General features: G+C 43.6%; 4 protein-coding genes across 12 annotated transcripts; 2 read left to right on the forward strand and 2 right to left on the reverse strand.

The window, feature by feature from the left end:
* Positions 1 to 4,592: 4,592 nt before the first annotated feature.
* Positions 4,593 to 35,989, reverse strand: XPNPEP1 (X-prolyl aminopeptidase 1). The gene is made up of 20 exons (XM_086752168.1): positions 35,942 to 35,989; positions 31,873 to 32,003; positions 26,129 to 26,192; positions 24,296 to 24,400; positions 23,910 to 24,002; positions 23,045 to 23,188; positions 22,580 to 22,675; positions 20,267 to 20,348; positions 19,095 to 19,305; positions 15,561 to 15,650; positions 14,174 to 14,224; positions 12,983 to 13,041; positions 12,215 to 12,292; positions 11,604 to 11,675; positions 10,228 to 10,288; positions 9,314 to 9,383; positions 7,942 to 8,115; positions 6,995 to 7,071; positions 6,211 to 6,309; positions 4,593 to 5,154 (listed from the first exon to the last, which is right to left on the reverse strand). Exons 2-20 carry the CDS (start codon positions 31,987 to 31,989, stop codon positions 5,026 to 5,028), a joined length of 1,872 nt encoding a protein of 623 aa, XP_086608294.1. The 5' UTR covers positions 31,990 to 32,003; positions 35,942 to 35,989; the 3' UTR covers positions 4,593 to 5,025.
* Positions 35,990 to 44,466: 8,477 nt separating this feature from the next.
* ADD3 (adducin 3) lies at positions 44,467 to 154,956 on the forward strand. 6 transcript variants are annotated; one of them, XM_086752511.1, is made up of 17 exons: positions 44,467 to 44,612; positions 45,016 to 45,092; positions 90,420 to 90,464; positions 127,946 to 128,167; positions 140,699 to 140,837; positions 142,312 to 142,463; positions 142,587 to 142,667; positions 143,719 to 143,868; positions 144,776 to 144,919; positions 145,008 to 145,106; positions 145,858 to 146,040; positions 146,853 to 147,110; positions 148,233 to 148,352; positions 149,670 to 149,759; positions 150,667 to 150,790; positions 151,769 to 151,864; positions 152,581 to 154,956. In XM_086752511.1, the coding sequence occupies exons 4-17, from the start codon at positions 127,973 to 127,975 to the stop codon at positions 152,877 to 152,879; spliced, it is 2,130 nt and encodes a 709-aa protein (XP_086608637.1). In that variant the 5' UTR covers positions 44,467 to 44,612; positions 45,016 to 45,092; positions 90,420 to 90,464; positions 127,946 to 127,972; the 3' UTR covers positions 152,880 to 154,956. The 6 variants fall into 6 exon arrangements, with proteins under 6 accessions (XP_086608637.1, XP_086608636.1, XP_086608639.1 ...); XM_086752510.1 differs by lacking the exons at positions 44,467 to 44,612; positions 45,016 to 45,092 and adding an exon at positions 55,606 to 55,759; XM_086752512.1 differs by lacking the exons at positions 44,467 to 44,612; positions 45,016 to 45,092 and adding an exon at positions 83,846 to 83,864.
* Positions 154,957 to 175,362: 20,406 nt separating this feature from the next.
* On the forward strand, positions 175,363 to 233,641 carry MXI1 (MAX interactor 1, dimerization protein). 3 transcript variants are annotated; one of them, XM_086752519.1, is made up of 6 exons: positions 175,363 to 175,546; positions 186,156 to 186,288; positions 203,185 to 203,214; positions 227,210 to 227,324; positions 228,525 to 228,696; positions 230,137 to 233,641. In XM_086752519.1, exons 1-6 carry the CDS (start codon positions 175,363 to 175,365, stop codon positions 230,298 to 230,300), a joined length of 798 nt encoding a protein of 265 aa, XP_086608645.1. In that variant the 3' UTR covers positions 230,301 to 233,641. The 3 variants fall into 3 exon arrangements, with proteins under 3 accessions (XP_086608645.1, XP_086608646.1, XP_086608647.1); XM_086752521.1 differs by lacking the exon at positions 175,363 to 175,546 and adding an exon at positions 185,037 to 185,434; XM_086752520.1 differs by lacking the exon at positions 203,185 to 203,214.
* Positions 233,642 to 239,176: 5,535 nt separating this feature from the next.
* SMNDC1 (survival motor neuron domain containing 1) lies at positions 239,177 to 249,720 on the reverse strand. Of its 2 annotated transcripts, XM_086752021.1 has the most exons (7): positions 249,591 to 249,672; positions 249,065 to 249,102; positions 248,777 to 248,896; positions 244,788 to 244,930; positions 243,004 to 243,165; positions 241,699 to 241,852; positions 239,177 to 240,971 (listed from the first exon to the last, which is right to left on the reverse strand). In XM_086752021.1, exons 3-7 carry the CDS (start codon positions 248,894 to 248,896, stop codon positions 240,834 to 240,836), a joined length of 717 nt encoding a protein of 238 aa, XP_086608147.1. In that variant the 5' UTR covers positions 249,065 to 249,102; positions 249,591 to 249,672; the 3' UTR covers positions 239,177 to 240,833. The 2 variants fall into 2 exon arrangements, with proteins under 2 accessions (XP_086608147.1, XP_086608146.1); XM_086752020.1 differs by lacking the exon at positions 249,065 to 249,102 and having other exon boundaries at positions 249,591 to 249,720.
* Between the last annotated feature and the right edge of the window lie 37,429 nt (positions 249,721 to 287,149).

Here is a 287,149-nt window from a genome sequence, read left to right on the forward strand (position 1 = left end):
GCTGTAAATCAGAAGGTTGCTAGTCATCAGAGCAGCCATGCTCTCTGACCACCTCACACAAGGTGGATTTGGAGGGGTCCCCCATCCCTGCAGCTTATGATGGAGCCAGGCAAGCCTCTGAAGGGCGGTGTGACACGGTGGTGGGACAGCCAGAAAACAGGCAGGATAACTCAGGATGTCCCTTCCAAATGCACTCTGCGAGCCCACCCAGTCTATTCAGGCTGTATGCGCCAAACCAACGCACCCCACCATCAGAGTGGAGCCGCTCTGCAGCTGCCAAACCCCCTCTTTCACACGACGCAGAGAAACTGTAAGGAACGGGATGGGTTTTATGGGGTCAGATGACATCATGATCTCATTTCTTTCCCATGTTAATCTTCATCAGACAGATGTCACTCCACTGCCTCACAGAAGCAAACACATCCATGGGCATCCGCCACATCCCAAATTTAGAACAATTTTAACAAGCTGGCAGAAGCAAAATAAACAGCACTTGATCTGCAAGCTCCCTGTTGTTGACAGCGTCCCCAGAGGTGGTGGAAAGCCGAGGAGATAGCTCCTTGCTTTAATTGGTACATTAAAATTCTTCCAGGCCACTACACAACTGTTAATAGGCAACTTAATTAAGCACTAACCCAGTTCATATTTCTACCCTCCAGAGGTTCTTGTTTAATTTTTTTTTCTTATTACATTCAAAGCCATGGGGAGTTTTGTCCTAATCATGTAAAACAAGCTGAGGGCAGTGACACCAGGCAATTTATTTAACTCCTGATCTCCAGACACCTCCGCCAGATGCCGAGGCCTGCAGTTTCTTCCCAAAAAGAGGACTCTGGGAATGAGATGTGAACTGCTACAAGTCAGCAAAAATAAATGTCAGTAATCCTTAGCACCAGCGGCTGAGTGACCCCCACTGAGTGCAAAAAGGAGATGGTGTTGGGCAAAGACAGGGTCTCCCTGGGTACCAGATGCCAGCATGCAGGCGTGTTTTAGGCAGTCTCCTGAATGCTGAGGAGCCTCTTTCAGCCTTTCATCAGCATCCTCCAAAACACGGGTGTGCTCCATGCTGTCCCCAGCCACGCACTGCCCAGAGGAGATCCCCACAGTGCCCCATGTGACGGAGAAGAGAGATGGCAAAGGAAAGCTGTCATCTCCTGATCCGCAGGAGAGCTTTAATAATTGGCTGCTCCAACCACTTGGCTCTCACTGTCATTATCTGCTGAAGGAACCACGGGAATAAGTGACCATGCTCCACAATGCACCTAGCCTTATCTTTACCAGGTAAGTATTTCACTGTGCGCAGCCTGAATGGCAGACTGGTTCGATGGGTTTGCCGAGGAGGTCATCAGCAACGGCGTTCACAGGTTTCTTTTTCTCTCTAAGGCTGGGCTGGGGTAAATCAAAACTTGCTCCAATAGCTATCGTGGAAAGGAATGGGTTTCATAGTCGTTTAAGTTAAAAAACAAATGGATTTACTGCTGTCAGACACACTTAAGGTAATACCCTCAGACTGAGGAAGGAGAGGTGACAGTGGAGAAGTCAAGCAGTCACCTGGATTACAGAGGGAAGGAGCATTTGTAGCTGTTGCTGAATGAATATGAATCCTTCTGCTCAAACAGAAATGGTCTGTTTGCCTCAAAAGCCTTGTATACCAACAGGCGCATTGGCAACATACACTTCACCCTTCCTGGCTGAACTGTAAGCCCGATGTGGATTTTCCACACTGAGAAGTAGGGTCTGTCTCCTGCTGTAACATTTTTATTCCAAGGGAAACAAAGAATTTCAGAGCCCCTAAACACAGTAACAGCATAGCTGGAGATTTCCAGCACAAACCTGACCAAAGAGCTGGGCAGGGGACAGTCAAAGAAGTGCTCTGGTGACATTAATCAGTGGCCACACGGACCTTGGGTATGGTTTGCATAAGTCCCATCCCATGGGTAGAAATAGGAAATAGGATCAGGTGGTGGTGGTGAAGCACAGCCACCCGCTGAGGTCCTGAGTTGAATGCAGTGACAGGACTGGAGGGGCTTATCCCAGCAGAAAGGGGCTTTGCAGCACTGGGTTAAAAATACTGCAAAACTGAATGGCTTGAAATAGCCCATTAGGCATGTTGTTATTGAAAATATCCCTTCCTTCTTACAACAACAACGAAAAAAGTCTTTATGGAAAGAAAATATTTAAAAAAAAATCAAATAAAACCATGATTTTCACTTGAGCTGTATAATTTTATGGTCATTTCTGTGGATGGCAGTCATACAAAAATAAAACCCAAACCTGACAGAAACTTGGTTTCCATTTATTCTTTTCGTTGCTCCTCTCTTCTTTAATTTTTTCCTTCTGCCAGGAGAGGGGAAGAGAGAGACCAGTCAGGGATAGCAGGCACTGACAGAATAAATCAAAACCTGAAAAAAGAAGAAAATAAAAATAAGCCAAGTTTGACTTCCATGAGAAAACTGAAGCTCAGACAGGAAATGGTATAAAATGTAGTTGTGTTTTCAAGAAGTGAATAGGGAGAGAAAAAAATGCCTTAGAGTTAGGAATGCGTGTCAGCCAGCCCCTGCCCCACCAAATACCCCATCTCCCTCTGCTGAGGTGCCAAATCCGAGAAAGGGGTGAAGATCTCCAAGCTGTGACCAAAACACAGTGGCAGCATCCCTGCAACAAAAGCCCACAGGGTTGAGGCAGCATGGAGGGATGAGCTTGGCAGTGAAGGGCAGGAGGTATCTGATGAGGCTCCCTGGGCTGGTGCCTACAGGAGAAGGCAAGTCTGGATTGCCCCACCTCTGTCCCTGTGCGCTGGAGGAGACAGTGGGACAGGAACAGGCCAAGAGCTCTGGGTGGGATGATTGGTTCCTGACTGTAAAGAGGGAATCAAGATGGTGAAAAGGTGTAGTAAGGCCACTCAAATTTAGCAAATTTCTTTCAGTGCCATGTCCCCTCTCCCCACTGAAGTGCCTGAGACAACCACAGCAGCTTTGGTTCAAGAGGACAAAAGGTTCCTCGGCTGTTGTGTTTCACTGTTTGGCAGAAATCTTCCTTTTCTCCCTTCCCATGGGAAACACTTGGAGACACCTACCCAGGCTGGGTCTTTGCCAGGACATCCAGGACACCATTCTTGGGAACATCTGTGGCCAGCAGTGCAGCCCCCCAGTGGGTCTCCACCGACTGGCACAGTTTTCTGCTTGAACTTCCGCCATCACCCAGGAGAGCAGCTGCTTTCCTGCCTCACAGGTCTCCCTCCCAGACAGCTGAGGCTGTGGCGTTCGGCTGACAACTTCCCGATCGTTCAGCCTCACTGCCCGCACATCGATTTTGCTGAGAAAATCACAATTTGTCACAGTACAACCTGTTCAGAGATCCCTTGCTTGTCCTTTGATCCTGCGGCACAGTCAGTACCTACATCGTCACCTTTGGTAGGAACGTTTTCCCTGATCTGTTTCAGTCGATAGCACACACTCCTGAGACAGCACGGACTGGTTGATGTGTGAGCCGGGTTTCCCAGCTGAGATGAAAGCTAGTATTTCCAGGTGGTGGTGGGAAACCACTTGGATATTTAAATATATATACACCTAACTGCAGAGGCCAGCGTGTGAAAATGGTCTTTTAAAGCACTTGTTCCACTTTTGCTTCTTGGATAACATGGCTAGGAGGCCAGGCAACTTCATTTCTCTTCCCAGTCCTTTTCTGCTTGGCTACATGATACTGAACATGATACAGAACTCTTGAGGGAAATACTCATTTCATGCAATTTAAGGAAGATTAATATTTCCCTCAGAATTTCTTAGGGGGTGGGGGGAAGAAAACTATGTATACCAACATTTCCCTTTGCATAGATATTTTCTTTAAAATATGAGGAATCCAAGCTGTTGTTATCCCATTGCTGTTTTTAGATCCAATACTGAACATGACTTTGACTAAAACACTTCCAGTGTAAATGTTAAGAATGATTCCTTCTTTTATTAAATATATTCTTACCCCATCATTTAACATTATGGACAATGCTTTGGTGCACCTACACACAGTGATTTTCAGAAGACCACAGAGCAGAGAAGGTCTCGCACTTGCGTCTTACCTTGCAGCAGCTCACTTTACCACTAGATGTCTTTGTGCACTGCCTGGCGATCCAGAGCACGGTTCCTGGTGGCCAAGGCCAGGCTGATAGTGAACCGAAGTTGCAGAGGCCTTTTGTCCATTGTATGCATTTTTTTAACTTAATAATTGCTTTGTGTCCAGGAAGAGCTGTAATTCCATGATACTGCCCACACATCCTGCACTGCCAGGGGTTATACAAGTACTTGTAAGTCATAACAACAGACAGAAGTAGTACTGGCCTGGGTGCTCTGCACACATAAGCCTCTGCTGAGTGTCACCACATCCCTTCCACGATGTGTCACAAAGCACAGGCCGAACTGGCTGCTTCTGTTAGGCCTCTTCAGACATCTGCCCTGTGCCTAGCACAGGGCAGCCCTATACATATTTCTTCACTGTCTGAGCTGGATGCACACATAAAGGTGGGATTATCTGGTTCTTGCCCTTCTTCAGGCTGCCAAACCCAACAAATCACTGACTGCAAGAGAAGGCAGACAGAGTAAACGGCGGGTTGGAAATTTTTATTCAGTAATCAGTCCTGCTGTATGAATAGCATCTTAGCAACCAGAAGCCAAGTATGCAAAAATACTGAGTTTTCACAGTGAAAAACCAGACAGTATAAAATATTCCAGTATTGCCTCTTAGAACCATTTCAAGAAGACCCCTGTTTCAAAGGCAACACACTTATTTATTTTGTTTGCTTTCTATTCTCAACCCCTTCCCCTCCCACCCCCCAAAAAAACCTGTTCAGACCGTAACCCTCCTTACACCCACATTACCCGCACATGCTGGGGGGAGAGAAACACTACATGAAATCCCCCTCCTGATTTCCAAAGGTTTATTGAAGTGTTCTCCCAGCGGTGTCAAGGGCCGAGAAGATGCAGATCATAGTGACACCAAGCGGTCCTGATGTTCTACACACCAAAGACAACTGTGGTGCTACTGCACTCTGACAAGAGGCTCCGTCTCCCGGATGAGCCACTGAAGAGCTTCGTGCCGGCCTTGCCTCTCCAGTTCTGCTCCAATTACTTCCCTGCACTTCTGATGGTAGTCGTCCACCCAGTTACACTAGGGAAAGGGAAGGGTATGACATTCAGCATAAACACAGAAGAGTTGGTCCCTTACAAGTTATGTACAGCCAAAGACATTTGTAGGTCCTCGTGCTCTTTGGGACTGAGCTGTTAGGCTGGGATGGGATCCTACCCTAAAGAGACAGATCTCTAATACATGGAAGTGACTTGTAAATTTGATGAGGGTAAGAACTGAAGCAATTCATTCTGGGTTTTCAGAGAAGTCAAGGTTTAGTTCAAGTTCAGTTGACAAGCATTTAAAGTCTCTGCAAATCACTGCCTTAAGCAAGTCAGAACAGCTAACTTGGCACAGCCTAGTAAATAGCTTTGCAAATTTGTAACTGAACAATGCAGTCCTGAGACACAAGTTGTCCTATTGATCCGATCAGGTAACCTTACAGCGGTTTTGGTACTCTTCACAGTCCTCTTCAGAAAAAGGAAATGCAAATAGGATTATCATTCAGAAAACAAGGATGGGTTGAGGCAAAATAAAGAGTACGGTAGAAAAACAGGATGAAACACAGCATGGTGAAGGCAGTGGGAGACCTAAACAGAAAGTTTAGAGTATGAAGCTATTCACAAAATAAATGCTGCTGTGTAGGTATCATTGATGTCTGCTCAGAGTCCATATGTACTGCAGAATGTGGTGTGGCTGAATGGGATTGGTCACAAGTAGATACAGACAACAACACAGGACAGTCATTAGCATAACTCTCTGGGGATACAGCATGATAGTCTGACAGAAGCAAATTAAGGTAGGAGTAGGAAAGAGAAGAGATGACAGCAGCAAATACCACATCAAGGGGACTACCAAAATATCATCACCGGAAGGGTCTTCACTGCCTTCATCATAGAATAGATAGAAGGACCTCCGGAGAGTTCACCTAGTCGACCCTCCCACTCAAAGCTCGATCCAGTTTAAAATTAAGTCAGATTGCTCAGGATTGCTCTCTGGATCAATGAAATGGAACAGAGGCCAGTGGTTCTTGTCAACAGAACAGAACAAGCTGGTTTTACTGCAAACAAGGCAATGCAAATCTACTGTTTCACTTACCTCTTTTTGTGTCAGCAAATTAACATCAATCATTTTCGTCTGGATTGGAACCAGGGTTAAGGGTTCAAAAGTCAGGCTCCCTCTGTTCTTGAAATTGTACTGCAGCAGAAAGACAAATGAAGTTGTAAATTCTCAGAAACAGCTCTAGACAGATCACATTTACTCCTTGGTTCATGTACCCACTACAGAACAACCCATGTAACATTCAGATGACAGAGTATCAACTTACAATAACATTTTTCTTCTACCTCAGGCAAAGAATCTCAACATAAACCTTAGTTATTTCTTTCAATGGTCACTTTTTAAAGGCCATGTCTCAGGTCACAACTGTACAGAACTCATCTTGATGACTATATGGTCATTTTCAGTTTGGCATTTCTAAAAGTATAACCCAGACAGACTGGCAATTACAAAGTCAAAATCTGTCTGTAGTTTTGTTTCTACTGCGACTGAGGACCCTTTATCAGAGAAGAAAATCCCAAATTGAGAAGATCAACCAGCTCCACAGCAATGACTCCAAGGGGCTGAATAAAGATGCTTCTGGTCTTTGACATCCAGACAGAACACATTTTAAAACAACTCTCACACACACACACATTTCAACCTATGGCAACTCTGCAGAACCAGCAATATCTTCTGTGCCCCCTCAGCAAGGGAGACTTGGAATCAGTCTTCACCAAAGCAGGGTTTTGGAGATCAGCATAGTCCCACCTCAAGTTCCAGTACTTCAAGTTTTACAACTAGTGAGTCATGGAGAAAGGTGCATTTTGAGCAGGTCATTCACCTTGGTTTCAGTGGGGATCACAAGGACGACGTTTTCTATTCTGATCCCAAAGGAACCATCTTCATAATAGCCAGGCTCTGCAAAAACAGACAGTAATTAACTAAGAAGCCACATAGCTGCACTGTGTGAATACTTATTCCCTATGGCCAAACTTCCCCTCCACAGCTTTAGTCCACTGAAGTCACTAAGCAATCTTGACATCAGGAATCCATGGAGGCAAACAAATTTCTGACTCTACTTAATCTGCATAGAAGCCCTGAGCAAGGTGACAGCAAAAGTTCTCAAAGAGAGGGGAAACAAGACAGACAGCCCTCGAGCTCAGAAAGTCTCCTTCCAAGTTGAGAGACAGCACAGAGTACATGCACTACAAATACCAGAAACTCTGAAAATATTAATCCCTTTATGAAAGGTAGGTGGGAAACCCCTTTTCCAAAACACTTTGAGAGTGCTCCCCTGACTCCCTGAGAGGACGCTGCAGCCCTGAAGGAATATAAGTCTTTCAAACCCCAGCAAGCTGTTGATTTATTACTAGACGAATAAGGCATGTAAAGATTTAACAGCTGTCTCAGATAGCCCATAGCAAAAACATGATTAGCTCCTGAAAGCCTGGTGTCCACCTTGTTGTAGCCAGCTCTTCCACTGCAGAATGGGAAAAAGCATGCCAGAGCTGGGCTGGTCAGCAGCACACCTCTGCTGAGGTTTGCACTGTAGGTAGCAGGAAGCAGGCCTGCAGTACCCAATGGCAAAGATGCTTTATGGGAGGTGAAAGAACTAAAATCAGAGGGTCTTTACCTAGACAGCTTGAATTAGAATTAAAGTAACAAACTGAGAAGGGAAGACCAGAGCTTGGTTTCACCTTTCCTTTACATGTCAAATTTATTCCCTCTGCCTCTTAAGGAGCTTGGTCCCTCCCCCAGTAACGAGAGAGAATCACCAATGCTAAATACCATCAGAGACGATCATGCCAGCCTCCAAGGGCTCATCTGCAAAGGTTTTGTAGCTAATGCCGCAAGGACCCTCATGCACATTTAAGAAAGAGCCAACTCCGTGTCCTGTTCCGTGCAGGTAATCCAAACCACAGTCCCACAAGGCAGAGCGGGCAAAGGAATCTAGAAGGTGACCTGTAGGGCAAGGGGAAGAGACAGACATGGAGAGAGAATTTTATCAAGTCCCGCTTCCTCAGAGATGCTGATAAACACACTGAAGACTCAAACCTGGAAAACAGGCAAAAAAAAACCTCAATCAACTAAACAAAAAATCCCATAACCATCCCCTCAAAAAACCTCCACGACCAACCAAAGAAAGCAAGTCATTGGTTTATTAAAAGTTACAGGGCAGATTTGGCAAGTCTGACACAAAGCCCTTTCTTAACTAAAGAGCCCCCCTCTCTCTCATGCTACACAGCTCTTCAGAAGATGGTCTGCAACAGAAATATTGTACTGCTGCTTGCCCCACTGGGGCTTTCAGGAAAGAATCTAATGGTTAAATGTTCCACAGAGAATTCAGTACATTTCTTAAAAGGTACACTAAGTCAACTCAAAGCAGAAGACTCGCCAATTGTATTTGGTGAACTAATTCTTGCCTAGATGGCAAATCATTTCAGGTTGTTTCAACCAGAATGCAGAGGATTTCTGTTGCCTGCATGTGAACATCAAGCCTGCATGTCCAACTTCAGACACCCTCCAGTTTCAGTTGGGGTTTCTCATACCACTACGCAGCTGCTTCTTCCTCACCTACCCAAGAATGAGAACTGGAGAAAACTCCAAGAAGAGAGATTTTTGTTAAGGTGTCTGATCAGGGAGAAAATAGCTCTGCCACAAATTCACCAGGGGTGAATGTATGCCACAGCTTCTCCTGCACAAAATCAAAACAGCTCCTTTGTGTGTCATTTTCCCATGCTGCTCTCTGATAAAAGAGATTCCACATTAACTGGAAGAGAACTAGCCAGTCCTTTTGAAGCTGGAAAGTGACCTCTCCCTTTGATAGGGCCCTGAGTAAAACATAAAGACAACCTCCAAACACAGCAAGGCCACAGATGTGTTAGAGTGCCATTGACTGATGAGAGACACTATCACCCTAGAACCAGAGCACTTTGAACACCCTTCAGACTTCTCCCCTCAGAATTTTCTGCACTGATTGATGTCGAGAGAGAACACATCAGTAATCCAGAATCCAAAATGTTGTTATGGAAACAGACACAGTTACATCAACATCTACCTAACACATCTGGACCTGTCAACAATAACGTTGCTCTCAGACCACTAAATGGTTCTTCAGAGGTCACTGCTGTAGCCAAATCACTCCAACTCACCAACCTACCTTTGGTTCCATTTGGGAAGATGGCTGCACTCACAGCTATATGTCCCTTCAGGACATAGGTGAAGCATTCCTGTCAAAGAAATGTGTGCCATAAGTAAATAGGGAGAGACAAGACTTTGTCTTCCCCAGGAATGGAAAGAAACGCTGCATCTTGTAGCAAGTTGCAGAGGATTTGGAAAAACTTGCTCATGCTTTTCTATGGCTGGTAATGCCAAAGCAAACCATGAGCAGAAAGAGTTTAAATTACTCTGAAGATCTTTCTCCACTAATTATGGAGTGTGTGTCACAAACTCAGACTGCAGGTTTAGCAGCAGGATTCACCTGACCTACATGACTGATTTTCTTTGTGGCTGTAGTTTTAATTCCTGAGCATACCCTACAGCATATTTTCATCACTGAGTGAACTATAATGATGAAATTAGTTTTAATTAAAGAAGCAATTTAAATCAAACAAAATTACATTGCTGAATTTCCAACACAGACCTTCTTAGATAAGTCTGAGACTGGTTTTTTTATATGGTACACTAGACACATGCCACTACTGCAGCCTTGCATTAGACACTGAGCTTTGCACTAAATTAAATCCTCTTAACTCCTATGTTGGACAAGTCAGTAATGTTTACCTTCAGCCCACTGATGTTATTACTTCTTAGAGCAGACATGTCACTTTGCAGATGAGAGGTGTGCATTTTAAGATAGAAAGGTGTCATTCTCTAAATCGCTTAGTTTATATTTTGGAAGTCTAAAGTCTGACAGCCTCCTTTTCAATCTTTATCAGAATGCTGTCACATATTTAAATAAATGAAACTTGATAGAGCACTTTGACTATATAGTGATAGGGCACATCACTCATTTGTTTAAGTACCTCTGATAATAAGGGTCAGATTGCAAACCACACTGTGATGCCAACTTACCTTTTCATAGGCTGATGGCGTGCCAAAATGCATTGTCCTGGTCACATCTGTTGTACCATCTCTTCCAGGGGCAAACAAAGATGGAGGAAGCAAAGGGACGGGGGAAAAAGAAAGATCAAAGTGAGAATGCGCACAAAACCCAGTTTTAACTGCAGCAAACCAACTAAACTCATAAATTGGTAAAGTCATCTGCTCTGTGCTAGACAAGACTGATGATACAAAGTTCCTAATCTCAAAAATTCTGCACACACGTCCCAGATTTAGCAATAATGATGTACAATTCAAAATGCTACCTTTCATCCATAAGCATACCAAAGCTCTTCGCAAATTAGAATCTAAACTGCTCATAAAAAAAAAAGATTCTAATTTGAGGTTTAGCATTGAGAACAGAACAGAGAAGGTCAAATTTAGTCTATTACTATGGAAGATGATTCATTTGCAGCTTAAAAATATATACTTAGGGACAAATGACAGCTACCAGCTCAGGAAAGGGAAGTGTAAGGGGTAATAGTGTCCCTTCCATAGTGTTAAGATTTCTAGAAGGTATCCAGTATTTGGATAGGGTTAGTCTGAGACATCAGAAATTGGCTCTAAGTTCCTTCTACAAATATCATTTTGAGCCTGCTGTGAAAAACACCGAGGCTCTTGAAATAATGAGTTCCCTTTGAAACACTCCTGTGCCTACACTTTTCCCCAGCATAGACAGGCCATGGTCACAAAGAACTCACAGTTTAACTTCTCATCAGGGACAATGCTGTGCTAAGTGCGACTAATGTCCAGCTTACATTGCATTCAAAGGGCTGCTTTTCATAGTGGCACTAAGGAAATCATTGATTAGGCCATCAGAGGGCAGGAAAAAAAAAGATCTCCTTGTAAAAATCTTATCAAAAGATGTCTGTATCGTTCTTTTTTAAAGTTCTTCCTGACTGACATAACAAAAAGGCATAGGTCTAAAGACAAAGCTCATCTCAAAGGAGTAGCCAGGTCTGTCCTGCATCTTTTGAACAAGCCACTTCTCATCTATTTACACTGGTTAAAAACATCACTTCTTTCATTTTCCACGGAGTCAGAGCTCCACAGTAAACAGCTGCAGAGATTGAAGCCGCTCAATGCCACTCTCAAAACAGCACTGAATGAGTCAACACACAAGATGCCTTCTCAGAAACACACCTGAGACCCAAGCAGCCACTGGGATGGGTATACTCAGAATCCCACAAACTCCCTCCAGAGAGGATACAACAAGAAGGCTCTTCGTGAAATGGCACTGTGCTCAAAACCACACATTGCCGTGCTTGCCACAGCAACTGTGAGCTGACCCTGCAGGTGGTCACTGGGAGCAGAAAATGTAGCAGTTCAGCACCATTCATTCCACTCACTTGTACTGTGCTCCTGAGTCCAGGAGGTAGATCTCATTCACAGATAGTGTTCTGTTGGTCTCAGGAACTGGCCTGTTCAGTTAAACACAAAGGTTTTGGTTCCACAGTTTTAAGGTCTTCAGCCTACATCTACAGTCCAGAAATCATATTAAGTGCAAGCTTGGATGTGTCAGCTCTGATTTCTTGTGTCAGTGATGGAAATCTTACACATAATAATAAGCCAGGGATCATACTGAGGAGTGTATTTGTCTACAGTAAATAGCACTACAGTACAGAGAATAGCATTATTGTTTCCAGCAAAACCTTCAACATCTGTTCCCGGACATATTTCCGAACAGCCTGCACTTCATACTCATCCTTCCCAGACTTCTACCCCCAAAATAGCCCTTTTCTGTGGCCGCTGAGCAGATCAGCATCATAATACATGCATGCTGCCAGCAGGGAGAGATCTTTATTTAGTAAGTGTGGAAGCTCTGGTGGAATAAAGCAAGATGGCAATCAACAGCAAGTACATCTCCCTGGAGTATTCTGTTGTGATCCACAAAGAAGCCAGATAGCTCGTTCCAATCATGTTTGCTGAAGGATGAAAGGAGAAGCTGTATCTCTCTTACTTGTAGTGAATGATGGCTCCATTTGGACCCGTGCTTGATATGGTAGCAAAACTCAATTCAACAAAGTCTTTCTGTTGGCTGAAAGAGAAAGACTGTGATCACTACAGCACAAGAAGAAAAGCACACCAGGCACCTGGGCTACCTGGTGTGCCCCATTCTCGTTTCACATCATCTCAGCTTTCTCCTTAGTCCTGAAAGCTACCTAGGCAAGCACATGAGGGTAGGAGAATTGTACAGATCCAAGCCCTATCCTCCCAGCCATGTGGAAACCTGTTTTCCATCTCTACCCTTTCCTTAAAAGCAGAAAATTCAGCACCCAGACCACCCAGGACAGAGGTGTCCTGAACAATGTCTCTTTTGTTACTTATTTACTCAAAGGCATTTTTAGAGGTCCTGTTGATGTACACATGAGAGTATCTCTCAACACAAATGGTGCTCACTCTCCATCAGAAGAGAAGGAAATCTAACTCTTACATCAACTCCTCTGTGGTAAGAAAGCAACTGTCTTGTATTTAAGTGTCCTAACCTGTGGCACTCCTCATTGCTATCTCAAAAGGAAAGCAGGTAAGATCCAGTGGGTTGGGACTTGTATCTCCCAAGAGGCCCAATTCTTCCCCAACTCTTTCAAGTGTTCAAAGAAATCCTGTAGTAATAGCTTATCCTCAGTAAAATATATCTGTGAGTGAGTTGGATTTCTAAAGAATAAAATAAAAACAAAAGATAAAAATGCCACCCAGAAAACATCCTCACAGGGGATTTACTTTTTACCTGCGAAACTCCTCTGCTTTGTCTGCAGCAATTATTTCTGTTACTGTTCCCTTTGGAACCTAGTGGACAAAGATGTAGGTTGAATTAGTACACCAACCAGCAAAGAAAACGCTACATGCTTATGCACTGGGCCTCATCTGTGCATTATGAAACCCAATCTTGATGTGGCCTCTTACCAGGTTTTCTGTCCTCGTTCCTCAGTAAAGACAAAGACAAACTTAGTAATACTGTGCAGGGCATATGAGAAGCAGAAAGCAGAGATGTTCACAGCAGGATTGCTGAACCCTGACTAGGAAGCAGTTAGTGCAGTATTAACTTAACTGAGATATGTACACAGGTAAGATCTCACATCTCTTCACAGACAGGTTACACTATGTTTAAACAGTTCTCTCCAACAGCCCATGGCATTAGCAGCATTTTCATGCTTTTAAATCAGAAATAGAAGCAGTTGCAAGAAAAACAAAGGACATCCAATTTTACTTCAGGCATTTGATAAATCAAATGTTGTGACACAACTTCCCCAAGACTGGACAACTGGCAAAGGGGAACAAGAGCTGGTCTCATAACCCCTGAGGCAGATTTCTTGAGGTACTCAGACATGTAAAAAGGCACCTTCTGGAAGTCACCGAGCCATCTCCATAGGTAAAGTAAATAGACTCGGACATGCAGTAGCACAGAAAGAGCACAGCTTAGTAAGCTGCTGTGCAACATCTGGCACTCTGCACCTTCACTCTGTGAAGCAAACACAAGTAATTTGTCTTTATCCCATTTTCACTGCACGTGGGCACAACTGCACCTTTCCATTCATGAACGTCAAATCTGTCCATACTGCCAGACAACAGTAATGATCATGAGAACAATTCCAAAGTATTGCATGCACCAAACTGGATATTATTTCATGATTTACAGTACCAAACCAGCACAAGACAGTATTAACACTATATTAAGCCTTTGCAGGTAATTTCTCACCTGCTCCAGCTTTGGTCTGTGTAAAATGAATGGGGATACGTTTTAAAAAAAAATTAATTCAGCCTTGGATGGAAGCATGATTGAAATCCCCCCTAAAAACAGATAAAATTGTTTTCCTACTTTTAGCAAAGATGCTATAAAAACTATCAAAAAGTTTATGCTAATGAAGAATTTTACATACCAATAAAATCTCCAAGTTAAAAAAAAAAATTAATATACTACCTCTTTCTCCAGCCAGTTAAAGAGCTCACACAGGGCAACAGCATCTTTAATCTATGTTAAAATAGACACAAGAAAAGGGAATTGAGAAGAAAAAGTATTTATGAAGCCTCAGTATAAACAGGTTTTGATTCAAAAGAATTCCACCTGCAAGTTTCAGGAACACAAACTACAAGATGATTTAAGAGGTCTTTCCAAGTTCTGTATCCTGTAATTAATACAAGCACTGGAAATGTATCTGGACAATTAAATAAACCTTAATAAAGGTTTATTGCAGGGAAGTATCTTACTGTGAGGAATTACCAAGAACTCAGCAAACACTGGCTTTACCCCACACATGACTTTCAAGTCTCTTTCACGTCAGCACACAAGATCTTGCATTTCAGATTGCAGAAAGTAACCACACAACACATCTGGCAATGCGACAGGGGAACATGCCCTTCGGGCACACAGGAACCACATAGACTCTGCCACACAGCTTCTGGCTTCTCTCTTGCCTGATGACTCCCATTTTTCTTTCTTGCTTTTTTCTACATGCTTGCAGCATGCAGGGGCAAGAAGCAGGAGACAAGTATACAAAAGCAAGGCACAGTTTTGTCCTCAGGTGGCAGGTGACAAAGTGTGTCTGCTCAGTACAACTATTTTTACTTCCCTTTAACCAATAGGGAAAGAAAAGCATTGAAATGGAAAGTAGCAGTTCCCAAGAAACTGACAGAAAATATGGGACAAGTCCAGAACTGCCAGTCCTGCTTTAACTGGCACATTTTTCCTGTTGTGAAAACTGCTGCTGGAAAATTAACAGGAAATAAACAAGAGAAAACTTCAGCCCCATGATTAAACTGTTTCACAGACAGCTTCTTTGCTTGAAAATATGAAGCTTCCTGGGAAATAAGCCTCATTTGCAGAGTGTCATGATGATGACACAAAAACAGAGTGCTTAGAGGACACCAGCTGCTTCTAAACATCTTGGCCGGTGTTTTGCACCATGTGTCAAAGAATTTCTCTGTGTTCTTTAGGCTGTGTTTATTCAAGTGATAACAATTTGAAGACTCCACTGAGAAACACAACAGAACTAGCAAAGAGGAGAGAACATCCCTTTGAGGGCCCATACCCTAAACAACACTTCTCAAGTCTGCATCATTCTCCAACAGAGCAAGATTGGTTCCTCACACTATTACAAAGGTTCTTCACTCCAAGAGAATGCTAAACACAAAAAACCTGCTTCAACAACAGACAATATCTGAGAGAAAAACATTTTTATCCTGCCATCCAAATTCTTATTTGCTTTTTAACCCAAAAGACTAAAACTGAAAGGAAAATGTAATTTCTTTCCCTAAACATAAAGCAAACCTCCTGCCATGTGCAAGAAGGCTCTCAAGGCTTCACTTACATGTGCTCTTCTCATGCCTTCTGTTTCCGATGTGTTCTTCACAGCTTTGGCAATGCAGATGGGGGTATATGGGGTTAGGTATCGGTAAGCCTGCAGCAGAAGGACAGGGATTACTTGTGGATTAGTCAGACTACATAATCCTGCAGGTCTAATAACTCAGGCTGGCCACAATTTGTACTTTGACAGTCTCTCTCACCTTCAGAGCTGTGAGATATTGGTTGCCAGTAGTCAGCTAAGTGTGCTGGGGGGAAAAAAAAAAAAAAAAAAAAAAAAAAAAAAAAAAAAAAAAAGAGGAGAAACAGTCCCTGACTGAAGGAAGAACAACCACAGGGAAATCCAAGGAACTAAAGTGTCAACAGCTTGTCATAAAGCAGGGTGAAGACCTGGATATCCTAAATACCATCTATATCAATGTCTGAGCTATGGGTTTCCTGTTACTGCTGTACCCTAAAGGCCCAGAGACAGCCAACGACAAACACCAATCCCAGGGACTCAGCTGAAACTTGGGCTGTGCAAACAGACCTAAAAAGTCACTCTTACCCTCAGGCAGCAGGGAGCAAAGCGTACCCTGCCCAGGTACCAAGCACTGGAGTTGAACCTGGAGGGGCCCCCAAGGGTCTGGCTCCTCCAGCACTGAGCATCACCTGTTCTAATGATCAGAACCTCTAACAAACACATCAAGAGCCCAAGAAACAGGAAAGGCCTTTGCAAACCTGAGCTTTACCTGCTGTCCACTTCTGAGAGAAGGTTACATCTGCGGTTTGAGACAAAGCTTTCCTGTGCCTGGTCAAGGTGGCTCGGTATGGAGAACTAGATCCCTTACCACTGTGCACTTCCTCAAATATCAGCTGTCCTTAGATTAGCAGGAATACTTGGCTGGTTCTCAGTACGTCTTCAGAAATTCATCAGCTGAGGTAACTTGCCCAAGCCTCATCACACTTGGCATCAGAAGAAGAAACAAAGTCTTTTGCCCCATAGCTCTCTGTTCTACCCATTATATATCAGGAGACGGGATGAGCACCTACACAAGCACAGCCCAAGCAACATGCTGTTTTCCTATTCTCAATGCACCAGCATACAAATAAACACCACTCAAATTAATGGTAAAGTCCTGGTAGACCCTCAGCAAAGACCAATTTCACACAAATCCTACATGCTTACAGTTTCCAAATTCTGAAAAATGGCAAGACAATTACACTACATAATACAGAAACTAAAGTACTGAAGAAGCCACCAGAAAGTCAGGAAAGTCCTTTTAGTAGAGTCAGAACAAAACTTCAGTGGCTCTCTAAGTGGTTTTTAATCAAGACATTTTAGTCCTCATAGAATCATAGCATCATAGAACAGTTTGGGTTGGAAGAGACCTTTAAAGGTCATCTAGTCCAACCCCCTTTGCAAGAAGCAGGGACATCTCCAACCAGATCTGGTTGCTCAGAGCCCCATCCAACCTGGCCTTGAATGTTTCCAGGGATGGGGCATCCACCACCTCTCTGGGCAACCTGTTCCAGTGTTCCACCACCCTCATTGTAAAAAATTTCTTCCTTCTATCAAGTCCTTCCTCTCCTGCTTTCTATTGCACAGAGCTCCTTGAGGCAGGGACTCTCTCATGTAGCATGTAGCACTGTAATGACTCATTACCAGACAAAACTTCCCGTGCTAAAGGGGTAAATAATGTAACTACGACACATTACATTCCTTAATCTAGGTCAGACCTGCTGTACTTCTCCATATGGGTGCTCTGCGTAAATCATCTACAGCAACTTACCCAAAGTGAGGTTAGTCCATTATATCCAACTACAATACAACAAGCAGGATTGTACTTTGAAGTCAAACGAGCAACAATTTATCCTGAATGCTCCATAGACTCTACGCTTTCTGCTACCCTGAACGAAAGAGAGTGGGCAAAATGTCAGTATTGTATATTAAGAGTCCATTTGCACCCAGAAATGGATTGATGGTGTCAGAAGATTTAACCCTGGGCAGGAGCAAAAAAAACCCAGTCTATCTTGCTCATAAACATGTCTTGTTGGTTTTTAAAATTAAAAAAACCCACACAAGGCAAAGTGCACCTTTCTCTCAAGTCAGTACAGAGGCACAGAGTGCCGCATCCTGTATTGAAGGGATATGTTTAAAGCAACAAAACTTTCCAGTTCTGTTTGGTTTTACCATCTGTTCTGATGCACCAAGTGCAACGAAGCTATTAAGGTATACAAGTGAATGTCAGCACTGGAGAAAAATAATGCATGGTTCCTGCTATTTTGGCCATGAGAGCTGGAGATCGGCACAGATTTGTGCCAATATCAAACTGTGGCAGCCTGGTGATACACAAACAGGCCCTGCTCTTGGGATTTTGTCTTTTAGAAGACACAAAGCTGAGACCACTAGTAAAATTCCTGTATACACCTGCAGCACAACTATGCAGTACATGAAACAGGCAGGAGATATCTGCCTGCCTGGTGGAGGCAGAAACCTGGTGGTGGGTGAATGCAGACTTGCAGCCAAACACTTTTACAATTTAGTTCTTCCTTCAGCAACTCCTTCACCTGAGCCCTGCAATTCTCAGGTGGGAAGCCTGGACTGTTTAGTAATCCAGCACAAGTACAGATTCTGTTCAGCAGGTCAGGTCTTCCAAGGCAAAACCTGGAAAATACCTCCAGGTCTCTGACTCCCAGCCATATTTACTCGCGGTATCTGTCAGATACTAGATATCTCTGTGAACTGCATGGCATTCTAGAGAATGTAATCTCTAGCAAACAAGAGATGTACACAAGATGCATGGAAATCAGCTAATTTGCTCGTAGTTGCTACTGTGTCCTTCCCCAAGTATCTCCTTTCATGACTACTGGAATATTAGGTGGACTGCAGGACTCCCAAACAGCCAAGTTCAAGTACAAGGGTAAGATAAAGTAAGTACAGCTGTACAGGAATTATTCTGATGCTACAACTGTCCCTCAACAGATGCACTCACTGCATGGACAATCAGTGCCTGCAGGTTATCCATGTTCTCACAAGGTTCCCTGCTGCAACAACTCTGTTCCTCCATGCCTTCTGTCTTTGGTACCAGACATCACATATTGCCTGATATCCTCAAGCCATTGAAATAAATATGGGGAACCATCTTCAGAGACTCAGAACAAGCCCAATGCACCCTCCTAAAATTCATGCTCAACTTCCTTGCTTCAGTTTCTGCAAGTTTCCAGCTCTTACTGCTGGTCCACATAAGGCTGATGCTCCAGCCATGGGCAGAATGACCCGAGTTCACCCTGCTCCCTCTCTCACTGTACTTGTCTTATCTTAAGCTGACAATTCTTTGGGTAAATCGGCTTAGCAAGTTGGAAGGGCAGCTCCAGAGAGAACAACCCCAGGATTAGCAACCCCTCGATACCTCAGCATGGCTGGATCCCTTCTGCACAAGCTCCAGCCTGCATCACACTTTGCAGAGGGGAAGCTGAGGCCAGCTGCCCTCATTAACACCGTTCCTGACCATGCTGAGCAGAGGTGATAAAAGTATTTTCCCTTGCAAGGGCCACTAACCTTGGGAATGGCCTCAGTCAGAGCATAGCTGGCTTTGTCACTGAGCCACACCTTCTCCTTAGGTGAGAGGCCTGCACCAACAGCCTGTAGCTCTGACAGGATAGATCCGTAGGGCATCACCTGGATTTTGAACTCAGGCTCAAGGGTGGAGTCAAGCTGTAAGTGCTCCCTCACAGCTGGATCCATCATCCGGTCACCATCAATGAAGAGCCTGAGAAACAAATCAGACAGAGCAGATAGGTGGGACCACATCTGACAGTGGTTGGAGTAAAGGAGGGAAGAAGAAACCATTCTGGTGACATTTCAGGGAGAAAGGAGATCGTTAATTACACACTACACTTTGTCCTATATTGTTTTAACCACTGGCCTTCACACAGTTTAAATCCTCCTTTGAAATTAAGAGGTATACCCTGCTGAGAGGAAAGGAGCTGACAGCATTTTTGTTTGTAGGACACATCCAAAATGGCTGCATCCCATCACCGCGCTTCAAGCAGGAGAGAGTAACGGAGGCAAATAAAAGCCACTCTCTTAATTTTTAAGGGCAATATCTGGAAATGGAAAAGCTACTGTAGTTCTAAGTACCACATTGTTCTCACTTTCACTGAATGGGAAAGTTCAGCTCAACTTTCACATGCAACCTGTACTCACCCGGCTAAGTTTTACATCAGATGCACCTAGCTAGCAGCTTGGAGATGCCTCTAAGAGACTTGTGCTTGCTGAGGCTCCTTATATGGGGCAGTCACAGGAAAGATGTCTGCTGTCATAAGGCAGCCCTGAAACTTTTCTACACAGTCCCTGCAGTTTTGAAGTGACTCATCAACGACATTAGAGAAAAGTCTTCCAATGTCCAGGCCAGCATTGGCTGTTACCCACATTTCACCCATGGCTTCGAGGGCCCTCTGTGTTATCTCAGGGTGACAGACAGAGGGGTCAGCCATCATGCCCAAGGTCACCCAGCAAGTCAGCCAAGGTGCTGAGGAGCACAGCACAGCTGTTGGCTGCTTCTCTAGCTCTGATCAGGGAAGAAGAGTAATTAACATTGAAGATAAAAGTGCTTAGAAAGGACACTAAAGTGCCTGAGCGTAGGCGTTTTGAAAAGACAAATGCTTTGCTAGAACAGTTCTCCCACAGAAAAATGCATCTTGGGGGACAGAAGAGGGGAATACAAGCACCTGATTGTGTTCATTCCTATGACGGCGTATGCAAAAAACACAGGATTGTACTCAACATCAGAGCCTCGGAGGTTGAAAAGCCCTGGAAAATAAGAACGCCAAGAATCACAGTCCTGGTTCATCTTTTGCAACATTAGAAAAAGCCAAAAATAATCTCAGCAAAACACAGTCAAGCAATAAGTCGTCACCAGTGGAGGCCGTGGGTCCAGCTCCCACCCAGCTGCCCCACATCTTGCTGCTTTTCCGGCAATCCTAAGTTTTTGCCAGGAGATGGCACCAGAACTGCAGTTTAAACACTTCCATCGGGCAAGGAAATTGGGGTTTAAGTTCTAAAGGAGGGCTGGCTCGGAAGAAAGCAAGTACAGGCACAAAAGACAAGGACACATGGAAAAAAACCTAGCGTCTGCCCCTTCTGGTCTGTGCAATGCAATAAAAGCTCACTTCCCAACAGCCAGCAGACTTCAAAGTTACAAGTTACCATTTCATTCCAATCCTTCTTTTGATACTCGAGGGAAGAGGGAGACACAACAGGCAAGACTAAAATACTCCGAAAAGGCCTCTCATTTGGGTGCCTCCAACAGCTCAGATTCAGACTGCATAATCTTAGGGCTTTTTCACAAAGGTTTTATCCTGCACAACTCCAGGCAAAGCCAAGTGGGGAAGTAGATGTTCAGCTTCTCCAAACTCCTGATTGTAGGGTCAAATAAAAACCCCAGGGTATCCAATCAGCTGAAATGAGTTACTCAAGGCAATAAGGCCAGCCAGCAGGACAGCTGGGAAAAGAACCAAGACGTCCTAAATCAAAACCCAGCACTGTACTCATTGAACTGTGCAAATTCTGCCACCAGAGTAAAAATAGAGTTTGATTCTCCCCAGGGAAGGAGTAGGTCACTTGAAAGCAGGAAAGAGCCACAAAGAACTCTTTACTGCAAGGGTACAAACTTCCTCACTCAGCTGACTCCCAATGCAGTAAGGCGGCAACAGCCTCCTATGTGGCTCTCTCTCTGTCCCCAGAAATTTGTTTGGAGTTTAATACAATGAATTGAATTAGATAAATTAAAGACAACTTCTCCCTCTTCCACCTTTAGGATAGGAAATCAACCAGGCACCCAGCAATAAGCTTCTCTCATGACCTCCTCTGGTCCTTCTTAAAACCCTCGATTCATAACCAAGCTTGGCTTTGCTGGAGACATTTAATCTGAAACCACCTCAGGGCACTAATTTATCATTAATTTAATTGGAGATGCGCCTGAAAAGGCAATCTCTGCTCATGCAGGCCTCCCCAGGGAGGAGTCATATTTAGCACTCTCAGAAGTACTTCTTTCATGAAGCAAGCTCTTTGCTCAGTGTCCCAGATCCAGGAGAGCCCACAGACCTTAGCAAGCTGGCTTCACCCAGCACCAGAGACACTGTGCTGGCAGTGCTGGAGCTAGGAACACAGCGCCTTCATTTCTACCTTTTCAGATCAGACACGGGGCACAGGCATTAGCAGCACTCACATCCTGCCAGGGCTGTGTTTCCACTGCATTAGTCTGTGCACTGGTGATTTCTGCACAAAGGATACACAGCACTAGAAACAACAGTCCTGGGGAAACAACTGCTGTTTCTGGCCATTCTCCCATCCTACACACCGGGCTGCAAGCCAGGGTGTGGAGATCGAGTCATCCTGGGGCCCCAAACATGGAGAGGACTCTCTAGTGGGACCCTGGGTTGAAATGATCTGGAAATACAAGTTGAACCCTGACTTACTTGTTTTAACCAAAGCACTTGCAAAACACTGGAGAGGTAGAGACCGACTTAAACAGTCATGACAATTAGGAAGATTACTGTGAATGCCATGTACCCTGCCCTTGCCTTATGTATACAGAGCCACATGTTGCATTGCTTTGTTTATAGCCTAGCCTCCACAGCAGAAAACAGTCTCCATCTTCTCATAGGGTGAAGCAGCATCAGGATATTTTACATCCAGAAAATCTCACAGGTCTTTTTTTTTCTGCCTTCAATCTGTTCAGGCTTTATATACAACCTTCCTTTCCCTTTGCCTCGGCTGTTTTTCAAAGGTGGTGATTTGCTGCATTTCCTAGGCCAGAAACGTACTCAGGAACTGCACTAGTGTAATAAGGCACTGTGTAGAAACACAGGCTCACTGTTTGTGATCTGTTATCGCCACTGCACTTGATACAAGATAACTGACCTCTAACAAACACGTTGGCTGTCCTAAGTGCCTCTCATCCTGGCACAGTTCTTCCTTTCCAAGACAGGAAGGACACTTATTTTGTAGAAAGAACTGAGAAAGGAGATGCAAAGACTTACATGCTACTTCATCCAAGGCTGTTACCACAAACCACAGGACTCTCCTCTCAGCCATTTTTGAACGGAGTGCTACAATTTTGTCTCTCCAGCTGACCCCTGCAAAATACAATATGAAAAGCTACAGTCACCAACTTTACTGGGGATGATGACACAAACACAGACCAACACACTGGATTTTGGAGGTACCCAAAACACACTGTGCTTGTGCTCCTCACTCCTATCTCAAACACATTGCCCTCCAGACATCCATGGATTAATTTTGTAGTTATCTAGCTTTCAGCAAACGGTTATTCCAAGTTTTGAGGGCGAAGGGGCCATTAGCTGAGGTCCAATCACCTTCTTGACCTATTAATAGTGTATCACATTGCCCCGCAGTAGTGTTTTTCTCACTACTTTTTAAGAGGAAAGCAAAGGGGGATCGGGCAGTAGGAACAGTCCTTGTCTATTGGGAATTAAGGTTCTCACCTGTGTAACTCAGGTCGAGCGTGATGAGAGGCTTGCAGGGGCGCTGAGGACAGTCTGTCCAGATTGTATCGATTAGGTTTTCTTTGACAGGCACTAGGTCATGGCCAGCACTTCTCAAGGCTTTGGACATCCTCTTCCACTGGTCTGCAAAAGGGAAAAGAGTCAAGAGGGATGGCTTTAAAGAACACACACTGGTTGAACGATGGCCCCTTCAAAGGAAGGGGCCACCACAGAGGCTCTATCCCAGTGCAGAATCATGCTAGATCCAAGCTAGATGAGACGGGATTCCAAACAGCCACAAGACTGATCCTTAGCCCATCTGATTCAAGTAAAAGCCTGCCCTTGCCTCCAGTGACCTTTGGATTGGGCCTCATGTTCTGAAGCATGAGTAGATGGATACTCATTCACCCAATACAAATGGTATCTCTCTAGGAATGTGCTTCCTACAGGGACCGCTGCAGAGATGCCAAGACCACCAAGCAGTAGCAGCAGCATGAGTTTTGCCTGGGTGTTCTGGCTCACATGCTGGCCAAGGCATTCAGCAAGTTTGTACTGAAGTACCCATGACAAGCCACAGTACAGACAAAAGGAGGTGGATCAGGACTCTGCTTTTCAGGTAAGGTCACTGTAAGCCCAGGGAGTAGTTCTCATCCCTTCTGGTTTGGAGTCAATGCACTGCTGTGGAGCTCTTGTGATACATGCCTAAAACCAAAATCCAACTTGTTTTGCATGACAGTTCAATCCACCACCCCATCTGAGCTGAAACATGGCTAGCTACATACCATCACACAATAGCTTAGGCAGAGAAGCGAGGAAGCAAAATCTAGTTGCCCAACCCAGAGTTATAAAATAAAGTAAAACCAACCAGCCGGAATAATGAAAGGGTCCACTCCCACCTTCGAGCCTTCTGGAAGGACACTCACTAGCCAATCTTCCTGAGTTGGTGTATCTTTCAGACCTACATGGATTTTAAAAATAAATAAATAAAAGAGGTTCAAAGAAGATGTCATATTGAAGCACTTCCACACTACCCAAAAAGTCCAAGCTAATGCATCAGATACATCTACTCATGAAAGTCTAGACCCATGGGCACAGGATACTGAAGTAGGAGCAGCAGTGTATCCAAGATGTCCCTAAAATCCTGCATGATGGAGTATCCCTACAGCCCAGCTGCAACATATGCAAAGTGACCAAATAGCTTGTGATTGTTCTCTGTTTATCCGTGGAGCAGTAACCCAGCCTCTTACATACCCATTTTCATGAGAGTCCAGTTGTTATCCATTTGATGTGCAGCCTGCAGGAAGTAGCGTCCATCTGTCCACATGGCTGCATGCTGTTCAGTTACTATGGCAGTACCTAGGCAGGAAGGCAGAAAGATGCAGTGATTTAGAGGTGGGCAGCCACCATGCAGAGACACAGACAGCAAGGGGAGTGTTTGAAATGCACCTCGATTCCCCAAAAGGCAGCTCTGCTCACTGTTCAAAAGTTAGGTCAGTTTCAGTGGAGATACTCACTGTTTCCCCTGCATTATGACCTTCCAAATGCTACGATAGACAGTATGTACAAGGATGCAGCTTAATGGATTGCCTCAGAAGAATTCAACTTAAGCATATCTCAGCCAGTCAGCAGAACTGGGTAAATGGGGCTTTCCAAACCTTCTGTAACAGAGACTGTGGTTTCCACTTGGCTGTTGTCACAGTAACATATACTGTACATCCCCAGACTCCATCTCATCTTCTTACAGAGAGGACGCCTGGGCTCTGGCCATCCACAAGAAACAACTGCTACTAGGCTAGCAGACGTGGGTATCACTCCCAGCTGTCAGCTGCACCCCTTTTCCAAATGTTACAGCTCTAGCAGAGATGGCTGAACAGGAAATACGAACATAAACTTCTGTTGGTTTCAGTATCTGTCCCATTCCACTGACTCCGGATGGCGGGATGCAAGCAGACAGCTGAGGGGCAGTGACATCTCACCAAGCCACTCTAACTGCCTCGCCCTAGGTGATTAAAAATAAAAAACCAAGGCAGAAACAGAAACTGAATCCAAGTCCTTTGAGTCTCTGCATCTTGATCATACTCTCTGTCACCAGAAATTCAAGCCCAGATTAGCAGAGCAGAGTTTCCAAATATGAATTCATTGTCTTCTACCGAACTCCCCTAACACAAACCCCATTTTAAGCTGCTTTAGCCTGAAAACATGAAGGAAGAAGCACAAGGTGAGCCCCTGCATGTAACCTCACTGATTTGCCGAGCACTGGGCAGGGAACACGGACCTTCCAAGTACATAACAAGAGCCCAAAATAGAGGAAGGTTATGAAGAGGCTATGCAGAAGGCGTGAAATTAACACAGGATTCATGTTATCCATTAACAGCAGCCCAGAGCCCTGGATTTATCACCTTCCACATGATGTCCCAGAGTAGTTCATAGGAACTGATGAATGGACCCTCCAAAAAAATAGAAAGCAGCATTTATTAAATCATTTTCAATTGGGTGGGGGGGAAATACCTCAACAGACTGAAGTGACTTTCCAACAATCACACACCAGAGTAAGTTGCAGAACTTAGGGTACAGCTAGGGTAAAAACTAGGTCTCTTGAAACACAGACCTATCCTACAGCCAAGAAAACATCCTGTCTCGGCAAGATAAGCAAACTTTTCCACAGCATTCTGTTTCCAAATGCAGCATTTCTGGCCCTGGCTCTGTTTAAATAGAAGGGCTAGCTTAAGTCCATCTATTATTCACCTAACCCAAACGGGCAATGTAAAAATCTGTTCGTACTGGCTGCACATCAAAGGAAATGACCATAGGTTACAAGCACCACGTTAAAGAGTTAACAGGATTTTACTTTACAAGAGGTTCATTCAGGGGTCAAACATTTTCTGAAAACTTGTTATTGCACTGATATTACATAATTCCAGTGGTCAGCCAAGACATAACTCTGCAGACGCTGAAATGGGAAGAAAACAGTCCAAACAAGCTGGATAGGTTTCCTTTTCCATCCTGCCTCTATGCCATGAATGAGACTATTTCTTTACAGGGGAATTATGTACATTAGCAAGAACCTAAGTTCTGGAAAGGTACCTGCAGAGCCATCAAATCCAGAGATGAACGCCCGTCTGCAATCACAGGGTGCAATGTACTCACTCTAGAAAACAAAAGAGGCAGCAATTATTTATAGCAGCGGGGGGGGGGGGGGGGGGGAATCAGCTGATAACAAATACTTCGATAAGCTTTTTCTCCTAAAGGACGCCATAGAGAGAAAGAAACGAGTTAAAAAATCCTGGGCTCCACTCCACTGGAACATTTAATCATCTGTGATTATATTGTATTTATGTCCAACTGTTTTGGTTTTTTTTTTAAGCTGCAGCACTTTTCTCCCACAAACGTCTGTAAACACTGAAGTGTTTCAGAGTCTGCAGATGTTTATTTCACACTCAGCCTCCCCTTTGGGCAACAAACAAATGCTGCCTTTGAAGCTGCAATGTGAAAGGAAGAGAAACCAGAAGCACCCCTTGATCTTGGAGACAAGACTAATCAGCGCATAAAGTCTGTAAAATTCACTATCTCCAGTGAAGTCCCCTCACTGGCATTTAGAAGAATTCCTTTAAGACTTTCTTTTCCACAACAACGACATTGAAAGAAAATCATCCAGGTGGTAAAACTGTAAAAACTTTAACTCTTAGGACCTTTCATAATCAGATGCTGATCCTCTCACGTCTTCCTTGCCTACTCAAAACCCAACTGCAGCAGAAACCACCAGACTACAGTTTGGTGGTTGAGAGGGAATCAAAGACTACTAGTCCATCCTCATCCCAAAACCATCACATCTGTAGACACATCTGTCAACAGCATTACAAAAGAGCTCAAGTATGTACAGATATCTGACATCCACAGGAGCTGCCAAAATGAAAAGAACAACTATACCTTGAAATGGCCCACACACCATTTTTATGGGATCCCATTCTGGCAAGTTCGGAGGTCAGAACTGCTGAGTAGGCCTGTTAATTAACGAGTGCAACTCAGCAAATCAGCTTAATCCAGGCTGACAGTGCCAATGTTTGAGCTGCAAAACCCCTGGATTTGTACCTTGCAAACGGTCTGAAACCAAAGTATTTATCTGCCCATAAAGTTTCTCTGTCCCAAGCTGTGCTGTGGCAAAAGAAACACTTTGTCGACTGAGCTGAGAAATCACAGCCCGATTCCCAGGTGGTTTTAGTTCCTACTGTGATAGATACTGCATTTCCCTGTCTCTGGCCAGGGCTATTTTTAAATCACCTGATTGTTAGAAAATACTCCCTTCAAATCTGTTACTCTTCACTGTTCTAAAGAAGGCAGAGAATTCAAAGCACAGGAGTTAAAGAGAAGCACAAATCGCAGCACCTGGGACCAACACTTTACTTCTGCTCCCAGTCACCCCACAGTCCAAACCCCTCCAGAACAGCTATGTCTCTCCCCTCCCCGGAGACACCCTAGGTAGCAGCTACCAATCATTCACCACAAATGTTCTGAAAGTGAGCCTTGGGACAGCAAAATCAATGGCCCAAAAGAGGATCTGGTTGAGCAGCTTTCACTCATGATTCCCAAGGAAGATCCCCGGGATACACTCCCAAGAAATCCTCTATTTTATCCAACCACTAACGAAAGTTGGCAGAAATGGGGCAGGTACTGAGACCACAGGTGTCCTCATCTCTGAGCCAGTCCAGTTCCCTGTGCCTCTTCCCGTCCAGCCCCAGAGACCCCACAGGCTGTGACATAGGCTCAGTAGCTGTAAGGAGGAGAGGGGTCAAGAAATCCACCTCAGGAAGGGATGTACACCTTTGTACGCCTCTAGCTGATGGCGTGGATCTGCCTCAGCCCACCACAGCATCACCACAACCACTAAACCCCTTTAAAATAATGACAGAGGCATCAGCAGGTAAGAGAGGACAAAGTTGTTCTGGGAACAGAATCAAGCACCCACTTCCCATAAGATGAAGGCAGAGCGATCCTGGACCTGAGGAGGATTCCCTATTTCAACATTTTCTAATGACTACTCAGCCTGTTGACTGCTACAGCTCCCACTCTTCTCCACTTCTCAGCTCAAAGCTGGGACACCATCACTCAGGGTCCAACATCTAAAGGGGATGCTGGAAATTTCCCAATGTGGATGATATCACTAAGTACACCTCTAATCAGACCAGTGATTTCTCTTCCCTTTCTCTTGACCAATGCAGCAGAGACGATAGGCTGGTTTGCTTGTGCAGACAAGCAATCTCACATTCACAGAAAGGGTTAACACTGAGATAGCTGCATTAACAGCACAGAACAGTGAAACGGATTGAAATAATTGAAAAAAAAAAATCATTTACAAGGGAAAAAGAAGTACATCAGCTCTAGATCTGATAAGAGCTGACATAAACTAACCAAGACCTCGACTGAGTGAGAAATAGCTCACGCTGTCCCATTCACAGACAAACCCAGGGAATGTTTTAAGAGTTTACAATGAGGCAGATGGGCTTTAAAAGGGACTATGAGGGATCTGGAGGGGAAGATGGTTCATTCATCTGTCAATCTGAATTCTTGCACACCCACCTGTTCTGTTCCATGCGGCAACCCCCACTGTGCAAAGATGAGCCCATGTTTCACACCAGCTAAAATTACAAGGGGAACACCTGTGTACGCCACACAAAGTACAGGTCACAGCACAGTCAGAACAAGGTATTTCCCCAGGGCTTGTCTTGCAGCTCCAATGGCCTTCAACCTGGCCCTCCTCAGGCCTTTCACGTCTGCGTTCCACCATACCTGTCAGTCCTTGACACACAGACAAAAGTGGGGGCTGCATCATAGAAACCTTCAGCTAAGCCAGGAAGAACCCAAAAAATCAGTGGTGCTTATCACCAGAGCCTGCATGGTTGGGCCATTAACATGTTAAAGCTTATTCTACCCTAATGTCAACCAAAGATCAGCAACAAAAAGTGCAGCTCGCTGCTCTCAGAGCTACGACACTGATGCCATTAAAGAACAAACATTGCTGTGTACTTGCAGGGAGGTGGGTATTCACTGCCAAAAACCTAACTGCATTGGTAAGATCTGGAACAGGTCAGTGCAACCTGTGCAGAAACCGCCTCTTGCTTTACGACTCCACTGAGTCCTCGGCTCTGAACAAGCCTCCTCAGAGGAGGCTGCCCTAAGCAGAAGATAGCATATCTGCCAACCCAAACCCTGAGCTGGGCAGGTGCATCCTTGATGTGGAAGACCAGCGAGATCTGACCAAATTTGTTTTCACTGAGTCAAGGCCCAGAGGTGGAAGCCAGCCCCAGCTAAGCTGTCACTGGCTCTAAACCCAAGCTCTAATTCAAACATCACTCCCTCTCATTAAGAAGAAAGCTCCGCCAATCTCTGAATATTCCCATACGGGCAATCTCCAGATCCAATGTAAATTGGGTGACTCAACATAGAAATGGATCTTGCATTTACCACTGCAACACCCTAAAAGCTCAGACAGGCAATTTTAACCTAACCACAAAGGACTTAAGTGCCTCATTTCCAAAAGCATGGCATTTCATCCCTTCATGATCCTTTGACACCTCCAGCCACAAGATCCACCCAGGATTCATGAAAAGAAGTGAGGATCTTTGTACATACTTCAGCCCGCTTTTGGCTGGGACTGCCCTCCTTTCTCACTACCCTTTGGATCACCCTAGTCCCCAAGGAAACAGTCCCATTCTTCTGACTTCTTATCACTAGCATCAAAAGTTTCAAAAATCAAAGCAGCCAACGTTCATGTCTGGCTGCAAAAGCCACAAATCCAAGGTATTAGCAGCCTTGGGTAAGCCAGAGTCAGAGCCAGCTGTGTTTGAGAAGCTCTGCAAGTCTCCCAGCTCCTTACACAACTAAGCACGGACAGCAAAGGATACAACTGATGGCAAGCCTCCTGGCAGTATTATAACCTAAGTCTTCTGGTCCTGGCAGGAAAACCAATATTAAAAGCATCACAGAGCTCAGAGCTTAAACATTCCCAGAGTTACAAAAAGAAATCAGTCAGCAAGTTGCAGCATCGAGGTGTCAGCATCAGTTCAATCCAGGGGTTCCTTTGCAACTTAGAAGGGAGTAAAGCTTTCCCCAATCTAAACTCTGGGTCAACACCACAGAAGGGAAAGCCCTCTTTGTTGATGAGTTCTCTGATGTGGATCCCACGACAGCCTCAGAAACAGCTGAGAGAGGCAAGGACAGCAATCAGTAGCTTGTGCTGTGGGGAGGAAATGGGTCAAGCCACCAAAAGCTTGGGTATCATTAAAATGCAGTCTTCTGAGTCATGAAGGGAGCTGCCTAAGAGCAAAATCTGACTGCAGGGCTGTGAAGTTCTTACTTGCATAGAGGAAACAAACCCCTGCTCAGAATGGGAGGAAGCTGCAAATCTCAGCTCATCACAACTTACCTGGAATCAATAAGCCTGTTCTGGGATTAACAGGTTTCCGCCAATGCCTAAAATTGCACCAATTCCCAAACCTCACAGACAAAATCCTGCACTAGCTAGGAGTCAGGAGGCGCCAGAATCAGCAGCTTTTAGTAATCGTTTCCATTCAGATAGATTCGCTCTGCAGAGAAACCTGACCAACTCGCCCGGCAGGAAACAGCAACATGGGGTTCTCTGCTTAACTGCACTCTGTCAAGGAAAAGAGAGCAACAGAAAAACCCAGAAGTCCTGAGGGTCACATTCTTCAACTCACATGACAGCATTTAACATCTAGTGAAATGAAACCGGAGTTATATATGGACAGAGGCAGCTTGAGGCAGGAATGCAGCAGACAATAGCAGCTGCAGAAAACGCCTTCTCTCTACCTGCCCAAGTTTGGATCTCCCTAAGAGGAAACACAACACTGCACTTACGGTCCCAGGGCACAGGCAAGTCTGGACCCAGCTCACTCCAGTGCCAAGTCAAGGGCAAAGGTTGCATTGAGTTGCATTTTGCTCTCGTGCACCCTGGGGTAAAAGACAGTTTTGGGTGTGAGCCAGGAAAGCTTCAGGTCTTTTGTTTCCTGAAAATGGTGGAGGAGGGAAAACCCTTGGTAGTTCTTGGGGCTTCTAACAGAGCGGACAGAAGAGTGAAACTAGCATATGAGGAGGCAGGGGAGATAAAAGGCAATTCAACAATTTAAAATCGATGTCACAGACTACAAAAATCTTAACAGTGGAAGAAGCACACAACATGGTTACTGCCATGGGTTACCACCCTGGGCCCAGGCTCCCCTCCTGTCTTTAGCACACAGAACAAGCTGATGCAGAGCAGCATCAAAAGGGAAGTAGCACTGTGGCCTGTTCCCTCCCTGCCTCTCCAAAGACCCCTCTACGTGGGATCTGAAGGGCTTTAGCACAAGGCAGCAAATTCCAGCAAGAACTGGATCTAGCAAAGGGAAGGCTCTGCAACTAATTCTTCGCCACCTCTCTTAGGAGCATGTGTTAATCAGGAGGTGCTAATGGAGAAACTAAAGCCCAGATAATGCCTTTTCCTCCCCCAGTAAACCCATTCTTCCCAACAGCCAGGATGGAGACAGCAAGTGCTCTGGCAAGCTCCCTTTTTTTGCAGCGTGAACTCCCTAGAGACAATCTGATGAGAAACTGCCAGTGGAACATCCACGCTGATTTGTTACAAGAACATAAAAACCTCACTCTCCTGAACAGACTCCAGAAATTTTTTCCAACATGATGTTTCTCAGGTTACCCAGGCTTTTATGCTAGAACCATTAAAGTGAGTGAACAAAGGATGATTTTAGTTATCCTGGGCTTGTATTTTTTTTTTGCAGGGAAGGAAAGTACAATCATTCCCATGATCCACCCATGCATACCTGGTGGGCATCTCCAGAGGGCACTATGTAGGCTTGCACAGGCTCTTGGACATACTTGGGACTCTTCATCACCTGACGCAGTTGCTTCAGCAGCTCTGTTGTAATTTTTGGACTCATCTTCCTACCTGCAACTGAAACAAAGCACAAAACTTCAGAGCTTCCCCCGGGCCACCCACACACATAGACCGGAAGCTGTCACCACTGGAAACTCCCTTTGAGGATAACTGTGCCAATGTTACCCCTCAGCCCAGAATTTCTCCCATCTTCACTCATGTTCCTTGAGAATGAGGGACCAGGTTGAGGCCAGAGAGTCAAAGCTGGTCTATCCTGTACAGGCCCTTTCCCATGTGAAGGACTGGCATGCCCAGTGGTGATACACACGAGCTCAACACTCTTGCCAACCCATCTTGCATGTGGACAGCACCAGGAACCAGAGCACCTCAGATATGCCCTATGACAGCCAGAAAAGGTCTTGGCATGTGACGTTGAATGTGCCAGGTACGCACAGATTAGAAGTAACCCCACCTATCACGTGCACAGAGGGAAACCTTCTGTCTTTTCACTCAGAGGGCAGAGATCTTGTGGCTTATAAACCACACGACCATAGGCTGCTGGGAGAGCAAGCCATGCACATCAAGAACTCCAAAACAGATCAGTTAAGAATCCAATTTTTAGAAGCTTCACTATAGCCCAGGGTTTCAGAGTGGATTGGTGACCAGATCAAGTCAGACAAAAGAAATCTACTCCCAAGGACATACACGGGGATGCATTCACCAGCCATATCTACCTTTGGGCTGCACGTTAGCTCAGTTAGCAAGAACACAACTATAACAGGAAGAACAGCCCACTGATCTCTCACAATTGACGGCCATGGAACAACTAGGGAGGCTTAAAGGAACCTTCTCTAAAGACCTTTTACAAATGCTCTGCAGATCTCAGCTGGTGTCAGGCAGGCAGGGGTGGGGCAAAGGCTGGATGGAAGACATGGATGGAGGCCAATCACCCTCCCTTGCTGTGGTTTTGCACTGGATGTGTCTTTGGCATTGCAGTGAACACCAGCCTCTCAATTTGCTACTCAGAACCATCAATAGCTGGGGCCCGCTGTGAGCACCACGCACAGTGACGCATAAGGCCACATTGCTATGCTGGCACGAGTGAAGGCTGCAATGGAAGGCACCAGCTAACTGCAGAGGACGGTCGAGCTGTGGGGGAGGCCTGGCCTGAAAGTCTATGAAAATCAGGTAACCTGAACCTCTTCAGAGGTTCTCTCCATCTTTTCTTCACTCACATCTCCAAATGGTGCCCAAAGTGGGATAATCCCCTTCCTGATTCGCTACCTTTCACAATTTTAAGAACCTGCTGGGATCTTACAACTTTAATGCTGTCACTTTGCAGGGCAAGGTGGGTAGGCTTTGTGCTGCTTGAATGCCGTGCTATGCAGTATTTTATTCTGACCAGTTCATTTCACAGCTCATTTCACAGCCATGTCCACAAACAGATCATACATGGGAGAAGCAAATAGAATGCAAGTCTCAAACATTTTTTTTTGCTTAACCAGGCACTTATTCTATTTACACCTCAGTAACTACTAGGAGCCCCAAGTGACATTACAGTTTTATGCCAAAACACAATAAGGCACAGTCCCTGCCCTGTGATGTTTGCCATCTAAACCGGACGGCAGAAAAGCTGTTTCCATTTCACAAGCCATAGGAATCCATGATTTGACCAAGGTCACACAGCAGCACCATGACCAAGTCAGGAACTGAATTAAGAACCGATACATTCAGGTGTAAAAATCTCAACCCAAGACCACCATTCACACATCTCATCACAGGAAGTTTAGAGCACACCAGACTTGTGTGTGACCGACCGTGTGCCCATGGGGACACTGTGTTTTAAAATCCAGACTACAAGAAGCAAATCAAGCTCAAAAGGCACCATACACTAAATCCTCCAATTGGTATATCGACTCCAGTGCTTTCGTTGGGATTAGATTACACCTCAGATTTATTTCCAGGACCAATTTCATAGTTCTACACGGTGTTTGCAAGCTATGCTGAACTTTATTACACTGCGATTGTTTCTGTCTGTCCTCTGTAACAAGCTGCTGTAACATTGTATAACATTGCTACTGATTTATGTTCAGACAGAGGAAACACAAAGGAGAGAGAGCAACAACACAGTGACTAGCCAGCAGAAAAGAATCTCTTTCTACAAACTCATAAGGACACAGCTTCCTTTCCCGACCTGTGCTTTATCTCCAGGAGCCTGAAAGTCTCATTTAAACAGGCAAGGAATGACAAGCCTTTGCCTTTTAATAAAGCTCCTTGCTGACAAGCCATGGTTTCCTTAGCAAGCAAGGAAACTATGTCTCAAGGACAAAAAAAAAAAAAAAAAAAAAAAAAAAAAAATTTAAAAAGTACTCTCACTGTTGAAAGATTTGCTTGCAACAAAACCTGTCTCAAGGAGGACATCTATTTTAGATAGCCCCCACAGTATATGAAATCACTTTTAAAAAATCCTCCACAAATCTTCCAATAAAATTGTCTTCATTTTCCAGAGAAAGAGAAGCTATTTTCTCCCACATCTTTGGTAGTCATTTACTCTGGTCCCCCTATAATTTTTAACAGGTGACCTTTCCTTTCTTGGCCACAAGTATAAGCCTGTACAAAGTCAGAACAGCCTTTCTATCATTATTTAATCACTCCAGTGATTAAAACCAAACACAGGTGAAATGAAGGTAGACAACTTAGCAGTGCAAGAAACAGCACCATTCCCTGCCCTAACTGTTTCAAATATATCAGGCTGCAGCATTACCTGCCTCTCTAGTTCCCCACGTCTGGACGTCTCTTGCCTCTGCTCACACAAAATACCATTCAGCTCTTTGCTTGGCCTTCATAAGCTCCACTGTGCCTGAGAAAGCAAAGGGCAAAATGGAAGCAGCTAACAAACTTTGCCCCCCATAAAACATTTTCATCCCCCAGCAAAGAGCTGAAAATGCTTTAACACCATGTTCCACTGGCAAGATTAGAGATGTACTGAGGGTGGACCATGGTGGAGCAGGAAACATCAAGGGCCAGGCATTTGCTTGTCAAGACTTACGATTAAATCTCGCAGCATGTGCTGTTTTACATCAATTTGTTTCTCTAATCATTCTGTGAGAAGCCACTCCCCATTCCGCAGATGGGGAAACTAAGGCAGAGCAAAAGTAACATGCAAAGTATCACTGCAGCATGATGGCAAACTTGGATACCAAAACCTGTCACTGTCTAGACATTCATTATCTACACCACACTGACTGCAGGAGTCAGTTCTCCAAGGGCCCAAGCCAGATCCTGCCTGGACAGCACCTCCACCAGACACACAGGGCAAAGAGCAACATGAAAATGCTGCGGGAAGAACCACACACCTCCGCCTGCCTCCCACACGCACAGAGCAATGGGCTGCTGCAACCCCAGGCACCAGCGATGTCGAGGGCTGGGGACACCGGGCTCGCTGGGTCAGGGTCTGCATCCCTGCCGCGACAGAGAAGGGAGGGGAGGTCAGGCTGCCTCTGGGTCTGCCTGCAGCTGCTGTGTTAGACCACTCTGTTTATGTCCTGCCTGCTTCAGATAGGCACGTCCTTCTGATAATTTCCTCTCCCTTTTCACTTCTATGAATAAAGTTGTTCAAAATACACCCGTAAGCCTGCATTGTCAGGAACGAGCAACACCACTTCGAAACCAGGCCTCTCTGGCCTGAGGCTGGCCACATGCGGCCGTGCACTGAGGCACAAACCCCACCGCTTGCCCCCCAGGACCCGCCTGCACCCCTAACTCACCGAAACCTCCAGCCCCGCCTGCCCCCTTCAGCCAGAAGCCTCCCCCAGCCCCACACAGCACTGACAGGGCCACTTGGGCCTGGACACGCCGACCTGGCAGGGTCCGGATACCCGGCGGACAGGGCCGGGGGGAGGCCGTGCCGCAGCCCCCCGCAACGGCGCCCCCGCATACGTTTAACGATCTCCGCCGTTAAACCCTGAAGCAACCCCCCCGGGGCCTGCCCCTGCCCCCGCCCCGCCGCTCCTCACCGGCCGCCGTCCCGCCCGCCGCGCCGCCGCGACGTCAGCGCCCACGTGAGCCGCCGCCGGCCACCCGCCGCTGACGTCGCGGCGGACGTCACGGGGGAGCCGGCAGCGCGAGGCGGAGGCGGGAGGGTGTGCGGGGAGCGGGGAGCGGGAGCGGCGCTCCGTGATGGAGCCTTCCACCGCTCTCCTCCGCCTTACAGGTGGGCTGTGAGTCGGCCGGGTTGGCAAAAACAGGGGGGTGTCGCAGGAACGGGAAGGTCAGCACCGAGACCGGCTGCGGGAAAAGCAAAAACGCCGCGTTGCGACCGCGTCCAGGCTGGCGGGGCTCACCCGCAACCCGCAGAGCTGCACCCGCAAACCCGGCGGACATTTGCCGCTGCATCTAGCGAGTCAAGACGAGCCGGGCTGTTACTGATGCACCTGGGTCTCCCTGGCTGTCCGTGTATTTTCAGGGGAAGCGTAAAGCAAAAGCAGGGTGAGAGAAATACAGAATAATTCGGGGGTAAGAGGCTTTGGGACATCTCTAGTCCCAGCCTCTGCTAAAAGCGAGGCCAGCTTCACAGCTGGAGCAGGTTCTTGAGGGTCTGTCCGGCTGGGTTTTGAGTTCTCTCCAAAAACAGGGACGCACGGCCTCCTCGGGCAGCCCATGCGAGCGCTGGGTGCCCTGGAGTGAAAGAGTTCATTCCTGATGTCCAAGCAGAATTTCCTCATGGCAGCTCCCCCTTCCCTTTTGCTGTGCGCACCTGGAAAGCGCCTGCCTCCCTCTTCTCTCTGACCATTCTCCAGGCTGAGGAAATCCAGCTCCCCCGCAGCCCCGAATCCCGCAGCCAGCCCCAGCCAGCAACTGCTGCCCTCTCTCCACATTGCAGAGCTCTGTCTCGTGCATGTCTGGAGTAAAATCCAGGGCGTAAAGCAGCACAGCAAAACTTGTAATCCGACAGAAGAGAATAAAAGATCTGGCCTACAGCCAGCATCCCGGCATTGGGAAGGGTCGTTGGATGGGGTGGGGGCTGCAGGTTGTCCCTGAGGAGGGAGGGGAGGGTGACGCTGGTGACCACTACTGTTACAGAAGGAAGAGTTTTCTTTCCTCGTTAATCTCCTTGGGTGAAGCTAATTGCTGTTTCCCGATGATTGTCACCCCATCTTCCAGCCTTGCCCACAAGGGACTCACACAATCAGTCAGTCTGGACCAGAAAGGCCCGTTTAGATCATCACATCAGTGTCCCCCTCCGGGTAAACTACAGCCGTGTTTTGCATTTGTGTTACAGACCACGTTATGCTCACCCTGCAGAATATTTGCTGAGAAGATTCATTTCTTGGAAACTGGCCAGAATCTAGCGATGCTCATACTAAAGCACGTGTCAGGACGATTTAAAAGCACTGCAACATTGGCATGACGATCACAGAGATCATTTGCCGATGGTGAACTCTGCAGCTGAATCCAATCAGGATTGTGAAATGGTCCTTTCAGCCTCCTCTGACTCATAATAATAATTCAGGGTTAGATTTTGCATTTGGCTGCGGCTCTTAATAGAGCGTTGTGGAGAGCTGCACCTGCCGGAGCTCTGCGCCGGCCCAGTTCAATGGACGAGTTTGAAACATTCAAATGTTTGTCACGTGCCTTTCCAGCTCACCAAGTAGTGCTGCACCGTGCGGATGCCTTTTCCTCCCCTGTGCTTCCCTCCTTGTGCCCGTTGTACCTGAGGGAACAGGAGACCTTGACCCCTCTTTGGCCTGGTCCATGTGCTCCACGCTGGCTTCCCAGGGCAGAGCTAAGGGTGTCCGGCCTCTTCCCTTCCTGCTGTGCAGAGCTCACTGAATTTAGGGCAATGGTTTAAACACAAGGTAATCTTAACGCCTGTGCCCATGAAATTGCTTGTTTGATTATTTTTTGCCAGTGAATTGTTATTAAATCTGTTTGGGCTAGCTAACGGACTGTGGGAGCAGCAGCAATCAAATACGTGGAGGAAAGAAAATATATCTCCTATGTGGGAGTATGACTTGGGGAGTGTCCACAGCATGAAATAACCAGGCTTGTCACAGAGCCCAGCATACCAGGGGAAGGACAGGGCAGGGGAAAGCTCAGCGTCTCCATCGAACTTGTCTCATTAATTCCTCCAGGTCTGGAGATGCCATTCTGCTTCTCGGGAGCCAGTCCAAGGAGAGCAGCTACAGCATGAGAGCAGATCTGTCCCGCCTCCTCTAGCTACCCTACAGCCCTGCAGCGAGAGGGGAGCAAACTAGGAGGACTGAATTGCATTAACTTTGGTACCAGCTCAGGGCAAAAATAGCAATGTGCCACTGCAGACAGGCTGTCAATGTGATATTGATGTCTCTCTGTAATTGAAAATGAAATATATTAAGCAACCACTGAAAACACCTTACTATGTTATTTGGTGACCAAAATGTGGCCCCATTCTGTCTTCCTGATCAAGATCTTGATTTAATAAAGATTTTTAAAAAGTCTGTATTTCCATCTCCCAAAAATATGCTAGAGGAAGCAGAAAATGGAAGGGAAAATATTGATGTCTGCAAGAGCTTCTTAGTTGCTATTAAGTGCCTGGTATTGCAGAGTCATGTTGTGAAGGCTTCTGCACCCAGAGGTGACTTCTAACTGGTTTTGCCTCATTGAGCACTAAAATTTGGACTAATTTTCTTCCCTTCCTGATAGAATTAATAATGACAAACTGATGGATATTCTGCATAGGAACCTCATTCCAGAAGGGGAATGGCCGTGTAAGATGTATTCAGGACAGAAAGCATTTTGCAGATATCTCCTGGTTATTCTCGTGACAAGTCCTCTGCAGTCAACAGCCGTTTTACAGGTGGGGGCATGACTGCGCCGTGTGGGCAGGTGTCCAGCCTGTCTGCAGAGACCTAGGTCCAAACACCATGAACATCCCAGGAACACCAGTGGCCTGACCCAGCAGGACCAGTGTTAAGCCCATGATGAGCTCTGGGGGGGTCACTGGTGCTCAGATGTGGCCCATGTGGCAGCTGATGGATGCCCAGGCTGAAGGAGCCAGCAGAGGATCGCTGCTAAAGGCTTTGCCTGGATGAGCACGGGAGGCAGCACTATTTATTTCGTTTGAATAATACATGACTAATAAGTTAAATAAGAGAAAGAGGAATGAGCTTTCCGGTTAAGCCAAAAGGTTTGATGCTTGTTTCCTGGGCATTTGGGGTCTCTGGGAAGCTTTGAAGTGGCCGTAATGAGCTTGCCAATGTAGATAATGTAAAATACTTTAATAATTAATTTATCAGGCAGTGCAGTCTATGATGTATAGTCTGAAATGCTTAAAGAGATGAAACTGGCCTTTCTAAGCAGCTGTTTGATCTCGACTAAAATGGTGCAAGTTCTGTTGCAAAGGTGTTCTATGAAAGCACTTCAATATACATGGTTTTTAATTAAATTGTCCTAATTGGGCTATCTTTTATGTTCTTATAGCACTGTATTTGCTACAGATCACAAAGAGAGGGGCAAGGGAGGGAGACCTGACAAGTAGCAAGCAAAATTGCCTGAGAACAACCTCGCCAAGTGACAGAGCCATTAACTCGGTTGTAATCTTGATCTGTATCAAGCGATCAAGGCCGGGAAATAAGCCATAAAAGAACTCCCCTTATCTTATCAACCCTCCTATACCCATGATACCTTTATTACAGTTGTAACTTTCATTTCATTCACCTTCTCCTGTTGGGCACCTGTGAAATTTAGACTCCTGTTTTGCAATCTAACCTCCCGAGATGACCCCTGCCCACCCTGAGCAAGCCCACAGCCTTTTCATGGCGGGAGCTGTTTGCCCGCCTCAGTGAGATGACAGCATTGGAGGCTGACCTGACGACCAGTCTGCAACCAGGACACATCTCTTTTCCCTCTAAAGCACCGGTCATGGTGCAGGGTGCTGTGGGAGACAGCAATGGGAAACAGGGATTTGTAGCAGAAGGCTGAGCACCTCCACAGTTCTCACAGGGGATGCTACAGCTCAGCTCATGTTTTTGGGTCACGGCATCCCAACAGTGGCTTGGGACATCTGGGCACTGGACAGGCAAAAGGATGCTCTCAGCTCCGCTTTCCCACCATGGGAACCAGGGCTGCTGGCACTGCTGAGCTCTCCCATTGCCATGGTCTCACAGCAGCCCCAGCACCGCTTGCAAGTCAGGGAACATCTTAGGAGACCCATGCGGCGTTAGAGGCAGGGAGGGGCCCGCGTCACTTTCCCTGGAGCAGGAGAAAAACACACTTTTCTGAGGTTGTACACATGGCCAAATGGCCTTTTCCATCCACATGACAGTGCTGGGATTGCCTGGACAATAATCGACCCAGTTGTGTTTGTGTTTCGCAGGCTGTCCTGCAAACTGTCACGTGCAAGTTGTTTTACTTAAAAAAGCCCCGGAGTGAGTTTGGTCGCGGTCACGCCTCTGCGCTGGCTCGGCAAGGTCACATCCTCCCAGCCCGGAGGCACGCCTGTCTCCACGTGGGAGAGAGCAAGTATTTTAACTAGGGTTTTCTCCCTATTTCCACCCTAGAAAATTACCTAACAACAATGAATGCCAGTGTTTTGGTACTATATAACAGCAGCGCTGTAACGTGCCAAGGCAAGGAAGGGCCTGAGGACGGTTCAGGAGAAAATTACTTGTATTTTAAGCTCTCCACTCTGAGTTAAGTGGAGGTTTCAAACATGTGGCACGAGTCCTTTTGGATCACACTTAAAATAAATTTTGTATGTTTGGAAACAGTGAAACTAGAAACTGCAACAACAAATGGTGTGTTTGGGGGAAAAGATAGCAGGGAGCGAAGGAACAAGCCTATCTAGAGATCTTATCTTCGTTTTTCTTGGGAGGACAATTTCTCCAGCCAGGATTGGAAGTTGATCATGGTTGGGTGGCTCCCAGCAGCTGCACTTGGAAAGGAAAGGGAGGCAGCAGCAGGCCAGGTAGATATCCGAGTGCTTCCATATCTGCTCATTTCAGTTAAATACCAGATGTTAGTACTTTGCTTGTAAGCCTTTAATGACAAGGATGAAAATGAAATGTTTGCTGAGTTTTCTGCCTGGCTCTGCTTCTACACCAAACAATGCAAACACATCCCTGCTCACCTGCACTCGCCTGCTTGCAAGTGAAACATGAGCCTCGCAGCAATTTCCAAGACTTCTTAGTTTTCCCTTGTCTGTTCTAGCAGGAAGACATATGGGAAAAGCTAGCTCTCATGCGTGCAAAAGAGACCACGGTGGTCACTGGTGCCCTGTTAAGTGCTTTAGGGGATCATTTGTTCAGCTTGCATAAAACTCCATGCTGCTAAGGAAGTATATCCTGATTAATTGGATATATTTATGGATATATTCCATATTTACATATGAAAATCATGCTTATTGCACAACAAAGGGTTTCATTCGGTTCATATCATTCCATTCTTCCTCAAAGTCTTCACTAGCACAAACATTAACAGGGTGCAGTGACCTGCCTGTGTTTTGGCCTGACACCTGGGAAGCATTTTTATTACACAAGGTTTCTTTATCTGCTCCAGCAATAAAACTAAGGGAGCCAGGTGTCTTCACATGTGTGGCCTGGATCCAGTGCCTCCACTTTCCATAACGCTGCTGGATCCCACTCCTCTCCCTGTCCGCTGCAGGGGCAAGCAGAAGCCCTCCTGTGAGCTCCTGCCAGGGCTTGGGTCAGTAGCATGTCTCGTCCGGGCCACACTAACCCATCTCTCCACTCTCAGTTCTGCTGCCAGGCTTGTCTGGGGCTGTTTGAGGGGTTCAGGAGTCTCTGTGGAAGTGGTGATGGACGAACGGATACAGGTAACATGCACAACCTCATTTCCTTAGGAAGCCAGTTACCAACCAGGCACATATTCCTTTTTGCATCACCACACCTTTGAGACGCATCTGGGATTACCAGTGAGGGACCAGACATGGATTTTGTTTCTAATTAACATTTGCAGTACAGTAGAGATTTATTTGTAAATATATATATAAAAGCCACATTTTACAAGCCCCAACTCCCACCCAAATTCACCGCCTTGGTGAGCAAGGCCCACTCACCTGCCAAAAAATCCCTTGGGCCTCAACATGTTGAAACAATTTGGTGTCCCGTGCTGTGCAATATATTAAACGAATCACAGTACAAGAAGCAGATGTTTATTCCAGTGGGTGCAAGAATCCAGGCACAAAGTATTGGGTTACTGTCTGTCTCAGATAACGGGACAAAGTGGAAAAGTTGGGATTAAAAATTCTACACGGGTCCCACATAGAAACTGAACCTTAAAAATGTAGCTCAGGTCCCGTAATTGCGAACCTCACAGTTGCTGTGCGGCAGTCCGAGGCTGCGCGGCACTCAGGCACAAACGTGGGCACTGATATGTTCCTTCACATTACACCAAACCCTGAGGCTGTCTGAGTGCTTTAGTTAAGTGCTTGGCCACAATTTTTTAACTCACATGCTCAAGGGAGGGTGATCCATAGCCCATGTCCATGAGAGGTTTGGGACCATCTGAGACCCCATCTATGGATATTTCAGGTCTTTGGGCACTGCCACCCCAAGATCTAACTGCAGAACTGACTCCTGGGCTTTTCAAATGAGGTGGTTTCTTTAAAACAAAGGCTCATTATGTTTGATTAGTTGTTTTTATCCATGAAACCAAAACTCTAGGAGTCAGAAAAACTGGGCCGATTTTTTTTCCAAATGAAACATGAAATGTGAGGAGCTTCAGAGAAGTTCAGGGGCTGGGGTGTCCCTATCAGGTCAGCTGCTGGCCTCTTAGCAAGTCAGTACAGGCAATGTTTACTCGAAACTCTGTGCAGGAGAAAGTACAAACTGGAAAAAGCAAATGAAGCAATGAAAAGGGTTCCTGTAGAAAGACGGTGCATATCCAGGGATGCTCTTTGCCTGTAACTTTTCTGCCATGCACTAGTTCTGTTACCATCAGCAGGAAATCATTGCCCACGTGGGTCCTGTTTGGAGTCACCTCTAAAAGACGTGAGGGCCTGGGCAGTGCTCTCTGCTCGGGGCCCCCAAGGGATCGCAGCCTCTGGCCCCACAGCATGGCAGTCACTGGAAAGCAGTGTGAGATCAGACCTCCAGCCAAATACCTCTGGTTTAAACCCACTGTTCCTGCCACCTGCAACCACTGTCCTTCGGCTGGCAGCAGTTGTGGAAAACGAAAAGCACCAATTTTACATCTTAAAATCTGTCCAAACAGACTTTTGCGTAGGCAGAGCTCTGGCTCCTCTCGCATCTCACCAAGTGCGGTATCACCGCGAGTGCTTCCTGACTGGAGGAGCTGAACTCCACTCATAAAGGAGGAAAGATCTGCTGCTTCTTTCCTGTTCCTGTTTGCATCCCTCACCATGCTTAAAATGTGCTGTATCCTGAGTTATTCTTAAACAGGCCTTCCCATTGTTCGAGTCACTGGTTATGAATTACGTCCCTTTGAAGAAATATGACCCGTGCTATGGAAAAGTGAGAATGATGTTCAGTCTGCAGTTCAGGCTGTGACATACAGGAAAAGGATGAGTGCTTTGCGCTGTCCTCATGAATGAAGACACAGGAAGGAGGTATGACAGGGCAGCTGGTGAGCTGCTGGGAAACTTCCAGGGTTCCTGATGCTGCGCTGGCTCAATTTACATCCTCACCTTGCATTTCCATTGACTGAAAATGTTCCTCATTAATTAAAGGGCTCCTCTCCCACTGAAAGCTTTGTCTCTGCTAAGAGATTTTTTTTTTAACACTGAACAGCAGTAATTCAGACCTAATCTATGACATTTGTGTCGTGACAACCTGTGCTGAGCAGGGCTGGATGACATGGAGACAATCATCCGTCCCTTGCACGTCTCTCCATGATAGCACTGCTCTATTCTCATCAACAATGCCACCTGAGTATCTGCAAGAGTGGGAGAAAACACTTGTGCCATAGAGGCCCAAAGTGCCTCTCCCAACGGCTGCAGTCTCCTCCCCAAGACACCGTTACCAGCCATGCAGGGTTTATTTTGCTGGAGCAGGGGAAAATCAAAATGCCGCAGCCAACGGCCTGGTGCAGGCAGGCGCTGAGCATCACCGGACGCAGCCTGCAGTCCAGAGCATTTGGGGTTTTCTGCTGGGGCTCTGTGCCCCGCATTGTCTCTGCGGTCACTCGGCCTTTTGTTCGCCCAGCCCCGCTCTCGGCATAAAGCCACGCTCGCTGCCGCGGCCTGCGCTACCCATGGCCCAGCTCCTCGCCGGCCCTCGGCGCCTCGCTCCTGGAGCCTGCTATCGTGCAAAAAGGAAGAAGGCAGCAAAACAAGCACAGCCAAGAATCGCATAATATTGCTGCAGTTTTGCCAGGAAACAGATTGTAAAAGTTCCTGTATTTAAAGCCAGGAGATGAGTTTTATTGTTAGTAGTTGTTATAGCAACCCGAGGTGCTGGAGAGTAATACATGCTCGGCGCGTTGCAACAGACTCTGACAAGTTCAAGGCTGTTGCCTTGCTGCTAAATCTAGTTGCCAAGGCAATGCAACATAAGGCAAAAGCCTAGAGAAAGGAATACTGCTGACAGCTCGTGCCAGCAGGCTCGGTCTGACGAAAAGGGAACTTTTGAAAGTAATGTTAACTTAGCGCAGCAGCAGCAGAAGGGGAAGAGGAGCACGGAGATGGAGGATCCAGAGGAGGAGCAGTGGGTTGATGTCAAGCAACAGGTAAAGGAAAGCATTCGATTAAAAAGCAGTTTGGCTGAATGGGATGTCTTAGCCTGTAATGCAAGAAATGTGCCACGTTTCTGGAGGAAGTAAAAAAAAAAATCATAGAATTCTCATTTGTTACATTTATTTAACTTGGTCAGTACTGCTGTAACTTGAATGGGAACTTTAGCTTTTTCCCAATGGTGTTGACAGCAAAAATAATTTTCTCAGTAAATTTGTTCAGTGATGCAGGTATGTTGCTGCTGTAGTAAAAGCCATGAAGTAGCTCAGTTAACTTTCAATTTTATGTTCAGTTCCAGCCTTTTTAAACATGCTTCATGGCAAAATGTTAGCTGGAAAAGAGATGAGGCTGCAAGTTGATTATTCTCTCCTGACTATGATTCACTGTTAATGTTGACAGTATGCTCTGAGTGGAAGGAAGAGTACTACCCGAAGGACCACAGAGTCAAAATAGATGATCAGTGCTGAAGACGCCAGGTAATTAAGTTAATTTCAAGTACCGATATAATATTTTGACATGTGCTGTGGGATACTAGGGTACTAAAATGCAAGTACTTCTGAAGTGCCTCAAGTAGATACGCAGTGATCTCAGATGAACTTGTTGACTTGTCTATTGCTTTGTGAGTAAAAGCACAATATTTCTTAAACAATTACCACAGCAGTATTCTGATTCACTCCTACTTACGTCCCATGCATTTTACATTTTCGTGGACTACTGATAGTTAAAAATGACCTCACGTTTTCCTATTCAAGGACTATTTCATCGTATGCATCTCGCAGTACAGCAGCAGTGTACAGTAGCACACAGGGGATTTTGTTCTCCTGGCACCTGCTGTGGCTTGTGGAAAAGTCAGGTCTGCAAGTACTTTGTACTATTTAAAAATGGGAAACTAAGACACGGGAAGTGATTTGCCAATTGTACTGGAAATTTTTTGTATTCAATCATGGGCAAAGCCATCTCTATTGACCTTCATAAAAGTAAGGCTTTTAATTAACTGTGAAATAATTTTGGACTATTTTGAAGTTCTTAAGCCAGGAAGCAGGCAGGTGACTGTCATATGCTTGTAACCAGCATTTGTTTTTCAGCAGCTAAATTATATTCAAAGCTAGGAATGTGTTAACTTGCAACCTTGCTACTGTTACTGGCATGTTTCCACAGTCACCATAGCTAGCTGTGAGACGTTATATGATCAGAAAGAAGAGAAAACGTGGTTCAGGCAATTGTGAAGGGAACATGACATTGCCCCAGAGGATGCTTTTATTTGAAGACTGTCCATTAGATAAAGAAATGTGAGAATCCTAGAACTGGGCATTAGCATTTTTTTGAATAAGAAAGCAAAAGGAAACTCTATTTTTAGTCTCAGCTGAGTTTCTCTGCTAGTGATTCCACACATGGTGTTATTTCTTAATATATCCAGAAGAAGGTTTCAAACCCCTCCAGAATATCCTTCCTTTTTCTTAAGAGATGCATTCACAGAAGTCTGGCCAGTAAAAAGGCAAAACCATATGGGCAGGTCACGCAGCAACATTGACACTAACATGATCTGCAGGATCCCAGAGCATTTCCAAGACCTGGCTCTCCTATCTGCAGGTCCCATCTGCCCTTGACGCCTGTGACAGTAGGACCCTTCTTGGAAGGTTTCTAGATCATCTTTACCACCCCGAGTGTGTTGTGTGATGTCTCCTCCAGGACAGATGGGCTGCACAGACCCCCCCAGGGGAAACCACAGCTGAACCGCACTGCAGCTAAGTGCACCTTGGCACACACCCCAAAACATGGAGGCACAACCCAAGAGCATCCCCCTCTGCTTTCTTCTGCCTCCTAACCCCTCTGTCCTGTTGTGCACCTATTTAGTTGCTCCAGAGCCACCCCCAGAAAGCAGGGAAGCAACTTGAAGCCGGGACAGTGTGTCATCAAGATAGCTACTGATAGCAGAGTAGACGGAGCTATTTCCAGAATGATTAATACTATTAGCACATGCTGAAGCTTAAGGCTGAGCATAAGCTTTAGAGGAACGGATTTTGATGGAAAAAGTGAATAAATGAGACAACTATCAGAACAATGAGTGATGAATCAAGTAAAGATCCTTAGCGTAGGAGATGCAAAGCACTGCCTGCTGGCCTGTTTTCACTGGAGCTGCTGGTAAAATTCCTGTTGCCCTTCAGGCTGGAGAAGTAGCCCAGCAATGGCATGTGGCACAGAGGTAAACCATCTAGCAGGCACCAAGGCTACTCCCACAACTAATTAGCTGCACAGCATTTTAGCAGAGGCACAGTGATGGTGGCACCCCGGGATCCAAGGCAGTGCTCCCCCCCAGCGCAAACCATGCACCGCCACTCCCGGAGCCTGTTTGGGGGACCTTTGTACTGCCTTTTGCTGTACATACCCCGAGTGCTTGCAAGAGTACCAGTCTGAGGGCTCGTCCTGCTGCCGAATAAAAAGTATGTCTTAAAAGGACTGTCTGTCTTATACCATCATCTCATAATCCCCACTCCAGAGGTCTCAAATACCATAATTGAAAACCCGCTGTTGATCTTCTGAAAGTCAGGTTTAACCTCCCGTAGGCAGCTCCCAGAAGGACAGTATTTTGCATAATCAGTTACATTGCAGGCAATATGTTTAACATTTTTCTGTTTTTCTTCTCCTGACACTTTTCTCATAGGAGAGCAGGCAAACAAAATCTAGTCATAGCTGTGCAATATCCTCTTCCCCAAATCCTTTTTTTTAAACCCCAGCATCAAGGCTACTTGTTTTCCTAAGAAAATGACATTGTATGGGCAGTTTTTAGTTTCCTTTTTGAAAATCTATTACTCTCTTTCTTACATGAGACATCTTGACGATAGATGTTTTGAATGGATTCACCAATATCTGCTGCGTTTGTTACCTTAGATCTGTGTCTGCCAAAGTCACATGCTCGGGGTGTTTCTCTGGAGTAGCTAATTCAGCTTGGACTGAGCCACATGACCCCCTTTTCCAGTCTTGCCTTATGGCCTCTGAGGAATGTTGCATTGGCTGCAAGGGAATTACTAGGTCTTGGCAAGACATGTTAATATCCTCGCAAAGACTTGTTAGGGACCAAGACTTCAGCCTCCAACTATTTCCTCTGATAAAGCAGAGTATTCACGGCAGTTCATTAGTCTTGAATCATCAGTTTGACTTTGTCTGAGAGAAATGAAAGTTCCCCACAAACCAGAGGGACTCTGCAAGTAAAGCTGGCTGGTGTTGCCTGTCTGCTAGCAGGCTTCAAAAGAGAAGCACAGTGTCGGATCTAATTAGAGAAATCAGTGGCTCAGGATGCTTCAGTCAAGGACTGGGAAAAAGAACACCCAGGTGCAAGAGAGGTTATGAATTATGGCAACACCTTCTGCACTGTCAGAACACCGGAAAACTTGGACTCTCATATGTGGGGCTGCAAATTTGATTTTTGCTCCCGAAGACCTCCCACGTTCATAAACAAAGTTCATAGCAGCAATGGAACTACAGCCTCACTTTATTACATCTGTTGTTTTGGAGTTTTTTTTTTAAAACTCAGTGTTATCTTTCCATTAGTGTCCAAAATTACACTGATAATCCTTGAAAGCACCAGAGTGTGCGTATCATATCTGCAGCTGTATCTCTCTGCTAGGAAACTAGTTACACAGCATGGAAAGTATTTTTGCGATCTCATTTTGAATCACTGATAACAACATCACAAGTGAAGGGACTGTATTGTTTGTCCATGAGCTGGGGAGGAACCACTCTCCCAGCCCCAGCACATCGCCGTCCTGAGCACCAGCTTGCAGGGCAGAGATGCAAGGTCGGAGTTACACGTTTTATAAACCAGGAGCAGCTTTCTCAAAGTGTGAGGGGCGCAGCACCAGTGCAAGTGACAGAGTGTGGATAACAAAACAGGTCCCTTCGTGCCAGCTTCCCAAAGCACTGAGCTGAGCTTCAGAGCATAACATAGAGGGCACTGTAAAGGAACCTGAGAGCTGGTCCCCAGCAGCAGCAGCCGGCCCTGGCCCCAGTGGCTGAAGCGCTCGATCTGAGTAAGGGTCAGAAACTCCCAGCTGACTCACAGCCCCATTTCTTGGCTGCGTGCTGCCCTCTTTACACCTCTGATGTGGGAAAAGGAAGTGAAACAGCCAGTTCTCGTGTATGCGCTCAACAGCTTTGAAAATCCCCCCAATTGTAGAAAAATGGAGCAGAGCTGCAAGGTCTGGAGCTGGTTTCCTACCCAAACGCAACAGGATGCCGGATCCATAGCTGCAGTTTGGTTTGACAGAGGGCCAACTCCAACACTGCCGTTCTCATCTGCTTTAATGTCAGCTGAACATTTGTGTGCCATTTTCCCATCCAGCACCATCCAAGCCTATACCAAAGTCCCCCCAACTTTCTGTGGAGTGGTGGCACAAATTGCAGTCTTGTTCAGTGCCCTTTACTGTCACCCAACTCATATTTTTGACACTGAGAACCAAATCAGGACCCTGCTAGTCAAGGGTTCAGCTGCTACTCAAGGATGTGTCCCATTTCAGCCTCCCTTGGGCTGTGCATATCCCTAGTTAGGCACATGTTTAAGTAACTGACTGCAGCCATGCTTAAGCCTTGAGAAAAAGTATCCCAGCAGAAAGACAGAGAACCGGCTCACTCAACCATACACAATGAGATGTGTTCAAGCCAGCTAATGGGTAATCCTGTGTGTACGCACCACAAATCCACAACATAACTCACTGTCCTGCTTGGCAGAAGAGTGTTCTTGCCTCTTGGGAAACAAGCATTCCTGATCAAAGACTATCCTTGCAGAATAAATAATCAAACCAAACTAATGCGTGTGTATGTGTGTATATATATAGTTCACATGGATTTATATGACATGTTGCATATGCTAATGTCAGTCCATCTGAGGGGGCAGAAAGTGATGGGGAAGTTGTAGCTATATGGAAAGAACGGGAATTCTCCAGTGAGCTTCAGCATGACAGAGAGACTGTTCTCAGAGGTCGTAAAAAACCTCTGCAGCCTGCTAATTATACACTAGTCAAATCTTATTACAAACAAGTAATAAGTATAGGCACGTTTGTTGGTTTTGCTAATGACATTAATGTCTTTTTTGATGATTTGCAGAGCTACAGGGGGCCAGAGACTCAATTTGTACTGATGTATCTCCCACTCTAGTGAAGCCTAGGGAACTCTGTTATGTTTGATATCTTTTCAGCATCTATCTTTAGACAATTCAAGGTCTGTTCTCTGCACAGGAGTCTGAGCTGCTTCTTCTGCTATGTAACACACATTCAGAACTGTACTTAGGTAGTGGATCTGTGTATTATTTTCTAGTACATAAGTGATGGTACATAGAATTATACATTACTGTCCTTAAAGGGAATTTGTGCTTTTACTCCTCCACAGTTTCCTTATCTCCCTTAGTAAAACGGCTGTGACACTGAAGTCTGCTGTGTAGATTCATTTGTCTTCCCCTGCGGAGTCCTGGAGAGTTCAGATACCCCAGTTAAAACCACTGACTTTGCAATTTAGGGTAAGTCATCAGCAGGGAAAGAGACGGACTTGGAGCTGGTTAAAACACATTCTGAAGAATTACCAGGATTTACCAGGCAAAGACAAGCAAAGGTTTTTCTCTTGCACACTATCCACATACCTCTGCAACTGATTTGTTTTGAGTTTCCAGCATCTGTTTGCACAGGCTTGATCATCGGTCCTGCTGCCCTTCTCTGCTTCCTGTCTGAGAACAAACGGAGACAGTCAGCAGAAGCAATCTCACATCCCTTCATATGAAAACCACTGAAGACAGTTTGCCCCGCCAGGGAAATCAGTACTTTAAGTATGTGAGCAATCCACTGACTTCATAGGAATATCTCCGGATGGATTTTTTAAGCGTGCTCTCGATGGCTGCAGCGACAGAAGGACATTGTGCTGCGCACACCCTTGCGCGCTGCGGGCCAGTGCCAGTGAGCTCCGCGTAGGCGCTGCTGGCCCATGCAGCTCTTTGGGGAGCCCTGCCGCGCTGGGGCAGCCAGCTCCTGCCCCCAGCTTTTGATCCAGCCGTTCCTAGCATTACGCATTCCTGGGAATACACTCAGAAACTACAGATGAGGTCATTCCCAAGAGTCTGCTTAGGTATTTGGGGCCCTTGACCCTCAGAGGAGCCAAAATCTTATACTCTATGAATGGTTTTTAAAGGGAAAGTGGAACTCTTTTTATAGTACATGAGCCGTTTGTTAATCTTGAATTTGTAAATAATTAACTCCTCTACAATTTGTTTATCCTTATCGTTAGAGATTGTGCTAACATATGTTCTTCGATGTTATTTGCTTCAGAAGAGGCTTTGGAGTAACAGTTACCTATGCAGAATCCAAAATCAAACATTATTTGTGAATTAATATTGTTTATGCATATTGAGAAATTTGCGGTTGATTTTGTCTCTGTGCTGTCCTTTCAAGTGATTCATCAAATATGAAAAGCAACAGTTTGCCAAAAAGGCCCTGAATTTGACTCAGTGCTCTAAACTTCAGAACTTATGTCCAGGAAATTACACCACATGCTCCTCTGTGGGTCCACAGTTAGAACGACAAGCACAGCATGCAAAGATACATCACCACTGAGGGTGGGGATGACTCTAGCTTTGTCCTAGGTCCAGCTTGTTCTAGGATAACGCAGAAGTGGACGCTTACCCTGGAGTCCAGAGTAGGTACAGAAAGCCTTTTTCAGAGCTATTGAATCAACACTCACATCCCCCAGCCCATGACCTCACACTCCCGTACTTCCATGCTCATGTCCCCCTGGCACTGGTACTGGGCTTCCCACCAGTGTGGGTCTGGTGACAGCACACCCCTGCCAGAGATGGTGATTTAACTTTTTTAACTCACAGTTAACGTGCTGACGAAGAATCCCTACCTTGCTGTTCAACCCACATAAATTTTTTGCCTGAGTGTAGATGGTGCTGAGCAAACAAACGTGGGTTTCTTGATGCAAAAGGATGTGCTATGCTCCAAATGCACCACCAGAATCACAGATTAGAGATGTCTTTTAAAAAACGTGCTCTGAACATGAGTTTTTGCTTCCAAAAATAACTTGCATTTTGCTCATATTAGAAGAGCAGGACGTTCTTTCCTGTCCTAAAGGGATAAGGAGGAAATGAGAACTATGGGGTTTTTATATGATATGAGCTACTATTCTTCTGGACTAGTGCTGTGAATCTTGATTTTTTTTTCCCCAGCCTTAGCATTTTATTCCCCACAGATCTAATTTTGCTTCCATTCATGCTGATATTACTCCAGTGAAGCTCTCTGATTTCAAAGGAATTCCTCCATATTTACAACCTCTCCCATCCTGAGGCAGTAAGGCATTAGAAGGAAGGCAACCTACTGAAGACAGCGAATGCTGCATGTCTCAAATCCCTTTTCAAATGAGATAAAGTCAGTTGAGAGACATGAGTGGGGGCAGAAAGCATCCTTTCCTGTCCTCTGTGTTCGAAGGAAAGAGACGGCTGTTTGGAGGAAATGTGAATGTAGTGGGCTGTACATTTGTGTCCCATTGTACTGAGGTCTGACAGGAAACACTTGGGGCTTGATTCAGGAAAAAGTAAATAGTATTCCTTTATAATACGCTCATAACCCCGGTTATCCTGCAGTATTTGACTTCATCCCTGTCTTTAATGTATATGTTCTCACAGCTCTCTCCAGAAGACCAGAAGGAAATCTGGCCACTGGGGAGCGGGGGAGGCATGGGAAGAGACTGTGCAGCAGTTTCCATCCGACGGCCATCCCCAGTGACAGCAAAAGTCCAGCGGCTCTCTCCCTTTTAAACCAAAGGGACTCTGGAGCAGCTGCCGTCATTGACTGCCACCATGGTGGTTCCTTATGGGAAAGAACTGCAAATACTGAACTTTGGGTAATTTCTGAGCAGCCTCTGCCAAGCCTGTAAGAGCATTCTCCCGCTGTCAGCTCTCGCCATAACATATAGATGGTTGCGTCGAGGTCTCCCACGGCGTACGCAGGGCCACAGGCTCCTCAGCAGGCAGCAGGGAGTCCCTTAACTGGAGTTTTACCCTGCAGCAGCATGAAAAAGGCTCCAGCCCCCAGCATTTAGAAACTTTGTTCCTCATACAGCCCGCTGAAGCTCAAGTGGTCTGTAGGATGAGTGCTGGTCCCTGGAAATGCCTTTCATCGCTCCCAAGGGAGCCTGCCTCCCGCAGTGACCAGGGTCAGGGAGCTGTTACGGTCTTTTGTCTGTGGAGAACATGCAGTACCACCAGTGTTTGGCGTTTTGCTGTATGGCTCATGAAGCTGCAAAGATTGCAAAAGAAACCAAAAACCCCCACACACAACCCAGAAGAGACGGATTGAGGACATAATGCCCTTGATTGAAAAAGGAGGCACCCAGGAAACCTTGTGGTATACATATTTTTTTTTTTAGTTAGAGCTAAAGTAATTTGGCATGCATGTCCCCTGAGCTGCTTCCTAAACCACAGCTGCATGAGGAATTATCTAGCCCTTAGCTGAAGTAACTCCTTAAAAAAAAACCCCAACATGTAGGTCATTAAAGTGCTAATAAAAAATGTTGATGAATCTCTGAGCAATGCTCTGATTATCTCTCTGTGGGGAATGAAGAACTCATTAACATGAGCTCCATGCCACTCCCTCCTCCTTTCTCAGAGCTTGGCATAAAGCAAGGAAACAAATGTTTGTGGTTTGGCCAAGTTTCTAATGAGTAGCTCAGCTAGGTCCACTGATTAGACACATGGCTTTATGGAGGGTGAAAAAGTTGCAGTACTGTGTTAAATGGGCAAAGTGTTTCTGTCAGATCTGGTCCTCAAAAAGGAAACACTTTACCTGTTCTGTGGATTTGCTGTAATGTATTTAGCAGGAAATGTACAGAGAGAGGGTTTCATTGACACAGCAGATAGGGATCAATGCCGTGAGGTCCAGAGAGCATAACAGAGCCAGGTGTATGTCTGAGGACCTGCTCTCCAAAAATGCAATGCTATGTTAGCTTACTATGGATTTGGTTTCACTCATTAAATGTTGTGGGGTTTTTGTTTGTTTGGTTTTTTTCTTTTTTTTTTTTTTAATACTAGACTACAGTCTGACCCAAAAAGAACAGTTCTGGCTGTTATCTGTCCTCCCTGCTCTAGATGTTACTTCTCCTACTCCACAGAAGGGTGTCTACGCAGCAGCCCCCGGGCATTGCAGCAGCCCCCAGGCAGGCAGCACAGGCAGAGATCTCCATTTGCTGCATCATCCACAGGAGCTGCAGCACAGAGACCTGCCTATCTAGAACTGGCAGAGGCTAGTGACGCTCCAGCAGCATCCGTCAGTAGTTTCAAAGGAGGAAAATCTTGAGAAAAGTCTGTCTCATGCAGGAAAGTTTCTTCTTGATCCTGCTTGCAATCCATTTATGGCCTGAATTGTGAGGACTTGTCATCTCCATAATCTTTCCAGGACTAAAGTAAAACTCATCCATGTGCCCAGGAGAAGAAAGCTCACCCTACAATAAAGACGAAAGGCATCTGCTGGGATAAGCAACTCCTGCCTCTGAAATTCAAATCTCAAGATGTGTGACCCATGTCACGCAGCACCTTAGCGCTTAAATCCAGCTCCTGAGACATCAAGTTTTAATTTCCTACAGTCACCATATAGTTAGAGGTCTTGTGTTAAATAACAGATGCTGTACCACCTCATCCCATTATTACTGGCTGGTGCCCACAGGTTCCCATAGCACTGGTCCAGTCAGGTGGAGCCATCTCAGCACTGGGTATAAATTTGCAAAGTTAAAACATGTTCTCTGTCTTCTCCCTATCCAGATCAAATGCACTGTGGCTGGGTAGTTTGGTGCCTCAAGCTCTTTTTTCTCCAAAGACCTCTGTGGCTCAGAAGGGGCCTTGCTCACTTTTCTGTGAGGGACATGCAGCTCCTACACGGATGTGACTCTTTGGTGACTCCATCAGAAGATGGCCTCAGGCATGCGATGTCTTCACCTTGCCCTTGCTCCAGCCCTGCTCATTTCCCAGTGATCACAGCCCCCAAGGGGCTCTTTAAAAAGTGAGCAGTACGCGCATTTAGAAAGTTTTGTCCCCAAACCTGCAGGAAGCTAGTCATGGGGTAATTTTACACCTGTAAGCAATATTCCTGTTTTCAAAGGGAACTTTTAAGCCTTTCAAGGATATTTTGGACAACTTCTGAGTTTTGGAAATAATTAAAAATATAATTAAAATACAGACTTTTTTTGCATAGAAAGGATAACTACCACCCAGTGCTTCTGTAAGTTCAACCGGCTGGTGAGAACCGCTCGGATGTAAGCAAACCAGCCCCGAAACCGAGAAACCAGTAACTTTGGGTGGGGAACCAAGACAGAGATACGATTTCAGCTGCAAAGATGAACAATTACAGAAAGCCAAAAAAAAAAAAAAAAAAAAAAAAGGATTGCATTTGCCAAAAGGGGATTTGCATTTTCGTGCAGCTTCTTTTTTAGCCAGGGCCGCTTCCTCCCCGCGGATGGTGTGCGATCCCGCTCCTTGGCAGCACAGCCATCTGGAGAAGCCTTCTGTTGCCTTTCAGCCCCAAAGACTGTTTAAATCCCTCAAAATTTCATCCCAAATCAGGTCTTTTGGGGGGATTGGAGTTATTTTTTTTTTTTTTAGTTCATCATTCCCGTATGTACCTCATTTTATCGCCCCAGGCTTTGCAGACCCCCAGGTCAGGCCCCGCTCGCTATGGGCCTTCCGAGGCCTCGCCCGGGACGAGCGGCGTTTCCCGCCCCGCACTGCAGGTAGAGCCGGGGCCGAGGCGGGGGGAGTTGGGTTGGGGACAACAATAATGGAGGGCGGGCGGGGCGGAGGGCATTGGCCACCGCCCCTCGGCCAAGTTTGAAGCCGGGGGGCGGAGGTGAGGCCCCCCCTCACCCCCGCCCCCCGGCTTCAAACTTGGCCGAGGGGCGAGCGGGCAAGGGTAGCAAGCGAGTCCCCTGCCACATAGTGAGCCACCGCAGGCGGCCGGGCGCGGGAGGAGGAGCCCAGGTGTCCCTTCCTGCCACATAGTGCTCCGCCCCTTTCCCCGCCCGCCCGCCCGCCGCGGTAGTGGTGGTGCTGGTGCTGGGGCTCCCGCCGCCGGCGAGGAGGGATGGACTGAAAGCACAAAGGCGCGGGCCCGCTGAGGTAACGCTCCCGCGCTGTGAGGAGAGGGAAGGGGAAGGGAGTTGCGGAGAGGAGGCGGGAAAGGTTGCAGTTGCCGGGGGGTCCTCTGCTTTCCCGCCGAACGCGGGCGGTAACGGCCGTTGCGGGGGAAGGGGGGCGGCTGGAGGCCTGGCGCTCCCCCGCTCCCGCGGCCGCTTCACGGCTGCTCCGGGGTAGGCGGGGGGGGGGGACGACTGCGGTCACCGTGGGAGCTGAAAGGGGGGAACTTCTCCGTGGGTATGCGCCAGCTCTCCGGCCGGGGGAGATGCTGCAGTGCTGTCTTTTCCGCCTCGGCGCTGAGCTGAAAAAGGACAGGGCTTTAAATAATGCGCTGGGGAACTCTGCTAATCAAATAAAACCTTTGAAAGTCATTACGATCGTTATGGACTGTCCTTGGTTCATCGCAAGGCTCCAGGCTCCCCGTGAGTCTCAGAAAACTTCCTAAAATCCATCTTCTCTGTCCTTTTTCTGCATTTCATCGCCCACGGCTCCACCTTTCCCGTCGATAATGTTGCAGGGGAGCACAGAAATGCGATTTCCAAGTGGATTCTGGTCACGGCGTATTCTGGTCGCGGCGCTGTGTACCTACCGGCGTGCCCCGCATCTGCCCCGCGCTGCTCGCTGCTGGGGCCATCGCTGTGGTCACGCAGCGCCCTGTTTCGTTACCCGTTCCGAATTATTTTTTGTTGTGCGTTTGTATTGGCGAGGACAAAATTCAAGATCGGTGTCTTGAACTTTAGGCTGCAGAAATGAGGGTTACGATGGGTCTTTTGGGAGTTTGTGCCTCAGTTTTGGTCTCGTGCCAAGATAATTTTCACCTCACGTTAAAAAGCTTGTTTAGGACTTATCAATCGGTGTTCGTCCTGGAATACAGGGCATGCGTGGCCAAACGATGCGATTTTAGCAGCGAAGCCTTGGGCTGGCTCTGTAAGGAGAGCAGAGCATGCCTCAAAAGCAACAACCGCAGCAGCTGGTCATGGAGGTGGGCTGCTTCTGCTTCTGTCTTCTTAACATCGTTGTATCACTGGCAGATTTGAGGCTGAATCTGCTGGTTTTTGTCCACGGGTCCCGGACTCGTGTCCGGAGGGTAGTGATGTGATGCCAAACAGAGAAAAAATGTGAGGGATTATGCCTTATCTGTGTGGTGCCACTATGTGGAGGAGTTAAGTTTTGAAACAAATAGATGCAATCAATGGCAATGAGTATCTGGATAAAAAATAATTAGCCAAGGGTTATAAAAGCACAAATGTATGAAATTGCTGAATTACTAATTGTGTGGGATAAGTTGTTGCTTAAATCAGCTTTGGTACTGGAGGAATGAAGCTGATAAATGTGACCTCAGCCTTTAAAAAAGGGCTCTACTGTGCCTGGGGCAGCTTCAGCCTGTCTCACCTGCATCCTGGTCCAGTTGCTGGCATCTGGAATCAAGCAGAGGTGTGGCAGACATACGGCTGTGTGTTATCTGTTGGGCAAAGACAGTGGTGGCTTTAGGGCTGAGTGGTGTGAGCCGGGGCAGTTCTGTGTGTGGCTGCTTTGGCAGCAGATCTGTGAAAGGCTCCCTTTTGCCTCCCTCCCTGGGCTTACTGGCCCGTCTCTTGTAGCACGGAGTTCTCTGGTCCCCATCACGTAAGTGTCCTGGCTGAGAATGGTGTGTGAACACCTTGGTGGCATCCAGTACTTACAGGGAAAGAAGGTATGAACTCTGGGAACACCATGGGCTATTTAGCCATTATCGGATGAGCTGGTCAATGCTACTTTGAGTAAGGACTGCATGTGCTCCACAGTGAAACAAAATGATAGTTGTGTGATTAATAGTGTATACCAGTTTTAGCTTTAAAAATTTTCATGTGATACATTATTACTTGCATTTAGTTTTCACTGGGAAAATGTGAAGTCCTGAGCAGGGAGGAAAGGGTGGGCTATTTAGGGGCTGAGTGTTTAATGATCAAGGTTAGTGCATGATGGTGACGATTAAGCCCGTCCTTAATTCTTGACCAATAGATGGAGCGCTGCGACGCTTTAGGATATCTGGGGATTTAGTGGTCTCTTGGTTAAATCAGTCATTATCCTTGACTCTTGCCTGAGGATTGAGGCAGCTGACATTTTTATTTAAGGAAAAGATGATTTTAGGGTGATGCAGTTCGGCAGTTGTGTACATCATGATCATCTAACCCAAAGAGGAGGTCCAGGCGGTGGCCCTCGCGCCGGAGACTTTGCATTGCTTGTAGAGTGGATGGACTTGAGCGATCTGGGTGAATGGAGGTGTTTCACTGTTGGTCAGCGAGGTGTACTGCAGCTCTTCTATCGACCCGTTGCCGGTTATGAAATGAGCATCGGTTGTTAAACGGGGCTGGATGAACCGAGCTGAGTTTGGTGTAACAGCGCTGGAACTGTCCCTGTTGCATGTGATGTTAGAGGTGACATTGCACGCAGGGCTGCCTGCTTTTGTTCAGCTCAACTCGTTACAGGCCAAATGACCTGGCATAAGACACGATTTGCTGTGAAAATCATCAGAAATTTAACACCTAAGAGAGAAAACCTGAAAAATATTTTAAGGCGGGCAAATGTTAGTTTGTTTCCTTCTGTAAATTGAATGTTTTACAGATCAAAAACTGAAATGAAAGGAGACAGAAAGCTGTTAGTTTTTCCTTCGTTAAAATCATTGTTGCTGGTTAAAACTATAACAAACGTCCTTGCCGCACTGGATGGTATTGGAATGATAATGCTTTGAAAGAAACAGTTTAAATTTAGGAGAATAACTTGTGTGACTTTGAGCTGGTGCATAGAAGTGATTTGCTAGCTTTTTATTAAACTGAATAAAAATTTTTGTTTCTTTAAAAAATGTCCTGTAACTTTAGCAGCCATAGCAACCTCTGGCTACTATTTCCCTTGCAAATCAATTTTGCATTTTCTAGTGCTGCTATTTAAAAAATGGAGTCGATCATTGTTTTGGTATTGGCTTAGAAGAATGCAATCTATATTATTTAATAACATTGCTTCCCATTACATCACAGACTTTTCTTCCAGCTGTGTTTTGAAATGCTGATTGCTGTATGAGAGACAGTGATGTGGCTTCTGGGAGGGTTCTTATGGGGTAGTTGTATTTTGTGTAGCATTTTTTGGCAGATGAAGATGAATAAAAGCTACTTGACCCTTAGGGAACATGCAGTAACTTACTCATTGTGTGTTAATGTTAGATCTGATTGCCACAGAGTCTGCTCTGCTTCCTATATTAACTTTGAGTCACTTGGCATATGGGGAAACACTTTTGTTTCTTTTCTGTATTCAAGGTAACACAAGTCATTGTGCATCATCGCAAATGGGATTTTGAGGTATTTCTTTTAAAGACACCCCAGCAAGTACATGGCTGTTTTGTGGATAATTTGTGGCCTGGATTATTAGTTAAGACAAACCAATTTTAGTAAACTTGATTAGATAAGAAAGTATCTTTAGTTATGGCATGCTCTTATTCTAGACTATGGGAGGGAGGTCACTTCAAAGTCATGAATAAACTGGAAAATGTTTACTACCAAAAAGTTGAGATTTTCTTCGGATTCATTGAGAAGTTAGTGAAAGAAGTTTGAGAGCTTCAAACCACAGTTTGATGGCTCCTGGTTGTTTTTTCTGCCCCTGGATCTTAACAGTTTGGCAAATGTGATGTGGGTATCTATTTAGTCAGGCCTCTGGAAGCGTATTAAACATAGCATGTGTCTTACGGTAGGAGCATCAATTCTGGTTGACAAGGATGCAATCAGCTGGTACAAACTGCTAATTAGGGAAATATTATAATAGCCTCATTCATTGTTCTAGTCTCTTGAACTGTTCTGGTCTTGGCTAGGAAGAAACTCTTTTCTTGCCTTGTATTGCTTAATGTGTTAAAATCCTAGTGACAGCAAAGCAGCAGGTAGTTTTTGTGTGAGTTAGCAGATTGAGGTGAAGATCAGTAAATTGAAAAATGGTGTGAGCGCTCCAGCTTGCTTTGTAGCTTTTCATACTGTGTTTTCTTGACCCACAGCAGCTAACAGCTGGTAAATCCCCTTTTCCTTGTACAGCCAGTACCTCCTGAAGTTACTTCTCCAGCTGAAGTAGGTGGTGATCTTGAATACCGTAGAGTTTATGGGAGCTTACTGCTGCTCTGATTGTTGCTGCGCTGCCCTGAATGAGTACCTAGCACAGTGTCGGTGTTAATGGTAGCTGGCACTCCTGCCAAGAGCTGAGCTAGTTGCTGTGTTGGCCAGAGAGGGTCCTGTTGAATTGCTTTGAAAATCTGTGCTTTTATCTTTATCTATACTTGTAGAAATTGGTCTCAAGATTTTAAGTTTTTTTTTTTTATTGTTGCATGTATTTAATTATTACATTAAGTGGGTTTTTGTGTTTGTTTTTTTTTTTTTTGTAAGAGAACAAACATTCCTCCGCGTATCGTCTACAGCTATTACATTAAATAAGACATAGTTTAGAGGCCAGCTGGAGGGGCATCTTGTGTTTGCAGATACACACTAAGTGTCAGTTCTGGAAGCAGGGTGCTTACCACTCAGCCGAGTGTTCCTGAGCCTGTCCTTCTGGATGGGAAATAGAGTGCAATATAGCAAAACTTGCTTATTGGATAAACGTTTCTTTACTTGTTCGAATACAGTAGAAGCAAGAAAGGAAAAATATAATTTGAAATATGTATTTTTGTTTTCCCCTCCAAATGTGGACTGTTTTTTTAGTGGAGAAATGCTTTTTTTTTTTGACAGCTCTGGAAGTCTTGACAGTACTGTAGAAGTGATTTGGTACTGAAGTTGTCTGTGTGATTCAAATAAATCATTTCTAGATCAATGAACATCAGAAGTTGGCTGGGTTCAGAGAGATTGCTGATATTAATGTAAGTTGTTTCATATAATCCAGTATCCCAGTACTTCCTTAGCAACCTGTGTGACATTTTAGTCTTTATGGATTTATATGTAACAAAACCTCAGTATTTATGAAGAGCATCAGTAAGGCTACAAAGTCAAGTATTTGAAAGCTAGCTAGTGCTTTCCAAAGCAAATATCCTGGATTTAAAAGCTAAAATTAAACTATAGCATTGGAAAGTGTACTTCTGAGCCCTTGTGTCAGGAAGAGAAGTGTTTTGGCTCAGATGCTTCAGATCTAGCAGACACTTAGCAGAGGCAGCCTTCAGCCTAACGTATGAAAAATTAGGTGAAACTGAAAATAGGATTTTGGGACGGAAACAACGGACAATACTAGGCAGTGCATCCAGCTCTGTCTAGAACTGAATACAATGACACAAAAGTAGTGACCTTGCAAGTACCTTTGTGTTTTCCTGACTCAGATACACAACCATTTTTAGGAGTGCTAATGAATTGCACAACTACTTCTCCAAGCTCCTGGTCAATGCTAACAGGAGTAAAACACAATTTAAGCCAGTACTTTTAAAATATACCAATTATTGCTACAGAGCAGACCACCTACCATATTTGCTGTGCATCTTAAACCACTAAAAGCAAAAAAACCTAATTCTTAGAACATACAAACTTCATCTGGAGATGTAGTAGCCTGTGGAGGGTAAGACAAAATATTCTCTTATGATTGCTTTCAGCTGTATTATCTACAATTTCTGTGGTGGTGCTGAAATTTAGGGTGCACGAAGCTGTGTGTAGAATTAATACCTGGCACTCCCTTGTTAACTGAATACAACATTAGCCCTTCTGACATAGCATTGCTGCCATAGTAAATGAATAACTAGTCAAATAGATATTTCTGTTATCATTATCAAATTGTGATAGTGCCCACAACAAGCCCATCATCCTGTTTCAGATCCTGATCACATATGAAGCATTGTACTAAGTACTCAGTTAAGGTAATTTAATGTGCACCGTTAATCTGTACAATTTCAATGGCAGTTGTCTTTAAATGCATCTTTGTCTAAAAGTATATGCAGAGGCAAAACTCTTCTGGTGACTCCAATTTTTCTTGATGCAGCTGTCAGGGTAGAAGGCAGAAAACAAAGATATTTATGGGCTTTAATTCATTTACTAAGTGGAAGCTGTTGTCCTGTTGTCTCTTAGGGCAAACTGTGTATTTGCATGCCAAAGACTGTGTAATTTTCTTATTCCTAAAATTGATGAGGTTGTGAAAATGTGTGCGTGTGTTCATTTTTTTTCTTTTTTTCCATTCCCATTGATGGACATAATACTGAATGCAAAGTGGATTCACTGACATGCTGATTGTTATGGATTGACTATCCAGAGCTATTTGTCTTTGACACGTAGCTGACTTGGCATTCAAAGGACACGTGCATGTTCTGTGTTAAATGGCTTAAGGACTGGAGTGACACAGTTGGAGAGCTTGGCGGATACCTCCGCGTGTGCGTGATTTGGAAGAAAAATCTCCATCTTCTAAAACAAAGTGTCCAAAGTAGATCACTCTGTCAAATTTTCATAAATATTTTTATTGCAAAGATTTAATTCTGAGCAGCTGAGGAAGAAAAATGAAATTGTGATACCTGCTTTAATAATGGCTAATACAATGTTTTGTAAATCAAAATATGCGTGTAACATGCAAAACCCTCTTTATATGTTTGGCTTGTTCCTTATCAACACGATCAAAAGCATGGGTCTGGTATTGAGCAAAAAAGTAGTGCACAGAAGAATTTGCAAATACATTGAAACTTGTGTGTTTTTAAAATAATAATAATAATAAAAAAAAAAAAAAAACAACCCACCAGAAACCAAACCCAGTGGTCTGGCAGTCAGGTTCCCCCCTCCCTTTTTTTTACTCTGTTTCGACCTTTGTTTAAATAGTTTTGCAGCATGCGAAGAGATTGAATACATCTGTGTAGTGCTAGCATGAGTGAGTCTGTACTCAAAACCAGGTTAGTTTAAAAAAACTGTTAGAATCTTGAAAGGGATCCAGGTAGCTTCCTAGTTAAAACATATCAAATAACATGAAGCATGTGCACTCAACACAACTCAGTTTAACTATATAAAATATTTACACTGTAAAGCATCAGGAGGTTTTTTTTATAGGTGCCTGGATAATTTGCCCTTCACCTAAGGCCTGCCACCTGCGGAGGGGCAGTGCGGGTTCCCTTTTCATATCAGATGTTTTCCTGTGAGCCAAGCACTCGGGGAAAAACTGAAATACTGCTTCCTCTTTAAATGGTTGTTGCATACACATTACACTCTTTGTGTGCGTTTGCTCAAGCTTACTTGTTTTTAAACGGCAGTGTCTCTAATCTTACATACCGTGAGACAACTCCTGATTAAGGGCTAGCTTTCAAAGACTGCTTAATTCTTCTCAATCACCACGCCATTCAAACTGGAAATTTTTTGCTATCTGATCAGCAGAAAATGTTCTCTGTCTTGCCTTTCTTAACATGAGTGTGTTATTGTATGTCAGTGCTTCTAATCAAGCTGAGTGACTTTTAATGTATTGCCAGGTGGGATCCTGAGTCCTTCAGAGTATCCCGAGTCTGAAAGCCTCCAATTCCTGCATCAAAACACTGTCTCTTCAGTGGTGGACCCACCAAAAGTGGGCCAGTGGAGACCGTTAAGTGCGGTGGGATGTCTTCTATACCAGAGAAGTGTCCTCCAGCAAGGGCCGTCAACATTTAAGTCCTACGCTTTGTGAAATCTTTGCTTAGGTGCGAAGATTGCCACATCTCTCCTCAGTCAGTAAACACATATGACACACCTCTGAGAGAAAGGGAGAGAGAGGTCTCAGTGGAGATGCAAGAGGTAGGAGAGCTCTGCTCTGTAGGCAAGGTGAGTGGCAGCCCAAACTCACACAGCAGTTCCAGTGCCAGCAGCTTTGGCTGCTGGTCTTTTCCTGTAGCTGGAAAAACAGACTCTCCACCCCACATGTATCTACAGGGCAATCTATGTATGGGCAAACCTTTTCAGGAACCTCAGTTGCCGTACGGCGATTGTCTCTAAGCTTGGGTCTGTGAACTGTTTCACAGGAGCCCACGAGACAGTATAACAGTCCTATTGTCCCAATACTTGTGTTGAGAGACAGTGTCTCTCCACTGTTTGCTTCTTGAAAAGAGTTTAAATCCTCTCCTTTAGGGGGAAAAATAGTAAGAATTTTAAAAAATCAGATGTATTGCTTCCTTTCCTATCAATAATGGCTAATATGTTGCATAGGATTCTACAGTATGTGAGATGTCGACTAGAAAGAATTATCTAATGGTGGGACTAAGAATAACAGTGTCATATTTATAACCTGGGTGAGCCTTTAACGAGAAAAAGTAGCTTGAGATATACCATGTAACACTAGTTTCTGGCTACTGTCAAACACGCTGCAAATGTATAGTAACAGGTATTGTGTGCAGTAAATTTATCTTTGTAGCAGAAGCCTGATGTTGTTGCTATTCCCAGGGGGTAAGTGGAACTGCATTATTACTGAGGCTGAGCTAACAGGGCTGTGCTTATAGTATACATACAGACAAGACGGTTCTTCACAGAGAGGTGACCTTTGCTGTATTTTGGTGTCAGATTTCACAGGGACCTATTTCAAAGTTTTTTAGCTTCAGTCCACACCCTGCTGGTAGTTAGCTATAAAACTCTCTTTGAAGAAAGTTTTTTTAAAAAAGTCTGCCCTTTATTACTTTAATAAGTTAGATAAAGGTCGTTTGTTTACTTCTTTTGTAATGTGCAGTACTGCCACTGTTACTTGTCAATATAACTGATAGTTCAAAGATGAAATTAAAGCTACAAAATTACTGGTTACAATGTGCAAATGCATAGTGTAAGTAATTCTTTTTTATGACTGTTCTGTTTATTAGTTAACTTGAAGAATGTGCACTAGCATATATTTGTGCTGGGGAGACTATTATGGTTGACATGGCATAATGTAGTGTATTTCCTCCAAGGTTATTCCATGCTCTCTCTAAACTTTTTTTTTGGTTACTCTCTCTCCAAAACCAATTTAAAGAAACACATTAAAGCCCTGTAATCCTATTTAAGAACCCAGTCAAATAAGAAGTTTACTTGTCACAATTCCAATAAATATAATCGCGTCTCTAAGACAGCCACTCCTCTCTAGGACTCCGATTTCCATCTGATTAAAATATCTGGGTTGCACGATGCCACCAATCTAAAGGGGACATCCTGCTCTTCCTTCCTGGCCATGAGGTTCTGCCCCATCCTCTCTTGTGTAAGCCCTGCTGCTCGCTGAACTTAGGCAATTCACGGTGAATTGCAGCAAAAAACCTCTGCTCCCCACTGCCTGCATTAACTCTCTTTAATAAGTTGAATTAGCTCAAGAGAGGGTTTAAGTGAGTGCTGGAGTGGGTGGAAGGTGTTGAAGGCAGCAGTGAGAACGTGCAGGGAAAAGGGGTACAGGGAGATGGGGGACTGTCAGCGCCAAGCTTCAGGTTGACTCCAGCCCCGTAATCCTTCAGTGGTGACAGCTCTGCAGGATCCTGCCTGCGGTGCTGGAAGGCAATGTCAAAATGTAAGAGGAAGAAGTTTGAGAGTTGAGCCTTCTGCAAGAGGACTTGTTTGTAGGAAAGTAAGAATGAAAAAGCTGTTCCTCTAGGCTTTGGGATATGGTCTGGCAGCCACCAGGTTACAGGGTTCCTCCTACTTTCCCAGTACTCTTAAAACCTGAGAGGGAACAGTCATGTTTAAAGGGAGACTCTTGGGCATAAATGCAACTTTTTTGAGAAACTGCATAGACTTCAAAATTATTTTAATTAAAATAGTCTTAACTATTATAGCTGAGCTGAGCTGCTCTTCGGCTCACATGTGACGCACCCGTATCCGAGCTCCATGAGGCTGCCAGTGAGTGATGGTCCTGGATGGCGTGGTGGTGTCTGGTGCTTGGGGTTGCTTTCTGTAACAGCCTTTCCTTGTCTCCAGAGCCTACAGTATACATGCACAGCACAAGTCGCACAACTACATTTTCTATTGTAAAATAAAAAGGGGGTTACTACTGAACAGTGTGTACCATTGCTCATCTTATTTTTTTGTTCTATTTCATGGTTACATATAAGAAATGGAAGCTAAATATTGCCGTAGGAAAACTTCATTGTGTCAGGTAGACCACAGTGCCTATACGTTCAAGAACGTATAGAACAAATTATTTCTGTGGTGAGAGAAAAGGATGAGGTTGTGCATGGGTCTAGTGATGAACTTACGCATGTTTTCAAGACAACTTTATACATAAAGAAGTAAAAATGACGCTGAGGAACATTTATACAAATAAGCTGTTCAGCATAGCTCAGCCTGCCTCCCAAAATGTTGTGTAGCTATAACTTGCAGTCTCTTACATGTCTATTGAAAATGGTATTGCCTCTCTTCTCTTTCTGTCCAGGTTCTCATCAGTTAAATGATGTGTAGGAAAACCTGGTGTTGCTACCAACAAATTTGGCAGAAGAATTGTTTTAGAAATGTAATGCTGAGCTTCCAACATCAGAAAGCTGTTTGCTGTTTAAGTTGACTGAAATCGTTCCAGTTAATCTTTGTGCAGGTGGTGAGTGATACAAATTCACAGTGTGAATAGCTGTCCTGCCGACAGCGCTTCATGGTCTTCAGTGCTGGGTCCTCCTCGCTGCTTCCTGGACCTCTCTTTTCCCTTTTTTTTCTCTTCTCCTATCTACAATGAAGCATCATCTTCAAAAGTTTGTATTTTCTTTCTTTGATGTGATATGCAGGCTTCAGTGTAGATACTTAAGGAGTCTTATCAAAGTAATACTGGCTCAGTCAGAGTAAAGATGCTTTAGTTAAATAGACTGTGGCTGTGTTTAAAAATAACGGCTTTGGCTGTGTCAGCGCGTTGGACGACCTGATACTGACTTCAACAGAAAGAGCTTCTGAAAATTACTTTGCCTGTTGCACGTATCGCCCCCAGTGTGAACTCGTTTTCTGTTGGTTGCATTTCCATGTTGGATGAACTAAAACAGGGCCCAAGAATTTTAAATATGATTAGCCAAATGGCTTCAGAGAGAGCTTGTTGTACTGGGCACCCTTTCAATGAACCGGAGTAGCAGCACTTCTGCTCTTGTTCACATCGTCAAAACAGTGGTGTCTGGGGTTGGGTGCACACACCGTCCTCGTCTAAGCTGGGTAGTTTTGGGTTCTCAGCCATTTGATTTCTGTAGGAAAAAGGTGATGTGTGTACTCTACCAGCCTGACATTTGTTTGTGAGTGCCATGCTTCCACATGTGTAGACTGTTGCTTTCTCGTAATAGTAAAGCATGTGGAGGAGCTCATTAGTAATTCCCATGCAATTGTCTTGTCTCACCCCAGCCCGGGAACGGCTCTGACTTCTACTGCCTTTCTGAAAACTCATTTCAAGCACTGATATTCTTAAAAAGTCTTGATTGGTGAGATGTAGGCCATAAGCAAAAAAAAAAAAAAAAAAAAAAAAGGTAAAACTTTTGAAAATACTGTATGTATCTGTTGTTTATTCTGTTTCTTACGGTTCTTGTTCTGTGTGGGTTTTCTGTTCTTTTTTATTTCTTGGCAAGGAAGACAGTATTACATTCTTGTACCAAGAGGAAGAGTATTAAGCTTACTCATAAAAAGATTTATTATCAAATGTAGTTTTTCATTTTGTCCATTGGATTTTTTTTTTTTTTAAACTCTAAGCATACCCAGATAACTGCCTTCATTCATATGGTTGTTGTATCAAGTTTGGATGCTGTCTTTGTTAAATTATGGCTCCTGAGGGTTTTCTGTTACAGAGGTTTCTTCAGTCAGGGGAAATGAGGGTATAATAAAGAGCATCCAAGTACCGGACATAACAATTCTATATAATTGAAACAAACAATGCCAGATTTGGCTGGTGTTGGATTTTCCATCAGATTTTTTTTATTGGCTTTTGTTCGTTTTGCTTTAAACATAGTTTAAAACTCAGGCAGCTTGGGTTCCTGAAGTAATTGAAAGACCAATACCAGATGATTTGGGCAATACTTCTGATCGCTGTATCCTATTTTCATGCATTTATCCTGAATTCTGGCTTACTCAGGAAGTCTCCTTTGATTCAAGTGCCATTAGAGCAGTAAATTCAACGGGAGACATCCAGATTCACTGAAAGGACTGTAACTGAAGGCAGTATAATAGACCTGGCTGTGCCTCAGGTTCCTGAAACTTTGTTCCAAGTGTTCAGCTCGTACTCGGCGAGAAGCAGTGCTGCTTTCTGGCACAGTGAGTACCTGACCTTCGTTGCTGCTGCCTCTGACTTGCTGCAACTGTCTGCTAGCTGTTAATGGCATCTTTCACCTTCTGCTACAGTTATAAAATATTATTAATTGTAATAGGCTAAAATAGGGGTAGAATCATCAAAACTTACATCAGGATGCAAGAAAACTTGCTCAGAGATTCTATAAGTAAATGTGCCTCCCAGCCAGAAATACAGTGTAAAGCAAGAAGACAGAGTATGCTGGTGATTTTCTCTTTTTCTGATGTTGAGTACTGCCAGAAGACGAATGATGCTGAATCTGTTTCTCACTGCCTCTGCTGTGTCGGAACATTGGTCTTTCATGGTAGAGAGAGTGCAGTACTGCCATTTCTGCAGATACTTCTCAAGGAGAGAGGAAGAGGAAAAAGCATAGTATTAGCTTTGACATTTATGAACAAATAGATACCACAGTAAAGCTGCTGAAGTCAAAACTGTAGCCATTGTTTTAGTGTGCTTTTAATTATTTTAGAATGTTTTGGGGGTATTTCCCCTCCTTTTTATTCTCAATAACACCCATCTATTTGTGCATTGGTGAAATTGGGTGCAATGATTGAATCGTACCCAGTACACAAAACAGTTTCCTCTCCCCATCTATTTCTGCACATGCTCTTCAACATACCTCATCCATTTCTTTATTCGTAGAAATCTAGGACAGACTTGCTTAATGCTCTTTCTGTTATTCAGGCTCAACTACATAACTTCAACTTATTTTCTATTCTTGATTACTACCTGCATTAGAAGCCACTCTCTCCCTAGTGAGAATGAAAGCCCTTACGGTGGCTAATCATCTCGCACTCTGGGAGATGAAAACTGGATTCCTCAGGGAGCACAAAGCTGTATGTGATTTGAGATTACCACTTGCAGTGCATTAGCACTGTGCATTATGATCAAATTTAATGAATACAGCATTTAAAAAAAATATATTTTTTTTTTTTGTACCATAATCTGCATATGGTGCCATAAGATTCTGCTTGATGAAAAAAGAAAGCTGACAGAAGGGGCAAAACTACATGCTGCCTCGAGGATAAACTTTTGAAAGTATTTCTGTGGATTACAGCAATAGGTGTTACGTAAGAAAGAAAAAAAGTTTGCCCTGAAGTGCCTAAATTATTAAAGCATTTGTAGAAGTAGGATTTGTCTGCCTAGAAATTTATTGCAATGTCCACTTCTGACCAGAGGCGAGATGAGTATGGATGAGTTGTAAACTCAGTCATCTCCAGGAGTCTGTGGATTTTGAGGATTGCAAGGTTGTATAACTTGGTGTGAAAAACATAAAAGGTTACAGTTGACATCTTCAAATTAATTATTTATTCTGCAATTGTGTGAAATTAAGTTTCCTGAGAGGTCTGAGTGGCTGTATTTAACATATGAGGATCTGATCTTCTAGTTGTTTGTTCTTTGTGGTAAACTGAACTAGCACAGACTTGACCAAAAGTGTGCAATTTCGCAACTTTCTAATTAGAGTTCTTTCTTTAGCGTGTTTGATAGATCAAGACAGGTTGTAAAAGCAGAAAAGTAAAATTGTCTTGGTTGTGAGACAGTAATTTCCTTGTAGCATGTTGTGGCAGGGAGTTTGCACTGGGTTCAGATCCACAGCTACTGAGAATTTCTCTTGAGCCACAGGATCTTTCTTTGACTCAGTCCGTAAGGGAGCGGAAAGGCAGGAGATGTTCACACTGCTCCGCTCAGCCAGCTGAAGCTTTCCCCTTAATCACATTCCTGCTTTGAATTGCTTTTTGGAGAACTCTCTGTGGATGCCGGAAGCCTTAAAACAAGGCAAATCCAACTCGGGCTTGGCTGGCTAATTAAGGTACCCTGGTAGAGTAGTGTGAATAGCACACTTAGGTTATTATCCCTGCATACAAATTCTTTGTACAGTGAGGCCTGGATCCATGGATCCTCTTGACTCTGCAGATGATATCCAGATAACAGTTCTCTGTTTAGTTCTCAGCTCATTATTCAGACTGCTGTCATATTTAAATATCCCATCTGCATATTGGCTTAACCTCTGGAAAGACTGCGATGTATTTTTTTTTTTTAAACTTTTTAATCGAAGGTGAGTAAATGCTGTAGTATGTTATCTTTCTCCTTTCAAGATATTTTATCCCATACTGATGCAACAGCTGCTGGTGTTCACCCTCTCTGGAGACAGTGAAACCCTTTGTGTCAAATAGTTGTCACCAATGAATGAATGAAGGTTTTGCCATTTGTTTATTAATGTGTCCAGACATCACCTGTATGTTTTGGGTTCTCAAGCAGTTCAATTTGTTTGTTTTCCTTCTTAAGAAAATAAACAAAAGCACTGACATCCTCATTTGCTTTTCCTACCCCCGTCCATAGGTAGGCTTCAGAATCAGTTGAATCGAAATACTCTCAAATTGGAGTTTCTTTTATGTTTGAAGAAAAAGCTTTGCTATCAAGTCTTCTCTTATAAATAGCAGATAAGTGCACCTACCCAGCAGGACTCTTCTTTTTAAGTGAGGCTGTAACAGTTGAAGTTTGGAAATAATTTTTAGGCACTGCATAGATAGAATGCATGTGGGCAGAGCTGCTCACCTGCATCATCCACCCAAACCGAAGTTGTTGGAAATGCTTGGATAAGTGCATAGCTGAGCCTCCACACTCAGATGCTCTAGCAGCCTCTCTCACTTGAAACAGCCTTTTCTGCATGGAGCAGAAACAAGTGCTTTGCTCACCTCTGGGCTCAGTTTGCCTTGTTTACCCATCCCATCAAAGTTTCCTCTCTGAACAAGCCGTTAGGTCTGACTGCACTTTAAATCAATCTGATTCCACCACTAAAGACAGCATTAATACAGCTATATATATATATTTTTTTTTTTCATCCTGTTGAAAATTATGCTCAATTCAGATGTAATGGATGTTTAAAGTTCGCTTGGGACAATTTAGTCGTGAAAAAATCCAGTTATCCGATCTTGCCTCTGGAAGCAAATAAAGTTATGTACCTGTTGATTAGAAATTGGCTGGTCGTGAAAGAACTTTAAAATTGAAGCTGTGTTAACATCGTCTGACCCTGTATTTCTCAGGTGAAAATAGGACTTTTCCTTGCTTTGATTTTTATTCTTCAACTTTTCCATCATTTTATATGACTTTTTTAATATCTTGCTTGGAAAAGATAATTTAAATTAATCAAATACCTGAGCTTTACCAGTAAATGTAAGTGCTCATAAGTGGTGATAACTTCTGAAAGAGTTATTTAGTTTTATTTTTCAAAGGTCCGATCAAAAGATAATTTGGGAGGTGAGTTGTTTTCTTTTCAACTGTTAATTTTAAGTGATGTCACTGGTAATTAAAATAACCTATCTTAAGTACTTTAATACCTTCAATAAATACATTGCCAAGGCAATAACCTGACTAACCGTGAACCGTTTGGGGTTTTTACTAGTTTAATTTTATATAAGCATGAACGTAGAGTGAGAGTAAGATGATGATGTACAGAGAGAATTTTTCTTAAGCATTGGATTCTCTATTCATATGAATCTGAACTTGTCTGATCTAGTTCAGGAGTGTGCTTGTTAAGAGGTCTGTTCTTAAGTACTTCAATACCTCGATATTGTACAGTGAAAATCTTCAGGATTCAGATGTGGAATGATGCACTTAGGCTTTCTGTGCTGTTTCTGTCCTGTTTTGTAAAGAGTTTGAGTTTTATTCAAACTTTCTTGAGGTAAGTTGATAGAATTTTATAAATCAGCAAGCATGAAAGAGCCAAGTTCTTATTTAGACTTAGCTAATTTTTAATTTTAAAATTACTTGTTATTATTAATTTTGTTGATTGTTCAGGTTTTTATCAGAATAAATAACCTTTTATGTTCTAAGCAATGGTAGAGCACATCAATTAAATCTTTACCGTATGTTTGAGTTACCTTACTGAGGGCTCTCTGAATTGGTAAGAGATTTTAAGGATGTCATTAGCAGTCAAAACCAGGTATGTATCAGTTGATTTTTTTTTTTAATTATGATATTAAAAAAACCCAAAACCTCAAACCAGTAAAAATAATTTATTAAAGTGTCTTAAGTTTCTCCACTCCTGTGAGTGGAGTTGTAGTAACTGTTTTTGTACTTTTAAAATCAAGTTCCGAGTCAGCTGCAGTCCTGTGTAAGCGCTGTTTGTAGCAAAGCAGCTCAGTCTAGACTTGGTTCTAACCTGCAACCTTACCCTCTCACAGCTGGTGTAGCAGTGGGCTGCTACAAATCAGTGTTTCCTCAGTAACATGTTCAGCCGTTCTTTGACAAGGGTATGCTTGAACTATTTTTGTATTGGAAGTGTGAAAGGGGAGGGTGTGTAAGTTTTTCAGTTCTAGGAAACAATTTTTTTTTTTGTGAGTTAAGAGACTTAGAAAAAACATGGAAGATGAGTGAAATGGTTATACATAGAGAGAATTTTTCCTTAAACATTGAGTTCAAGACGTAGGCCACATCTGTAATCATGTTTTTAGAAATGAGTCCATATTAAATCGAATCTCTGCCAACAGCATCTGGTTGCACTTTATGTATGTGTTTTCTTTCATAAAGAAAGCAAACCATATGACATAACCCCAGTCAGATAAAAATGATTGTTTATAATACTTTGTTTATTTATATAGCACCACAAGATGAAATACGTCTTCATCTGAAAAATCTTACAGCAGATTACAAAGGTGAGCAGATGACATCTGCATTTCCAGATGACTGGTCTGGGGTACTGTGTAGTGTGATTTATAAGCCCTGCTTAAAGGGATAAAAAATTAGTAGCTGAATTGCTAATTGAATTGGGGGCTAATAATTTCAGATGCCTTCACGGGTAGTGTCCCGCAGCCTGTAGTGGCCCTGCGATGCTGGTAGCATTCCTGAAGCAATACTGTGCAATGACAAACCTCGACAGATGCGGTGCCTTTTAGGGCTGGTAGGAAACCCCTGGTATTGCTCACTGCTATGAGTAAAATTTTATTTACTTTTTTTTTTTTTAAAAAAAATCTTGTTTACTTTTAATAAAATAGACTGCACAGCAGTTGTTCACCTGAATTGTTCAGGCTAATTTCAGCAGCTTGAGCTTAATTACACTCTTAAAAGTTGCATCTTTGCTTACAAAAAACCTCTCTCTGTGAAGAGAACTTGTGAAGAGGTCCAGCCTGGACTCACCCTTTGGGTTCAGCTTGGGAAACAAAGGAAAGATAAGTACTGGAAGTACCTTGCGAACATCAGAGGCATGTCTTCCTGTCATAAAAAAAAGTATTGGGCTGTGATGCCCTCAGAGCAGGGTGAACTACACAGTGGCTGCTGTAATTCTGAACAACACGTCTCTTCAGCATGTGCCCACCAAGGGATTTAAGGGTGTCAGCTCTGTCTTTCCCTTGTGAAAGTTGGGCCGCTTGCAGCTGTGGAAAAAGCTGTAAATCGAGCAGTGTTTAACTGAGCATGTGCAATACTGCACTTCTGATTTTGAGATATTTGGAAGGAGCAATTCCCATATAGGCCAGAAGACCATTATTTTAGAACAGCTTTTTGTGTCAAAAACTTGATGGGGGCTTTTATGCCCTGCAAGACCTTGTGTGTTGGTGAGAGACATACTGGGGAGGGAGGCAAGTGTCATCTACTGTAGGGCTTACTTCTTCCCTTAATAGGCTCTGATCAAAAATGCACAAGGAAAGGACGTTTTGACAAATTATACCTAGCTAAAATATCCTTGTGTGGTTAATGATCTCATCTGAGATCCAGGATGTCGTTCTTTTTGGATTGTTTAGTTGATTATTTATATGTTAAAGTTGCTTAGAATATGCAATATTCAACAAGTAATACTTTCTTTGACTCTTTCCATTCCAACTGATTAGTCTTCTGTTAACAACAGAACTTGTTTTTGACTCAGTCATGAGAATGGCAGTAGTTTAGAATAGATTTTTTTTTTCCAATACTGTAACAAAACGTAAAAATACTGTGACTATTAGACCTTTTAAAAAAGAGCATCCTAATTAATAGAGCTAAACATCCTAATTACTTAATGTAATTAACAGAATACCTATTACCTTTTTAGTTGCTAGGCTAAAAGGTTTTTAGCTGAGTACAAGCTTTTGCTGTGCATGATGACCCTTTAAAGGCTTTTGGGACTCTGTCCAGCTGGCAGTTTGGCGTTGCTGAACAGATGTGGCTGGTCTCTGGAGAGCTGATCTGTACTGCTAGCTTTATTAATTCCTGACACTTGTATTGATCTGTGGGTTCAAACAAAAGTAAAGAGTCTCATGTGGAAGTGGTGTAAGGTGTAAGTTCCTCTTGGTCTCTTCCTGATACATTCAGGATGTATTTTGGTAGGTCTAATATAAGTCTTAGCAGCTCTTATTTGTTGTTTGTGCGTGTTTTACTGTTTATTGGCTTCATGTTCTCTTCTTGGTGATTCATAGAGCATCAAAATGCACAGAAATTATGTTCTCAGCACTTTGGAAGACCTCTTCAGAAAATTCTGCACCCTGCTTGTTCCTGGGAAGCAAGTGGGCGTGCTGGAGGAGCATTTAAGTTTCCTGAAAGTGCTTATGATTAGTGAGGAACTGCTTTGCAGCTCTCTTCTGAGAAGAGAGTTCTTCAATTCTTCCAAGTATTATTTAATAATTAAAATCTTAAGGTTGGGAGGAAGTACATTTTCCTGTAATAAGGACAGATGGTGTTGAAAAAGGAATTGAAAATTTGTGCTGATGGACTGGAGTTTGATTTCTCCTGGAATCCAATTTATATCCGCAAAATGCGGCCTCTGGTAAATTGGGATTAGTATGAGAGTAAACTTGAATCACGAGTGACAGGCTTTTCTTTTCGTCTGGGGAGAGTTATAGTCAGATGTTCTGTGTATGGAAAGTCTTTGTGGGCCATCTATTAATGTATTTCTATCAAAGTACTAAACTGAAGATTTTTAAAATGCTTATCAAATTTAAGAGGAAACTTGAAATGGTTTAGGAATAAGAACAGTATGACTAGAAGTTGGCATGTTGGAAACACCGGTCACAGGCAGTTGCAGATAGGTTGTCAGTGGAGGATGCCAGTGGGCTATGAGTTTCCCTCTTCAGCCACACTCTGGCACAAACAAACATCCTAATTACTGCAAAAAAAAGGTGCTGTGTTAATGCACATTACTGACCTCATCCCAAGAAACTTGCAGCACTAGCCAATTTCTGATATAATTTAGGGAAAACATTTATTTAGATACTTACTGAAAACAGATGTTTGGGAGGTTTTTATGGGCATGTTGGAGTCTTTAAAAAAATTAAATCCTGAACTGTAATTGTAATAGCTGATTGTTTATACCTTTCCAATCCTTGGTCTCTGAACCTCTGCTTTGATAATTTCTCCAAGGGAAGCACTTGCTGGTCAGAAAGTGGATTCAGATTGAGACCACCCAATAGTCACTAAATAGCAGTCATGGCAATATGTATGTTTTCATTTAGTATAAACATTTTGAACTTAATGATTTCCTGTTTCTAAGGATGGGAATAATCTTGCTGAAAAAGGAGGAGGGGGAATACTGAAACAGGAAATGTAAGTACATGACTGTGCTTTGCTGGTAAGCCTATAGGTTGATGCAAACTCAGGAGAGAGTTCAGGAGATGTTATGGTTTTACAACCTGCAAATCCTAAGGTGTTTGTCAAGCAGTTACAGTTGTTTCCATACAAAGATCCAAACTTGTGCTTTTTGCTAAACAGAAATGGAACAGCAAATGACCAAGGAGCGGGTGGCCAGGAAGACAATGAGGAGAGAATACAGATGGTGTGTTAAGTAGCATCTTGACTTAGTAAAATGTTACACTGGATAGAATGTCTGTTTAAATAGGTAATAAGCCTCTGTTTGCACTTCCAAACCCAGTCTGAATAGACAAGTATTACTATAAAAGAGGGGAAAAAAAAAAAGCTTAGATAAAACCTGAAGATTAGACTTAGATCATTAAAACATAAAACAGTTGGAGTCAAGTTGAAGGTGTCATAGAATAGTTTGGGTTGGAAGGGACCTTTAAAGGTTGTCTAGTCCAACACCCCTGCAAGAAGCAGAGACGTCTTCAACCAGATCGGATTGCTCAGAGCCTCATCCAGCCTGGCCTTGAGTGTTTCCAGGGATGGGGCATCCACCAACCTGTTCCAGTGTTCTACCACTCTCATTGTAAAAAATTTTTTCCTAATGTCTGATCTGAATCTGCCTCCCTCTATTTTAAAACCATTGCCCCTCGTCCTATCGCAACAGGCCCTACTGAACAGCCTCTCCCCATCTTTCTTGTAGACCCCCTTGAGGTACTGGAAGACCGCTGTAAGGTCTCCTCAGAGCTTCCTCTTCTCCAGGCTGAACAGCCCCAACTCTCTGAGCCTGTCCTCATAAGAGAGGTGCTCCAGCCCTCTGATCATCTTCGTGGCCCTCCTCTGCACTCTCTCCAACAGGTCCATATCCTTTTGCTGGGGGCTCCAGAACTGGACACAGTACTTCAGGTGGGGTCTCACCAGGGCAGAGTAGAGGGGCAGAATCACCTCCCTCAACCTGCTGGCCACGCTCCTTTTGATGCAGCCCGGGATGCGGTTGGCCTTCTGGGCCGCAAGGGTGCATTGCCTGCTCATGTTAAGCTTCTCATCCACCAGCACTCCCAAGTCCTTCTCCTCAGGGCTGCTCTCGATCCATTCCTCGCCCAGCCTGTATTTGTGCCTGGGATTGGCACGACCCATGTGCAGGACCTTGCACTTGGCCTGGTTGAACTTCATGAGGTTGGCATGGGCCCGCCCTTCCAGTCTGTCAAGGTCCCTCTGGATGGCATCCCTTCCCTCCAGCGTGTCAATAGCACCACACAGCGTGGTGTCGTTGGCAAACTTGCTGAGGTTGCACTGTATCCCACTGTCCATATCACCTTGTCAAATAAATCTATCCTAGTTTTGTTCTCTTTTGTAGCTAAATTTGAGGTACAAGTTTTCAATGTGGCAGTGTTTTAGAAGCAACATATAGAAGTGACTATTTATTTTGTTTCTTGAGCAGTTTTAGTAGTGGAAGCAAGTGATTTGCAAAGATCAGTAAGGGCTTGTGTAAGTTGTCTGAGGTGCACATACTCAGGAAATTTTACACTTCTGTAATACTCATTTGTGTATTAGTTACTTTAGACCTGGACTTGGATTAATTCTGCTGTCCTTCAACCTATCTCGCACAGTCTTGCATCACCACTTTATGTTGCTCTCTGTTTGAGTGGTGCATGTTTTCTTCCCTTTTAAAAGTAATTTTTGTTGGAGCGATCAAATTGTGTACAATAAATGCCCTTAGCCAAAGTTGAGGATTTTGTTAGAAAGGTGGCTACTGAGAGGTGAGGAGGGGAATAGCATGGTTTGATTTAACTTTGCAAGAGCTGGGAGGGGAGTATCAAAACCAAATGAGGTCTCATCCTTCCTTTCGTGAGGGAAGAACTTGTAAAACTAAACAGCATCCTTTTTGCATAGCAATAATTTACATTGGTACTGTTCTAACTGTACACTTGAGTATCATTTCAACTTACGATTTTGAAGAAGGAAAAACAATCCCCTCCCAAAAGGGCTTTGCTAGAACTGTGGTGGAGCCGCCTGTGGAAGTGAGTCACTTTGACTGAATTACAAATCATGTTCTGTCTCAACTGAAAAAAGAAGAAACTTGATTTCTGAGGGGGGAAGAAATCTGATCATTTTCTTGCACCCTGATAACTTCTGTGTTAAATTGCAGTGTTCATACTGATTTGGAGTTGGGATTATGGAACTTGGACAATAATATGTGTATTGTGAAATGAAGTCTCTTACTATGTCAAAACGTAACAATTTCCTTCTGCTTTTGGTGGCAAAATAAGTTAAACTAATTGAGCAATCTTCTGAAGCTTTACATGGTCCAGGCATTCATCAAAGTGGGGATTTGTCTTCTGAATATAAGTAAATTTGGGTATTTTTCTTGTTTACATCTTCTGTAAACTGACTGTAACACTTACGTATGATTTTAACGGTCCTGGTTTTTTTTATGTTTCCCCCCACCCCGCCTACACTTTGGGAAACTGGAATCCCTGTGTTGAATGACAAAAAAGGATTGCTTCAGTAACCTTTGTTGTAGCTATTGCAGCAATATCTGACAGGATCTGTCTTTTGTCTCAACATGGTGATCCAACCAGGCAAAACTGTGCAGCAGCAGTATTTTCACTGGGCTGACCCCTAAATCTGTTCCAGTTATTGATCGTTCAAGAAGTTGTGCATTTATTTTCCTGTACTGTTATTTTAGTAGAATTTCTTCATACCTTAAAACTAATCCAATCTCAACATGAAATGTAGCATCTTGTGTTTTACCTGTAAGTGGCAAAAGGTCCCGGAAAGCAAAGCCTGGAAGGGGAAGTGAAGGCTGCTGTGCCATACAGCACGTGGATGTTCTTGTTGCATTTATTCCCAAAATAGCTACTGTCATCAGGTAGCCACTGGAATTCTTTATTTGTTCTTTTCAAACTGATAGGCTAAATTTCTTGGCTTGTGGAACTGTCTTATTAAAAGCCTAGTCTCCCCTTAATAACATTGTCTTGAAATGTACTTTAACACATGCTGAAATTTGGCTTTATTGCATGGGCAGTGGTACAAGGAGTTTCTCTAGAACCAGGCACGAGGAGGACGGCAGTGGTTCCTGGGCATTCTTATCTACTTCTACCTGTTCCGTTCTAGCCCTTCCTTTCAGATGTCTCTCAATTTCTGCGTGGTTTGTTTGCTGTGTAAGAAAGACATAGTTTGACATAATCCTACCTGCTAAACATGGCTGGAGTGCGTGTTAGGGACTCATTTCCATGGCAGGCATTAGGAGGTTAGTTATTGCAGTGGGTATGCCTTTCTTCCTCTCTGTGAAGCAGTAAGTGCCCCTCATCACAGGAATTTTTGAATTAAAAAAAAAAAGTATGCTCTCCTTGAACAACAATAATCCGGTAAACAGAGTATTGTTGCTTCTGGTGTTTTTAACAAGGCAGTAAGCGGCAGCATTCTTCTGTTTCGGGAAATACGATTATTCATCTCTATTGGAGTATCTTATAGGGCAAGTTTTGTAAGGAAAGGCTTTGAAACTCAACAGGAAAAAAATGCTAAATATATATATCCCATTGAATACAGAATGGTATCTTAAAGAAAAGCGTGTTCTTGCCAAAGACAAGATCAAAGTTGTTTGACATTTCCACATTGTGTTTACAGCTAAAACCATCATTCTGATTTGCATTCAGTGATGCATGTGACAGGCCGTTATCTGGAGTATTCAATGTGTATAATTAGGCATTTACTTTCTTTCCCTTTCAGAGTATTTGCAGGGGTTTAAAAATCTGAAGTAATAATGATCTGTGCACATTCAGACAGTATTTGCATAATTAATTTGGGAGGCTGGTCAGAAGGGTTTATTTTGAAGCTTTTGTACCTGTAATAGGTTCCGCTGATTTGTAGATAGAGATGGGTGTTGACATGCGGCCTGCAGTGGAATAGCATAGTGAAAGAATACCCTGGCCTGTGATCACGTATTTGGGATTTCAAGCCTGGACTCTTACCTTTGGGCTGCTGCCCTTCAGGCAAACACTTTTGGAAGTAGGTTCTTAACACTGCTGTTTGGAGTTGTCCTTTTGAAAAGTGAGCAGCTGTACAAAAAGAGTTGTCCCTGCCCAAACCAACGCAGCACGTATACAGACGGAGGAGCATTCTCTGTGGAGCTGACTTTGGCCTCGCTCAGACACCTGTACTGAAACTACTTTAGAAAGATTTTATTTTCAATTTACAGTCCAGTTTTTATTGAATGTAAAGGAGACCTGGATTTATTTGGAAATGTAAATTTAAAATAACTTTTTTTTTTATTTATTTAAAACCCTGCATATACCCAGAGAGAAACTGCCTTGCTCTGTTGTGAGAATGATGGATAACAAGGCTTGTTTTGCCTCTCGCAGGTACAGAAGCATGCGCAACCTCCATTGTTAAGGTTATGTGGCTGGCTGGTAGGAATGTTTCAGTTCAAAGTTTCAGAAGGGCACCACATACTTTTGAAGTTCTAAGTTCTCCCAAGAATTCTGATTATTTTGGCCTGGAGGAACCAATCTTGCGGAGTTCCCTGGCAGAGCTGCCCTTGGGGTGTGTCTGTGCCCTGAGCGTGATCCCAGCACGTGGGGTGCAGCGCTGGCTGGGGAGAGCACCTGAAGCAGCTCCGTGCCGTCAGCCCTGCTGGCAGGGGGGCTCGTGGGAACCCTCCCCGGAGTCCAGTACTCATCACGGTAAGGAAACCCACTTGGGGTTCATGGTGCGGAAACCCCTCCTGAAAATCAGCACCTTTTACCTGGCCCCCTCTGAGTTCTTGGAAAGAAAGAAAGAAAATGTTTGCTGCCTCGCTGGTTAAAAATTTGTTTTCCCTCTGAAAGAGGAACCATAAGGTGTGGGCAGTCAAATTTTTAAAAAGTCATAGAGGAACTGTGGCACACATGAAGGAGCAGAACTCTATTATAGGTTATTTTTAGTGTCTCATCCTGCACTGTTGAGAGGAGTCGGCTGTTACTGGTGGTGAGGAGGTGTGCATCCTGCTTACATCTCTGCGTTCTTCCTCCTCACACAGGCGGGTGTGCCTCCCCAGCAAGGCTGCTAGTTAAATTGCTGCTTCAGGATCCTCAGGATTCAATTCCTTAATCGGTTTGGAGAGATGTTGCTTCATGCGCCTTCTGCAGCTGATGCTGCGTTTGCTGCAGAAGCAGCACAAACCCAGAAATTTCTTTGCAGATTCTTCTCTGCAGTGAATCTTCTCTTACTGATCTTTTTCCAGCTCAGATGCTTGAGAGAACAGAGCCCATTAGGCTGTGGTTGCTATTCCTTTGATTAAGCTGCAAGGAGTTGTCGTTGCTGGAAGTCAAACTTATTTTTAGTAGCTTGCGTGACACGTTCAGCTTGTGTCTCAAGAAAAGGAAGTTCAGTTGCCTAATTGATTATTGTCTATGTCTTTACTTCTAAAGAAAAAAATATTACAAATTCTGGGGAAAACTTGAACAGCTTGAAATCACATCAAGCAGTGGGGGCAGGGGAAGTGCTTGTTAGTGGAGTTACTGCTCAACTGGTAACAGATATCTTGGAGTTTTGTTTCCGATAAATAATTTGGCAGTGCTTCCCTAAAGCAGAGATGTGTTGCATCGTCACTATGCTTCAGCTAATTTTAATTACAAACGTTGTTTATTTGTACTGATGGCCCTTTGTGGAATTTGGAGATGAGAAGGAAAAAACTGGGAAGGGATAATGTTGCATCAGTCTAGAAACTGGCAACTACGAATGCAGGGAAGCAGAATCTTTGGTTTTGTTAACATTGCATTAAGTCCTCATTTCATAGATGTGGAGAGGTAGACGTTGGCAAGGGAAGCGTTTCTGCCCCAGCTTTGTCCCCTTAATTATGCTAGTCCAAGCATTTGTGCGGCCACAGAGCTTTATGCAAAATTTTAACTATCTGTTTTGCATATGGTGGTATTTGGGTGAGTTATTTCAGTAGGTGTTTTTCACATAGGCGTGTTCAACTACATTTTAAACTCCTTGTCACCTCTATACTGTGTATTTCCTGCTCTAATGAATTTACTGTGCTGGTGGTATGCAGCCTCCCACACATCTGTAACTGAGCTTCTTCTCCTTGGTATTCCAGAAGAGCCACTGAAAAGACAAGAAGATACTTGATGTGATCATTAAAAATCATTATGCCTTTGAAGGGTCACTTCTTGGAATTAAATTCAGAGGTTCAGCTTGAAAATAAACAACAGCAGGTAGTTCTCTTTAAGCAATCATCCCTCTAGAAAGGTATTTTTCTTCTACATGCGTATTCTAATTTATGTTACAGTATAGTTCCCCATTGTCTTTTTCCCTTATAACAGGTATTAAATTAGCTCATTAAACTTAATTAATTTTTGAAATTAGTCAGCTGTTTAGGTGAAGCATCACAAAGCATCAGGAACCTTCAATTCCTAATTTAAAAGTTAACAGCATGTCATGCATTGCTCATTGCTTTCACTAATTTTCTCTGTAACAAAGAGGCCGATCTGACTTTCATTTAAACTTGATGCTCAGATAAAACCAGATAAAAGTAGGAGAGTTTTAAGAACATGCGATTGAAAGTAAAAACCACTTTGAGGCAGTTGCTTGTCTTCTACAGTTTGCACTTTTTCTGCAAGTCTTCCTCAGCACTTTTGTATCCACAGTGTTGGGACGGGATGAAAAATGGAGCAACAGAGATGCATCAGTCCTGTGCTAGCAGTGAACTGCCAGGGGGAGGGTCACCATCAAAATGGGTACAACTTCAAAAATAAATGTTTGTCTATGTTCCTTTTAAAATTTGTCTCTCATCTTAGTTTGGCATCAGTTCATTTTATTTGCAGAACTGTCACTTCTACTGTCTAAATAAACACTTTGGTACAATTGCTACTGTCCTAATCCATCATACATGAAATTTTGTACTGTTTGAAAGGGCTTTTTTGAAAAGAAGGTGAAAACTGAGGGGAAATACAGTAATTTCTCTTTTTTTTTTTTTTTTTTTTTAAAAAAAAAAAAAAAAAGCCAGCACTAGAAAATGGTAAATGAAAAAGTTGTATAACCTCAGTAGAGCTCACAAGGGAGATTGTGCGAGCTCCCCAGAGGGCACAATCATTTTTTTCAGAAAATAAGAGCTTAGAAAATAACTATGCAGACAACACTGGAAGATAGTAAGGGAATTTTCTTTGTTCATGAACAAATTTAACTTTTTTCTTAGTAAAGTAAATACAGTCCAGATGGCTGGAAAGTACAAGATGCTCCCAGGGGTTAGGGTGGAGGTTGGATGAATTGAGCTTTGTAGTCAAAAGTGAACAAGTGAGATACAGAGTTTAAAAAAAAAAAAAAAAAAAAAAAAAGTAGTTGGTTTCTTTTCTTTCTCAGGTTTAGGGGCTCGATTAAGCCTTTCGTGATAGTGATTAAATTCAAAAATGTGAAGAAGCAAAGTTTCTGTTTATGATATTAGAATAAAGTAGGAACAATACTGATAAAAATCTGGTTTTCCTTCACCAATGGAGTTGGTGAGTTTGTAAACAAATCATAATCCTAACTTCCAACTACAGCTTGTTTCAATAAATAAGGATTTTGATCCTTTGTAGCTGAGAAAAAATATTTGAAGATCTGTATGTGCGCTGATCATTATTAGTTTTGCAGCAGAAGGGGCATAATGAATCCAGCTATAGCTTTATCCATAAATTAGTACTGGAAAAAAAAAATAGTACCACACATTTGAAGTTTGTGTTGTGATACTTCTGATCATCTATCATCAGGCATTCTTGAAGCTTTGATGCTGTAGAGGGTGTCTTGGGCAGAGTAGGAGGTCGATGGTCTGCATACAGCACCAAGAAGTTGCTTCTGATTGTGAGTTTGAGGTAATTAAAAACATAAAAATGTTCTCTTGTGGATGTAAGAGAATAAAAAGAGCTAGATAGGTGCAGGGCTGTTTCCAAGTAGTAAACTAGTGTATTTATGATTTATAGGAGGTTAGCCAAAGCAGTGTTTGTGGTCAATTCTCATACCAAGAGCACACGTAGCAATGAAAGAGGAGGAATAGGCCGAACGTGAAGTGGTGTGAGTGCAGAGGATGATGCTGAAAACTGAATGCAGAAGTAGGAGCAAAGCACAAAAAGGAGGGAGCTGCAACGGGTGGAGGGTGGGATTTGCATCGCAGAGGGTGGGATCCTGCAAACCACTAGGTAGGAGTGGTTGGAGTGGGTGCTTTCTGGTGAAATGCCAAGAGGAACTTTTAAAATGTGGAGAGAGTATGATGTATTAGTAGGTGAAATCTGATGGCAGTAATGAGATTGTAGCAAAAGCTAATGAGTCGGAGTTGACACTGAAAGACTGGTAGAAAATGAAGAAGAGGTTTCGTCTCAAGGACAAGAAGAAAGCAGGAAGCCTATGCTAACAAAAGGTGAGAAAGAAGTCATGCTGGACTTTCACATTTCATTTTCTTTTTTAAAAGAAATGTAAGATTTTTTGTTTGTTTGTTTTCTTCCAGTAGAGATTTAAATTCTGAAGTCTGAATACTAGAGTGTATGTGGGGTGTGACAAAAAAAGATTACGATGCAAGTTCAAGGGCATTAAATAACAGCTGGAAAATCTAGGTGGTTTTTTGTTCACAATTACCCAAACCTTGCAAATACCTTGAAAATTATTTTGCTTAAATGTGTTGTGTGTAGCTTTATGATGTGCTTTTTAATTTTTCATCGTGAAGGCTAAAGGAGCACTGTCCACCTCCCCCAACGGGCTTTTTGAAGCCACAGTTAGCACTTGTATTTTGCCTGGCTTGAAGTACCGTCACTGAAAGATATGCAATGTGTTAACAAATACAAATGAATACAGCTTAATTGATGCCAATCTCAGCAGGGATTTCACCTCACTTTAAGGGGATGAGGGGAGCAGAAGTATGTAAAGCTGAAATTATTTTCCTGAGGCCAGTTAGGATGCTGGTTGCAGAACTGTACCTGGCATCTGGATCCTTAAGGCTATTCAGATGTTTTCTGAAACTGCCGTTTTCCACTGCTTGGACTGTGTTTATGTGAATATTTAATAATGCAGTACTTAAAATACCTGAAAATACTTTTACAGTCTTGCTGAGAAAGAGTTAGTAATCTGACTAGATAGCAGACAGCAGCTATATTCTTTACAACACTGAATTGCTCAGCGTTGAGCCTTTAGTAGTGGGATTTATCAGATAATAAACGTAAGTGTGAATTAGCATCTTCATTTTCATATGTATTTAGTTCAGCCAGAAGTCATAATTAAAGCTTTTCAGATATTCTTCAATAGCTTTGATTTGTAACATTTTTGTAAAATCAGCTTCTGCTTCCTTATCAACACCAAAGCTTCCACTGATTGTAGTGCCAATTCAGCTTGAGTTTAATGTTACATAGGCTCTGCCCAGTAATTTCTTGCCATTCTGAACATGTATCTTGGTGCAGCGACTGTAGGAAAAAAAGAGAAAAATGCATTTAAATACATTTTAATGAAAACTAGCAAATAATTTCTGGCGTAGCTTGATATTACTGTGTTCAATTGTGGAAATATGTGGTGTGCTCTAACAACTGTCTTGCCTTACAGCCTGCAGAGTTTGGGTAGTTCTCTATAGCATCACCAGTAAGATTATATTGAAAAGCTTTTGGTGTATGTTTTTCTTTAGGACACTGTGACAATATTAAAAAAGTAGTTTTTGAGTAGTCTTCTAAATCTCAGCACAGACTTTGGGATATCAGCTGATGTGGGTTTTTTTGTTACCTAGTTAGGATAATAACTGGAAAAATATTTTTTTGCTGTACTACTTGTACTTAAACAAAGCTGCTGCTTTGTATAATTTATGTTTAGATCTTCAGCATAATCTCAAAAGGAGGATTTGTATGTTTGTAAGTTTTTAGAAAAGTTGGATTCTCCAAGACCGGGAGTGTGCTGTGACGAAAGGTCAGCGCTTTGAGAGTTCAGTACACATCTCTTTGAAAGAAAAGATCAAGAGATACAATAGTTCCAATAAAACTTAGCTGGAAATTTATAGCTTCCTCTTCAGTACCTCCTGATAAATGGTTCTGTAAGTGAAAATAGTATGGGAGACTTGCAATGGCTATTTTATCATTTATCATCTCAGAAGATTAAAGTACAGTATAGACACATTTTGTTTACGATGGTGACGTCTTCTTCCATGGTGCCATTGGGATGAGTTTGTTGTCAAAGCTTTATGGCCCTGTTTGCCCACAAATGGGACACCAGAGCCATATCTCATTTGAAGAGCTTGGAGGATTTTTCCATGTTCCCTCCTAAAAGGGGAATTCCAGAATTTGAAATCTTGTAATTGTAAGAGTGGTTTCCTTGACTACCAGGGTAATAATCCCACTACCATGGATTGTAAACACCCTCCCACACAAGCAGGTCTTTTAATGTCTCTATCTGAAGTTAAGACATTTGTTTGTCTTCTCTACCATCCAAAATTCTTGACTTGCTTGGCAGACTAACTCCATAAAGCTTTGTCTTTCATGGGTTTTGTTTGTTTTGGTTTTTCCTTCTGAAAACAATTTGGTCTCTTTGTAGCACATTTCAGTTTTGCTCTGTTTTTATGACTTGTTCCCCTTGCTTTCCTTCAGCTGCAATGCAGAGAATTAAGTGCAGTTGTAGCCCTGATTAAAATCTTGGCTTAATTGAGTTGCAAATTTGCAATGACAGATATTTGTCAGGGTGCCAATGATTAGTACCTTGTAGCATTCCCAGTGCCTTCCTGAATTCTGACAGTACTCTCTGTTTTTACCGTTGCTTATGTTCATTTCTTCTCTTTTTCTCTCTTCGCAGCATGAAGCTCGGCACAGGGTGTAAATTGCATTCTCCATTATAGTGACTTGTTAATTAGCTGTCAAGAAAATTAAGTCCCTTTGTAAGGCCTGTCTTGGCTTTCCCGTGGGGTATCTCTGATACTTGGTCTCCTCATGCAGGGTCTGAAGGCTGGTACTGTGAGTACTGAGAGTGCCATTGCCCGTATCGATACACCAACATTTCCAGCTTCCTTTTGATTCGTAGTGTCAGTTGGCATTGCTCAAATAACAATCTGAAATGGAGAAGTTGGGGAGAAAATCCACTAACTAACATGGGGGATATTGTATAAGGTACAAGGGGTATACTACCAGTACTTGGCAAGTTGAGGAACAACCCATATTTTTGTGCCGGTACTCCTGGCTAGCGTCACCCATCTTACTGTCAAGGAAAGCTGCAGGACTGAGTTACTGATATACGGAGCTATGGCTGGAGCGACGGGTCTGTTTCTGGTTGATAGGGATGGTAATGGTATTTTGGGAATAAGTAGAAATCTCAGTAGAAAAATAAATTTTGATTAGACAAATATTCTCAGTAATTAAACTTAAGTTCTCTCTCTAACCCTCAGGAAACACATTCTTGTAAAGCCTCTCAGGTGCTGAGTTTTAGTAAAGATATCTTGTGGCCCTGGTACGACACTTCTGCATCCTATTATATCATCTATTTTGTATGCTGAGCGCTGAGAGTGGAAAAGATGGAAACATGGTTAGATTGTCAGTTGTTTCCAATGAAGAAATCTCTGTTTGGTGGAACTGTTTGCATTCCTGTGGTCAGTGGTATAAGGAAATACCATGTTATGAAGAATTCCCAATTGTTTCCTTAAGGGCTCTTAGAGTTGCACAATCTTTTGATGGTTTTGTTTGTTAAAAAAAGAAATTAGTTACTAGCACTTCAGTTTGGAACTCAAAATTCTCTTGAATATTTACTAGGTCTTTGCTTTTTATACTCAAAGTTTGGATTGACACCAGAAGTGTATTTTCCTAATAGACTCTGGTCAGACATTATAATATGAGTAGTTGAAGATTATACTTTCATTCCAGGAGGTGTTTCTTTGGGATATCCTATCAGTTCCTTGACCGTTCATCGTCGTGATTACTCATAGTTTCTGGATGCAGTTCTAAAATGTTGCTTCTCTGAGCTGGGGAGAGCAAGCTCTCAAACAACCAAGTGGCTTTTGCACTTTAATTCTCAAAAAGAGAAATGGTATCTCTGACACACAAATCCTTTTGTCCTACAGGCTGAAGCCCTCATTTAACATTTAATTTGTACTTGTATTTTCAATATCCTGTTAGGATTTGTGTAATATGTCTGATTTCTGACATACGCATTAGTTCAGATGTATTCCAAATTTTTTTGAAGCTGCTCATATTCAATATTTGTCTTGCTGCTGTCATATCTTGAGTTAAAATCCATCTCTCTTCCTAATTTATTCATCCAGTAATTTCTTTCAGTTGTTAATTCTCCCTGATCTGAGAGCTGGCTTTGCATTGGTTCTTTACTGTGTGACTTACTCCTCTTCAGATTTTCTTTTTCACATTCTTGTTATGATCTGCATCCATTGTTACTAGATGTGTAGTTTTATTTTGGCCATAGAGGCATTTAATTAATGAATAAGAGCTGAGAATATGACCTAAACAATGCTAAGCACAGGAAAGACAACTGCAGGCTGGTGCCTACGTTGAAGAGTTTCTTTCCCGTACTCAAGGGGTGAGTAGAGTGGAATAAAAGGACTCTGATGCATTAAGCAGAGTGAATTAGGTCACGACACCAAGTGTCATAGTACTGTCACAATTTTCAAGGGTTTGGGAGTTTGGGATTTTTTGGTTTTTGGGTTTTTTGTTTTTTTAAAATAATGATAATTTTAAATTGGGGAGGGAGAAAGCTTGTGAAAATGCTTTGAGTGATACTGGGGAGAAGGGACATTAACAAGAAGAAATGGATTGTAGCAAAGAGCTTGTGATGAAGGGCAGAAGAAAAATGCTCAAAAGAATGTGGTGTTTGGACTGTCATGGTTCCTCACTTCAGCTGTTTGTCCCACTGCCTCCTTCTGCTGAGAGTTGTAGGGTCTCCATCTTCTGCAGTGCCCAGTGGTGGGGCACAGCTGAGCAAGCTGTGCATCGCTCACCTGGGGTTACGCTGGCCCCCATGGGACTGAGCAGTGCTGTGCAACTCCGGGGACACTAAACTGGTATTAAACGCCGTCATAAGTGGTCACCTCTTTGTTCTGCCAACCAGTGCTATTGGACCTGGGGCTGTTAAAATTGGGGAGAATATCAGATTTTCATGTCTGAGAGCTGTTTACCAACGTCCTCTAGAAACGGTAGCTGCTAGCCTGCAAGACGGGATCTCTTCTTGTGTGTGATGGCTATGCTTAAAATAACCTATCAGGAACTTGCATAGAAATAGCATTCCCTTATCTCTAGCAGTGTGAAGTAGATGAAGAATAAACTGTACTCATGCCAAGAATAAACAGTCACGTTAAAGTGTTTAAATTCCTGACGCTGTGGAGGGCTCCTGCTCTAACATGATGTTTTGATGCCAATACACTTCCTCCTCTTTCCCCAGTCACTGCCATCGCTTTGTGTGCTCTTCCAGGGAGCAGCTGGCAGGACAGCAAAATAAGCAAATATGTCCAAGGCCCACGCAGAGTACCTGGCAAAGAGCTGATTCCATCCCCTAAATTTGTATTCCTGTCAGGTCTAAAGGTAGATGAAAGAGTTCTGTCGCTACGTACCTGTATTAATAGCGAGCGTAGGTACATTGTTCATTCCCGAATATGAGCTCGCTGAAAATAATACCATATCTATTGCTACATTTATTTTTCAAGTGACCAAGGAACTGGCTTTCTGTCCCAAAGTAATTCAGGAAAATAGACAATTTGAGTACACATGCAATAACATCTTATTTTAACTGTAGTTCTCTTGGAAGTTGTGGTTTTTGCTTCCGAGTATCTTGTGACAATAATTGTCTTACATTAATCTGATGTAATTCTACTTGCCTTCTTTTTGGGCATGCTGGTTTTCTTGGAAGTCAATTCTTTACAGTTGAAATTCATAGAGAACGTTGAATAATAGCTTTTACTGATGATGGGGAGTGGGATAGCCAGCCTGCTGAAACATTGAAACTGTTGAAATATTTGTAGTACGATATACTAAGACCTAAACGGTAATGTTTGAGGATACTGTCTTGGAGTCATGGCAGAGTAAGAAGGAAAAGCTTGTTATGGTTGAAAGAGGCTGCTACAACCTGCTGAGTAAAAATGGGTTAACAGGTTGGTGACACGTACCACCTGTGCCTGGTGGTAGGCTGAGCTTAGTGTTTTCACAATGCATAAAATGTCTAATTTGCAATGTGTAGTTCTTAAAAATGAAAATGGAGCATATGGTTCTTTATGCATGTATGAAATCAAGGAGTCTGGCTCCCATCCCCCAGGAAACAACTGCTTTTCCTTGGAGGAGTGGTTGAGGGAGAAGGGAAGATGGTGGAAATGGATGTGTCATGTTTGATTGAAGAGAACTTGTGCTCAAAGACTGCAAGGACAAAAGATGATAAAAGCAAACAATTGCTTTTTATTTACTCATTTTACTTTCATGTTAGAAGATGAAGGCAAGAGGAAAACCCATGGTTGCTCAGTGGTGGGAAAGGGTCGGAGCAAGGCTGTTGTTTCCTTATGAACTTTGCGCACCAGCAGTTGTCCACCTTCAAAGAGTGGTATTGTGTTCCCTTCCTGGCTCCTCACTCGAGCAAAACCTTTCTGCTTGGCAACATAGCAGCAGCTCTAGAGTTCAACTTTTGCTGGGTTAGGAGAGGAATTGGGGATTGTGGCCGTTATGCTGTGTTTTGAAAATGCAGCAGGTAGGCTGGATTTTGTGTTCTGATTTGTAACCCGGTGTGCAGGAGGCAAAATGGTGAAATTCCCAACTGACACTCTTAAGTGAAACTTCCCTTTGAGATTTTTTTAATATGAAAAAAAGCATTATATGATAACAAAGTAAAATGTAATTCAATGAAATATTCTGAAAAAGTGTTAAAGAAACTAAATGTTATGTTAATGCTTTCTTAAGTTTTAAGTGTACAGTATATTCCAGTATTGTTGAAAAGCCTACCAGAAGTCAGTAATCTTTCTTCTGTTTTACAGGTCAGCTACATTACGAGAGCAAGGAGAGCTGTGGAAAAAATCAAGGTACCCAAAACATTTTACTGTTTGAATTCTTGGCTGTGTTCTTGCTCGTCATTTAGTCTGATGATTTTAAGGAGGATGAGGGGAACTGAATGGGCAAACTGCTGCTTTAAAGTGGTTTTATTAAAAAGCACAGACAAAAAGAAAAAAAGCCACAATAACTTTAATCTCATTAATGTTGTGCAAAATACTTTTGTGAGATGAAACTGTACCTTAGCTTTGGTGTGTGTGTAAGAGTCTGAGCAATACTGCATTATATTTGCTCTGAATATGTAGTGGAACTTCTTCTGTGAAAGGATATCGAGGTGTCCTGCGAGTTCCAGCTACAGTGAGGTGGATATTTGTACATGTTTGTATAAGTGGGTATGCTGACCAGCTGGTGAGAGGTGTTACCAAAGATGAGTGGATGTGGTGCTTGCAGCTTTGACATTCATCACAGTAATGAGCAGATATCAGCACGTTATTTCACCATTATGTGTACAGCTCCTAAAGATGCAAAAGGATGAGTATGAAGATAGCAAAATCTGAGCAACAGCCTGTGTTTTACAAGTGAGGTACTATTTCATTTCATACCTTTTTCAGACATTTCTGCCTATTATGTCTTACAAGTGTTACTATGGTATAGCTAGCATACATTGTGTTGTGATCTTCATTTTTGTAATAAGAGACAGCAAACATTCTTGCAGTGCAGTCTTTTAGGGATTTTAGTGACTAATCTCTTACCTGAAGTGTTTTCTACAGCTCCCTAGTCCTTGATTAAAATAAGACAACTTATATTTTCATGCCTGTTATGTAACTAAAAGGACTATATTAAAATAATTCTGTTGCTAACACCTGTCTAGGATTCTTTTGTGGATTTTTAATTGGAGAAAGTTGGGGTTTTTTTTCTCCTTTGTTTGCTGTGAAATAGTATCTATGAAATGCTACACATACCTTGCAGATGCTATGCTATGAGGCAGAAGCAAAGAGGGAGTAAAAACATTATCACTTTATCTAAATGTAAAGACAATGTCTTTTATTAATAAAAGCTTACTGCATACTTCTGTGCACTTCACATTGAGTATTGCTGAGCTGCCTTCTTCCACTAAGACTGCATGAAATTTTTACTTGTGAGTGTTGATGTAGTGAACTCTGGAGCTCTCTGCCCTGTTGAGTTAATGCTAAGTTTGTGTATTTTCAGCTGTGTAGGTTGCTCATGCAACACATGCAAAAGCAGTTTGCTACAGATAGAAGTATTTTTTATATAGAAGTAGTATCTCAAATTTCTACTTTTAATACAGCTTTTAGAGACTGGCTGAATCAAGCATTTATCTTTGTGATTGAGGAAAAAAATAACAGGTGCTTTCTTTTTAATTGATGTCTTCAAGAGTGTGGGGATTTAAGAGAAAGGGCAGAGCAACTTACAGTGCTGGTAAAAATGAAACGTGTCTAGTTCCTGGCCTGGTGGTGAATGATTATACTTACATTGCAGGCAGTGCAGAACTTCTCAGGTTAGTTGTTTGCAAGGAATTGAAAATACAGGAGGGAGATCCTGCCCTAGAGCAAAACAGCGATATTGGCAGTGACATATTCATCAGTAATACCCTTCATTTCAAGAAACTGAGTAATTTCTTGGTCCTTTGACTTTTGCTTTAAGGTCATTCAGGTGATCAATTCCACCCTTAAACTGAGGTCTTCTGTGATGCCTGGGGTGTTTAAAATACAAGCTGTTTTTTTTTCCTGGGAGCTTGGGAGACTGCTGTACATGGAGCCCCAGCATGGCTGTGTTCCCTTCAGTGCTGGACTGGCCTCTCCTGCAGGCTCCTGGTAAGATGAGAAGCTGGCAAAAAGCATGAAAAAGAATTCGTATGTGGCTGGAAAAAAGATACAAGAGAGTCTCAGACTTTTTATCTGGCGTCTCCTGTGCTGAAGGAGAGGTTTCTATCTCTTTGCCCAATTTAGACAAGAGATTTTACTCCAGACGTTTTTTGCCCTTCACTGTGCAAAACCTGTCAGATCCTTTTCCTGACACTTTCTCCCCCATCAGTCCCTCAGAAAGACTTCAAAAGAGATTTTTCCCTGTTGCAAAAGGAACCAGACATGGCCTCTCTTACTCACCCTGCATTTGAGGCATTGATAAGTAACATGTGGCTGGCTCCAAACTGCAGACTTTCCCAGCCATTTAAGAAAACACTGTTAATCGTTAAGCTTTAAAAGAAACTATAGGATTGTTCTTTTTTCTTTGCAATTGCTCTTCTGCGTAATATGTCCGAAAAGTTTTGATTCTCTTCTATCTGAAGCAGTCAGAATTCACTACTGGCTTTCTGATTAACGTATACTGAAAAGTAATGTCAAATTTTTAAAACTTTTCCATATGGAAAGAGATTCTTTATTCATAATCTGTGTCACACTGTTTAAGCTGTAACTTTTTTCTTTAATGCCTTTGGATCATCACTGTTTGGAACATTTATTTCAGGAGTGCCCTAGCAGAAAAAAAAATATTTTTTTTAAAACTTGAGACCGAGTAAGAGGAGCCTGGAATTGAAATCCACTGTCTTGTGTAATTCTTTAAACCTGCTATGCAGTTTGGCGAAGGTATGAACTGAGAGATCTTTTCCATAAAATGTAGCTGGGGCTTCGTCTTCAAAGACATGAGGACAGCCCGAGGACAGCCTCTGGTCCTTTTAGAAAGAGTAGAGCTGACTTGAAAGGCAAGACCGCAGATGAAGAAGAATGTAACCTGGGGGTTTATGAGCTTATTCAATAACTCCAATCTGGTGCATTGCATTATAACATTGGGACAATACGGTGAAATGACTGCCTTATGTCTGAGGAACAGACTAAAAGCAAATGGTACAAAAATACAGTAAGATGGAAGATCAATCAGAATCTATGTTCAAATTTATCACCTGAATTGATTTTCTTAAGAATAATTTAAAAAAAAACCCCTCCCTGAAATATATAGAGTAGGGCAGCATTGCCCCAAACATTTTAACCTGGCTAAATAAAATCCAGTGTTGGCTCTTAGCTGGCAAGCTGCACTGCCTTCAGCTTCTGCTGTCCCACGAGGTTTGTACGAGGAGGGCTCAGACCTTGGGTTGTTAAAACATTCAAAGACCTATTGGGGCCATTTTTTGAAACCATCTCACAAAATTCTAGTTTCAGATTCAGCAAGTTTGTAAAGTTGATTTTTTTTTTTTTAATTGTTTTTTCTTTCAGACCACCGGGTAACACCTTTTTCTGATATGAAGCACTTCTCTACACCCTGGTTAGCATTACTCAACTTGCTGTAAAAATTAGACTTTTAAAATCTCTTTACACATAGCACTGAGGAAGACATCAAGGTAGGACAGAGTAGGACAGGTACCAAAGTATTTTTGCATGTTACTAATGTGGAGCTGCCCAAAAGTTTTGTCTCTACTCTACTTAAAACATCAGTCCCTAGTGTCCCGTTTCTGCGCGCGCACAGGGTGTGCGGGTACCTCTGTTTGGCAGGATGGCTGCAGCAGCGCTAGTGAAGGTCACGTTTCTAACCAGGCTGGTTTTGGTGCTTTTGAGCCCCTGGGCTTTCTAAGCCTAGAGAGATGGTAGATGTTGTTTGTGGAACTATTTTAAGCGTGTACTTGAGTGGTTTTTTTTTGTTTGTTTTTTTTTTTCATTCTCCTCCAATGCATCTTTCAACACCTCTGTCTATTTTACCATCACTGAGTATAGATCTCTATTTTTCAACCAGCCCTCATCCTTCTAGTCCAGGAAGAATTGTGATGAGTATTGGGTTGAAATCCATTTAGGCACACCACTTTCCAGGCCTGAGCAACGGAAACTATTTAGTAAGTGTTTACTCCTGGGTATGGCATTTCATGCAAACATGGAAAGCTTATATTCTCTATCTTCCGTCAGTTACCAGCCCTGACCACACTTTAGGATCTTAGAGGCCTGGGATCCTCCTGTTGAATGTGAATTTCTTGTTTTCTCTGAGCCCCATGGTTAGGGTGAATGTTCTTCTTTTGTTCAGTTTTTTAATTGGCGCCATTTAAGTCACCTAGGCGGGGCTCTTCCAATATCAGTGACTCCGGATAATCCTGTCTGCATCAGTGATGAAGCAGAGTACGTGATAGAGTGTATTCTGCCTTAAATGCCCGTTTCCAGTAAAGATTCGTAAAAAGAAGTTGGTCTTGCAGTCTGATAACAAAAACAAAATTAAACACATGGTTGGACTCATGCACATTTCATAAAATCATGTAATCTGATACCTCATTCTCCACAGTGAATCAGTTTGAAGCTTTTTTTTGTTCCTAGCATGAGAAGTTTCAATGCAGGAAAGTGTGACTCTTTGACTTAATCTTCTCGCTAAATATTTGTAGTTGCAGATGTTAATGTTTGTTCATACTGTATCTGCGCTCTGCATTTTCTTTTTCGTTTAGATTGGAAAAAGATAACTACATTCATTGTGAAGATGATTGTATTTTTCTGGAGTCCTTAATTTGTTGAACTCCTCCTTTCTTGTTGAGGTGAAGAAACTTTCTGGAACTCAGTTCCTGTTTGCTTGGCTGGTCTCAATTCTGCCCTGTACTGGACATGACAACGGTGCTGTATCTCCTCCACCTCTCCAGCTTTCACTGCTGGTGGTGGTGCTCATGCTGACCTGAGCTGTTCGATGTGAGCAGTTGCATCAAAGCACTGGAGCTCTGCCCAGATACTCATAAACAAATCGAATACCATGTGGGATATATATTGTGCAAGCTAAAGTAATCAAAGAGGAAATAAAAAAAAGACAAAAGGAGATCCTGTTCAAGATTTCTACAGCTGTTGCATTTCTTCTGAAAAAGCACTTGCTTCATGTGTAGTTCCTGCTGCTTTAATATACATGTGAAAGGGTTGTGTGTTGTTGATTTTGCTTTGGTTTTAATTATTGTTTTTAAAATGCCATAATTTTCAACATAGTTTGCTGTTATAAAATAGAACCTGGTTCTTTGTATCCTCAGCACCAAGCTGATGATTATCTTGTCCCAAAAGAGCCAAAACCAAAGTTTCTGGCATGATCAGAGCTCGAGCACATGCACTGCTTCTCTCACGGTGATGAAAAGCTGGAGGAGGAGAGCTTAGTAGCAGAGGATGAGGAAGCTTTGAAAGTAATACAGGAAAACATCACCCTGGGATACTTTCAGAATTGCTACTCCGTCTGTGATCTGTAGTAGTAAGCAAGACTTATCCAAATTCATGCAGCCCTATGTGAATAGGGCACTTGAAGTGAAGATCCTGCTTCTTCAGACGTGCTGCTCATCCTTGGGTTTGTGCAGAATTTCTGTAGATGCTGCTCCTGTTGTGGAGTTATAGAATCATAGAATGGTTAGGGTTGGAAGGGACCTTCAAAGGTCATCTAGTCCAACCCCCCTGCAAGGAGCAGGGACATCCCTGACTAGGTCAGGTTGCTCAGAGCCTCATCCAGCCTGGCCTTGAACGTTTCCAGAGATGGGGCCTCCACCACCTTTCTGGGCAACCTGTTTTTTCCTGAGTTAGGAAAAAGGCACTCAGACTTTCCCAGACAGCGTATCTTTTGAAGGTACTATTTTCATTATGTTAAAATCCAGAATTGTTGGTGCTGCCCTTTTCCCCCCTCCCAGCCCCCCGAGTGCCTGGAACTTGTTGAAGAGTGTTGGATCGCTTTTCGCCGTTTTCCCTTTCCAATGCCCCTTTTGTGGAAGCGGTTGCTGGCAGCAGATAAGCTTCTATATCTCATTCCCTGTCAAATTCCTCGGTCCGTGTGATAAAGCAGTTTCATGGGAGGCAGGAGGAGGAAGAGGACAGCAGTCCAGCTGAGCATGGGAGAGGAGTGCTGGAGCTCTGGAGTTCACCAAACAAAAAAACTTGTCCTTTTTCAGTCGACACAAGGAGACTGTTACAAGTCAGTAGTACAGATTGTGTTATCAAATCTTGTTAATTATGAATTACTGAAGAGCAGCTCTGGAAAAAAAAAGTTGATATAATTATTCAGTAGCTTGTGACATGGTGCTCACATTTTCAGCTCTTTCTATGTGATGCTGCAATTAAAGCTGAAAATGGCGATTCAAAATTGCAGACTGGCATATTTTAAATCAGTAACCTTGTAACTACAGGAGAACAGATCTAGCATAAAATTAAATATTGTTTCCAAAAGGCAAAATCATTCTATTTTGCTAGCATTATAACTATTAACAAAATGCGTTTAAATGTGTCATCCCATCTCTACCACATTGTATTTTAATTTTTTTAGTTGTTCCTTAGTTTAGGAGTAAGTCTGTGCTTGATGGCTTAATAAATGGTGAATCTCTGTGAGCATTAAAAAATGTAGCTAGATGTGTGTCAGCTCATTGCTGTCACTTTAGAGCTGAGATTGTTGGGTTTTGTTCCAGCTTAGTCTGGTTTGGCTTTGTTCATAAGCTCAGTGGAGTGAATAAAGAATAAGTGTTTAAAAATTGAACTTTTTCCACAGTAGTTATAAGCCTTAAAATGCTCTTCTACTCAGTACTGATTCAATAATTTCAACAACAGCCTGTGTTTTTAGGATTTTTTTTTTCCCCTTCACTCACTGAACTGTGTTCAGTAATGATGACCTCCTTAGCAATTGTTGATATTTAGAAGGTCAGTTTAATAAACATACAGCTTTTTGTTTCCCCTTTGCTGAAGCTGGATTTACTTCTTAACAGTTCAGTTGTAATAACATGAGGGTTTTCTCTGTCTGCTAATGACCAGTGACTTTTCATATAAAGGAAGCTGTTAAATGTGGAACTAGTTTTGGGATTTGGCTTAGTTGTGTACCTTGGCATGTCAGGTTAAAACAATGTCAGTCGAGTTATTTGCAGCTGACGCTCTCTTAATTCTGTTCCTTCTAAAGGGCTTAAGCTGTTAACTGAGCCCTTCCGATGCTACAATAGCTGGGGGTTATCAGCATGGAGTGCTAGGAAACATGATTTGTGTCGTGTCATCTGTAGGCTGAGGAGAGTCTTGGTTGAAGGGGGTAAAAAAAATCTCTAGTGTAAGTGCAAGTCTGATTTCTTCATGCTGTCTGCATTCAGGACCTGTTCTCAGTGGTGAACACTGTTGCTGTTCCTGCCTGGTGTCTACACCTCAAAGTAGAGAAAGACGCATAGGGTTTCACATCCAACGGTTCAGTTTGAAGTTTGTCTGTACAGGTAATTGAAGTAACCTATAATTAGTTCTCTTCAGTTCAAGTTTTCCATGTTTCTGATTTAACATTAGTGCAACTATACAAATCATCCCTGAGTGAAATCTGTTTATTCTCAGCTTAACCATCTTTAGTTGTAGGGATGGCATGAGACCATTTATACTTGACATAGGCTGTAACTTAAGATTGAGTTAATTCTTCTAATAAACGAAAGCAGTCAAGCCCACAAGTATTACAATTTGACAACAAAACAAAACTCTTAGTTTGCATTCTGTTTGCATTCTCTGAATATGTGTTCCTTTAAAATAAATAAATAAATGTGAAACACCTGATATTATGAAGCATATTGTAACTCACAAGAGTTCTGATCCTGATTATAATTCTTTGAACAAACTACCTCGAGATTTGGAGCAGTAACCTGCTACCATGAAGGTACGGAAAGAGGTAACTTCAGCAGTATTTTCAAAGGAGGAAGCCTCTTGGTATCAGTCTCAAGCCTATAGAAGGCAGTGACTTCAGAAAGCATGAGTATTGCTTTCAGTATGTTACCATATGAGGTCTGACATAGCAAATCTGGTTTTTGCCTGGCTCCCAGTAAGTTAGATGTTTGGACTATAGTTATGTTTGTATGGTTAAACTGAAGGTTCACTGATAACGCCTGAGTCAGAGGACTGAACGCTGCAGTTCCCATGCCAGCCTTCTGCCCTTGCTAGTCATAAAAGTGAGAATGCTTGATATTAGGAAGTTGAAGCTTGCAGGCTGTAAAGCGACTCTTTAAAGACTGTGAATTAGAAGTTGAATAAAATATATACCACCTATCAAAGACTTCCAACTTTTTTTGTGGTTACATTTTATTTTTAAGAGGGAAGGAGGATTTTATAGCAGTGTTAAGGGATCTCTTAAAATCAAGGAGACATCTTTCAAAAATTGAATTCTTCTCCAAAGAAAATAAAAAGGAAAAAAATCCTCCTGCAAATTAAATTTTAAAGTATAATAAGTCTGGCCAAAAGGCATTCTGAGGAACAATTTACTAAAAATATGAAAGTCTACAATGAATCATTTAAATGGAATCATTTCATGTACATCAGAAATGGACATCCTGCCAGACAGACTGGAGAGCTGATAGATGGCTGAATTGTAAAAGAAGTTCTTGGCGAAGATAATGCTCAGAATAAAAGCTAAATCATTTGTATCCAAGTTGACTTGCCTGAGAGATTTTAATGCAGAAACTTCACTCCATAGGTGATATTTTGAGAATTTATCTCAAATTGAAATGTTGGTAGAAAAGATTTTTAGAACCTAAAAAAAAAAAGTAGAAAATTGCCAGGAGTAGATCATATTTGCCTGAGAGATCTTAAGATAACTGCATGTGACAACACTGATCTGGCAACTGTGATCTGTTACTTAAAACTGCTGCAAGATCAGAGGCAGGAAAATAGGCAAAGCAATTTCAATATATTGAAAACATTCCAGAAATCGTAAGGGTACCACAGACCAGCAGGTCTGTACAGGCCAGTTGGTATGTTTCGTTAGGAACAAAGACCACAGAATTGGTAAACCTGTGGATGTGTATAATTTATCTCATGTCTTGAGGGAAAGTGTACATGTACATTTCAAACAGATGGTCCTCAGCTTTGTGGTGAGACATGCAGTTAATTGAGTCTTTTTCCTCCCCTTCAGCTCGCAGAATTGAAACCGTCAAATGATGTCAAATGCTAAAATGATGTTAAATGCTAAAATTCAATCGTTCTGTAATCATACAACTTTATGAAAAATATACTTACTTGATAACCAGAAACAGTATACTGTACCACAGTGTAACTTTCTGTTAAATTAGATGGATGTCAATAAATAATTAGATCCTAAGAAACAGTGGACTGAAACTAGCTGTATTGCATCAAGTGCACTAAATGACCTGTATGTAGACAAAATCTGAGTCTGCTGATGTACATTAATTTAGATGTGAATGTTTGCTCAGTTTTGGTCAAATTCTGACCACAAGATGTGGGTGAAGCTTAGTTTGTGGTGAATGTGGCATGGTTGGTAAGTAGACTCCAGACGGCCAAGTCTGAATTTTCTCATGTCTCCGTATGTGATTTGCATGTGATGTATGTGACTTTTTTTTTTTTTTTTTTTTTTAACATTGTTGATAACGCACAAGTCTTGGTAAGAGGATACAAAACGAATAAGGTATAGGGTCATCCTGGCATCACGTACATGGGTTCAGGAAAAAAGATTCTTTGGACTAATAGTGGGTTTATGCAAGTTATTCCATGAGTACAGCCTCTTTAAGGTGTCTAACTTTGCATGTGGACTGAATACATTTTAAGTTTATTCATTGTAAAAAATTTGCATTGGAATTAAACATTATTCAGGAACGGAAAGAGGAAATGGGTATTTTATGAACTTCACTATTTCTACAAAAGAGAAAAATACCTGATTAAAATAAAGAACTGTTTAATACACTTGTTGTGGTGACATCTACCTCGAAGGAGTGAACAGTTGCCCAGAACAATATGACTGTGTGCTGGGAGGGTATTTTTCAGCTACTTACCATCCTAAGCAGGAAGAACTTGCATTTCACCAGTTGAGTATAAAGTTCCTGATGGCCTGTGGATGTTTGAAAAGACAGGTAACTGGGGGAGGGGGGACCGGACGGGACGGGACGGGTGCACCTTAACCTTAATACTAATTCGTGTGAAAATTTTGATACCTTAATAATGGTAAAATAGCTTTAAAGTGAAACATATTTGCTAGACCAGCCCAAAGGCATTCTCCTGTATCTATCAGCTATATACCAATTTTGTACCAAGGAATCATAAAACAAGAAAGATTAACAAAGAAATTCAGTTACTTCCACTGAAACATCTTCTTTGACCAAATCTATCCTTCTGGCTTTGGGGCTGTAGATAAATTTATGCTATTCTCTTTAAAGTATAAAACATCAAGTTTGCACCATTGTTATTTTGCACATGTTGTGTCATAAGGAGGAAAGCATATGTTTGTAGGTGGATACTGATAAACTTGCATGATTTAGAAAAGTATTCAAAAATCCTTTCATCTTCACAGTAACTTGCCATGTTGCATGTCTAACTGTCATATAGCGTGGTGAGCTTTAATTAGTTTTTACGAAATATGTTTCAGTGCAATACATTCAATACATTTCACAGCAATAAACTCTGTATTGCAGAGAGTGTACCAAGGTGCTTGTGGTGGGCTGATGGATGCAAGGGGTTTGTTGTTGCCTTAATTCAACTCCAACATGGACTGTTAAAGAATTTCTAGGATAAAGGAGTACTTTGCTTATTTACATGTCGTGCTAACATTGAAATGTAAAGACTTTAGTACCGCGCTGATGTCCAGAAGTGTGAGTTGTGTAATGCATTTGCTAACTCTTTGGCCCATTTTAATTTCTTGACAGCAGTAATGAAATGCAGAAGACAGTCTTTGAGATGTACATTAGCTTCAAGCATTTACTGGGAGCAGGAGGGAAAGCATTATTGTTGCTTTAAAAATGTTTTATGGAACTTGTTAAACACCATTTTCTCTTAAACTTGTTTGCTTTGTAGTAGTGTCTGTGGACATACATTTTCCTAATCAAGCAAATTTGTGTTTTGATCAGAAACCAAATAAAATTTAAATCTACTACGTTTCCCCCATTCCTCCTTTTCTCACTCTTCCTCCTGCTCTGTTCCCTGCATGTTGACATTTATTTAATTTATATTTTTTAAGGAATCGGACATGTATTTTCACTTAACGTTTGTTATCCTGGCAGCTCCTGCACTTGGTATTCTGAAAGCTTGTTTTTGCCTGGTGACGTTTTCTCACAGCATATTTTAGTCCACGCTCAGACTGCTGTTGCCAGATCTTGGTATTTGGTTGGTACCGCTGGGTACTCATTTTTTACTGTGCTGTATTCCGATTGGTATGTAATATGACTTGTTGACTGGAACGATGTAAAAGACCCCTTTGCCTCTGAAGTTAGTGAGATAAGTAGAAAAAACACACGCCAAAATTTACTTACCTGTTGTGCTGTGTAAATTGCAAGAATTTAATGAGTAGGCTCTTGTTTTTAAATCTACCATTTGTCATTTTTACTCCTTGAGTAGCAAAGTGATCTCTTCTTCTAATGTTTCCTTGATCTTGCATGTAGCTTGCTAGTGGTTTTGAGCCGCTTGCATCTTGCATAACTTGAGATCTCTGCAATATGGATGTCCATTTGTGAATTATGTACCTCTGTTGCAATCATTGTATGCCTACAGTGCAGCCAATGAAGTCTAGAAAATGACTCGTTTCATCCTAGAGAGAGACTTTAATTAGACATTTAATTCAAATGCTATGTAAATATCTAAAGTTAGGCCAAAAGAATCAAACTCTAGGACCTAATGAATTCATGAACACAAGTATTGAACATGAAGATGTTAAGTTTCAGTAGTTTATGCATAATATGAATGATAAATGAAAGCTGTTACTTTAGTACTTAGGAATTTTCCTTTCAGACTGGGAACTTTTAGACATTAGGCAGCTTTGTTCCTGTTTCAAATTCCGAAGAGAGAAAAACTTAAATAATTATAAGTGACTCACAAATTATTTAACGATAAAGTATGAAATGTGGTAATTCATACACTGAACTCCTCTTGCAAGTTCAGATGGGTGCTATTTATCCTTAACCATTATGTAATGTACGTATTTCTAGGCACTATCAGGCACCTTCCATATTTCAGTAATTACTCCAACATCTGTGATACGTATTGTGTGCTCATTCATGTGGGCACTGTCTCAGCATAAGTAAATGCAACTTCCTTGTGCTACGGCTGAATGAGAAAACTAGCGATTTTCTAAACCGCTTTTGCATTCTTTAATGTGAAATTCTTTGCTGTGTAGTGAATCTGAGAGCTGTGCACTACTGAAAACCTCACTGCTACTCACCCGTAAGTCTCTGGTTTGGATTGTAAGTGGTACACAGGCTTGGAGCCCTCTCTGCATCTAAATTTTAGCCATAGTCACTTAATTTTATCTCCAGCTTGAGGCATCATGCCTGGATGTAAGTGCTAAATCCTTAAGAGCAGAAGAATTATGGTATTTATTTCTGGATCTGGATAGGTTTGCCGCACAATAAATAATTTTGTTTTGGAAAAGAAAAAGTAGGAAAAGAAGAGAGTAGTCAGTGAGGAGTTAGCTGGTTGGCATACAAGCACCTGCAAGATTCACTTGGATTATTTCTATTTGTAGTGCTCAACTTGAGTTTTACTGATGCTGCTTTTAACATCTATCAATATTTTCACAGCCTTCTGTCAAAATATTACTGAAAACTGAGTCTGAGAAACAACTTCTGAAATTGATAACTACTGATTTAATACCCATTCTAATAACTGAATGGAGTGAGAGTAATTTCTAAGCTACATAATTTCCTGAGAGGCAGCTACAGCACTGTCATGATCCTTTAGTTTGCTGAAAGTATCTTAGATTTTGAGGTGAGTCTAATAAAGCCTTTAATCCCTCCAGGATTTTTAGATTAAAAACTTCACATTGTTATGCTGTTTAAATATAGTTTTGCCTTGTGTTGCCCAGTCTTTAGGGTAAATAATAATTAATGTATTAAATAATACATTATTATTATTTGTATTGCAGCACTTCATGTGGAAAGAACTGACGGTCTTGGCGAGTTGGCCTTTGTGCCCTGGAGGCTGTGGGGTTGCTCAGCGCAACTGTTGCTGTGTGCTCTTGCTTCCACCTCCTCCTTCCTCCTGTGCCTATTTCCCAATGTAAAACTGGATTAATTACATATAGAAACTTTCTGTGTATGTTTCTTACATATGAGGAAGTCAGGTTTTGCTGTGGTACAGGGTAAGCAAGGTAAGAAATCATCCCCCAATGGATTTGCCCAATGTTAAGCAGCTAAAATTGAAATTATGGGGGGGATGATGAGTGCTGTTCTTGCTTTCAAGCAGCAGTGAAATTATTCCTGTGACAATACAGTGAGATTACTTGCAGTCTAAAGTGTGCTATACTTCTGATTTTTAAAAATTGTACTACTTCTCTTTACCCATTAATGACTCATTGGCTCCAAAGGAGTAAAAAGAGAAGATATTTTAAACCATTTGTACTAATTCAGGCTTTCCAGTCAACCATATGATTTGGATTTACTTTCCTTGGGAAACTGTAAATTACTGAAGTCCTCTATTGTATTTTCCCAGTTACAGCGCTGCATGTTTGTGTAGGTGTTTCAGAGATTATACCAATCTTCCTGAAGCACAGGTCTAAACTTTAGAGATCCGTATTTAAAAAGGTAATGTTCCAATACTTCATAAATCTTGTTTGGTAGAATAATACTGTTCTCATATTTGTTTCATTACCGTGTGAACACAATATCACAGTCTTATTTCTGCAGAATGTTTTTCTTTCCATGCCCTGGTACACAAGCCTGCAGTTTTAACAAACCCAATTTATTCAAGATGGTACTTCAGCATCCCTTTTTGTAAAGGGAAAAGCCTTTCAATAGTTACTTCTTACCTCAGGTACTCGTCTTAAAAATTGTTAAGTGCAAATATTCCTTATTAGTGTTGTTCTTCTGAATGCCTGTGCAGTTTGAGAGGTTGCTCGTGATTGAGCGGTCCAGCAAATCAAAAGGTGACCTGCTGTTACTAAGGATCAAAGGAGCTCTTTTTCACTGGTGGTGTTGGAGCTGAATTTAAAAAGCCAGTGATGCATAGTAGAAGAGTCTTGCTGTGTGTAGCTTTACCTAGCAAAAAGGAATCCATATGAATAATTTGGAATTTTAAAATGGGGGCTGGCTCGGGTTAAGAGAAGAAAAATGCATATTGTTTTTGCTTTCTTAAAATATATTAGAGGAAAAATATGAGCTGTGCATGTAGCCTGGTGAGTTTATTCCAGAGTGGGATGAAGTTTCCAGGCCCTCAGTGGGGGTGGGGTTTGTAGATGTTACCCATAGCATCCTCCTTTTATATACTCTGAAATCCCAAGGGTGGCATGAGGGGATTATTTTCACAGGAAAGACTCTAAAGGGCTGAATTCTGGCTGAAGTTCAGGGCTGCAAGTACTGGGAAGGTTACTTACCAATGAGTAATAATTAGCAATAAGTAGTAATTACTTACCAATAAGTCTTACTCTAGTATAGATGGAGCCAGGTCTCCAGCAACTTCATTGTAAAAGCGCTGCTCCCAAGTAAAAGTAACAGCTTTTGTGAAGTGTCCCCAAATCTACCTGTTTGGCGTCAGCCAACATAAAATCATCTTGGCAGAGCTGGTGTAGATACGCAGGTTTCTGAGGCCATCCCATCGTGTCTCTGCCAGTCGCGTCCGTCCCGTGCGCTGAGCCTGGCTTTGCCAGCAGCTCCCCATCCCCACCTCTAGCCGCCCTCTGCCCCAGATAACTTTATCCTCATAACACAGATACACAGCACTCGGGTCTGGATTTAATTTCTTCTTCTTCAGCTCTGTGCGATCTCGCGCACATTCCTAACGCGTTACCAACAGCCTGCGCCTCTGAAAGCGCCGTATCAGCTTTCAGTGGCAGAAACTCGGAGAGGAAACAGGCCGGTTCCTCCATGCGCAAACAGCTGGGCAGTTGTGGATGGAATTAATTGCTGATACACACTGGCTGTGTTTTTCTTCTCATGTCATTTCCTTTGCAGCTGCGAAAGGCAAGTTTTTTAGGCTTTTAAAACAGCGCAGACCTCAGTGGTCATGATGCAAAAGTATTGAAATATGTATGTTTATTAAGATTTGCATACAAAACTAAAACTCTCCTAAGCTGTAACAACTAGCACTGACTTCGCTATTCAAATTCCAGATGCACCTTCCAAAAGTAATCTCTGACTTTGGATTTCCAGCTTGAAAAAATCTGTTAGGGGAGATTTGGCTTTCTGAAAGCAACAGTCAGTATTTTCTGAAAGTAGGAGTCTGAAGTTGAGTGGTGAAAGTAATCCGTTCTGAAAATTGTTGTCTTCCATATATAGTCTCGGAGCTATTATATCAAATGGACTGATGCTGCTTTAGCCAAATGTGAAACAGTCGAGTTGATGAAAGTTGTGTTCCAGGCCAACAGTTATGGGAAATTTATGATGGGGTTGGAAAATACGCATGTTATCAACAGGGCTGCATGTCTGCCTTGAGGCTTCACCCAGCCCATAACAATGCAATAACAAACCACCCATCACAAATCAAAAAAAGCTGTCAAAAGTGGATTCTGAGCACTAATGGCATCAGAAGCTGCAACGTGCTGGGTTTAGTTGTAAAGTCAGTGGAAAAATGTGTAGTGTCTATTGTTGAAGATAATATTTTGTTAGCTTTCACCCTGTAAGTCCCACAGATATTTTTCCCCCTTGTTTGTCAAACTGTTCTAAATGTACTTTTGTTTTATGCAGTTGTTAGGCCTCCTCTACTAGCAAGCTTACGCTGCTGTGCAATTTACTCAGGGGAACATCTGTAAGCTGATTTGCCAACATAACTAAAACTATCCTAGGGATTTTACTTATACGCAGTAATGGCACATTGTAAATTATAAATGGTCTGATACATAGAAAGGATTGTTTATTTAAACAAGTGCTAGAGAAATTTTTTGTTCTTTTAAGACCTGGTTGTAATAACTAAATAAATGAAGTTGTACAAATACGCTGGAAATGTCCCCACCAGCTTGTGTTGTGCAATTACTTCTGCCACAAGACGAGTATTTCAAAGGTCCCAGTCAATCCAGGGCCATTATTTGTGGTAAGAAATACTGTGTGGAGTGAGGAAGGGTTGACAGACCAAGATCTTAAAAAAATAAAATAAAAATTAATAATAAAATAAGAAGTTATGCAACTCTTGAAAGGAGCCAGGCTTTCAGTCACAGCACCCGCGTCAGCCAAACCCTTGTAGGGACTGCTGCAGGAGTCTTTGTGACTGCGCTTGCAACAAATACAAAGGAGTGCATCTGAATTTAGCCTTTCATGCAAGGGGTTTCCGCTGCAAACTTGCATCTGTCATGGCTAAATAACGCACGAGGAGACACCAAACCGAGCCTGGCTCACACGGCGTGCGGGAAGTTCAGCTGTAGTAACTGTTGTGAATCAGAGCCAGGGAGTCACTGTGCTCGAACCGGGGCTGTTACTTCAAAGAATAAAGGCTGCCTCTTTCAAAGGCTTTTAGTTTCAGTAACTACACAAACATTAACTATTACATAAGTTGTATGTTATATATATGTATGTTTGTATTTTATTTTATTTTAAATACATGTGTGTCATACGCACCCTGTCCTCTGTGTGTCATGGTAAGTTCTTTTTTGGCAGGTAACAGAAGTTATGGAAACAATTAAAATTCCTGTGCAACATTGGATTACTTATTTGTTTGGAAGAGTGGGTGGTGTTTGAGGAGAGGGAAGAAAAGGCAGATCTGTACTTTAAAAACAAAGTGGAGTGTTTTTACTAGGTGGTCTTTTTGTCAATTTGTGTTTTGACAGAAAGGTCTGAATATCAGGAATACAGTTCTGGCTTTTGTACTCTGGTGCATCGTATTAGTAAGCAGTTAAGACATGATAGATCTGCAGTTGTTTTTGTGGGTGGTAACCAACTGTGTCCATCTCAAGGCTCTAAACAATGTATGAGAACAGTGCTCTTAACTGTCCATGCAGCAAGAAGTTGTTGAAGTTTAGAAACTGACTGCTTTCTGCTCTGGCTTCCTGTTATTTCCTAATTCGCTTCAATCTAGTGCCTGTCTGACTGAGAGATTAAAAGTGGCAAAAAAAAACCCAACCAGTTTTTAAGAACTAATAGAGTAGCTGGGCAATTTAATTTCATCCAACAGTGAGTATCTGGATCCAGAGAGTCTGCAGCTGCGTTTTCCTGTGGGCTACGTGACAGGTTGGTGGCATGATTTGCTTTGCAAACCTGTAAATGAGTTCATGTTTGTGAATCTTGTAGCTGTGGTTTCTTTCTCCACCCTTTTCTCATGAATAAACTTGAAAAACATTTAGGACAAGATTTCTCTGGACTCGCCACATCTGATGATATCTTTTTCAGCTATGGCCTTTGTATATATGTACTTCTGAAACAATTGGGAGGTGTGGTGCTGTGTGCTTCCTTGGAGGGAGGAACACTGTGAGTAAAGATTACTAATTCTGTGAGAAGAGTCAACCACACAAAATGCTAATACTGTAGCTGGGAGGAGTCTGTGGCTTTGGTTCTGAACTCCCTTTGGGCTTTGTCGGTGACTTGGAGCAGAGAAGTGTTTGGTCAGTTATGGTGAAATATCGGAAAGATTTGAATCTTCCTGACAACTACATATCTCAACATACTAATGAGTTCAGTGTCTTAATCAACCACCTGACTTGCTACATGAAGTAATTACATGTAATTAATAAATATTTCAGACTGTTCTGTGTGTGACAGAAGTTGACTAATCAAATACATGATTTGGCAGTACTAAAGCTCGAGACGTCATTGCATGAACTTTGTGTAAGAGTGGGTTCATTCCATAAAAAAATAAAAGGAGCATTTAAAGAGCCTTTTATTCCTGTCATAAAGATGCTTTGTGCTGTTGTCATTGTGTATTTGACAGAATGCTTGGGGATGGATGCTGCAGAAAATTGTCTTGTATTTTGATTGTCTTCTATTTCAAACTTGTGTGATTTTTATCTTTGGTGTTGACATGACTGGTGAGTTACAATTTCAGTGTTTGAATGGGGTTTTCCAGTGTAGTTAGTATCTGCATAATCCATAAAGCAGTTACTCCCTGTTTGCCTCAGTTGTTCTGCATATTAAAGTTTTTTTGAGGAATATGTGATCTGATTTTGTTTCCACTTAAGTCAAGGAGAATGCCAGCCTCAGCAGGACTGGGCTCTGTCCAGTCTGTGCCAGTATATACTGGCAGCTAAAGCAAGCACAACCGCATCGGGTGCAGGGCAGTTTCTGCTGTGGTGCAGTACCAAGACTTGCTGCATTGGCCCTATCTATTGTATCAAAGTAGGTAAACTTCTGTGAGTGTATGTGCTAATGGACTTTTATCATGTGTATAAGTAGTAGCAGGGTAGATATTCTCCTGTATCAGTCATTGCAACAGGAGATAATGGAGCAGTGTGTTCTCATTTAAAGCTGCAGAAGAATACGTGAAGCAGCCTTTGGTAATGTGTACTGCAGTAGAATTGAATGTCTTAGCTTACATCAACTAGACTTCTTAGGATAAACACACAACCAACTTTTTAGATTGCCTATGAAATTGAATTTTCTGGTGTCAAAGGCAAAGTACCCAAGCATTTTAAAATATATAATCTTGAACTGGGAAAAAAAGATGAAGAAGCTGCTTCTAACTTTTAGTAGGTTAATCATACTTTCAGCATCTGGAATTGCGGTGTTTCTGAAATGCAGTTTTGAGATATGCAGTATTAATCTCAAAGTTCTGGGAGGGCATGCAGAGCTTAGCCTAGGAGTCAAATACTCAGTTTTTAATTTATTTTTTTTTTTTGCATTTTTTTTACATTCTGGCACTCCACTCATTTCTTTGCCTCGCTGAGCACTGAAAGGGACATAAATTGATGTAACTAGATTTTTCTGACTGGTGCAAGGGAAGTGGTCTGAAAGATAAACTTTAACCTATCGTCCTGTCAACAAATCTGCATTGTTACAGAAGTAAAAATTTATATACCATGGAGTCAATAATAGTATGCAGGGACAATGGTTTAAGATAAAGAAAGTGCATACTTGAAGTTACGTTTTTTTCAGCCTAAAAATAGAAGCTAAACATCCTACTGTCTGATTTGCTTTTCCGTAATTTTGCCATAAGAGAAGTTCTGAGCATTTTTGCTGGCCTAAAGTGAGAAAGTCCTAACTACGACAAAAGTTGAACAAATTAATGGAAGTATTATGAAAGAATTTGGCCTATCGCTGTAGTTTTTGAACAGCTAACTTCTCTTAGCAGTCTATACAGTGTCTTCAGCACGCCACAGTCCAGTTACGCAACCTTGGGAAATTTCTTTCCCACTGAATCCCCTCTTCCTTTATTAAGGCTAATGGGAGTCATGTGTTTGTGTCAGTGGGAAAGCAGACCCTTACAAATCTTTCTGGTAGATTTGGTGGAAACAGAGCTCGTGTCATTATTGCTGTGTTCTGGGCAGTCGGATATCTCATTAGCGGGACGTTAATGATGTTCAGTGCACTTCTTTATTGGACAAGAAGATGTGGTGAAAATGTAAAATGAGTGACTTCTCAATTTTATCACTTCCTGTATCATTGGATTAATTTCTGTCTGTTGTGTCCTTTCTCCCATCCCAGTACTCAGACATTATTACCTGTAACCTGGTGGATATGACACTGGGGATGCTCCAGCCCTGCTATCGAGCTGCTCCGCACTGGGCCCACGCCGTGGCTCCCCTTTTCCCTGGAGCTGCTACTGCAGCTCAGTAGCAACCATTATATTTTCAGTCCTTCTACAATTTAAGGCAGGGAGATAATAAACATTGATCAGGTAGGAGCCAAATTTTAGCCGTGGGACTGTCAGTGTAGTATCTTTATAGTGACAGCCGCACGCAGAGGGAGTAAATGTGGTTTTGCACAGATCCGCGGGGAAGGGCCCACGGGTGGTGATGGGCGAGGGCCACACCACGGCTCTGCTGAGCAGATGTTCCTGCAAACCGCCCGCTAACAAAAACAAACCCACCATCTCCCTGCTGAGTGGTGGGGCGGGCTGGCCCCCCGTGAAGCCGAGCCCTTGGCCGATGTCCTGCACATGGTGGGAATTCGCTTCCCCTCAGGAAACACCGGCTTTTGCTGTTTTATCTAGCCAGGCAACTGCAAGAGAACAATAGGCTATTAGAGCATTAGAACAACGCAGGCTGCGACTGACCCCCTCATTACTTCGTTGTGCAGGCGAGGCTAAAAGGAGAGGTTGGCTGCCTTCAGAGTTGATTTGGTGACCTGTGCGTGGGTGCCTGCGTGATGGTGGGCGTGAGGTGAGAGTGGCCATGAAGCAGCGTGGAGGGCTTCCCCTTGGGGCTGCCCCCTGTGAAAAGGGCTGAAGTAAACATGAAACAGAATGCTGGCAAAGTAAAAGTGTTTGGTGGTTTGTTGTGGGTTGTTGGTTTTTTGTTTTTTGGTTTTTTTTTTCTTTCCTGGTAAAAAAAAAAATCTGTCTTCATTCTGCAGCTTTTAAGACAAAACTGTTACATCATTGATTTTTGTCACTGTGACTGTAAGAGTGACTGGAAATGGCTGAATTGCAGGTGAAGTGTCCAGTTAGAAGCAAAAAAGATGCTGGCCTCTCCAGTTCCATATGGAATGGGATAGGCAGGCTTTTACCTCCCGTGCAGAGTCCGCAGACCTGATTTTATCTCGACTGCAGCATTTGGAGTTGTCCTTCTGAAGACTGTGCACATCTGTAAGCAATTAGATAAATTATGCCATTGATATCTCAGAAATTAGAATCAAACTTGCTGTACTAGGAATTTGTTGTTTCAGAAGAATAAGGATATAGGGGAATGCTTTAATCTGCAAACAAGGTGTGCTCCAGCTATGTGTGTTATTAGTCTTAAAGGTGCACTTCTATTAGAAGCACTCTTGCTTCAATGCTGGTAAAATATGTAGAGCTGCAGAGTGGACACGCATTTTGAGGAAGGTCTGATGGGACACAGCATTCAGATGTTTGCCAGTAGCTCCCCCTTTGTAAAACAGAAACAAATTCCTTAGTCCCTCAGCTTTCACTTGCACACATACCCTTGACAACAACAACAACAACAAAAAACCAGCCCTCCTGATGACATTTCAGGCCATCTTGGGTAGAGTTTTCCTGCCTCTGTGGCTGGAGGAGGAGCCCAGTTACTTGGAGTACCCAAGTTATTTGTAGATCAGTTGATCTTTCCATGATGAGAAACGACAAGGTGATGAAACTGGTTTTCTCTTCTGAACTGGTGTACCTGTTGCATCCTGAGAGTTTTATGGTTTGGGTTTTTCAAACGTATTTTTCTCAAAATATGTAATAGTGAAGAATTATGGCATTCCCTTTCTGAGTAGTTGTCTGCTCGTTATGTAAATATATTCCCCGTTCCCCATTCCAGGCCCTGACTGGAAGCCTACTGGAAGCCTCCCAGTCAGCGGCCTTACTCTGCAGCTCTTGGGTTGCATCTGAAGGTCCAGTGCGGGAGACTTCACCATCAGTTTGATGGGGGCAAAATGAGTTCTTTATGCAGGAAGAAATATTTAAAAGTTAGGATGTGCACCTCCCTTTTATTTTTTTTATTTTTTTTTTTTCTCTCCCATTAATCAATTGAGGAAAAAACAAGCGATGGCAGCAGCTGTGCCATGTGAGCGAGTGTGTCATGAGCCTGCTGGGCAAGGCATAGTGAAGGGCATTATTCTGCTGGGAGGTTGGCACTGACCATGGCCCTCCAGAGTTGCCACAAAGGATTTTCTGTTCGACATCTAATGCAACAAGCACATTCATATGTTTGCAGAGGGTTTCCATGGAAACAGTGTAAACTGTGATGCTAACAGACAGAGGCAAAGGTTATACTATTGTAGAGGCCCTTTTGTATTCTCTTTAAATGTTTCAGAGTAGCTATATTTCTTAACTGATACTCTGAGCCTATGTAACAACTTGTTCAGATTTTTGTTTTGGTTTGGACTTCTTTTTTTTTCTTCCAACCAGCATTTGTCATTGTTGTACTGATGAGGTCAGATGAGCTTCAAGAATAACAATGGAAATGTAGTGGAGGTTTTGGGTTTTGGTTTTTTTTTTACACATAGAATCACTTGAATATCATTATTTGAATTGATTTATCTTTTTGTTAGTGATAATGATGGAATTGGAGATGAAATAACAGTGCATAAAGGAAAAAAAAATTAAAAAATCAAGCTATTCTGCCCCTACTGGTACAAGTCCCAATTCTTTTGTGTGCTTTTATTGCCCAGGTAAAACTAACTCCTTCAGGTCATCGTCCACTGGCACTTGAGGAATTTTGAATGCTCATCTCCTCTCAGAAGTATGAACCCATGCTATTTATAGATACCAGTTTTAATGCTGACTAGCCTTTAGTATGCTTTGAGAGTTCATGCTGGTTTTAAATTTGTACCATTAGTTTAAATTTCCAAATGTATCTATTTCTTGCTTTGTTCATGTTTCAGGAAGTACCACCAGCATGGGCACAAACACAACTTATTAAAAGAAAGAGAAGTATTGGCTATTCTACTTCACTGTCCATGTCTGCAAAATTGTGGTTGTTCATAGGTTCAGCTTAATTATCATGCGAGGGTTTTTTTTTAATGACTGAACTCTGTCCTGTGCTTGTGTCTGGGCTCGTGCCACATGCCAGCAAGAGGTTCAGGTACCTGCTTGTTGGTCACCTGCTGCTGAAAATGAGATCTTACTTGATCACACTGCATGTATTCACTCCTGCCACTCAGCTTTTGAACCTATTGGTTACTTTCGCCAAGGTTGGTGCAAAGGTGAAAAATAATTCTCTTACGCATTACAAAAGTTGATATCTGGGGAGAAGAGAAGGATGTAGGATTTTGATGCTGAGGTTGAACAGAGGTACAAGTTATTTATTCCATCTGATCGTAGGGCAATGACTTAAAAAAAAAAAGTCCAATATAAGTGTACATAATTAATTGAACTTACGATCAAGTTTGCAGAATCAAGAGACAATTTAAATTCTCAATTTTAAAGTGTTTCATACTTCGCTGCAAAAATTTCAGAAACCTCTTGGCTGTATGAGAAGTTTCCATCTAGACAAGTAACCTAGAGGCATTAATTGCATTTCCAAACAATGCAGTTTTGAAAGCGTTCACTGTTATGCTGCTGAAATTAAAATCCCATACACAAGGCAACTTAGTAATTACTTTTTGTGTATGTCCCATACAAGGATGAAACGGCTGACTTGGAGTCCTTGCTGTTGTGGGCACTGGTTCCTGGTACAGAATGAAAAGGTGAAACGCCCGGTTAGCTCAGGCTGGCTGCTGACTGACTTTTGGGCAGCTGGGCGTGCCCGTAACCTGCTGCGCCGGGGCCGGAGGGGCCGGGAAGGGATGGATTTGTTTCTTTACTTATTTGTCTTACTCTGTCTCAAGTTTTTTTTTTATTTAGATAGTGAATGTATAATTATTAAAAGCTTTGTATCTAGTGTCTCATTATGTGACAGTTAAAAATAAATAAAAAAAAAAAAAAAACCACCAGTTGGAATAGCTCCATCCATTTTGTTCTTCTAGAAACCACTAATCTTCTATTCCAGTATCACCCAGCATTTGAATATAACATGAAAATGAATGCAGGATAGACATAATGAAAACTTGTCTTCAAGTTTTATACAGCGTAATTGTATAATTGCACTCTGTGAGGGACAGGGGTTGTGCAGCAGGTAAGAGTGTTTTTCATTGTGATTTCCAGCTTTCTGAATTTGAAGCCAGAAGTCTCAGGAAAAAGTCTGTTCATATAGCACAAAACTTTGTATGTTTTTCATCACTTCTTGCTGACTGCTTTGCAGTACAAACTCTGATCAGTTTTGATAATTTTTCACAGAGAGAGAACATAATACTGATGAGGCAGGCAGAAATTAAAATCCCATAGCGACTTGCCAGAGAATTAAAAAGAACAAAACAAAAAACCCACAGCAGCCCACAAATGGCATCCTCAATGCTTGCTCCAATGTATACTGGGAGCGTCACTCAATAATTAAGATTTAAAAAAAAATGAAGTCCAACTATCTCCCTGCCCAAAATAATACAATAAATTAGCAAGTTAGAACAATACATCTTTAAAAGTAATTAATTAAAGATCTAGATACTGCTCAACTCTGAAAGCAGCATCTGCTGCTGCTACTCCAGAAACCTTTCAGGCCAGACTCCTGAGACCAGATTCATCCTGCAGATTCCTTTTTTTCCTTTTTGGTTTAGGAAATGAGTTCCAAAAAGATGCTGTTCATCCACATCTCCACTGGGGCTGATGCAGAGCTCTGGCCACCCTGGGTTGGTGTCATCCTCCGCAGCATTCCAGCACGTCTGTGGAACTGTCATGAACGAGCCTTTGGCAGGCATCTAATCACCTATTATTCAGCACTTGATTAATCAAGTTTTATGGTATTTTTTTCATATTCTTACATTAATACAGAGGTCTTTAATTCCTTGAACAGTGTTAGATATTTACAGATCTTTTAAAAAAAACTGAAACACCCAGCACCTAAGTGAACAATAAAACTGAAGGACATAGAAAACGTGATTTACTTTCACTCTTCAAGCAGACGTGATCCGTATAGCCTCAGACATTTTTTTGTATCATCAGTAATTTTCTTACAGTATAAACTGAAATTCCATGTTTACCTAGGGTGATTTCCAGGAGTTACTCAAACATTCAAAGATAAGCATCATCAAAGCCCAGAACATAATGTAATTTTTACAGCAATTGTTAATTGATTTTTAAATTGGTTGCTTTTGATTTGTAATGATCTAATTGAGAGAAAAAAATTGCCCCCACATTTTTCTGTACTCAGACTCTGAACTCCAGCCCATGGGTAACATGTCTGATATTTGCATTCAATATAACATAAGCAGGTTTAGTTGCAAACAGGCAAATACCATTTCCAGTCCAGATTTACAAACGAGCTTTGAAAACTCAAAATAAATAATTTTTATGTAGAATCATAGAATGGTTTGAGTTGAAAAGGACCTTAAAATCATCTAGTTCTAGCCCCCCTGCCCTGGGCAGGGACACCTTCCCCTAGACCAGGTCCCTCAAAGCCCCATCCAACCTGGCCTTGAACACTTCCAGAGATGGGGCATCCACCACCTCTCTGGGCAACCTCTTCCAGTGCCTCACCACCCTCATACCTTATGTCTAATCTAAACCTACCCCCTTTCCAGTTTAAAGCCATTACCCCTTGTCGTGTCACCACACGCCTTTGTCAAAAGCCCCTCTCCAGCTTTCCTGTAGGCCCGCTTTAGGTACTGGAAGACCGCTATGAGGCTCCCCAGAGCCTTCTCTTCTCCAGGCCGAACAGCCCCAGCTCTCTCAGCCTGTCCTCATAGGAGAGGTGCTCCAGCCCTCTGATCATCTTTGTGGCCCTCCTCTGGACCCTCTCCAACAGGTCAATGTCCTTCTTATGTTGGGGGCTCCAGAACTGGATACAGTACTCCAGGTGTGGTCTCACCAGAGTGGAGAAAAGGGGCAAAATCACCTCCCTCGACCTGCTGGCCACGCTCTTTTTGATGCAGCCCAGGATGTGATTTGCTTTCTGGACTGCAAGCATGCATTGCAAGGTCATGTTGAGCTTAATTAATTTTTGTCATAATACATTATCTTGAAATAATTTTATCTAGGAGACAGATCAATCTAATATATTTGTTGGCTTCAGAATATTCTTGAAATTACAAACAAAAAACCGTAGAAGTCAAAACTGGAAGAATTGTTTGGTGAAGGACTTGAAGGAAAGTCTGCCATGCTGCATGCATGACTGATCAAAAGCCTCCTAGCTGAGATCTTCACAGCTGGACTTCTGAGTCACTGGTGCTGCATCTTGTTCAAGAGCCTGGTTTATTTCTCCTCTGTGAGAAACCTTGATGTTTTTCTTCACTTGTATGACAATGCTTTAGTAGAAAGTGTCTCCTGAAGCTGTCTGCGGTGGATGGTGTTTGTGCTGCCTTGGCTGCTAGGAAGTTCTGTTCCTGGTACAGTGGACCAGCTCCTCTTCAGACATGAAAATCTGCCCGTTTATTCATGCTTCATGCAACTGCTTAGGACAAAAGAGAAGACAGTTTAAGTCTCGAGGAGAAGTGTTCAGTGTCAGGTTGGTTTTGCATTCTAGAAACAGCCATCGCAGATGTTCGCAAGTCCCCAGGATGGTGTGTAGCGTGCCAGGATGCATCCATGCTCTGTGATACTGGCGTAGTCTGTGTGGAGTGTCTTATTTTATCCAGACTTTCAGTGTTTATGAGTGATGATGGAGAAAGAGAATTATGGGATAAAAGTAGATAATTGCTTGCACTGAAAAATAATAGTAACCTAATTATGAAATACTGCTTTTTGCTTTTAAAAAACCTAATCTTTCTACTACTGTGCCTAATGCTGACTCACCATACACTTCACTGTGTGTCCTACCAAACTGTTGTCAGTAAATCTTCAGCTCTTGTTCAGGGAGGTGGTGGCCACTGCGCTGGGCACATCTGCTTCTCTGTTCAGTGCTGTGGTTAAGTCCAAAGTGATCCCCTGACTTCAGACTGGCTTGCCTGAAGTTCAGTGGAGTAATTTTCCATTCTTGAAGGTGTGGAAGACCTTTGACGTTCTAAATTCAATTTGCTTTTCTAGTACCATGACCAAAGGGTGGCAGAGACGAGAACCAGGTCAAGTGCAGGTCAAGTCGATTGAGATTAATGTACATATTTGTATAGGTTAAACTTTGACTGCAAATAAAATTTTTTGTATTTACTAGTTAGGTAGTTGGTTGGGTTTTGTTAATTATTTTGAAGCGAGCTGAAGACAATATTAGCATTGTGGGTAAACACAGGAAAAGTGTTGCTGCACCACCGTAAATCCTAGGGATTTCCCTGGAAAGGGTAATTAAAGCATCGTGCTTTGAGTCCAGCTTATTAAGTAGCTGCCTTTTAAACTTTCAAGAAGGAGTGCCTGGCTGCCCCTGAACTTCATGTGGCCCTTCTCGGCTCCAGACTTTCCTGTGCCCTCCTCCCCTAGATTGTTTTTAACCCTGATCTCTTTTTGTATCCAGTTTAGACCCTAGCTCCATGGGGAGGTGTGCTGGTACAGCTGGGGGATGGCATTTTGAGAGGCGAGGAGCTGAAACATGTGGGTTGGGAGGGGCAGCATCGCCTCAAGCCAGCCAGGAAAACATGAAAACCTGTAGCATAAGGTGTGCTTAGCTTAAGTCCTCTAAAGGTAATAATTTTCTATGTGTTAGGAATGCAACCATAACCTCAATTAAATTCTGCATGTTTGTTAACTTTTTTTCATGTTGTGTTTTAACATACGTAACATTTATGTTTGCAAATGGATCAAGGAGGGAAAAAATTGTCCTGTATGTTAAAGCAAAACTAATTCCAGTAATGGAGAAAAAAGCAAGATCCTTTGGAGACTGAATGAGGTGAGAAAAGTCACTGGCAGCATAATTTGGGAATAGGGATTTACAGGTTTTTGTCCCCTGTGCCATCCCACGGCTGATAGAAGCTGTTAAAGTCCTGTTAATGGAGCCTTCCCTCTACACCTCAATTTCTAGCTTGCTTTTCTGGAGCGTGTAGCTTTTTTTCTGGAGATGCCTAGGGTTTTTCCCATGCTTCTCATGGCTAATCAGTGGCAATGTGCCTGCTGCACATTCAGGCCTGGGCTTGACTGCCATCATTTGTCTCACACTTTCATTGATCCCTAAAATTACTATTTCTAAATTATCTTTAAAAGCCTTAAGAGAACTGTAACATTCCCACTACACCTGTTGTTCATGTGTGAAGTTAGTATATGCAATTGTGTTGTTTTATCTAAAACATTCTTAGTTTTTTACTATAATTATGATAAATCAGCGTTTTTGAAATGCTGTTATTTTCTGTTTAATGTGAGAATGTATGTACAGGCCAGTACAGTGTTAAAATTCCTGTTTTGAGAAGCCAGCCAATTTATTTTGATGCGGTCAAGCTGATATTGGTGTATTAATGTGACTTGTGTTATTGCTCCTTATTTAAAATTTGTAGTAGAGTGATTCAGAGATCCTGAGATGAACTGAGGGGAATCATGCAGGGTGTGGTGCATAATATAAATAAAGATACAATTTGTCCTGAAGACTTCATGATTGAAGGCCGGGCACAGTTTCATCTTTTCTTCAAGTCTCCAGTTACAAATGTCCCCACCGAGATTAGCTGTTGGCCAGGTTTCCCATTCCTCGCTTACGAGTTACGGAGGGCATCGAGCTGCAATTCTGTATGGTCAGTGCATGGTGGTGGTCTTAAATGGGGTCTACACTGAGCTGTCGGTGGTGGTAAAGGTCAGGATTTGATGTGAACAGGAGGAACTCCAGCGGTTTGGGCTATAAAAAGGTTTGGCTGCATGCTGCCGTACACGAGATCGGTTGTTCGTGTAAACATTTGTAAAATCCAGCAGTTGCCTCACGTCGATCATCTGGGTTGCCCACCATCGCAGCCTCTGACCCTCCAGCAAGGTCCAGGAGGCAGCTGCATTGGCCATGACATTTCTCAGGATAATCAAACTGCCATAAATCAAGAAGGCTTTTGATGTGCCCTGGGATCAATAAGAGTTTTCCCTGCTATCTAATGTCACAGGCTGTACCAGTGACCGAGGAGGGCTCTTGCTGATTGCCGAGAGTAGCCCTCGTTACTCTAAATGGCATTTTCCAGGTTGGTATAAATCAATAGAGTTTTTAAAAAGTTATTTACATAACAAGCTTCGTTCTTCAAATCCATAACTCTGTGTAGATTTGCACAAAGAGTGAAATTCTTTCCCCCTGCATCTGTGCAGTTCAGAGGAAGCCCAAGAAAAAAGTCCCCAGAGGAGGTTGGAGGCTTTGCGTTGCAAGAGAGGGAGAGAAGAGCGTTGCAAAATGTGAAAGGTTTTGACTGCAATCAGCTTTTCCAGTTACATGTTTTTTTTTCTCACAGATAAGTTCTTAGTTTATGTTGTAGGAGAACCCAGGTTTCATCTTTTTCGAAGGATTTGGGGAGATTTTTCAGCCATTGCTTGTATATGTGTGGGGGGTTTGTGTTTGCGTACTTTCACAGCTTAATACGGATAAGTACTAACAGAACGTAATCTTTTAATTTAGCTCTCTGTTGTCTACTGACTTGTGAAATATTTTTAGGTAACTTAGCCACAAGTGATTACGTAGATAAGCAGAGATAAGGCTCTTAGTTAAAAAAAAAAAATAAAAAGCAGCTTTTTGTTGTCTTAAAGTTGCAATATTTTGGAAAATACTGCCTTACTTTTTCATTACCAGCATCCAGATATCTCTGAAACTAGATTTATTCAAAATACTGTCCTTGGTTGGTTTTTTTTTCTTTTTCTTTTTTCCTCCCTCCTACTTGTGAACTGTTCTGTCTCTTTGTAGCATGAATAAGAGCTGGGTCATGAGAACCAAAAGTTGAAGCTGCTTTGATGCTGCAGCATTTGCATTTCATCAGAATCTTTAAACCAAAAAAGACAAGCAGTTATTGCTATTGAAAATGGATGTTTGTGTCTTATTTCTTCAGTTCTGGTTTTAAAATAAAACTGAAATATGCTTTTGGAGTTAAAGCTCCCTGACATTATTTTGAGGGGTTCCCTGACTTAAGTAAGGTCAAAACCAAATAATCTGATTTTCACTCTGCAAGTGCAGTTTACTTGTATCCCATATTGATAGTAACTCTGCAGGGTGTCAGTTGGTGCTGGGAATGGATAAAGACAGGGCATTAACACCCAGTAAGCGCCGAGATCACTGATGGATTCTTTGAAATATGTAAATACTTCCTAATAATATTTATGACTTTTGTTCCAAGAATCTGAACAGGTTTGACGTGAGCGGATAAATGCTGTCATCTGTAAAAGCAGGGGTAACAAAACAGGGTCATCAAGAGCTGATACGCACTGCCAGCCTGGGAGAGCCCATCAGGGCTGCCTGGCCCACAGGCCAGCTCTGCGAAGCTGTTCTGGAGCGCCTCGACCTTCCTGTGGTCCCATGGCCTCCTGGCACGCTGGAGTTAGTGCTTTCATCACCTAGAGCTACCGTTTAGAGGTGATTTTAATAGGCATGTTCTTAATATAATTTTAGAAGTGATTAAATTTGGGTGCATAGTTTATTCTCTGTAATGTCTAAGCTTCAAGGTGGCATTGGGAAAGAGCTAGTGCTTTTATCTTCCTTTGGGTTTGCCAAAAGAAGCCACTTCAGAGGAGACTTGGTTGAATTATTGCAGGTCGAGCACTCCTGCTGCCCTGAGCTGGCTGAGGGTGGTCGGGAGCAAATGCTGCGCCCAAAGCAGCGGCACTGCTGCCATTGCTGTGCTGGCTGGTTCCTCTGCCAGAGGTCATCTCCATTCAGATCCTTCTCCTTTGTAGAAGCCCTAAACCCTGTAAGGGAATAGAGCTTTAGAAAGCTTCCAACTTGAAAATCTGCAGCAATTCGTGCTACTGTGGTCCTTACCAAATCCTCTGGAGCAGTGGAGGTGGGAGGGGATTTTCTGCAAGCAGCAGGTGAATTTCTACCCTAGAGCAAAGTGGGAATGAGCAGAATAATGTTAAAGGAGGAGAAGTAACTTCATTTCCATTGTTGTCATTCACTACATCTGTGCTTTGTGAGAGAGGTCATTTTTGCATGTGCCATGGGGAGAGGATTTCTTTTCCCTGGCAGCTCCTGTACATCTCCTTAGCTTTCTGCCACAGTGAGGACACTCTTCCTTGACAGCAGTCTTGCTTATGGATAGAAGCAAGTTATTCAAGCCCAATATTCAGATTTTTGAGTGATCTCCTGTCCTGTATGCAAAATTTTAATTTAATGCTGCTGTAGAAAACCAGCTTAAACCAAGAGAAACTTACATTCTCATCACAGAGCTCATTTTACTGTGATTTTTCATGAACTGCACTATAACATAGAAGAACGAAAGAAAAACAGAGAAGTGGGTGTGAGGTAGGACTGACATGCTTTTCAAGTCTAGTGAGTACAGAAGCTATTTACAGTTTACCAAGTAATTTATTAACTGTTCTGATGTTTTTACTTTATTTAAGGAGGTGGTTTTTTTTTAAACTGCCTTCGAAATAGTCCCCATCCACAGACTGCACACTGTGTCGTAGGACTCTCACCCTGTGTACCCGAGCAGAGATGACAACTATCCACACTCCAAAGCACAGCTTAATGTAGTTTCAAAATATATGCATACACTTACAGATGTAAATAAAACTTACAATGAGCAAAATATAACTCAGCTGTTACCTCTCTGTAACCAGTTTGCTTGCGTGGCTGGGTTTGTTCTGACTTGAGTGTTTTATGTAAAGAACGGTATAATGTCAAAATGTTCTTATTGTCTGCACAACCCTAACAATTTCCTAGTAAAACAAGAAAACATTATTTTATGGAGTGAAGCAAGGAAGCCCCTACAGTGCTTACTGCTTAAGCGTCATGCAATACTGTGATGGAAACAGCCCAGTTACATGCAGCCTTTCTTCAGCACAGGAAGTTCAATACTGGACAAAATGGACTTGGAATCTGAACTAGGGGCTGTCCTTTTGAGACTGGCTTTGTCTCCTGTCGTCCTGTCGCTGGATGATCGTAACTGAGTTATCTCCATCATTAAAAACTGTCACGCAGCAGTGAAGCAGTACCAAAATGTGAATGATTAAAGCAGTTTGGGTCTACAGGCTTAAGCATACAAGTTCATTTATGAGACTTAACACATGCAAATAGCATTTATGGCCATATGGTAGAGCATATTGGATACATCAAACTATCATTCTAGGCTTGGGGTTTTTTTCCCCGCCTCCATTGCTTGTGCTGCAAAATGTTGGCAGGCTGGCTTGCAAATGTGGAAGTGCAGATTGCACCTGCTACAGGCTGAGTGCATTATAAGGAGCCTTCTTTAACAGAGGAAAACTGTCACATCTCCAGTTAAAGGTAAAGGTATAGCCCTCATATTTTGGGTGGCTCACATTATCTCACTTTCTGCAGAGAATAGCTAGCTCGGTTGCGGTTTACACTGAGTAAAAGTGTGAGTTGCACAGCTTGAATATTTATGTTGACTTAAATGTTGCACTATATTATTGGACAAAAACAATGCTTTAGATTTAACACAGAAACACAAAAACAAGGTTCAAATACACTCAAGTTTGTATTTCTTAGGAAAAAATTTATACTGCCACCACATAGTCTCTTTAATGTGGTGTCTGAAAGGAGATTATGATTATTTCATTAGCTTACTCTGTTTAAAGCAGAAGGACTTAAATTAAATATGCAGCAGTGGGTTAGAATATTTGATTTGTAACCTGTTGGGGCTGTAGTATGACAAATTGTTTATGCCTGCATTGCTACTGGAAGAAATGGTATTAGATACCCCCATATCATCACCATCTTTGTTTCAGAATAAAAATTTGTATAGATATGCAGTTAACTGGCTGGGGAAACTGGTACAGTTGAAAATAAATCCATTTTAAAAAAACTCAACCAAAAAAACCAAACCAACCAACCAAAAAAAAAACCACAAACCCCACCTACAAACTTAGTCAACCAAAGAGTAGTTTCTCCTATCCACTCCACCATCTGACCTTACAAACATCTGCTGGCATGAATCTGAAGAGGTGATACAGGGAGAAAGATTGAATGGCTGGGAAGGCTGGGAAAAGGCGTGACTGCTTTGTTTTTTAATGCAAACACTGCCTTGTGTCATTTCAAGGGTGTAGTTTGACAGTTTGACTTGAGTGCTGGTGTACAGAATCACTGTATGGTGGTAAAATCAGTTAATATAATTTTGAACAACTGCTGCCTATCTAGTGTAGCAGAAGTATTTTCAGTTCCACAAATTGCATCCAGAAAATGCTACTGTCTGAACATACATCTTGCTCATCAGTGTGAGACTGATAAATGAAACCCAAACCCATTGTAACATTTGAAAAGAAAAGAAAAGAAAATTTGTCAACACGCTGTCAGATATTTATGGTATTTGGTGTCCCGATCAGGGGAATAAAAAAAAAATTAATTGAGTTTTGAGGTGTTTTTCCAAGTATTTTTTTTCCCCTCGAACAGATGCAATTACTCAGTTATGTCATTATTAAAATTTATAGGAGGGAGAATGGACAGTTGACTTTCTAATGCCAACAGACAGCGGCGGTGACACTCGTCTCAGTTCATATTCTCCTACATATTTTCCTGTCTCTCTTAACTATTTCCTCATATTCCTTAAGTGTGTTTCTTTCTGCCAGCTTACTTACGTAGCTGACAGTGCTGGCTAAAGCGAAGGCTTTGATTCAGACTCGAACCTGCCTGTTTCGCAGGGAGGCTGGAACTGAGATCAAGAGACGCCCAGTTTGCTTCCAACAAGTCTCCTGGCAGACAAGATACTGGAAGGGGGGAAGAGCAGACTGCTCCTTAAAAACGAGCAGGCAAGAAGTAGCAAGAGCAGAATAATGCAACGTGCTCCTTAAAAAAGAAGTGCTCAGATGTGGCATAGTCTAGCCCCAGTGCTCAGACCTGAAATCAGTCGTACCAGTTAATGATGTGGTGTGTGCACGCTGCTGGTTTGCAGTGCTGGGAACTCTCAGGCAGATGGGTTGCACTGCGTAGAGAAAATGGGAATATCTGAAACCAGCCATAAAAAATCAGCATAAAAGGTAGGTTAATGATTCGTTGCTAGGTGATCTAATGATTTGGTCGCTTTTCTGTTACTTTGTCTTTCTCTTATGGTGGTATTTATTTTTATATGCATTCTGTACATGATGAAAGATGTAAATATGTGAAGTCAGTGCTTCCTGGGGTGTTCTTTGGCAAGATGAATTTTTCTGGCATTTAGTCTCTTGTCTTTTTTTTTTTTTTTCCCCTGTTCAGTACTCTTTGTTTCTCTGACCTCATTATTATTTTTTAGTTGCTTTTGTGATCTGACATTGAAAACAGTTATTCCAACAAAAGCAGCACAGCATGTTACTTGGACTTTTACAAAGTGTCAGATGGGGATGCTCAGGACTTAATGTTGCAGCCTAAAATCAACAGATCCAAGTTCCTGGAATAAATGGGAAACTTTTGTTAAATAAGGCTTACTTCTAAGTGGAGAGATGCGTATCTTCCCGACAAAGGTGGAATGCTCTACTTTCTGCCTGTAGCCCAGTTACGGGTATAAAATATGGAACAGAATATGGAGGCCAAAGCGATGAGCTATATAAGGCATCAAAGCACAGGAAGACATGACCTGTTTTCTTTTGTGGCAGTAGCAGAGTTCAGTTCAGCATAAACCAGGAGGGCATAACTAGGCAGGAGGAAGCAGAGTTAGATTAAAAAGTTACCCTGTAGCAAGAGCTTTTGACCTCATTTCGCAGGTCCCCAAAAGTATTTTCAGCAGATAGGGATTCTGTATTAAAAAAGTTATACTGACTTGCTCTTCTTAGTTTCTTTTGCCCCCCATTGGAGTAGCTGAACCACAGGTGGGAAAAATTATTTTCTGTATACTTTAATCTCTTTTTGGCATGACAGCATATGCATGTTGGGCTAAAATGTGTGTCTTAGCTGAGCAAGAGTGATGGCTTTCACCAGGACATAATCAGATTCTAGTTTAGGTTTGATTTCTCTGTGTGTGTGTGTGTGTGTGTGTGTGTGTGTCCTTTCTGACCAGTCTAGATTTTAGTGCCCGGTTGCTATAGGGGGTGTATGGTCTCTCCTTTGCACCTGTGCCTCAGTCTCTGTAACTGCAGACCTCCCCGCTGCGAGCAGTATAGACAGCATGCAAAAGAAACATGAGCTGGTACCGCTCAGGGAGATGACAGCTCACTTTTTGTAATTCATGAACATCATTGAAAGGGGTGGAAGCCAAAAGTATCCTTGCAGAAAAGCATTTTTTTTTCTCTTAGGCAAAAGAATCTCACCAAAAATGGGGAGGAGAGAATCCTCTGGTTTTCTGTAATACTTACTTCTATGTCATTGCCAGTTCTGTGCTGAGAAGGAGGTGCAGATTTTTAGATCCTCAAAAGCTGAACACATTTTTAACAAGTGTCACTTTAAAAAAAAAAAAAAAATCATTGCAAGATGTAAATAAATAATAAAAGAATGGCTGATTTGTTTGAAAATTTTCCAGCCGAACAGTAGGGGTTATCTGAATGTCAGCCTGGGCCCAACAGAGCAGGCATTGAACCAGACCTAATAAGAACAAATGGACCCAATACTCATATTATGTTGAGGAATGGAGGGGTTTTTGTAGTACAAGGACTTTAATGTTGTAATCTTAATGGCTAGAGGTAGCACACCAGTCTGGAAGGAAAGAGGAAAAAATGAAGTCCAAAGCAATTAGAAAAACCTCTTTTGTGGATTTTAGGTATTGCCAGCCGCATTTGTGTCTTTTTAGAGATGAATGGGCTTTTCTGTCGCTGTAAGAATGAATTGTAATGGGCTTGAACTAATTATATCCTGTAAACCTATAATAATAACAATAGAAGTTTTCTGAAGTTCAGACATGCATGTAGTTGATCCAACCAAACGAGTGGATCATCTGTGGAGCAAGTTTGCCACGCAGGGTTAACGGGGTTCAGGAGCATTTTAAGAAAAACAGTTGGATAAGGCAACTCCTGGGAAGAAGCAACTGAAGAGCAGGAGTCACAGCTGGTCACCAGTTCAAGCAATGTTCTTGCCATCTGCGTTTCTAGACTGCTTTCAGTTACCAGCATCCTCAAAGTGATCACATGTAGCGGTCTTCCCAGTGGTCAGTCAGCAAATGCTGAATGAACTCGTACTGCCCCGAGAAGCAAATGCCAGAACTCACCAGTGTGCTTCCACAGCCTCCGGAACGAAACCGTCAGAGTTCATGGAGCTTGTCTACAGGATGCAGGTTATACCTCCCAGAACGTGGTATGTTCATCCAGCATGCCAGGTGCCTCCTGGAAGCTCTGTGCGTGCAGCTGGATAATGTTGCATCCCAGATCATGTTTTCTCCCTCAGGAAATAAAAAAAAAAAAAGAGGATGTCAAGAACAAAAACATTTGCAACCTGTAGTGATTGTTTTTAGAAGGGTGTTAGTTGTATTTCATCTCAATCTCAAATTTTATTGTAATCTGTAATATACACAAAAATCATAGACATGCTTTTCTTCTACCTTATCTGCTAATGCTTTCTTTCTCAGCTCTGTAGGTGATATCTGTCTTGTTTTCTGTCTGGGGTTTCATATTTGGTTGTAGGGCTGCAGTGCCACAGGATTTCATCCTCACACTGTCCCTTGCAGCGTGCCAGCAAAACCGCTTGGGCGTCAGTGTGGGAAACTGGCAGAAAACCAGTGTGCATCCTCCTGCCAGCCAGGCTCAAGGCACGGCTGCACAGCAGAGGATGCAGCACAAGGACCGAAAGGGCTTGTGGCAGGCAGAAGGAGGGCTTGGGCTGCTGAAGCTGGTTTTAACAGGGATGTCCCCAAATGTTTCATCTGAAAAATACATGAGGTTGTAGTTGGAAGGGTTAGGATGCTCTCTGTCAGTTCGCTGTTCACCTGCTATCCCAAACAGTAGTTGCACTGACCCAAACGAGGCGTGGGTGAACTGTGCCACAGAGCAAGGACACTTTAAACCACTGATACCATAATGTCAAACCACGCTGTTTAGTACTGCTCAACAACTCTCATTCCTTCATGTTCGGCTTTTTTTCCTCTGAAGAGGTGAATTATTTACATACCGAATACATTTACATGCAAATATTTTTGTATTAAATATGTTATTGAATGTAAATATTTGCATGTTAAAATGTGTTTTCATAGTGCACTGTCTCTTCCTAGAGATCTTGCTTCTCTTTGTTCTTCAAACCTGAGAAAACATCCCTCTTCAGTACCTGTTTGAGGAATGGTGTTCCTGAGTGTGCCTGAGCCTGATCCTTTGTATGAAAATTCAGGTGTCTGCTTTTTTTGCTTTTGATCCAGCTCTGTTTGTGTTTCCAAATGCTTATCAGGTTTTTAAAATGAAGTTTTAAGTGTAGCTTTCTACCAAGACATTAAAGGTTTTTTGGTTTTTTTTTTCCCTAATGTAATGAGCTTCAGTGAGAAACTTTGCGTACAATTGCATACAAGAGGAGAAAAGCTGAAATTCAACTATTTGCACAATCCTGCGCAACCCAACATAGAACCTTTTCTGCAGTTCCCTTGGTGTCTCCAAGTGTCTTTTGAAAGCACAAGCACCAGCTGGCGGTCTTTGAGCGGCCCAGTGCCTCGTCTTTAAGCTGAGGTTATGAGATGCTTCAGAAATGCTGTAATTGAGGAATATCTTCCAGTTGGGAGATGAGCTCTGAGCGGATGTTGAACAGAGGTCCCATCTTCTGGGTGTGTTCAGTTGAACGTGTCAGGAAGGAGAGCTATGTAAAAACCATGGAGGAGGGGAGTGATGAATGCGATGTAAAATGATACAGGAAAGTTTGTTGTGAAATGTGTTATGGTCATTTCAAATGTCATAATTTTTAATTGCATGCTGTTGGTTTTTTATTTGATCTTGAATAAAGATGGTTATGCACTATCAGAGAACTCATTAATGGTTTTTAAACACTTTTCTAGAGTTTTTCTTTAGCTTTCTGATTATGCTAATTATTCACTTGTTCTCCTTTCATTTTAGATGTTGTTCTGCAGAGATTAAAAAGAACATTATTGGTGTACAGACTTGGAAGTTATATTCAGTGCCCTCCTTTTAAGGGTTAATCATTCTTCCCTCTTTTTTATTTGTTTCAGGTGAAGCCTACCATCCAGTGTTGAAGCATGAGTACTGATGCCAGTCAGGCGGTGATCACTACTCCTCCCCCGGCCACCATGCCTCACAAAGAGCGGTACTTCGATCGCATCAATGAGAATGACCCGGAGTATATTCGGGAGAGAAATATGTCTCCTGACCTGAGACAGGACTTCAATATGATGGAGCAAAGGAAGAGGGTCACTCAGATACTGCAGAGCCCTGTGAGTGGGATTAGGGGGGGGATGAGAACAAGAGTGTGTTGTTTTCTGAGATTCCTGATTAACTTTTTGAGACTTAAAAAAAAAAAAAAAAGAAAGAAATCTGCATCACAGGTAGCTAGAATAACTCTGGACCATCTTCTAAGAAGAGTTGCTAAAGAGATTATCCAGCATTTTGTTTCCATAGTTTTTTTGTCTGTGAACAAGCAGCCTTTATTGTCTTGGTTTTTCTCCTGATGCTTTTATATTCTTATGCTTCATTGCAGTATTACAAAAAGGTCTGGCTGGCTGCAGGGTACTTGATTAAAACTTAGGGGCAGGGAAGAGAGTGAAGGAGTCACCAGTCAAATAGGAACAAATTAGGGCATTACTGGGTGTTCTGCTTCCTGGGTTTGAATATTAACCTATCATTTGCATCAGGAATGCTTTAAATAACATTTTAAATTGGGTTAAGTTTGTTTAAAAGCTAGACTATGTGTTCTTTTCATGTCCTTGGGGGTGATTATACCCATACTTGGCCATATTAGTACTCTTCTACTGGTTGTGTAAGTTCAGTACTTGTGTAGGCTACATACAAAACTATTAAATCCATTGAACCGCCCTCAACTTTGTTTTAATTTATGTTTTACTACATGCATTCTTTGGGTTTAACCTGGTGAATACATTGGAAAGTAATACTGTTGCCTTGAATATTTTGAAGCCTTAGGGAGGGAGCAAGGACTACACGAGGGTGAGCCTTTGGGGGTGTTGGGGTGAGGTGTGAGCGATGAGGAGACGGGACTGGGAAGGGGTTAGGTAGCTTTACAGATCCTTCTCTCTTCAGTTCCTCTATAAGTTGGGGTGCTTCTGTGATTTTTTTTTTAAGCTTTTCCATATGTAATGAGATTGCAAACAGCTGTTAGTAATCACCCTATTATAGTCATCCATGAATAACAGGATTGTTTGCTGCAGTGTTGTCGTGGAGTGCCTCTTGGGTCTGTGTGTTGCTCTGAGTATAATGTGAACCTGTTGACTAAGGAATTTATTACTTTCAAGTCAATTTGTGCAAGCTTGCTTTTGCAGCCAAGCTCTTTTATAAAGAAAAGACTCTAAGGAGGTATTGCATAATGCTCTAATCATGATAATTTTATGTTAAACACTGGATTGTAAAATATGATTGGAGTCTGCTCCTTCCTGTTAAAATAGTCACATTATGAGTAGCCAGGACTCACAGCAAAGACCCGATCTTTAGCCTAACAGATAAAAATAAGTTACAGAGACCTTGTTTGGGTTTGTAGGTGTTATTTTTTGGTCCTTTCAATAGCAGTATTGAATCTGATGAGCATAACTATTTCCTTAACATTTTGGAGGTCCTTTTGCCAAGTCTGCCACACATCATAAATGTCCCTTTGCTGCAACCTTTGCAGTTTGGTTTTTTTTTTCTAGTAGATGCAGTGTCAGTGCAGATTTTAGGAAGGAGGATGAAGAGGGGCAACCTCTGAGTCTAGATAACTGTTTTAACAGAACGCTTGTGGACAAAGGCTTCTGTTAGTGTCCTGCTGCAAGAGAAGCTGAACCCAGCACTTTTTAAAAAGTGACTGTTTGGAGCTGCTAATAAGTTGCAAGTTTTTGTTGTGTAAGGGAACCGTTGTCGAAATAAGCCAGGGCCCTACCGCCTGCTTGGCCCCTGGCATCTGCCAGGGAGAAACAGGAACGTGGGAGCGGAGTGTGTGATCAGGCACAAAAAGAAGGTGTCTGAGCTACCAGTCACTTAAGTATCTCCTTTTATTGTCTCTTTTTTTTTGAAATAGAAAATTTAGAGGAACCTTGCTATGATTTCTTATGCAAGGAAATAAAAGCATTTTTAATACAGTATCTGTGACTGAATGTCCATCAAGCAAGTAACTTGTAACTGATCTGGGGATAGAAACTGTTATTTCTTCCAGGTTCCTGCTGCAATGTGCCATAGTGTTCTTGAGAGTCGGGATTGAAAACAATTACAAAAGGGTCAGAAAGCATTTTTCCTGTTACCAGTCTGTGTAACACAGGTTCAGGATTGAATTAACGAGTATTGTGTGTAATGTTTTTGTTCTATAGCTGCAGAATTACATTGCATTAGAAGTTTGTCTAGAGCTTTGTCGCTTCTCTGGTTTATTCCAGTCAACAAGGAGGAAATAGTTTTAAGGTATTTGGAAGAAGAGGAAGAGAGGTTATCAGACACATTTTAAAGCTGGTTGCCAGTAAATTGCTCTCTGGTAAATCTTCACCCAGTCTTATATATGCATTCAGATCAGAGAAACAGTCATTGACTCATCTTCCGGCAAGTACTAGTAAATATGAAGTGTGTGTAGCAAGGATAATACCGTTTTTAAAAATATACGGGCTTATTTGGACTTGAGGTGAGCTTGTCTGAACATGCACTTTCTCTGAGCAAAGGATTATGGTGTGAAACTAAAGGGTTCATCACTCCTATACTAGGAAGCTTACATACTGATTTAATCGGTTTTATTAACAAGTTTTGGGTTTTTTTTCTTTCAAGTAGGAAAATCTAAATCCTTTAGCAAGAAAATGAATTAGAGAATATATTTCAGCAGCCACGGTGTATTTTGTGCAGTGCATGTTATTGTAAGGGCTACAGCCCTGGCTAGACATCTTCAGACATCAAACTGCTGCATCTCTCTGATGTGCCATTTGATGCACATATCGATGTGCGATCTGACTACTCCTCTCTGATGTGCAATTTCCTTTTTCTAAATTAAATAATTTAAAAGATACTGAAAAGCTGTTCCCATTACCTCTGATGTTTGCTAATGTTTTGGAGTCTGCTCATAATAATTCTTAAACAAATTATAGGAGTCTTATGACTGCTGCCCACAAAGAATCTCCTCGCATTATAAGTGAATTCTCAGATGTGTTTGCTTAATACTGCATGGAACCTGTGAGCATCTGATGGCCTGGAGAATCTGATAGGACCTGCATGTTTGTTGTTCTGTGTTAGAAAGGTGGAAAGAAATGAAAATCAGCCGAGTCTGAGCAGCCTGATAGCATGCAGAGGTACTGCTGGCAAATCTTTAAGATAAAGCTGTTTAAGTTTATTTCAGTAACATCTGCAAGTTCAGAAGTTTTGGGTACTGTGTTGTTATTTTTAAAGGAAAGATACTACATTTATTCAGTAGACTAATTTTATTGCTTTATATTGGGTCTGAGATATTTGACCTGTAATATATCAAAAATTTGAAATAATGCGGCTTTTTCTTAGATTTTCCAGCTTAACTCTGAAACTAAGAACAATTCTGTCTTTTTATATGCTGAACAATCATATTGCTTGTTACACAGAGTAACTACCTCTTTCAAAGAGTAAACATTTATTTGCTGTATCATCAAAACCCTCATTTCAGTTACGGTATGCAAGTCTTCCCAGCTTTCATTTCCCTCTGGCATTTCTTTAGTGCCCTCACCATGGCAACCAGAAGCTTCAAAAACACTTCCAAAAAAAGAAAAACAACAATGGTTGCACAGTTACCGTGTGTGAAGACTGAACAGTCAGTTCAGCATCAAGGAGCTCCATGAACATGCAGCAGGGAGAAACTCCGCAGCCCTCCTGGAGAGGCTAGAGAAGGTGTCAGGTGTTTCTGCGGGCAGGCAGCAGTGCCAAGCTGCTGCCAGTGAACCGAGACCGTGTGAAACAGTTATCTAACCAGCACTAAAGCTACCTGTAGGCTTTAGCTAACAGGACTGTGTTTGTAACCTGACAGGAAATTAGGATCACTGCTTAAACTGCACTGAGGAGTACCTTACATCACTGTGTTTGAGGAAAAACTACAGATAGCAGTGGAAATAGGAGAGGATGCATTCAATTATTTATAATATATAAATATTATATTATAGTACACATACGAGATACTGTTATATGATATATATGTCATTTTTACTGATGGAAGAAAAAGTTGGAGTAGTCAAATCTGTCTAAAAAGTGGCAAGTTGAACAGATGAAATATGTAAACATGAAAATGCCCATGTATTGGAATTTGTAAGTCTGGTTTATGTTTTGAATTTACCAGTGAAAGTTTTGCATGGCTTGTTGAGACCCATTGAGTGTGTACATGCCGTATTTATATATGAAACACTTATTTGGAGCTTGTTTGGCTTTAAGTTGAGCACTTTGCTGGCAGAATCTCATTGTGCTTTGTTCTAATTTCATGTTGGATGTAGCGAGCGTATCTCTTTCTGTGTGGCTCTGCAGAGTGTCCGGGGCGATTCTGGCTCGGCACGACCATTACATGGGGGTAATTGGTTCAGGTCTAGCCATCCAGACTGCAAAATCGGGGGTTTGTTATGCTGAGGTTAAAAGTGTACTTCTCTCCCGTGCCTCTCTTCCTTCCTGCTTTGTACGTGCACACACGCCTCCGCCTCCCACGCCGGCTGGCCTTGCCCAAAACGTGGGGAGATAACAGTCCTGCTTAGCAGCTCCTCTCTTCAGAGCTCTGCCTTCGCATGCAGCATGCAGGCAGATTTTTCTCCTCAAAAACAAGCAAACCCACCCACACTTGCATTTTTTTCTGGCTATGTTATTTTCAAACCATCAGGACAGAGATGAAGGGTGGTTTGATTTATTTTTTTCCCCAGCTTTTGCAATTTTCTGGCTTACTTTATTTTGTATCGATTGAACGTGCAGTATTTTCGCACCACTCCCTTTTGGGGCAGTTTATTTCCTTAAAACATCAAAGTCTTTTCAGTTCCTCACATGTTTCTGCACATGCTCAAAAGCCTTTGAGTCCTTCAGAAGCATCACCCTTTGGCTGAGAAGGGCTCGCAACCTTGTCCATCCCCTGGGGACCTCCTCACCAGGCAGGCCTCTCGCGTTGCAGCTCCCTCCTCTGGCTTCAGTCTTCTCTGACATTTTCATGACTTCCTACTGGGGAGTTGTGACCCTCCTCTCATCACAATGGCTTTTTTAATCGCATGCTTTCATCATATGACCTGTGCAGCATTTAATTCACCAGAGGAGATGAGCTCAGCTTGACACATCATGTAAGAGATGTCAGAAAATGTCTCTTCAAGATCCCTTCTGAGCCGTGACAATATCCCACTGAGCCCGGGGCAGACTCGGGGGCCAGACGAGTTCAGCGTTTTCAGTGAGGGGGATGTGTGCCCAGGGTGATGCTGTGTTAATTCAAGGCCATGTCTATGAGAAACCAAGAAATCCCATTAGTCTAAATTCCATTTCTACAGCTGCAGTGGTGCAGGGTCACTTCACGTCCATGTTCTGACACGTACCAGCACTGCAAGGGCGATTAAGAGTTCTGTGCTGTTTCCTGCTTTCTTACATTAAAAATGAAAATTACCTTTAACTCCTCTCTTATTTCCATATTGCTGCTTTCCATTTAGTTTGAACTGTGGTTTTCATTAGATATAAATGCCAACAGGTTCCAAATTTAATTATTTTTTTTTCCATCCATATTTCTAATCTTCCTGCCAGTGATGGAACTGCTTGGGTTTGCATTTTTACTGCCTTGGGGAGTGTCTGCAGATCCTGTTGTACTTTTGGCACCATGTTCTTCAGATTATTTCATCAAGCATCAGGTCCATCCTCCTTTGCCTGACAGCTTTCCTATGGCCCTATATATATTTCAAGTTACAAATTGTAACTAACACTTGAATTAATTCTGTAGGGATAGGGAGATATAAAATAAAATGCATTGCAAAGAAATCTGCCATTTTTGTTTCATTTCTTTCTTTCACTGATATTGTAAATTCTGTCCAATAAAGGCATCAAGTTAGTCTGGTGAGAGCAGGAAAAGGGGTTTCCATTGCAGTACAAGTAATGAATAACAATTAAAAGGACTTACTTAGCTGTATTCCTTTTTAAGTCGGAGGCGAGGCTGTTAAATATTCCTTCGGTTTAGCACAAACTCTTATACAGTGCCTGGAAAACCCTGGAAAGTTGTGACTGATGACTTTCCTCCCTGGCTACAGGAGCACATGCATCCAGAATGCCCTGCAAGAGCTCTGCCCATTGTCTGTTCCGGTGCGTCACCGCCACGTGTGCTCCTGACTCCTGCACTTACTGACAAAACATTCAGTTATGCTCAGCAATGTGTAAAACCCCCTGACAAACTGAAATGTTATTTTTTTTTCTAGCATTTTAAATTTCAGCAGTTGTATTCCGTCTAGCAAGATGCATAGCGCAGCTTTACTCCACGAGAAAACACGGAGGGACCCAGGCTCCCCATTCACAGCAGCAGTTGTGTGAGCGTGGGGATCGCTGGCACTGGGACCTTGGGAGCTGGGTGTGTTGAGGATGGGCTTTGCAAAGGAGTTCGGTGCTTCAGGTTTTGCTTTAATCATAGGGTATGTCTAGGCTGCTTATCGCAGGAGTAAACACGCTGCTTCAGCTTACGGAGGAAAGCAGGTTAGAGGAGCTGGAAGAACCGGCGCAGGCTGAGCTCTGTATGGGACCAGCTTGCTGTCAGTCAAGTCGCCGAATCCAGCCCAGGTACCCACACACTCCACTGCAAGTGAAGATATTCTTATAACTTTACCTAATTCCCCATATTTAATACTGGGCCTATTTCTTTCTGCTGTAACACAGAAGCTCCCTTTTTTTGTTTGGTGGGGTTTTTTTTTTCCCTCCATGGCGTTAGCAAACACTTGACACTTTCTGTGACTCTTATCTTCTACCCACCAGCCTTAACTCACCAGCAGTTTTTTTTTTTTGTGGCCAACTCCACCCTTTTCCACTTAGGGCACCGGTTGTTTGTATCTAAACTCCAGTCTTGAAACAGCCTGTTACGAAGCCGTTTCAGCTGTTTCGGTGAAGGTCTTCCTCTCTGCGGGCAGCTGTGTTTAGAGCACAGGAGTTAAAATTAACGTCTCTTCGCTCTCGAGAACAAGACGCCAGTTAAGTTCTGAAACTTTTCTTCAATGGTGGTGGTTTGGCTTAGAGGTTCTGTGGGCGCGTTTATGTGTAAAGTTGAAGTAGACTCTTTAAAAATGGATTTCAGACATATAAACTCTGATCAACAATGGACAAAAGTGAAAATTATTGCAGGGGTTTCTTGTATTATTCTGCAGCCTTTAGGCTAACAGCAGTGCTGCAATTAACTGTAGGGACCTCACATAACTTTTCTGGCTACGTTCCTGTAGACTGACGTATCAAACTGTTTGGACCTTACTGTGATCGGACCTGATGTGAGCACATGCTTTATCCTCTTAAAGGTTTGTGATGGTGTGGAGTGTTTGTGGATGACCTGTATACCATTGTTTTCTCTATTTACAGGGAAAATTTTTTTCTTATTATTTTATTTTTACTTCTTTTGAGTGAATAAGGACTACAGGGAGAAATCAATGGTCAACAAACAAGAAACAGCATAGAAAGATAGTCAAAATACTTAAGAGCCTGCATACTTCCTAAGATCCTCAGAGAGCTGGCTACCAAGATTAAGAGATTAATACTAATTTTTTTAAGCAATATTATTATTCTGTGCTATATAGAGATGTGCATACATCAAAAATAGGTTATTCTGGCAAGTTGGTTATTCTAGTTTTTCTGCTTATGTTGACTGAAAAATACCAGTTGTCAACTGGTACATGCAGACGTTACTTTGATTCTTAAGAGCTGCAATTTACACCATCAGCTCACACTTAGACTGTCCTTCTGAAAGAAAATGGAAGTAAATGAGTCAGAACTGAGTCTTGTAACTTCACTCTTGAGTTTCAGATAGTCTTTGCCAGCCTAAGTTGAAAGATTTTTGCATCTAAACTGCTTGAGTTTATGATGTGTATTTGGAAGATGATTGCAAATATTTCTGGAGAAGTAATTTTATGATATTAGAAAGACCTTGACCTAATCATGCAACTAATCTCTATCAAGAAAAGCTGTATCTGTTTTGCAGGCTACAGTACATGTGAGGCTGTCCAAGCTGGTGTAAAAGAGCTGTCTGGAGTTTCAGAAACAGTTAGAAAGCTTAGAAACAGTGTAATTCTAGGAACAGTTTTAGGAACAGGCTCAGCTGCCCTGTGTATTTTTACTGGTGAGTCACGGGGAAATTCATGTCTCTACACAAGGTAGTGGAGTGGCATTCAGAAAGGGTGAGATGGAAGCAGGGCAGCTGGGCGCCACCAGCTTGGGGCAGTCAGGTCAGCAGCTGGCAGGCTTGGCTGTGCAGGGGATGCTTTGGTTCACGGCGTGAGTTTTGCTCTGGTGTAGTTTAGTGTAGTTCGGATCACTGCAGTTTTGAAGAGAACAACCTCAGCTGGCAGAAGTGGAAGGGGAGTTTGCAGTCTGCTGCGTACCAAGGTCAGGCTATTCGCTTAGCTGTCTATCTGCTGCTAGGTGGGTACAAGTTCTACTCAGCATCCTCCTAGTTGTGCACTTTGTCTGAAGTGTTGCTTTCCCTGCTTTCCAATAGCTGTCGTGGGCCCAGTTTTCATACAGTGGGCTGTTTTCTATGCAGCCTTACAGCAGGATGCCTGGAGTGCTGTTCCAGTGCAAACAAGAGGGGACGGTGGTGCTTGGCTGGGCAGGTGAGCCCACTGAAGATAGAAGGATGCTGGTGCAAACAGGAAAGGATTCTCAGCTGTGGCAGGGTGGATTGTCCCGGTGGCAGCCTTATTGTAGCACCAGTGCAGGCACAGGCAGGTCGACCGAGTCTAGAAGTGCTGCAATGGTGTTAGTGGGGTGACTGTGTTAACAAGTAGTATGGGCAGCCATGAGATGCTGTGCTTCTTGCTTTGGGACTCAGTACCCCACTGTAAAAAATCACTGCTCTTATTTTATCATCTTATGTCTAAAGTTTTAGTGTTTTAAAACAAACAAAAAAAACCCCACAGGTACCCAAAGAGCTATTTAAGTCCCAGAGCTGAAACTTTCCCTTTATTGAGCAATGCTGAGCCTACAGCTGAATAACATAATTTTTCATCCGACAGTACAGTTTTTCCTTTGTCAGCATTTTCTTGTCGAATACTACATCTGAAATTACTAGTGACCTTTCAGCTTGAAAAATATCTGCTGTGTGCTGGAGCAGAGTGTTCGTCATCTTTTTGAAAACATCTCCCTCAAGTATGACTTTTCCTTGGTCGCTTGTGGGCAGTTGCAGTGTAATGTCATATGTATTGCAGTCTCCTGAATGAAAGCAAAACCAAACTGCTTGGACTGCAGGCTACAGTTAGATTTTCAGAAGCAGATCCCAAAATCAGAGCCCTGCACAGCAGTGGTTTTACAGAAATAAGTGCTGTACAGCAAAAGCTCCAATAAATATCACTTGGTTAATGGCTAATATTTAAGGTAAATTGTTCCCCAGAGGAAGGTGATGCCCTTCGTATGAGCCTCTTAGGAATGACCAGAAACAGAGGAAGGTTGTGTTAGCAGATGTGGGGTGATTATCTAAGGACATACAGATCTGAGGACATACAGATCACAGTCTGTAGCAGTGAATGGAAGATATTGAGATATTCATAAATAGGCATGGAGGAATGTGCGTGACTCATGTGCGTGACACGCTGAAGGCTGCAATCTGCCAGAAAATATTGTTGCGCATTGGTATGTGAATAAGTTGCAACCTTTTTTTTTTTATATGCTTCATCCATATCCTCACCTCTATTTTACAGCTCATCCCAAACCTCCATATTTATTACTTGTGCTGGCTTTTACCTATATTCTGTTATTTCTGAAATTATTTTTAAGGAAAGCTGCTTGTTCGGTTTAACAAAATTGTTGATACAACACTAAATCCTCATTTGTAGTAGCTTCAGCAAGTGTATAATGTACTACTGTTAGTATCAGAGAGCAAAACTAATCTCAGAAGAAGGAAAATTGTGTGGTCACAAAGCAGAAGAACTAAAAATACAGTGAAAAAATAAAAAATCTTTCTGACAAAAATCGTGCGACATACATTACACTACCTTTTTTTCTGCTATACAAGTAACATTACTCATACAGGTTTAAAAAAAAAAGGCTGATTATGACTAATAAGAGTTTACTGTGAATGTTTTTGCAGATCCTTTTTATAGTCCTTGTTGAATTGAAGTGAGAGTGATTTAATATAATACAGATAACAGTTTTTCTCTGTCTCCTTCCAAGCAAATACTTTCATAAATTTTGTGAATTCTGTCTTCCACATGGCCCCCAGGAGACCACAAATGTGCAGTTTCCTTGTATACAAATTGTAAACAAGAGCGAAAGAGCATTTCAGCCTTGCAGAGTGTGAAACGACAGAGCTTTTTTGCAGGGGGCCTCTTTCAGGAATATTTGAGAAGTAATTGAATATCGTGGAATGACAGAATTTGAAAATAAGCGTTAGTATAGCTCGTTGGTGAAATATATTGGCCAGTCGTTGTTTCTGCAGTCTTAATAGATCGTAGTAACAGAAGGAGAAAGTGCCATAAAACCATGGTAAACCATCAGCAGAAAAGCAAGCTGGTGTTGGGGTGGCTGGTGGTTGAAAGTCTGGTTTATGTGTTTTGGGCATTTTTAGCAGGGGTTGGAAAGCCTTTTTTAATGTGAGGGATATGATGTGTAAAGGGCCAAAGAAGTACCTCTGTTGTTATTTTACGCTTTATACACTTTCAAGCAGGTTAGTAAAACATGAAAGTTGGACCTTGGCTCTTTTTTCTATGCACTGGCAGCTGTTTGACCACCAAAATGTGAAAAACCCTTATGTCTTCTGCAGGGGATTGTGTAAGCCACAGGCATCTGAATTTCATTCAAAACCACTTTGGTTGTAGTGAAAGATGCTGAGATCCAGGTACTAACCAGCCTGAAGGATTTAAACCCAGCTGTCGGGGGTGATGTTGAGTTATTTATTTCCTGGTTTTTCATGTTGTGATTTTCTGTGTATCCCCCTTGTTACCCTGAGGTACAGCAGCGCGTGTTGAAACGCGCAGCGCTGCACTTGAATTTTCACTGAGAGTTCTGCTGTGAGCATACAAGAAGCTATGTACTGCCCAGTGCTCTGCAAATGGGGCCCTGGGCCTCTCAAAATGGATGTCCCAAATGGGTGGAAGCATCTGACCTCAACCTCATCTGCTCCATTCCCCTGCTGCACAGGTCTTACCTATAGCAGCCACTAAGGAGAAAAATCTGACTTTGCCCACGTATCTTCGGGCTGGCAAGAGATTGTTGAGCCGTTTGGGGAACGCTGCAGGCGTAGTCTGGTCTGTGAGAGAGATATCCATGTAACAGATCACTGCATAGTCAGTCCATGGGGATTTTTAAAGGCTTTCCCTGTGGAAAGGTGGCAAGTCTCAGGTACTCACAGTCCTGGCAAAATTACTCTAAGGAAGAGCACGAGTGTCTGAAGACTTGCAAATTAAAGTGTAGTTATGGATTCTCCACTGTCCAACTGAGAGGTCATATCAAGTAGAGTGTTGAGGGTGTTTTTTGAGGGTCTACTAGCACTCTCTTTTAGAGCGAAAACTGTTGATGACAGACTATGTAATGAGATTGGTGGATTTTACCCCTAAAAAAGTGGATGTTTTGGAGGACTGAATTAAAATTCAGTGAAGAAATTACATTTGCCATACAGAACTATTTTCTTTTTGGATTGAGAGCAAGTACCAGGCGAAGGAAGGCGAACTGAAAGGAGCAATTACATATTGGGAATAGCCTGGAGTTGTAATAGGAGTCAGCTGCGTGGTAAAGACACCAAATGTTTCTCTGGAATGAGAGCATTTGCAGTACACCTCAGCTCGTACTGCATGCAGCTTTACATACTGCTCGTTCAGAAGAAAGCTGGAAGATGCTGCCAAAAAATAATGAGAGGGTTAGAAAACATAACCTCTAAGGAAAGTTTGAAGGAACAGAATTTATTTAGTCTAGAAATGTCAAGACTGAAATAGTCCTAGGACAGGCAGTTGTTGTGGATAGTGGTTAATCTGTCTGTCATCTAGAAGGACAGGCTTTGTCCACAGTGGATAGTGTATTAAATTTGATACTGTGCAAACCTTTTTCATTATATATTCTGCAAGAGTTGTCTCTTGGGGTTGTGGACATTTTATACAGAACAGGGAAGTATGTTTTGCTTTGGAAGAAGGAAAGAAATAGAGAGGAGATGACATCCCAGCATTCCTTCTAGGTTTTGCATGTCTGTGATACTACTTGAGCATGGATGAGCTCCAGTTTTCCAGTTGTTTATACCTGTATCAAATTTGGATGGATTTTCAGAGGGATTACAGAATTAAAAAATATCCATCACTAAAAGCAACACATCCTGATCAAATTTCAAGTACCTCTTCAAAAATATGGAGAACTTTTAATTATTGGTAAAAATCTTTTTTTTTTTTGTTATAATTTACAAAAACATATTTTATCTTGTCCTGTTCTGGGAAACAACCCTCTATGACGAAACTCCTTCCTCCTGCCCCCCAAATCGCCAATGCTTAGCATACAAAGTTTAGGTCAGATGGTTAAATTTTGGCAGTTATAAGCAGGTAAAAATAAGGTGTAAGGGGAAGTGCCATGTAACATTAGTCACAGGCAAAGCTACCAGCCCCACCTATAATAATTTCATTTCTATCAAAGCCAGGTTCCTTGATGATTCTCAAATGTTTCTACAGGCTTTTAGAGAAGATCTGGAATGCCTTATTCAAGAACAGATGAAGAAAGGCAATAACCCCACTGGACTGCTTGCATTACAGCAGATTGCTGAATACATTACAGCAAGCTCTTTTGCAGGTTTTTCCTCATCTTCACTCAGTAAGTGAATTATGCATATAATTGCACTTTTTTTTTCTTCATTTTTTAATTATCACTAGGGCTTAGCAATGCTGGGATCTCTTCTTTCATTGAATAGAAGTTCTGTCAGAGCTTGCTTCAGCTGTGAGGCAGTACAGATGGTGGCCTTAAGTTCCCTTTTTAGGCTTCTTTCTCTTAAATTCTTTAATTTGGATAATGATATCCAAAATGTTTGGAGTCCTCACACTCAATTATTCTAGAATTTGCTAATAAAAGTTTAGCTGAGATCGGGAACAAAATGCTGCACCTCGTTACTATTAGCAATTTAACATGAGCATAAACTAAGATGTGAAACACATAACAATTAAGATTGTTTATTTTTCTATTCTTGCATATAAATTATTCTTTCAAAAAAGGAGGGGAAAATAGTTATACAAACAACTCCCACGATTAAAACCAGCTTGTAGTAAGCACTGTGGTTATAAAGATGTCGCTAGGATCTTTCAGTTGACACCCAACTTCTTCTTTCCAAGTCGTGAGGCACTGAAACGTTAAAGTCGCTGCAAGTTCTGTGGGTGGACATCATATGGGAGCTTAGAAGCCTGAAGTACAGTGGCAGCTGTCAGCATTCAGCATCTTTTGAAATTCAGTCCCAAAATGGCTCTTCAGAGTTCATTTAACAAAACAAGTGTAAGAGAACAACAGAGAGCCCAAATAACCTTGTCTCGGTGTCTCTAGCTGGTTAGTGAAACTGCAGGTCCAGCCACTGTCTCTGCTGCCTTTGCCCAGGAACTCCGACAGGGCAACTGATCTCAAAGTGCATACTCTTTCTGGGGAAAACCAAAGTGCTTTTTACCTCTTCTGGTATTAACTTTCCCTGTAAGCAAAGGCTGTAGCTCCCAAAGGGATATCATGGGTTCCTGAGTGTATACTGCTTTGTATGGTCACAAGTCAAAGAGATCAGTTGATCTTTGTGCTTTCCCTGTTAAGAGGTGATCTCCTCTGTCCAGCCATTTGAGAACTCTTGCACTAATACTGATTTCTTAGTTAGGACTAAACTAAAGTGCTCAGACTGAGACATCTCTTCAAATTAGTTATACTGGTGTCAGAAGTCCAGCAGGAATGTGTTCTGTAATTTTCAAGGCACATGTTAAGATATTTCATTAGTGGCAAATGTCTTAAAGCACAGTTCTGGGTGGGATCTTGAATCAGAAGAGAGCTCAAAATCCAAGTGATACTTTAAAGGAAACCTGTAATTCACCTCTCTCATGTTTGAAAAAGAGATGAAGGCTTACATTCTGGGTATGATTCCTACTGTCTTAAGGTAACAGAGGTTTCACTAAAGACCTTAGAAATCACAGCAGTGCAGTTCCAGTCTCATAGTTGCTGGTACTGCTGTGCTAAGAATTTAAATACACTGCTTCTAGAAGATCATGGCATAGCTGTCTTATTTAATTGTCTGACTGGTGATCATCTTTTTTCCTCTGTTTTCCAGGCCATGGAATGATTACACCCATCAATGATCTACCTGGGATAGATACCTCCTCATTTGTTAAGGGAGAAAAACTGACTCGTTGCAAGTTAGCCAGTTTATATCGATTGGCTGATTTGTTTGGGTGGGCCCATTTGCCAAATGCCTATATCACAGTAAGTATTTTAGAGAATAAAAATTTGTGTTTGGAATCTTACTTATTCATTTAAATTAATTTTCCCCCTGAAACAGATAAATTCAGAAATAGATCAGTAATACATTTTCTTCCTCCTTTGCAGGTAAGAGTAAGCAAAGAACATGACCACATTCTAATCATTCCAAGAGGTCTGTCCTTTTCTGAAGCTTCAGCTTCTAATTTGGTACGTGATTCACCTGCTGCAATAACCAGCAAGGCTCAACCTGTTTTCTAAAAGACTTTTGTGGATGCTAAAATGGACTTCTAAACTATGATCATGCTGTTATTTGTTTTTTAATGTTTACCCACCAGATGAAAAGCTTATTAACTCTTTAGGTACTGGCATCATTTGTCCTCAGGTTTTCTTTTGGGGTTTAGCTTTGCTTTCTGTTGCTTCGTCTTCAGTTTTAGTGTGGAGCAGCAAAGTTCTGTTTTCCTGTCTGATGAAGCTCATCAAATAGCCTCAGTGTAACAGCAACCTTTTATAACCTGACAATATGGTAATACATATGCAGTGACTCTGTAGGAGTAGTGTTAGTAGAATCGGCTTTTACCTTTATAAGTGGGGAAATAAAGTTGAATAATCTTCCCCAGACCCAACCAAGGAGCTGGGTGAAGTTACAGATTGGTATTTAGGCAATGGTCGCTGCTAAATCACGCATCTTCTGGTGCACAACCTGCTGTATGTTCTTCATGTCGGTATGTATCTGTAAAGAAGCTACCTCAAGTTGGAAAGGGTAGCAGATTGAAATTGATAGCATTACACCAGCAAACACAGAACCAAAATACAAACATGAGAACAAGACCTGGCATGACCCTGCTGTTGTGTTTTGTTGATCCTGGAATTATTATTTTAATATTCCCATGAAATTTTAAAATTCCCTATACATTTAATTTTCTTAGAAGATTGGAAATTTCTCAGAGGCTAAATTTTCTTCATACTTAAAATGTTGAAAGTCAGAAACAAGGTAAGGTCAGCTAGACCGAAGAGGAATGTATGTTGTATCAGGGTCTTGTCTTTACTTCTCCCATGACTTGCAACATCTATCAAGGGCTTGGGCAGCAGGATGGTTTAGTGATACAGAGACTCATGGCTGCTCTCCTACTTTTTTCCATGCTCTGAGACCTAAATATTTGAGGGGAAATTTCATACCAAGTAAGAAAGGGAGAGTAGTTTGTAGAAAATGGCAGTTGTCACACTTTTTCAATATTGTTCTTTTGGTTTACTTTTCCAGGTTAAAGTAAACATCCTAGGGGATGTAGTTGACCAGGGAACTACAACTCTAAGTATTGACAATGCAGGATTCAGTCCACATGTGGCCATCTACTCCACGCGCCCTGATGTCAGATGTGTAATACACATACATACTCCTGCAACAGCAGCTGTAAGTCTTCCTTCTGGCATAAATAGTAAAAGAAAACAGGTTTACCTTATGAACTTACAGCACATTTCTGAATCAGTGCTCATGGCAGTTTTTTGTTCTTCACATCGACTCTACACTGGTAAAGAAAGGTGTGAGGTTATCAAATAAGCTGAGAAAGAGGGGTAGGCCACCACAGTGAAATGGATAGGAATAAACTGATGCTCAGATATGACTGTCCTGAAGTTGTGGAGGTTATAAAGCATATAGTTTCACACAGGCTTCATTTATAGCATCTTAGACCATATACTGTGCTGCCTACATCATCATTGGCATTGTGCAACTCAGTTTTTAAGTGGCTTAATTAGTAGTTATGTTCAGTTTGGATTTACCTCACTATTAAAAAGTCATAGTTAACATATAAGTTAAAAATGGTCTGTATAACAATGACAAAAATGTAAGGAGACTTGGAAGGATTAGTTTGAGATAAATACATAAATTCATTTATTTTATATATAAAAGCATATGTATACATTCCTTGACTAGAGACAAAAAAAAAGGAATGGATAGCTGCTTTTATACTAGCTTTTGAAGTGATAAATGTGGGAAAGAAGGAAAAATCACTAAGTAGGCTTATGCTGAGAATTAAACATGGATAAAAATCACAAAAATTAACTTAGTTGGGATAACTTGTCTTTTCCTGTAATGAGTATGTCCCTAGGTTGGGTAGCAGCAGCTCTGTCACCCTATTGCAAATTTGACTAGGGAAAAAAAAAAAAACAAAGGTATTGTTTCTAAGCTTTCACTATGAAGAGTTTGTCTCCTTCTAGCAAAGATACAAAGTACATCCTGCCAAGGCTTGGCTGGTTGAGATGTGGGGTTTAAGAGTTTAATTTTTCCTAATTATCAGTACTTTGTTTTCTTGAAACAGGTTTCGTCTATGAAGTGTGGCATCCTTCCCATATCACAAGAGGCTCTGATTCTGGGAGATGTGGCTTATTACAACTACCAGGGTTCTCTTGATGAACAGGAAGAGAGAATTCAGCTTCAGAAAGTTCTTGGGCCCAGTTGCAAGGTATTCAACCTCATTCATGCTCTTCATAAACAATTTTCATGTACTGTGCCAGTTTCTACCATTTAACATCAGTGTCTTCATTTACTAGGTATTAGTCTTGAGAAACCATGGTGTGGTAGCGCTAGGAGAGACACTGGAAGAAGCATTCCACTATATTTTTAATGTGCAACTGGCCTGTGAAACACAGGTGAGAGAGAATTTATCCGTATTTAATTTCAAACACTTATGCTGCTGAGTTATAGATTGCACCTCGAGGGAAAAATCTCCAATATTACAGAGTATTTGGGGTTGTGGAGTCCAGTAATTATATGCCAGGTCAAAGTCAGGGAAGCTGAAATAACTAGGAAAGCATACAAGGAATAGCACAAATAGTATATGACTCTTCCTAGATGAGTTACACTCCGAAGACCATGAGGTTTGTTCCGTGCTGTGGAGAGTGAGCTTCTTCATGCAGGGAATCTGTTGGATAATGGATTTGGTGGTACTCGCTGTATGTGGAAGTGTGACTTAAGTGAGCTGGATGTTGAGAGATCTTATCAAAGCTGAATGTTGTGACAAGGAAAGACATTTTTCCATATGCTCACGAGGATTTGTAAAACTAAATAAACAAAAGGTCTTTGGAGCAGTGATAGAGAGTAGCATCTTTAAAAATACCTTGAGTCCCAAAATCAATTGTTACTGTTTTGTCTAACTTAACCTAGTTAGGTATCTAGGTATTATCTATAACCTACTCCTTTTAAAGTGCAATTATTAGCAGATATTATCATCCTTTCAATAAAAAACACTTCCTAAGTATTTTAATACATTTTTGCACAGCAGAAAACTCGCCTGAGAAATAACTGCAACATGTGTTTTAAGTGAGTTTCTTCTGTGAATTTGGAAAAGCAGAGAATCCAAAAGCTTTTCCACAAATGAAATACACTCATTGATGTCTCTAGGTTCATGCATTAGCTGGAGCAGGTGGGATAGACAATCTCCTACTACTGGATCTGCAGAAGTTCAAGCCTTCCACACACGCTGTAGCAGCAACTGGAGGAGGTGGAGTTAATATGGCTTCGCAACAGAAATGGAAAGTTGGGGAGCAAGAATTTGAAGCGCTCATGCGGATGCTGGACAACCTGGTGAGAGCACGTTAATGGTGTTGTCCATGTAGTTTTTGTAAGCTTCTGAGAGTGTAGGATTAGCTTCTGTAAAGCAAACTATTTTTTTCTGGTTTCTTTTTGAGTTTGAAAAGACAGAGCGACTTCTATTGTGTGTGAAATCTCTTCTGCTTGATTTAGTTTTTATTATGTCACTGTATCTGACAGTAGTATTCTGTCTTGAGAAGAATTTGTAATGTTTTGAATTTAAATTTTGTCCAACCCTTCTCATAAACATATTGGCTCTTTATGGTAGCTTAGTAGTAAACATATATTTTAGTCACCACCTAGTAAATAGGGATAGCAGATTCCCTCTGTATTTTGTTATTAACTCTAATATTAGCAAATAAGATAATAATTTATTATTTGTTTCAAATGTCTGTTTCACTACAGTATGAATTCTGAAACAACCTTTCATATCAAATAGAGTGAGGAATGGGGGACTGTCATGAACTGGGATGGGCTGTTGTGCAAGACAAATGTCCTCATGAAAGCTGCTTAGGTCATAACCTGAGCTGGGGGTCATTTGGTGGCCACGCATTCCCAAAGGTGGGAGGAGGGTGAAGTGTGAGCGGGGTCCTGTCCAACTGCTACTGTACTGGATTTTGAATGGGTCTCTTGAATGTTAATGGTGTGAACGAACGACGGACAACACCACTAGCGCATTCTCTGAAGAGCTCAGTGGAGCTGTTTATTGCAGCACAAAACTTCCATGACTTCTTTGGATATCTCTTTCTGAATTTTTATTTTATTTTATTTTAAGATTTTTTCTTTTTTTTTTCCCTCCTCCATAGGGATACAGAACTGGCTATGCCTATAGGCAACCATTAGTCAGGGAAAAACCCAGACATAAAAGTGACGTTGAGATCCCAGCCACTGTGACTGCCTTTTCCTTTGAAGATGATACCGTCCCGCTTTCCCCCCTGAAATTCCTGGCGCAGAGGCAACAGAGGGAAAAGACAAGATGGCTGAACTCTCCAAACACATACTTGAAAGTCAATGTGCCTGAGGAGTCCTGGAACGGGGAAACCAGTCCCAGGACTAAGATCACGGTAAGTGGATACTTCAGGCACTTGCTTAGTTTCTGCACTACTTGAGAGAAAGTAAATTATGTATCTGTTCATATGAGGAAATCTTTAACAGGATTAGCAAATAAGTTTATCAAGGAAATAAAAATAGGCTTTGGGGAGACTTAGTGACATTAGTACTAAGGGCCCTCTCTGTTTGGGGGAAGAGGGTTTAACTATTTGAAAGAGTAAGAGTTTATGATAAAATTTAACAATTATTTCCCTTTTGTTACTAGCTCTTCTGATTCCTGAAGTAGAAAACAAGTTTTTTACTGTATCTGTTTGTGCTATTAACTAGCAACCAAACATAGTAAGATTTTAAATTGCCCATGGGTTGCTCTTTTCTCTGCACAAAGGAGACACAAGCTCTAATTCATCTCTAACAGCCCCTTTCCTGTTTGTGAGCCTACTGAAAACAGACTTTGAAGAGTCTGTTCATGCCACCACTTCTAATGATGATCGAGATTTATTTCCTCCTCCTTTGGCTCACCAAGATGCTTTCTCTGTTTTCAGCCTGGAGAGAGGTGGCTCTCACGGGACTGCGAAGCGTTTTATTTGCTATCAAGCTACTCCCAGTTGCATAGTCCAACTGTAAAAGCGTCAGCTCCTCCTGCTGGCAGTCTAGCGAGTTTCTGAAATTAAGTTTGGGAGAAACACCCTCAGCAACTGATTTAAAACCCTGCTTACAAAGGAAAAAAACTGCAGACAAAGTGTGTGGTTAGCAGAGGTGGAAGTTAATTACATGAACAAGGGCTCTTGAGCTGGTTGATCAGTATGCCAGGTATTAGGAAGGGTGATCCTTTCTAAATATGACTTTGTTAGTACACAGTTAGTACTGCATTTTTCAGGAATGTATTTCAATGCTTAGAAAAAGTAATCTTGATGATACATATTCAAGGCAATGTACATCCTCTTGGGCAAACATACAAACTTGCAAGTAGTTGGGATTATTCTGTGGGTGTCATGTGGAATTGAGAGTAAAGTCAGAAAGTCCTTTCTTTGTATCTTTCCTTTAACAGTAAGGGAACACTGAGAATTGTTCCTCCCTATCATGCTGGGAGTTTTAGCTTCTTTTTTTTTTTTTTTTTTTTTTGTTTTTCCTTTAAGTGGATGAAAGCTGATGACTCCTCCAAGACTAGTGGAGGAACGCCAATCAAAATTGAAGATCCAAACCAGTTTGTTCCTCTAAACACAAACCCAAGTGAAGTGTTGGAAAAGAGAAATAAGGTAAAAGAAATGTAATGAAGAAAATTGTAACATTTCCAAATAACATTATATGTTCAAGTAATGATTCAACACAGCAGTAAAATAACATTGTCAAGTGTTCTGGTTTTACTAAGAAGTTTCTTACATTGTATGTGATTTTTGGCACTAAAAAGCATGTATTTAAATGTAGGATATACATGGAGTCTGTAGATACATATGCAATATATATACATTTTGAACGCAGTAGTTTGATGAAGGATGAGTATTAACTCTGGAAATGAGAGACTGGAAATGGTAGTCCCTGCTATTTAGCATTGTATTTAGTGAGTAATTAGGTGTCAACATGAACTGAATTGCTGAGCGTCATCTATAGCATCATTCAGTCTCAGGCTGTAATCTCACTCTATTCTGAATTAATTCTCCGAGCACTTCTTAAGCTGGAATTTCTGTGGTCCAGTCCACTTCCTAATGGCATTAAAAAAAAAAAAAAAAGAGAAATTATTGTTGGACTTCTCTGTAAACACAAATATCTCACTGCTTCTCCCTTCCAGCGCACAAGACGCTGACTGTCAGGCTGACGAAATACTCCACCCTAGGCATAACTACATTATCAGATATTCAGGACACTTTCCATGTGATTACATTTTTTTTTTCTTTCTTGGAAAGCACTATATCAGTATCCATGGGGACTGAACTGGAGTCAGAAGGAGCAACTCCCTTCCTTAGTACTGGAAAGGCACCCTGTAATCATCTAGAGATTAACAATACAAGTCACAGACAATGATTTTTTTTAAATTCATGCATGTCACTGCCTCATTAGATAGTTTATTCCTATTTTCTGCTCTAGAGTTTTTTATATTATCTGTATTTGTGTTTACATTTATATTTGGTCTGTCAATCTCTTAAGCACTGCCAGTGTGGAGCTAGGGCTCTTGGCTTGGGAAAGTAACGAGGCACTCATAGAAGGAAAAACTTCACAAACCTTTGTGATCACAGAGGTCTCTTCAGTAGCTTAACACGGGTCATTTATTTTGGGGAGATGGAGAGGAGAAGTTCAGAGATACACTATTCTTTGGAGCTTGTTTCTAAATATTGGCTTGCATGAAGTGCAGGAGGTGGGACTGGGGTGGGTATTCGGGAGTACTTGAAGGACTGAACAACATACGCAGTGCATTCAGAGGTGGAAGGAGAGATCTTACTTTTTTAAGTGCAGCAGCGTACAGCTTGATCCTCCAGCCCTCCACTGCTGCCTGTGTTAGTGGCTTTGCAAAGCTGGTGGGCATAGGATTTGTTAAAGAGAAATACCTGTTTCTAACCCAGTTTATTTTCTCTGTATAGATAAGGGAGCAAAACCGATATGACCTAAAGACAGCAGGACCACAATCTCAGCTGCTCGCTGGCATTGTTGTGGATAAAAAGCCGAGTCCAGTGAGTAGGACATAATTAATTGATTTACAAATATTTGCATTATTTGGCTGCTTGTCTTTCAGAGATCAGTTTGGGCCATTTTCTTTCTAAATGCTTAATTTAGAACATGTTATTTTATTGACAAATTTTGGATGTGCGATACATTTTATTCATGTTTCATTTCAGAGTTTTAAAATGTTAGTTTCAAATGGTGATATGAACAGTAAGTTTGCCTGCCATTAAAATTAATGAAGTAGGACCCGTGTCTCAGACCATTTAAGCTGAAGAGTGATGAATTTTGCAATGCATGGTGACAAAACCAATCTTTTCATCTAAAGAAAAGAATTGAGGCCCAGAAATAACTAAGTTTAAAAGGTGGGATGGGACCATGTAGAAGTTGACTTTCCTTAGAAATAGGCTTCTTATTGGGAGGGAGGGTTTCCAAAATATTCCAGAGTTTTGAATAGAATATACTTGCTTCCAAACAGTACAGATATCCTTAATAAGGTTATATGACAAACTTTCATGAATTGTAATTCTATAGTTCTAAGAGTTTCCAACCATCCATGGGTTAGTACATCTATTTCCTCATTTTGTTTTCCAGTATTTTTTTGAGATAACATTGAGTTTGCATATTTATTTCAAGCAAAAAGAATATTTTTCAGATGAGTTTTCCTTCAACATGAGAATAATTTTAATTTTATCATTGTAAAATTCATCTCAGAAGAGCTCTTCCAGTTAGATTCCTAAACTGAAGCATAAGCACAGTTACTTTCCTGCAAAAAAAAATTCCTAGAACTTGGGGCATTTGCAGAAAATATGGGAAACCTTTTTGAATCCTTGTTGTTAAAGGACTTTCACTTCTCTGAAGAGAAACTTGCTTGCTTCTTTTTTTAACTGTTAAATGTTGTTATTTTCTTTTTTCCAGCTAATGCAATTTGAAGATGATGAGCACGCACCACCAGCACCACCTAACCCATTCAGCCATCTCACAGAAAAGGAACTGGAAGAGTACAAGAAAACAATTGAGCGCAAGCAGCAAGGGTTAGAAGGTCAGTGGTGTGTTTTTAAATTTTGGGGTTTACATTTTAATGATAAGTTCATTTTTAGTTTGAAAATATCCTACTGTAAAAAAAAGTATGCATGTTAATTGTTGCATCTACTGTTGTTGGTAGCTAATTTAGAGCTAATCATTCCTTGAGATGGTAGTTTGTGTTTTGTGGGGTTTTTTTTGTTTTGGTTTGTTGTTTTTTTTTTTTTTCTTTGGTTAGTATTAAAATTAAAACAATGAAAGGTTTGCCTAGAAACTTTAACATAATGGCTTTTTTTTTTGCCAGAATCATAGAATAACTTAGGTTGGAAGAGCCCGTGAAGGTCATCTTAGTATAACCTTCTCCTCAAAGTTGATATCAAAGTTAGATCAAGTTGCTCAGGTCTGTGCCCAGCTTAGGAAAAGTTTGCTGAGATGTTTGTTCTTCGCTTCTTTAATTTTTCTTCTATTCTCCCAATGTGCAAGACTCATCTCCTTTCATTTTTTACATCTTCTTCCAATACTACTATAACATAGGGAATTACTAATTCAGGGTTGAATTTTTTTTTTTTTTTTTTTAACCATAACACTTACTATGCATTCTTCTTCACTAATATTGTGTAATAAAACAATTTTGCTATATATCACATTCAGGGCACAGTGTAACAGCTTACTGTAACATCAAACTCTGTGACTTATGCTAAATAACACCATGGGGCATGGCACTTGGAGTGCAACCATGCCATCCTTCTTAATGCTTTCTATTAAAAAACTAATATATAATGATTGTTAGCAGATAAAATATGTAAATCCATAATTCTATAGAGTTTAAACTGTGTATTGTAACTTCTAGGTGTTGTCAGCATGAGCAACACAATGCTAGCAGAGCTGTAAACCTTGTAGCATTAGCACTAGCACTGACATTCTTGTAGCACTAGCACTGACATTCTTGCTTGATTTTTACTGTTGCATGGCTACTAATTCAAATCTTGTCCTGCAGATGCTGAACAGGAAGTATTCTCAGATGACGGTTCATCTGTGTCACAAATTCAGTCACAAACTCAGTCCCCACAAAATGTCCCAGAAAAATTAGAAGGTATTGCATGCAATTTCTGTACAATGCCAGTGATTAACTCCAATAACCTGAGTCATCCACTCTTCTGCCACATTCTTACAATTGCATGAAGTCGACTGAGGCAATAAGAGCCCTCTTTTACCAAGTCTGGGAGGGACTTTGTCCGGAAAACTGTTTTTCCCAATTTTTTTCTTACATGTAATTCTCGCACAGAAAACAACACAGGTTGTAATGAAACTTGGATGTTAATAAGGTGGAAGAAATAGATATTTTTATTTTACTGAAAGTGTTAAGATCAGATTTTTTTTTTTCCTGAGACTTTTCCAGCAAAGTCGAAGATGGCATTTTGAAAGGCCAGTTCTCCAAAGACTTCTGTACGGAATGGCTGCGTTTTCAACAATTAGTCTCTTGCAGTCAAGCGTAATTCTGAGTGTGCTTGAGACAGTGGATGTATATCCTGCATAGACTGTAATTTTATATACTGTATTCAGCTTGAGCTGTGTATGTACCTGGCAGAAATAAGGTTAGCTTTTTCAGCCCATTTTCCTTTAATGAATATCACAGTATTGTCTGCTTCCAACGAGTAAGAGTGTAGATAAAGGGGAAAAAAACCCCGCATCTGAGCACCTTGGGTTTCATTCTTTGGATCACAGTGCAGACTCTCAGATTTCATTTCAATACTGTTTTTTTTGCATGATCTTGTACATAAATAATTGCAAAATTGTCTATTATTTCAGAAAACCATGAAGATCTCTATACCCAGAACGCTAACCTAATATCTGTGGAGTTGCCAGTTGTGGTGGTGAATGGCAAGGAAGATGCACATGACGTGGAAGAAGATCTCACCAAAAGGGTCAGTCAGTTAACCACCAGTACTGTGGAGAGCGTAGAGATTACGATTAAAAGCTCTGAAAAGATAGAAGAGACCCTGTCCCCTGAAGGATCACCTTCCAAATCCCCGTCAAAGAAGAAGAAGAAATTCCGCACCCCATCTTTCCTGAAAAAGAGTAAAAAGAAGGAGAAAGTAGAAGCCTAAGTGCAGTTCTGTTTTGAGGAGACATTGCACATTTTAAACATTTAAGTTGACCATTAACAGCGTAGTGTTAGGGGTGTGCAGTAACTGGACTTTTAACCTAAACAAAAAGGAACTGGAAGAGGTTTTGCTTTAAAAAAAAAAACAACCAAACAAAAAAAACCAAGCCTTTCATGTTAATTGAAAATTAATTCATCTCTCACTTAACTGTGTCCAAAATTGCTATGAGGGTTGGAAACATTTGTTAGTTTCACGTAGAACTACACTGGCAGGTGCTCAATTACCATCATAGCAAGATCGAATACCATCTCAGTATGCAGCAGCAAGTTCTGCTTGGAGTATTTTGCAGACCTTAAAGTTTTCAGTACAGTTAAAGTCTTTATTAAAGTTACTGTTGAGTGATCATATGACTTTCTAAAACTGCTGTTTCATTGGGTAACCAGACCATACATTTTTGTATTGTGATTTTTGACCATATATTTTATGTTTCTGTACCCCTGTTTGAATGGGTGCATATTAACAGCACACCTTTAAATCTTTTTTAAGATTAGATCATATAGAAATATTATACACTGGCACATAATATTAGGGGGAAAACTGTGTAAGAGAAAGTTTATTTGGAATTATACAAAATGTCTAAAGAATTCCATTCTTCAATAACTTTTTGCCAAATATTTCATTTTAGTGAAATATAATTTTTGAAGACTTCTTTTTTATTCTATCTGTTGGGGGGGGAAACCCTTATTTTTCAAGAAAGGGGTTTTTATACACTTAACATTGATAGTTTAGTTTAACTGGCAAAACAAAAAGAAGATTTTATATGTTCAAATGTTTGTATACCATTCAGTATAAAGGTATTATAAGCATGTGAACCAAGCAGCTAATAGTAGAGTGTATTTAAGATTGCTTGGTTTAGAGTATACTTAAATAATTCAGGAATCCAGGGACTTAGAATACAAAAATAAAAGCATATAAAATTGAACTGGATTCATGTTTGAAAATTACTTGTGGGGTTCTTTTTTTTCCTCTCATGATATTGCTAATGAATGAAGACAAATAATCTCTTAACATAACCAAATGAAGGAAACAAAACTGTTAAAAGGGAAAGTGAAATAGTAAGAAAATAGGAGGAGACAAAGAAAGTAAAAGTTTGGTGATTATTTTTTTTAAATATATGATATGGATTGTGGGATATTTTTATTAAATCAGCAAAGTGACATTTCCATATTAGATGTTTTAAATAATTTGTACGGATTCATACAGAGTGCAACACTTTGTTTCTTCTTCATTTTGTTTTGAATCGTAAAAGGGTCTCATGAGTCTGTGTTGTCTTTGGATGAACCCAGAGCAAATCAAAGTCTAGTGCCATGGGTAAAGGTGGTACTGCTACTTACTCATTTTTACTGATATTGTCATTTTAGTACTTTTACTGTATTGTAAATACAAACTAAACATAGAAATTAACATAGGGTTTTCTTCGCTGTGTCAAATTGTCTGTAAATCAGTCATCGCAATAGGAAGTACATTTTAAAGATCCATGTGGTTCCCAAATTGCCGGTTGAAATATTATACAATATATAATTGTTAAATATGGCTGGAGAGTGGTTTGGCATGCAACAATGTTGATTATAGCATGTTTGGGGGCTGGTTAGCTTTGACCGTGTAAGTGTGATAATGCGATGTTGGAATGGATCCTGGAAACAATTTTCTAGCTATCACTAAATACTGGAATCAGTGTTTTTAATCATAGTGGAAACTTTCAGTTGCTTACTTTGTTTTTTATGTTCTACATTATTTGTGTTGTATTACAACATATGTAGAAACAGTAACCTGTGAACTACGCTTTTCATAACTTTTTTAAAAATATATCTAAATGAATGCAATGTGCATAAATATTTTTTAAAATGCAACCGTGAACTATTTGCACCTTTTGCTAATGCCTCTATTTACTTGCTTTGGCATAAAGAATGAGCCAGCCAACTCTTGTGTCCTGTGGAAAATATATAAATGTTATCTGAAATTGCTCATAGATGTAATGCTAATTAATGTTAAATCACAAATAAACAGTATTTTAAATAGATGGATTTTGTATAGAAGCCTTTTGTTTACACAGTGCTCTTAGATCTCTCCCTGGTAGAAAAGATGCTTTGATTCTGCACGTAAAGAATTTATTCTGAAGAAGGCTTCCTGCTTGTGCTTCTTCTGAAAGCTATGCAAGAAAATAGTCTGATCTTATTAGAGAACAGTTGTTTCCTCTGTCACAGATCCTGGAGATGAAAGAGGACAGGCCTGTGGTAAAACACGCAGCATTGTCAGGCAGTTGTTTTGAACCCCGCTTGAGTCTGTGCTGCAGGCTTTCCTCTCCTGGGGCACGCTTCCCCCTCTTCTTGGTCTGCCTTCTGCTCTGCAGCGTGGCTTTATGTACAACAGCCTGGGGCAGGAGGACTTGGGTGGTTTAAGTGCTGTGGAAGTACAGAGCAGGGAACTAGCTTGTGGAAATTACCTTTTTTTTTTCCTTTTTATTAATGAAAACAGAGGGTTTTTTGTAGGGAAGGTTTTTAATGCAAAATTATTTGAGGACCTCTGTGTCATGCCCTGCCAGCATATGGTATACCTCGGAGCCTCTGAGGCTGCAGAAGTTGCAGTGTTATGTTTTTATAGCTATATCAACTCTGAAATGTCTGTAAGGACTTCCACAAATGTTTATTTTCATTGTCCTTCCACAAATCAGCCTTTTGTTTCTGTTTACAAGAAAGTTAAAATCCAGCCCTCCCAGTCCGGTGACAGTTTCGTGAACTTGGCTCTCGTGTGGGAGGATAATTTTGATTCAGCATTTAAAATAAATCTTAACCGAGGTTCAAGTAATTTTCTTACTGTCGTTTGTCTCCAGGAGCATCTACAGTCTGCTTAGTGCTGCACTAACATGAAAGCAGATGCTGTATCAACACAGAGGAGCTTACACTGTAAGGCTGAGGGCGTCTGTAGTTTTCTTCTTTGAACTCTCGTTGTTCCCAAGAGCCTACGAACCACAACAGACCCTTTATTTTCACATAGATCTTAGTCTTTCACAGGGTTACAAGAAGGATCTGAGATTCTGCAAGCCAAAGCGTAGAAATAAAGCAGATGTTCAGAACAGGCATAAGATACATTAAGGCCTAAATCTTGGGAAGTAGGAGCCCTTGGAAAGGTGGGCTTCAAAATGGATCATTGACATGGTGAAAAATAATTACCATTAGGATGCTTAACCTGAGAAAGAGCAATACAGAGAAGCAGCGTGTGCTGTAAGGAATTACATCCAAGCTACCACCTAAGAACCTTAAAAAGGAAAACAAAGGATTTATAAAACTGTGCATCTTTCTGCCCCGCTTTTGTCTATGTGTGGCCATCCTGAAACCTGCATGGGTGATCCGAGGGATCCCCTGCCAGCTTCTTTTACAGACCCTCGCCTGTTCTGGACGTGAGTATTGCATAGCAAACCAGATTTTGCTTGACTTGCAAAAATTGTAGAATGAGTTATACTTTAGATCAGGCTTTAGATGCTGCAAGGAGACAGGATAATGTCATGGTGAAGGCTGTAACAGGCCACTTTGACCAATATTTTCCTGCCTTGCCAGTTGAGTTATTGTATGCTGTTAAGCACGTAGCATAGATTGCTCTTCTCTCTGGTGCTCAGTAGCTGAGGATTTTCTATTTTCTGGATGTCCAGTTTGCAAAACGGTTGAGTTTTCACTGTTTCAGCCTGTGGAAACTTCTCAAATGCAATGTACAGCTAAGTAGCCATGGACAGGGAGAAAGCCCCACCATGTCCCAGCCTGGGCACGCGGGTGTGATGGAAACTTCAGAGGTGAGTGCTGATCTTCCTCCTCTCCCTTCCTGCAAACCAGTGGGGAAATGCATCCCCTCGCCCACGGGGTTGTTGCGTGGGTTGGTGTTTGTTCTCTCAGAGTTCCGATATGTTAAATGAGGTGGAGGACTCATTGAAAAGCATTAATTAGAAGCTGCCTGTTGATGTGTGTGCAGGCAGCTGGAACCCGGTCAGCCTGTCTGTGGGCACTGCCTTCTGCACGGCTCAAAGGGCGCGAGCAGCCTGGCTGAGAGGGTGGGTGGTGGAGACGGGTGCTTCTGACATTTTAGCTGTGGCAGAGCCTGGATAAACTCTTATTTTTAGAGACTTGCGGATTGGGCAAACTTGCACAGACTTTTAAAGGAATCGTAGAAACCCCATCACTAATACAAAGGTTGCTCAGCCCTTTGCCACCATTTCTAATCTCAGTTGCAAAGCCAGCAGCAATTTAGACTCTAAAAGAAAAGATTGCCAGAATGTAATGTGGAGAAACTTGTGTTTTTCCACAGCCTTGTTCTTTGGAAGTGTTTGCTCATATTAGTTTTACATTTTATGAGTGCCAGCAGTCCATGAAACACATCCAAGCCGTTTTCCCTGGGACCAGCGCACAGCGTGGCAAGTTTCAGTGAAGTTTGATCAACTTGTAAGCAAACAAGTCAAAGCCTGATAATGAGAATGGGAGGGCAAACCTGGTTGCAGCTTATGCTTCCAGCCCTGTTCGTGCAGCCCAGCTCTGGTACGACCCATGCAGATATTCAATCCTTTAAACACGCTACTGCCGCAACAGTGGTGGGAGCTGAGCCAGGGAGCTAGAGAAAATATTTCCTTGGATGCGTTCTCAAAGTCCCCTTACAACTGGTTGTGCCTTTCTTCTGTGTCTTCAGGCAGCAAAGTAAAGTCAAGGGTTCACACTCAAATTGTGGTTGAGAGTCCCAGAGTCAAGCTCAGCCTTTGAGAGGTGAAAATTCAAGCGGCCGTTAGATGGCATCAGACTTTCACGTTGGCCACTTTCGTTGGAAAGCCATTAACAAAGAGCTTTCAAATAAAGTATTTTGGTGGAGATTTTATGGGCTTTATTCCAGTTCCAGCGCAGAGAGATGAAAGCAGACATCTGGCTGTCGGACTCATTTTCTTTATTGATTCATTTCAAAATCCAGCAATGGAGCAGGGCTTTGTCCGGGAGGCAAGAGTCCTCCGCTCCCCTCGATCCTCTCGTACTTTCACAATGAGCTAAGAATTTTTTTTTTTTTTTTGCACTTGTAAGCTCACTCCACTGAGCAGAAGAATATCCATATATCTGATATTTTCTCTCTAGCAGCCTCACCCACAGCCCAGAGGGCTCTCAGCATTTCTGGATGGTTGGGGCAGAAGTGACGGGAGACCTGGTGGAAGGTGTGCAGGGGGGACAGGGCTGAGAACCTGCAGAGCTTGAGATGTCTTGGGCTGGGGCAGAGCCTGGCTGACTCCCCCTCGGTGAGCTGCAGCTGTGGGAGTGGAGAACAAGAAGTCACGGCAGCTGTGTCTCTAGGAAGATCTGCAGAGGAGGAAGATACTTTAAAATATTACAAAAACCTGCTGCTTTGGCAGTTTGACCACACCAGTGTTGGAGGCTTGTACTAAATTGTCTTAAGTCTTCAAAAGGGAATGGCATGCTTTGCCACTGCCAACCTGTTTGTGTCTCCTTGCTCTTCAGCAGATAAATTCTGCCAAAGGCACACTCGGCATCTTGGTCTCGGTCTCAGTCTCTGAACTGCACATTGTTGGAGGCTGAGGGCAAGGTCTCGGGAGGCATTGCTGCATGCTGACCCTGTTCTTATGCTTTTCTCCAAGTGTCTTCCCTTTGTCTTTGTGGGAAGTGGGCTATTGAGCAAGTTGGACCTTCATTCTGAATTGCTACAGTTGTTTTTCCATGTTAGTCAGACTTGAAAAGGGAAAGACTCAGCTGTTTGTGCTGTTAACTTGTGTGTGGAAAATCAGAGAGAGAAGAAAGGGTGGAGAGGATGGAGTGAGATATAGTACTACATATTTTAAAATATATATTATAGATCATTAATACAGATATATTGTTATGTTATATACTATTATATTATATCTCTCATATAGGGAGATATATTATATCTCTCTAAGTTGTCGCCAGGAGAGAAGGGAGCACGTTTGACCTTTACAAAGTGCCAGTGTTGTCAGTGTGTTTCTTACTTGGGATCTGCCTGGAAGTGAAGCGCATAGAGGAAAAATGATGGCTGGAAGCGAGTGCAGCACGTGTTTAGCAGAACTTCCCTTGCAGTCTGTCTTGCCTGACTTCTCCAGTTTCTCCTTCCTACCCCTGGTCAATGTTTGCGCTGGATCAAGCTGAGGGAAAACCAGAGGCTTGAGCTCACGAGGCAGACGCAGGTGCTTTCCCCTCTGGTTGTGCTTCGGTGTGACATTAGCGTGTCTGCATTGTGCAGGTCCTCAGCTTTAGCTGTTAAATCAAGCTGTGCCGTGCCGCAGGCCTAGCTCCTGACCGTTGTTATATTTCAGATTAGATATATTAAATGAGGAGGGAGAGGATAAAGTCTGGCAGCCAGCAAACATGAGGCTGGAGTTCCCTGCCCACCCTGCTGCCCTCCCTGCTCTGCCAGCTGTGCCCAGCTGCCCAGGCCCCAGGAGAGGCGTGTGGGCTCTGACGGCATCCCCGGCTCAGGGCAGTGGAAACTGGGGCCAAATCCTGCTGCCTGGGCCGGCGGGACACCCGCCTGGCTGCAGGCCCCCCCATTACCGATGCTGCACGGCTGCTCTCTGCTGTTTGATTTCTCCTTCTTTTCCCTCCTCTCTTCTCCAACCAAAGAAGTTAAGTGAAAAACGCCTTTTCCCTTTTAGTTACGTGAGACCGTCTCTGTACCAACAATGCAAAGGAGGGGAAAAAATTCAATTAGGGGCTGAACTGGCTGCTGGTGTGTAAAAAAGCTTCCCACTGCTGTTGCGCGGGGCCAGCACTTACCCCACAAGTGTCTCTTCAGACTGATCCCACTTCATTTTTCCATCACTAGGATGCTGCCGGACTTCCCGAGGGGAGTTTTGTGATTCAAATGCCGGCATTGCGGTCAAGGGCTGGATCCTGAGCATCCTCTGCCAGCCCACCAGAGCCGAGGCATTTGCACCACGGAGCTGGCTGAGCTCAGGCTTCACCAGGCGGTGAAGCTCTTCCTCCAGTCTCATTATTTAGGAGCTCCAACCTGCTCTTGCATTTAAATTTTGCCATGGAAATGGCCGTGGTCTGCACTGAGTGACGTTTTGCTGAACTCCTGGGGAAGGTTTTGTTTTGGATGGATTAGAGACCAAGGAAAGCGGATGTGTTGGCTTCAGCTGCGTGCGCCGGGGAAAGCAGAGTTGTGTCCCTGTGCTTGGAGGGAGTTTCGTGTCAGTCCCAGGCGGGATGCTGGAGGGATGCGAGGAGCAACTGATTTGAGAGGTTTTATCCCAGCTGTGCCAGAGCTGCCCAGCCCCTCACCTCCCCTGTCCAGAGGACTCAGGGGCTGCTGAAGGCCCTTCCCAGGGCTCCCCATCTCTCCAGGAAGAGATATCCAGTATCCACCGGAGCCGAAGGATGCTGCACCTTTCTGCCTTTCCTGCTTCAGTGTTGTAACTTCCAGGTACCTTTCGGTTTGCGTTTGCAGCAATAGCTTGGTATGACTGCGTGTCTCTGGACGCTGCTGTAACTCTTGCAAATTTTTAACTTGCAAATGTTATTTACAAAAGCAAAACTTGTGCTCTGAGTTATCAGCATGGTGAGGAGCTGCACTCTGTAAGGAGTCACTGAAATGCTCTGGGGCGATGGCGTTGTCCCGGCCTTCTGCTTCCTGGCAAACGCTGCCGGCTGGTGCGCGTTTTGACCTTTGCACGTCAGCTGCTGGCTGCTCTCTGACCTCCTCACCGGGCATGGCCCTCATCCCTCTGCTCCTAAAGGTACAGAAAGTTCCAACATGAGATACTGGAATTAACAGCCTGATTTTTCTCAAAGGGCTGAGCGTGTTCACTGATGCCGGGAGAGCCGCAGAAGACCAACTTGCTTGTTCCGCCCTCGGGTTGATGCAGCAGAAGCCAGATAACCCTTCTGTGGTTTGTTCTGCAGAGGGCTCAGCACCAGCTGCTGGGCTGTAGGGGAGAAAGCAGCCCCCAAAGTCCAGCAGCGTGGTGACTGGCTCTTGGACTTGAGGACACCATGAGGATCAAGTTCGCCGCTGAACATCCCGATGGCCGAGCCCTTTCCCTCCCCTCCATGTCCTCATGGGGATGGGGAAGGGGAGGTTGCTGGGGACGGCTGGTTTTCTGTCTCCAGGGTGTTGAGAGCAGCTAATTGACCCTTAATGAACGTGCCTTCATGTTAAGGGTCTCTGAGTATTAATGGTGGTGCAGGGACCTGCCCCAGCATGTCTCACAAGCTAGCACACAACAGCACCAAGGCTTGGGGACACTTCGAGTCCCCACGCCAGAGGCCACACGGTGCGGTAGAGCAGCTGGTGGGATGTCACCTCATTCCTTTCCCCTCTGTCAGTACAGCTGAATAATAAACGTTCTACAAATTTTCAAACCTTCACTAAACTTGTATAAACTGAGTCTCAAGCTGTGCCTGCCTGTGAAGGTAGATTGCTTTTATAATCCTTTTTATAAAGAAATCTATCTCTAACATGAGGCAGTGCTTGCCTTGCTGCTGTGCCATGGCCTGCCTGTCAGTGGCCATCACCATGCGCCGAGGTGCTGACTGCCTGCAGACTCCTTGGCTGTGAAACCCCACTCCCTTGGACACCAAAGTCCAAACATTAAACTTAAGTAGAGAGAAATTGCAGACAGTGCATTGAGAAAAACAGGAAAAAAAAAAAAAAAGATAAGTTTATACACAGTACTTTGCCCTGGGAGTTGGAACTTCCAGCCCCAATTCTTCTTTCGATGGATGGACAAAACGGAGAAGTTTGCTCAGGAGAATCTGCTCAGGAGAAGGGGAACGTTGGGCAATAATTCCCTTCTTCAAATATCAGCTACCAGTTTCTTCCTTCAGCAACTTTAAACATCTTTCGCTCTCTAGCAGCCAGTAGCAAAGTGTTCTCCGTACTTAATCTTTCCATCTGGCTAGACAGCTCTCTCAAACACCAATACCTATAATTACATATATTGTGTATGTACATATTACACATGGTGATGATATCTACAGAGGCATTAAATCATTTATCCTGCCTGGCTTCGGTTCTATTTTAAAGCTGGTAAGAGTCAACATTCAACCAGCATTGGGAATATGCTGTATAAATAATTAGAGTTTATTTAGATTTATTCAACAATGTTTACATCTAGTAAGTAACCACATCCATTTAAGCATTGATCTCCCGGTGGGATGTCACCTACATGCCATCATTCCCCTTCAGCTGGAGCAGCTGGTCCTTCCTGGCTTTATTTAATGGGACCGACTTCATGAATGACCTGGAAGAGGCAAGTTGGGCAGACTTTGCCCTGCCGTGGTCTGGGTAATGGGAGGATATTTGAGTATTGGAGTGGTTTTTCTTATAACCAGATATTTTGGGCTGACTTACTCCGTTTGGCTTGGCTTCTGCCTCTCTGGTTGCTTTATGGCACTAGAGATGTGCCAAATGCCTTCTCGGGGAAGGATGAAGATGCTACGTCAGTGTTAGCTGGCCTGGCCTGCCAGCACCCTCGTGCCCGCCAGTCTGGCGAGGATATCTTGGGTACCAGCTGCTCAGCAGGGGCTGCTGAGCCTTTTACCAACACTTCAAGAAATAACAGCATCCCGTCCCTTCATTTAAAACGGGCTTTGTGCCAGCAGCGGGGACAAGGGGAAATATTCTTGTTGATTGTCTTACATTGGGCATTTTAGGGTTAACCTACATGGGTGCTGGTGTGCATGCCACGATGTGCACACCGTTGTGCGCTGCGCAGAGCAGGAGACCATTGCTGCCCAAAGCGGGGTGACCCCAAAAGACAGTCCCTACTCTCGTTGAGATATAATCAAGGCTGTCAATTCTGCTGATTTACGGGACAATCATAAAAACCATTTACTTGGAGAAATCACTATTACAAGAAAGCACCAAAGTGGGGCCTGGGTGAATGGAACCGCGGTGCTGCACTCCCTCGGCGTCCGTGTCAACGCCGTCTGCGCCGCAGGCAGAGCAGCACCAGCCCCTGACAGCCCCAGACACCAGGCCAAGGGTGTTAAAGAAACGCACCGTACATATGCAAGGCAAAGGCGCGCCGGGCCTGCGGAGGACACAGGCTGGCACGGTCTCGCCTCTGTGGGTCAATATATCAGGTGGCTCTTTGCAATGGCAAGATCATGAAATGCCGTTACGTTTTAACACGAACTTGTGGTCTTCAACATCTTCAGTGCTTTGACTTTCGTTCCTAATGAAATGAGGGGATGCCGTGAGAGAAAGTTCCAAGCCCTTCTCCTCCTCAGGGAACCGATGCGCTCACCGGGAGCCCCTCCATGCCCACGTAGGTGCTTGAAGGAGAGGGAGGCTGCAAACTGTCCCTGTGTGATGATCCCGGCTTCAGCAATCATTGAGAGAGGAAAAGCAGTTCTTGCCATAATGAAATAACTTTGAAGAGAAGTCTGAGCTTTGCAATAGGGCTGTGGGGACGGCTGAGCCTCTTACACCACACAGTCGTCGCCTGGGCACCGTGTGAGCATGGTGTGGTCCCAGAAGCTGCAGCGGGGAGGCCGGAGAAGCGTCAGAGCAGGAGCTGCTGTGCCCAGTTCCCATCACCGTCGTCTTGTAACCGGTATGGATTCCGAAGCCAAAGCTTAGGAGGAGCACTGGATGTGCTGCCCTCCTTTTCAAGCTGCTTCGGGGCATGGGCAGGCAGAGGCAGCCAAAACTAACTCGTTTTTAGATGGGTTTTAAAAGGGCAAATTCTTCAGATCTGTGGGTCAACAACAAGCTTTTCCCCCACCAGAAGAACCGCAAAGACCAGTCTGCCTGCTCTAATGCCCAGGTTTCTGTAGCCCACAAATGGCTTAAAATCTGGAAAATTTATATTAAATGGGGCATATTACCATAAGAAGGAAGAAGGTCTGGTAGGTGCCAAGCATCTCCCCATGTAAGCCTGTGTCCAGCATATGGATTAAATGGCTTTTGCTGGGCTGAGATCTCCACTCCTGTGCTCCAGCAGCCGGGAAGGATGCTCCTCCCCACCAGCCGGCTGCCTCGCTGAGAGCCGGGGTCCAGAGCGGGGGTACGGCCATGGTCGGTGCTGCACTGCCAGGCGGCAAGGATAACGTCAGCTTCCTGACAGCTCCTGTCGTCCCACTGCTCTTCTGTTGGTACGATGTCTTGTTTCCATCTCTGTGAATTACCTTGCCAGTCTCGTTAATTCTGCGTGCTACTCGAAATGAGGACATGCAGTAAGGTATAAATGGCTCCTGGGCACCCGATGAGTGGGAGCAAGGTGGCTGTTGTGTCACCCGCTCCAAAACGTGCTCAGGGCTGTTGCTGCGCGGGAACAAGGGGGACCTGCCCCCAAACCTGCCCTCTGATGGGTGCTCCCATCCACCCCAGGGAGGAAATGTGCACCATGGGTGCTGTGCAGCTCTTCACCATCACTGACGCAGGGCTTTTGGTGCGGTGAAGCTTTGGGGGAAGGCAGGAAGCATCCCACGCCAGCCCGCGGAGGTACGGCTCCAGACAGGCAGCGGAGCTGCATCCTGGAGGCCCCCCAGATGCCGTGGGCCAAGTGCTTGGCCAGGGCTCCCCAGCAAGCCTGTCCCACCGCGCCGGTGGCAGACAGACCCGGACTCCTTTTCCCTTTCTGGATGGGATAAAAAACGCCCACCCCATTGTTCGTGGCCGTCCTCTAGAAGTTTATAAATAAACCCCGTTTCCCTGCTGGCTTTGTGCTTTTCCATTTTGACGCACCCTCGATTTCCTCCCGCTCCAGAGAGCTGCAAGCAAGAGGCCCCTTTTTCTTGCTGTTGTTTGTTTGCTTCCTCCCAGCTCATGTCCGAACAGGCGTCGGTGGCGTCCCCCGCACCTGGGTGCACCCCGGATGCCGGGTACCAGGTGCCAGGATGCCGGGCGCCAGGACGGGGTTATCCGCCAGTTTCCCCATAAATTACCCCGTGTTGTAGGTGTGGGTGTTAATGTGCAACTTGGTGACGAGGCAGCCGGTTCCATCGCATGCGTGTGGCGTGTTAGAGACGGGAGGAGAATGCTGAGCGGTCCGGGGATGGGATGCGGAACCTCGGTGCCATCCCTAACAAATCTCCCCTCTGCAGAATGACGCAGTCGGGCTCCTGGAGACCCACACACAAAGTGGGTGACCCACAGGAGTCACTGCTGCACAGGCAGGATCAGGCACCCATCATCCTAAAAATACTCCAGGTGAACAAAACCAGGTGATTCCCCAATTAATTTTAATTTTACTTCATTTCTGAGCGTTTTAAAGCTCACTGCATGATGGAAATTTGCAGTCCTTCAAAAGCGACTCTGACTAGCAGTGTAGATTGTGTAAGTATTTAAGGAAGACTCAAATCCACCCATGTGTGTAACTGCCCTTCTTTTTGTATCAATATTGGAGATTGCCTGTTTCTATCTTTTTTAATAATAGAGGGCTTTATTAGACATGGTCATAAATACAGGTCTGTGCCCTGGGCCGGTACAAGGAAGGGCGTGTTTTGCTTTTTCAGCGCTCACATTGTGAGGGCAGGCTAATTTTTAACTCTCTCCTTCTCATTTATTTATAGCATCTGGGAAAAATCTGTTTTCCCTGTCTGGAGCCTGGGGTGCAGGGGAGCTGGGCTGGGCAGAGATGCTCTGAGCATCACCGTGCTGAGAGACAGGGTGAGAAGTTGTGGCTGCAGGATGAAGCTTTCCTTTTTTTGTTCTTTTTTTCACCTGCTTCTGTTGAAGCCAAGGTCCTGGGAAACACCAAAGGCCCACTTTGGTGTTATGGTAGCCCTTCTCCCTCCTCAGTTAAAGACCTGTTGGGTTTTTAGTCTCCAGCTGGGTGATTCCCAAGCAAGAGCCAAGTTGCTGTCTCCCAAATATGTGCTCACACCACCAAGGTTAAAAAATAGCAAAGAGAGAAATCTTAAAATATCTTTACACCTGAAATTCAGGAAAAAGAAAAGCAAGCCCAAGAAAAGGGATGTGCTGAGCTGTAACAACACGTCGCTGGCCCTTGAGGTAGCACGTGGCAGCCCAGCCCTGGTGACGCTGGGGGCACTTAGGGCTTCACTCCGGCTCACCACCGCGCAAGCGGGTGCCTCCTGTTATTTGACGTTTTCCTTCCTCCTCCCAAAGGCCGAGACGCCCGTCGCTTCACATCCCGCCCATGTCTGGAGCCGCCAGCTGCAAAGGGGAGCAGAGTCAGACGGCGAAGTTTCCCCGCTTCACTGCCTTTGTGTGCAAACCGGGTTTATCTGTATTGTTTGACCAGCGCTGGCAAATTACACCCTGCCTAATGCGTCGTTAGGGAGAGGCAATTAAATACCAACCCAACAAGTATTGCGGCCAACGTGACTGGGGAGAAACAGCTGCAATCTGCATGGCAGCTGGGAGAGACAAGTGGAAAATATTAACCTTTTTATTTATGTCTTTGCACTAACCGCCGCCGTGTCTGGCTGCCCGGCTGGGTGAAACCCGCGCCGGGCAGGGTTTGGCAGGGATGACGCCTGGATCCAGTCAGTTTTCACTGGTTTGGTTTCAGCCCAAACGGCTGGCGATGCCCATCCTGCGCTGTGCCAGGTTGGCTCACAGGTGGCCACCGGACTCTTTGCCTTGGCCCTGCAGCCCCTGTCTCTTCCTCTCTCCGGCAGGGCGGCCGCGTCCTGTATGCCCCTGTACGATTCAGTGCTTCAGCTTGGTTGCCCAGCAAATCAGCCCTGCTTTTCTACAGCACCTTCTTCAGCACCCATGTGCCCTGGCTCCTGGCACCGACCTTGTGCCGGTGCCGTCCCACCACCAGCCTCCCACGCTGACCCCAGGTGGGATTTGCTGTCCCCATCCCGCTTCACTCACCCCAGCCCACAGCACCTTCACATCTCCCGCTCTCAGCCTCCAACACTGGATCACTGCAAGCGTTTTGAACACAACGAGTCCCGGGCATCTCAATAAATCCCTTTTTGTCCATTTCCCAAAGGCTGTGAGGGCTCTGAGGGATGAGACCACCTCGTTGAGGGCTGGAGAGTTTTCTCCATGTTAGACAAACAAATGCGGGTAGGTTTGAACAAGGATATTTGGGATTGGCTTCCTGCAGCAGCCAAGAGCGTTTCTGGGTGGATTTAGAGGGGCGCCTTTGCAAACAGCATCCCTAAGTACTGCTGCAAAGCAGCCTGGCAATGGAGCAGGCAATGGGAAAACTGATGTCAGAGTCTCATCGCAGCCGTGAGCGTAAACTGGCTGGTGTGGACCAAGTCATCTGTCACCAAGTTCAGCAGTCTGAAAAACAGAGCAGATAATTTGTACTCCCCTCTGCTGCCAGCTTTCTGAGAGTCAACTCCAGCAGGTTTGTAGAGCGTTTTGGAGCCCTGAACCAAGGGTGGCCGCAGGAGAGCCCGGGAAGGGGAATACCTGGCGCAGGGCAGCGAGTCACTGACGCGGAGCAAACGTGCTCCTGATGAAGGCCCTGCCTGGGACCCATGGTCGCTCGCTCCTGCCCTGCACCTCAGGCTGGGGGCAGCCGGGGCATTGCAAGGCATTTTATTTGGTTTTATTCCACAAGCAGTTTGCCCTTTGGAGGATCCTACAGAATCTGGGGTTCTGGGGGAAGCAACAAGAGGCCTGGAGAGGATGGGGAAAAGGTTAAAGTGCAATGAACAGGTCACACTGATTTTTTTCCTTTGCAACCACTGATTTGTCTAGGCCAAGGGACGCAACAGGTCAAGTCTTTCCTTCAGACAAGTATCTGACAGTGCCATGCGAGACGTTGTTAGTGGAACTGGAGCAGGTGAGGTGAGATAAATGAGCGGCAAAGCGGGTGACTGGCTGGCCAAGGGGATCGGAGGGGCTGGGGACCTCACCCCCTGCTCGGCGGAGCCGGGACCTGCACAAAAGGGGAGTCAGGATGGGCAGCAGTGGGTTTTGCTGCAATATGGTGGGTGTAGGATGCAGGGGTCTCAGTTGACTGGAAAGAAATGAGGAGCCATCTGTGTGGCGTGGCTGCGGGTGGCAAACCGGGAGCTGAGATGTCGTGAGTGAGTCGCCAGCGGTGCCGGTGCGATGGTTGGCTGTGTCTTGGGCAAAGGCGGGGATGCCAGGCAGGATCAACCTGGGAGGGTGCAGGATCCTTCTCCTTAGTTACAGGGAGAGGGGGAAGCCCTAGGGAAATAACTGGGGAGAGAGAATAGCTTTGAAACCGCAGATAACGTTGGCACATGAACAAATGGGTATTAACCGGTGGGGGCTGCTGGGAGGCTGGGAAATTTGTGACGGGGATTATATGACGCGGCTGCTCAGAATAGCAGGAGTTGGAACAAATGACCCAGCAGATCCCCTGCGGTTTCACCCTCCCCTTACGACACCAGGTGCTCTGAGTAGCAGGAGGGCTGGTCTATTTGTATTTGAATATTATGATGTCATGCAAGTAAAGACGAGCAAAACTGCATCCAAACACTGCTGTTCTTTTTCTGTTCTTGGGATGTGCCAGGAAACCCTCCTGCATCAGCTCCTCGGGTCAAGCCCTGCCTGCCAGGGCCCCGCGGAGGCACAGCGAGCTGTGCCGCAGGCCACGGAGGTGTTGGTGGGAGATGCTGGTGAGGAATGAAGGAAATCATTAGGCAACCATAATTACACAATGAGACTTGCGCGTTGTCTCTTGATGCGTCGCTCCAACACCAACCCAGCAGAGCCGGTGGCTGGTGGCACTGGCTGCTCCCGAGGTTCCTCCGGAAGCGGAGCTCCTCCCAAAAGCGTGGTCACCTCCGAGCCGCGTGCTCCCTTCCACAGACGCTCTCTGTCATTGCTGGCACTGCGGCAGGTGGCTGCCTTCCGCTGCCAACCACAGCCTGGCAGTAGGGCCAAGAGCAGCGTCCTCGTGTCCCTCTGTTCCCCAAAACCACCCCAGCAGCCTGTGCCCGTCAGACTCCTCCAGACTTTCCCTGGGCACCAACCCCTTCTCCTGGCTGCAGGCGAGCAATAGCACCAGGTCTGGGCCTGACCCCTTTAGCAAACAACATTTTTTCTAAAATTTAATTAATTTTTAAAATTAAAGCTTTATCCATCCTTTTATTCAGAATAACCGTGGAGCCCCTTTGAAGGCCAGTGGGTAATTTTTCACAATTATTTTGTTGCTGCTGTTACTGCAGTTGAGTATCAGCTGTGCCCTGACGGATTTCCCCACCTTAGTGCAGCCCCAGCTACTGCAAAGCCCAGTTTAGCCACAAAATCCGAGGGCCCTGACTTGTCTACACAGACGCTGGGATCTCTTTGTACAGACTGCGTGGTGAGTCCAAGCTCCAAAAGCTTTGGCAAAGCAGAAATAAGGTGTTGCTGAAGGGACAGCCCTGGGGAGAGGAAACCAAGCCCCTGTCCCTCCAAACCACTGTGCGCTGCTTCTGTGCATGCCGTCGTCTTGTGGGAGAATGGCTGGAAACCTCCCAGGATGTTTCTCCTTGAAAAGCCGCTGCCTTTCTCTTCCTCTAGATTTTGTTTTCTGCAGCCAGCTTGCCGAGACATGAGACGTGGCGGAGGGGGTGAAAGGGAAAAATGAGGCAGCTGAGCAGCTAAAATCTGTGCATCGGGGATGCCTCGGGAAGCCCATCCTGAGATAACGCATCAAAACTCAGGGGAATCAGGAGGTTATTTGCTATGAAATCAGTTAAAAGGCCAGCTATGGGAAAGAAAACAAGGTATTTGAAAGTGAGAAGAGGCTCAAACTACCATGCGTCAGGAAGTGTGGGTCCCTCTTCCCATGCTCTTCCCTCAGTTCATCCCGCAGGGCTTGTCCTGATGGTCCCAGCCCAGAAAGCACAGATCTCAGTGATGTGTTGGATGGCACAGGTATTAGTTTTAACATAAAAACCCAAAGCCGGAGCATGCAAAATTGCACACTGCTAATATTATAGGGGTTTTTTTTCTTCCTGGAGCAACGTCAAATGACCTTCTCTTCACCCGGCAGCCTAGACTTGCTGTTAGGCAGAGGATCAAGTGGTGTGTTCCTAAGAGCGGTGTAATGTTTTCAGGTCAGCAGCTGGAGAACCGATCCTCCACTTGGCCCATTTCACCAGGGACACGCTCTCGGGCTTTTCACCACCTCCATCCTCCCACTCGCCTCGGCAGATCCCATCCACCCCTTACGGAGCCGCCCAGACCCACCGGGAATATTCGGCAGTGAATCCACCCACCAGGAGATGTGCTTTTTTCTGCTGGCACAAGGCAATTTCAGACCATATGTGTGCTTTCCCTTAAGAGTGGGCAAGAAAAAAATTCTTTATTATTTTTATATCAGCACTGTGTAGCAACTACTGTGAAAGGCCAAGCACAAACGATGAAGAATGAGTAAGAGCCAAGAAGTCCTTGTGCCAGCTCACAGCCTCTGAGACAGAAAACTTAAAATTGCAAAGATGGAGAGCGGGGAGGGCAATTAGGAGGCTGGGGTGGAAATTAAAAAAAATGTTTATTGTAAAAGGAGAGATCATAGTTCAAGTTTGCTAAATGAATGCCGGAGGAGATCGGGAGGCACCACACAGATAGCTTGTAAGGAGGGATTTGAAAGGAAATTAAATAGAAGCTTTAGAGGCACAAGAAGGATGAAACCGTAAATAATAGCAGCATGGACAGATCTGAGGTAAACAGTGTGGCTGGGCAGGACAGGAGCAGGCAAAGAAGGAACATCGGCACCATTTCTAGATTAGTTATTTCTAGATTAGTTATTTCTAGCACATTAAAAAAAAAGAGCATCAAATGACAAATCGCTAAGGTGACACACCGTCCCATTAAAACATTGCCCACAGAACTTCCCAGCTGACTTCTTGTAAAATTCATGGGTTGAACGGGAAACTTTCCTCTAAAAGTTTAAAACAAACCAGATGAACATCATAGAGGAAATGAAAATAGCAACATTCTTCCTCTTCTGCCCTTCCTCTTCAAAATTAGGATAGATGTTTGATGGCCCATGAGGTTTATCTGTGCTTTGAAAAAGTGAAAAAAATAGTCTGATCAGAACGTGAAGAAATACATCTTCTTTAAACCTCTCCTCAAGTGTTTTGTTTTTTTTTTTTCTTACCATGCCTTTTTCCTTTTTTCTTTGAACAAGGGGTGAAATCATGCCTGGGCACCCGGGTGAGGTGGGCCTCGCCGTCAGGGTGGGGTCACTTGGCTGACCACAAATAGCGATGCCAATAACTCATCTCCTGGGATGGAGCTCATCTGCAAAGCAAGCCTCTACGGCCGGACACACCACTGAATGCCAAGTCCAGGGGGCTGATTTTTTTTGCAAACCAGGTTGCAAATGAAAAAAATGAGCACCTGGATATTTGGAAGTGGAAAGGTTGATACAGAGTGGGGAAAAAACACAACGCTGTTCCTCATAGCCATGCTTCAGGATCCATCAGAGATCTGCTCCCCCTCCAGGGTACAGCTGCTCCAGACCAGCTCCAGCCCGTCACCGCAACAACAACCGTGTCCGTTAAAAAAAAAAAAAAAAAAAAAAAAAAAGAAGAGATGTGATAGCCCTCCAAACAATTTTTTAATATATTGATATCATTCTTGTGCAGTGAGAAATGCCTGCCCTTGGCAGATGGGCAGCGCAATTATTGCTTGGAAAACAGGTTCGTCCTTCCAAAAGGGCAGCAGCAGACTTTTAAAGGCAGGTGAAATTTTATAAAAGGATTACAATGGGATTAGCTGGAAAGGAGAGAGAGCAGGTGCCTCCAGGAGCCTTTGCAGACCGAAATCCAGAGTTGTCCTGGCCCGAACCCTTTCCAACCCTCTCCAAACCCTGCCAGGTCTGTCCAGGGGCTGATTTACACCGGTGCTGGCACTGGAACAAATGAACAGGTAACACCTGCAATGTGGGTTGTGAGTGCGTGACACCACCAGAGATGTCAAGACACCCCCACCAAAGTGGGCTCACCGCTCGCGCTCAGGGCAGTGGCTGTGTTTTTCACTGCTCAGCCCAAAAAGGGCACGACGCACACACACGAGATACCCACCGCAGACCCGAGTGGGATGCTGCTGTCAAACCTGGGGCTTTCTCGTGGCAACGCGCTCCGCCGGGCAGCTTTGCGCCTAAACCCACACCTTGCTGTGTTATGGACCACTGCAAAACAGAAGCACTCCAGCAATCTTACCTCTTACCTAGCCCACTCCCCAAAGGACGGTGTGGATACTTTTCCCACTTCCACACGTGTGAATTCGGCAGCAGTACCACACGCACCCAACCTCCACACTCCCATGGCCTTGCCATGCCGTATCCAAGGGCAGCGTGCAGCCACAGGCTGCTGATAAAAGGTCCAGGGAACTCCCACGTGGTGAGCGATGCTTTGGAGATGTCCCCAGGGAAGCGGCGGCTGTGCCAATGGCGTGGGCAGTGGGGCTGTGCCAGCGGCTTGCCCCGGTTCATCCCACCACCCGTTCCTGTGGCCCATGGGGCTGCGCTCGGTCCCTCCACTTCTGTCTGAGAAGCAGCTCCACCATCGCCTTGCAGAGCAAAAAACTGACAGCAAGACTTCAAGGTGAGCTCAAAGGTTAAACAAAGTGAAAGAGAAGGCAAATAAAGAGGGAATGCCCTTCCCCGGCTGGATTTAGAAGGCTGCTGTGGGTGAGGGTGCTGGACCACAGCTGCCGGATGTGCGGAGCTGGAGATATTGCAAAACCTCCTCCCTCATGGCTCCTGCTGCGTTGCCTCTCCGACCTGTCCGTGTGCTTTCCCCTGCCCACCTCTTTTTTTTGCAATGTACCCCCAAGCCCATATCCCCTAGAAACCCCGTTTCTCCTGAGCCAGTTCCCTTGGAAATCCTGCCCCTGGACCATTCCCTTGGAAATGCTGCTATCTCCCTACCCCATTCCCAGCCTCCAACACTTCTCCACCAAGGACCCAGCTGTGCTTGGGCCGCCAGGTCGAATGGGAGCTGTGATTTGGGGCTGCTGCTATGGCAAAGCACGAGGACGGACAGGCCAACTCAGCATCCTGCTACTGGCAGCCAAGGATGGAAGCCCAGAGAAAAAAATTTAGAGGAAACAGAGCATCAAAGGGTACGGGACACAGTCCCCTCCCAGGCAGGAGCTCTGGGGCTGGTAGTTGGGGCTTGAAGCTGGGCCAGACTCACCCCAGTTCTTGGGGGTGTTTGGGGCATCCTGCAGCCCAGCCAGCCCTGGCAGAGCTGCTCGAACGCTTCCAGGGCAAGCTGTTTGGGAACCCTTAAAATTCAGATCACTTTTCTCTGTGGAAGTCACTTTAAAGAAAAAAAAAAAACCAGAATCAAGCTAGAAGGGAAGGGAATCAAAATTATTATTATTCTGGCTTCAAATCCTGGGGATGTCACAATGGGAAAAGCAGTACCTGCTACCAATGGCTGAATCAGCACCAACTCATGCAAAGCATTGAAAAAAATCATGGAAGGGTGGTACAGGTGCACGAGGAGGACCAAGGGATGCAGTAGGTAACAGAGGATGCTGCCATCCGGCACGGGATCTGCAGCATCAACTCCAGATGACCATATGCATCCTCATCTTCTGGGAGAGGGGCCGAGATTTTTAAATCACGTGATTATTAAGCCATCTGGTGCCAGCTGCCCTTGGTGTGTTTTCAGTAACAACTTCTCATCCTCAGGTCAGGGAAAGCCTTCTCCCGGTCAGCGAGCAGGCGGAAAGCTGCCCTCGGCGCCACGCCGAGCTGGGCACCCGCTTGTGCCCAGGCTTCTGGTTAAAGCGGAGTCGCGTCCCTGGCTCGGTCTCTGAGCAATTTGAAAGCCGTAGACTTTCCGCCTGACGTTTTAGTGCACACCTGGAAAGCGGGAATCGTGTCTTATTTCAGCTAGTTAGTGGAGTTAACAAAAGCCAAGCACATTTTGAGTCCTTTCCTTGCCTGGATGTACTTTATGACTCAGCCTGGCTCCCACCTCCGCCCCCTGCTCTGCTCTTCCAGCTGAATTCCTGCTCTTGCGGACGGCCAGACACCCGCGGATGCTGAGCGCGCCCCAGCCTGGCAGCAGCGTGCTGTCCCGCTCTGCTCCCAGCACACCTGGCTCCCACCTCTGCCACCCCCACTCTTCTCCAGGGCACATCTAAATCCAGCTGATGCTTTGTGCCCTCCTGCTTCCTAATTTTCCAGAGACTTCCCGTCTCCAGGCACTGCCAGTCCATCCCATGCCACCCATGCCCATTTCGGGTGGCAGCAGGGGTGCTCTGCCAAACGCGGTGACAGGACAAAGTGGTGGCATCTTTGATGCAGCAGCAGCCATGTGGTGCTGCCGTGTGGAGGTGCCACGTGGCCACGGGAAAGGCTGGGCTGAGCCACCTGGAGAGCCGGACTGGCTCCGGCACGAGCCCTGGGAAGGTCATGTCACCGAGGAAATCCTGCAGCTGTGCTTCCCAAAACCAGCCTGCTAGCCCCCAGCAATTGGGGAGCCGGAGGGACTTCACTGCACACACTGTTGTTTGGGGCATCGTCCCCTCTCAGATGATTCAGGTCACCGTGACGCTGCAGGCTCCAGGTACCAATTAACACCTAAACCGGCATTTTTAGACGCCATCGCAACTTCTCTTCTCTCCTTACCTCCAGCTGGTGCTGGCCCCCGCGAGGCCAGTGAGCCTGGCGAGGCCCACGGACCCCCACGGCAGCCGGGCAGCGGCAGGTCCCTGCGCCCCAGCACATCTCTGGGGCCATGCTTCGCCCCGGCCGCTCCCGCGGGGCTCCTCGCCGGATCCAGACCAACCTGACCGACCGGGCTGGAGCGGGGTTTCGCGCTTACCGGCCTAGCACCACAGCTCGGGCGTTGCCGCCACGGATGGAAGCGGAGCCAGGAGGGTTTCAGAGGGCGCCTGCTGCCAGGCCGGTGCCAGCGGGGTCCCCTCCTGCCACCCCCTCAGAACTCACGGACCCAGATGGCCCATGGAAGTGCGAAGACTCGCTCTCCTCCTCCTCCTCAGCCCGGGTCAGGCCCAGGCTGCAAAACGAGGGGAAAATAGGGATGTGCCCCAGCCGGGCCGTGACCTCGGGTCTGCAGGGACGGACACGGGTGGAGGGGAGGCTGGCGCATCCCCTGCCCGCTCTCCGGCTTTTAGTTGTTTTGGGAAAAAATCCTGTATGAATTGCTTTTGGAGTCTGAACCCAGAGAGGGCTTGCTAAGGGCACAGCCCCCCAAAAAGGGGTAATTTGATTTTAAACCATCGGTGCTTTGTGCGGGGGCCTGCCGGAGCTGGGGGTGCCGGCCCCCATTGCCCGTCACCCTGGGTCCCGCAGCAGCGGAGGCCCTCGCGGCAGCGACAGGAGGGTGACACGGGGTGACAAACGCCGAGAGCCGCGCGGCTGCCACCGCTCGCACTCCGCAGGCGCGGCCGGGCCGGGCCGCCCCGCCGGGGCGCGGGGAGGGGGGGGGTGTGTGTGGCGGGGAGGGGGGGGGCGGGACGGCGGCGGCGCTAGGACCGCGGCGGGCTGGGCGGCAGACGGACGGGCGGGCGGGCGCGCAGGCAGCGGCGCGCGGGGAGGCGGCGGGGCATGGGGAAGCGCGGGCGGCCGCGGAGGGAAGCGCGGGGCGCGGGGGGGGCCGGCGGGGCCCGGTGCCCCCTCGGGGACATCTGCAACACGAGCCCCGCGGCGGGGATGGACACCTTCCTGTACAACGTGCAGGTGCTGCTGGAGGCCGCCAGCTACCTGGAGCGGATCGAGAAGGAGAATAAAAGTAAGCGTGGGCTTGTGGCCGCGGCCGCGCGTGTGCGTGACCGGCGAGTGGGGGGGTGAAGTGAAGGAGGGGGGGGAATAATAACTCAAACTTTTGGCTGGCTGCTAGAGCCGAGAGCGCAGTGATAAAGGGCGCCGGGGCCGGCCTGCACCCCCCCCGCCCCGCGGCGGAGGCACGCATGGGACACCCCCCCCCCCGCGGTCGGTGAGGACAGCCCCGGGGGGAAAGTTTGGGATGGAGAGCGGAGCGGGACGGGGGGGGCGCATCTCCGCCTCTCGGGGAGGGCGGGCTCGGCGGGGCGGGGGGGCGCTGAGAGCGGCCGGGGGGGCGCGGGGCCGCGGAGGAGGCGGTGACACGTCCGCGCTCCCCCCGCCGGGGCATGGGCAGAGTCACGTAGGCAAGCGGCGGCGCTCGCCAGGTAGCCAGCGGGCAGGGCAGGGCAGGGCAGGGCAGGGCGAGCGCCCGGTGCGGGGCGGCGACCAACTGTGCCTCCTGCTCCGCGGGCGCGGAGGGTGCGCGGAGCCGGCGCCTTTCCCCTGCGGAGCGGTCTCCCGAGCGGGGCGCGGGGGGGGGGGGGTAGGTGGAGGGGACGGCGACACCGCGGGGAACAAATGCGTTGGGAACAAAGGGGCCGCCGTGCACCCCCGCGGCGGGGGCTACGCGCCCGCGGAGCCCCCCACGCGCGGAGCAGACCCCCTGCGCCCGCCGGCGCCCCGCCCCCGCAACCGCATGGTTCGCACATGGAGGCAGCGCGCCGCGCTCATTGGCGGCGGGCTCCCGGGGGGCGGGGCCGCGCGTACCGCTCCGCCAATGCGCGGCGCCGGGGTCCCCCGTGTGACGTCACGCGTTGCCGAGCGGAGCGGCGGGCCGGGGGGGGAGGGGGCCGAGCCCCCGCGGGGGTGTCAGATGCGAACGTAACCGGGAGCCCCGCTCCCCCACCGGCGCTCTGCCCTTATTTTCCTCGCGTTTCTCTTTTACTCTTTCTTTCAGTCTTTGTTTTGATTCCTTTTATTTTCTATTTCTTTTTTTAATTTCATTTTTTCTTTTTTTTTTTTCATTTCACTCTTTCCTCCCCAGTTTTCTTTTTTTTTCCTCCCCTCCATGGAGCACGTGCTGCGTTTTCTTTTCCGTTTAACTTTACCAGCGAGTCCCTCACCCTGCGTCTCCGCGGCACCGTCACCCTCCTCGCCGCTCCCCCCGCCGCGGCGGCGGTGGGTCCCACGCAGGTGCCCATGTAGGGTGCCCTTGTTGTGCGGGAGCAGCTGCGCGCACGCGGGCTGCCGGGGAGAGCCATCCCGCTGCGGGGAAACCGCTAAAGCCGTGGCGGTGATGGGCCAAAAACCCTTCATCTCTGTTCGCCCAGAACAAATCCCGGCTGCTTTTCCATTTTCGAAAGCTGAATTAACGCTGGGGTGTTCGGGGTTGTGTTCTGGTGTTGTGTTTGTTTTTTTTTTTCCTCACATGCTAATTGTTGTTTCGTAATGAAGCTGCGTAGCCGTGCGTCTGAGGAGAAAAGCAGCAGCGCGGCTGCTCGCAGGGAAATGATGGGAGCTGCCGGCGAAAATCGGGTGCGCGTGTGAAGGTGGCAGCACCGCCGCTTTGGACATCAAGTGTGATGCTGCTGGTTTGTTTTGGCTTTTTTATTTAGGAGTGCTGCTCTCTTGAAGGGGAAGTGTCAAAATCGAGGGGTTTTCCAGAGGGAGGGGAGGGGATAGAATTATTTTGCCGTTGAGGCGGATAGTATCTGATCTAATCTGCTTTTAAAAATGCGTCATTTTATGCGGTTCCTTGTTTGGAACTGGAAAAAAAAAAAGCAGGATGGGAGGATACTGGGGTTTTATTGCTAAATTTTGAAAGGAGGTGTTTACATCCAAACAACTCCATTCCTGAGCACTCGTTTTCACTGACGCTTTTGCAGACAATCATCGCGGGCATCGTGCTGAAAATCCTCACTTTTACGAGGCAATCCTGCAAAACCTTTCAATATTTTAATGTGCAATCAGGACGTTTTCAGCTGAAAAGTCCCATTTAACCAAACACTCGACTATTGAACACGTCGTTCAGGATGTGACCATCATAAACCAGGCAGCTTTTACGTGTTGCTCCCAAAGAAAAATGCTGCTGGGACTGGAAAACAATCTTGGAGCGTTACGGGCCCTGCCTGGAGTATGGAATAGCTGCAGAAGTGGGAGGGTTGTATCCTGACGTGTAGATAGATCGACAGATAGAGAGATAGATAGATAGACTGATCGATAGATAGATAGATAGATATTCTTACTGGGAAGAGAGCTGCGTGCAGGGCTCAGGTCATCGCACCAAGAGGATGCTCTGCTCTTTGGCAGCGCAGGAGCGACGGCTCAGCGCAGCCCGTGCTGGTGGCCTGGCAGAGGCGCTGGTGATGGCTGGTCACCTCTCCTTACAAGTCACCCACCTGGCAATTAGCAATAACAGAGGAGGCCAGCTCAGAAAAATTTGGTGATGGAGTCTGCGGCCAAAGTCGGTCGCAGGCAGGCTCAGTGCTCGCCTGCTTCCTGCAGGATGCCCGGGTCATTTGACCGCGGCGTTACGCAGGGCTGTAACGAGCTATTTTGGTGTTACTCCTGTCAGGAAGGTGGCTGAGTCACTGCCCTGTTGTGCTAGGTGCTGTACACGTAGGGGAATGACAGTGCCCTGCCCCAAGGAAACACAGGCTTAAAAAAACAGAGGTGACAGGGAGTTGTTTGTCTCCTTGTGGCCAGGATGGGTGGGTGAGCTCTAAGAGGTTTTCTCAGTAGCTTTGTGCAGTTTCTGATGTGACATTCTGACACACTGGTGTCCGCATCCGTTCTTCCAAGCCCTTGTACCACGCAATTCACCTTTTTAAAACATTGTCCAGAGCAGGAGTGGATGCTGTTTGGTGGAGGAGCCCCCTGAGAGGTGGAAGCAACCCTGTCTCTTGTGGGTCCAAACTCTTGGATATCCCAGAGCGAGCGTGTCGCACCTTCTGATGGTAGAGGAGCAGCTACGAGGCCCTTTTCAGCCCCCAAACACACCAGTTTCCCCCCTCTGCCCACAGGTCAGTGGTACGAGGTGAATCGTGGAGTCTTTCATATCTGGGGCAGGACTTTCAGTTAAGGCAGGAGTTTCCTAGCTGCTTGGTGCCCAGGGAGAAATAAGGAGATTATTTTTTTTCACATGTGTAGATGCCACATCCCATCGTTGTGGGCGGGAATAATAGCAGAGGGGCCATGGGTTGACTGGATAGTGTGGAAAGAGAACCACGGAGCTGAGAGCCAGGGAGCAGAGCAGGATGTACGTCAGGGCTGTGGCCGGGGGGCACTTCGCTCCCAGAGTGCCCTTTCAGCACCGGCACCAGCACCGAAAACCCACCCTTGTGGTATTCACTCCCCTTTTAAAAAAATTGGAATAAAAATGAGCTGTATTACAGTACGGTGATGGGGGAGGCTACAGTCCTGTTATCAGACTGCTTGGGTAAACAGGAGATTTTGGCCACTGAAATACAACCGATTAATTTTTCCAGTTGAGCCTCTGGAAATGAGTAAGAGTGCTGCCTGCCTGCTCGCTGCAGTTCTCATGGCGAGACCACAAAACCCAATCCCAACACACCTTGCTAACCAACATGTACAGGTTTCCAAATGACCTGTTTCTAGAAATTTAAGCTTGGTATCTAAGGAATAGAACCGTCACATGAAAAAAAATTATAGCGGCTGTTTTGAGAAATGAAAGTTGTGCTGAGGGCAGCTCTATTAGTGTATCTGTAACCTCTGCAAATGCCACTTCGTGAATAAGGCTGGCCGGAAATCTGTAGCAGCTGAAATGCTGGAGCTTGGAAGATGTTGTTAGAGGGACCTGCAGTAAAATCAGCGGAGGCTTAGTACGTGCTCTTTGTGTGTGTGGACTCACGCTTTTGGCAGTAGGAGTTGCGTAAACATGTGATGAGTTCTTCAGATCTGATGACTTATCTGCAATAGACGTGGTATGTGGTATATACTGGTCGCACTGCAGGTACAGACCTGTGTTGCCATATCCTCTTCTAAAAGCGTGAAGACACACAAGCCACTGTAACAGCAGTGTCCTTATTCACAAGACTGGTAGAGGTGGGTATGCATGGGACAGTGGACTTTGACCCCTCACGGAAAATAGCTGGACCTTCTTGGCAGTTTCACTTTGAAGCGCTGGCTGTGCTTATTGACCTTCTGACCAGGAATAACAAATGAGCAACCTTAGATTTGTCCTTTGCTCCTGAATAATCCTGTCTGAAGGAGAGGAAAACTGAACCTTGAGGGTGAGTCAACAGTATCTTCATCATGTGGCTCCTTCCATTGTTCATGTGCTGTTTGGGGTCTTTTTTTGACAAGCCAAAGTAAAGATTTATCAGAAACCTATAATTAGTGGAGGGCAGAAGGAGACAAGACTGCCTTCAGTCTGAGCGCAGAGCTCCCGCTGAATCAATGAGAGGTGAACACGTGGCTCAGGGTCAGTATAGATGGTCTTGGACCTTACAGCAGTGTGATGTATGGAGCAGTACAGAGCTCCTTTATTTATATATTTTTCATCCAGCTCACAATAAACTCCTTTCATTCCTCCTGGTTCGTGACCTGGCCACAGTGATTCATGTGTTAGCCACTTCCAGGTTGGGTTATTTTGACTCACGCTGTTTGGACTTCAGCGTAAAATTCAGAAGGAAGCCACAGTGGGCGAAATGATAGGGCAGAGGTAAAACCATGGCACTCTGCCAGAAGCACTGCTGAGAACCGATCACATCCCTTGTCAGCAGATCATCCTGAGAGCTGGTGGAGAAGCACCTTCTGCTGTTGGATGAGGAATCCTACCTTCTTCTGATTTAGCTGAGAGGCCTCGTCCTGTGTATGATGTATTTTTTTTTTCTTACAGGAGGTCCTCTTAATTTTGCAGCTGATTCAGTCAAGTGACTTAATGAAAGTCACAGAATAAGTCACTGACTCGTAATAAACTGGGATACAGCACAGATCTGAAAACAGAGCAACAGAAAGGAGCAAGTAGCCCAAAGGGTCTGTAGACCTGTGGCTTTTACCTTATTGATTGGCAGAGCTTAATATTTGACTCACAGTGAGGTATGCAGCATGCGCTTTATTCCTGTTCAGATTCTTGGATATCCAGGTGGTTTGGCTCTGAGAAATGTCTGTCCTCACCAGCGGATGTGTTCCAGGCACCAGTGGGAGTGCTGAAAGGGATTATCTGATGTCTTGCGAAAGAATGAGGCTCCCCGATGAGAAATGAGGCCACGTCTTAGAGGCAGTGTAGGTCCCTTGCTGAAGGTATTGCAAGCATCGCAAGGGTGTTGAGTAGGTGGGACTTGGGATGTTCTCCAGCTGGCTGCTACCAGTCCTCCCATGCTGAGCTGTCACAGTCACCAGTACAGGAATGGACACCTGGTTGTCACAGTGTGTGCTGGTAGGTGGGATATTCAGGTGTGCCAGAGACGTTGCTCCCCTGGCTAGAAAAACAGAAGTTTTATGGATCTGCTGCCTCCAGAAATTTGGGGAACCGGTGAATCTTTTCGCTGCTTGGAGAGCAGCAAAGAATGGTTCCCACTGGGGATCTCTGCTCATGCCTTGGTTGCAGGAGTGCTAGGTTTTGAGGCTTTGAAAGCAATATTAAGAATTTGTAGGGTTTGTCTGAAGGTGGGCAAAGGAAGCTCTTACAACTATCGCCATCTTTGTGTTCCTCCCAGAGGCTGCAAAGAGTTGGGGATAGGAGGATTTTAGAAAAAGCCAAAGAAGGGATGGAAAACTAGGCAGTTTAGCCAGAGGGATTGCCTTTATTGAAAATAACTTCCACGTTGCAAAGCATTGTGTTCTTTCTAAGCCTTGTGTTCGAGGCAGAGGGTTGGGCATCTTGATTCGTGTTCCCGTTCCACCTCTAGCTTAGGGCGTGTCTTCATGCGAGCGATTCTGCTGCTTACACCTCAGTTTCCCTTCCTGCAGAGTGGAAAGGAAAAAGCTAAAGTCGTTGCAGGTCTGAGAAGCTTAAAACATTACTTTGGAAAGCTTTTAGAAGATTGCCCTGATGGAAGATGCTAGTTTAATGCAAGTGATGGTGGTGTGGTAAAAAACAGACCACATCTGTTCTACTTGATTAAAATAGTACAGCGGCGTTTCAGATGTAAATATTAATTGATTTCTGCACTGCAGATTTCTTTTTGGATATTTAAATTGTTGCTAAGGAGGAGGGAAAGGCTATCATGGAGATTAACAAATCTATTATTAAGGCTGGAAATGGAGGGCTGCCGAAGTGCCATTTAATAAAATGTAAAAAGCCCCTTTCTAAAGGGCGAAGCAGCAGAACACACAATGAAAGTGAATCACAGCTGCCAGAAGGGATGCCAAGCAGCAAGCACTTATAATCAGAAAACTGTACTTACAGATCATTCGGAGCCACTAAATTAAATGATCTCATTCTCCCCTAAAATACTCTTCCCTTAGCCCCTCCCCAGCGTTGCCTGTGGATGGCTCAACCACATTTTAAATGTGACTTTGGGGGGTTTTTTGGTCAGCGGTTGAATAGCATCAGGCCTCTCTTTGTGCCATTCGCTTTCCACCCACTTTTGTTTCTGTCACATACAACTCTGGCGTTCCGCAGGCTGACCTGCCCACACGAGCACTTGGGGTGGCAACTGAAAGATTTTGTGGATCTGCTGTGGCTCTGAGGTTGGCTTGCCTGGCTTCTCTTCAGGGCTCCTTCTTTGGGAAGGTGTCCCACAGTTTATTCTCAAATTTGTCTTTGTTTCACACAGATTTTTTTTTTCTAATTGTATATTGTTTACTTCAGAAACAAAGACTTGGAAGCTGAGCTGATGTGTAGATGGAAGAGCTGATCCTACATCATTTCACGCAGAACTGATCCTGCCCTTACTTCATTCCAGTGCTGATTTAATTCACTGTGTGTATCAGTGTCCCTCTCCTTCATACCCTCTTATCTTGTATCTTGAACTTTGGCTTCGGGAGGCTGGTGCTTTGATACGCTCCTAAACTACCCCTTCATTTTCCCCCTGTGGCTTTCCCCATTTAATCCCTAAAGTGGCACCACGTATCTCCAAATGTGCCATCAGAAAAGTGAGTGGCAGTGGATGCTGACAAGCACCTGTGATTTAGGGACTTCATTGTAGGTGCGGGGGGAGGTCATGTTTAGTATTGCTAATCCTGAGAGGCAAATGGCTCCCTGGTTTTGGAAGCAGGTTAGAGCCCAGAAATGCTCTTGTGTTAACCCTGCTGTTGTGGAGCGGTGTGTGCACCTGTGTCCTTTTCCCTTTGTGAGTAATGCAAGATCATGTAAGTAGTCTCTGAGACTGCTCAAATCTGAAACTTTCCACGTGCTTTTAACAATCTGCTCTATCTGCAGTTTCTAGTGTAGAAGAAAGAGGTAGGGAGAGAGAGAATACTTCCTTTGCCAGCTTCTCCCCCCAGACAAAAGCCGATTTTCACAAGTGCTGTGGTCTGGCTCAGGGTAGGTACGTGAATGGAGGCTGTCCTGCCTGGGCAAGGGCTGGGGCTTGCTTTTCTGCAGCACAGAATGAGGGGGTATGTCCCCAGAGGGGTCCCAGCTTCCTTTATTTGTCAACTGTCACATCTTAAGAGAAACAAAACAAACCAACCTTTTGAGATCAGAGATGAAAAGGGCTGTGTAAGAACTGAATAGTGGTATTATTTTTACCTCCATCAGCTGCAAGCCTGCAGTTTTCTGAGGAAACCTCAGAAATGGTGAATCAGCGAAATGTGTTTAAAGAGAAGTTAGCTACCTTGAATCCACTTTTTTTCGGGCCTTCTCAAGTTGAGTGCTGCCAGCTGTTGCAACTTCATCGCCAGTCTCCTGATACTTTGTGCTCTGCTTAAAGCTCCTGCTACCAGACACAAGCCATTAACTGAGAATCTCAGCTTTTCTGGGTTTTTAAAGGTACTTTTCCAGCTCTCATTCTGATGGAGGAATGTTTGCAAATGTAACCAGTCACAGCCTAAAGGTTCAGGCCCAGGAAACAACCCCGACTAGAACTACAGAACAATCCTTGGAGGGTTTCTCAGTCAGTGTCAGTTTGAGATTCGGATTTTTACTCTGGAATTTCTGATTCTCATTTTGAATGTTCTCCAGTTGTTCCCTTTATGAGTGTAGAACAAGTATTTTAGAGACTGGAAATGTTAACTGTTTTTTAAGCTCCATTCGAGCCAACGTTAAAGTAGTTGGCAATATTCAGAGTCACAGAAGTGATCATGAGGGTTTGTGCCTGTATGAAAATCAGGACATAAATACATTATGAAGATGCTGAGAAAAGTAGAGATGGGACTGCAAGGTGTATGTGTGACAGTATTTATTAAAAGGTTGAGATGGTCACTGTTGTTGCTTGTTTACATGCTGGTTCAAATATACAAAATCGTACATGGTGAGATTGCTCTCTTGTGACATCTTTTGTCTATGATATCAAAGGACTGTGTTCCCATTAAAAAATGGGTCTTGCACCTCTGTCTCCTGTCAGAAAGCCTTTATCAGTCACTCGATGTGACTTCCCAGAGCTTGGCACCTTGTCTTGAATTACATCTCCACAGGTGAGATGTAGACAGCTCCCACTCTGTGGCTGCAGCTTTTTCTTTTGTAGCCTCTCTTTGCTTTATTCTTGCCACAGTCCTGGCGCTTCCATGTGTGGAAAGCCCTGGTATTTGGAAGCAGAGGGATAGAGTGGCTGCAGGTCCCTCCTGATTCCTAGGTCATGGCCATCTCATGTTGGTGGAGCATGGAGCTCTGGCCTGCAGGCTGCTGTGGTGTGGCAGCGGCTGCCCCGGCCTGCGCTGGCAGTGACCCACTCATCGCCCCACTCATCGCATTTACAGCTGGGCGTATGGACTGTGAGCGTTGGCAGGTTTGTGCTGCTGGTGCATCAGGAGCTGCGAGCCAGCAGCAAGGGAGGAAGGACAGGGCCGGGGTGGGTGCGGAGGCCATCGCCTCTGGGCCTGGTCACCATCACCTCAGGGCCTGGGTGGGCACAGAACCATCACCTCAGGGCCTGTGTGGGGACGGAGGCCATCACCTCTGGGCCTGGTTACCGCCATCTCAAGGCCTGGGTGGGTGCAGAGGCCATCACCTCAGGGCCTGGTCACCATCACCTCAGGGCCTGGGTGGGTGCAGAGGCCATCGCCTCAGGCGTGAGGGCACACAGCCGTTGCCCCGGGAAGCCTTGGGCTGCCAGCCCCAGCCGGGGAGGGGTGCTGTGTGGGGCCCGGTGGTGACCCCAGACAGCCACCTTCCCGCGGTGTTCGGCGGCGGCCGGGGAACTACATTTCCCAGGCAGCCCCGCGGCGGCTCTGCCCCTGCCGTGAGCGCCGGGCAGAGGTAAACAAAGTGGTGCGAGGCGGCGGGCGGGGCGGGGCGGCCGGAGGGGTTGGATCCTTGCAGGGCCCGAAGTGGGGGTAAATCCGGGCCGGGGCCGGCTGGGTGAGGGGGGCTGCGGGCTGGGCCGGAGCGGGGGCAGCAGGGACGGGTGCGGGTCAGGAATAGCTCTCGCCTCCCCCGCGGGGAGAGTCTCGCTCCTGCTCCTTCTCCCGGCATTGCCTCGCCTGCTTCCTTGCCGCCTCCCCGCGCCCACCCCTCGCCCTCCCAGGGGAGGCCCCCTCCCCAGCCCCGGGGGACGAGAGGGCTGTCGGTGTGAGGAGGCCCGGGCAGCGGGCAGAGACGGCGATCCCTCGCTCCTCCCCCCCGCGGCCGCCCCCGTTTCCAGCGGGGGAGCTGGGAGCGTGGGGGCGGAGGGGGGCCCGGGGCTGCGGAGTCCCCCGGCTGCCGGCCCGGGGGCCATGGAGCGGGTCCAGATGATCAACATCCAGCGGCTGCTGGAGGCGGCCGAGTATCTGGAGCGAAGGGAGAGAGGTAATGGGGGGCCGGGCGGGGGCAGAGAACAGCCCTCCGTGGGGGGAGCGGGGCCGGGGTCAGGGATCCCCGCGGAGGGGCGAGGGGCCCTGGCGACGGGGGTCGGAGTGAGGGTTTGCTGGTGGGCAGCCCCCGAAGGGTGAGGGGTTATGGGGGACGAGGCTGACAGGTCCTCCTGGAAGTGGTGGCTGAGGTGGAGGGGTTTTGTGGAGAGGGGGAGGTTGAGGTGGGTGTGTTTTCTGGAAGGAAAAGTGGGGACTGGCGTGCAAGTTTCCCACCGGGCAAGAAGGTGGTGGTGGGTGGCTCTGGCAGTGCAGAGACCTGGATGGCCCAGTGAACACACCTGGTTCACCCGGTCCGGATTGCTTGGAGAGCAGGAGAGAGACAAGGTGCTCTCATGGCTGTCATGTTTTGTTTTGATGTTTTCAGGTGTTTGAGTGGTGTTGCCCTTCCTCCAAGGTTGGCAGAGCCTTTACACTCACTCCCTTTCCTCTGTTTTCTCCACCTCCCAGTCCACTTCCCTCTGAATACATCATCAGTCATTTCCCTGAGCTGTTGTGGTTAAGGGCCTCCCCAGCTAGGCTGACGGGTTAGTGGTGAGACCTGTCTGCTGACTTCTTTTTTTTTTTTTTTTCCTTCCTTTTTTTTTTTAAATGACCCTTTTTTTTTTTTAAATGACCCTTTTTTTTTTTTTATGTCCTGCCTGTTGATTCTCGTGCAGAGTGTGAACATGGCTATGCCTCAACCTTCCCCTCAGTTCCAAGTCCTGGACTACAAGACCCAAAGCCCACGCGGAGGCTGAGCCGGGCAAGGAGACACAGCGGCAGTGGCAGCAATGCAAGTATTGCCAACAGGTACGACGCGGGCAGGAAAGCGTGGGGTGCTGGGCTAGCTGGGAAGATGAAGCTGGAGAGGAAAGCTGGAAGCAGAGGAGAGAAACTTACCCTGCAGGGAAAATGGGAAGAGTCTGAGGGCAGGGGGATTTGGAGCTGGGATGCACAAGTACAGCATCCCTTCTGGATCTGTAGCGCTGAGAGCAGAGGGGACACAGGGGAGCTGTATCTGAAGTGGCGCTGCCAGCTGACTCTGTGCCAAGGCTTGGATGCTGCAGAGGGAAGGGGAATAGGAAGATCTGTAGGGAGGAGGTAGGCAGTAGCGATTCCCATTACATACAGCTGATGTCTTTCCAACCCAGAAGTCACTGCTTTTAAGGGGTAGCCTGAGTGCTTTGGGACTGTAATGACAGGCATGATTTGAAGCAAGGAAATGATGTTTTGAAATGGATCCCCTACAACAAATGGGAGAGAGGGAGATGACTGGCTGCTACATACAATGTGTTAAAAATTCAGTTCAGGAAAACAAAGCTGCCTTTCAGGGCAGTGGGATTTCCCAGCTTTCTGATTGCTTGATAATTGTAGAACTCAATGTTTTTGACGCTTTTCTTATTATACAATGCCATATTTCTTGGTTTCTTAAATCTAGAAGAGACAACAGGATTAAGCCTATCACTTGGTGCTGTGGTATGATCTGTCTCTCCCCTCTTGCTCCTGTTCTTTTTGTTTTCTTTGCTCCCTTCTGTAGAATTATTCAGACCTTGTTGAGACCTTCCAGGGTAGAGAAACTTTAGAAGCTTAAAGTATAATTTTGAAAAGGCAGTTGCAGGTTTGCTTTCACTGCAGCAAGGCCTATGCAATCTATAAAATGGTGGCAGGTGGCTCAGGTGATTAAAGCTTTCTTAAGGCCATTGGGAAAGACCTTTAAAGGCCTAGGGGAAAGGTGCCTTTGCTTCCAGTGATTCTGCTTCGGCAGCACTTGATAATAAAGGTTGTTTGAAGTGATGTTAGGACACCTTGCTGTGGGGAAGTTTTCTTCATCAGGATCAGCATATCCTGAGCTCTCTGTGTGCTGCGTGTTTCCTTCCCTCCTTCATCCAGCCTCTCCTGATTTCGGGCCAGTTGTAGCCTTTACTGTTTCCCATGAGCCATTTACTGTTTCCCATGAGCCAAAGTCTCAAATCCCAGTCACTTTGTGTTGGGAAATGATGGCGAGTGCTGAACTGAGATCTGTATTTTTCCCCTCTAGGTTTCTCACATACTATTTTTCCATCCCACACTTCTTTCTCTCAAAGGCCTTTGTCATGGCAACCTGCCCTTCTCCAGAGGAGGGCTGGAAGCACATCCCCTTCAGGAGCTCCTTAGCACTGAATCCAGCAGCCTGTAGGCTAGAGAGGGATGCAGAGCATTCCCATCCCTGGGGCCTGGGTGCTCAGCGTGCCCCGCCATGCCCTGCTGGCACAGAGCCCCCAGGCACAGCTCTCACGGGCGCCTTTCTGTGCTGAGACCAGCCTGCTAGGCCATTTAGCCTGATGGGCTGAATGTGTTGATGTGGGGGGAAAGGCAACAGAGAAGCAGAAAAGCTACTTTCTAGTCTTATTTAAAACCTTCCTTATACAAGCAATACTGAGGCCAAGTTGAATCTTTAGAGTGAGAGTCTTACCCAGTGTGTTGCATTCCATGCTTGTTTTGGCCTCAAGGAGTGACCAGCATCAGGTCTGCTCCACTCAGAGACCAGAGCAAGGCTTTTGGGGAGCTCAGACCTTACAGACACAGTTGGAAATGGAAGTTTCTTTGAGCACAAGTCGTAGCAGCTTGCACTTGCTGCAGGAGATGGCAGGCCTTCCAGATGGCTGCAGTGCCGGGAAGTGACAACTGTGAAGTTCAGGGTGCCTCCAAATGCACTGCAGTGTGTTTTGTGTGACGCGGAGTACAGCATCAGCCTTGTTTAAGGAAGGCTCGGTATCATCCCTTCCTGTTAAAATCAAAGGGACAATTCAGTGAGTTCTGTCCGGTGGAGTTTGGACTTTGAATTAAATATCAAGCCCTTGATGAGGGACAAAACTTGCGTTTCATGCGTGGGGGAGATATTTTCTTAGATTGCTTTTGTCTCAAAATGTGTAATTAGCGTAGAGAAATTATGCATTTAGATCTCCTGCAGATCTTTTAATTTAAAAGCCTCCTGTAAAAATGTCTCTCAAGCAACCTTGGCAAAGCACAGTTGTTTTCTTTTTTTTCTTTATTTATACATTTTTAGAAATTGACATGTGTGCATTGTTACTGGTCTTTATTGAACCAAATAATCCATGATTATGGTGCAGGGTATTTACAAAGCCTAGATGCTCTTTAATAGTTTAAATCTAAGTATTTCCCTTCAGCATGTGCAGTCCAGACATGACAGCTATTTCTTCCCAACAGGCTCTGTGCTGTCATGGCACAAACACCCAGAAAGTTCTGAGAAACAGGCAGCCCAGCTCTGGATGGCAGTGCTGGAGCAAATCTCATCCTTACAGGTCTACGATGGTCTCCCAGTCCCAGCAAAAATAATTTTTTTTTCTCCCTCAAACAGGGGTGTGCAGATAAGAGGGGAAACTGCATTTTTTTCTAATAATAAGAGGGAAATTGCTTCTTTATTTCTAATTTACATGACTCATTTTTAAATAAGGATGTTTTGGCTCAGATTCTCTCTTCCTTCATTTGTCTCAGTTGTGCAAGCGACGGCATGCAGATTGCAGAGGGGAGCCACTCTGCAGCAATCCTCAGGACACTATCTGTATGTATGGGCAGTGTTTTGCATGGGTATTTTAAAGACCTAGTGTTGCATACTGTGAGTTAAAACCTGAATATATTTTAAAATATGCAGTCTTGCTTTAGTCAGGGACATCTAGGTGTTGAAAATTACCCACCTGTAAAAATATATGGAGAATCACAGTCATTGGGACCTGGAGTTCATAATAAACAAGGGAAGCTTTTTTAAAAAGACAGCTAAAAGCAAAAAAAATCCAAGCAAATCCGTTAGCCAACTCGAATTAAATTAGAATTTAATTTTTTTCTTTTTTTTTGCTCTTGACAAAAGTATCTTCTGGTTTTTGAACAGGGATGAAAAATCAGAGATTTACTGTAACATACAGTGTCACTTATCTAATGTTCCTTCCTTCTGAAGATGTTTCTGGGAGAGAAGCCGAGTTCTAAAAACTCGCTAGAGAAGTGAAATAGTCCGTGCTGGAGGTACAGGTCTGTGGGTACATTAACCTGCATTCTGTGTCACTGCAAACTGCTCTTACAGACCCCTGCATACACAGATCTAAATAGACCCAGTTATTGGAAAGGTTCATTGTAGCTAGTTGGATTAGACTGGATTGATATTTATACATTTTGGAAAATAATTGAGAAGACTTTTTAATCAATTTAAATTGTTGTGTCAGCAGGAAATAAAATAAACAGCAGGGATGCTAAATGATTCCCCCCCCCCCCATAATACAATCAGTTTAATGAAATTAAGATTTATAACGGAATCTGAAATTACGTTACAATATTAGATTGTCATTTGTGTTTTGGTTTTTTTTAGACTCTCAGGCATGTAGAAAAGCCTGTTATTTTTTGATCTGATCCTGGGGAAATGCCAGGCACCCTCCCAGTGGTGGTAGGAGCCCTCAGCTCTCCCGGGAGGCCCATGTTGTTAAGGGCACTCAAAGAATCTATTACTCAGTTCCATGGGGGAGGGTTTGATCTCTGTCCAGTTTCTTTTTCCTTTCATTTTCCTCTCTTCCCATTATCCTCCCTTGTGTCTGAGGCTGTTTCCCAAGGGCCTTTCAGATATCTACAGTCTGGTAGCAGGTTTCCTGCAGAGCTTGGAAGCAGCAGCTGTAATGGGTACAGTAAGGCACTTTGGACGTGATATCTTGAAAATCTAGGTGCCCAGGCTTCTTTGGCCTTCTGGCTATTCTGGTGATGGACCTCACTTTCTCCTGTTGCACTCTCCTCTGCCGCATTTGAAACTTTTTTTTCCCCCACACTTCTAAATCCCATCATTTGGTTTTGTGCTGAACCTTCTCTGTAGCCCTCCACTCTCATAACCTCTAAAGCTGTTTTTTAAGGGTAGGGATGGGGGCTGTAGTATTGACACCCTCAGGTACTCTTGGCTTTAAGCTTAATTTGCGCACAGAATTGGAGGGGAGGGGGCAGGTAGATGTGCATTAGGTCCCTCATGTGCCTCAGGTTATGGCTTCATGTGCCACAGGTTCACAAACACGGGCGCAGGAGCTAAAAGGATGTGGCATGTGTAGCTGCAAGTCAGCCTTGGCTGTCTGGTGTGCAAGAAGGCCTGATTTACCAGAACAGCAGTGCTGTGCAGCTGTACCTTGCTGCGCAGGGAGGGAGGTGGGGGGGGGGTGAACACTTGCCTAAGCACAGTGTTAAGTATCTCTCTGTCAGAGGAGATTCACTGCCCCCGACGTTATGCTGGTGATTGAGTACATGGCAGTTTCCAGTCCTTGCAGTCTCTGGAGTTAGGACAGTGCTGAAATTCTGATTTTATTGGGGGAGAGGAGGCGCAGTGTGTTGAGTGGTTTGCCTTTCTTGTGTAAGAAATTCCTGAAAGAGCAGATCGCTGTGTCAGCCTGGGTTGTTTTGTGACACAAACCCCTACCCCTTTCTTCATGTCACAGAGAGCTGCTCTCTGAGGCTTTTTGTTGGCAGCTTTGCTGTTTCCTAGTCTCTGTCAGTTGTTTCTGGGTGATACTTTATTGGGGGGGGGCTTTTTTTTTTTTTCTTTTAGCCACTTGCACTGGATCACATCTTACTCCACAGCTAGTGGGAGTTGAGTTTTGACTCGCTGTGTGTAGGTGAGTTAGAATCTGGCCCTTGTGTAATACTTTGGGGATAGAGACTGTGCTTTCTGTCTCAAGCCTTGTGGTGCCAGGGAGCTCTACTCATGGCTCAGGACTTGGCTTTGCTTCGTACAGTACAAATCCATGTGTGTAAAACAGAGAATGGATGAAATTTGCTGTGCCATGTTTTGACTTATGCCACATTTTAATCATGTACAAACAGTGTGATTACTATCTGGAATCTTTATGTTGTTGTTATTGAAATTTTGTCTAGAAACAGTTGGAGATGGGATCTTGCCTTCCAGTAGAGAGTGTACATGAATATGTTGATTTTTCAAGAAGGGAAAACTGGACACGGCTGAGCTGTTATGGATCGCTTCTCCGTCAGAGGTGTTGAGCGGCAATGGCCAGCAGTATTGACTATAGTTAGGTGTGAGCATGGCTTCTTTTTGAGAAAGCATAACAACAGTTAGACTGTTAGGCTGGGAAAATGGATTGCTGGTCCATGCATGAGAGGCAGAATCACCCTTTGTTAAAATCCCACTGCCTTCTGCAGGTTTATACTGGAGTACTGCTGATCAGGGCAGGCCAGCAGGTAGGGCTGTGCTCAAAGAGCTCGGGTCGGCCTCAGCACATCCCAGGGGCCTGTTTGATGTGATTTGCCCCAGTGCAGGCTGCAAGCGTAGGCAAGCCAAATTATAGTGATGCTAGAGTTTCTGAACCTTCTGGCACGAAGTTGTGTCTTTCCTTGTCTCTGTTGATGTCCATCAGAAGCTGAGATCCTGCCAGTGATTTGGGGAAAAAGAAAATAACCTATGTCGGTGAGGTTCTGTGTGCAGTATCTTTTCAGTGATGCTTGGCTTTGCAGTACAACAACTGGCAGGTTACTGGGCAAAATAAAGAAAGTGTGGGTGAACCCAGCAAATGGCATGAGAAGCATAAACCCCTTTCCCTAGTGAGGAATGAGGCCTCCAAAAGTGCTAGTGCTGATGTAGCAGCTTCCATGGGGGAAACCCACTGTGTTCCCCTTTGTCACCTTGTTTATTTTGTAGCCCGCCAAGTGGGAAGATCCTGCAGAGCTGCAGTTGGTGCTTTCCTTTTTCTAGTGGTAATATAGCCCTGCATAGGGAGATCTGTGTGGCAGGGAGTCTGCAGAAACCCATGATTCTGGGCTGAATTTATACTTCGGTACCTTCAGGAGGTTTAAAATTTAATTTGTAGTGTCTGTCTGAGTTGTGCAAAGAGGCCTTTGTGTAAACTAGAAGCAGGCTCAGTTGTTGGTGTTATCTGCAACTTAGCTATAATTCACTGCTGCAGCGTCTGTCTGCTGTGAATTGTCACTCTGTGTGGCTGAAGGCTCATGATCCCTTTGTCCTCCCGGATCTGGGGGAGGCCTCTACAGGAGATGCTGTTCCGCAGCAGCGGGACTGTTAGTCAGGGCTTGTGCTGTTTGCATTGCAGCGCTCTGTCCAGGTAGAGCTGTGCTGCAGCTGCCGCGGGCTGACATCACTGATAGCGGTGCTGGCACAGTGACAAGAAACTTCATATTTTGGTTCGTAGGGTCTTTGGAAATGTGAAGGTTGTTAGCCCCAGCTCCTAGAGAGATTTGGTGTCCTGGCACAGTGGGGAGGATATTTAGGTCAGACCTGGTCATCTATTCATGGAATTCCTTGATTTTTCTCTTCCCAGTATATTCGGTGTACAGTCAATTTGCTGGTTTAAGTAGTATTCCTTGTTTGTCAAACGATTTGGTCTTTTTTCCCCCTCTCACCATATTTGTATCCTTTTTGTACCTTCTGTGTGTAATGCCTCATCCACAACACATACAGGGGTTTATCCTTCATGCTTTTGTTCAACCTGATCCTTGGCGTGGCAGTGAATTGGTTGTCACCTGTAGTGTTGTTTCCATCTGCTCCCCTGTTTGTAGGTAAGACTGACTTTTTTTCCTTTCTTGCTCCTAGTTGACCTTTCAAATCCATTTCTTGTTCTGACCCAAACAGACCAGTCTGTCATGCTGCTGAGTTAATTGTCTTGCTTGTTGGAGTTTCTGCTGTTGTTCATCTCCTGACAAACTTCTGCCCAAATTCAAAGAGTGGCTTCTGTTTGTTCTCTTTAGAGTATTGGCTCCTACTCCCTTTGAACCCACAAAAATAGGATTTGTTTTTGTTGACTATTTTGGTCTCTCTTGATCAGGGACTGTGGGTCCCTGGGGCTGTGTGTTTGGCTGGCCTTTGCCTGGATCTCCTCTCGATGAGGCGCTGCCTTGTTGGTCAGCTCAGAGGGAACAGGCCTGCTTTTTCCATCCTGCTGGATGCATTCCCATCTCTCATTTCTGTGCTCCCTACTGTACTTCAGTTCTCTGATAGGAAAGTGATTTCACTTCGGTTCTGTTGCTTTATTAATCCAGTTTGAAGTAGCCTAGATGATTTCCAACATTATCTTAATTACTTGTTTATACTTTGCTGCTTGCTCTGTGACAAGCAGGCATGTGGACTGAGAGCAGTTCTCTTGCCTCAGTTTTGATTAAAGTTCGTCTGCATAAATAAGTTGATTATTTTCTGAACTTTCTTATTTATCTCCTTCCATCTGTTACGCCATCAAGAAAAGAGAAGTTATGGGAAAGGACAGATGACACTGGGATTGCTGCTGAGACTGTTACTCTGGTTGTCGTTGCCCATGTGCTTGGGCAGCTGTAAAGCAATGTGTAGATATGGTAAGGTAACATGGCACCCATTCTCGTTTGCCTTCAACAGTCAGGCTGCAAACTGCAGCAGTTCATGAACTGTTTCCCAAGTAGCTTGGCCATCTGGGAGCAGTGGGAGGTAGCCACCTTGCTGCCTTTGTTAGTTGCTGCTGCTTGTGAGCCAGAACTGTAAAACAGAAGAAATCAGGGCTCTTCTGTTTTTCTCAACCTTTCTTTTTCATGGATCTCCCAGATGCTAGATGAGCGTGTCCCTGTTGACAGAATATAATCCCAGACATCAGGACATCTGGATCCTCTTTCTGGTATTTTTACAGCCTGTTGAAGTCTTTGTGCCTCAGTTTCCCTGGTACACTGTGTAGCTAACAGCGATGTTAATGTATTTTCAAGTATATTTCCCCTCCCTTCATCTCCAGGCACAGTATTGCAGCTTTTTAGCTGTAACATAAGAGATAACTAACAAGTCTAAATAGCAGTGAACAAACTCTGGCCTAACCCTCAGCCATACAAATGCCACCAGTTTCTTTTCAAAGCATGTTTCAGTCAGATGAAGTTTACTCCGAAAGCCTCATTTTCCCCAGTGCATCTGAAGGCAGTTTCTTTAGGTCAGAAGATGGGTGTCGCAGGGCAGTACGCGTTCCCCAAACGGACTGTTGCTCTACAGATGACATTGCTAAGGCTATTTCTGGATATGACCATCTTCTTCGAAAGGGTAACATTATGTGTGGGAGAAGTGTGGTATAGGGCAAAGAGCTGGCATGCTGGGCCCTTGGATTGTTTCCTGAGCTTACTACCGAAAGGTTGCAAGATCTGGGCACATCAGATGACCTACATGGGTCCTACTATCTGTACATTACCTGGTTCCCACCATCTGTACGTTGGGGTAATGCACACACTTTTAAAATCCTGTTTTCTGGAAGCAGAGTTAGTGTTTTGGAGCTTGTGGCTGTTTGAAGGAACATGAGACTTGGGATCATAAGTTTTCTGGGTAGATTTGAGAATTGCCTCCTGTGTCTTTATTCTTTTTCTGTGAATCACTGCGATCTCTCTGCCGTGCAGGTAACCAGCAACAGTGATACTGGTTCTGGTGGGGCCCTGGAAGAGGCTGAGTCCCTGACCATGCCCTGGGACTCATGGAGCCTGCTGGAAGTCAGCAGGGTGGGGACCGCACAGAGCCATCGGCAGCGTCAGGCCTTACCCTGCTCTGTAGTACACTCGAATATTCAAGAGAGGAAATTTCATTAACAGAGATACTAAGGTGTTAGCAGTGAATGGATGAAGTTTATGCCTCATTCTACTTAAATTGTTTTGCTTTGAGTGATCTGTTTATGGTGATTGTGTGGGGAGGCTGTCCTTCCCAGGTTGCTCTTGGGAGAGACCTGGGGGACAGCACACACCTGACATAACTGCGAGGAAGTGTCTGTATCTTGCTGTCCTCGTTCTATGCCATGCTCTTCTCTGTTCATGGGGGAGCTTGGAGGTTCCATGGTGAAGCTAGTTGACATTTCTTCTCACGAGATCCTGAAAAACATGATTTTGTCAGTGTATTAAAAAAAGTCCAAGAATGTGTCTACAAGGAGCTTGAACTCTCTTGCATCATGGATAGTAAACAGGAATCTTGCCTTGGTGAGGGCAAAGAACATACTTTTTCCTGACCTGTGAGAATCTGCCTGAATTTGGCCAAGTTCTAAATCATAGAAGATATCCAGATGCTCTGTCAAGAAAGACTTGGGGGCACTGGTGGATGAAATACTGTACATGAGCTGTCAATGTGCCATATCCTGGGCTGCATCAAAAGAAGCGTGGCCAGCAGGTTGAGGGCGGTGATTCTCCCCCTCTACTCTGCTCTGATGAGACCCCACCTGAAGTACTGTGTCCAGTTCTGGAGCCCCCAGCATAAGAAGGACATGGACCAGTTGGAGAAGGTCCAGAGGAGAGCCACAAAGATGATAAGAGAGCTGGAGCACCTCTCCTATGAGGACAGGCTGAGAGAGTTGGGGCTGTTCAGCCTGGAGAAGAGGAGGCTCTGGGGAGGCCTTGTAGCATCCTTTCAGTACTTAAAGTGGGCCTATAGGAAAGACAGGAACAAACTCTTTAGCAGGGCCTTTTGTGATAGGACAAGGGGTAATGGTTTTAAACTGAAAGAGGGTAGATCTAGACTAGACATAAGGAAAAAAAAATTACAATGAGGAATGTGAAGCACTGGCACAGGTTGCCCAGAGAGGTGGTGGATGCCCCATCCCTGGAAACATTCAAGGCCAGGTTGGACGGGGCTCTGAGCAACCTGATCTGGTTGGAGATGTCCCGGCTCCTTGCAGGGCAGTTGGACTAGATGGCCTTTAAAGGCCCCTTCCAACCCAAACCGTTCTGTGATTCTGTGGTGGCTGCTGCATGTCCAGGGGAGGTGGGCTGGGGTTTCTCTGCTGAAATGGCTGAGATACCTCCCAGAATGAACATACATCAGCCTTTGTGTCTGATCTGTGTGTGTGAGCCCCTTCTGATGTGGTTGACTGTGGGCTGGGAAAGGAAGGAGGTGGTTTCTGTAGGACCTTTGCTCACTTGTCACAGAAGTTAGAAGGCAGACAAATAGAGCAGTGAATAGCGCATTGGAGACCTTTTCACTCCTGGCCCCTGTCAGCTGCCCTATGTACATTCAGCCAGTCCCTTTCAGCCTTGCTGTCATAGGAGACCCCCAAATAGTCTGTTCCTCATATTGTGGTTTTTTTTTTTTTTTTTTTTTTTCCCCAAGATACGAGCCTGGGATCTGAGCTGCAGAAGTGCTGAGGATGCACAGCTGCAAGGGGCACCAGTGGGAGTTGTGCTTTGAACGTGTACAGTGGCCCAGAAAACCAGGCCCTTGGGGGTCTTCATGGAAGCACCCAGAGGGACGAGAAGCTGCAACTCTGATTTCTGTTTCTTAGCTTCCAGTTTGGAAAGCGAGGATGCTTGACAATAAACGTGCTTGTGAGCTGCCTGGCCCCTGCTCTCGGTGAGCCTGTCAGAAAGCCTGTAAGGAAACCACCGGTTCTGTATTCAGAGCAGGGCTTGGCTCCAGGCCACGCATTGAACAATGAGGAGAAAGCGAAATATTGAATAGCTGCTTGTTCAGCAAACTCGGTTCCTCTTGGCCATGCAGGGCCCTGCATGAGGGAGTGTATGAGATGGGGCAGTTTGCCCCTAACACTTGGGGCCAGGATCAGCCTCTGCACGTAGGGTCTCAGGTGGTACAGGAGACCCACACCAGCACTGGCTCCCAGCCAGTACAGTGAGGAGGGAAGCCAGCTGGGGACTTCTTTGCTGACCCCAGATTGCAGCAGTGAGTACAACATACTCTTGCAGTTCTGTGACCTGGCTTGGAAAACCCTTCCCCTGCAGAGTGCCACCTCGTGCTGCTTAATGGGGTTTTGCTCTGGTTTGGGAGAGCTCAGCTCTGGGGCTGGAAGAATCTTGTGCTCAGCAGGGAAGAGCTGTCTTCCTGCCCTTTCCTCCCTTGTGCTGAAAAAGGAGAACATATGCCAGCAGAACAGCATGTTTTGTTTGGGACTGCAACTGCAGTCCTTTTCCCACCTGAGAGTTATGCCCAATGCATCTATTGGATGAGCTTTAATGGAAAAATAATATTACTTTGCTCTTGGCTCCCAGTTTAGATTCTTCTCTGACACCTCACACAGTGGTGTCTGAGAGTAGGGTTGGCTCACTTGGCAGACAGTGGGCAAGACATGAGGGCTGGGTTAGGTTTGGGTCGGTTTGATGGTCTTTTGTGGGGTTTTTTTCCTCCACTTTCCCACTTGCAGTTTACAATGATTTTTTTTTTTTTTTTTTCCTTTGATCCGAGAATCAGATGGCACAAATATTCTTGTTAGATGTCTCACAGGGATGCCTGAGAACAGCGACTCGCTGATGCAAGCCTTATCCCGGGGTTTAGGGAACCCAAGTTAAGTACCCAGCTCTGCCACAGGCTTCTTGTGTGATCTTGAGAAAATAATTTAGAATTTCTGTGTGCTATTGTCCCTCTTCATAAACAGTGTTAAGAAGAGTTAATTTCCAAAGTGTTGCAAACAGGAACAATGATTATGAGGAGCAGGTACCAAACTGAGAGGGGCTGTATAAATACTGTAGGTAGCCTTGAAGACACATACTGCCTCAAGGGATGTGTGTAGTGTACCTTTAAAGTTGGTTTTGACTGAGTGTTGCAGAAAGCTTGCAGGATACTGTGTAGAAACCCAGGGGAAGGTGACTTTCTGTAGTTGTGAACTGCAGAGCTCTTTTCCCCTCCTTGAGCTGAAAACAGGCTGTGGGGCCATTTCTCCTTTTCCAAAGATGAACAAACACAGACAGATGCCAGTATGGCTGCGGACCCTCTCTGTTGGAGAATGTGAACTTTGGAAAGGGTCTGGTTTGATCCGAGGAAAACAGCTTTGATTAGAGCCTTGGCAGGAATCTGATACCGTGTCCATCTAAGAGCAACTGAAAAACTAGCCAGAATTTGGGGCCAGGTTAATCTGGTGCATCTCCACTGACGTCAGTGAGAAGGTAAAACGGTCTGTTCTGTCTCCTCGATTCAGCTCCTCATGGAGAAGCATTTATTCTGGACCTCGAGGCCAGGCAGTGTAGGAGGATCATGGGATAGTAATGCTTAAGATAAGTTTTGCCTCTGGTATTGCTTGAAAGGAAATATTTTGTTAGATTTGTTGATGGGCAAGGCTGAGGTGAGGCTCTTGTTAGACTTGAGGCTGGTACTTGCAAAGAGGATAAGGACAGCAGCAGAAGGGCTTCTGCTGCAGCTGTGCCATCTCCTGTTCAGCTGGTTCTTCAGCCAGTAAGTTCTGTTTTGTGGACACAGGAGAATTTAAAACTGAAAAAAAAAAAGCTGTTTATCACCCTTCTTTTTCATTTGCTTTGTTTTGTTATTTGGCTGTTCTCGATAGAAGTCATTTCTGAGGAAGAACTTGCCTAAGAGAGAGCAGTAATGTAGTTCAGTGGTTCCAGAAGGGTGGTTGATCTTGGCTTGGGGAATGGAAGGCGGCATTTCCTGCAGGGGAATTTGGAGGCCAAGTGGGTGTGTGTCAGCAGAGGCAGGAGGTGGGAAGGTCTGTAAAATGAGGAAGAATGAGATTGTATGCGGTGTGATGATGCATAAGCAGCAGAGGTGGCTGAACCTGAGTGAACTAAGAGGTTGGCCTGGTCTGTGGATGAGTGTTCTTGCTGGTTTTGCTAAACATGACTCGGGTAACTGTGCCTTAGTTTGCACAAGCTGATGGAATATTTGTTTCCTGATTAATCTCTTGCTAAAGCAGTGTGGGGTGAGTGAATGTGGAGGAGAAGCACTGGCTTTGTGTTGGCATTAAGGACAAGTATAGGAAGAGGTGATTTTTATTCCCCCTGCCCCCTTTACCTGTTTATGGCCAGCAGCATCTTCTGAGCTATCGGTATCTCTGTTGTGATGGAGATGCAGCTCTTGGAGTCCTGGGCTCTGGAGCCAGGAGTTGGTGCCAGAGATGGACAGGAGGGTGACCAGGTACAAGAAGATGACAGAGTCATTGCGTCTGAGTGCCATCTGTGTGTCACGTAGGCCAAGGACTCTCCAATTACTGCATTTTTCCAATAGAAAATAGTTAACCTCACAAAGAAGTCAAGCCAAAATGCAGATACGCTGCAAATACATTCATTGGGCTATTTATCAATATTAAATGTGTAAACCAGAAAGGTCAGCTGTGTTTAATGTCATGTGGCAGCTTTGTGATTTTAATTACAGTAAAAAACCCAATGACAAATGAATTCAGTGCTCTTTAGAGCTTGTTCCTCCCTGATGCAGTTTTTGTTGGCTTACCTGTGCCCAGGGTAAGTTTGGCTGCGTCTGCCATGGTAGGAGAGATTTTATTTAAATAACAAAAATGGGATAAAGCGATACGTTATTTACAGTGTCTGGTTCACTGGGGGAATTGGGTGTAGATTAATGTTTCAGCAGCACCTTGTTGCAGTGTTGGAGACCAATATTGCAGGCAGAATCACAGTAACTGGCCCAAAAAGGCTGTTGCATCTGACCTTAAATTAGAGTGACTGACAAATGCTGCTTCTCCATGTCCTCCTATTTTGTGCACAGTTTCAGGTATCTGGGGTAAAGAGGGATAAACTTCAGTTTCTCCTCTTTCAGCTTTTTGTTGTTTAAAGTGATAGGGACTACTCTGCTGCTTTTGTTGCTGTTTACTTGGCTTCTTTATGTTAAGCTTCTAAAACTTTTTCTTGATCTTTTCCCAAGCCGCTTTCAAAATGTAGTCAGCAGGATCCCGCTCTTGATATAATATTCCTTCAGTTTTTAGGGAGAGTTATCAGTTTGGGTGTTTTAAATTTATTGTTAAAGAACTGACTGCTATAGAAACTTGAGTTTTAAATGAGAGCCCTGCAGACGGTTTGTGCTGGAGCTACTTTTAAATTGCAGCTGAGGTTTTGAGCAGTGCTGGTACGTGTGCTTGGGCTTTTGTTTTCCTCTCTGAACATGTTCCTACCCGCATGGCTGTGGTTTCAGCTTTGCAGGTGGGGGCAAGGTCCTGCTTGCCCTGTGCGCCTGACGGTGGGGATGTCTGCTCCTCGGGTTTGTGGTCCGCACTCAACAGTGGTGTCCTTATTTCACTGGGTGACACAGGCTGTGACTGGCTGTCCACAGCAGCAGAGCAGTATCACGCTGAACTTGCTGTTGTAAATGCAGAGTGTTACAAGTAGCCCTGAAATGTTCCCTGAGTGCTGCAATAGTTTACAGCTGTAGTGTTCACCTTGTACTCAACAGAAAAATCTAGTGATGGTGTTCAAGATTTCAGTCTGAGACTCTCTGGGTTCTCAGCTGATGATAAGACCAGCTCAGTTAGAGGTCCAGTTACTTTTGTTTCTGTACCTATTTAAAAAAAAAAAAAAATTAATGTAGTGTCAGTAGAGGTTCCTGTACTTTTTTCCTGCTTCACTGATAGCACCGTCCTTATTTAACTCCAAATAAATCTTAGTAACATTTGCGGCCCAAAGATGCGGGGAGAAAATTAATCTCTAGATCAGGAGCTACAGAAAATGAAATTAATTATGAACAGAAGAGAGAGGGTGTTTTTTTGTTTTTTTTTTTTTTTTTTTTTTTTTTTTTTCGTGTAGCTGATGTCCAAGCAAAGGGAATCTGGCACAGAAAATAACAGTTAGTAAACAGTGGTGGTGGGGTCCTAAATTTAGGCGAAAGGAAAAATTGAAACTTTTCCAAAAGTCCCCAGTAAGACTGAGCAGAACGTGGGCAGGTAAGAGAAGTAACGTCCCCATAGGATTCATTCAGCATTGCTGAGATTCTTTCCTTTGCATTCAGCATCAGCAGGAAAGTGTTGAGGGGGATTGTTTTTTTCCTTGCCACTGATATGGTTAAAAGTCACAGCATGAATTTCCTGACTTGGTGAAAAGCCTGTGACCCCTCTCAGTTGTCTTGTTCATCAGAAGGCAGACAGGTAATAAAGAGTCTCCTTAGTGAGAGGAGTAGGGAGAACCTGCTGTTTTAATTTCGTTCACAGCAGTGGGCCAAACTTTGTTCTTTCAGTGCTGGCCTTGATAATTGGCTCGCTATAATATAGGAATTCAAGCCATTGCATATCTCTGGTGTTATAACTGCTAGTGTCGTAGCCAAGAACGGCGCAGAGTCTCCTGCAGGAGCGTACAGTAAATAAGAACAATAAGCGTGTTCCAAAGAACGTATGACCAGTGGTTTTCAAGGGCCTCAGCTCAGGCCCAGTGGGTTAATTTGCATCCAGGTTGCTTGGACAGATAGATTTTGCTGGTTTAAACTCTGGGGGGGGGAATGTGCGTTTGATTTGGGAGATTTTCTGGTCTAAATAATTATGTTTGTGTCTCTGGTTCTGGGGAACCACACTTAAGGGATCCTCTCTTTTCAGGAGGGAAGGATTTGCTTTGGGAGTTTCCTCTGCTTTAGGAGTTTGGCTATACTGTGCCTTGCCTTTAGAGTATCCCATATCCTGCTGCGCAGGGTACCTTGCACAGGCATACGGTAAAGTTTCGTTTTCCTTCCGGCCACCCGCAGCTCTCAGCCATGGCTAGCTAAGACTCACTTACCTTGGTTTTTTTTTTGCAGACGTCCAGGGTTTATTCATCATCTTCAATGAGGTTCTAACACCTGTTAAGTACTCCGCCTCCCTTTTTTTGGAGAAGCATTTAATTATGACAGGGTTTCCCTTGGAGCACATCCTCCATTCAGTTCCCTAATTGTAGAATTCTCTGTGGGGTTCTCCAGATGGGGGATAGAGGATAATCTTCTCAGAGCTCTGGAAGAAATGTGATGCCAAATTACAGAAAATAGATCCTTTTTATTAAGCTCTTGGGCTCCTTTTGCTCTTATTTTAAGGTGACCTTCTGTTAAAGAGAAATGTTGGATAAATGGCTATCTTTTTAAATAATCCTCAACAACCTTACCTGGGTTACTAATAACATCGTTAGATTAGAAATCCTGAAAGGATTTAAGCTTTTTTTTTGGTCACTCATGCTGTCATCACAGAGACAAGGAGAATGAACTTGCCTGTTTCCCTTTTGTTTCTAGCTGGTCTCGCTTTCAGGCTGTGAGCTCCGAGTTAGGGAGCGCTGGCAGTGTGCGTCGCGGGGTGGGCAGGTATAAAGACAAAGCCCCCTCCATTGTCAAGTGGTCACAGTGCCACTGCGTGGGTCACTTGCTTCAGTGCCAGCTAGTGCTGTGGTGGTGCTGTTTCAATCCTGAGGGGTTTCCAGGCATCCTAAAAGTGCTACTCAGCACCGCTGATGTTTGCAAACATGGTGGTACTGGCCATCCCATTTTGTGCTCAAATACTGTGTGTAGAGTTCTACAAAGTTTGCTAAGTCTAGCATGTGACCGCTGAAGGGCTCCAGGGGTTGTCCTTGCACAGCCAATTCTGCTGGAAGGTTTCCACGTGTTTGCTGTGCATAAATTAATACTCCACGAGCTCCTCTACTAGCAGAGGATACCGGTATTTTTATGGAGTGGATGCAGAAACTAAAGCACAGAGAAACGTAACTGCAGCCCCATACTGAGTTTGTGGCAGGACCAGAATTAGTCTGGAGGTGGCTGACTCTGGTCCCCTGTTCTAATCATTGCCTTTCTTCAGGATTTGGTGTGCATTTAAGTCTCTAGGGAACGTTTTCTGTAGCACCAGTAAGAGTACCAGCAGGTAAATACAGACATAGGAGGGGAGGAATCTCTTGTCGGCAGGGGAGCGGAGGTTGTAGCTATAGATTTTAGTGTACGTAGCTGGTTGGCTTTACACTGCAGGACACTGCTGGGGATGCGTACAGCTTGCAGCGATTGAACTTTGGTGCTGAGAGGTCAAAGGTGGCTAATCCACATTTTTGTTTGTCTTCCAGGTCTACGCACAACGAACTAGAAAAGAACCGGTAAGTAGCTAATGAGCTGAATTCTAAGAAATGCAAGCCTAGTGAGTGTAATGTGCTTTAACCTTACACATGCAGGTGCTGTTTGATCAGCTTAGACAGCTGTGCGTGACCACACTGCATCACATAGTTTTAAAAGTCGGGGGGAAGACACAAAAAGATCTGAAAAAGAAGCCTTGGTTTTGGCTGTTTTTTTTCCCCCTCTGTCTCTGAAAAGGCAAGAAGTGACCCAGTTTTGTGTCTAATCTGTATGCAGAGTAAATACTGTTCTTCTCCTGACACAGTGAAATCTGATTGGGGCACTTTCCATACATGGGGTTGCTACGGGATCAGGTTTCTTGGGCCCTGGGTAATACGTGTTTTCACCAACCGAAGGGCACAGCCCTGTGCTCTACGCGCTCTCCCTCCCACCCCTCCACTGGCTTGTGGTAATCTCTGCAGTGCAGAAGAAAATACCATTGTCCAGAGGCTCAGAGGTCTGGCTACCAGCACTCCTGTGGAGACTCTCTTTCAACCTGTTTTAGGATTGTGCCTGTTTATCCTTGAATCTGAAGTTTTAGCAAGCCTTGCAGTTTTGTTACTTGGCTAGCTCTGCGATATGACTCAACCCTTTTGTAACAGGAGTTAAAGTAAGATAAATACCATTGAGACAAGCAGAGCTAGTTCACACACAGATCAGATTATCGCCTTCCATTCAGGATGCTGTAGTTAAGGTTGTGTCAGGGTTTCCATTATAAACTTATCTTGGCTCTTTTGTGGAATTTTAGGAGGGCTGAAGGGGGGTGTCTGTGTTTGTTTTTTGTGGCTGCTGAAACAAAGGCAGTGCTCTGGCCAGCTGCTCCTATGAAGAAACCCCCAGGGTGGGAAAGCTGAGTCTAAATAGGTTGATTGCCTCCTCTTCCCTCTTAGCAGCCATCATTTAACAAGGGATTGGAGCTCTATAAGGACAGACAAAGACAGACAGAGGCTTCAAGTCAGGAGTGTATTTCCATTCAGACAAGATCTTCCCATGTAGCTTCAAGGGAATCGGAGCTGAGTACTTCATGCATCATGTTGCCCTCTTTCCTCCACATCTGCCTTCTCCAGCAGCAGCAGTGCTGGGAAGCAGCTTGGCCTTTGCATGGTGTGGATGTCTTCTACCAGGCTGTGTTTCTACCTCCTGGTAGCTTTGAGGGTCTGCACAGCTGTCCTGGTCCTGCCTTTCTCAGGTGATGAAGAGAGGGATTTTTTTGGGTTATGTGGCTCTGGTGTCCACCATGAGTCTCAACCTTCAGGTTGATCTGTGTTGAGAAGTGTTGGCTCCTGGGTTTTCCAGTGCTCTCTACAGTTTTATTTACCAGTGAGGCAAAGAAAATGCAGTGCTTGGGTCTGACCCAGAACAGAGCGTGCTTTTTTTTCTCCATGACAACAGTAAACCGTCACTAATTTTCGATGTGCTTATTTGCATATCTAATTGTTACTGCAAACGCTGCTTGCCCTCAGTACAGCTTTAGAGCAGAGCTGTTTCCATCTTTCCCTGCACCAACCTGGTCCTCTCACGTTTGCCAAGTTTACGGGGATCTGTGACCATCTTTTTCTACCCTCAGGCTTGTGGGGTGAGCAGTGAAGCTTGAAACTCTCTGTGGGTGAGATCTCAGCAGCTCACGTTGCATACTTATTGTCCATCTAAGGACTGGCAAGTGTTGATGGGTTTAGGATATGCCCGATACCAACTGTCTGTGTGAGTTGAGGAAGTTTCTGCCTTGGTTCCCTGTCTTTAGCTGAGGAGAGTAATACTACCTGAGGTGGGGATACCGTGAGGATTGACGACTGTCCAGCACTTTGTCATATCCATTACTAGTGAGAGGAGTATTACTACTCCCCTTAGGCCACCTTCTTCTGAATGTTGACAAGCTGTTTGCTTGCTGCAGAATTGGTTTTCCCATTCCTAGTTGGTGTAATGTCATCTCTCTGTTTTCCTGTTCTTCTCTCTGTTATGCTCCCTAGTCCCCACCTGCTACAGGTTGAAGACTCCTAACCATCAGCCTTCTCAGTAAGGCCTTTCTTCCAAGGCTTCCCATTTCCAAGGCACTGTGTTCCAGATCTGCATCTCAGACAGGATTTTACAAGCTCTTGGCCTTCATCTTTCTGGGAAGGCTGCACGTTTGGTCGCATTGGGTGGCTGGTACAGGCAAACTCCTGTATCTGGGATCTGTGGTCAGGAACCTGCCACTTCTGGTTTGGGGTTGTCTGTCCCGTAATGCCGATGCTGTGGCCTGATCAGCTGTGCCCATCGGCAACCCCAGCCAGACCCTGAGTGGCTGTGCTGGGTTTGCAGTGTTGTTACCAACAATTTGGACAGTGAGTTTCATACTGGAAGCATTTATTTTCAAACTCCACAGCAGTGTTTTGTGAGTGAAGGGCATTACTTCCCGGTTAGACTTTCACCATGCTTTATTTGCTCTGTTGTTAAGTTTGTCAGTGTCTCCAGACTTAACTGTTGCAAAGATAAAAGCCTTGATACTAATGGCTTTGTGGCTGGCAGGTGCTCATTTTCCCTATTATTTGAGATTATTCCTTTTGAATCTCACTGTTATCTCCATTATTGACACACACTGTAATTTTCAAAATTGTCCACTATTAGGTCTCTGACTCTGGTTTTTCCCTTCTTGTCTGCGAACAGCAGCCTTGTTCTGTTCAGTTAAATTTTGTTTTAACCCATTCAACGGTTACACAGAGTCTCTTTCAAGCAGTAGCAAGAGAATAGTAGACAAACAGAATGCTCTCCTCCTCCTTTTTGAATATGCGATTTAACTTGGACTTAATATTGCAGAGCTGATGATGTTTCAGTGTATCAGGATTAAGAATCTTGTACCCCTTTGGAGAAGTAACTAAAAATATATTTTAAAAATTAAAGTGATGTTTTAAGCTCCGCTCCTTTTCTTAGTCTTGAAATATTTCATGAGCACTCCAATAGTTCTGCTAAGGAGTTGTTTGATTTGGTACCCAAATATTAACTGTAATATTTAAGCGACTTCCCTTTCTGCTTTGATTTGTTTGGTTCTTTTTATCTGAAAAGATTGCACTGACATTTATATAAGGGGCTTTGTTTGATTTATAAAAGATTAAAGTTAATTTATAGTTATTATCTGTCATTAATCTTCATGTTGGAGAATTGTTTATGTTTTTTATTTAATGGGTATGTGCTTAAGTTTATCTCTGCCCAAGATGAGTCATAGCTTGCATTTAAATGAGAAACCAGTATTCTGCTTCTCGTCTACTGCAAGGCGTAACTAAAACAACACATTTTAGTCTTTAACACGCCTACCAAAACCGGATTCATGAGCAACAGCCCATCATTTTCTAAAAGAAAACGTGATAAAACAAGTGACTTAAAGATGAACTTAGGTAGTGTAATATTTTATCAAAAAAAAGGATAACAACAAAAATTTAGGCTTAAGTTAAGTGTGTGTTATACAGATAGCAGAATTCACTGCTGGCTCTGAACATTTTAGACACACACCAGTTTAGGATGGATGTGGTCGGTTTGGTATTAAGAGAAGCTGCACGGCACTGAGGTGACTTTCCTGCTGCTCTGTGAAGTGCCAGTTCTGGTAGACTGGCGTGGTGATGGTGTCTGTTACAGTTATGTGTCCTGCTAGAACAAGAAAGATGTTTGTAAAGCTATTGATCAGATTTAAAAAAAAAAAAAAAAATTTTTCTGTATATCCTAGTTTGATCTATTTGGTTTTGGTGATGGTTGCATTGTAATACAGCAGCAGGAAAACAAAGCTGAGTAATTGGGTAAAGAATGAGTTATTAGGGCAGATTTTGCTTATGGTAACAATAATTCAGTTCAAACAAAAGATAGATCTGAGGAGGGAAAGAGACCTTGGGAGAATCACTGAAATTAGAATTTTCTCACAGAATTTGTGGCTCTGCAAAAATATCTCGTTTAAAATGAAAAAGGAGTCCCCTTTCATTCTCCTTTGATGCTTTTTTAGGAGACAAAACTCCTTCTAAACCAAGTTGCTGAAGGGTGGTGTTTGGTATAAAAGCAGGGAGTGAAGTGGTGTGAGATCCTTTCTCTCTGATATCTTTTGAGATGATCAGAACCAAAGTGAAGAAGACAAACACATAGCGATGATTGAGTGCAGTGTTTTTTAGCCTTTCTGACTCTTATCAGGATCCCCCTTCTATCTTCTGTGATTCCCCACCCATTCTCTTTTTAACATGAAAGGCTGTTTGTTACAGCGTGTTTCTCCAAAACAGAATGGTTTCTCATCCAGAGCTGACTGTTACGTTAGGTTGCGTATTTGAGGCAGGAGATGAGATGAAGGAAAAACCCTACTGAACGTTGAGGAGAAAACCATGACCTGGGTTAGCTTGCACTGAAATGTGGGGCCTCCAAAGGCTCTGCAGCAATTGCACAGTTTGGTTCTGTTTCTTTAGAAGAGGGGCTTGAGTGTGTCTGTTAGCAAAATGCAAGAGAGGAGGGAGGGGAAAGCATTTAACGTAGGGCGTTTAAATAGTGCAGACATGCTGTCTAGGCTGGGAAAGAGAGAGGGAAGGGAAACGAAAGTGTAGTGAGTCCTTGCTGCTCTGAATCAATGTGGGTGATTGTGTTTTTGCAGTGCTATGTATACTTGTCAAGGCAATCTGATCAGTGTTTGTCTTGAACCAACTAATCAATGTGGTGTTGAGTTCAGTGCTATTTATCAGGAGAGCTGGAACAAGAAACTAATTCAGTAAATTTCATTTGTTCTTTAGAGTGGGCTTTGTTTTCATGTTAACTTCATGTAGCAGATGTTGACAGTACATATTGTTTTCTTCATTAATAAAACTTGGAACCTGTGATGTTCCCTGCAGCAGTCAAACCATGTCCAACACAGCTGAGCATGCATCTTTCTTTGACACATGCAAAGGTCAGAGCATGCACTGATCCAACTTGCTCCTTGTGGGAACTGTGGCGAAACCCTCCCGTCTCCATCGCCGGTATGGAGCAAGAGCTGGAGGTGGTTAGCTGTCTTCGACTTTGCTGCTTGGATGACAGATGCCAGCATTTTCAGCTGAGACTGAAATTTTCAGCAGAGCTGAAGCATGTTCCTCAAGTTTAGGGCATCTGGATAACTTACTACACTGCTGTGCCTGTTTTTGCTTAACGTGGAGAGAGTGGAGTCTGGTTTGTGGAGTAAGGCTATGGGAGAGGTGTTCTTTCTGGGTGCGTTTAGACTGAGGTGTCGTCGTCTGGTATCAATCGGCCTTTTGCTATTTTGTGGTTATTTCCTTGCATTGCTCTGGTAGCTCACCAGTCAGAAGCTGTAAAACTGTGATCCAGTCCCTTTGGCTGGCCGCCACGCTTGTTCGTGTGAAGTGCCTTCTTGTGCAGAAGCAGCATTGTGATTCACTTACCATCGAAAGTCTGCTAAGGCTTTGTTTCACCCTGGCTGGGCAGCAGAACATTTTGAACTCTGAGTAAAGCTGCTGAAAAGGGACAGTTAGTCTCCATGCCAAAACTCGAAGGAAACAAAATTATCCTCGTTTTGTTGGAAGTCCTTTAGTACTGCTCATATTGGAATTTCTAGTTTCAATATGATTTTTTTTATTATTATTATTATTCAAAGTGATGCAGTAAGAAATGAATGCATGCCTGCCTGCCTTTCTGCTCCCAGATCTCTGCACCTCCCTAACGAATCCAATAGCAGTTGGAGAAAGGAGAGGAAAAAGAACAATACTATAACTTGGATAAACTGTTGCAAAGCAAAATGTTTCTGTTTCAACAATAAAATCAGTGTTCTAAGCCAGTTTTCAGTAACAGATATTTATGACAAAGCCATTCTCAACTAAGAGGTGTTTTAGGGACACTTTCTGGTATGTTTTCCTCCCGAAGCATAGAGAGAACTGTCAGCACAATCTGCTTGTCCTTGCCATGATGACCCGATGCTGAGAATCTTTTTGTCGTCTTGTCTCCCAGAAGGGAGATTTCAGAGGAAACCTCCATCTTAGGAAAACACATGCTCTGCGCTCAGGTCTCCCGGCTTACTGGCTGAGTTCTTGCATTCAGCATCCTGTACTGAAGATTTCCAGAGCAGTAAATAGCAGAGGTATCAAATAGTGCATTACTGGTTATTTACTGCTTTCAGGGAGCCAGGAGGGGGTCTGGTAGCTGCTGTGGATGTGTAATGAAAGCAGTCCTGTGTACCTGGATGGTATCTGATTTGGAGTGCACAATTGCCAGCTCTGGTTCTTGAATTCTTCCCAGACTTGAATCCTCCAATTTCTATGTGTGTGTATTTCCCCAGCTTTCTTTCAGGCTGAACCCTCTCCAGTTCTGTATGTTTATGGCTGTCCTGAAAAAAAAAAGTGAGGGCAAATCCCCTCTGTAATCAGTGAGCTTGGGCCAGGGAAGAATACGGCCTGAGGTAGGAAGTCAAGCATTCAGCTTTCCTGGCTCAGTTTTCAGTTGTGTCAGGGCTTTGTACTTGCCACATCTCTCCCAAGTGCATCTCTGGAGACTTTGCAGGCTTGGGTTTTTTTTGTCTTTTTTTTGGTCTGTCTTTTTTTTTTTTTTTTTTTTTTTTTTTTTTTTTTTTTTCCCCTGGGGTGCTGTTTGCTGAAGTACTGAGACCCAGAAATTCAAATGTGACAACTTTTCTTGTCCAAGTGGCTAACATTGCTCATAGGCCTGAAAGCATTACTGGCTAAAAGCCACTTGGGGAGGTGCTGCCTTGGAGAAGATGAGGTAATAGGAATACAGTTTTTGAGACAGATTACCTGTTAACGACAAGTTTCAGAGCTTTGTACGCTTGGGGCAGAAGCTGGAGTTGTGTGTGCTGGTCTATATTTATATCTGGTACATGTGTTAAGGGTACCATAGCAGCACAGCCCATGCTATAGCATTGCTTCCCTCAAAACTTATTCCTCGTTCCCCCTGTCCCCCTGTCAGTGTGCCCAGGGCCAGGAGGTGCTGCGTGGTGCTGTCTTGCTGCCCTCGCACTTTCTCCCATCTGAGAAGAGAAGAGGGGCACAAAGTGAAGGTACCTTTGCTCCAGTGGGCAGCTGGTGGGGCTTGGACCTTGGGTCTGTGGTGGGGAGTGCAAGTGTGTTAACAGGCATTGGTAGCCTTGTCTGGGAAATGAAAGCAAAAGGCTTTGTCTCCCAGTTGCCGTGGTTGTTGCCTGTGTGCAAATGGTGCTGGTCACCCTGAGAAGCTTGCATAGCTGTGGGCAAACAGATGAGGCAGGTTTCCTCCCAAATAGTGTGTGTGACAACCATAAAACAATTAAATGGGCAATGTGCAACCAAGGGTCAGGAGTTCTCCTCCCATGATACCACCAGGTAACAGGGACAGGGCTAAGCCAGGGCCATGGCAGAGCATAGTGGTAGATGCATCTACCTGCCCCTCTTTCTGTCTTAAGAGCTTGAATTTGTGTAGAAATACAGATCATTTCTGCCTAGCACTCTTCGTGTTTGCTCTTTGGGAAATCCTTACCTGTGCCTTTGCAAAATTGGAGTATCCCCTTTTTCAAAGGTAGCGCTTGGGTCTATCAGATGCAGGCTGAATCTTATATAAGGGTTTTGGGCTTGTCCTTGAATCCCAGAGCAGTGGGATGAAAATTATTTCGTTCTGCCTGATGTTCCATTAAAAAAATTAAGGGCTGTCTTTTGAGGGGATATGTCCTTTATGTGTACACTACTGACCGAGCATCACTTCCCGTTAGCCATGTGATAGATTTTCTGTCCCTCTTGCCTGTTAATTATTTACCTTTGAGAATGCATTCATAAAGCAACATGACTTATTTAAGGAAAAATGAAAAGCTTCTGGAAAGGATGGATGCTTTTTCCTCTTATTTTTTTGCCCAGGAGTTTAAGTAGCTTAAGACTCAAGGTGAAGAAGAGATTGTCATGAATGGGAGATCTCGCAGATGAGCATGTTCAGCTCACAGAAGCTGAGGCAGGAAAGAGGATGTAGCAGTTGCATAGTGATCTTGTAACTGTCTGCACAAGGGTTTCTGCTGAGGAAGGGCTGAGGGAAAGAAGGAGGCATAACAGAAATCGCCACCAAAAAAGCTTACACACTGAAACCTCCAGTGGAAACAGGACGTGAGCTTGAAATGCAGTGTTACTTTCATAGAAACAGGCTCTGTGAATGCTTTCGCTGGGTTCACGCGTGGTCCAGGCTGATAACAGTTTGTGTGATAAGGGTGTGGTTTTTATCGCGGTAGGTGGTAAACAGCTGCACAAAACTTAGTCATGCTTGTAAAGTCAAGTGCAGGCTGCTATCTCTGAGCTAACTGGTTGCTGAGCTAGGGTGGAATATCTGAAAGCATCTGAATCATTTAGAAGCACAGCTCCTAATGACTCTCAGATGAGTACTTGCTCCTTCGCTTGGGCACTTGTTGCTCCCCCTGCTTGTCCCTACGGTGCAGTAGTTGTGCCTAGTCATTTGGAGACCGCTGCCAAGGGTTCCTGCATCAAATGGCTGACTTCTACGAGCATGAAAGCTGCCTCATCAGAGGGAGTATGTGGAAAGGAAAAGGAAGCTGATGCCAGACTTGATTTTGCTTCTTACTTGTGTATGGGTAGATCTCCCAGTGAGCGGCCCAGGAGAGAAAAGGAACAGAACAGGAGAGTTCAGAGGAGAGATCAGACCTGAGGAGCTCACTGTGCCTGTCCGCAGCCTGGAAGAGAAGACTGGTCAGCCAACAGTGTCGCAGGACCTGAGAGCAGCTGGCTGCTGGCACTTCCATCTGCTACCACAGTGTGTTCCTCTGCTCTGCCTGCTTAGAACTGGATTGTGCAGGAGGAATTAGTCTGGCTCTCCCAGATCTTGAGGACGTTCTAGGTGGCGTGTCCTTCATCTTTTCCTCCCAGTAGGAACTTTCACTGTAATGTCACATGGCCAAAGTTGAGTTCTTAGATGGGAAGTGTTCTGCTCCTTCTGGAAATGCAGTAAAATTCTTCAAATGAGTTATTCTGAAAGGGGGAGCAGTGCAACAGGTTTGTGGTAGAAACTGGAGGTTAAGAAGAGGTTGCTTTATATCTCCTGTGTCTTTCATTCCTATTTTTGGCTTTGTTCCCTGGAGTGGGTTGAGTTGTGTGTTGCCCGGTCAGATTTTGCACAGCTGTGTGGGAATCTTCCATGCAGCTTGGAAAATACTCTTCATTAGCTGCACTTCGGTAACGTCAAGAGGCTGAATGTGGGGTGGGTATTCGCCTTTGCGCAGATGCACACAGTTACGTGCGGGCACACACAAAGAGCTTGCAGTTACAATCTATGTGCCTGTCTCTTTTTAACGGGGGAAGGCAGCCCCAGCTGTGTATACAGCTTGCTGCTTCCCTTTAATCTGTGTTTGTTTCCAGTGTTTCTCATAGACTGGATCCTGGGGCTCCTCAGAGCTGGCTGCTCTTTTCCATGTTTGCAGCTGCATAACTGCATACAGACAAGCTTGCTGGGGTGACTGGGGTGTAACTGGTTTCAGTGGCTTGGGATGGGGGTTCCTTGTCCTTGCAGCCCCTCCTGTTGTTGGCTTTTTCCTAATGTCTAACTAAGAAGAAAATTATTTCAGCATTGTTCTAGGGGAGAGAAAAAGCCATCCAAAGTTGAGCGACTCTGGGCGCGTGAAGGGGAGAGTCTCAAACGCTGAATATAATAATCAGCTTTCATAGCAAAAATCACTCTGTTAGACACTAGAAGTGTGCCGAGGAATTCTGACTGAGATAAGGAAATAGGGGGGAAAAATACATATTAATCTTTCCTTTTCCCAATACATGCGTTTGCCACTTCACCTGCCCAGTAAAGCAACTTTGATGCCAAGAGAAGTGGGAAACCGGATGGGAACACTTTGTCTCGGGTGGATATTCTATGTAATATGACCCTCTTAGGAAACGCGCAGAGCCTGTTCTCTGTGGCGTGACCTCTTTTAAACTTTTCTTGGCTTGGAAAAGCAGCTTACAGGCTTGGTGTTCACTGGAAAAAGCACATATGGGGATGTGCTTCAGGGAAGGGATTGCGAAGGGGGAGAAGAGGAGGAATCTTGTATCTGGTGTCATGTACTTCATGCGAAGGCCCTCTGGATGCAGGAGTGTCTCTTGAAGGCTTTTTGAGTTCTGTTTTTGCTTTTTCTTAATGATTTCTGAGAAAAATGCATGTGCTGGGGAAAGAGCAGAGCGGGAAGGGTGTTATGCTGTGGGTTGGGCACACTGTAAATGGTTAGCAGTAGTCAGAGTGGGCTCCCACAAGCCCTCCAAGCTGGCTCAGGTCTGTGCCCTGCCCCTCAGCCATCCAGGAAAGCAAATTGCCTGCATTTCTTAAAGACTTTTTTTTTTTTTTTCTTTTCAAAGGAGCAGTTGTTAACTGTTCTGTTATTTAAAGTGAAAGTGAAAAATACTCTTGCCAGCTCTTGTAATCTCCACTGCAATTTTGGTGATGTTCTGTGACTCTCAAATCCCAGCACCCAGAATGAAGATTTTTCTGTCCCCCACGTAAAATCAGTGTACAAGTCAGTGTAACGTTCACATTTAAAAAACAGAAAGGAGAGGAAGCATCCTATGTAGGTTTTATGTTTGGTTTTGTAAAACCTGTGATGTCTGATCTACTCTGGTGTATTTGTTTTTTTTTTTTATGGGGCCTAAGTCACTATGTTTTGGACCCATGGGATTAACAGCAGGAAATCAGAAACTAAAAGTTTTAAAGAAATAAAAAGTTTTATGACTGCTTGATTGCAGAATCAACAATAGAGCCTTCATCTTCTGGTCATGATTCAGACTAAACTCTTTTGAACTTTGCTGAAATTCCATCTTGGTAATTTCTTGGGACAGCAGGAAGAAGGGACCTCAGATAGTTTTCGCTGCATATATGGGGGGAGCAGTGAGGGGTTATTGATCCAGTTTGAGAAACATAGTCATCATGTGCTCTAGGCGTTATTAACTAGCAGAGAAAACTTCCCAAACTCTCTAGGCACTGCACATACCAGTGTCATCGCAGAGCTACATGAGCACCTGAAAACCAAGAATGGATTTAGCTGTGCAGTGCTCCGTGAAGGAATTAGGATTAGCTCCATTTTGTGGATGAGCGGTGTGTGCTTCGGTTCCTCAAGGGATTTACCTGAGGTCATGCAAGCTGTCTGCAGACAGATCTCCTGACTCTCACTTAAAGGTCTTGCCTGCTGCATAACCCTTTCCTGCTTCTGGAGAGAGCTGAAATGTCATCTCCGTTTGGTTACCGCTTCGCCCTTCCTGAAAGCACATGCAAACTCCACAAGCTCCTGGCTAGCACAGCACTGGGAGGTCAAGAAATCTGTGGTTTGCCATTTGGCTCTCCTGAGGAGGAAAGCTACCGCAGCCTCTCCCTGGGTGAATGGTTTGCAGTGAAAATTACCTTTGTTGTTGTGTTTCTTGGGGTTTTTTAAATTATTAACACCAGTGATTTTTGAAACCAACAAGGAGTGATCCCAGGATGGGCTGCTATATAGAGACTATCTGACTGTTGAAGCAGTACTTTGTCTTGCCTAAATTTATGAGGTGCTGAGGGACTACAAAATAACAGGGAAGGAGGGGTGTGATTGTGATTATAATACAGTGGCACTGCAGGTATTTCTGTAAGCTCTTGTGGTTGTTTTCTTAATATTATCCCGATAGTTTAGCAAATGCAAACCAGTTTCCACCAAACTAGAGGACTATGTGTTCCGTTTCCTTTCACACTTCTTAATTATTTTTCTTTCCAAAACAAACCATGAACCTTTCAGTGTTTGGTTTGTTCCTAGGTGGGATCCTAACCCTGTTCCTGCTGGGAGAATACAGAGCAAGTGTAAGACAGCTAATCCTCCCACAAATGTTAGTTTACTCAACTACAGCTGTTCTGGGTTTGGGGGAATTAGAATTACATCCCTTTGTGGCATTGCTGACCCAGGCAGGGGTTGTATGATCTCCTCCAGCTGATCAAGAGTTCAGTAGGTAGAATGTCCTGTGCTTAATACAATAAGGTTTTGAGCCTTGTTGGAAGCACCAGGAGTTTTGTAGTTGAGCTGAAAAAAGTCAAGCAGTTTTCACATCTTATGGACACACTTTGTCTTGCTTCCTGCCCAAGGAAATGGTTTCCAAGTGGCCAGCTTCATGCTTTTTCCCTGTGTGAGGTTTGAGCAGTCTTAAAACCTCTTGGCCTTCACAAGCGCCCAGAGGAGAAGAAAATGCAAGGAAGGTGTCAAGGGTAGTTAAAGGGAAAAGGCAAGACAGGGGGCTTGTTTTGTTGTTGTTTTCTTCCCCTGAAGTTTACATTGGTTTAATTTTCTAGGTTATAAGCACTCTTCCTCTTTGGAAGAACTGTATTGACAATAAGTTTGTATTAGCACATCACCCCAGTTAAGCAGAAGCAAGGTGTGTTCTCACACTCTCTGGTACCTCCTTTCAAAACCTCATTTTCTTTCCTGGTACCCCGTATGTATGAGATCAGGACATGACTCATCTGCTTTCAGAGTGCTGAGGGCTGTGCTTCTCTAGTCAAGTTCCCCTGCTGACTAACATGTATAGTTAACTTGAGTTAAAACTGGTTTTAGTTAACTCCTAGGCTTTTAAAATAAAATATAACTGTACTTTGTATGCAAAAATCTATATCCAATGGGAAAAAATAGTGCTAGGATCTCTTCAGTTCTCCTTCTTGGTGCTTTTTTCCAAACACACATCTGATAGTGACCTTGGCTGGTAATTCCTTTTTCCTGGGAAGTCTGAGGTTAAATTTAAAATAACTTTACGAGGTGAAATTACATGCACTGCTTCCTCTGTTCCAGATGCATGCCCTCTATACCAGAAAGGTACGGTAGATATTTGATGACTCCTTAAATATTTCTGACAGTGTGAAGAGATATTAGATGAAAAGCACATGCTTTCCTTCTGGCATAAAAGATGGTGTAAACAAGTATTCCAAATGGTCACATTCTTAGAATCTTTTTCCATTAGGAATTAATTATTTTCTTCTGTGAGGTGAGGAAACCAGAATATAGCTTCGGAAGATAAATGTATGGGGTGGAAAAACTCTGTCCTATCTTAATAAGCAGTGAAAAACCTTTAGTAGCAATAGCTTATCTGTGTAATTTCAAAAATTATGTTAATGACAAATATAACTTCTAGTACCAGATTGGAATGTATTCTTGATATCAACATTATTTGAAAATAGGAAACATGTTTTACCAAATAACAAGTTGGTAGCATGCTTTACTCTTTCACTGATGGACAAATGTCCATCTTACAAAGCAAGTGCTCGCTTCTTTCAACTGTTTGGTGGCATTACAAGTTTAAAACCTGACTATATTTAGTAGGCACCGAAGTCCAGGGTCTCTTTTGATAGTATTATGAAGAAACAGAAGCTCTGATTTGAGGTGCTCTCTATGCCTTTGCTGCTGTGACATCCTGTGGACATTGGGTAGCTTTTCTCCTGTAGCCAGGAGGGTGGTCCAGGAGCACTCTACAGCTGTCTGGTGGGAAGCTGCCTGGTATCTCAAGTTCTTCCAGTCTCAGTGCAGGCAGGTGGCCTTCAAGGTTCTCTGCATATCCCTGCTAAGTCATCTGTTTTCTGGTGTGCATCATCTTTGGTTTCTCCTTGACAGGCTGCAAGGACTCAATGGTAGTAGATCCAAAGTGGAGAACACTTCCCATTGCCTGGCAGTTTTAGAGGCCCTTAAGGGTTACAGGGTGAGAGCATCCCCGCTTTTGGGCGTCTGACTGCAGAAACCTTGCAGGAGCCTGAAATACCTCCTTGTGTCTTTTCAAAGGCATGCTGCTTAGCCAGGAAACCTCTGAACAGAATAATCAAGAATAGCCGGCGAGTTTGGAAAATCTTGGCTATCTTTGCTGGTGACCTAATTCTAGCAGTAAAGCTGAAAATCCGTAGGTCACAGCAAAGCAGGTTACTGCCTCTTCTTCGGTGCGGCGGGTTTCTGATGAACGGCACGGCTGCTTTGCAGGCGTGTTGGTGATGCGCTGGTTGGAGGAGCATGGCCAGACTTTGCGGCCGTGAGCACCCTGCATATCCCTGGAAGGATGATTATAATGGTATTAGTGAGAACGGGGGCACAAGACACCGTGGGCTATTTAAAGAGCAGGTCCATTTTTAACCACCTTTTAACAAAGACAGTTTTTATTAGACTGGGCTGTTCGGGGCTTTATAATTAACTGACCTGTGTTGCACGTTGATGTTTACAGCTTGCTTTGCCTGTTCCCTGATAGCCAAATGCAGGATTATAACCACAGCTTACTGCCAGGGCAGCAAAACTACGATGCCTGCGTGGTCAGCAGCGAGCGTGACCGCAAAGTAGGTACGGAACGATCTTGTGGAAGAGGTACCTGGGTGTGACCATACCGGCAGCAACGAGGCTGTGTTTTTAGGTCAGGAAGAGAATGTGATGTGGAGCATTTGTGGCCTGTGATGGCTGTAGGGTTTAGCACGCCGTTGTAAGCACAGCTTAGCCTAAAAGGGGTTTAGCTGGTAACGTTGTGTATTGTGCTACAGTAAAGTTCAGTTAATTATATTCACCAAGGATTAAAATACTTTATGGTTAATGGCCAAGATCAATAATAGTAGATCCTCAATATATAACTTTGAGGGGAGATTAACTTTGATAAATAATAATAATAGACTCTGCTTCAGAGCATCTGTTGCTATCTGACATCTCTTAACAACTGTCCAGATTGCTTTCAGAGAAAAGCAGAAAGCCGTAGAGGAGCTGGGAGGAGGGAAGAGAAACTGATGAACGGGCACTGAGAGCTCGGTGCTAGATCTGGATGAAAATGAAGGAGTGAGAGAAAATGCCAGACATTGATTGACTCTGTTCCTCTGCTGGGCAGATGGCCACCTATCCTGCTCTCATCACCTTTTCATTGTGAAGCACAGGCTGTTATATTTGATCTTTCTCTACTGAGTTGATGTAGTTTGTCTCACTGGTGCCTCTGAAGATCAAAGGGGTTAGGAAGCGATGAGCAGTCATGTTACTGAACAGCTGTGAGTTCATTCTGGAGGAGGCACCTTCCAAAATGGTATCATTTTTATTACTGTGAGCATCAGTATTCAATTTTTTTTTTTGCCATTCCTTTAAGCATCCTAGTTTTGGAAGTCATGGGATTACAGATGGTCTCTCCTTTTTATTGTTTTATTCATTTAAATTAAGCTTCTGTGTTCTAGTCCTCTAGTTCAAAGAGAAAAACTTCAAGATAGGCAACAAATAGAACCCGAAGGCCCAAAAGTTATTGTGTGAATAGAAATAGCCCCAGATACATCACTTGAGCTTCAGAATCCTAATGTTGCTTTAGTCTAATTGTTCAGGACCTGCTTGATTTCTGAGTGCAGTCACAGGATCCTGTTTAGACCTCAGTGCGTTTGGCAGCTGTATTCTTGTTCCAAAGAGTTTGCAGTACAATGCAGGAGAGGAGGATAGAAACAAAAACCTGGGCAAGATGAAGGATGAAGGCTAGTGATAGCTGGAGCAGACAGTCCAGCCTTTGCAGTGCTCATCAGAGACTGGAGTGAAAAGGAAGGTAGTAAGAGACTTTGTGTGAGATGAGAGCAGTCCTGCTTCCTGAAGTGCCCTCTGAGATGAGAGAGTCTTCCAGAATTGTCCTGTTCACAGCTGTGTCTGCAGTGCTGTGCCCCGGAATCCGGGAAGTGGAAACTCTCAATGTGTTCGTGTAGCTCAGGGTATTTGTAGGCCAACCCGTGCACCCACTGGACATGGTTTACACTGAATGTCTGCACAGTGTGGACAGACTGAACAACCTGTGGGAGATAACAGCCACAAGTATCTATTATCTCTCCATATTGCAGCCCAGGACACACCTATCCTGCAAGGAAGGCCAGATCCCCCATATTTCACCAAGGGGTTGGAGACTGCCTGATTTTTCCTTCCCTCCATCTCCCTCTTCCTCTTTTTTTGATTTTTGGAAAGCCTTGAAGGAATTAATTTGCTTTCAGAATCACTACAAAGTTAGCAGAGTGCTCTCAGTAACATTCAGTTTTATGTGTAGAGGGATCTTAGGAAAGGGGGAGACCTTGACAATTGTGTGACAGAGAGAGGAGGGGAGAGCAGGGCTGCCTCCGAGCTGCAGTAGCAGCTTAGAGACCCCCGTGTTGGAACGGACCAGTGGTGGCAGCAGACCACTTGGGACAAGGTTTGTTGATCTTTCAGCCTGTGTTTGCCAAGAGCCTGAAACTCTTCCAAAGTTAAATCAGTGATGAGTCTTCCCATCTGGAAGAGCTGGGGAGGAAGTAGTTTCTGTGTGCCTGTGGGGTGCACTTGGCCATATGCTGGCTCTGAGGTACAAGGCCATGCCAGGTTCAGGGGACAGTCAGGGCAGGGTTTGTAGGACAGTCTCTTTCGAGGCTCACAATGGAGAGTGTAGACAGTGCACTTTAACTTAAATTTCTTGCTTTAACCTTAAGGCTGTAGCTGCTGTTCCAGATGTGGAGACGGGTTTGTGTACTACAGAACTGGCCAATTTTTCCAACTGTTTCAGTTGTTTGGTAAGATGCTTCCTTTCCCAGTGTACCTTGTCTTGGTTTTGTGAGGGAGGTGGCCTTTGGACAAGATGCTGCTGTTGCAGAGTGCATCAATATGTTGCTGTTTGTATTTCATTTCCACTTACAGGCTTGAATGAGGATGCCGCTTTCCTGAGCGCTGTGCCACCAGTTATCTCTCCGTTACACAGCCTGTCACCAGGCAGAAGTGCATTGATTTGTGTGACTTTGAAAAGCTGCATTGCCTTGTGTTTTTTTTTTTCTTTTTTGTTTTATTACTATTATTGTTGTTACTATTGTTGAATTGTGGGTCTCTTCATTTTTAGTTTGGTTTTCAGCTGCTCTTGACTTGAGAATACAGTTAGGTGTGTGTTCATCTTTAACTTTCTCAGACAGATCTGGTGTGGGTAAGACCAGGCTGCAAATGTTGCCTACAGAACTCTTTTTGTTCCTTTAAATTCCTGTTTATAATACGTTGTCAAGTCTTTTTATTGTAGGTCCTAAATATTCATTTCTTTGTTTCTTTTAAATGATAGGCTTAAAAAATGTAAAGATCAAAAGGCTTTTTTTCCCAATTGCTTTTTCATGCTACATTTTATTAGCATTTGCAATACAAATACTCCTACGTGCCAGGGAGCCATCGGTAGAAATTGACTGGAAACAAAAGAGGCAAATGAGCGAGTATCTCCTTCAGCTGGGAGCAAAGGCAGGAAAATAAACAATCCCGAGGAGAGACCTGATTTAAAATCAGAAAGCAAGGCTTGTTCTGAATGATTTCACACCTGAGGTGGAGAATATTAACTTTTTACTGTGCGTTTCTGAGCCAGATTTCCTTCTAAAACACGTGTCTCTTCTCCGGTGTCCCGTGGAACTGGGATGAGCGGGTGCGAGTGTTCATCGCAGGCTGGCTGGACGCCACCGCGGCTTCGTTGCGCGTGGCTGGAGGGCTCGCAGCAATTGCATAACGCTCTGCGGCGGAGGAGGCACGGGCTCGGCTGCCTCACTGTTCCTGATCCAGGTGCTTGGCAAAACCTCCTCTTCCTTCCCTGAAGATGAGCAGGGAGTGAAGCAGGGAGTAGATACCCTTGCAGAGAGGGCTGGGCTGGGGGCTAGAGAGAAGAGCAAGGAAAAAACGTTGAGTCGTGTGATGGCTGTTGGAGATAAGCACGCCTCTGACCTGTGAATTGCTTTGAGAAGGAAACCATGTTTTTCCCCATTTTCCCTGCCCTGTGGTTTTTGCATGTGTTTTTCATTACTTTTATCTCAAAATCATTCTCATCCAATGAATTATTGATGTGGGGTCACTTGTGTTTCTCCAGGAATTGCTTTCTTTAACCAGTGATCCCTCCTGAATTTTTTAAGCAATCTATTAGCTCTGAAATCCAAACAAAGTTGGCGGTTTCTGATTTCAGGGTTAAATTAGACTCGACTTTGAAAAGGTGTAGAGGGAAGAGGAGGGCAGCAGAGAGGAAGGAGGTAATGTCCTTTTCCATGTTAGAATCTTCCTTCTGCTGGTTCTTTTGACAGTTCTTGTTTGGTTTGGTTCTGTTTCTTTAACATCTCTTGGAGATCAAGTGTCTGATTTAGCCTCAGTGGGACCTGAGCATATTCTTAATGTTAAGCATATGCTTAAATCCACTGTTGAATTCAACTATAGACCTGCAGGCATAGTACAAAAATATCTGGGAAATGCTCTTCTTTTCCCTCAGATGCTCCCTCCTTTCAACATACAGAAATCAGAATTCAGCGTTTTGAAATGCTGCTGGAGGCAAGTTGGTCATTTCCTGCCAGGAGGGGGGTTTGATCTTTTAAAGATGGGAAGGGTGTGCATGTGTGTGTGCGCCTGTGTGTGTTTTGCAGATGTTTGAGCCTTGATTCAGCAATGTCAATCAGCAGTGGCTGACATGGGGATGGTGCTGAATCCGGTAAATCTGCTTCAGAGCTGAGCGTGCACGTGTGTTTGACTGACTCCTCAGCAGAGAAAGTTTCTTGTCTCAGTTTCCATCCCTTCTGCCCCTGGTGGGAGCTGGAAAAAAAAAAAAAAAACTACGAACACAAAAGCTGTCCTAGCAAAGAAGCTGCAGTCTCTCCGGGGATGTTTACGTTCAGGGATGGCTCTCTGACCGTCCTGCCCGCAGCCATTGCTGCAACAATGGCCTTCCAGCCCTGGACTGGCCCTCAGAGGGGGCTCCTCTAGCGTTGAAGGTGGGTAGGTGTGTTTCTAGCCCCTGTGTAGCCCTTTGTGACCAGAAGACTCAAGGCTTGGGGCTACCACTGCAGGTCTCTCAGGTCTCTGGGGACTTCCCAGGCAGGGAGGATGCCGCTGGCTTTGTGCCCAGCTTGCTGTGGTGCAGAGTGGTGGGGCAGGGTAGTTGCTACCCGAACCCCTCAAAAGTGTCCTCAGAGGAGTGGGGGAAGGAAATGGGGAGAGGTTTTTTTTGCACCTGTACGTTTTTCTGCACTGCAGCTTTGATCCAGGCAAAAGGGAGCCGAGTTCCTGCAGTGTATTGGTATTTGGGTGCGTGTTGTACAGTGAGGCAGCTGAAGCGATGAGCAAAAAGCACGCATAAATAAAGGCTTCTTCCCCGTGCTTTATATAACCGGAGCAGATGATGTCATTGGGAGCCGGAGAGGAGCGCAGGCTGTGAAATTACAGCCCTCTGCAGCCAGGCAGAGCCAAGTGCAAGGAGAGGCTGCACAGAGCGAGGGCCAGGCTGCTGTCTGGTAGGGGCTCAGGGCAGAGGGCTGGGGGGCTCAGGCTTGGAGGGGAGCTGGGGGAGTTGAGGTAGATAATCCAAATACAGCCAGAAGCTCTCACGCAGGCCCAAAGTGGAAGGAGGAGAACAGCACGTGCTGGCAGTGGGGCTGCCATTTTAGGGGGCAGCACCCCTTCTTCCACGTGCAGCCACCTATAGCTGCTTGTGGATCGGCTGGCAGGGCTATGGGGCTGCTGGGCTGGCTCATCCCTCTTCTGCTTCAGTCTCCTGGCACATCTGTTTAGGAGCTGACGTACCTTTTCCCACAGCAGCTCCTGGCAGAGAAGAGAGGGCATCCTCACTCTGTTTGCCCTCCACATCCCAGAGGAATTTGCTCCTAGGCTCCTCCTGGCCCTGCACAGGGGAGGAAGCAGAAGTGGCAGAGGGGCTGTATCCTAGCTGGAGTTGCCAGGTGGAACAGGATAAAAGGTTGTTCTCAGCTCTTTGGGACAAAGAGGTGCGTGTTAGGCTCTGGTTTTCCAAAGCCTCTTGGGTGCTTTGCTCCTTTCTGGCCACCCTGATGCCCCACATGGGAATCTCAAACAGGAGTCCTCCCACTCATCAGATTGAGCAGGAGGAAGGCACCGGGCTGATCTCTTGGGAGAGCCCTCTCTTTTCAGCTCCTCCCTGAATTCCTTCTTCAGCACATCCAGCACCTACTGTGTGCTCAGGATGCTGCTGTGAGAGCCACATTTTTTTCCATTTTTTTCCACATTTTTCTCCACTTAGCAGGAGAAGGGAGAAGCTGGAGCCCTATCTCCCTTGGCAGCTGGCATATAAAGGCTTCGGCCTCAGCTGAAATGGGAATTCTGCTTCTGTCATCCTCTGTCTTCCCAGGGATTAAGGAAGCAAGAGGCAACGGCCCTTTGCACCAAGCCAGAGTGGTTTCTCTGTTATATAACAATATGGGCATTTAGACTTGTTTTTCCAGATATTGGCAGATGCGTCAAATATTGGCATAATCCAGTGGTTTACATGGGAAGCTGTCTGGCTCTGTCTGGAGCCTACACAATGCTGGTATTTTGATTGAATGCAACAGCCTGCAGCGTTGTCAAAGCCACGTTGCAGCAGAGTCCAGGTAAACAACAGGAAAAGACATTCGTATGGCCTGACCCATGGGATTACAGCTGCTCAGGTACAGCTCCAGGACTTGGTGGGAAAGGTTTGTGATTGCTTTCTGTCTGAAATGGTCTTTTAGCTAAGTTTGCTGTGATGCTTTTGAGCTCTGGGGTCTCATTTCTGGGTTTTCCTGAAGCCACCCACCAGCGTGTCAGACCTGCCTGTGTGCTCTGTGGTTTATGAACCCATCATGGTCCACCTGAGGGCCGCTGGGAGTTTGGAGAGGTCAGGGAGCACGATTGGGTTAGGCTTTAGAAGTAAAATGGCAAGGTATTCAAGATATTGAACGCGACAGAAGGGAGAGAGCTGGGGAAGCTGTTTGGTTTGATCTTTCTGAAGGAAAGCAACACACACACATGCAGAGACAGTTTGCGAGCTTGGTTGCCCTTCACTGTCCCAGCTGCACTGAGGTGGGGAGCTCCTGCGCGGCTCGGACAGCGTTGGCCCTGGCAGCAGGAGGTGGCTGCTGAGGCTGAAGGGCCTGGCTGTCCCTGGGCTGCACCAGCGTGCTCCGAGGCTGGCCTGCCGCTGCAGTCGCGTCGAGCCCTGCGTGTTTCCCTTGGCTAGGCTGTGGTTGCAGACAGAAATGCACTTACGTCTGCAGTGGCATCAAAACTCGGCGTGGCTCAGCTCTGACTGCAAAACAAGGGGAAAATCCAACAGCAGCGCAGAAGTGATTGCTTTGGTCAAACCTCCTCCAAACCTGCCCTGCCCCTGCAGTGTGCTCCTTGCCCGAGCCGTGCTGTGGGGAGCTTATCAGCTCACAGCCTCTGTCGCAGGCAGGTGTCCCCTCCTGATGGCTGGTGTGCTGGCCAGCAGAGCCGCTGACAGGAGTGGCTTCTCTGAAAACTGTGTGAGAGCCAATATGGGCGTCCAGAAGTGGGAGAATGTCCCCTTTGGGGCCACATGTGCTGAGGAAGTAGTTTTCTGCCAGCTTTTCCAGTGTCCTCATGAGGACAGGCCCTCTGACTGCTGTGTCCTCTCCCTGCCCTTGTCAGGGCCTGCAGAGCACAGCAGCGTTCTTCGATCCACCATGGTCCTGGGACACAGTGGGAAGTGTTTCAGTGTCCAGGGTTTTATTATGTGGCTGGATTTTGCATATAGCTTTCAGATACTCCATGATGAGATGGTTGGTCTCATAGAGTCTGCACGTAACCTCGCGTCTGACCTGGCAGATCCATGCCATCCTTTTAACCGCCATCGCAGCAGTCCAGCTCGCTCCTGCCCAAAGCTGATGGCTGGTTCCAGGAATCGCAGTTCCTGGTGCAGCGCCTTCCCTAGCTCCTGATAAAACCTCCAGTGCCGGGACGCAGCCCGAAGCTCAGGCTGCAGATGCGTTGTCTGTTTCTCTCTGCATTCGGGAGTGGACTGTGATATGCTTGACACTGGTTGAATGTTGATTCCCCAAACTTTTTGTTTTCTGTTGCACAAATAATTCAGTTTTTACCATGGGCAGGGAGCTGCCCTTGCCCAGCAGGGCAGTGGGGAGTCTGTGGTCCTTACCCATAGCAGGTGCTCTGCAGCAAGTCCCGTCTTGGGTGGAACGTGTCCTGCTGCTCAGCCCCCAGATCTGTGCACACATCTTTAGCTCTGCTCAAGCTGCATTTTTAGCTTGGGCTGATCCTGTAAGGGAAGCATATGGCTGGTGCTGGTGCTGGTGCTTGTGCTGGGAAGAGACACATGCTGCTCGGTGCTGCAGCTGGGTGGCTGTGCTCTGGCAGCTCTGACTCAGTGACTTGCCTCTGTGGCCATTGAGGAGATCTGTGGCATAGCCAAAAAAGGATTCAAAACCCAGAGTGTCTTTAACTACAAGACCCTCCTCCTCCTCCTTTCTCTAGCTGCAAGCAGTCAGTGTCCAGTCTCCTGTGGGATGACATGGACTATAGTACCAGTGTGAACCAGCAATGCTTTTTTTATTGCTGGCCCTACAGGTCATCATGGGACATTAGGCAAACACCTGGAGTAGGTGCACACAACTCCTGTTGATCAAGCTCTATGTTGGAAATGGGCTTCCAGGTAGAAAAAAAAAAATCCCCCTGTGTCAACCATATGGGTTTGATGTCAGTGGGGTTTGCCCTAGAACAAGCTGAGAACTAAAAGATGAGATTGATGTAATTACTGTTTACTCAGTTTGATTTTTGGGTTATGATTTCCCTTTTCCCACCCTTCCAGTTGTTAATATTTAATGAAAAACACGTGTTCTTCAAGGCTGGTCATATGCAGCCCTGTGGCTGTTCTTGAGACAGAATGATGGGCCCTTTGTAAAGAGATTTATAATGGAAACAGTGAGGAGCTCACAGCTACAGCACCACTGGTGAACACTCCCCTGTGCTGACAGTTCATCAGCAAAACCCCTGACCCTTCCACCCTTAATCATCCTTGCTTGTCACTGACATAATTGCTTGATTACAGACTCCTCTCCCCCACCCTTTTCAAACTGGGTGCAATCGTGAATTTGAAAAACAAATGGAAATGGAACTGTCCATGCTCTTTTTTTTCTCTCTCATTCTTTTTTTTTTTTTTTTTTTTTTTTTTTTTTTTTTTTCCTCCTTCCCCTGCATTGAAATGGATCAGGCCAAGATTCTGTTTCTTTGTGCATGAGTAGGGGCTGGGATAGGCTTTCAGGACTCTTTTGCACTGGTGTTTCTGGCATGTGAATGGTGGAGCTGATGTCATTGTGTTATTGATTGGGATGACAAGTTTGGACATAAATCTTTAATGTCTGGGAAAGAGAGAGAGAGTGGAAAAATGCAACCCACACTTGATAGTTTTCCATAAATCTGCTCTTCGTTCCTGCATACATGATACAGAAGAAGAAGAGGCAGTGGCAACAGTGTTCCTGTGCAGCCTGAGGATGATGTGCTTTGCCACTGCTGCCTGAACCATTTTCTGCAGAACTTGTTTCCGTATTCTGCAGAAGATGGCTCGTATCATCAGTGTCATCCTTTAGCCTGTCTTTGTAGATGTCAGCCAAGGTCAGACGACTGCCCAGGAGAAGGTCTTGGGTCTCCTGTTCCCCCAGGCCTTGCACCTGCAGCAGCATTTCAGACCTGGGCCCAGGGAGGAGTGAGAGCACAGCTCTTGTGAGCTACCACCCCTCTAGCTCCCTTAACCAGCAGAGATTGTTTGGATGCTTTGTGCTGACCATTTCTCTCACCGATCTTCTTAATTTTGTGCAAAAAGGTGGTGTTTAGATCAGTTCACAGCAAGCGTCCCTGAGCCAGCACTGCACAAGCGTGCAGAGCGTAGCAGTCACTCGAAACTGCTTTCACAAAGTTCCTCTCAGCAAAACAGACAGCAGATAGTTGAGAGAGGGAGGAAACCCACAAGACGCTTGTACCATTTGCCTGTGTGCCTTGCCCCTGCACAAAGTTCATCCAGATGAGTCAGATTATCAGTTCAGACAGCAAGAAAACAAACAGTATCTGTCAGAGGTTAGCAATAATGCACGTATTGGTGAGCAGCTGATGTTTACAGTGTAAATATTTCAGTGGCAGTCTGTCCTGGTGCCTGTGGGGAATCTTGTGATGTGTGGAAAGAGGGAAACACAAAAACTGCCTCATAGGATGGAAGTAGAGAAGGAAATGATATTCCCCCTCTGAAAGCATAGCTCTGATCCTGCTCTCCTCTTCTCCCCTCGCAGCCGAGCTCACCTCCGCCTGTGTCTAGAACGCTTAAAAGTTCTGATACCACTAGGACCAGACTGCACCAGGCACACAACGCTTGGGCTGCTCAACAAAGCCAAAGCACATATCAAGGTAAGAGCTGCTGTTCCCAGCTGCTTTCGTTCTGGGCTGTTGGGAAGGGCAATTCCATCGCTCGCTCTTGCTGCCTAGAGGTAACTGTTGAAGAAGGCTAACACCTTTTTTTTAAAAAATAAATAAATAAATAAAGGCAAGCCTTGCCCCCTTGGTTAATCATTTATCATTGCTACAGGCCACATTGTTAGGAGAGTCCATAATGAAGTCCCTTAACTATGGAAATGATTGATTTGGAGAGCAGGGGTCTTGTTCTGTGTTGTGATCATACATTGACAGCTGCATCTCTTTAAAGAAAACCATACCTACCGTTGAGTGACTGCGTTTTGATGGGAAATGCAGCTTTTTGCTGGTGTGCTAGTGAATTTCCACTGCTGAAGCATTAGCACAAACCACAAGAGCATGAGACAGGGTTGTCTTGCTGGGATTTCGTGTGTGAACCTGCCAGCTAGCCCAGTGCTCTTCTAGATTTGCTTTTGGCAAAGCGAAGCATGAAAAGAAAATGCAGCATTGTCAGTATCTGGAAGAGGCTGAAATACTTTGTCGCAGGTCAGGGTAGCGGGAGGGAAGATGCGTGATGAAGAAGAAAAAGCACTGCCGAAGGGATGGAGTTAGCCTGAAATGACTCCTCCTTATGCAATATGCTTGTCGTAGGAAACAAAGAACAGTGCCCTGGTAGATTTCCCAGCTGTGATCAAAGAAATCTGTAGTAGGTTATGTAAATCGCTTACTGAATAGAAAACTGTTTCTGAGAAATCCTGCTAACCATGCAGCAAGGAAGACAGAACTCCCAGGGCACTTTTTTTTTTTTTTTTTTTTTTTTTTTACAGTAGATCATAACAAACCCTGAATTGGTTTGGTTAAGGGAATTGAGGCCCCTTCGTGGACACACTTGGTAATGCAAGTGGCTGAACCCATATGGAATGACCCACAGACTGCTGCAATTCAAATTGTTTCCCTGGAGAGGCTCTGTCCTCAGAGACTTTTTACACTAAACTGTATGATTATCAGGACTTGGGAGGTGGAAAAGATGTGAGGAGATGGCATTGTTCTTGGAGCAGCTTGGTTCAGGGCTCTTTTGCAGCTTAAATCCTTCTGGGACCTGGGAAGGTCGAAGCAGAGCAAGTGGCTGGGCAGTGGAGGTGGGAGGGAAGGAGAAAAGAATGACACTAATTATTGAGTCATATTTGATCATGCCAGAAACTTGAAGAGGCTGAGAGGAGAAGCCAGCACCAGCTTGAGAACCTGGAACGAGAACAAAGATTCCTAAAGAGAAGACTGGAACAACTACAGGGTCCTCAGGAGATAGAGCGAATACGAATGGACAGCATTGGATCTACCATTTCCTCAGATCGCTCGGACTCGGAGCGAGGTGGGTGTTTGCTGAACTAGCACCAAATCCCCAGGACTCTCTGAAGCAAGGGCATGAGAGTCATCAGTTTCTTGTCTCTCAGCTAACCCCTTCTTATGGCCTTTGGTATTTAGGCTGCTGATTTTGCTCACACACACACACACACATATATATATATGTGTGTGTGTGTGAGCAAAATATATATATATAGAGAGAGTGTTTACTATTTTGCATGAGTTCTAATTAAGTCTAGAAGAAGTGTTGTTATTGCCAACTTGAGCTGATTTCTGGGGCATTTAAAGTGACCCATTTCTCTGAAAAGCTCTCTAAAATGCCGAAGCATTAATTAGGAAAAATAACGTGATCACAAGATGGTAGCTAAATACTTGACGGTAAAGTTGAGATGTCCTTTGTGTTCTTTGGTCTACTGGATCTCTCAGCAGCACAAAGAGGAAAATCTAAGAAGGTATTAGTGGGACTGGAGCGGATGTTGCAAAGTGGCATCCAGCTTCTCATTCTGTATTTGGGCCACAGTGTAACCAAGGTACTGTGGTGTAACCAGGGTGCTGTAGTATAACCAAGCAAAGGGAACCAAGCAAATTACCTCATAAAATTCCTGGAGTAATTCTGCAGCCTCCTTTTTTTTTTTTTTTCTTTTTCTTTTTTTTACAAGCTTCCCATACAGTTCATCTCCTCAGTTAAAAATGGGTAGAGATGATCTGAATGGTTAACTGAATTCAGATAATTTTATTTCTGTGGAGAGATATTTAGGCAGAATAGATGGTTCAGTATTTACTGACAGACTCAAAGATGCTGTATAGTTTGGGTGTGAGTCTGTAGTTTAAAAAAAAAAAAAAAAATAATCCTTTTGGAAAATTCCGAAATGGTATGGGAACCAAGATGTCTGGTTAACTAGATCTCTGCTTTCTAAGTCTGTCTTAAAAATAAGATTTATGTTCTAAAATCCACTGAGCATCTCTGAGAGTAACTCAGATCCTCATGACAGTGCATTGTAATGCCCTATGTGAATGGTACGAGCTTTGGCAACATGATACCAAGCAAGTAGCATATTTCAGGGTAACTTCATGTTCCATTTTCTCTGTTACCTTATGTTTTATCTGTTTCTTTTTGTTTCCAACACTGGGGTGGTAGAGCTCCAAAGAAAGAGGCAACAGAACAAACACAGTGTGTGGGGTGGCCATCCTATGCTGCTAGTGTGACCTGCATGCTGAAGGAGTCAAATCCCTTTGCCAAGTCCCTAGGAAAAACTCCAAGCTGATATCTGGTCTTTTTATAAATCCTGTCCACAGAACATCCCACTCCAGGGGAGAACACTGAAAGTCTTCCTGCTGGACTGCTGTTCCATCTCTGACTGGGGAGTCCTGGCAGCTTGCTGGCTTGAAGGGCGCAGTTGTGTCTGTGGTGCTAACCTGTGTGCTTTTCTCTCATTTTCCTTTTTAGAAGAGATTGAAGTGGACGTTGAAAGCACAGAGTTCTCCCATGGAGAAGTGGACAATATCAGCACAACCAGCATCAGTGACATTGATGATCACAGCAGCTTGCAGAGTATTGGGAGTGACGAGGGTTACTCCAGCGCCAGCGTCAAGCTCTCGTTTGCTTCCTAGAACCAAGTGAGACAACAGTGCAGGGCGAATGACTTCACTGGGGTGATCAAACTGGGTTCTAGATGCCAGTATCCTCTTTCAGAAATGACATATTGACAGCTAGTCCTGGAGAGACCTGTATATACAGCTTTTTGGGTAAAGGAAGCCTCCACAGAAACCCACATATGTTCATTTGGTCATGTTACCAATCCCAATTCCTGCTGGCAAAAAGCTAGACCAAACCCTAGTCCCTTTGAAGTCAGTGAAATCCCTTTGTTTCTGTGGGACCTGGATCCAGACCCTTTGTTTTGAATTTATTTGTTTGAAAGAGGATACTAGAGACTTATCCCTCTCTTTCTGTCACGAGATCTGAGAAATGTCAGAATTTCTTCTATTGCATTCAGGTTGAACAACCTAGTTTAGGCCCTTCTGAAGAGCTTTTGTGGTCCTAAAAGGACTGTGTCCTACAGCTTATCACAATCCAATGCTGTCGTAACATACTAGGAAGTCTAAGAAGGCTTACATAGCCTTGGGAATAACAACGATGATAATGATTGAGGTCTCCTTCTCTGCCCAGAGGGAGAGGGGCAGCAAAGAGAGATGTTCAGGGGAGAACACTGTTCAGCTCAGCTTTCTACTGGACATCATTTAAAAAGCAAGTACCTCTGATGCGTGGCTAAAGCAAGGGGTACGCGCTTGTAATCTACCAGCACGCTGTGGGCTGTGTCACGCCTCAGGCTGCAACAGTGGCAGCAGATCTCCCCGTAGATGCGTGCTCATACGCAGGCACACAACCAGCTGAGGACAGAAAGAAACCAGCACATACGAGAGGTGATACGCCAGAAAGTCATGCCCAGATACTGAGCCACTATGACCTTTTTATTTGAAGAGATTTTTTGATATACATTTGTAAATGTGTTGGGAGGGAAAACACCCCAAGTCTGATGCGTCTTTTTAGAGCTTGTCCGTATGAAACCTTAGATGTCTTTTATATGAACTTACGCCATGAAAAGATCTCTGTTTTGATGAAGCACTTGACCCAATGAAATGCAAAGATGCTTTTTTGACATGCACACACCGGATGAAGGCCGTGCTAGCTGGAAGAGGCCAGGTTTGGTGGGGGTTTCTTTTAGAATCATTCCCTTTGCTGACTTTTGAAGTTCCAATCCAGTAGTTAACCTAGTTAAGCTCAGCACGTCTCTCATGTTAATGTAATGTTTTGACTGCACGTCCTGTTCCCAAGGGCCTTGCCATCTTACCTGTGCAGGTGCTGTTAAGAGCTATTATAGCGAATGTTTTCTAATTTTCTCAGAGACGAGCATTCTAACCTGCACTTTGAGGGCTTTGCTTTTTTATTTTTGTCTTTTTAATGGCCAGGATTATTTTGTTTTCCAAGTTTTAAGAACCTTAATAGAGTCCTCACCTATGGCATTGTTTGAAACGTTGTATATCCTTAAGTAATTTAACTCCCTCATTACTAAGAAAAAGAAGAGAAAAAAAATGCTTTATAAAATTCATAACTTATTGCTGATTTGAATGGGTTGTTAATTTCAGTTCTTTAGATTTTATTTTATTGTTTTAGGTAGGGTTGGGCTAAAAGAGGTAAAATAAAATAAAAAAAAATAAAGACAACTATATTTAGCAGTGCAGTGGAATTGTGTTTAAATGTTAGCATATGGTCCCCATTAAAGTAGCACTTTAACGCCATTAAACATTTCTGTATCTGAAATGAGTTGTGTTCTTCCATCTTGGTCACTCGTATCACTTCAGCCAACTCTCTGTCCTTCTTGTGCCCTTCGATCCTGCCGTGAGAAGACCCTGAGTGAATCTGCTGTAGAGTTTTGCATTATAAGTTTCCTGTGTCTAAATATTCTGATGTTTCCCCCACTCTCCTCCAAAATGTCTCATCCCCTGTAAGAGGCACAGCACACAATAATCTTTCCATGGCTTTAATTAATGATTTCTGTTTGGTTTGGTTTTTTTAAATTAATTTTCTTAGTAAGTCTGGATCAGGTTACTGTTGTTAAATCTGTTTTCACTTGTGTGTCTGTAATCCAGTGGCTCGGTACATCTGTTCTTCTTCCTTCTGGGAGGTGATCTGGCAGCAGCAGGAGTCTGCCACAGGCTGAATTGAGCTCTAGGTTAACAAATGGGGCCTGAGGGTTTTCAAGGAAAAAAAAAAAGGCTGCTTGGATTTATATTTCAGGTCCGTATAATCTCTGGATGACACAAGGTTTGGGACAGTCTTCTGAGTCCTGAAAAGTGAGAAGCTTTAGCCCTAGCAAGGCATGATTTATTTATTCAGTATTATTCTACTTGAAAGTGTTGACCACTGGCAGCCCTGGTGCTGAGCAGTTGAATACGAGTGGGATTGATTTCTTTATGACCCTTTCTCTGTATCTGTCCCAGCACCTCCTCCTTCCTGTCATTCCTGTTTGTTTTAAATGGCCACATGGGAACGAAATACCACAGCTGAAAAACACTGAAGTTCAAGGGGCGGGGAATGGCTTTGCTCTCTTAGTTGGTATACAACAATGATTGTTGGAATAAACGTGTCTGAAATGTTTGCTTGTATGCTCCTGGGCCAGTTTGGTATCTCCTACCTCACCGCTCAGCTAGCAGCAGTGGTCCAGCCAGCAAGAGGACCAGGGATAAAACAAAATTAAGAGCCTTTATAATAACTGCTGAAGACAAGGGGTTGGTTGCTCTGGTGCTGGGGAGTTCTTTATGGCAGGTCTTAGCAGGTTTCAGTGAGGGTTTGGATAATTTCTTATGTGATGGAAACATTTCTCTGGCTTTTGAGGTTGTTTTGTGCCACTTCATTACTTGCATTGTGGATTCTGGCCTTTTCTGTGTGTCTGCACCTCGTGTAGTCTGTGACACTGGTCACTTCACTGTTTGTTGGTCTGGTCTGTTGTGCTTGAAACCATCAAGATGATTAATTGTCTTAGAGAAGTTGCTATAAAGTACCTTCAGGTGATTGTAGAGGCCAATTCGTATGGTAATGCAGGACATCGGTTAAATGACCTGTAATAGTCTCTTTTACTTAAAAATGTGTGAATCTGCTGAATTGTCCCTGTCCTGGCAGCCAGAATAGTCCTGTGTGTCAGATCTGCTTTAAGATCCTGTCACTTTTCAAAGTATCATCAAAGTTTCTACTAACAACCCTGAAATCTTATAAAACAGCATGAGTATCCAGAGGTACAAATCCAAACCCGTGAGGGTCAAGTCCACCCTCTGGAAGCTGAGATGTTCCCTCATGCTACTGAACTCTAAGAGATCCAGTAGAGCAAGTCAGATTTACCAGTTTTACCCAGAAGAGTGCTCACAGAAGCCTTCTGTTTTGTCCAAACTCTCTCTTTTTTTTTTTTTTTAATGCATGTTTGTGCTGCTTCTGAGGTCTCGTTTTACTTCTTTCCAAGTAGAGAGTAAAGGCAAACACTTCACTCTGTCTTCTCCTCTGTGGCCTTGTGTGTCTGCCCACCACATTAACTGGAGTTTCATCTGGAATAACACTTATTCTCACCACGTGGTAATTTGGGCATGGAATCTCTCTTTCCTTTCACCTTTACAAAATGGAGTGAGGTTTCTCTTTATGGTTTGCTTCATGGGTGCTTTTGTTTTTCTGCTTTATGTGCTTCTGTTTCTGTGTTTGTAGGGTGACAGAAGCTTTAAATCTATTCTCTGCTTAATTTTACAAGAATAAGGTGACTTTTCCTGTAAAAACAGAACTGGGTGTGCTTTCCTTAGGCATCTTGCCCACACAGTACACACGCGTGCATGCGTGCATGCAGCTCCCTCGTCAGCTCATTCTGTCAAGTCCTCGCTCTGTACATGAGATCCCCAGCAGGTCACTTTGCTACGGACGAGCCCATTAAAATGACCATCCAGCATTTTCCTTCTTTTGACAGAAGCGTATTACGATGTCACCTCACGTCTGCCAACGAGGTGGAGATGGCGATCTGGCTGCGTTTGTCACAGTTATCCTGTGGCGAGTTGTCACTTGAAGGTCATTTTAACGTCCGTTCCGTTAGAGGCATGTCAGTGACGAAGGCGGTCTCAAATCCGTCTGTCTCAAGAAATCCCTGGGTCAATAGAAATGGAGTTAACTATACAGACCCAGCGTTTTCCAGGTCTTGTGGTTGTGTTTTCTGTGTGTTGGTTTGTTTGCTACCATCTGTTTCTGGCCTGTGAGCTCCAGCCTCCTGCTTTTCTGCTCTTTGTTCTCTTTCACTTGCTGCTCCCCGTTTGTAGTCTGTGTTTTGGTGTTGCTCTGTTGAAACAGATGAAACATTTGGCTTCAGTGGAAGTGGGATCTGTCTCGTGCACTAAATGGAGACAGTTGGGGTTTTTTTTCCCCTAGGATCGTAAGCTTTTGTTGTGTATTTTCTGGCACCAGCTGTACGTCACTGGAAAGAGAAACTGGAATCACTTCCTGGAAGGTAATGGTAAACCCCAGGACTTTGTTCTGAGGTTAGGGACGTGGTAATATTAGTAATGAAAAAGTCCATAAAAACCAGAATAAAGTCTGATGGTTTTTTTCCTGGAGCTTTGCCCTGTGGACAGATTCTCTGGTGAGTGATAAATTCTGTGACCTGAGAGCGACTGAAACTCCTCTGCGCTGGGGAATAGGAGTGCATCCTTCTGCTCTGCTCACCAGTCTGAACAAAATGTCTAGAAAATACTGGTGCACTGTCAAATTTGCTTGAAATTGGCCAACAGATCTGAGTGATGTTCGAGAGGAGATACATGAGAGAGGGGAGTGGCTGTCTGCGTACACAATATTTTCCTTTGGAGCACCCTGTTACAGAAAAGCTGGTTATTTATTTGGGGATAATGGATCGGCGCTGACCCTTGCTTCTCTGTTCATTTCCTCCTGAAAAGAGGACTGATCCTTTAATTATTAGGCAGAGGAAAAAAAATGAGCCTATGGGTATTGGTACTATGGCTGTGGTACTAAATATGTGGTATTTTAGGGTTTCTGTTTGGGGTGTTGCTGTGTTTGACTAAAACTAAAGAATTGTTTCGCAAGGAGGGGTGCTTGTGTTGAGGTCCCTTAAAAAATACCAAGGATCAGGAATTTCTGAGCAGCTGTCTGGGAAGGGTGGATGAGTCCTATGAGGTGTGCACTCGTACAGAGCTGAATAATTTGAGTTGCACTGTGCTGCTGGTCTGACTGATGCAGGTCAAAGGTGTGAAATGTCACTTTATTTTGGAAAGATCTTCAGTGTTAACCATGCTGTAAGGGCTATGGGTAATATTTTAATTTAATTTTACCATGCTGCAAAAAATCAGCCCCTTAGTTTGTAGTAGTCTGATGAGGCCCAGAGCAAGCCGTTGGAGTGAGCTGGTTAATTTGGCCTTTAACAAGTCTTTCCATGTCCTGACTTGTAGTCTTCTGTGTTACAGTCATGCACTGAAGCTTCATTTTAATACGGCGTTTACTCAGAGGAGACAAAGCACTGCAGACGACTGGTGTTGGTCTTCAGCAGGTCAAGGGAAGGCAGTCAGCTTCCATACGTTCCTGGGGAGTGTAGAGTGGCCCCAGCCAGAGCTTTTAAGGCCATGAAGAGTATTCAGGTACTGGAAATGTAGTAATTCAGAGAAACTGGGTAGAGCGGAATGATGAGGAAGTGGCTCTGAGCACTGGTAGTAATGCTAGTCTCACCTCGGGGGGTGCTCCCAGGTTGGGGTTCCCTGCAATAAGGTCCTCTGGGATGTTTGGTCAGACAGAGCTGCCTGTAGCCTGTATGGGGCTGGAGGACACTGAGATTTCCCGTTGCCTTCCAGCAAGCAATAGCTCTAGCATCCCTCCTCCACAAGGTGGCAGTTACAGGGGTGATTTGGGAGAAGACAGAATTAGCATTCATCTGTTCTTTTTCGCCCCCATGAGTCCCACTGAAAGAAACGCTAGTGAGCCAGAAAGCCGCTCCGTGCACGTGCAGTCAGCTTTGGGCCAAATTCACCTCTTCCATAAGGTCTCATCATGGTCATGAACGTTGCAGCAGGGATTAATTTTGATCTTGAGGGATGTTGCAGCAAAGCAAGATAAACCCTCAAGGAATTTAAAGCCATTTGTGGTGGTTTTAACTTTGTGGTTGCTAGTCAGAACGTATGCAGACCTACTTCATAACTTGACTTGGGCTACCCGTGCTCTAGCTATTGCTCAGTTTAGCTAAGGCTAGGAAATTCTTTCCATTTAATGCCTTTTCAAAAATACTTGTCTCAAAAAACAATTCATTGTTTTGGATCTCCTCCTGGAAGGCTCGATGGGGAAATATAAAAGTTCTTTCCTCTCCTGGAGTGGTGGACATCTGTACAAAATAGCACTCAGTGCCTTTGTAGCTGTTCAGCAGGTCTGCTAAAAATGTAAGGTTTAAAACTTAGCCTCACTTGTATTTGTCACAGAGAACTGCTTTTGGGAAGTAACACCGCCTGTCAGTCTAGGTGAGAGCAAGACATCTGTCAGCATCAGTTATGGGAAAGCCTTGCGTTTCTGTACAGGTCAAGGAACCACTGTGAGTTCAGTGTACGGAGGTAAGTGCTTTACAAGGGACATAATGTGAGGGCTCTTGTGTAGCAGAGCCTTCAGCTCAAGGCCAGAGTTCTGACATGTCAGTGAAGTTGCTTAATCGGGTTGTATGGTAACGCCGCTAGCTTGGGTACGTGGCATGGATGTTTACCATAGTCCTGGTGCAAATGTCCCTCCTTACTTTGCAATCCAAGTGAAACTTTTTAGAGCTCAGATAAAGATTGGACAAATTGCAATGCAAAGAGCAGTCAGTAGTAGCTGCAAGGCAGTGATCCTTCTCTTGGGCCTGGCCCAGGAATATTTTCCGTAATCCTAGGCTTAGCATAACTGTTGTGAGACATGCAAGTGGTGGTGGCTTCACAAAATACTGCCACGGAGCTGATTCAGGCATGGGGAACACGAATGGGAAGTACACAAGTTTGCTATCCATCAGTTTTGCCTTCTAAACATCTCCAGCACTGAACTGCAGTTTTCTATGTTAAAGTCCTTTTTTGTATTTACAGACATTTGAGACCAAGAAATAAGCAACACAACACTCTCCCTCTGGCATGAGGGAAAGCAAAACAGAAATGGATTGTGACGACCATGAAAATTTGAAGTTGCTGCTACTCTTAAGACTGTCCTAAATACCTAAACTCTCTGGACCAGTCCCAGATTTGTGCTTGTTTAAGTTCCCCAATAGAGTACAATTTGTAGAAGACCGAGGCTGTACTAGATAAACCTTTTCCTGTAGTAACTTACTTTCAGGAGGAACCATGCAGCCCATACTGGTCATCTTGCACAGTATGCTTAGCTGAAAGGAACAAATCTGTATTCTCCAACAAATTTCCATAATGGCTCTAGCTTAGTGGTTTTGCACTCTTAACTCACTTTCCCTCTGTCATTTCAGTGTGAGCACTGTCTGCTTTACAGCAGGATTCACTAGCACTGCAATATGTACTTATTCTGCTGCCCAGAAATGAATGCAGAACACAAGTTACGAAAAATCAGGTTTCTTATTGTTTAGAGCAGCTACTAAAACTGGAAAATAAATTATTAAAAAAAAAAAGAAAGAAAAACCACATACCCAACACAAAACCCCCACCAAACCCAAACTAATACCAAACACTTTCAGCCACACATTTCAGGTCACTTCAGTGCTTGTAAAATAAGGAAGTTGTTTGTTTTGGCAATTAACAGCATTGTTTAACTCATTATTTATTTTCTACATGTGAATTTCTCAAGACACTTCCAAAGCTAGACTACACAAGTGGGCCCATCCTGCAGGTGAGGAAACAGCATTAATAAATAAATAAATAAATAGAATCAAGTGCCACAAAGACTGGCTGTGTGGCCAAGATGGCAGTTGTGGTGGGGTTTTTTCTACTTACACAAATTGTCTTGAAAATGTTCTCTTGTCCATAGATCAACCACTGCAGCCACAGTGGTATTACTGTGTCACTATCTATTCCAGGTAAGGCATTAAGGAAAAAGACTAAAAACCTTCCTTTAGCTTTTCTTTGTAGTGCCCAACAGGAGAATTGCAGCTAAGTTTCATTGGGCAACCCTGGTTATAAGAGAGGTGACAGTAAGTTACTCAAAGGCAATGTACTAGTTTTGCTGGTTTGTTTTGGGTGTTTTTTTGTGGTGTGGTTTTTTTGTTGGTGGGTTTTTTTGGGTTTTTTTTTTTTTTTTTTCTCTTAAAGTCTCAGCAAAAATGAAGTCTCTGAGCCCAACTGGTTTTAACTTGGGTCAGACTGTCTTGTTGTAAGGGAGGCTCGCATACCCACTGTGTTCCAATGACACTGTGCCGTAAGTTTTTTTTCAGGATTAGGGAACAGACAGCCCTGTGACAGACCATTTATTGAATTCTTACATCAAAAGATGAGCACAGGTAGTGCATGTCAGGTATGAAGTCTCTTTCTCCAAAGACTTTTTTTTTTTTTTTTAAAAACACCAGGCTCACATGGCTTCCTAAAAAAATGCCAGTTCTGCCTGCTCTAGTGTGTTTCAGTTTGAACTTCTGGGCAGTGAAAGGGAGTGTCTGTGTCTCAGCCCTCTGTTAATGACAACAGGTGCCACTCCTCAAAACACTCACTGCTGCAGGACTAACACCCAGTTAATGTCACTGCTGAGCCTTGCCTCTGCAGGGTGCAGGCTGCAGTACAAATTCCCTTTCTAAAAAACAGCAGAATCAGATCATTCTACTCAAGAGCTTTTCTATGCAAATAAGTGAAGTGCTACCAGTGAAGATAAGGAAATATGCAAAATCTGCTTCATCTTGATTCACATGTGTATTACATTCTGTCCAGCAGCTTCTCCACTTCCCATTTCCTGATCATTTACTGTCCCCCCACCATGTAATACTTCCACTTTGTCACGTATATCCAGCAGATTTTAAACACTTTTATTTAATAAAAGTTAAACATACAAAACTGAAATTAACACACTTTGTATTCATAAAAATCACCTTCTCCCATTATAGGGAGAACCTTTTTCTATGTATGGATTCTAAACTACCAGTTTTAGAGTTTAGCTTGAGTTGTGACTCAGGTAACTGATGGACATTTCCACCAATCAGTGCATCAACAATTGCTGACGTGACCTGATCTAGTTAACAAATTACAAAATGAGCTACATTAACATAATATACAGGGAAATAATGGTCAGGGTTAATGGACAAGAAACACTCTATTATTGAATGGGGGCAACAGCTGATGTACTCTTGTCCATTAACTCAGCCCTAGATTTTACAAAAATAATATCTACATTGTATACAGGGCTACCCATTAACTTCTTTAAACACATTACGGGTTCAGAGATGGCACCGCTACCATAAGTGAGAGACAAGTAACAGAGGAAAAGCAAATCACACGGAAAATACAAGAAAGCAAGAGCTTTTACACGTGGTTTCCCAAACGAAGTTGAAGGGGCTCAGCAGCACTGTAATACAGCTGAAGTTACAGTGAACACTAAGGCCAGTCCATTATTTAAGGACAGAAACCTCAGACTAGCCTTCACTTGCTCACAGCTAACTAAGTGGGCTCCAGGCATTCGTAGCTGCTGTGCTGCAGTTCTATGGGACTGGATGCAGGAGGCCCAGACACAAGCTGTTGCTCTGCATTCCAGGTCTGTAACCACACCATCAAACCTACAAGAGGGGAGATGATGGCTCCTTTCCAAAGCACAACCACTTACATTCTCCCACTCTCTGATCCTTGGGGAGGGGTGGGGTTATGTATTTTTAAGTACAGAACTCTACTTTGAAATTGAAATCTAAATACCTTGTCCTATGGTTTTCTGGTTACAGTTCAGTAACTTCCTATTGAAATTTGATGAGTATTAAAAAAAAAAAAATAATCTCCTCTGCTTAACTTCTAGCGCAGGAAATTCAGACTGGAATTAACGTAAGATTTATTGTTTCTAGCCCATGAATCACCGTTACTAGTAAAGATCCTATCATCAGCTCTGTTCTGCCCTCATTTACAGCTGTACAACTCCATCTTATCTTCAGTGGATTTGTAAGGGAGTAATTTAGAACTTCCGTAGCAATCCCATGTGACATATAAGCTACGATGGAGTCCAGCTTTCTCTCCCAGAGCTGCAGTAGCTCGGTAATGCTGAGCTTGCCACTGAGACAGCAGACAGTGCTGTGGCTACAGAAATAAGGGAGGCTGTTAAGGTGCCATTTTTATACCACCACTTTTCTTAAAGAAAAAAAACACCCTTCACTACTAGATGAATGGAAGCTTCTAAGAGATCAAAGCTGCAGGTAACTACTGCTTTCAGAGTAACAGGTAACAGCAGTTCATGAAAGCATTTACCTGCAGAACGTATTCGAATGCAACTACAAGAAGTTTAATGATTGGGCGGGTCAAATCAATAACTGGAGGTTTAAGGCTTGTATCAGCTGAAGCCAAAGTGATGGTGACAAAATGGACTACTTGCTATGTGCCAACAAATAATTTACTTTTAGAAAAATATAATGATAAAAAGATAAGTGTAAAGCCCTGCAGAGATGACGTTCCACCTTTTTCCCCCTGTTACTGAGGCATCAAATGCCTGACATTGTATTTAGAGGTATCTTGATACTGTGTCATAGGTTTGTCTGCAATGCCGCATGTTCCAACGCCAACCTTGCCAGTTACACTCTCAGGTGAAGCAAAAATACTCCTCTTTACCTGCAAATGAAACAGAAAACACTATTTCCAAATACTTGCTAATTGGCTCTTAAAAAAACAAGCAGTCATTACCCTTTGAACTGTTCCAGTATTCTCAACCTCTTACTCTATGGACAGGCACACTTTCTAAAGGCTAGCTCATCTGTGACACATTATCAGCAGGTGAGACAACAGAGCTGGGAACTTCCTGGCACTTAAGTACTGGACATGATCCTTGTGTCAGGCTAATAACAAATAAAATTCACCTCTCTCGTAAGATGATCTCTAACAACTGTTCATAAGGAGGACTGAAGTTTTACCATTATGTCCAGCTGTTGGTCAAGCCATGATAAAAATGAAATAAGGCTTTACAATGTCCTTGCTACCTTTTTTTTTTTTTTGCACTATGCTTGCTATTCCAGGGCAATTACTTAGCACTGTGTTTGCCAGCTCATAAACACAGCAAGAAGTTGAGCTTAGAGGTTTAGACAGGCCCCCAGGTTCTAAGCGCCAACAACTGACAGTTGCACCTAGCAACTGACAGTGAGCCCAGCTCTCCAAGCTAAGCGAAAGCTCAGCCTCTTAGGAAGAGCTTTTAAGTGCACAAAATACCAAGCAGAATCCCAAAGGTGAATCCCATTTAAGTCCCTTTAAAAAAAAAAACAAAAACACTTCCTCCTGTCTCCCAAATTACTGCACAGAATTCTATGTCCTGTTACTATTCACATACTGACAAAACCAAACCAACCTGGCCTTTTTTGTTTTTAGAATAGGCTCTGTTGTTAAACTGTTGCCACTTGACTTTCTGGTCCTCTCGTTCCTGTTCAAGTTCTTTAATTCTCTGAGCTTTTTTCAAAGCTTTCTTCTTTTTATACTCTCGTTGCTGGGCTATCATCTCTTTTCTGGAGAGAAGGAAAAAAAAAAAAAAAAAAAAGACATTTTATGCTTGTGCCTTTTCCTATAAGAAACGAAAACCCAACCCCTGTAAGACAGATATGCACAACAGTTTTCCATAAGTAAGTGACAAAAAATAAAGCCTGTAAATATTCTCCTCCACTTCTAGGGAGAAGGAAAAAACCAAAAACACCCAACCAAAAACCAAGTCTTTCCATGCTTATTTGTATATTTGGGCATAAAGAACAACCACCACCACCACTATCTGAATAAGACCATTCCAAATGCAGCAACTTACAGGACTGGATGTAATTAATTTCTGAAACTGAAATTTCAGAAAATTCAGAAATCTCAGTGTTTCTGTATTTCAGAAGCATGTAGGGCTTGGAAAATTTAAATAGCCTATTCGAGTGAAAAGCCCAAACTTTTCTGGAGGTCTGCAGGACTCATGCTACCAAGTATTGGACATGGATGGAATCAAAAGAACAAAGATCAGTTACTTGAGTAAAGATACACAAGTTCAAGGAGTCAATCTCTGCCACAATGCAGCACCCCTCAAACAAACTCTGAAATTGTACTGCTTTTTTTTCCCTCCCCAAAAAAAAAATGTTTTCAGCCCTTAAAAATACCTATGTTAGACACAGCAGGATACCGAGTAAAGCACATCTCCCAGCGATGAGGTTAACAGCTATCCTAACACAGGGATGGGGCAGAAGCAGTTCTCCATGCTGCCATGAGCCAGATCAGAGCTCTGAGAACAGTCTGCACTAGATCTGGGCTGAAACTTCTAGGCTCAATGCGTCAATTAAAGAGTACTAACCTTTTTTTGATCTACTGCTTACATACTTGATATCTTGAGATAGCATAATCTGAGTAAAACAAAGTCTACCATGTTATCTTGCCAGGATACACAACCCACGATACTAGCCACAATAATCTACCAAACATGATATGCTAGATTGATTTAAGATCCTTTTCCAAGCAAACATGTGAAGATAATGAGATGTAAAATTAAAAAAAAAAAAAAAAATAAAAACCAACACAACAGACACATTCTATTTCATTAACCAATTTTTATAGCTGTGGGGGGAAAAAAAAAAGAAAAAAAAAGAACCACTAAACAAAGCAGCTATCAGACTTATGCCTGTGTATTACTTACTTGGACATGGGTTTGTTGCCACTGTCCTCTTTCGTTTTTCTTCCCTCTTCCACAGGCTTGAGGTTGAACAGGGGTGTAACTTCAGCGTTGCCATATCCAGCAAATGTGATGGCAGCTGTTCCATTCTCCTCATCTATTTCTTCAATCTCAGCTTCATAACACCTGTAAAGATATCATGGCTGTAAGCATGTGAGTAAAGCTTTAATACTCAGCCCTTCAACACCTACACTGTCAGCCAGCTAATCGCATTAAGTAAAGAACTTGCAAATATCAGCTCTAATTTTCAGGAACAATACACAAATCTAACCAAGAGATTATTTTCTAAAGGTTAAAAGAACATAAGTACAAAGACTGAAATCTGCTGTGTTCGACCCTTAGCATCAAGAAGCAATGGCCTCACCGTTACCAAGACTAATGATTAATGTTGGGGCCCATCTAATCAGATATCTTGATTTGGTTCTAGTTCTGACAGGTCATGGGACTGAAAAAAAAGACCCAACAAAATACTGCATTCACAGAACACAGCTTTCAGGGAATTCAGGAGGAGTTTTAGAAAATGTCAGCTCACGGGAGCAAAGCTTTGGTTCCATTTTTCTCCATATGAAAAAAAAATTACAAAAAAGATGAAGCTTTCAAAATATTCCCCCTTCAACACTTACAAAGTTACAAGTTTTCTTATTGATTGAAAATAGCAATTTTGACATTTTAGCAGAAATCAGTTCATTTCATATTTATGTATGAAATATTTTGGTTAAACTGACCTCATAATGGGAAAGAGAAAAAAAGACAAGTGACAATTCCAAAAATATTTAAAGTAATTGTGTCTAAATTCAAAGCAAAAGGATACATCTAAAGCATAAAGGAAAAAAATGAGATGTTTCATAGACAATATTCCAGTTAACATTTACTAAACTAATTCCTTGTACTATTTTAGTGGGCCAACATAATGAAAATAGATGAAAATACAGGGAAACCCAAACTGCATGAGGTAAAAAATACTAATCTCTAGCTAGCTGTTCATGAAACACTCACTACTTAAGAAGTGTTGCAACAGAAACAGAGGGTTTAAAAAAAAAAAAAAAAAAAAAAGCAATACAATTAAAGTTCAATAAGATCCACATCAGTGGACACTCTGGCACATTCTTCCCCAAGCTCTGATCCTCTAAACCCAGTGATCACAGCAAGAAGAATGACCCAATGGTGACCTAAGACAGTAAAATTCAATTTTTAAATTCTTACACAAAAGCATTTTACTCAATCTGTGACAGAAAAACTGTTTGCTTTTAGGTTGTTTTCTACCTAAGACATCAATAGCTATGCCAAAATCTCTGTGTGGTTACTACGTTGCCACTAGAAACACATTAATTGAACAACAAAGCTCCTCTCTACGTGGTAACGATCGCGATGTTACTCCTGCACAAATAGCAATTTTAAAAAAGCTGCATTGGTTACGCATGTTGCAGTACGGAAAGTAATTTTAGAATGTTTCTTTCAAAGATTATCAAGTCAGAATGAACTGTTTGAGTTCCCAGAACTTCACAGGCTAATGTAATGGAGACTAAATCCAAAAGGTTAATTAATTCTATAGTTACATTACACAGCTAGTTATTTCATAGCCAAGAAACAGCACTTCCAATTAAAAATGAGTACAAGAATACCTAGTATCATATTTATTTCCTGATTTCTTTTTGCTTTTAGTCACCCTAGAGGCAGTTCAAACTGAATGAAAGTCTCTTACCATTGAACTATTTCATGTAACTGTTAGAGAAGTGTTCTACACTTACTGTCCATCCTCACTCCATATCGCCATACACCTATCCCCAACCTTCCAGGAGTGACTGGGCAGAGCAGAAGCAGAACTGTCAGAACTTGCAAGAGTTTCTGAAGGTTGTGTTGAAAGGAGATCTTTGGTTAATTCTATGACTTCCTATAAAAGATAAACCCAGAAAGAATAATTTTTCAAACTCTGTTACCATGCATATTTTTACCCCAAGCTTACTGGTTTGGTTTGTCTGAAGTTACTGTATTAAATTCATAGCTGATGTAAAGACGACTGAGTTTGTTTTGGTTTGTTAATCATTTAACTAAACTCACTCACTGCCAGCATAGATAAAAAGATGTATGGTCCTCACTGTATTGCAGTAAAGTGGTCCATGCCCTCCTCAAAACTTCAAAAAGTAGCCTATTTTTTTTTGACATTTCTTTCTAGATTAGTTGTTTATCCCTAGGCACAAAGACACAGCTAGACAGTCTCAAGAAAAAAAAAAAAAAAAAAAATCAGTGTGGCTCTGTACACACAGTTGCATGGGACATTGGTTATTGACAAAAAAAAAAAAAAAAAAATCACACAACATGTAGAAGAGCAAGTATTCAGCAGGACAGTGCTGTGAAGACAAAACCTGAAAGGACATAACGCTTCTGTTCTCTCTCTAGCTGGCACTTCATTCCATCCCTTCCCATATGGGACAGGTTGGCTACCTTACATACAGTAAGGTCTAATACACACAACAACTACAAGTGTAACGGCAACATTTCTAAGCAATGAAACATTTTTCAGTTTACTCAAAAACGTGTGGATTGGCTGAACTGAAGCACCCAGAGCCAGGGTGGAAGAGTGCCTTCCAAGCCTGCTACTCTGTAAAGCCCTCTCATTTACAGAAAGCACTCAGGTGCATAATAAACTGATTTCCTCAAGTCATTTTGATATGTTTGTTTTTCTCTAAATTCCCTGACCTTAAAATTTCAGGTCAGGCCTTCCCTTGCTAATCCAACAAGACAAATAACAAAATAACAATTTTTTCCAGTTCCTGTAAATATTATTTCACAGACAAGCACATGCAAAAGCCCCTCCGCAAGTTCCTGTTAATGTTATATTCTTACTCTGTGCAATCAAGACCACTGATTTTCAGTACTTTAAAAAGGAGCCAGCACCTAAAAGGCATTTAAACTTTCTGTATAAGGCAAAGCAACTCTGCAGTCTTCAAAGAAGTGAAATTATTCAGTTCTTTGAGTATCTCATCATGAACCATTGTCACTCTCTTAACTAACAGTTAATATTTACATGCAGGGAGGGTTAGATAAACAATGTTCAACTAGGGGTCAGCGGAGCCTGAACTTTCCTTACAGTTTCACATCCTAGTTCAGCTATGGGTATACAAAGACTAGCTCAGGAAAAAGCAGTACAGCAGCTTTTCTTCATTCCTCAAGAACCTAAAGGATCATAAGCAGTTCCCAAATAAGAAGTTAATACAATAAAAAAATTACATGCATTTTTATCTGATAAACTATACAACTGGCATGAATGGCCTAACCACTTGTTTCTGCAGCTGTTAATGTCTCAGTTTCCAACACCTTCCCAACAGAAGTTCTCTTTTAGAGAAGCTGCTAGTTAGTAAGTGCAACAGCACACAGCCAGTAGCAACTGTAAGCACAGAAACACGCTATTACTTCTATCTACATTAGTCTACATTTTCTGTACTACAGCTGAACCAGAACAAATTTTTATTATTAAGTTACCTAACATGCGAGCGCTCCGTAGAACATACAGCATTAGCCTGATCTGCCCTCCCAGATGCAAAATCCCAAACTATTCCTCAACATACAGATAGCTGTATTCTGCAATTCCAAGAGGCATCATGGTTTGAAATAGGTTATCTTCTCTCTCAGCTGGTCAAATACCTCATGCACAAGCTACCTGAAAGTGAGTGTTTCAGCTATGCAGACTACCGGTAATAGGAAACTGTTGACTTATTCTCGCCACACTCATGAACGGCTTATTGTAGAACTCAAACATGAATAGATTCAGACAAGTCTACCAAGGATTCTTCAAATTTCATGAAGTCACTTACACACCAGGCTATAAATAGCAAACTTTTGGTACAAATCTTAATCTGTTATCCAGGTCATAGTGCTATGCACACAACAGGGAAATATTAATTTTATTGCAACCCATGAGATAGTTCTAAAGAAGTCTCTTAACAGAATAGCTCATTCAAAGAAAATTTCTGAGCATAAGTTGGACTACCACAGCAGCTCAGTACAGCCAGATGGGCTGAACAGTACGGCTTGCTGCCACATCCCCCTGATGTGAAGGTGTGAGCCGTAGAGAATACTAGTTAGTTTGCTAACTGACCAACTGATCTTTACAAAGCCAGGCTCTACAATCCAGAACACAGCGCCCGCTGATATCATCTCCAATTACAGAGGATGACAGCTGCCATCAATTGTACTTGACACAAAATGTAAGTTTAGTCCTTGGATGCACAGACACTGTCCTAGAAGCACTTCAGAGAAACAAAAGGTGAATAGCTAAGTATTTATAAAAATTTCTTCCAATATTTATTTTAACCTTGTTACTCAGGAATAAGCTAAGTACACTAAATGCAGTAGTGCATCACTATTCATGGTAGAAAAAAAATGTTTCAATTACACAGTAACAATCTTTTTGAACAGACAAAAAGCTACTTAGTTGGGACACTGAAGCATCAAACCCATTTTTACAATTGTTTGTTTGGCATATATTAAGTCTGCAAAACATTATGTAATTTTCAAGGTGGAACATATGGATAGCAAACCTTTTGGGGACGAAAGTGTAAAGATCTTCCCCATTCTGTGCAGAAAGGTTTTATAAAAAAGTTTGCAAGTTGTCCTTTCACATCAATGATCTCTGCATATCAAAGCCGAGGTCGTGTTGGTATCGGAAATATCATCCCATATGGGTTTTGCTGTGCATTTTAAAAATATAAAAATATACACATGCTTTTAACAGTGTACAACAAAGGACATTAAGATGATCTATAAAGTGCTTCGTGGGCACAAAGCCTTTGTAATTTAAAAGGAATTCTAAAGACCACTGATTCGAGCCACTACTTGTACTTTGCTCGAAGCATCACTTTCACTGCCGTTATTTCCATACGGAATAGCGATTACTGAATCTTGCACTGGGTGGTTTGATATATTTTCAGATCTGACTGCTAAAGCAATCCACAACAGAAATGTAGCAGCATCTTGCACTCTCATGACAAATTTTAACAGTACTGCTTTTTTTTTTTTAAATATGCTAATATGTCTTCATATGCACAAGCATCTAAAAGACCACTTATCGACTTAAAATCAGGCTGCTTGTCCTCCTGTCACTCAACAACATCCTAAGGACCAGAAATGGTTTTTAGCTCTTAAGAATGCGGTATGTTCTCAAATGTTTAAAAAACTGCAGGTGGCAAATGAAGAACACAACCCTTTTCCTTTAATATAAAAAAAAACCTTAATGTAACTAAGGTTTAGATGTACAAGGAATACTGAACTACACTCTATAGCTTTTATAATTTCAAATGGGTGCAATGAATAAACGGATTCTGGATCAAGTGAATTGAGAACTCAAAAATAAGCACAAAAGCATAATGCTAAGCCCAACCATCAGGCTTCAGAATAAAAGCAACAAAAAATAGTAACTTCCTGAGAAATGCTTTAATAAAATAAAAAGAGATAGTAAACACAGCACTGGTGTAAATTTCATCACTAACTGAAGTTTTTACAGAAGAGTTTGCTACATAAATTACTACATCTTTTATTACTAATCTACAAGATCGGTTTAAAATAGGCCATGCTTTAGTTTTTTTTCAAAACAGTCCTACCATAATTGTATCAAATTGTGCAAAGAAAAAGTAATAAACCCAGCAAGCATGTATTTTTCTTGCAACACAAACATTTTGGAAAGATGAAATGCTTGCTAAAGACCCTAAAGTTTCAGCTACTCATACCCTCAAATTCTTACCTGTAAGTCTTTCTTTAGTTTTAGTAAATCTTCATTTTCTGCATTCCCAGATAAGGCAGCCTCAACTTGCTGAAGCTGAGCTTTGTAGCTAGCCAACTGCTTAGCAAGGTCTTCTGACATCTGCAAGAAACGTACACATACACACAAAACAACAGGCTTGCTTTTTAATCGGGTCTTGCGGTGCAAGCAAATTGAAGTTGATAAATAACACAAAAGAACATTACTAAAGTATTAAAAATACAACTCACTAAGTTTCAGTACGCACTATTTGACTATAGAGCCACTCACCTTAACTTTTGTACTGTTCAGCCACTGCCAAGCAATTTCTAAAGAAGAAAGCTTAAACACGTGTCTGTGTGCGTGCGCAGGGAAAACGCGTAACTCACAGCGGGTAAGCAGCGGAGTCTTTAGGCAGTCTCGAAATTACCCACATCTTTAGAAAACTACCGCGCACTACAGTTTTCCCCCTCTGGCCGCCACAAGCCCCAGCCTCCGTGTTTACAACAGCGAAATCCTCCGCGGCACCCGGGAACCGGCCCCTCCTGGCAACCAACCGCCCGGCACCTGGGTTGCTGCCGGTGGGCCCGGCCCAGGACCACTCGCTCCTTGCCGGACCGAGCCGGGCGACGCGGGGCGCAGTAGAACGGCAAAGGGGCGGGGGGGGAGGGGCAGGCCTGTGAGGAAAGGCCGCGCCGGCGGACAGGCCCAGGCCGAGGCCGAGGCCTAGGCCCAGGCTCCCTCCCGGCAGGAAGGACGAGGCCGCCGGGCGGCAGAGGGGGAGGCGCGGGGGCGGCGAGCCGCCGTCGGTTCTCACCTCGGCGGGGATGCAGGGCCCGGGCCGGGCCGGGGGGCGAGCGGGGGGCGCCGCTCTGGGTCCGGTCGGGCCGCGGCCGCTTCCGTCTCCTTCGCCGCGGGGAGGGGCGGGGAAAAAGCCCAGCGCGCGCCGGCGCTCGCGAGAGCGGCCCGCCGGTCACGTGCTGCCGGCGCGCGGCGCCGAGCCCGCCGAGCGCCTCAGCCACTGCGCGCGACTTTCGGGTCACGTGCGGGGAGGGGGAGGGGGGGGGGGCGAGAGCCCTTTACGGCGTCGCGAGGCCACGAGCGCGCAGGCGCGCCCGAGCGCGCCCGGGGACGCCTAGCGCGCGTGCGCGCAGGGCCTGGGCCTGGGCCTGGGCTCGGGCTCGGGCTCGGGCTCGGGCTCGGGCTCGGTGGCCGGTCTCAGGCCGTCGCAGGGTGAAAAAAAATATTTCCAGCCGCAAATGCAGTAGTTAATTTGGCCTTGAGCCTGTGAGCCAGGCAAATTAAGCGGGCACCCAAAAAGTTTCTTAGTATTACCAGGAGGATCAGTGTCTCCTGCAAACATCCTGTCCCTCGTGGCCGTCAGCGCGCAGGGCTTCACGGGAAGATGACTTCCCTTGGACTCTTCGGGTTTGTTTACATATTAAGGAGGAAATATATCTACTGTGTTCTGCCACACGTGGTGTATGCCCTCAGAGGATGTCCTGATCGAGGATAAAACACATTTCTGTATCTTGGTGTATGATTTGACAATTAAAATACAGAAATTATTGGACGCTGTTCACAGACTAATTGATGAGACCAAGTGTAACAATGAAGATAACAGTAACATCTTTTTAGTATTTTTAGTAGTAATCTAGAAATAGAAAACATCTTCTTAGAAGACTTCATGGACAGATCAGCGACTGTTGAAAAGACATAGAAATTTATTGATACAGAGGAATCCTAATGACTTTGTGAGCACACAGTTAAAATACATGTTAGTGCAATCAGTTTCAACTTCATATCAGAACAAGAAATCTAGGCTGTATCTGCAGGACTGAAGTGCCAGAGAGGGACTGAGGAGGCATGCAGTGTCCAGGTATCTCCCAAGGTAACAACGGTAAAAAAGGAGAACATTTCTGCGGTTGCATCAGTAGGAGCAAGCACAAGGAGGTATTTTACATCTGTAAAACTTTTGGTGAGAGTTAATACTGAAACAGTATAGCTCTAGAGTCTGGAGTTTTATGGGGTCTGCAGGCTTCTAGCAGGAGCCACCAACACTATTCGATGGCTGGAGAAAACACCCTTCTCTCAGTGAAAGGCTGAAATGCCCAGTCTGTTTAGCTCATAAAGGAAGACCAGGAGGTGACTTGATTGCAACATGTAACTAATTTGAGAGGAAAACAGGATGAAGTATTCCAAACACAACAACATTGCAATGCCCAGTTGACTAAAAGCTAAAGGTACAGTTACCCTTAGGAGTTTTTTTTGTTTCTTTCTCTTGGTTTCTTCAGCTCAGGAGAGTGCCTTTTTACATGCTATTTCAACACATGCTGTCACTCAAGCATGTGCTGCTACATATAGGAAGACAAGCCAGATCTTGAAACCACTGATCTTTAACTCTCGTAAATTGGAAATTCTCATTCATTACATCCTTAAAACCAGATTTGTCTTCAGCTAAAAATAGACAGGTTTTTTTTTCTATGTTTGACTGAAGAAGCTCTTTTATACTGTATTGAGGGAAAACACAGTATAAGCAGGATGTCTTCCTGCTATCTTACAGATTACAGCTTTTAAACAATGTTTTACCGTCGGTGCTTGGAAGGATATCTGCCCAGTAGCACATTAGCACTATTTAACCAATACATATCCAGTTGTTGGCAAAATTTTGTTCTTTCTGTATTTGTTAGGAGATCAGTGCAAGTCCAGATACGTTTGTGCCATATCTGAATGTTTCTAACTGCATCTGGTGCTACCAGAACTGTATCTCTTCATGAATCCTTACTTTTTATAAGGTGTTTATACGTTGCAGTGCAGTGTTACAGTGTATTCATAGAACTAAGCCATATTATTTACAGGCTATAAAGTTATACAGCAGTAATATTATTACAAAGTAATTGACACCATGATACTGGAATTTATACATCGCATTTTATCATACATGTTACCTAGAATTTTAGTGTAGTTTATTGCCAAATGAAGGCATATAAATTTTAGACAATACTTCATCACAAATGCCATAGAATGTTTCCCTAACTTAGTAACAGAAAGAAAAGGCAACTTGATCAGCTTTTATCTAAGCCAAACTCTGTTCCATTAGCATTGAGGCTTTCCACTGTGATTCTAGTGGGAACCTGTCTGATGGATGTGACTGTACTTGGGGAACAACTGGGGAAATTGGTGTAACTGGAGACTTTGTCGCCATGCCGGTGCTGTGGGGCAGCAGTTAGCAGTGATACTCTGTAGTGAATGGCACAGCTTGTCGGGAAGGTGAGGTTTCTAGTGACCAATATAGCTGGGCATGCCTTGGGGCTCATCAAGGGGCTGTCTCTCTTCGAAGCAAACTAATTTACAGTGGGAAGAGGCACTGGCGCGTCCTGCAGCCGTGCTTGGCTTGTCCAGGAGGTGGTAGTGGTGCTGCACAACACGTCTGTATCACCAGCCGCGTGTAACTAGCAACGCAGGAAACTTCCTCTGTTGTAGGTCCACAATTATGTCTCTTTTTTACAGTCTGCTGCGTTATTTTTGTAGCTGGAGCATATGGGAACATATCTGAAGTTGATTTTGAAGATAGGTGGGACTATACATACACTACAACGTCTGTGAGTTATGGTGAATAAATACACTTAAATCAGCAATATTCTGCATTCCTCAATGTTAAATCCTGAAGCAGGTAAAGGTCAGAGATTGGTGTCCTCAGCAGCAACTAATGTTGTAAAGACAATTATATCCAAATGGTTTCATACCCCTGGTTTTCAACTTTGTAGGGATAGATTGTTGTGCTCAGCACAGAGACCAAGTCACTAGGAAAAAAAAATTGGCTTCTGCAAACAAAGCAGTCTGTCCTCGTGACAGAAACTGCAATCCAGATCTAGACCAAAATGGAGACACTGGGTTTAGGCTTTTCTGTAGACTGCTGGCCTAGCAGGCATTGGCCTCTTAGTAGGGCAGTATGTCAGGCTTGAAAAATCATTAGTATATTCATTTGTATCAAATAATCAAGTATCGTATTAATACTTAAATGTTGATTGTTGTTTTCCTGAGGATTTTTTTTAATTTCAGTTGACCTGTGCCTCTAAGCAAAATTGCACGTGTTTTTTTTTACCGTTTGTCATCATGAGCAGAGCTGTCAACTTCATCTCTAGATGCAATTATGGGATATTTCCCATTGTGAGGCTTTTTTTTTTTTTTGCTGTTGCTCCTGCAAAATTTTTTTCTGTAGGCTGGATTTTTCTCTGCTCTGGCTGAACTTTGGAAAGCTTCAGCAGTTTGACACTTATAAAATCAAATTATAGAAAGAAATACTGATTGGCCAGGCACATGATTAAAATATACAGCTATTCTGTTGAGACATTCAAGTGCCTCTTCGTTTTAAAGCAGAGACTTGAAAATTCTTAGGGAGGTTCCACTTGTTTTAAGGCTTCTCTTTTTGCTGTTCCACTCTGCTGAAATTTGTCCTAATTGTAAGGTTTTGAAATACTTCTTGACGTAGAAGTCTGTGTGGATATGAAGTCAGTTAGGTAAGCTGTACACATTTCCAAACATAATTTAACTCTCTACAGCCCTGGCAGCCAACACGGATTGCGGTGCTAAGCAAAGAAACTGAGAGCTCAGATATGTTGTGTGCTCTGAATGATTGCAGTAATTATGCCCCATCAGTCAAAAAGGCAGAGTGACTAAAAATGAGGAGGAAAAGTGAATCAGAACTGGATGAGAAATAAGAGCCAGGGTGGGGCAGCATGGAGATAAGGAAAAAATGTCAGAATTAGGAAGAAGGGACTGAAAGCTTGCGTCCATTAGCACGTCATCCACTTCAGAAGGGTCTGAGGCTCTTGGACTTCCATTCCTCTGCAACTGACTGCTTGTGAGAGCTGACAAAATGCCAGCTTATGTGGGAAATGACAACCTGCCAGTGTGATCGCTTATTTCACTGGCACAAGCAGCAGGTCCATTTGATGGGTCTTAATCAGGCCTACACAATATGCAGTTTGTCAGATGGTATTTTCAGCTCAACATGAGTCTTTGATTGGGAGCAATATGCCAAGTGAAGGTGTGACTTCTTTCTCTGAGGCATCCTGCCATCTGTATCAGGGAGCGTGTCAGTGCTGGAGGCCTGGAGACTTAAGAAGGCACCTGGAGATCCTCGTTCTTCCTTCTTGGGGTGCCGGGAAGTCTGTTGCTGAGTCTCCCTACATCCAGAAGGTGTTTGGATGGCAGGGAAGTTAAGAAGATGTGGGGAGTTTGGCAAGTAGGGAGCCAGGGCCTTTGCAGTTGGACGGAGGAGCCTGGGAGGATTAGGAGAGGAGCTTGAAGCAGCGAGCCAGCAGTGTGGGTGGTTTGGGAAGCAGGAACTCGAGGTTAATATGGGAACAGCGTGGGGGTATTTTGTGTTTGTGTGTGGGGAGGGACCTGGGAAGTAAGGAACAAGGCAGACTGCAGACAAGGCAGATAGATTGTGGGGTTGCTATGGGAGAGAGGAGACCTAAGTCCTGCAGTAGTGAGGGTAGGCAGAAGGAAGGAAGGGTATTGTGTGCGTAGAGAGAGGGAAACTTGTAATGAGTACATGAAAGGAGAGGGAAGGGGATATTAGGTGCAGCTGACAGCACTGATGACTCCCTGCGTTTTCCTCAGTGTGGGGTTTCTGCCAACTGCATGCCAGGTACTGGCTGGAGTTTGTGGCAGCCAGTTAGCAGTTACCCACAAAGAGCTGGGTGGCCACTCTGCACTGGTGAGCTGCTCTGCTGTGTCCCGCAGCTGCAGCTCGGTGCTGGCAGTCAGTCTTTGGTGGTCCACCCACACAGGAGCTGCACACTCCTGGTCTAAGCGCTCTGTCCAGAATGCAGGATTCACAGTAATCAAGGATGTGTAGTTAAAAATAGGCTGTAGTTTGTACGTCCTGTTTCTCTGATTAATTTTAAAGGAGAGTGAGCTGAAAGGAGAGGACGAGAGCTTTGCAAGAGGGCTACTGAATACTCCTATAAAGATCTGGGTTTACTCTCCTGTGTAGGAGTATCTACATGGTGTGAGTGAGGTAGACCTGTGTATGGAGAACAAGAAAGCTCGGAGTGTAAATGTGGAGCTAATTGCCCCATGGCACTTGTCATTGAAAACTGACCAAAGAAGCTCTGATTCAGCTGGAGGTAATTTTGCTGCTGCTGGGGCATGGTTAGATTGCTTTTAGGAACTGTCATACATTCCTAGGTTTTGAAAAATCGTAGCGTCTTGACTTGGGACAGCTACCTCTCCTGATCAGTGTTACTGAGGCCGTATGAGTAGTTTTTTGGGGGCGGTGAAAAGTAGAAAGAAACATTTGAGACAGTGAAACTTCTTTATAAAGAGGATTCTGATTATTTAATGCCTCTCCTGAAGTTAACGAGATCAGAACTTTAATTAGTCACTTGGACACCTTTGGACCTCTGTATCTCTGTTTCTTTGCCCTCCCTTGGGACAAGGGACAATAAAGCTACTTTATATTGTAGAAATGAACACTTCAAAAATGCTACAACATAGTACTGATAAATATCAAATGAAGCCAGTAAGAAAATAAAGAATTCTCTCTTTAAAACAGAATTTGAGGAATCCATGGCAAAGAGTGAGTTCTGCTGACCAGATTGTGGATGTCTGGTATCAGAGCAGTATCAAGGACTACTGAAGTCTGATTTTGTCATGCCATGTTCTCCTTCCATCCTGTGAACCTAGAAGTTGCCCATAGTTAACATATTTAATGCTGAACTATGACAAGGTAATTTTTGCTAACTATACTGTACATGAACTTTTAAAAACATTAACTATGGCATAGTAGCTACAGAATTCACATGCATGAATTTTCTCTCTTTACCAATCAAACAACATATACAATTTGCATAAAATGCAAAATATGTGCATCACTGTTCCAAACTTTTCCATCCTTCATTTTACTGACAGACTTTTAGACACATTTTCCTGAAGTGACAGAATTTCTGGAGTATGCATGTAGTGGTGAGAGATGGCAACCACCCATCCTGTTGCGTGAACAAACTTGTTAAATGTTCCCTTCTACATCATGTTAGTCACTACTTGAGCAGCCAGACTGCTTTCACATGGTTTAGCATGCTGTTCCTGGTAATCAGAGTGTTGTCTCACGTCCTACAGCTGATCCAATGCTTAGAGAAACTGAAAGTCCTTTTATAGATGTTTTCTCTGAAAATGAAACTGAAATGTCTCTTACTGTAATTGTCTTGCATGTCATTGCAGCTGTCTCTGAATGAAGTCAGTTTTGGATCCTTGGCCAGCAAATAGTGCTTTGCAGAGGCTGCTAATAAAAGAATCATAGAATCATAGAATAGTTAGTATTCGAAGGGACCTTTAAAGGCCATCTAGTCCAACCCCCCTGCAAGGAGCAGGGACATCTTTGACTAGATCAGGTTGCTCAGAGCCTCATCCAACCTGGCCTTGAATGTTTCCAGGGATGGGACATCCACCACCTCTCTGGGCAACCTGAGTGTTCTACAACCCTCATTGTAAAAAATTTTTTTCTGAATATCCAATCTAAATCTACCTCCCTCTATTTTAAAACCATTACCCTCGTCCTGTCACAACAGGCCCTACTGAACAGCCTCTCCCCATCTTTCTTATAAGCCCCCTTGAAGTACTGGAAGGCCGCTATAAGGTCTCCCCAGAGCCTCCTCTTCTCCAGGCTGAAAAACCCCAACTCTCTCAGCCTGTCCTCATAGGAGAGGTGCTCCAGCCCTCTGATCATCTTCGTGGCCCTCCTCTGCACTCTCTCCAATAGGTCCATGTCCTTCTTATGCTGGGGGCTCCAGAGCTGGACGCAGTACTCCAGGTGGGCCCTCATGAGAGCAGAGTAGAGGGGCAGAATCACCTCCCTCAACCTGCTGGCCATGCTCCTTTTGATGCAGCCCGGGATGCGGTTGGCCTTCTGGGCTGCAAGGGTGCATTGGCGGCTCATGTTGAGCTTCTCATCCACCAGCACTCCCAAGTCCTTCTCCTCAGGGCTGCTCTCAATCCATTCTCCACCCAGCCTGTATTTGTGCCTCCACCCATGTGCAGGACCTTGCACTTGACCTGGTTGAACTTCATGATGTTTGCATGGGCCCACCTCTCCAGCCTATCAAGGTCCCTCAGGATGCCATCCCTTCCCTCCAGCATGTCAACAGCACCACACAGCGTGGTGTTGTTGGCAAACTTGCTGAGGGTGCACTCTATCCCACTGTCCCTGTCGCTGACAAAGATGTTAAACAGAGCCAGTCCCAACAAGGAGCCCAGAGGAACGCCACTCGTCACCGGTCTCCACTTGGACATTGAGCCGATGTCCAAGAAGAGTATATCAGGTGGGCACTTAGAACTCTCTTTACCAATGCTTCTATCTATGTGTCACTTGAAGGAAAAAAAAATGTGGAGCTACTGGTTGATACTTTTTTAAATGCTAAATTTCATATTAAAAATATTGTGGCATCCATCTTAATGTGATGGGGAAACCAAGGTAACAGGTTACCAAGAGTATATGAATGTATGGGAAATTTGGAAGCCTAACTGCATGGTTCTTGTTCACACAGAGGTATTAACACCATGTTTAGGCTCTGGGTTAATTTTTACTCATTGTGTAATAGACAAAAATCTATGGGAGGTTTTTGTTGTTTGGTTTTTTTTCTTTCAAGTTTTTCAGCAATTTCATGTTACACTTAAGTGCAGTGATGTTAAACTAATTATTGAGATGCAGCCTCTTTTCTCTGAGTGTTTAATTTTGTGCCAGATCAGTAATGTACTGAACTTTTCCAGGAGAGGTGCAGGCAAGAGCCTGTGTAGACAAGCACTTGTTCTTCCTGTGTTCAGCAGGAGCATTTGATGTGTAGGTTTTAATTGAATATGGGAAGGCTCAGTGTTTTACAGTGTAAGTGAGGATGGACAGCTAATCAATTAAAGTATGGCTGAGACCTGAGCCTTCTGAGTTTGAAGACTTGGTGGAGTTTTATGTTTGTTTTTTTTTTTTAAACATCAGTCTCAAAATCTCCTTGGGATTTGCCAGTAAAGCAAATAAACACTAAAAGCTAAATATGGATCCAAGCTGCTGCAAGCAGTGCTGATCCATAGATTTATCTAGAGCTACAAAGCAGATGTCTTATGCGTCTAACTTTTTTTCCTTTTTCTATCCTCCCTCCCACACCTGATGAAACAATTTAGCTTTGAAATGCTGGAAAGCCACATACCTGAACCGGCAATGGGCTTGTTTAAACATAATTTTCTGGTATTAGTTTTATAGATCCAGATATGACTAATAAGGAAGTTTCTTCATTTAGTGTTCACGGATGACCAATTTGTACCAGTATGAGGAAGAAAGCTGGTATGAGGAGGTCGTGTCACCCAGGGAGCAATTCAATCCCCAGAGTGAGTCATGACACTGATATCTTAAGCCACAGGGATAAAACATGGTGGCAAAACTCAGACATAGGGTTTTTATCTTCTACCTTTTTTTGGAGATATTTCCAAGGAGGCATATTTCACTAACACTCATGATGTTAATACATCTAGATTTAGGACATTCATTTGGACTCTCCACCTTTCTTTTATTGTAATAGAATGAAGATAGTAACTGCCTGGTAAATCAGAATAGTGAGCATAGGAAATATCATTTTCGTATCTCTAGATGAGTTTTCATAGTACATGTCTCCTTTTTTTAGTCACTTTGGGAATTTGAACATGTATTGCAGCAGTGTAGAAGGTAGTGGGGTTTGTGGTGTTGAATTATGTTTTTATTCCAGACATGGTGTTTCCTTTGGAGCTAGAGAGCAGGCACAACATAGCACAATTATCATATCAAATTATTGCACATCTGAAAATCATATTAATAACGTTACTGGGTCTAAAGGCAGTACTGCCTAAAAGTAGCTCTGGTGCACAGGCTTGTTCTGTGTCACAGACTTCTCTGCAAGTAGAATTGCTGTGTGCATGGAGAGTAGTTTGCTCCACATTCTCCTCCCAGGATCACTGCTGAAATCAGAAGAGCAGGATATTTGCAGTTGACAAATGCTTTTAGTGGCTTCTTCAATTAAGTCAGTAGATCTTTCCTAATTCGATTTCCCGCTGCACTAAAAACTCCCTACCAGTAGATGATGATGCTTTTCAAACCATGAAACCATCTTAAAAATTTAATCTAGATAATATGTAAAACCAGTAACAGAATCAGAGTGCAATAAAATATAGACTTGGTTTCAGACTAATGTAAAACAAAGCCAAATTAGACTGTGATATAATTTTAAGGCTAACCTTGAGGGAGCTGTTGTCAGGCACTGTGGTGCAGAGTGGTTGAAATATTAGATCAATATTAATCCCTTTTTTTTTTTTTTTTCCCTAGTGAAACCTCTTGGGAAATAATCTTTCTAGATTTCTTTGGAGCATCTGTACAGATCTGAGCAGGGAAACACTATTTTTTTGAAACTTTAAATCACTGAATAATTCTCTGTAGACTAGTCTTGTCGTTGGTTGTGTTAACAATAGTGATTTTAGTACAGAGTGTTCAGTAGATATTGATTCACTTCTCTTTTGGAGCTAGTCAAACTTTCAGATAGTATATTTGCATTTACATGGTATAGAAGGACTCTGTGTGACTAATAAGACCAGTTAAGAACCTTCTACAGCAATTTGTTGATTGGATAAATTGTTGAAAGTGAGGAGGAAAATTTTGTCATTAAGTAGATGTCAGTATCCTTATGACAGAAACAGGAAGAGAGGAAGGAAAATACAGAATAATAGAACAGAGGAAGGAAAATACACAATAATAGAAGAGAGGAAGGAAAATACAGAATAATAGAAGAAAAGAAATTAGAGTGATTTAACCTACAGATGAGAGTTGACAATTTTGGTTCAGCCGCAGGAATATATGTGAAATTGAGTCAATGCATAGCACATACCACATAAACATGCTGAAGTGAACAAAATGTATATTCACCTCACAAGAAACAGAATAAGTCTTGTGGAGCTGTTTGTTTTCATTAGGCAAATTGGCCTCTGTATTAGTCTTCAAAGCTGGAAATAATGTAAGCGAGCACAGAGCAGCTGAGTGCTATCATTTAGAGTTCACTATCTGCTTCGCCATGGATTGGTTTTATGTAAAAAATTATTTAAGAGATATTGTAAGTTTATTTAGGGGCTGTTCCTGTAATAACATCTTCTTGAAGTGCAGGTTAAATATTTTTTACTTTACAATTTTATCTTTTCAAGTGTTTTTCCATTACGATAGGCTTCCATTTGAGGTACCTATAAGTGTGTCTGTAGTTCACTTGGTTGGGGACAAGTCTCTGGGACGTCCCTTGCGCAGAAAGTGAACTGCCCATTGAGAAAACAGCATCGTTCACACAGGTAGCGTAAGGATGTGGGCACCAGTGGAAGGGCTCTCTGTGTCTAAATATGTTTAAGGTATAGGTAAAAGCTGGATGTAAGGTGAAGTAAAGCTGAGTGCCTTAAGGTTTCAAAGGCTGGCTACACATTTAAGCTGTTTAGGAATCCTGTGTTTCTGGTTTTGTACTGTTGCTCACGTGGTCAAGTTTGAGCTTCCTTTTGCTTCATCCAAGCCTCTCAAAAAAAAGAGGATGTGTAGCTAACTCGTGCATGCACCTGTGTTCAGACTTTGTTCAAGCTTGTGAGGAAAGTTAACTGAGATAAATTGCCTGCTGTTCATTTGATGATCCAATGTAGGCAGTTTTTGAGACCTCTCATGGAAGAGCCAGGCTTTGCTAGATCATTCCAGGCAGAGGATTTTTAGAGATTATGTGGCAAGGTTGACTTAAAACCTGGAGGTCTGAGGTGTTGATAGAGCTTTTGTTCTGCCAGGGATTTGCAGTTTAACCCTGGGCAAAGTTACTTACCTCTTGACCTTGCTCCCTATCTGCAGAGTGGGAATACCACAGCGCAGAAGCTAACACGCACAGAAGTACTGCTGGACACTCAGACTTTTCCACTGGAGCATATGATGAGGGAGGATGCTCAGTCGCTCATCTAAGTCATTTAGTTTACCCATTGCTGCTTAAAATAGCGTCAAGTCAGCATGACGCATGCTCTGCTCTGTTGTGGCCCACATAACATATGTTGATGTACAAGCTGTGAGCCCTCCATTCCTCTTCCCTAACATGGCTGGCAGACATTGCCTTCCTTCTTGCGTGCTGTTGCAGTCTGACCCTCGTGTTCAAATGGTACAGGTGGACTGTGTGGTAACATGGAGAAGGCCGGAGCTTCTGAAGCACACAACTTCAGAGAGTTGCAACTTACAGAAGAAATGAATATATATCAGGTAAATCTGCAGATGTAAATGAAACCTTAGGACACTTCTACAGCCATGACTAATCCTGCGTATGCTGTGACTCAGCTAGTGAAGCATTTATCAAGAAAGGTCCCAGAGCACTCAATCATAAACCAATAACTAAAAACATCTTGTTTGCTGTAACAAACAGAATCATTGAACCTAATTTCATTATCTGTTCTTTACCCATTCAAAAATAAGCCACCCAAATGTTTATAGCTGTGCAAGAGAGGGAACATCATTTATAGTAAATATGCCTTTTGCCTTAAATTCACATGTGTTTGCCTCCTGATTCTTGCTGTGTTTCCAAGTTCAAAATCTTAAAACTCTGAAACCTGTTTGACTCTAAATTATTCTGTAAAAACGTGCCGTTGTTCTGCTTTGTGGTTTATGAGCTGCATGATGATGAAACCAGATGTAATTGATCAGGTTTATATCATCAGTAAGCTGTGTATGTTGTCTGAGAGTAATTAGAGACTAAGACACACAGGTTTTTTTCATGGACTTAGTAACAGACCTTAAAATAAGTACATTATTCATCATTTGGTTACCCCATAATAAAACCCCCGCAGAATCCTAGGCTGAATCCAAACTTGACATCTGATTTATTCTAAAACATGAACCAAGGCATGCAGATCCTATTGGAAGGCTGTTAAATTTATTATGCTTTTCTATATTTTGTTATTTCAAGATTTAATTGGTCTTTGAAAATAACATCAACAAGACAAAAAATGAATTAGTCACATAATTTTAACAAAAATAATGGTTTCAAGGTGGTTTTGTTGGCTTTCTGGCTGAGTCAACCCCTAAAATAACAAGTGCAAATTTTCTTTCTCCCTCCTTTCAGCTCAGGCTGTGGCATTTACAGCAAATTAGTATTTAAGGCTGCATCTTGTACTTTGAGGTTGTTTTGTCGTTTATAATCTGCACCCGTCCCAAGATTTTTGTGCACAAAATGCAGCAACCTCTGCTCCAGATTAATGTACAGGGAGTATGGCTGTCAGTGCAGGGGCTCTGATTTAAATGAGGGTGCTTTTTTACAAATCTTAACCAGTAAAATGTCATCTCTCATGTCAAATACTGCCAAACTATTTTTGTGTATTATTTTGTATCCCGCTTGAGTCCAGCACTTTTTCTTCATATTCATTCTTTCGTGACAAACTTTTATTCTTTAAATAGAATCTGTGTCTTCAGAAATAGAGCATGTCCAACATTTTAACCTATATGTTTTGCTCTCTATTCTGTGACTGGCTTTGAGAAGTCTGTTTAAGAGAACTTTTAAACCAAATATAGCCCAAATATTCCATTTTCTCGCTGTTTTAAATCAGGAATAGGCAAACATTGGCTGAGTCCGAAGGTTGTGTTTGGCCTTTGATGGCTGCTTTAAAAACAGTTTTTCGCATGTTCTGTACTTTTCCTGGCACTTTAGTTGTGGCTAATGTGAATGGATAGAAATAACTTCATTTTATACGGTGATAAAATTGTTGCAGTGAAAATGTAATTACCAACCCAAAGTATTCTATGATTCTGTGTCTCAGTTGTGCTTCTCACTTTTGTTGGATACACTGAATTAAGCTATCGGGCAGAGTGTGATTAGTTGATCCCGGAAAACGAGATGCCTCAGGGTGTCTGTTCATTATTTAGAATATTTATCCTTAGGTCATCTGGATGATTCCAGCTGGAATATGTAGTAGGTAAAATTTTACAGTGAGAGCCTTTTGCTAAACCTGAAACAGGCAGGCAAATCCCAGCCTGCTTCTTAGTGGACAGGAATGTGTATATAAAAACTGCATCAGTTTTGATGGACCACCTTATGGGCAACAATAGGTCAGGGGCTAAAGTACTGACAGACTGAGTTACACCAAGCCTGTTCCTATGTAATGCATGGGCATAATACACCTCTCTGTGTTTCCTTGTAACGTCCAGCCTGAAATCAACCTAGTTCTGTCTAGAAAAACTACTCAAGTTCTTAGCTGAGACGATGCAGACTTCTTCTTGGTGTTGTCATTTAAGTGCCCGCATGCTTGGCATGAGAATGTCCCAGCAAATTAGAAATACACCTGCAAATACATTTTTAAAATGCTGAAATATCTCACTGCATAAAGTTGACACCTATTCAGTCAATTTAGCATGTTTCTAAGCCAACAAAATGTAATTGCAGGTTCTTTCTTCTTTTGAGGTGTTCCTGCCAAGGAACCCAGATGGGTGGGTTTTGGAAGATGGTATTTCGGCACCTCAGGGTCCTATGTAGTGTGTGCCAGTCATGCAGGCAGACACCTTACTTGTCGGTTCTTCTCCCCTCATCGTTCAGCAGCAGTCACTGTGTTCACAGCTATCCACTTTTCAGCTATGGTTTGTTACAAGATAGGTAAGCTGGCAGATTTGGCTCAAAGTAAAATTCCTTTGGATAGTGAAGAGATAAGTGAATACTTGAAAATTAACTGTTTTATTAGCCTGAGAGGAAGAAAATGCCCTGGTTTTTTTCCTTTAGAATGTCATGTCATTCTTGCTGTTTGCTTTTTGAATAGTGTGTCATATGCGAATGGCATCTGCCAAATACCAAGCAAGCATTTGAGATATTTGTGTTGTCATTCTCTATGGAATGAATGGAAGGTGCTTGAGTGAGAGCATACAAGGCAGTCTTCATACAGCAGCCTGTCACTTTGCAAAGCAGCTGTGAATTTGATGGGAGTATAAATGAAAAGCAGTTGATCATTAGTCTGCTGGGTGTTTTGGCATTATTATTGTTAATTTCTAAAAATCAATTAGGTAATCAAAGGAGTTCTATTGAGAAGCATATATTTTTGGTTTTCAATATTCTAAGCAGGGTTCCAGCTGGGTGACATGATAAGTTACAGCTCCTGGCAGGAATTTGATATCAGATGAGACTCAAGGGTCCCACTGGTCTGAAAGGAAGGGGACTGTGATGGGCAAGATTGTATAATAAAGCATGGTATTTATTTGTAGTAAAGGGACTGTGAAGCTTAGTTAAGACTTTTTTTTTTTAACTATACGTAGTGTTAGAGTAGCTTCTCTTCCGGGTGACAAGTACAAATGTCTAGATGCAAATTTCTGCTATCTATGGATCATGCAGAGATTTAAGCTGTCTTAGATTTAGGAAAAAATCTCAGTCCTTATTAAGAAGTCTCAAGCTAGCTAAATAGAAGATTAAAGTTTCAGAAATGAGTGGGGCTTCAGACAAGCACAAAGGGGAACCAACAGAAGAACTTGGTGCATATAAGAGCTTCTTGCAAAGGAAGGAGTGAGGGCTTTTGAAACTTCTATCTCTGATCTACCTCTCTGATGGCCAGATACACTATTTATCAGTGATTTGGGCTTAAGAGTTGTAACATACCATGACAGAAGGCATGATGAAGTCTGTTCTTTCAATATGTGAGTAACTATTCAACTATCAAAACTCCTCTGTGCAATCTAGAGGAGGTGAGACCTCTTGGTATAAATCAAACTGTAAGACATAGAATCATAGAATCTTAAGGTTGGAAGAGACCTCCAAGATCATCAAGTCCAACCGCCAACCTAATGCCACCATGCCTACTAAACCATGTCCGTATCTATATCTGAGTTGAAAGCTTAGATCACTTGACAAAATTGATAAAAATCAGCCATTCTTTACACTCTGCTTGTTTTACATTGGTATGTGAATATCCTGAAATTCAGTTTTGAACTTGATTCCCATTTTATTTGTAGGCTTGTATTGAATCATATGACTTGCACATCTACATGTTAGTAATTAAAGTGAGCACTCATGAAAACATGGGCTCCTTCAGCCCCAAAGCCACCCCTTTGTATTCAGAGACTTCATTCTTCTCCTGCAAACACCGTGCTCAATTTTCACCTTGCTCCCCCCAAATCCAATAATGCAATACTTATTTATTACTCTTTTATTACTGATGTAATTTATAGTGCCCTATTATAGTGCCACTTTTTATAGTGGGCATGAGAGCAGCTATGAAACTTGATTTCTGTGGTGATCCAGTCTTATTTGTGCTGGGATACAGGTTATTCCATGGTGCTAGTTTCTCTCAGCCTTCCCCATTTATCCAGGCAGCCTCTGCTGTCTTTCCGCAACTGCTCTCTGGACTGCAGAACAGCATTCCAGATCATGCTCTGCTTCCCATAACCTCCCTCCAAATCCCTGAGCCTTTTCTACAGTGTTCGCAATTAAACGCTAACAATGAGTTGCATGGGAAAATAGTTCAGCATTACAGCTGAATGTTGTGCCAGGTCAGCAGGTTTGTGCGCTGCTGCCTGCATATCCTTCCTGTGCCAACACAAGAGTCATTCTCTCTTTTTCTAGACTGTGAAATGCAGAGGTGGCTAAGTGCACTTACTGCTGTGGGTTTTTGATTAGAGGAGGGAGATAGCAGTTTGCTGCAGCAACATTCATATTGTTTAAGGGAACAGGAGCCTTAATGGTAAGAAAGAATCTCCAGCCTCTCACAGTGTGCTTGGGAGGAGCAATCTCTCATTACCTTTGGTGCTTGTTTTGCTGTTTGGGATGCAGCAACAGCATCTTGAAGTGCCAGATCAAGAACACTTATTCTATAGCATTGGCTGAGATAAAAGAGAGTGTGTAAAAATGGAGATTAATTCTTTGAGATTTGCCTTGCTTCAGCTGTCAATATAGCCCATGCATACAGGCATCTCTCTAATCATAGATCTGACTCGGCATATGAATGTGGCATTGAGTGACAGCTCTATACCAAGCACTGTCCAGATGGTGAGCTCTTGTAAAGCTTTGCTCTTGTTCCTCTGAAACCTAGTTATTAGCATCTTTTGTATCCTCATGTGATCAGGCATGAGTGCTGACTGACAGCAAGGTGAGGGGCAGAAGAATGGGGGAAGCTCCACAAGTGGAGGAAAAAGAGACTGATTCTTACTGTCTTTCTCAGGTATGTGCCAGTAGCTGCTGTCAAAAGCAGGATCCTGATGTAGTTGATCTCGATTTGTTGTGGCTGAAGCAGAGATGCTGGCACAAAGAGAGGCATCACATCATGAGTAGGAGAAAGGGAGAGAGTGGTGCGGTGACAGGGTGCTATGGATCAGCAAAATGTGGATCGTGGTGAGAACTGGGAAGAAGGAGAAGCTGGGGGAGGCATTAATTGAGTAATACAGAGGTTAGGTGAAGAATGAAGGGACAATGAGGCCAAGGAAGTGACAAATCTATCTAAAGCTAGTTCTGTCAGCAGCCTGTTATGGTCAAGCAGTAGCAGCACATCCATTTGGAGCTAAATATTGCCTCAATCACTGTTTTAATAATCCTTTGTACTCTAATACTGCAAATTATGCAAACATGTCAGGTGCCTGCTGGGTACAGGATGCCGTGAAGGATCTCTTATGAGCACTGAAGGCTAATAGGCAGCTTTTGTCCGAAGCACAGCTCTTCTGTGTGACTCAGAGTACTGGTTGCTGTTGTAAAACCCACTAGAGTCTGGGACCTGTTTTGTTTCCCTGTATTAAAAGCTAAAGTAATTTAGTAGGTTCTTCACACTCCAGGACCAATATGGAAATATATCCAGCCGAAGAGCCAGGACCTTATTTTGCTTTAATCATCTGCCAGAGCTCATGCTGCCTGGCTTGATGTGGCGGGGAAGAGTGCTAGTGTTGGTGCAAGGATGGCGATCCAGGAGGGTAACACCTTAGCTCTTTGGCAAGTGATGACAACTTGTTCAACTACTTGTATAGTGGCAGCATCCTTTAGTAGTGGTTTCCTTTCCACCAATGGTTAATTATCATCCCTAAGAGCATAACAAAACCATAACACCTCAGATGTTACTTGCTGGTAGCATGACAGATGCTGTTACTGTTGTGGTAATTGGCATGACATGTAGGGGTGGTGCTAGCTCACTAAAATTAGAAAGAACTGAAGGCTCAGCCTAAAGTACAAACATTGCTATTATGTGACTTGCTTGGTTTTGGCTTTTAGCTAACAATTGTGCCATCAGAATAAGGATAATGCACAGCAGATGAAGAGCAGTGATTTTAGTGAACTCTCCACATAGGTGACTCATGTGTTGTTCTATTTCCTTTTTTCTCTGTTTAATTTATTGTAAAAGGCCAGCTGCTATCCCAAAACATACGGCAGGGAAAGAAACATGAAAGAGCAATGGTACAAGACCCTTCCTTTTGGATTGTTTCAAAATGTTCACTCACAGACAGGTGTTCCTGCTGCTTTGGTTTAAAGAGTTGACTTTTCCTCCAAACTGATTCACTCTCACCTGTGATGAGAAGCGTTCAGCTTCTCCATTCTTCTGCTTCTCCATTCTCAGTGAGTAACTCCAGTGTTTCTTTGGTTAATTAAAGTTTACTGCAAGAGGAGCAGGAGTGGGTTGAGAGCACTGATGAAGAGATGACTAACAAAGTAATCGGCATGTGATTAAAGTGTGGGCTGCCAGGCACAGATTAGCCCTCCCTGGACTCTGCTTTTATCTTAGCTCCATGTTTTGAAATAATTCTGTGTAATAATATACCGAATTTCTATTCCATCTAGCTTATCACATTAGAGCAAACTAGACAAAATGACTCAATTTCAAAAGGCTCTGATTCAGCTCAGGCTGCAGCCACTCATTGCAAAAGTGAAGTTAGGTGATTGACTCCTCTTTTGTTTCTTTCAAATTCTCGCCTTGTGGGAAGTTTAAGGGGGAGAGAGTTGGTCAGAGTGAAAAATTAAGGTGGCATTATAAAGCCTCGTGAGATGTGTCAGTGACAATCCCGTTGCAAAACTGTATGTGAACTGGCAGCCACTGAAGGGCGAGGAGGACGTGGAGGTTTGAGTTGTGGATAAATCACAAAGAGAAATGTAAAACTTTTCCCAGATGAAGAGCTGCCACATATGCTTGCACAGAAAGTTCTTTGTTTGCTCTTTGCAGTAGTTTTTACAGGATTTTTTTACAAAACCTGGGGTTTTTTTTCCCTTTTTTTTTTCTTTTTAAAGAAGAAATTTTTGGATTACTGACACTACCTGGTGCAGAAGGACAGAAAGACCTGCTTTAAACACACTCTGTTAGCACTTCCTCTCACTATGCGTAGCCATTTTCCCCTGTGTGATTCTGATATCCCGTGAGTCTAATACTGACGCATTAGCTTAGCTGCTGTGCAGTTAACAAAATAGTGATCTGGGGAAAGCACTGACGTGCAGAGAGAACAGTGAGATGTCCGCTCCTCCCTGAATGTCTACATCTGCTGTTATGGCCACCATGAGGACAGTGCTTGGAAACTAGAGGAGTGAGCATACAAGCTGAACGTAATTGAGGACAGGCAGGCAAGGGAAGGAGAAATCCCATGAAGAGGTGATGTCCGTGGCACACCAATGACATAGAGGCTTCCTCAGCAATGACCACCATAAAGTGCCGTGCTGAGGTACTCATCCCATTGGGGAGCGCAAACAGCGTCATCTGAGTTGCCCAACCAGCTGCTGCTGGAGTGGTACACTTGGAATGTGGACATGGATAGCTGGGAATAAAAGAGAACAAAACTTTTCACCATTAAACACAAGTGGTGATCAACAAAGGGAACTTAAATCACTGAATAAGTTATTCATGGATGATTTGTGGAATCTCAGAATAAGGAAATAGGGAGGGGGGGAAGGAAACCCCAGGATCCTGGAGAGTTCACTAAAGTTTTAGTATGCCGTTTTTTCTTTATGCATTCATGAGCTTTCTGTCAGTAGGTGCAAAGTTGCCACTTCCAATTCCTGGGGACGCTGAGGACCCCTCAGAAGACTGTCAGTGCACTGCCATCGTAGAATAACTTGAATCACTCTTATCATGGAATGGTTAGTACTTCTGAATAACTCGTTTGTAATCGCTGCTTAAGACAGCTGTGACAATCTGCATTTCTTTGTTGAGTGAATGTATATGAAACTAGTCTTAATGAATCGGTAATTTTTTCCTCTTCTTACAGAGTAGAATTGGTTTACCTCTGATTTTCAAATGTTCTTTTAAAGGAGTTCATTTGTCATCTACTTAAAGCACCAATTGAATGTTTGATTTAGAAGAACTTTCAAGTTAAAATAGAATCTTAATCAGGTTTCTTGGCACAGCACTTAATGATGCTCTCTTTAAAGCCAAAACAACAAAACCCACGGATGCATTCTTTGTAATGTAAAGCGAAGAAGAGATTAGATTCTTCATGCCATAATGAAGCATGAGTAAGCTTGCATGCTAGCTAGACAGTATCTACAGTTTGCTAAGTTAGTTGTTGTCTCTATACAGAAAAAACAAATTAAGTCACAAAAATACAAGGTCTGCAAAAGCAATTCTTGAAATAGAAATGATCCTTCAGGTGCACCAGGCAGCTAACAACAATTTTACCAGTGTCGTGTTCAATTCAGTGTGAAGCCCTTGAAACTGGTGCAACTGCAACCCGAGCCGTCCCCTAATCCTGTTTCAATTCTTGTTTATTTAAATATGGAACTTAAGGGACATGACTAAGAAAACGAGGTGTTAAGCGCTGCGATGATGCTATTCTCTTAGAATCATAGAATAGTTTGGGTTGGAATGGGCCTTTAAAGGTCATCTAGTCCAACCCCCATAAGTTCTTTATCGTGATAGAAATTGAATCTGAATGTGAATAACAGACTAGGGTGTGGGAGGGTGTTTGGGCTGGCTCCATCCCCCCTTGTTCTTTCCCAGGCATGGGGAGGGAGCAGCCCTAGGTTTTAGAGGTTTAGAGGTAACTTGAGAGGCAATGGCCTGTTGTGTGTTGTATGCTGTTGTTTTTAGGTCTGAACTCAGCAGTGAAAAAATTTCTCTAAATGCCTGTTAAATCAGTTAGACTGTCTGAATTGGTTTGTTGCAGCATTTTTTTTTTTTGTTTGTTTGTTTTTTTTTTTCCCCCCTAAGCTAATTTCAAGACCATTAGTGGCACTCTCATTGTCCTCTGGAAGCCAGATGAGTGTTTAAAAAAAAAAAAAAAGATTATGAGGGAGGAGAGGAGATACTACCTAATACAGAGTTGGAATTTCAGCTTTCAGAAAAAAAACAAAAAACAAAAAACAAAAAACAACTTCCTTGTTAAAACAGATTATTTGGCTGTGGTTTTACTTCTTACGACAATGTTGCTGAAGTCATGTTAACCAGCTTTTGTGATAGGTTCCCTATGATGCTAGCACAGCAAAAAACCACCATTTTTTTTGCATCTGGATCAGTTTTCCGGTCTGGTTGCCAGTGTGGGTGTCCAAACAGCCATGCCAGCTCTGGTGGGAACGTTGTGGGATGTGGACTGCTACTCAGGAAATTATTGGAGAACCACATTCACAGTAACTTTTGAACCAGTAACTCACCACTGTAACAGTCCTGGGTCTGGCCATCCTGATGAGTGACTAATTGGCCTCCTTGGAACAAGGAAGAGAAGCAGTTCTTGGTGTGTGATTATCAACTGGCAGCTCAAGATAGACCGTAACGTGAGTTCCTTCTTTGTCTTGGTTTTTGTATGGCGTCAGAGCACCAAGTCACCAAGTAAGACTTGTGTGGCTGGCACTGACGTGCAAATGAAACTGCCCTCCTCTGTATCTGACCTGCCAGAAGGTTCCTGAGGTCTCTGGGAATTGCAAGATGACTAGGGACTTAGCAGGTAGCTAGATTCAGTTTTATTTGTTAATCTCCCAACTTAATGCTCTGTTGTAATATTTTTTATTTCTTCAATCCTGACTCTAAAATGAATGCTGCTTTGCTTATTGGCAATGAACATGAAACTGTCTATTTGTCTATGCAGATGTCTTCAAAGGTGTCAATTTTGGTTGTCATTTTGAATTGTGATGTATATGCAGCTTGGAAACCTATTGGTCTCTGCATGTTACATCCCACTGTAGTAAAATCCCACCAAGAGAGAACTGGAGATACCACCAGTGCTATCACCAAGGGAGATAATGAAACTGCTCATAAGGACAAATTAGAAGAGCTGAAAGTTGTTTTCAAGCTTCCCCTTTACTTATCCTGAGGGAGGGGAGGGAGGAGGAAGGACCTGCTTTTTGCAGATGGTAGAATGATTCACCAGTTAATGGGATCTTAATGCCTGGCAAGAAAAGATGTCATTAGCTATGCTGAATCTCTGTGCAATACGCACATTTGGTCCAGCATAGAGCATGCTTCTGTGCGCTCATTCAGCCTGCTGCTCGCTCACCGAGTTCCTCTCTTACATCCTGCAAGCACGACAAATGTTGCTTCTGATATGCTCTGATTTATGGGCAAGTGACTTTTTAATGGGAAAGTGCTCTCATCTGCTAGAATGATGAAGAGCTACTCTTTGCTTATTAATAGTGACTTAAGAGACAAACTGCTGGTTAATCAGTGCTGAGATACGCAATTGGGTTGCATTTTTTCATTTAAATCCTCTTCGTTTGAAATACACGATAACGTGAGATATATTTATGGCAACTACTGTGGCCAGAACTTTTTGAAGTGAGTTACAAAATACTGGTTTTGTTAGTACCTTCAATATACATTAGCCTTTCACAGCTAACTAACTTTCAGGCTTCAAGAGTTCCAGAAATACTTGTCCAATGGGGATTATTTATTTCATTTACACTAAAACTGATATGCCGTGGTCAGGCATCATAGTACTTTAGCAGTGGCTTTTCCCATGACCATAGTTCACAGGATAGGCTTCTACTTCATTTGTGAGCAGTTGCACAAAGGACTGAAAAAGGTTTAAAACTTTAAATGAACCAGGCTGTCACAGAAGTTAACATTTGTTTTCAGGTTGTAGGTTGGTTATTGTCCAAGTTTCTATGTTACAACACAGACTACACCATTTTAAAGCTGTTGATATTCCTAAGAGGAGCGATATGTTAAGTAAGAAAAAAAAAGAAAAAGGAAAGGAAGCCTCTGTTTCTGTTTTTAATGGGGAAAGGCTTAAGTTCTTCGAAGAACTCAGTATATCTGCGTCAGTCAGCCAAGTGACTCAGTGTTGTGATGCTAATGTAGGTCTGACTCTGGATTGGAAGCCTAGATTTATGTAACAGAAAAACTCAGCATAGTTTAGGTCGAGAGAAGTGAGTAATTTTTGTTTTGTTCTACACAGCCAAATTTAAAAGCTTTTCTTTCTCCATTATATTTACTTCCTCTTCTCTTGCCCTTGCTTATTTGTTCTGACATGCTAACTCAGAAATAAATATTCCTCTCTTTTTCATAGTAAAGAGTTGTGGTTTTACTATAAATCTGAGGATTTATCTGCACAATATTCCATTATAATTTTTAAAAATATTTAATAATAATTTAATATTTTAGAGAAATGTTACCTTCTTCAGTTTAATTTCTTTTACTTGGAAGGCACATCTTCGAAGAAGATAAATCACAGTAGTCCTGCCTTTATTCTGGATTAAATTTGAACACCAAATTGTTCAAAGATGACTACTGTCTTTAAGTCTCATCTATCTTATTCTAAATAAACTTTCAGTGGTAGGTAGGTCCTTCCTTTCTTCTGCATTGTTTTAAATTATAAGAGCAAAGATGTGACTAATAACCTTAACTGTGGAATTATACTGAGCTAGATTTGCTTTCTTTGGCCTTACCTGCTGGTGTGTGCATTATATCAAGGAAACCAGTGTGATTCATAATAGGGGAGAAAATAAAGCAGTAGAAATTATAACAAGTGTTGAACAATAGCCACTTGTAAGGTGCCGCTGTCATATCTCAAAGGGTTTTATAGCTGCTGTTTGACTTCCAGCTGTCTACTACTAGTGATTGTGTATCCAATAGGGGAAATTTGCTGACAAGGTTTCCCTGTAGTAAACTTAGATTTGGATGTGCCGCTGTAATTTATTTGCTCATATGCGGTTGGTGTACAGCAGGCAATATTATGCTGGCAAGGAACATGGGTTTTTGCAGGAGACTAAAAAAAAAGTACTAAAAAAATTTCTCTGTTACGTTGCAGCCTCTCATGCCGTAGCATACTACCAGCAGCAGCCCCTGAAAATGTCTCTGCCCAGATGCCACAGACATCCACAGCTGCCGGCTGTCCGGTGCAGATAAGGCTAGGAAGAGATTTTGCTAATACTGTCGTTCAACAACCTGGGGTAAATATTTCTAAATAAATATGTATTCAGAAGTGGAAGGAAGGGAACCCTTTGGGTTAAACTAAAAAAGGTCTAGAAATTATCTTCCAGGAAAGCACCTCTGTGCCATCTAGGCAATGAGGCTGACAGTGATAACACGGCATAACTGATAACAGGGCATAATTGACCTACTGTGCTTAATAGGGGAGTACCTTATCAGGGAATAACGTTAAAATATTTCCCTTGTATTTCTTTTCCTGGATTGTACTAACAAGATTACAAAAATAATTTATCAGCAAGTAGGTTGCTTTGTACAACACTGCTCTACACTACTTTATAACAAAAAAGCTTTTTACGAACACCATCAAATTATTGCAAGAGATACAACATCACTTCACACACAGTCTAGTGAGGAGTAACAGGTTTGAGGTAGCTGGAAGTGGAAAGAGACTGTAAATCCTGGCTATCTTTTGGAACAAGCTGCCTGTACCAGCAGTATGCCTGGAATGTGCCTGCAACAGTCTCAGCTTGCCAGCACAGGGTTTCTCTTGACTCACTTTATCCTCTGATAGCAAGTTAAAGGGACCAGAAATACAAATGCTGGCTTAGCAAAAGGGAGAGAGGTTAGTACGTGCCCAGACGAGCTGTCAGCCCAGGATATCGGCTTGGAGGCCCTGGCCAGAGATATCAGAAATTGCAGCCTGAAGTCAGACATCAGTTCTTTTCCTGTCCTGGTGCTCGCTGAGATGACTGGTCACCAGATTGGTACCTTTTGAGACCAGCTGTGAAAAGCTGAGCACAAGCTGTGGCCAGATCTTTCTGCAACAGGACATCATCTGATTTCTTTTTTCCTGGTATTCTCAGTTACCTTTCTAAGTTGTGGGATTTGAGGGGAGGCTGGGGAAAATATGTGGGTTTGCTGCAGTGCGATGTAATATACATATTGTTATATGCAATACAAAAAAAAAAAAAAAAGAAAAGAAAATCAACTCACCCAACATTGGAATGTGAGCAATTCTCTCCTACTACCCAGGAGCAGTCACCTCAGGAGCTGGTTATGTGTAATGCACCAGTCATAAAGCAGTGGGAGTATGTTAAAAATCAAGGAATGGAGTGGAAGGGGGGCTGGGAGGTAGTCTTGGAAATTAGTAGTCCTCTCCCACTCGGCAAGCTAGCTCCATTATCTGAATTAGTATAAAAATACCCACCCACCCCAAGGAATGCACTAAGTCACTCCCTCCATGCCAAATATCTCTGATTGAGAGTAATTGCTTGCTTTTGGCGGAGCCCAGAGTGGATCTCCATGGAGTGCTTGAGTAGGAGGTGAAAAATCAGTAGCTAATGTGATGGCTTCTGTTTTTGTTTTATTTATTCTGAAACTGTTTTTCAAGCCCAAACAGCAGCCTGCCAGGGAAGGTGTCTCTGCTTGGGATTCATTATAGTTATTATCAGTAGCAACATGCCTCTGGCTAATTGCACTTGGTTTGTGAGTGACAGGCTTTGATTGGACAGTATTGCTTCCCCCTCCTGGGGAAGGGGATACTTTTCAGGTCACAGGTTAAGTCATTGCTAGATTATAATTTCATGGTATGTTACGGCAGCACACCCTTGAACCGAAGACTGCCACTGCTTAATTCTCTCAAGCTAGCTTTTTCACACATCTGCTGGAAATAGGAGACAGGGCTCAAATCTTGCATCTAAATATCTACCAGTTTATAGCATCATGAAGACCTAAATTTGCCACTACGAGATCATCTCTAATAGGAGCTGAGTATAGAGTTCAGTGACTTGATGTAATGATGTCTAAGTTGTCCTTTTGGACACAGGGAGAGTGATAGCATAGTTGGGAGCTTCACGATGAGGCATTTCAAATAGCAACTTCTCTGGACAATCTAATGGCTCTGAGTACAGTTTCAAAGAACTCAGGAGCTCTTTACAAAAAGTGGCTGCTGTAAACAATAATTAAAGCATCCCCCTTTGTCATTCACTCTGCTGGACAGCATTTCTGACAAGTATTGGGGCAGACCATCTACCACCTTTGATATTGGGTGTGGAGCATCATTCAAAGACACATCTACTCATTTATTAGTGGCTTTCGGTCCCCTGGTCTTAGCTGAGGCCAGTGCTTCAGAGATGAGTTGAGGAAAATGCAATTCCTGTAGTGTTTTGTGTTTGCTATTTGAACTGAGCTGCTTAAGGAATGTACATAGCATTTTGCTGATGGATTTTGGTTACTGTCTGCAACCCTTAATGAACACAATGTCCCTCTGCTTGCCCTGGTGTTACTGGTAGCTCTCATTTTGCACTACTGCTAATGTGGAACAATGTTGCGGATAGCCTGCCATCAGTATTACTCTCTCTGTTAACTCTAAAAGCCTTTCTTGGCTGTGCAGAATGGTGGGGCTCTCCTGACTCATTGCAACACTTGACACGGAAGTATTTTTTATTAATCTGGTTGGAAATGCATCAGCTCTTGTTCTGATCTGAAATTCTTGCTTCCCTTTGCTTAAAGGAAACCTAACACCACTTAAATGACAAATCTTGAGAGAAGTAAGAAAATACTGCTTGTTAGAAACAACTCTAAAATGTCTACCTAAAATCATAGTTTCTTGTGTGTAAGGCTTACAGCAGTGGTCAGTGATGTAATGGTCGAAACAACAGTGGCTGGGTTGTTCCTGTATTTCTGAAATGAAACAGAGAACAAGATTTGAACAATTATGAGAAATATTACCAAGATACATCCCACAAAGCAGGGATTTCCCTGAAGTGCTGTGGGGAAATGCCTTGGCTTTGGCATTTAGGAAGGGTTGGGTTTCTCCAATACAGGGGAGGGGATGCCCTCAGGTCATCTGGGTCTCCTCAGCAGATTGATCACTCCTAGACTTCCCCTTCTGTGCATCTCATTTGTTAGAGACAGACCAGCTGTTCTGAAAAGTCAAAGGAGAGTCAAATCTTTCTTCCTGGAGGGTATATGAGTTAGGAGGAGGCGAGAGAGGAAGGAAGGCAGGCAGGGGAAACAACTGGTCTCTTCATTGATTTTCATTGTTTCCCTTTTCAGTAGGGCTGTAAATGTCACTTCTCTCTTAATGTATCTGGAGGTTGAAGCATTCCTGCTACTGGAAAGGTTCATCTGGCTCTAGTAGCCATGTGATTTTACTTTGTGCTGTTCTCCATCTTTCTTCTTGAATAAAACATCTAAGGGCAGGATAGGTAGATGTGCGTATCCTTTCCCTATTAGAAAGCTTGCTTTTGAATGCCTCCTGGTTTTGTTTTTGTCTGTTTTGGTTCTTACAAAGATAATCTAAAATAATTTAATGACCTTCATCAAGCCTGTCATAGGCAGAGGTCTGCCTCACACAGAGTTTTTATTTTCCTCCCCCTCCCTAGCTGTATTTCCTTAGCTGGGAGTCTGAGGACAGCAAGTGAATGAATGGATGCATTCTTTCCTGCCTTTCCTAGAAGGTTCCTCAGGTTGATGTATATTCTGTAGGAGGAAAATTCGCTTTGTGTTTGCCCTTGGACTGCTTTGTAAGTAAACCAGGGAATTCAGCTCATAGAGATGTCAGTCAGTTTGGTTCCTTTTGCTTGCACGTAATTCACTTAGCTTTCTTTACAGAAATATTTATGATACTTTTATTAGATTTTCCTTGTGTAGTTTGAAGTACTCTGGTAAGCAGAGCTCTCAATGCAAGGGTTTAAACAGCTGAGGCAAATGATACTACACATGCTTAGAAAAGCATTTGCAAAATGTTTTGTGAAACTATGAACTTCACTTCCCATGCACACCTACAGCTGATGCATCATGCAGTGTCTTCCTAAGGAACTCTCTGGTGGACTGGAGCAGAGCTGCCTCTTTAGAGGTGCACTACAGAAATAGAACTAGAGATAGGAGAGCTTTCTGGCTCTGTCTGTCAGGTGCTGGCTCATTTTAAGGAATTATCTACCTCAATTTATTTGTTGTAGGAGAATCTCTGATTTCCTTTCAACTTCAGCATGACAGATAGCAGAGCTTGCCACCAGCTCACATACTCTTGTAGACACAATATAAATAGATGAGAGATAGGAAACTGGAATGCCTGTAGGCAATACAGGTAAAAATACAGCTGAAGCAATATATGCTTCACAGCCTCTTGCTTCCCATGTTTGTCATGGACATTGCTGGCTATAGACGTATAGATGCTTCGTCTGCCAGCCTGGTATCCTCATTTGACATTCTTTTCACTTGAATATTCTATTTTTAAAAAGTAAAATTCTGTATGAGGGCCAAATGAAAACTTTAGGACTCATTGTGGCAGAACAGTACAACCCACGTTGTATCCCATTGTGCACACTTGACCCTATCTTTGCAGCAGCATGAGTACAAGCTGTGTCCGAGATCTGGCATAAATTTTATGGCTTAAACTCAAATGCAGTGGTAGTTGAACTGCAAAACACACAGATGTTTTGCACATAGAGACTTTGTCCTATGCTAATGCTCCAGTATGCTTGTACACACTGATGAATGAAATTCCTCCAAAGCTTCTCTTTTATCAGATGAATGATTTATAATTTTTAGGCACCCACAGTCACAGAGGAAGCCAGGAACAGAATCTGACTCTCCATTGACTTCACCATGGAACCATCCTTCCTCCCACAGGCTGAGTGAGTTCAGATAAGTGCAGGGGGTTTGACCTGTCTGTTTCTCCTGAAGATAGGTATTTTATTTCTGGCCAAAAGGTCGGAGATGGGGAAAAGAAGTTCAAAAATATAACTGAAATCAACCAATCTGAAAATTATAAAGTCAGTTTTGCAAGACTGCTTTACTCTCTTGCTGACCTGAATTTCCCCTGAGTCAATTAATCTGCCTTATAAATGGGACAATTCTGGGCTTTTGATAGAAATTTTCTGTTAGTCTCATCTGTATATAAACAGTTTTTGCTTTTACAGTGAAAGACATGAAGTCCTATTTTTCCTTTTCCCTTTTCCCTTTACTTTTTCCAAGCTGTAGAGGAAAAGCCTGAAAATATTGAATCCAATGGAGCTATTCCCTCCAGTGAATATCTGCTGGGAGATTAGAGACCTGGTTCTGCATAGGTCACTGTTCTCTAAGTTTCTCTGCCAGTGCCCAGTATAATGAGCAAGTTGTTTCCCCAGGGAGCCTCTAATACCAACCATGCTGGAATAACTGCCTTTGGTGTCCACAGTTCTTTCTAAATCTTTACAAACACTATGTTTTCAGCAAGTCGTGGTGGCAGGTGGCCAGTGAAAAAGATTCTTATGTTTCTGGCTCTGCAGTAGAGTGCTGGGCACCCCATGTCACCGGGCTCTAATAAATGCAGACCAGAGGCTATAATGAGTACTAGAAAATCTCATTAGGTGAATCAAACAGCAATTTGAACTTCTGTTGCGTGGCTCCTGCCACTATCTGGAAGATGGATATACTCTGTAGCTTGTAGAACAGCCAAGGAATAGATGGAGATGTCAAGGGAAAGGGTACAGGAGCTGCTGCTAGAGAGGTGCTCAAGACAGGTTTTGGAGCAGGGTCACAGCTAGCAGAGTTCTCCCTTGCACAGCTTGACCCACACCAGCCACAGAGCTGTAATATCACACAGTACAGTGCTGCAAGCACGTACTTGTAATTTCCTCATCTGGAGCTCCAGGAAGGGAAAAGAGGCCCTCTTTTCAGTACAGCTTTTCCTATATCTATAGCAAAGATGATTGCTACACTATTCCTTCTTCATCTGTTCTCTTTGCAAGCTTTCTGGTCATGTCACCAGCATCTTTCTTAGGTTTTAACTGCTGATCAAAAATAGCGACGTTAGGAGTGAAATTGTCATGGAAGCCTCACTGAAATTACTGTAATTTGTTACTGTAAACAGATGATCTGTATGTTTTCAATTACATTTCAGGCAAGCAGTCTCTGAAAATGCAAATATGCAGTTTGGTTTATAGCATGGACTTGCAAGGAAGAGGAAGAGATGCGTAGGAGGGCTTTTTACTACTGCTTGATTTCATGCTGCTGATGGTAATTAGCAGAGGAAAGTATAGTTTATTAAAATGTAGGTTGTAGCAAAAAGTATAAGCTAGGGACAGTAGGTGACTGAAGAGAGGTTTACAAAATGCAAAGTCTTTCATTGCACAGCCCTCAGGTTCAAATCTAGCCCAAACTGTTTGCTGGATACTGCTGGATATCGGATTTTATATTACAGTAGCAATGAGAGACCCTATCCAGGACAAGGACACAGGGTGGTAAGCACAACAAAAATGTACTCAGTAGTATTCATGTTCTAGAAAGTTTACAATCTTAATACATTATTTAAAAAAAAAACCCACACCAAAAAGAAAAACAACAAACAAAACAAAAACAAAACAAAAAAACCCTGAAAACCAGGTTCAGATACTCAAATGTCAGTTTTGGCCTCATGAAGCTGGCCTCCCTTAGCCTTCCCCTGTATTCTTGCAGCTCCTCTGTGCAGCTCAGAGGATGCTTCTTGGAATTCTCATAGTCCCTGTGGACAACCATCCATGTAATTAACTGATGTCCCTACAGCATGATGGGTCTGCAAAGTAAGCTGACTTGCACGCACCCTCTGACTTTTCTTGCTCTTCCTCAGCAGCTCCATTCAGGCATTAGCTGGGCTGACCTGAAAGGCCGTAGTAGTTCACCTCAGCTTAGATTGGGTCCCCAGGCTCCAACACCAAGTGCTGTGATCAGGTCAGCAGGTTAACTGCATGGCTTTTAATTAACTGACAGTCTTGCCTTTGGGAGCTGTGATCAGTGGTCTGGAGTGACAAAAGCCTTGAGCTTTTCAAAGTAAATACAGCACAATTTCACCAGAAGAAGAGAACATTATGAAAGGAAAGCTTTAAAAGCAGAAAAAATAGAAAGTGGCTTCAGCTCCTGTGTTGTGTCTCTGGGGCCTCCAGTTCTTCTGTTCCTGATACATTTCACTCCCTTCAGCCTCTACACTCTCATGCATTCCAGATTTTTGTTCCAGATTATTTTCTGCTAGGGATCTTCTCAGAGCATAGAAGGTAGGAGTCATTGCCCTTCATCTCTTATTATACCAGTAAAGATAAGGACTATCTTTAGGTTATTCCCCCCTTTACCCCACTAGTTCAGCAAATCCCTCAAACAGGGAAGCAGTCCAATAATAATGGGACAAACAGATGGAGAAACAGCATCCGTGATATCTGCAGTAGTATAGGATTTCTTGCTTCTTCCTCTTCTCTGGAATCTACCTTATCTGGTAGATGCTGTTAAAGACAGAATGCTGAAGTCAATGAATTTCAGGTCTAATTCAAAATTAGGAATTTCCATATGCATGTCTTCTGTTGTTTTTAGGTTTTACTTCTTTGTTTTATGGGTTTATTTCAGCCATCATCCATCAAAAGAAAAGAACATACAATTCAAGGCAGGTTCAGTAATGAAAATACGTCATTATCAAATCCAAACAATATTGTAAAGCTCAAACTGAGGCTTCTCCATATGGTATGTTGATATTGCCAGCCAAAAACACAACATGCAACTTCCAGAGCTGGGTTCGGTGAACTTTAAAATCTGTACAAAAATAACTGGCGACAGCTTTCCTCAACGCAAAATCCTTTCTACTCTCTCCCAGAAAGAGCTGTTCCCCTGCCAGTTTTCAGCACCTCCTCCTCCCCGTCTGCTTGTTCCTTCCTCCCTCTGTTCTGCTTTTTCCCACATTTGTATGAGTGTCCTCCATCCCCAGTTCTTGTTCTTGTGATAGAGAGAGGATGCATCAGAGCTCTCTGCCCATCTTGCTTTCCAGAGATGTTACATCACCTGCTGCTGAGCAAAGCTGATTCCCTTTACCAAACGTGGTCCGTCTTGGATCAGTCCAGTCGTCTGGGTATATGCACCAGTCTTGCTGAGCAGTCTCCAAAGGCTGCTGGTTCCCTTGCCCTCAAATTTCCAAACCAGAAAGCAGCTCCCTAGACCTGGAGCAGAACACGAATGTGTGGCTGAAACCTCGATTCAGCTCAAGCTGAGGAGAGAGCAGGCTGTGGTGTGGTGCTCACCAACCATGGGCTTTGCAAGATGGGAGGTCAGAAACTCTTCCCATCACGGACCTGCTCTCGTGGAGGTCTGCAGCCCACACGAGAGTGGACTGGGTATTGCTGGTCTTCCTCTCCACTGTTGTCCCTGGCTTTGGGAGGCTGCTACCATTGTAGTTCACAGGAAGAGTCAAACGTTATTAGTGTGCAATAATTTGCCTGCCCAGCGTTGTAGGCTGCCAAGAAGTGGGGGGTGATGCCTTCAAGCTTGCTTTGTAGGTCACTAGGATTTTACTTGATTTTTATCAGGAATTCTTTCAATATTATACTTGTGGGTCTGATATCCAGGATATCTTTCACAGGTATGACATCCAGGAGAACTGTGAAAAACCTCTCCATCAGAAATGTTGGTGGCAGCAACATACCTCCTTGCTGAGTTATGATCAGAGCATGAAGTACTTCTCACCCTGAAGTGGGAAATCAGGAAGCACGGTGCTGAGCTAGCAACAGTGCTAATAGCGGCACAAGTCACTGCTGATGGCAGTGAGATGAGGCCATAAGGAAATTGCAGGACAACAGTAGGTGACAAAATAAAATGTTGGTTTCCTGTTGTTATTTCCTGGGCAGGCTATCTGTCCTCAGATTGCTCTTGTGAATTATTTGTTTCTACACTTCTCTGTGTCCCTAAATAATGCCTTTTTATCACATCCTACTCATTTTAGGTCTGTTAAGTACCACCTGTTATCCACTCATCTGTCTCATTTAAAGAAACTCCTTATGTTAGTACGTTGCTGTTCCTTAAGGCAGAACCTGTTGAATTACCTGTTTCTGGTAACAGCCACCCAAGCATGGAGTATTCACGTGATTTCTGCCAAAACCAGTGAAACTGCCAAGGACAATGACTGGCACAGGTAGGTTCAGTCAAACATCTCGATGCAGACAGCTGTTGGTTTTCTTTGATTAGGTCAGTTACCCTAAAGCCCCCGGCTCTGAGGGGCAAAAGCCACCTTCAGCGACCCTGTCGCAGGAGGGCTGAAGTGGTGTGTGTCATACATTTGTGCCCACTCTGTGCGCAGCATCTGTGCCAATGTGGCTAGACCCACGTACACGTGGGCATATCTATGTGGTATGAGGCTTCTGGTAAGAGGTGCAGTTAAATGGGAATAGGGATCTTATTGCTGACATATAAGCATCTTTTTAAAGCTTTAGACATTTCGCAGAGAAATGGCTCAACTTTAACCACTAAAGTTACACAAGTACAAAAATGTGCATAGAACAGCACTGAGTGGGAATGTAGTGAATTAACAAATGGTGATTAAGGATATCCAGTTAAAGAAAGGCCGATAACTCGGGGAAACAGAGGTCTTCTCTGGTTTTGGTGGGTGTTCTGATGAAAAATGTGTCATCGTGGAGTAACCCAGCTGATATGAGATCAGTAGGAAAGCCCTTTATTTTCTATCAATTCTCTTTTTCAAACCACATCTGTCCCTCAGTGTGGAACGGAAAACACATCATAACGCTGTAAGGCATAAATTAGAAATGACAGGACAGATAATAGTGAACGTCACAGAGATGAGTCAACGCTGAAAGAGGTGGATGAACAATATGAACACCAGAAGATGTTCTGAATGGCTAGCGTCAAAAAGGATGTATTTTTACGCTGTGGAAAGAGCCTGAAGTATCCGGAGTGGGAAAGTAGGTTGAAATGAAACCTCAGAAAAGACTTGTGAAGTCCAGGGTAAGTCAGGAAGTTAAAGGCACATCTGAGAAATTCAATCAAACTGAAAATCAAGAAGTAGAAAGATATTGTTAAGTTAGCTTGGGTTAGAAAATCACTTCATAAAGAAAGCAAAATGTGGTTTGCATGTTACAAAATCTGATATTTTCTGTGTCCCAACAGATACTGTAGACCCCATTTCTATGAAAGCAAAAAAGTAGCAGTCTTACACTTCTGTTAATTGTTTCTAATTTTGTTGACATTTGATAAGAGTATTTCTTTGGAAAAATTATTTAATTTTAAATAGATACCTAAGGTTTCTTTACTAAGATACCAATGTAATGGAGATGCGGTCCTGTGGAATCAGTGGAAACTTGCTTGTAATTTTACCCCCTGTTGTAATTAATAATGTTATAGAATAGCTTTGTTTTGGTTAATCATAGCTAGGTTTTGGTGCAGGAGTTTGTAAACATTTCTGTAGTTTTGAAGTACATCTTGGTGGTTATGCTTGGTGGAAGCAAGTTGCAAGTTGCTTCTATTCTTTCTTTCTGTGTCCTTTCTATTTTTCCCCCGTTTCTTTCTTTCGGGAAGACAGTTTCGTTATAGCACTAAGGTTGAAGGAATTAGCAGTTCCTCAGCAAAAGGCTTGCTAAGAAAACTAGAGTAACTTAGAAATATATAATAACCAGTGTTCTTTGGTTGTATCACAGGGTATAAAGCACCCAAGAATGCCAAGGAGCCAAGAAAGAAATGGAGACTTATGGCACTGGATAACCTGAGTCAGAGTCAGGGGCCTGTTTTCCTTCTAATGCCCTCTAACGTAGATGACTTTATGGGTACAAATGAAGAGAACTTTCTAGACCATCATAGTTTAACAGCAATATTCAAAATAGGGGGCGGGGCGGGGGGGAACGACACACTGGAAGGAAGGGAAAGGCCCAGCTCTGACCTTGTCCTGGGAAGAGAGCAGATTCAGGTTTAGCATAGAGGGAAGAAAATGAAGGTTGTAACTAATAAGTATTGTCTAGTCATCCGTGGGTGTTCTCCACTGAACAGTGGCAGTGCCTACACCGTCAGCACGGGAAAGGCCCTGGTTAGGACCAAGGTCCTCTCTTACCCTCTCTCAGCTTACTGGCACTGATGGAAAATTTCCAAAATAAAGGCCATCTTTCAAGTTACTGGACTGAGGGATTCGCATGATTTGCAGGCCCTTTCTGGTTCTGAATACCACATTTCTCCCCACCTGCACTCTTCTCAAGAAACATGAGAAGTGAGGGAAAACAGTGGTGTGAATTTCATTGCAATGTAGTTGATGTAATATTTCTCAAGCTCTTCAATCATGTTACCTTGCTTCATGCTGCGTTAGTCTCATGTTAGTCAGTGGTGTGACAAAAAAGAAACTGTGAAAGGATGCTAAGTGGAGCTGACATGATGGAACTTTGAATCTGTTGCTGCATACTCATTGTTCACTAGCATTATGGCAGAGACTGAAAATACATCCTGTCTACAGAGTTTTATGTGGCCATATTGTAGAGTTGAGACTCAAATTATCTTCTTGGGATACAAAGAGTGCTGGACAAGAGTAGGTTCAGGGACAGTTGGACTCCAAGACCAGCATCCCAAGGGAGTGTGTACAAGCCCCCAGCTCAGCTCCATGGAAGCTATTCTTGCCCAGAAAGTTTTGATAGCAGATGTAGGCCAAGTATAGCTAATAGATCACAGGCTGAATGAGTTGAATTCACTTGTCGCCTTCAGAATTTTAAGAAATGAATGTTTTCACATTCATATTATAATTAATGGTTGGTAGAACACTGGAACAGGTTGCTCAGAGAGGTGGTGGATGTCCCATCCCTGGAAACATTCAAGGCCAGGTTGCATGAGGCTCTGAGCAACCTGATCTAGTCGGGGATGTCCCTGCTTCTTGCAGGGGGGTTGAACTAGATGACCTTTTGTCGTGGTTTTGTTTAGTAGGGGGGGGCCTAAGGTGGTAGCTTCTGTAGGAAACTGCTAGAAGTCGCTCCCCTTTGTTCAGCGGACTCGGCTGGGCCTAGGGCGGACCCACTGCTGGCCAAGGCCGAGCCGATTGGTAGCAGAATGTCTCGTGATAACGCCTCTGCGATAACATATTTAAGAATGGGAAAACAGAAAAAAAAAGAGAGAGAAGAGAAGATGTGAAGCAGCTGAGCCGGGGGCAGAGAGGGGGAGGCGCGAGCCTCATGGGCCTTGCAGGCCTCACCCTCTGGCCTCCCGCCGGGCAGCCGACTGGGCCCAACTCGGCCCGGCCCGGCTGCAAGAAGTGGAGAGGAGATGAGAAGTGAATAAGATGTAAAAAGGATCCTGAGAGACGTCTGCCAGCCTGTTGTGAGGAACGGCTGCAGACGCCAAGGTCAGTGAAGAAGGAGGGGGAGGAGTAATATGGCTCCTGGCCAAGATTCCTCTGCAACTCATGGTGAAGACCATGGTGGAGCGGGTTGTCCCCCTGCAGCCCATGGAGGTCCACGGAGGGGCAGAGATCCACCTGCAGCCCGTGGAGGACCCCACGCCAGAGCAGGTGGAGGCCTGAAGGAGGCTGTGGCCCGTGGAGGGCCCGCTGGGACAGCTGTTCTAGAGGGACTGCACCCCGTGGAAGAGATGACCCACGCCGGAGCAGTTCCACGAAGGACTGTGGCCCGTGGGAGGGACCCCACGCTGGAGCAGGGGAGGAATGTGAGGAGTTCTTCCCCCAACCATGAAGCAGCGGCGTAAAACAACGTATGATGAACTGACTGCAACCCCCATTCCCTCTTCCCCCCCTGTGCCGCTCGGGCGCGGGGGGGAAGGTGGTAGAGATAATGTTAAGCCCGGGAAGAGGGAGGGGTGGGGGGAGGTTATGTTGTTCTCTGTCTCATTATCCTGCTGTTTGTAGTAATAAATGAATAGTTTTCCCCAAGTCGAGTCTGTTTTGCCCGTGACGGTAACTTTAAGGATTTCTCCCTGTCCTTATCTCAAACCTCAAGCCGTTTTTCCTTATATTTTCTCTCCCTGTTCTTTCGGAGTGTGGGGGGAGTGAGAGAGAGACTGCGTAGTCTGGTCCGATCGGGGCTGAACTACGACACCTTTGAAGGTCCCTTCCAACCCTAAGCATTCTGTGATTAAGAAGGCTTCCCCTGACTGACCGTTGTCCATCCAGAAAGCCTTATCCAAGGTGGCTGTGAGCTGCACAGTTTAAAGCAATCTTGTGTATACTGGCTGTTCAGAGAATGGGGCTATTTCTGCAAGCAGATAAGGAAACCTAAATAAGACAAAGTGTCTTTACTTACAGTCTACAGTGTTGGTTTTTTATTGTCCCATTGTGTCTGGAGTAAAAAGTCTTTATTAATGGTTTGGTTTTTTTTAATAGGATGTTCTGCGTCTTATTCTTGTTCCCATGGTCATCTACGGAAAATATTCTCTTTGTGGGCACTTGCTGTGATCCCCTCATAAAAGAGTAAGTGATCAGTCAATGGTGAAACTAGCCATGAAAACTGAAACTCTGCTTTTAGTCTGGAAGCAGTGTCTCTAGGTCAGATATATAAGCACAGCAGCAGTAGAAGCCATTGCTTGAACCTTTTTCTGATAAATGCCTGTGGGAAGTCTTTCTTAGTAGTGTGGTTTGTTCAGGATTTAGGCATGTAATTATTGTTATGTTGGGTGTCTGTTGGAGATTCAAATCCTTTATGAATCACTAAGAAAACAGAGTTTCGTCTGTCACATGCAACTTTCACTCTCATCTAGAAATGTCTGTAGGGAACATATTTCCTGTGCAATACGTTGGCTCCTGAGCAGTGTGCTGGGATCTTCTGGTGCTGAGCTGGAAAGGTAAAATGTTCCTCTTTTGCCCTGAGCAAAAAAAATTAACAAAATACTTAAAAGCTGATGATGGCAAGATAGGAGAGGTTTTGTGACAACCAAGGTTGACAAAAGGCAATACAAATTGATTTAGAAGGATTAAAAACCTGAGCAGAAATAATAATTGAGGTTTGGCTTGGGCAGACTTGTAAATTGGGAAAAAAATAATCTAAAACTCATGTTGTGAAAAAAGGAAACCTAGGAAATTGTTACTGCTAAAGAGAGGCAGAAAGGACAGGGGAATTAAGCTGGCAATGGTAAGCAAAAGCAGAAAGATAATGTCAAATCGGAAGTGTTTGGAAGAGTGGTAGGTCTGGGTCTTGATGTGTAGAAACAGTTGAGTTTAGGCCTGGCTAACACATGGTCACTGCCTTCCTTAGCCAGCATCTGAGGCAATCCAGAGAGATTTACATGGGGCAAGATTAATAACAGCTCAATGGTAAACATTACACTGCTTTAATTATCAGCAATAAACTGAGTCTTAGC

The sequence above is a fragment of the Chlamydotis macqueenii genome, chromosome 7 (genome assembly GCF_036417535.1).
Source record: "Chlamydotis macqueenii isolate bChlMac1 chromosome 7, bChlMac1.mat, whole genome shotgun sequence".
Classification (NCBI taxonomy): domain Eukaryota; kingdom Metazoa; phylum Chordata; class Aves; order Otidiformes; family Otididae; genus Chlamydotis; species Chlamydotis macqueenii.

Bases quoted from the DNA above. Each gene is read 5' to 3' on its own strand.
- XPNPEP1 (XM_086752168.1), bottom strand. From the start codon at position 31,989: ATGAGTCCAAAAATTACAACAGAGCTGCTGAAGCAACTGCGTCAGGTG. The intron at 15,651-19,094 runs GTTAGTGGCCCT...CTTCTGCTGCAG, and splicing joins TGACTGAGGCCATTCCCAAG to GCTTACCGATACCTAACCCC. The intron at 14,225-15,560 runs GTAAGTGAAGCC...ATTTTAACATAG, and splicing joins AAGGCATGAGAAGAGCACAT to ATTAAAGATGCTGTTGCCCT.
- ADD3 (XM_086752511.1), top strand. From the start codon at position 127,973: ATGAGTACTGATGCCAGTCAGGCGGTGATCACTACTCCTCCCCCGGCC. The intron at 142,668-143,718 runs GTACGTGATTCA...TTACTTTTCCAG, and splicing joins AAGCTTCAGCTTCTAATTTG to GTTAAAGTAAACATCCTAGG. The intron at 144,920-145,007 runs GTATTCAACCTC...TTCATTTACTAG, and splicing joins TTCTTGGGCCCAGTTGCAAG to GTATTAGTCTTGAGAAACCA.
- MXI1 (XM_086752519.1), top strand. From the start codon at position 175,363: ATGGGGAAGCGCGGGCGGCCGCGGAGGGAAGCGCGGGGCGCGGGGGGG. The intron at 227,325-228,524 runs GTAAGAGCTGCT...TGATCATGCCAG, and splicing joins AAGCCAAAGCACATATCAAG to AAACTTGAAGAGGCTGAGAG. The intron at 228,697-230,136 runs GTGGGTGTTTGC...TTTCCTTTTTAG, and splicing joins TCGCTCGGACTCGGAGCGAG to AAGAGATTGAAGTGGACGTT.
- SMNDC1 (XM_086752020.1), bottom strand. From the start codon at position 248,896: ATGTCAGAAGACCTTGCTAAGCAGTTGGCTAGCTACAAAGCTCAGCTT. The intron at 241,853-243,003 runs GTAAGTAATACA...CCTTCTCTCCAG, and splicing joins GGCAACAAACCCATGTCCAA to AAAAGAGATGATAGCCCAGC. The intron at 240,972-241,698 runs GTTGGTTTGGTT...TTTCATTTGCAG, and splicing joins CTAAAAACAAAAAAGGCCAG to GTAAAGAGGAGTATTTTTGC.